This window comes from Phoxinus phoxinus (genome assembly GCF_949152265.1).
Source record: "Phoxinus phoxinus genome assembly, chromosome: 25".
Taxonomy (NCBI): domain Eukaryota; kingdom Metazoa; phylum Chordata; class Actinopteri; order Cypriniformes; family Leuciscidae; genus Phoxinus; species Phoxinus phoxinus.
Window position 1 is genome coordinate 17,168,750 of NC_136900.1, and position 285,018 is coordinate 17,453,767.

At 38.6% G+C, this 285,018-nt stretch overlaps 22 protein-coding genes and 1 long non-coding RNA gene across 49 annotated transcripts in view; 14 read left to right on the top strand and 9 right to left on the bottom strand.

Annotated features, from left to right (window-relative positions):
* Positions 1-671: 671 nt before the first annotated feature.
* On the bottom strand, positions 672-36,596 carry map1ab (microtubule-associated protein 1Ab). Its single transcript, XM_079603318.1, has 7 exons — positions 36,328-36,596; positions 33,460-33,561; positions 13,676-13,758; positions 13,361-13,498; positions 2,966-13,277; positions 2,438-2,667; positions 672-1,759 (listed from the first exon to the last, which is right to left on the bottom strand). Exons 1-7 carry the CDS (start codon positions 36,560-36,562, stop codon positions 1,604-1,606), a joined length of 11,256 nt encoding a protein of 3,751 aa, XP_079459444.1. The 5' UTR covers positions 36,563-36,596; the 3' UTR covers positions 672-1,603.
* Positions 36,597-42,667: 6,071 nt separating this feature from the next.
* On the bottom strand, positions 42,668-43,943 carry cart2 (cocaine- and amphetamine-regulated transcript 2). Its single transcript, XM_079604263.1, has 3 exons — positions 43,663-43,943; positions 43,392-43,475; positions 42,668-43,096 (listed from the first exon to the last, which is right to left on the bottom strand). Exons 1-3 carry the CDS (start codon positions 43,831-43,833, stop codon positions 42,989-42,991), a joined length of 363 nt encoding a protein of 120 aa, XP_079460389.1. The 5' UTR covers positions 43,834-43,943; the 3' UTR covers positions 42,668-42,988.
* Positions 43,944-59,452: 15,509 nt separating this feature from the next.
* On the bottom strand, positions 59,453-62,080 carry cUnh15orf40 (chromosome Un C15orf40 homolog). The gene is made up of 4 exons (XM_079602880.1): positions 61,793-62,080; positions 61,469-61,586; positions 61,258-61,385; positions 59,453-61,169 (listed from the first exon to the last, which is right to left on the bottom strand). The coding sequence occupies exons 1-4, from the start codon at positions 61,931-61,933 to the stop codon at positions 61,077-61,079; spliced, it is 480 nt and encodes a 159-aa protein (XP_079459006.1). The 5' UTR covers positions 61,934-62,080; the 3' UTR covers positions 59,453-61,076.
* On the top strand, positions 61,275-73,826 carry glsl (glutaminase like). 6 transcript variants are annotated; one of them, XM_079602875.1, is made up of 23 exons: positions 61,275-61,402; positions 62,693-62,748; positions 62,829-62,945; positions 63,371-63,471; positions 65,285-65,352; positions 67,032-67,125; positions 68,273-68,402; positions 68,498-68,564; positions 68,639-68,751; positions 68,842-68,971; positions 69,128-69,195; positions 69,601-69,764; positions 69,869-69,927; positions 69,996-70,040; positions 70,125-70,183; positions 70,277-70,343; positions 70,432-70,482; positions 70,555-70,731; positions 71,864-71,995; positions 72,420-72,512; positions 72,630-72,691; positions 72,815-72,955; positions 73,052-73,826. In XM_079602875.1, exons 3-23 carry the CDS (start codon positions 62,899-62,901, stop codon positions 73,146-73,148), a joined length of 1,965 nt encoding a protein of 654 aa, XP_079459001.1. In that variant the 5' UTR covers positions 61,275-61,402; positions 62,693-62,748; positions 62,829-62,898; the 3' UTR covers positions 73,149-73,826. The 6 variants fall into 6 exon arrangements, 5 of the variants coding, with proteins under 5 accessions (XP_079459001.1, XP_079459005.1, XP_079459002.1 ...); XM_079602879.1 differs by having other exon boundaries at positions 61,333-61,402; positions 63,378-63,471; XM_079602876.1 differs by having other exon boundaries at positions 61,334-61,408.
* A 445-nt stretch (positions 73,827-74,271) lies between these two features.
* On the top strand, positions 74,272-80,063 carry sh3gl3b (SH3-domain GRB2-like 3b). 2 transcript variants are annotated; one of them, XM_079602884.1, is made up of 10 exons: positions 74,272-74,579; positions 76,331-76,399; positions 76,516-76,588; positions 76,686-76,829; positions 76,918-77,051; positions 77,270-77,428; positions 77,651-77,754; positions 77,845-77,960; positions 78,188-78,262; positions 79,111-80,063. In XM_079602884.1, the coding sequence occupies exons 1-10, from the start codon at positions 74,535-74,537 to the stop codon at positions 79,317-79,319; spliced, it is 1,128 nt and encodes a 375-aa protein (XP_079459010.1). In that variant the 5' UTR covers positions 74,272-74,534; the 3' UTR covers positions 79,320-80,063. The 2 variants fall into 2 exon arrangements, with proteins under 2 accessions (XP_079459010.1, XP_079459011.1); XM_079602885.1 differs by having other exon boundaries at positions 74,328-74,579; positions 76,568-76,588; positions 79,111-80,014.
* nedd1 (NEDD1 gamma-tubulin ring complex targeting factor) lies at positions 79,868-87,775 on the top strand. Of its 2 annotated transcripts, none has more exons than XM_079602882.1 (17): positions 79,868-80,088; positions 80,869-81,012; positions 82,034-82,128; positions 82,209-82,325; positions 82,477-82,617; positions 83,291-83,520; positions 83,604-83,805; positions 84,649-84,802; positions 84,918-85,049; positions 85,134-85,178; positions 85,291-85,395; positions 85,903-85,947; positions 86,044-86,216; positions 86,295-86,478; positions 86,557-86,665; positions 86,803-86,869; positions 86,982-87,775. In XM_079602882.1, exons 2-17 carry the CDS (start codon positions 80,877-80,879, stop codon positions 87,084-87,086), a joined length of 2,040 nt encoding a protein of 679 aa, XP_079459008.1. In that variant the 5' UTR covers positions 79,868-80,088; positions 80,869-80,876; the 3' UTR covers positions 87,087-87,775. The 2 variants fall into 2 exon arrangements, with proteins under 2 accessions (XP_079459008.1, XP_079459009.1); XM_079602883.1 differs by having other exon boundaries at positions 79,876-80,088; positions 86,044-86,198.
* Positions 87,776-88,043: 268 nt separating this feature from the next.
* Positions 88,044-88,942, top strand: lyrm5b (LYR motif containing 5b; the record flags this gene model as incomplete). 2 transcript variants are annotated; one of them, XM_079603241.1, is made up of 3 exons in its annotated part: positions 88,044-88,108; positions 88,254-88,334; positions 88,733-88,942. In XM_079603241.1, exons 2-3 carry the CDS (start codon positions 88,290-88,292, stop codon positions 88,940-88,942), a joined length of 255 nt encoding a protein of 84 aa, XP_079459367.1. In that variant the 5' UTR covers positions 88,044-88,108; positions 88,254-88,289. The 2 variants fall into 2 exon arrangements, with proteins under 2 accessions (XP_079459367.1, XP_079459366.1); XM_079603240.1 differs by lacking the exon at positions 88,044-88,108 and having other exon boundaries at positions 88,152-88,334.
* A 41-nt stretch (positions 88,943-88,983) lies between these two features.
* Positions 88,984-93,283, bottom strand: LOC306993454 (uncharacterized protein). 2 transcript variants are annotated; one of them, XM_079603237.1, is made up of 11 exons: positions 93,147-93,283; positions 92,524-92,762; positions 92,359-92,398; positions 90,718-91,225; positions 90,498-90,640; positions 90,343-90,423; positions 90,109-90,232; positions 89,884-89,990; positions 89,678-89,799; positions 89,506-89,605; positions 88,984-89,420 (listed from the first exon to the last, which is right to left on the bottom strand). In XM_079603237.1, the coding sequence occupies exons 2-11, from the start codon at positions 92,703-92,705 to the stop codon at positions 89,358-89,360; spliced, it is 1,470 nt and encodes a 489-aa protein (XP_079459363.1). In that variant the 5' UTR covers positions 92,706-92,762; positions 93,147-93,283; the 3' UTR covers positions 88,984-89,357. The 2 variants fall into 2 exon arrangements, with proteins under 2 accessions (XP_079459363.1, XP_079459362.1); XM_079603236.1 differs by having other exon boundaries at positions 89,075-89,420; positions 92,359-92,413; positions 93,147-93,281.
* A 514-nt stretch (positions 93,284-93,797) lies between these two features.
* Positions 93,798-97,666, bottom strand: sycp3 (synaptonemal complex protein 3). Of its 2 annotated transcripts, none has more exons than XM_079603239.1 (9): positions 97,413-97,666; positions 96,987-97,123; positions 96,530-96,611; positions 96,411-96,445; positions 96,213-96,330; positions 96,034-96,133; positions 94,529-94,627; positions 94,327-94,431; positions 93,798-94,042 (listed from the first exon to the last, which is right to left on the bottom strand). In XM_079603239.1, exons 2-9 carry the CDS (start codon positions 97,114-97,116, stop codon positions 93,989-93,991), a joined length of 723 nt encoding a protein of 240 aa, XP_079459365.1. In that variant the 5' UTR covers positions 97,117-97,123; positions 97,413-97,666; the 3' UTR covers positions 93,798-93,988. The 2 variants fall into 2 exon arrangements, with proteins under 2 accessions (XP_079459365.1, XP_079459364.1); XM_079603238.1 differs by having other exon boundaries at positions 96,987-97,157; positions 97,413-97,640.
* A 64-nt stretch (positions 97,667-97,730) lies between these two features.
* Positions 97,731-100,824, bottom strand: actr6 (actin related protein 6). The gene is made up of 11 exons (XM_079603248.1): positions 100,555-100,824; positions 100,340-100,457; positions 100,182-100,250; positions 99,970-100,093; positions 99,745-99,880; positions 99,618-99,674; positions 99,430-99,528; positions 98,708-98,786; positions 98,447-98,618; positions 98,219-98,357; positions 97,731-98,143 (listed from the first exon to the last, which is right to left on the bottom strand). The coding sequence occupies exons 1-11, from the start codon at positions 100,620-100,622 to the stop codon at positions 98,014-98,016; spliced, it is 1,191 nt and encodes a 396-aa protein (XP_079459374.1). The 5' UTR covers positions 100,623-100,824; the 3' UTR covers positions 97,731-98,013.
* On the bottom strand, positions 100,813-107,185 carry gtse1 (G-2 and S-phase expressed 1). Of its 2 annotated transcripts, none has more exons than XM_079603246.1 (12): positions 106,973-107,181; positions 106,639-106,700; positions 106,268-106,325; positions 105,267-105,894; positions 105,022-105,183; positions 104,327-104,468; positions 103,619-104,014; positions 102,861-102,930; positions 102,580-102,780; positions 102,180-102,471; positions 101,989-102,105; positions 100,813-101,233 (listed from the first exon to the last, which is right to left on the bottom strand). In XM_079603246.1, the coding sequence occupies exons 2-12, from the start codon at positions 106,658-106,660 to the stop codon at positions 101,138-101,140; spliced, it is 2,184 nt and encodes a 727-aa protein (XP_079459372.1). In that variant the 5' UTR covers positions 106,661-106,700; positions 106,973-107,181; the 3' UTR covers positions 100,813-101,137. The 2 variants fall into 2 exon arrangements, with proteins under 2 accessions (XP_079459372.1, XP_079459373.1); XM_079603247.1 differs by having other exon boundaries at positions 100,888-101,233; positions 106,639-106,697; positions 106,973-107,185.
* Positions 107,186-107,709: 524 nt separating this feature from the next.
* Positions 107,710-129,016, bottom strand: atp2b1b (ATPase plasma membrane Ca2+ transporting 1b). Of its 3 annotated transcripts, none has more exons than XM_079603319.1 (21): positions 128,916-129,016; positions 124,708-125,124; positions 120,964-121,161; positions 119,300-119,557; positions 118,617-118,742; positions 118,265-118,495; positions 118,011-118,043; positions 116,765-116,911; positions 116,411-116,625; positions 116,073-116,315; positions 115,289-115,530; positions 114,411-114,648; positions 114,070-114,249; positions 113,911-113,998; positions 113,716-113,822; positions 112,975-113,166; positions 112,675-112,888; positions 112,383-112,594; positions 112,195-112,302; positions 111,822-112,010; positions 107,710-109,724 (listed from the first exon to the last, which is right to left on the bottom strand). In XM_079603319.1, exons 2-21 carry the CDS (start codon positions 124,895-124,897, stop codon positions 109,386-109,388), a joined length of 3,750 nt encoding a protein of 1,249 aa, XP_079459445.1. In that variant the 5' UTR covers positions 124,898-125,124; positions 128,916-129,016; the 3' UTR covers positions 107,710-109,385. The 3 variants fall into 3 exon arrangements, with proteins under 3 accessions (XP_079459445.1, XP_079459446.1, XP_079459447.1); XM_079603320.1 differs by lacking the exon at positions 128,916-129,016 and adding an exon at positions 126,059-126,369; XM_079603321.1 differs by lacking the exon at positions 118,011-118,043 and having other exon boundaries at positions 107,716-109,724.
* A 5,463-nt stretch (positions 129,017-134,479) lies between these two features.
* Positions 134,480-136,495, top strand: LOC306994017 (uncharacterized protein). The gene is made up of 4 exons (XM_079604291.1): positions 134,480-134,980; positions 135,060-135,153; positions 135,242-135,329; positions 135,407-136,495. Exons 1-4 carry the CDS (start codon positions 134,941-134,943, stop codon positions 136,097-136,099), a joined length of 915 nt encoding a protein of 304 aa, XP_079460417.1. The 5' UTR covers positions 134,480-134,940; the 3' UTR covers positions 136,100-136,495.
* A 1,153-nt stretch (positions 136,496-137,648) lies between these two features.
* LOC306993599 (uncharacterized protein) lies at positions 137,649-140,721 on the top strand. Its single transcript, XM_079603476.1, has 4 exons — positions 137,649-137,874; positions 138,169-138,262; positions 139,138-139,231; positions 139,388-140,721. Exons 1-4 carry the CDS (start codon positions 137,853-137,855, stop codon positions 140,084-140,086), a joined length of 909 nt encoding a protein of 302 aa, XP_079459602.1. The 5' UTR covers positions 137,649-137,852; the 3' UTR covers positions 140,087-140,721.
* A 995-nt stretch (positions 140,722-141,716) lies between these two features.
* Positions 141,717-146,809, top strand: mxh (myxovirus (influenza virus) resistance H). 2 transcript variants are annotated; one of them, XM_079603682.1, is made up of 13 exons: positions 141,717-141,883; positions 142,003-142,199; positions 142,269-142,406; positions 142,509-142,663; positions 143,356-143,494; positions 143,616-143,814; positions 143,916-143,997; positions 144,066-144,185; positions 144,276-144,408; positions 144,685-144,843; positions 144,949-145,025; positions 145,114-145,371; positions 145,471-146,809. In XM_079603682.1, the coding sequence occupies exons 1-13, from the start codon at positions 141,834-141,836 to the stop codon at positions 145,693-145,695; spliced, it is 1,932 nt and encodes a 643-aa protein (XP_079459808.1). In that variant the 5' UTR covers positions 141,717-141,833; the 3' UTR covers positions 145,696-146,809. The 2 variants fall into 2 exon arrangements, with proteins under 2 accessions (XP_079459808.1, XP_079459807.1); XM_079603681.1 differs by having other exon boundaries at positions 143,916-143,994; positions 144,063-144,185.
* A 1,293-nt stretch (positions 146,810-148,102) lies between these two features.
* On the top strand, positions 148,103-163,329 carry LOC306994048 (interferon-induced GTP-binding protein Mx3-like). Its single transcript, XM_079604337.1, has 13 exons — positions 148,103-148,373; positions 149,054-149,250; positions 149,641-149,778; positions 150,836-150,990; positions 151,067-151,205; positions 152,766-152,964; positions 153,299-153,377; positions 153,501-153,623; positions 153,997-154,129; positions 154,242-154,385; positions 154,507-154,583; positions 161,838-162,047; positions 162,144-163,329. The coding sequence occupies exons 1-13, from the start codon at positions 148,285-148,287 to the stop codon at positions 162,366-162,368; spliced, it is 1,908 nt and encodes a 635-aa protein (XP_079460463.1). The 5' UTR covers positions 148,103-148,284; the 3' UTR covers positions 162,369-163,329.
* Positions 163,330-168,858: 5,529 nt separating this feature from the next.
* LOC306994047 (interferon-induced GTP-binding protein Mx-like) lies at positions 168,859-187,360 on the top strand. Its single transcript, XM_079604336.1, has 15 exons — positions 168,859-169,088; positions 176,989-177,089; positions 179,674-179,870; positions 180,685-180,807; positions 180,918-181,028; positions 182,453-182,607; positions 182,691-182,829; positions 182,946-183,144; positions 184,371-184,449; positions 184,551-184,673; positions 185,022-185,154; positions 185,270-185,413; positions 185,561-185,637; positions 185,744-185,953; positions 186,034-187,360. The coding sequence occupies exons 2-15, from the start codon at positions 176,992-176,994 to the stop codon at positions 186,262-186,264; spliced, it is 2,019 nt and encodes a 672-aa protein (XP_079460462.1). The 5' UTR covers positions 168,859-169,088; positions 176,989-176,991; the 3' UTR covers positions 186,265-187,360.
* Positions 187,361-199,334: 11,974 nt separating this feature from the next.
* Positions 199,335-222,829, top strand: LOC306993687 (interferon-induced GTP-binding protein Mx3-like). Of its 2 annotated transcripts, none has more exons than XM_079603683.1 (14): positions 199,335-199,603; positions 209,120-209,316; positions 210,703-210,810; positions 210,922-211,032; positions 212,018-212,172; positions 212,256-212,394; positions 212,511-212,709; positions 212,979-213,057; positions 213,161-213,283; positions 213,817-213,949; positions 214,068-214,211; positions 214,352-214,428; positions 214,529-214,738; positions 214,817-216,189. In XM_079603683.1, exons 1-14 carry the CDS (start codon positions 199,509-199,511, stop codon positions 215,108-215,110), a joined length of 2,064 nt encoding a protein of 687 aa, XP_079459809.1. In that variant the 5' UTR covers positions 199,335-199,508; the 3' UTR covers positions 215,111-216,189. The 2 variants fall into 2 exon arrangements, with proteins under 2 accessions (XP_079459809.1, XP_079459810.1); XM_079603684.1 differs by lacking the exon at positions 214,817-216,189 and adding an exon at positions 222,575-222,829 and having other exon boundaries at positions 199,390-199,603.
* On the bottom strand, positions 200,657-218,522 carry LOC306993688. Of its 2 annotated transcripts, none has more exons than XR_013796516.1 (3): positions 218,442-218,522; positions 203,465-204,086; positions 200,657-202,023 (listed from the first exon to the last, which is right to left on the bottom strand). It is a non-coding gene; the product is annotated as an uncharacterized lncRNA (long non-coding RNA). The 2 variants fall into 2 exon arrangements; XR_013796517.1 differs by having other exon boundaries at positions 200,744-201,549.
* Positions 222,830-225,695: 2,866 nt separating the features above from the next.
* LOC306993898 (protein FAM3C) lies at positions 225,696-229,643 on the top strand. 3 transcript variants are annotated; one of them, XM_079604069.1, is made up of 10 exons: positions 225,696-225,853; positions 226,342-226,404; positions 227,100-227,204; positions 227,340-227,396; positions 227,480-227,594; positions 227,674-227,735; positions 228,602-228,652; positions 228,767-228,851; positions 228,939-229,065; positions 229,159-229,643. In XM_079604069.1, the coding sequence occupies exons 2-10, from the start codon at positions 226,386-226,388 to the stop codon at positions 229,243-229,245; spliced, it is 708 nt and encodes a 235-aa protein (XP_079460195.1). In that variant the 5' UTR covers positions 225,696-225,853; positions 226,342-226,385; the 3' UTR covers positions 229,246-229,643. The 3 variants fall into 3 exon arrangements, with proteins under 3 accessions (XP_079460195.1, XP_079460196.1, XP_079460194.1); XM_079604070.1 differs by having other exon boundaries at positions 225,696-225,814; XM_079604068.1 differs by lacking the exon at positions 225,696-225,853 and having other exon boundaries at positions 226,152-226,404.
* A 10-nt stretch (positions 229,644-229,653) lies between these two features.
* Positions 229,654-236,033, top strand: LOC306993897 (E3 ubiquitin-protein ligase Hakai). Of its 4 annotated transcripts, none has more exons than XM_079604064.1 (6): positions 229,654-229,846; positions 230,439-230,594; positions 231,302-231,402; positions 231,548-231,631; positions 231,712-231,785; positions 234,082-236,033. In XM_079604064.1, the coding sequence occupies exons 1-6, from the start codon at positions 229,750-229,752 to the stop codon at positions 235,034-235,036; spliced, it is 1,467 nt and encodes a 488-aa protein (XP_079460190.1). In that variant the 5' UTR covers positions 229,654-229,749; the 3' UTR covers positions 235,037-236,033. The 4 variants fall into 4 exon arrangements, with proteins under 4 accessions (XP_079460190.1, XP_079460191.1, XP_079460192.1 ...); XM_079604065.1 differs by having other exon boundaries at positions 229,840-229,927; positions 234,082-236,021; XM_079604066.1 differs by having other exon boundaries at positions 229,846-230,279; positions 234,082-236,021.
* Positions 236,034-237,084: 1,051 nt separating this feature from the next.
* Positions 237,085-283,491, top strand: celsr1b (cadherin EGF LAG seven-pass G-type receptor 1b). The gene is made up of 35 exons (XM_079604071.1): positions 237,085-240,869; positions 252,016-252,654; positions 255,827-256,049; positions 257,479-257,594; positions 258,722-258,810; positions 263,303-263,460; positions 265,446-265,609; positions 266,912-267,037; positions 268,520-268,686; positions 268,814-268,999; positions 270,014-270,127; positions 270,214-270,388; positions 270,632-270,773; positions 271,995-272,115; positions 273,254-273,437; positions 274,103-274,204; positions 274,775-274,869; positions 274,977-275,189; positions 275,660-275,843; positions 275,925-276,065; positions 276,158-276,368; positions 277,209-277,376; positions 277,484-277,610; positions 277,708-277,908; positions 278,009-278,183; positions 278,999-279,111; positions 279,219-279,295; positions 279,393-279,519; positions 279,645-279,770; positions 279,880-280,016; positions 280,768-280,862; positions 281,101-281,244; positions 281,426-281,638; positions 281,861-282,110; positions 282,185-283,491. The coding sequence occupies exons 1-35, from the start codon at positions 237,386-237,388 to the stop codon at positions 282,207-282,209; spliced, it is 9,012 nt and encodes a 3,003-aa protein (XP_079460197.1). The 5' UTR covers positions 237,085-237,385; the 3' UTR covers positions 282,210-283,491.
* Positions 283,492-284,132: 641 nt separating this feature from the next.
* gramd4b (GRAM domain containing 4b) overlaps positions 284,133-285,018 on the top strand; it is a 26,586-nt gene continuing 25,700 nt past the window's right edge. Inside the window, exons 1-2 of one of the 6 annotated variants that reach the window (XM_079604459.1) lie at positions 284,134-284,436; positions 284,596-284,695. In XM_079604459.1, the coding sequence (XP_079460585.1) occupies positions 284,667-284,695 (29 nt within the window). In that variant the 5' untranslated portion in view covers positions 284,134-284,436; positions 284,596-284,666. Of the gene's footprint in view, positions 284,696-284,737; positions 284,974-285,018 lie in introns of those variants that run through there. The other 5 variants (XM_079604456.1, XM_079604460.1, XM_079604458.1 and 2 more) reach the window with 5 other exon arrangements.

The following is a 285,018-nucleotide window of genomic DNA, read 5'->3' on the forward strand; positions in this document are numbered from 1 at the left end:
TTTATAACACTCTACTTATCATTAAATCAAAACTGTAATAACTATATTAGCGTAAACTTGAAGTAAGGCTATAAAGAATTTCTAATTCCAGATAATAAAATACATCAGAGTATTGTTATATATATATATATATATATATATATATATATATATATATATATATATATATATATATAAACCAAACGTCTGTGTAATGATTCAGCATTTTCTTCGCCAAACAACACGCAAAAGGCACACGAGGGTTACCCTCACTGTCTGCTCTCACAACAACCATGAAATCTATTTAATTCTATTTATTAGTCTCTCTATAACAAATGTCTCTATTGCTACATTTTGATATATAGTGTCATTTCCACCGCCAGTTTTCTTTTAAACCAGTTAAACCTAAAGTGCTTGTGGGTCAGGGAATCTCAGTTTGGGGAGCTGGTCAAGTATATCAGCTTTACACAAAAAAAACATTCAGAACGTTACAAGTCTGGATCCTCCACCACATTAAAATATAAAACAGATCAAGTTGATCCTAAAGGGGCCGCATTTAAATTTGAATCATACTTTGATGATTTTATATAAAAGTATCATAACAAAATTAGACCATCATGTAATTAACAATGAAGGTAACCACAATGCCAAATAAACACAACTGTTGTTCTTTCTATAACCTGTCATATTTTCATATCAGAGCCTATTCAACCAAGATTTGTAATTTCAGTGAATTGGTCGTTTGTAAAGATGCCATCTACTTTGCCTTACTCTTAAAAGCATGTATAAGCATGTACAGTCTTCACTACTATCAAATTATTGAGATAAAACTATTTTGGATTGCATGTTTGAATAAAGAATGATCCATCTCTTGTCAACTAAAGGACACAAATCTTGGATTATGGTTGACTTTTTTTTTATTTATTTTTATCACCATTTGAAAGAACTGAGATTTGGCACAAAACCTCTTTGGATTAGCAATTTAGAGTACAGTTATTTCTTTATTCACTCTATATGCTGGTATGTGATCTCATGGAGAGACTGTGTCTAGCCTCATTGTAATAGTAGCTCACAAGACAAAACTGTTTTGAGTCTGTTCTTGAAGTTATTTGCTCTAAGGCCATGTGACCTTATGTTTAGAGTATTTTTCCCCAGGCAACTGTGTCTATATGTGGCTAAGATTGATGATAAATTATGTGGAACATGAATCAGATGGGGCATTAACCAACTTACAGAGGGCATTTTTTGTGCTTTCGAAATTCGAATTCCAGGCAGGACAAAATCTTGGTCTCTTTAAGTTGTGTTAAAGAATAAAAGTAAACTCAATTTGCAATGCAACTTCAGCCTACGTTGAACATTATATTACTATTTCATAGCAGCTAGCTAGTGAACATTCAGTTTTCTGCCAAAGCCTCGCAGAAGCAATCAAAAATGTACAATAGATTCAGGACCAAAGCTTACATTAAAGTCCTTTGACAGCACTAGGATTTTGTTGCATTTTGAGGATTAGAATATTAACAATAAATATTAGCGGATGGAAGGCTGTGGGTGGAGTAACTCATCTAAACCTAAAAGATTAGAAATGAATGAGGAATGAATGGCAAGCTTTAAAAAGAAAAACAATTCAAAATTCTATTTTGCAGGCAGGGAAAGATTCATCTTGCATGACCACTGTGCTGCTGCTGGCCAAGACCATTATATTCAGGTCCTGCTGTTTCTCATGGGTCTGCTGATACCAGTCCCGAGTTACCTCTGTGTCATGTGTAGGGATTAAAGTGACCTAAATGAGAAGAAGATTGTCATTGTCAGATTAACTATAAAAGATGGTGGTTCTGCTTGCAAGTAAGACCTTATTTCAAACATTTTGAGCGACCTCCGCTCCTAAAATATAAATACATGCAATGTAATTTCATGCATAAAATCCGATTTTTACTGTGAGACAAAAAAAACTTTTATATTGTCATTGTGCTATAACTTTTTTCTTCTTCACAAAACTAAATAGATTTTTTTCTATAATTAATTACTAATTCTAGTAATTAATTACTAATTCTAGTAATTAAACTAATTTTTAACTAATAAACTAATAATTAAAAATTTAATTATAAGATAAATATAGAAATAAAAATATAGGATAAAATATTATATATATAAAATATTATATTCTAAAAAAAACTGTTTAGAAAACAGTAATAGAAAATAGTAATGTAATTTTTCAAACAAATCCTTACATTAAACATATTTAGTTAATATTTTGAGTGAACTTTAACTTTGACTATCCAAAAAAATACATTTAGTAAAAAAAATAGTTTTGAAAATCCTAATTTTTTTTGCGTATTGCCTAACAGCCCCTTGTGTCCCCAGATCCCAATTTAAAAACTTCTGTTTTGGAGTATTACTACAACAGACACACCAACTTTGTTCCATCATTTTTTGTTTTTTGTGTAAAGTCAAATGGTACCTGGAGATTAGTGCCCCATTGCGCTTTCCCTTCTAGGAGTGCATCTAGAACTGCACGACTGGGTTCACCACTGCCTGGATCATTTCCACTGACGACGTAGTATGCTGCTCGCACTCGCTTGAAGAACTCTTGATCAACATTTTTAGCACTGCAGTGGTTGGGAATGTAAGCTAGGTCGACATAGATGGGTGGTCCAGGTGGAGTCCCAGTGCTGGATTTCAGATTGGAGCCTAAGAAAATATAACATTGGTTATTTGATAATTGTCTGGCTTATACTGATATTTATTTTTATGTTATGTTCGATAACCAATAAATGGACAATATAAAATATATGTACTAGTTTGTCTAAATCATTTTAAAACAATGCATTAAAAACCTAAATAAAGTGAATTTAGGCATCACAACATAATGTACAGTATGAAAAACAATGAGCAAAGGTAATTTAAATTAAAAAAATACCAGCTAAATATTCTATTTCGACCGATAAATGTATAAAATCTAATGTATCCTGCATCCTGATAGTTGTACCTGCGTTACTCTTAACACCATTGACCAATCCTCTTCCTGGGTTGTATATGTCTCCCCTGGATCCCTGTGTCTCAGACATTTTGGACAAGCGAAAAGTCTTCTCTGAATCTTTTCTTTTAAGAGCATGAGGTGAGGAGTCTTTGGATGTCTGCTTCACAGGGGTAGTAGATCTCCTGCCTTTTGCATCTCCTTTACGTGACGGCGATGCAGATTTTCCCAGTGTCTTCCTCAAGCCTCTATTTGTTTTAAGGTCTTTCTTTACTGGTCGTTCTGTGTGGGTCTGGCCATTAAGAAGGGCCTCTGGGTCCACCATGCACACATCAGGGTGTGGTGGGTGAGGAAGAGGGTCTTTCACTGGCATGGGAGGGGGATCATGACTCCTCGGGGAGGAGGAATGATGGCTTCCTCCGCTGCTGCCAGCTGCAGACATTTTGTCTACTGGTAGATGTTCTGTATCTTCATCAGAATCAAGGTTTCCTTCTGCTGTAATTGATGGACATTCTTCAGTCTCTGGAGGAACATCTGAGTCAGACTGAGATGGGAGAGACTCGCTCAAAGATGTAGGAGGAGTTTCCTCCCCTGCTAGCATAATGCCGTGCCCTGTTGCCGTACTGCTCGGGATGCTGTGCGATCCCTCCTTGGTTTCCTCTTGGCGACTGTGGGGATGACAATGCTGCTGCTTGTGGGATCTCCTTTTGACAGAGTGCTGCTCACGCTCATCATCTCTTGAATGATCACTTCTGGCATCTTCCTCTTCTTCCTCCTCACTTGATAATCCATGTGGGCTTGGATTAATAAAGGACGGCGAGATATCTCCTTTACGGTGTTTGAAAAGCGAAGGTGAATGGGAGGATGTGGCCTCCATACCGAGATCAGAGGGTCGAGTGAATCCTTCATCTGACTTCTTGGAGACCTCAGGGTAACAAGCCTGTGCTCCTAATGGTGGAGTTGGTGGATGTTCTTTTGAATCATACTTCACTTTCTCCTCTTTGTCCCCCTCTTCCTCCTCTATACCTTCATAAACATCTTCCCCATAGCCAGGTGGAGCCTTTAGACATTCAACATCTTCATGCTGCATTGTGCACGCAACGGTACTATGCTGGCTGGACTCAACTGTATTTGTTTTTTTGCTGTCTTTTTCCATCATCTTTTCTACTATTAGCTCTTCATTCCCTTCATTTTTTCCCTTACATTCCTTTTCTACAAACCTTTTAGTTTGTTCCACCTCTTTCTTTACTTTTGACTCTTCAGGTTTCCCTTCACTTTCGCTCTTTTGCTCTGACTTCTTGCCACAATCTAGGATCTCTCCCATCTTTTCTGACCTCACTTCAACCTCCTTTTCAGAATGTATCTGTTCTTCCTCCATTGCTTTATGTTTTACTTCTTCTTTCTCATCTGTCTTACTCTTCTCTTCATATTCCATCTCGCTCACTTTTGCTTCTTTAATTTCAACCCTCTCCTGTACTTTCACAGCCAAGTCTTTAATTTCCTCAGGCTTCTCTGCCCCTTCTTGCTTCATATATTGTTCACTTAATGTGCTAGTACTGAGAGTCCCACAAGCTGTGACTGGCACCTTCTGAGAACTTGTAATTTCTGTTGGTCCATCTGTGGTTTGCAGATCAAATGAATGTAATGTTGTGGTTGAGGGTTTTACATTAGTATGTTGCTCTGGTAAAGACGCTGTGCTTAATTTTTCAGTATCTGAAGATCTTTCACACTCAATTCTGCATGGCAAGGTTCCTTCCTCAAAATTGCTTTTGTTATCCTCAGGCTCATCATCAGAGGATTTTTCTTGTGAGTGTTTGTCTGCATAGTCAGCCTTTGCCAAAGGTACAATGTCAAATGTGGAAGATGCCAACTCAGTTGGGTGAGTTGCATGCTCAGAAGTTGCTGATTCTGGCAGTTTTGAAGAATGTTTAGGATCAGAGCCTAGATCCCTGTCAGATTTAATGCTCGACATATCCTCCTCTGACTTTTCCTCTGCTGATGATGTTTGATCTTGAAGAAACGATTTGGATTCCTCCAGGGGACTTAGAGGAGAAAACCTGGCAAGACTGGATATTGACTCAGCTGTTGTTGTAGCAGGTGTCATTCGATCTGAGACTTCCATATATTCATCTTTTTTAAAACAAGGAAAATCCATAACGGGTGACTCCTCCTCTTTCAGGGATGAGTACTCAAATGATATACTGTCTCCATCTGACCTTAGTTGGACACTAGGAATATTAATCTGTGGTTCTAGCCCTTCTCCAAGGTGTTGACCAGTTGAATATGAGGCAGAGGTTGAAGAAGAGTAACTAAAAGATGAAGATGATGAGTAAGTTGTATCAGACATGGCTGCTTGAGCAACAGCTAGGGATTCAGACACTTCATACTTTTTATCAGAAGTTTTCCGTGGTTCATGTTTGTCATCACTGGATTTGGGTATGTCGGATGGGACTGAACTAGTATCTTCTTTCTTGGACTGTTCACGCTCCTTGCTGATTACATCATGATGTTCTCCATGTACTGATGATGGCTTTGCTGTGGGGGACATTTTTTCTGTGTATGAGTCACCAACCATGTCTACAACTTTTGCAGTTGCTCCAAAAGCTAAGGAACCAGTAGTGTCTTCTTGTTTTGTTTCGAGTGGTTTAGATGTAGTCGTGGTATCAAATGCTGCTTTAGACTCTTTCTCAGACATCTCTCTGGCACCCTTTTCAACATCCAAGTCACTAGCATTTTCCTCGTCCTCTTCCTCATCCTCATAGTCATCCTCTTCTTCTGCAAATATTTTTTGGCTTCTGACCAAGCATTCCTCTGTCTCTGCACTCACAATCGATGTCTTGCTGGAAAGAGAATCTGTTTTGCCAGTGCACTCAACTGCAAGAACATTGTCATCAACTTTCATAGACTGCCCTGAAGAACCAGGAGTGGCGGCGCTGGGATCTTCAGCCAATAACCTAGCAGGAAGCATGTATTTTTCAGGTGGTGAGTACCGACCAGAATAAAATGTGTCATCTTTGCTTTCAGCTGAATCCAGTTTGTTTTTATCTTTGTTACCATGACTTGATATTGGACTCTCCATTTTGTTCTCATCATAAGCAGATGTTGATGAAGTTGTTCGACTCTGAAGACTTTGATCTTCTGATGATGTGAGAGGGTCTTGTGGAGGGGAAGCTTCAGTCACGTGGGTTTTGGTCTTGTCCAAGTCCTCCGAATGAGACGTTGCCAATATTTCATCTGTTTTATGGTCTTTCTCTTGCGTATCAGGTTTTGAAAGGCAGGAAGTAGATGTACATGGTTCTTTATCCAACAATTTAACATGACTCTCATCATCTTTTCCTTGAGGAGGAAAATGTGTGACCTCTTTCTCCTTCTCCTTTTCTTCTCTCTCCAATTTCTCTGATTTGTCTTGCAAATCACTAGAGGCAAATGAGCTTGTACCTGCTACTGAAATGGCTTTGCTGTCATATTTAAAACTATTGTCAACAAAAAGTTCTGGTCTCTCTGGTCTCTCTTCTCTAACCAATTCTTCCTCTTGGTATCGCTCTTTATTGTCTTGCTCTGAGTAGGCACTGTGGCTGCTGTGAATACTTGAAGTCTGGTAATCAACCTTGCTAAAAGACACTGGCTCATCATCACTTTGTTCCTCTTCTGAACAAGTAGCTCCAAGCAACGAGGCCTGACTTTTTCTATTGTCATCTAAATCTCTATCCAGACTAGGGTACTGGTCCTCTTCCTCTCTTTCTCTCTTAGTGTCTTTTGAAATGGGCTTTTCATAAGGCTCATATTTAGAAGCTTCATAGCTTTCTTTTTCCACTTCATACATCATCTTGTCATCAGATTTTATTCTCTCAATATCTGTCTTTTCAGCACATTTCTCATCAGCACTGTCAGTCTTTTGAATATCAGAATGTGACTCTAACCCTGGAGAGGCAGCTTCTCGTTCTCCTTCCCTTTCCCTCTCATCCTCCTTCTGAAGTTTTGTGGCTTCCTTTTCAGAGATCAATGTTTGATGTTGACTATCCTCAACACTGCCTTGATTGTCAAAGCTAGGCAGTGTGATACTCATTGGTTTGCTCTCAATAAGAGTCTCTGTGACAGTCTTTTTACTTGTTTCTGCAGTAGGTGAAAGTGATGTTGTATCAACCTTGCACTCCTCCTCTAGTTTAGTTGATGTGCCACTTGAATCTTTAGTCAGCTCTTTCTCTTCTAAATGGGCCACAATTTCCTCTTTTTTCATACTTGTCTCAGGTGGTTGTGCAGAACTGCTTGCCTTTGGGTCCTCTAACTTCCATGGTTCCACTGATAATGGTCTTGAACCAGCACCTCCCAAACAAACAGCATCTCCTTCGTCCTCCTCGGTACTTTCATCTTCATCTGAAAATTTGGTTGGAAATGTAGTTTCAAAGGTTGACTTGATGTCTTTTGTTTTGTCTACAGTTGAGGTTTCTTCAATGCATTTTTCTTTATAGTCTAAGTTTAATTTGAATCCAATGTCAGATGAAAGAAATGTATCTGTTTCATGTAATGATGTGTCTTGTTTGATATCTTCTTTAGGTTCATCTTTCAATTCCAATTTCTCTTTACAGCTCAGATCTGAGGTCTCAAACATTTGTTCTGAAGATTTATCCAGAGATTTCCGTTTGGCTCCCAAGTCAATTTTTGTGTCTAATTCGTCGGACGCCAATTTTGACACATCTTCTTTCATGAATTGCTCCTCAGACTCTTTGCTAACCTTTGAATCAATTGTTTTATCTTCTATAATGGGAAGGTCTACAGTACCGTGTTCTGATTTTGAAACCACAGATTTAGATTCTGATGTAATCTGTTCTGTCTTTTCTTTTCCCACAGATATGGCCTCAAGTTTTTGTTTTGTGTCTGATGGTGCATCTGTCGCCATACTTGTTTGAGATACTTCAGCTACAGTATCTTCTGTGTGTTTTTCTTCATACTGTTGGTCCTTCTTAGCACCCATATCGGTACTATCAGATAGTGATGGATCCGTAGATATCTGAAGTTGAGTATGCTCCACATACTTATCTTTAGATTCAAATGGTTTTGATGATATGTCTTCAAACACGAATGGTTGTTCAGGTGTGACAAATATGCCTTTGCTTATTTCATCCTCTTTAGCTTGCAAAACTTCTTTCTCTGATTCTCTTATTGCCTGAGAGTCGCTCTTCAATACAGATTCAAAATCAGATTTAGAGATGGTAAGCTTATCTGCTTTTTCATAAGTCTGACATTCTGTAGGTTCTTCATCCATTTTGCGAGTTAGCTTCACAGCCTCTTTGTTTTTGCAATCCTGTTCATCTTTAGCAGACAAATCTAATTTCTCAGATTCAGACAGCAAGACTTGACCTTGGATCAATGCTGTTTCATCTTTAGATTCTTGGTCTAATATTAGTGAGGAATCCATTTTGTCTGAAATGGATATTTGTGTTTTGGATTTAGTGTCATCTACAGTTTTTTCCATATATTGGCTAGTTTGGTGCACATCATCTGTGTCCTGTGAAATGATGGTATGTGAAATTTGAGGCTCTTTTTCGGATGATACATCTGCTTTTTCTAAATGTTGTGTGGTTTGAGTTTCTTTCAATAGTTTCTCCTTCAAGTCTTCATCTTGTTTACTAGTAATTTCAGTCTCACTTTGAGTTGCCCCTAATATATGAAGATCCATCTCTTCCACAGACTTTCCTTTAGATTCTTGTTCATCTTTAGCAGACACCTCTGCATGCATCTCTATAGATTGAACATCTGGCTTCGAGAGGGAAATTTGCCCTTGTGTCACAGATTTGATTTCCTCTATAGTTTTATCCTTAGATTCTTCATGTTCTTTGGCAGCTGAAATCTTTTTCTCATATGTCAGCCCAGCCTCACTTTTACTTTCCACCTTTTCTTCATCTTTTAAGGCAACATCTGTTTTTTCACTTAACTGTTGTATTTGAGATTTGAGGCCATCCGTGTCTTCCTTAAACAGGGCTATACAGATGAATGAATCAGTTTCCTCTGAAGCCACATGTTCAGGTATAATATCAAGTGACTCAGATTTCTGTTCTGAGGTCTTTTCCGGTTTAGTTGTCATATATGTCTCTACAGTGTCCTGTGTCTCTGTATGAGATGTTGATGTTTCTGCTTTGATGTCTGGGCTTTCTAAAAACTGACCAGATGCACCAGTCAGATCTTTCTCTTTGGATTTTTTAACCAAGTTAGAAGAAATTTGGTCTTTCTCTGATTGAATTTCTTGTTTCTCCTGTTTCTCTATCTCCGACCTTTCCAGAACTGCTGGAGAACTCTTATCTTGAAACTCTTCTTCATTTGCATTTTTCTTATCAAAATCCTCTTTATATGGCAATGCTGCCTTTCCAGGTTCTGATATTACATCACCTTTATCTGTAACCTCTGCATACTTTAATAATGGGTCTTTCTCCTTATGCTTCTCTTCAGCATCATCTCTCTCACCATCCTTTTCTTTCTCCTTCTCTTCTTTGTCTGTGGATGATTTTAAATCAGAAGTTTCTTCAATGCCATGATCATCAGATAACTTGCTATCTTTATCCTCAAGAATTACAGCCTTACTGCTCTCTTTTAAGTCCTCTTGAACTTTGCCCTTCTTTTCAACACTTGGATCAGGCATTACCTTTGTATCACTAATTTCTTTTGATGGTAGAACTGATATACTTTCTTTTTTAGCTAAGAAGTCATCAACAAGTGGAGATGGTGCAGAGGTTGCTTCCTGGATTATCTTTTTTTCTTCCTCCTCTGCTCGAGGTATTTCCTTCTCATCTAAAATGTCAGGTTTTTGTTTCCCACTCTCCTTTTCAAATTTAATTTCAGTGGTGCTAAGTGGCACTCCTTGTTCTTGAAGGGTCTCTTTAAGGAGCATTTTATCTTTCCTTTCCACAGGTGACATTCTAAAGGGAGAGTGAGATGCACTAGGTGGTCCAGAATGTGTAGGACTAGCCATTTTCACAGTGCTGTCATCAGGGCTAATACACCGGTCTTCCACCTCTGGAAAAACACTAGATTCAGAAACAGGAAGCTTAGAAACACTGTGCGATGGGGAAGAGAGTATTGTTTGTACTTCAAAAGATGAATCCTCTCTTGGAGGTGACACTGATGTCTTCTCCATCTCAGGAGGTGAGAATTTTTCATCAGATGAACTATCAGGAACTAAAGGCACAGGACTTTTGGGTTTGTCCATTTCTTTCTCCTTGTGTTCAAGTTTATCAGGTGAGGCATATCCTTCTTGTAGCTTTCCAAGTGAAATGTCAACATTTGGTGTTTGATCTTCATATTCATCCTCCTCTTCATCATCGTAATGAGCAGCCAACTCAATTCCCTCGGTTTTACCTTCTAAGGGAAGTGGAGGAGATTCATCAGAGGGAGATGATTTGAAGCACTTGTCCTCCTCTAAGGAGGATGTTGGTGAGATGGTTCCAGCAGAATGTAGGTACTCTTTTTCTTGGGTGGCCTCAGTCTGAGTAACCGGTTGAACGGTGTCCAAGACTAGGGAGCTTTTTCCAGTGTCTTCAGTCTGAGGTGCTGTGACTGATGCCACTGACTGATCTTCTGCAACAGAAGTGGGTAAAGAAGACAGTTTGTCATACTCTGTTATGGATGTTGCTGAAGAAACATGTTCCTCTTCAGCTAATGGAGCTGCAAGTATGCTGGTATAGATGGAAATAGCTGGCTCCTGTGCACCCATGAATACTTTGCCTGTTCCGTTGCCCATTGCAGCTGCTTGTATTTCTCTCATTCCAGGGATGGCATCAAAGGAGCCTGGTTGGTCTGGGACAGAGACATCATAGCTACCAACCTCATATTGAAGGTGTGGTATCCTGTCCTCTGCTTCTTCGTGGATCTCCTCATCTGAGATGGTCTGCTCAGTCTCAGAGTAACCTGGTATGGTTTCATCCTGGATATATGATAAGTTTTCTGCTGCAGCAGCTCCTTGGGCTGTAGAGGTAATGCCAGCTGTGACACCTCCAACATTTGACAAGTATACATCCTCTTCTTCCTTGATTTTCTCAGCAGAGAGATCTTTTATTTCTTCATCTGCAATGGCATTCAAATCCTCTGCCTCCTCTAACTCAGCTTTTTCAATCACATCCTCTTCTTCAAGCTGCTCCTCTTCAACGTCAATCCTTTTTACCTCTGCTTGTTTTTGCTTCTCCATTTCTTCAACTTCATGTTTTCTGTCCACTCCCTCTAAGTCTTTGGATTCCTTTGCTCCCTCTTCGTCCTCTTCATCTCCTATTCCCATATCTTCCTCCTCCTCCTCATCTGTTTTCTTAACAGGCTTTATCTCAACCTCCTCCTCATCTTCATCTTCAATTGCAGCACCCTCATCTTCAAATTTCTCTAATTCTGATGTTTGGGGCTCATCCTGTTGTTCTTTCATTTCTTCGATTTCTGCTGATAGGGCTAATTCTTTCTCTGTAGTTTTCTGTTCCACAATATCGGTTTCTGTAACATGATCATGATCTTGTTCTCGTTCCTCGGCAGCATTTGAAGTTTTATCGTCTCTTTCTGGTAATCTGGAGACAGTAAGGGCACTTTTAGGGGCTTCAGAGTGATCTGTGACTTCAGTAGGTCTCATTTTATCAAAGTCTTTTGTTAAATCTTTAAGAGTAGATGGAGAAAATATAGCTTCTCCTGTCCCATTCTCCTGTTTCTCAAGCTTGATCTTCTCAGCCACTGGTTCTGCCTCAATCTCTGCACACTCTACCTTGGCAGTTGTAGGTTTGCTCTTTGTTGTTTTGGATTTACCTTGAGTTTTGGCCTTGTGGAGGGTCTTTCTGACCTCTGGTGTGAAAGGTTTCAGGTCAGGTTTAGTAATTTTCCTCAGCTCGGGTTTTGAAGTGTCCTTGGCTTTAAACTTTTTCTCATCTTTTTTCAAACCATCATCTTTTTTAATTTCACGTTTTTCTTTCTTAACTTCCCTCTTTTCTTTGTCTTTCTTTTCATCCATTTTGGACAACCTTTCCTTTGGGTGTTTTTTCAGTGATTTCTCTTTCAATAACTTTTTCTTTTCTGTCACTTCTGTTTTCGGTTTCAATGGCTTGGTGTGCTTCTTTTCTTCTTTTTTCTCTATCTTGTTCTCTTTGACAGAGTCACTCTTCGTTTCGACTATGGATGCATCCTCATGCTCGTCGGTTTCTTTCTTAGGCTTAGTTGGTGCGTGAGTCTTGGGAGATGATTTGAGACTTTCTTTGCTGTCAGTTCTTTGCTTCAGCTTTGTTTGTTTTACAGCTGAAGGTGAAACGGCAGAATTTATGTCTTTTTGTGTGGCTACTGGATACCGCAAGAAATCAAGGTGCTTCAACTTTTCAAGCCCTTCAAGGATTTTGTTCTGAGGTGCATTTCCAGGGAATAAAACCCTTACGATTTTCTCTGAGGGGTTGGCAGGAAGCCATACGACGAGAGCAGCAATAGATGTCAAATAAGGTACAGATATTTCTCCCTCTTTTCCATTGGGAAGCACTATCCCTGTCTTGGCCTTGCTGTTACCTGCCCACTTCTGCATGAGGAACTGCATTTCCTTACTGTCTTTCACAGGGTTCAGGACAAACATGTCCAACCTGCCCACACCCATCTTGTGAAAAAGTGTAATTGGCTCAATGGTATTACTAACCACTCGAAAAAGAGGCTCAGACTTAATTCCCAGCTTGTTGAGGTATTGCAATGTAAGAGAGGCTTCCTCAATACTTCGCTTAACTTTCAAATTTGATTCTGATGTGCGAAGCTTCTCAGGTACATTGAAGAATACGACTCCGATCTCTGGCGATATCAGGTTCTTCATCCAATCACTGTAGGTGGTTGAGCCTTGAGACTGCTCTTCCTCCTGCTCTGCAACCTTCCTTTGAAGGAGTCCATTGATCCCAGGAAGATTATCAGCACCAATATGGGTGAGAAGGATAGAATCAATACGATCTAAATGTCTGACAAGCTTCCAAAAGCATGACCTTCTCTCAGAGCCACCGTCAATCAGAATGTTAAAACCATTGACAGCAAAAAGCGCAGAATCCCCCCGTCCACCAGGAAAGATGTAGCAGCAAGGCTTTGAGAGCTTTAAGAATCCTCCAGAGGTTGGAGGCTCAAGAAGGTCAAATGGGGACGGTACATCCACAGTCTCAGATATATATTCGGTAAACTCAGTGACCCCCTCCATCTTAGGGAGTATGGGCTCTGGATTCAGCCTATAATTCAGCAACTCCCTAATGCGTTGCTGTTGTCCCAGAGAGTTCCAGCCTGCCTCACCGCGACAAGACACAGTCAGTGATCCCCGCTGTCCAGAGCTGGCTTTAACCAGCAAATTACTGACCTATATGTGGAAAACAAGTCAAAAATGAGTGAAGATATATTTTGTTTTATCAATTTGAATACAATTATATTATCTAAACTTACTCTAGGATCAGCAAACACGTGTGAGAAGGTTTGATGACTAAGCACTCCGGTTTGGAGAACCAGGTCACCTTGGTCAGAGCTCTGCCCACTCAGGACCAGTAGTTTATGCACAGCTGGGTCAGATACAAGACAATGGATCTAGGACATATTAAGAGACATAAAGGGCATTTAAAACACATTAGTGTATTAGAGTCAGTCTGTGTAGCAAGGTTGTGCTTAAACAAGGTTATTAAGTCCAAAATCAAACCAATTCATCAATCTTTATTAGAAACATACAGCACCTTGTCCAACAGAGACTTTCTTTAAATAACTTACCTCAGAGATAACAGTATCTTCAGATGGGTTTACTAATACAACCGTCTCAAGAACATCACTTTTGTGGTGCAGAGTCCTTTGTCCTGGAAGAAAGAAATGTATTTTTCTTATTTATATTCAGATATTAAGTTACACATTTCTATTGTGACTAGTCTCGATAGCTGCATTTCCACCATAGGAAATTTCCCCAGGAACTAGGGACATTGGGGTGCTACTCGGTGTGTTTCGACAGCAGGGACTATGGTCTGAATGAAGTTCGTGGAAAATTTTCCCCCACAGAAAGTCCCTGCTCGTGAGGTGGTACTTTTCTTTTCCTTTTTTTTAACAGAAACTTTCGGGGGTGGGATTTGGGTGCTGAACATGGTGATTGGTTGAGTTCACACAGCATTTTGGGTGGAGGTGTTCCTGAGACAAACTGTTCTAGGTAATTTCTGTGGAAAAGCGTCTTTTGAGCCTCTTAATGATTGAATGATTTATATAATCTAAAACAGATGCGGCATGGAGAGGTACACAGGTTAAAGGTCATCCTGTAAAGAAAGCTACTTAAGGAGGTAACTTTATATAGATAGATAGATAGATAGATAGATAGATAGATAGATAGATAGATAGATAGATAGATAGATAGATAGACAGACACAGCAGCCAGAGCTTAATCCTCCAAACGCATGTCCCGTAACAATGCATTGATTTGTTCATTTGAAAGTCAATGATAGCAGCCATATGATTGATTGATTAATGTTCATCCAAATGAATGTTCCCGGAAGGCATAGCTATCACTCAAATCAATCTTTATTGATTTAGAAAAGGACTCCAAGGTGTACAGCATAGCATGTATACAGCTGAAAGACAACCTTTAGTGCAATGCATTTCAAGGACAGTCCTGCAAGAGTCCTGTTAATGAGACATCATGGATGTTTGGATTACAGTCAGAAGTAAGGGGTTTAGGGTTTTAAGTGTATATTACGATAAGAGGATATCCATGTGAAGCTAATAGGGAGAAATCACAAATGCAACATTAGTCTTTACATCATCTGAAGAGTCCAGTCCAAACACATTTATCCTGTGTTTTCAGTTGTGTAAAGATGGTTATAAGAGCAGGATGTATGGAGGAATTAGAGGGATAATCAAAGAGCTGCTGAACGCAGCACGACTGGGGTTTGGACCAAGCTGGCCTAAGCCCAGTATTGCTTCAATGAGCCAGATGGTGTGGGATGCAAGTACAGAAGTGAAAGTACAACATATGTGAAGACTGGTGAGGCAGATCTCACCAGGACAAACTGAATGCAAATAATACAGGCTGAGGCTGCCATGGAAACGACAAACTAGTAGCTCCGACCCTGAATAAACAAGAAAGGGATGAAAGTCTCAGGCACTGCAATGCCTCCCCATTGGCACAATGCCCAAAGCAACATGGGTCTATTGGCTTTTTGTAATGAATACATTGCGTGTTGCCCTCTTTGTTGTTGTTTGATGAAAATCTTAGGAGGAGGCAGAACTCAGAGGATTAACAAATGTAGGTGATAAAAAAAATTACACTTTTTTGAACTCTTGACCATCAGAATTAGCTGAAATAATTAGAGCGATAAAAAGTTAAATTTCAATTTTAAATACAAAGAAATAAAATAATTATGGATGAATCTTTACAAACCTGCAATTATAAAGAATTTTAAATGTGTATATCTATTAAAAGTGAATTGTGTCAACTTTTAGGAGTAGGGCTTAAAAACCACAAAACTCCTTTGCCATTTTGAATAAACAGATGGTTTTGCAGAGCAGTGTGTTCAGCCAGCTTCCAGTTTCCACGACTCCCTTTAGCACTTTTCCACAGTCGTGAAAGAATGGGAAAGAATGTAGCATTAAGTCCAAGGCTAAGTTAAGGTATCCAGTGTATTCGAAAGTGTTGAAGTACAAGCATCTTCATAACTGCTGACTATTAATTAATGACTTAGGTTCGACTACAGAAAAAAATCTTATATTGCATTAGCATCATTTTTTAAGATCTCAGTGTAGAGATCCAGTCCTACCTCACCTGACCCGTTTGGTATAAATATCTGCTCATGAACTCTAAAAATTAGAGCACTCTGTTAAAATAAGCTCAAACAGTGCTGTGATAGAAGACAGACCAAGCATCCGCACTGCTCCAGATATTTTGCTCTAGATATGGTCACCCAAGAGATTGAGGCCTCTGGAAGTTTGGGAACAGAATCGCCTCATCCGAGCATCTAAAACAGTCACTCATGCCACCATCCTATGTGGTTTCGGGAGCATATAACCTTGTGAACGGCACGTCTTGCTGTGGTGCCCTGTATTAGTAATGCTAAATCTGTTTATCCCAGTGGAACAAGCCATTTAATTCCCATTTCATGTACAGATGAGACAGAGGTTAGCAATATTATGACATTTCTTTTTATTTAAAATATGACGAACATTCATGAAGCATAAAGCAAAAGCACCACAGGTGTTTGTTTTTATCCAACTAGCTTTTCACCACAGAGAAAATTAATGTTACTTTTAAAGGGCTTATGGTAATCCCATAAATCTGTCATCAATCCAGACTTAGTCCACACCACTGGTTGAGAGAAGTATGATGGGAGACTTAAAAGCACAGTGTGTAAATTTCGCCGCTAGAGGTAGTTTTTTCCACCACAGCCGATGGAAAACAAAACGGGACTCAGGCAGAAATCATGAATTGGTGGGCTAATGTTTTAAAGTGCTCCTATTATGCTGTTTCGAATATTACCTTTCATGTAATGTGTAATGTAGCTGTCTGTCAATGTACAGTAAACAATCTGCGAAGTTCTGATACGAAAGTGATGATAAATAAAGTTATCGTCTCTCAAAAGAAAGAATCGACTCTGAACAGCCAAAACGAGTAGCTAGTAATTCTAATCTAACTTACGTGACGGGTAGCCTACATGTCACTGGGTGGGTACATGAAACACATTTGCATAATGCCTGCCTATGGTCTTCATTGGTACCGCCCTCTGCTCTACAAAAGCAAATTCTCTTTAGCCGCGTTTCCACCGAAATTACCCGGAACAATTTGTCCCAGGAACTTTTTTCCCAGGAACTTTTTTTGCCCCAGACCGGTTGCTTTCTGCGTTTACACCGCGGTCCAAAGTACCGGGAAGATTATAAACTGCGCGCGACTGCTCCTCCCAGTCTGCGACGCACAGTAAACAGTTTTGAGCGCCACATTTATAATAAGTATGGAGGAGATTCAAACTGTGCTGTAGTTGTATTTGTGATGTATTGCGGACATTGAATGTAAGACGGGTGGGACGAACGCGCAGAAAATTTCCTGTTACACAAATACGCTTAATAAAGCCTGAACCTCGTCATCGTTCCAGCTGTTTTTTTTTTATTGTTTTTTTTATTTATTAAATTCCATATTTGCAGACAGACAACTCTTAATGCATGAAGCCACGAACCGCAATAGATTTTTAAAAATGCCGGTTAAAATAGAATGCTGCGTGAAGTCCTCCAGTCAAAATGCGGAGTGAACACAACCAATCAGCATGTTCAGCGCACAAGTCCCACCCCCGAAAGTTCCTGAACTTTGAAAAAGTACTACCTCGCGAGCAGGGACTTTCGGAGGGGGAAATATTTACCCGGAACTTCATTTAGACCCTGGTTCCTGCGGTGTAAACACACCGAGTACCACCCCAAAGTTCCTAGTTCCTGGGGAAAGTTCCCGCGGTGGAAACGGGGCTTTTGTTAACACTTTCAAAGGATGAGGATGTGAAGAGTCAGGTCATACAGGTCACTTTATCTGACGAATTAAAATTGTGGTGTAACGCAGCCCTGTTTTACTTGGTCAATATAATCATACTAAATACATTTGAGTGTGTTGAAAGTTAACACTACTCTGTCCGTTAGCTTAGTGGCTGGTATGAGACACTTGACACTGCAGTAAGCTAGATCGATATTCGAATTTCATATTAATAAAAACTGGATGACTTGTGTTCCTAAATGAAATGCAATTAATTTTAAAATATATTTTATGGTGGAGAAAATGTTATATTACTGTTACGGTACGTAAGGCATTGGTACGTTACTAGCAGTAAATCAAGAAATCGAGATTCAAACAATAAGACTAAATGTTATATAACAATGATTCGTTTTCTGTCAATAAAAAGTATCCAAACAGTTGCTCACCTGTCTAATAAAATGCATGTTAAAGCATATTATAACATATTAAAGCATATTTGGCGTTTCCTTGCTTTCTACGGATGATAAGACATCATTGACAGGTGAAGCAATGACATTGTCCGTTACACATTAGTAAAAATAGCTGATTTCTCTGGATTTAAACATTGTTGGAAACATTTGGGATAATGTAAGTACACAAGTCAACAAATATAAATATATATTTTCATCCAAAAATCTCACATATTGTGCCTTTAAAAAAACCATTAAAGTAATAATCAGAAATTATTATAAATTATAGTTCATATATCATTGTACATGATGAATGATGAAAGTGCTCTATACACTCTATAAAGCCCGGCCTAAAACAATGCTAACAGAAGTTGCCCAAAATTTCTTTGGACTTGACGCTCCGTGTTGCATCTACACAAGAAGCGAGTGCCCTAGTTTCTTCAGGTAATCCTAGTCCTGTGATTTGGCAATGCCGAATGATTCTGCTGTTAAGCATATTAAAGCCTCTTTTATCGCGGATGTGTCACTGAATCTCAGACAGCCACCTGGGTAAAGGGTGTGACAATGGCACAATGCCCCAGCATGTTGTGATTGTATTTGCATGGATTTCTGATATTAACTTTTATACTGGCAAAATACAAAGTTCTTTGGTTCACAGAACTCAAAAATAGTAACATCTGATAACTTGCACAATAAGTTGGCAGTCCACAAATGGAACAAATGAAGCAGCATATGCAAAATAATCTTCATTTTTTTAAATAAAAATTCTTGCACACATTACATTAGACATTTAAGTATACATTACATATAGACTTTAATTTTGCGCATTGTGAAAGGAGCACATTAGGTAAGATGTGGGCTAAGGAGGAAGCAAGTTTTAAAGAAAGAAAACTTGTTGGTGCTGTACCACTGTTTCCAGGGGGGCCAGAAAACTCCAGCCTAAACCTGAGCCAACTATGAGATCATGCCACCACACAGACCGTTCATTAGCATTTGAAGCCACATCTTTGTGCTTCTGAAAAAGGGCTGGATGTTTTTCAACACTGACGAGACTCAACAACATTTTACCACAACGTCCTGGTGCCACAAAGACTTCTTATCATTATAAACATAATATTGCCAATAGGCAGAAACACAAGAACAATTGAGCATTAGACCTAAGAAAATATTAGTCCTCGATAAGTGCATCTTTTATAATTGGCCTTATTGAGTAAAGCACATATACCCAGCACATTAGCAGTTCAAATAAAGGAAAATGATACAGCAAGTGATGGAAAAATACACATGCTCAGATGTTAATAACAGGTTTAAACTGCAATATAGAGGCTTGCTTATGAAACAGTATAAATACTAAACATCTTCTGAGAGAACATGGGTTTGTTCTATGAGTCAGCATCTCCTCTGAAATGTCAGTGTTTCCTTGGACCTTTAACCAGATGATATATAGACAGCGACTTGAAAATTAGCAACTGACAGGTTGAGGTTTCAACCTTTTTTTATTATACAGTACGTCTAATAATAACATTTGATAATATAGATCTTGAGTATTCATTTTGCCATTATTAAAATCTAAGTATATAAATAAGGTAATATTAATGGAAATCATGTGCAACGTTTCATGCATAATTCATTTAACATTAGAGTAAGGTATTCAAATGACTATTAACAACAAGGCTTTTAGAAGTTACATGAACAGAACCAGATATGTTGTATTTAGGCCTATTATAAATCTTTTTGTTCTAAACATTATTCAGCCGTTTGAAGAGATCCTATTACAAATCTTCCTAGCTTTAGTGACTGCAAATCATGTCAAATTTTGTCCATTGAACCTCAGCCATGACTGCCCATCTACCTAAAAGTTGATAATGATTAAAATGATAGTGGTGATGATCCAAAAAATAATCCAAAATGATTTAATCTTTTATCTATTTTATACAAACCTCTTTGGAAATATTTGAGTGTTGAGCACTACAGTATTATTTGTATCATGAGCACTAAAGTCTATATTTGGACATTGTCCATTGTGGCAACATACGCTGCTACTTTTATTTATCTCGTATCGTATCGCTCAGGGTCTATAATCTTGGGACTTGGGAACAGTTATTACTACTGACTACACAAAACAGTAGAAAATTTAAATCTTGACCATAAAACTGCAAAATTGCTCAGAAAAACAAGGAAGGAACTAATAAGAAACATAAAGAACTTATGTAAGTTATAACCTTAACATCGCGGACAACATGTTATGTTGTTATTAAATATGTTATGGACTAATTGAGCAAGTCCATAGTAAAAGTAACTTGGAATAGAGATGTATTTATTAATATTGTTGCTCTTTTGTCTCGTTGCTAGGGAGGTTGATTTTCTATGTTGTAATTAACTCTTTTTTAAAGGTTTAAAATAAGCTACAAAATAATTTCTTGTCAGTGTACAGTATTTCTTTATTTGGTCAGCAGCAATCTAATAAACCAAATAGTACAGTCAGACAGTCATTATCAAAAGATCCAAATTAATCCCTGGGTTTTAATTTTATGTTAATGACCGACTCCCTGTACGGTATCCCTTTATATATTGGCTGTCAATGTCTAATTTCCATGCATTAAATAAATCCAAGATTTATTACTGAGCTCAAGCTTATATTTAACTCACAGCTTACACAGATTCTATCGCTCCACATTCCCAATATCCTGCCGCAGTTACATTTCACACAAATAACTGTGCCAAAGAAACACCATTTAAACACAGAACATCTCCTAAGGCAATCTGTACGATTAGCAAATAATAAGGTAAAAGATCTTAAACCAGAACACGCAAATATAATTGGCCGATTTAGACCACAGTGATTCAGCAGCAGTGGAGGAATTCTCACAGCATAGGAAAGAGAGGGTGATCCTCCCACGCTAAATTTGCAAGCTCGCAGGGATAATGGCCATTTGCGCACTCACCCACATACCCACCAACACAAGCGCCTTCAAAAGAATGAATAAAAGACCACCAAAAGGTGACTTTGGAACAAATGGGACAGCCTTACGTCATACCACCTCGCCATGACAGCGAGCAGTTTACAGCAACGGTTTGTTGCATCACATCTCGTTTTCAGCACATTTAACTCAGCCACAGCACGTCTACGCTTGTGTGCACGGCTGGTCAACCGCACTTTCATCAAGACTGTTCAAATTCCCTCTATATTGAATGCAGCTTTAATATAAACTTAATGAGAAGGCGCCATGAGCTGTTACATAAAGATCTGCCGATATGCATTTAAATCCGGCTAATGAGCTGACTTCTAAATACTGAGAGTAAACAAGTAAATTAGAATTTAACGGTTTATTTTGATGCCAGCAAAGCAAAGGTTACGGTTAAATGTTTGAGGGAAAACATATGGACAAAATTGCATGCCTGTCTAAGAGATTGTCTTTTAATTAAAAGTGCTACAATCCACAGACGGGCACCTCTCGCCACTTAGGTCGTGTCCCTTTCCGCTGAATAATCAACCACTGAGAGTTTGTTTGTCTGACCGTTCCTAAATCCTGAAAGATTATCCAGTCCAAAGTTGAATTGCTAATATTTTCTAGGTTGGACCATTTGTGTTGTCCGTGGAAACTGTAATCAGTAGGTCTAAAATTGCTGTTCCTTTTTCCCCCCGTCATTTTCCAATGTCAAACGGAACAAAGCATGAGTCACTTTGGTAAAGCCCTACAAGTTCACCCTTGTCTTCAAAGTCTTCAATGGCCCATTTTTACTCTGTGGCAGATGGATGTGCCCTTCAGTGTCCTAACTCCAATGATATCATGAAAGCTTAATGATGGATCTTCCTAAGCCTAATAACCCAACACACTGCCACAAAACATATCAATGAATTAAGATGATATATTATGGAACTTATATAGGAACTTCCATCTCATATTATAAAGACACTCAAAGAAAAGCAGGTCCGCTCTGCACCTCTACGGTACTTTGCTTTAAGCTACAAACAGTAGCAATGGAACAATGACTCAGCAGCCAATGCTGTAAGACACACTGATGTCAGTGGGTGTTTCTCTATGCAAGAATCCCACCCAGACAGCTGTGCCAGAAAAGAGAACCAAGGAACCACTGAATTATTTCAGAAGTGTGAGATGACAAACAAATGTATTTAAAATAGTCCAGTGTTTCCTCAAAATCTAATAAGGAACTCTTCATGGTACCAATTTGATTACTTTAGGTTCATTCAGGTCTAATTTAATTCCCTGATGTTGTTTGTACTTGTATGATGTAGATAAGTTCATGAAGTGTAGAACAGTTGAATATTTTATTACAGTAGATTCCAATGTCAGCTGTGCCAAATGAGGCAAGGAGTCATTTTGTGAGTTTAATAAGCCTCCACAATGATATTCAAACACAGAACGAGTCATCAATTTAGTCATTATTTTTCATGAATGGTCCTTAAGTGGCTAGATGTGCAAACGTACTGCAAACAGAACAAGAGAGAAAGAGGGAAAGAGAGAACGAGTCACAGACAGCAATGCTGAGTCACAGAGCGGCAAACAAATCAGTGGCTGTGTCTCAAAACCTACTGACAAGCTAGAAAATATTTATGGTCATCATAGTCAAATGGAACATTGTCTAAGTAGGCAGCTTGGTGGTAGTATTGATAATTGTTCATGAATGTATCAAGATTTAATGGGATATCAATTATGTATTCCAGTAAATTAAAAGGATGACTCTGTATTGACTATTATGAAAACCTGCTGAGCCGCTTACCTAGACAGCAATTTTTGGGCATTATAAGGTGTTCGGAATGCTGTCTAAGAAGGCAACTTACTAGATTTTGAGATAGAGCCAATATGTTGCATTATTTTAAATTGATTCCAATTGTATAACGAATGAGTCTTTTGAGTCGGTTCTTTTTATTGAATCAAAAACATAAAGCACATCCAGTGTAGTTCAATTACCGAACTGATGACATTTGAGCCAGTTTGTTTTAGTGAATCAAAACATACTGTGTGAATAGTGTAGTCCAATTCTAGAACAAATGACTCGAATCGATTCTTTTTAGTGAATCAAAACATACAGCGGTTCTTACGAGCCGACTCTTTAATATATTCATATGACTCATAATGAACCCATACCTGTCAACACTCCCGTTTTCACCGGGACTCTCCCGTATTTCACACCCATCTCCCGCCCCCCTCCCGTTTTGTCCTTTCTCCCGTGAAACTCCCGTAATTTGTGTTCCCAAACGTTGTTATATGAATAATCACATCAATATATTATTCCAAGGTTGCCCAGTTGCCAGATCTTGTATGAAACCCATCCTACTCGCGCAATCAACACATCATACACATTTCAACCCATTTGTGAGCTCAACCTGGCAACCTACAACTCAGTTGCGCTGTTGACGTGCGCAGATCGACGCGGGAAGTTGAATAAAGCGATCACTGGTAGAAATGGGAGGAGAAGACTCCGTGGTAAATATTTCACGTAATTAACGCAGCATACGTTTTTTCTGTCATCCTTTGGCTGGCGTTACATTATATGATGCGCTTGTATTCTTGCAAATGCTTTTAAACCATTCACGCAAAGACAAATTGAGCGCCGGTATCGAGTTCTCTTTCGGCTTGAAGTTGACCGAACTAACACGCAATTCTGCAAAAATGTCCGTTTTGTCGAGTAGCCTATCCTCATAAGAGCAGACTGGGCACTCTTAAATTAGTTAAATAGTTTTAAATGAACAAAGAAGAGTTGTGAGAGAATGATGCGCGTGTGAGATCCGCGTGCGTCTCTCTCTGTCAGCAGCGGCTGCTCTTAAAGACACAGTAGCCAAAAAATCTTTCTGTCAGTAAAGTTAATCAAAGAACACAGAAAACAGAGAAAAACACTCACTGCTCTTGACAAAAGAACATTTGTATTTTTAATAATGATTCATCTATGTATAATTTAACATTTATGCAGTGCAAACTGTTTGATAACTTTATAAAATTTCTGTATATTTCCTACCTTTTAGACAAATATTTAAAATATACTGTCTTTGTTGTTTCTACATTAATTTGGAGATTAAATGTGAAATTATGACATTATAAAATATATAAAAAACAAGTTTTTTTTATCGTGAGTAATCACATAATTTTTTTTTGTTTTTAACCAAGCAACCCCCCCCCCCCCCCCTCCTTCAGATCTCCCGTATTTCAGTACCCAAATGTTGACAGGTATGAATGAACCGCAAGTTTTATATTTATAACTAGGAATTGTGTCATCATAAACTAATAACGGTGTTGTGTTATGTTATACAATAGGGCTAATGAGACTTAAAAACATGTAATTTACTGCATGTTTTATTGCAATCTGTGGTAGCTATTTTTGGAATGAACTGAATGAACTCGTTTTTTATGAATTATCCTAGGCCTATAGGCTAGTTAGGAAAAATATTTGCATTTAATGCCCCCAAAATATATTTGAAAACTAAGTAAAAAAGATTATGTAAACAAATATTTCGCAGAATGACTGTTTAGTGGAAATCTGAAACGATCTCATCATTTGACATAGACTGCACCAATGAAATTATATTTATTTTGTCCACACATTTTTTTCCACAAAAGTAGGCTACTAAAAGAATCGTTAATAAACTGAAATCGTTTATATAATTTCCTCAACTTTAACATTATTTCAGATTACGCCTCAAAACTTTTGAGCATAATATATTATTCACAGACAAAGACGTTTAGCATCTTAACACGTAGACGTGCGTCATACTGCAAATAATCATTTGAGGTGATCATTTTGCACAAGTACAAAATAATACAAATCAAAACAACTTTAAATAGCAACTGTCAAATACACATGATTTCACAACCTGTTAAACAGCCAAATAAAACAGATCTTCAAAAGCAACAAAGTTAGTCTGTCCGCGTGAGCTCTCCACCAACCAACCTCCGTCCATCACCTTAAACTAATCCAGTTAGTTGGATAAAGCACAGGAAGGTGTTCATCGTACACTCTGTCCCCAGACATATGTCGCAATTACAGGTAGATTTAAACGACTGTCTGGGTGCTTAATTACCTATTTTTTAAGCCGACAGGGAACGCGTCAAAAACGCATCATTATGCGCATGTCGCGCGCGCCATAAGCCCCGATTACCCGACCAAAGTCATAAATAATGTCAAGAAGAATACAAATATGCGGTCAAATAAGGATACGCACCCTCCAAGACGTCACAGTCTCATAAAGCAAAGTGTCACAGACTGTTTGTTGCAGCTCGCATCGCAAGACTCTTTGTCCCGGCCACTGCGACACTGCGTAAAAGTCACGCCAGTCACCGCATCGCATGCTAGAACGCTGTCTCGGTAGTCTGCATGACAGAAAGTGATACATACCGTATGCAGATGCGGGCCACTTTAACAGTGCGTCGTGTGTCTCGCGACTGATGGGTGTTCTGGAGCGCAGTCACTGCTGTGTGTGTGGGAGGGGCCGGGGAGTGTGTGAGGCTGGATTTGGGTTCTCGAGGAGAGCAGGATGGTTGCAGCAACTCTGGCTGCAGCCACCCGCCGATTAAACTATAGATGCAGCAGCTACTGTCTGAAGAAGAGGGGCAGGCGGGGAGGGGGAGGAGGGGGTTAGTGATACTTTCAATGCACCAAGTAACCCTTTCATGTCTTGTCTGGTCTTGTCTATTATATTACATCATATTATATTTAGTATCTTTTGTTTGGTTCCTTTTCATGCATTTGTGGGTTCAGTCTCACTGATTTTCTTTTGTTTTATTGGTGGTTTGTTCTGGCTGCTGCATTGCACCGGCCTCACGCAAGCTCTTTATAAAGTCTGAAATTGCAATATGGCTGCATCACACACCCAGTCATGTGATGTACATATGGTGGCATCCATGAGGCGATGGCCTGCTCCATGTAGAATAAGGGTCCATTTACACAGGACATGTTTTTGCTTTCCATTGCACTGCTTTTCCTTTGTTTTTCTATGTAAACAACATGCGCTAGACAGATGTGTTTGACCGTTGCTCTTGCATCTAGTGTCTTTTGCAGCGTTTCACATGACACGGTGTTCTAAAAAATGCCGCAGTCAACTTATAAGAAGTTGAACTTGCATTTTTTTTGTTCCATTGCCCTGTGTGTCACAATTCTAACCCCCAAAACACCCCAGACGCAGCAACAAAGTGTCGGTCCAGATCCGGGCCACATCTGGTATGTGGATTCCACGCATACCAGATGTGGGCCGGATCTGGGCCGACAAATGTTGCTGTCTAGGACGCTTTGTGTGAACAGCCCCTAAAACCACTTTTCCATTGTTTTTCTTCTATGTAAATGTGCACTATGTTGCGCGCACGTCATTTTCAGTGCATGAGACAGAATTAAAAAAAACGTGGTGATCAACAAAACTGAATTTTGGTGCAGTGTTTTTTTCTGTGCCCCTTTAATGTGGAACAATCCACATTATTTTGATCTGTTTTTAAGGTGTAATTCACAGTCAAATCAGCACAGATAATCAGAAAAGGCTCCATTTATGAAGGGTCACTGTCTTAATCTATTCTTCATTCATATGGGTAGTGATTGTGAAATTAATTATTTCCTCTCTCTCTCTTTCCCTCAGTGTATTTTATTATTGTAATTAATGAATGAATCATGTTGTTTTCCACCTTAGAATGCACTGGGAAACTTACTGTCATAACCAGTGCATCAATCTAATGATTTATTAAAAACATCATAAAGACAAAGTATGCTAAAAATCAGTGCCAGGTCATTTTTATGCTATGGTTTTGTGCTTTGACTCGAACAGAATCTGCAGTGTTATCAGTATCCAAATCATAAATTATTGAGCAGCCTCAATTATGCATGTCTGGCCTTCCTCTACTCTTTAGGATGTCAGCACAAACTGTATGAATGAACGCCTCGAAAACACTATTATATTACGTCTTTTTGAAGAAGAAAAAACATTGTCAGTAAGTTTAATATAGTATACATTATACTGTATACAATAGAGTCAGTACGGGTTTTTTATATTTTTCTCGTATGGTCACCAAGGCTGCATTTATTTGATCAAAATACAGTAAAAACTGTAATATTGTGAAACATTATTACAATATACAATAAATGTTTTCTGTTATTATTCTTTATAGTGGAATATAATTTATTCCTGTGATGCAAAGCGGAATTTTCAGCATCATTAATCCAGTCTTCAGTGTCACATAATCCTTCAGAATTATAATATGATTTTTGTGTGTGTGTGTGTAACATAACATTATATATGCTCTTAATGTCACTTTTAATCAATATGTTCTACTTCTGTTTTGGTTTCAGTGTCTTTCTGTTTTCTTTTCTGATTTGCCTGAGTTCGTTCTGCTAGTTTGTTCCCATGGTTCCTCATTAGTTCCTCATCTGTTCTTAGTTCTGTTGATTACTCTGTCTGGTGGTTGTTTATACTATTAACTCCTTGTGATTCTCAAGCGTATTTCCATTTGGATTTATTATTAAAGGCCGTTTGTTTGTACCCTTCGTCATTGTGCACTCATTGCAAACACCCTATACGTGACACCTTGCTGAATCAAAGTATTAATATCTTAAAACTCAAAGTAATGTAATGTAGTAGCCTATGATATATAATCTGAAAGAATTTTCCACCTTCTAAACAAGCGATTATTTCCAAAGTCAAGGTTAGTAACAGAGCAGGAATTCCGAGAAAGTCCGCCCGCTTCTGAGTGTTTTTTTCTTTCTTCCAATGTACCAGTACCTGCTCACTGTTCATCTATAATGTATGACATCCCTCTCTAAGGCCAACTCACTGTAAACACTTTCACAAGAAATCCCCTCTAAAACATGATCGTGGTGACATTCATAATATAAAATATAAAAAAAGACTGCATAGTCAGAATGTTTCAAAACGAAAACTCAAATCGAAATCTGTCTAATCAGTTTGAGTGTTTGTTTTGTAGTGCCAGTGCGGAGGCACGGACGTCACGTCTCACTGGCCTTTTGTTTCAGTCATAAACAAAAGCCCACTGAAGATTGCTCGAACAACTGAGGGGGATTGTGTTTGTCCGGTGATTAAAAATATTGTACAGACCAGAACTGGATAAATAGATTTTTAGAGATATAATATTTGGTGAGTTCATTTACCTCAATGTATGTGTGTGATTGTGTGTGTGTGTGTGTGTGTGTGTGTGTGTGTGTGTGTGTGTGTGTGTGTGTGTGTGTGTGTGTGTGTGTGTGTGTGAGAGCAGCAGTCCTTTCCTGAGCCGTTTAGACTTTACATAAGCCTACTTCAAAAGTGCTTTAAAAATGTTCAGAGGTATGAAGTTTTGGCTCAGGGCCTTAATTATCAGTCTGTCTGAAAGTCATGTGATCGTTCACTTCCCCCTCAGCATCAGTGAGATTCATAATTATGGCTTAGTGTATTATAAATAGTCCTGCTTGAGCTCTACTGTACCAATTTCCTTTGTGTGTATCCTGGGAGGAAAAGGAAAGAGTCAAATGGGGACCATGAACTTGTGAGGTCCTTGTTGCACTCACAGTGACACTATTACAGAAAATGACTCCTTTTAAACCGTGAAAGTAAAGATTTTGTCAATGCATGCAAACTTTACATCAGCAACATAAGCATAAGAATTGCTTTGAGGGTTTCCGACTCACAGGAGACATACAAACTAGCCAAGAAATCCCTGATAATAGAATTAGACACCATGTCGGCCTGGGTCAGATTCTGGGTATAGCAGAAGAGATAGACAAGGTTGAGGGGTCCAGGTTGGGCTGGTTACTTCACTACGATGCCTTTCTGATGAATGGGAGCTTTCTCCAGGTATTCTAGACGTTGTGAGCGAGTCTGAGGGGAACTCGTGAATAATACGGGCCAGAAATATCAGAACATTCTTCTCCAGACCATTACTTTCCAGCCTGCAGACAATCAGTCTTCTTAACCATAGACTCATAGAGCATAACGGTGGTTGAAACGTCTCATTTGGCCTCTATAATAGGATATTCGAGGGGAGGAAGCCTGTCAGCAGTTAATGCGGGATATGGTCACAGTTTAATAGAAACCAATTATGGCAAAATCTGGCGTTTAAAAAAATCACAGTAAAAACAATTACTTTAATTTTACTGTAGGCCGTTATGTCATTTCTCAGAATACATTAGATATCATAAATCCATTGGCATTATAGAAATAGGGGAACAAGAGTCGTTGCTTATATAGAACTTCTCTCCTGACAAAGTGCACTCATTAGCTCCTCACATCGGCGCTCACCTTGGCTCATGCCAACATGCAGGTCACCATGGAAACATAGTAGAAGAAGAGAGGAGGAGGTTGAGTGACTCAGTGAAAATGAAAACACTGATCATGCCGTTTCGTCGCCCTGAACCGCCCCATCAGCCGCAGTTTTAGAAGCTAAACCTCAAGACACCGTGGCTCTGGCTGATCGAGGTCATTTCTGCTGTGAGGTGGAAGGGACTGAACTGAACTTATACCTGCTGATGTGCTCGCTTTCATATAATCTGGGAGATTGTTGATGCCTCATTTCCTTGGTTCTGTCAGACATTGAAGGGATCAGTCCTGTTACGCAGCAACTTTTAAACCCTAGAACCTTTAAAAATGAACCTTTAAAATATGAATATGCTTGTGTTGTAAGGAAAGTATTAAAAAACACAATTTAATAATATGCTCTGGTCAAGCTCAGACACATAAAACCAAAGGTGTGTGTGTGTGTGTGTGTGTGTGTGTGTGTGTGTGTGTGTGTGTGTGTGTGTGTGTGTGTGTGTGTGGGTGTGGGTGTGGGTGTGTGTGTGTGTGTGTGTGTGTGATCTGTTCTCCATTACTTATAATATCCATTAGATGGCAGCAGCTCATCATTTTATATTTATGAACTGGATGGGAAAGGACTGAGAATAAAAATAAAAAAAAGTATATCCTTAATTCAACTTCAAGTGCTTATATGGCCAAACATTTTTAGCAAAATATCAATCAGTCCTAGACAAAGCAAATAATTTAGCCAATACTTTATTTTCCATTTTGTTACCAATCAGAATAGAAACAAATCTATGTGTACCCTAGGCTAGGACAGCCACTGAATTTCCATTAGCTTGAATGTAATTGATCTATGCTAAGGTGCATGCTGAATATGATAGGGTACAATCAATACTGTGGTCTCATTTGAACCATCAACCCAGGAGCCTTATGTCTGACAGGCCTTGAGCCACAGAAAAGCACAATCTGAGACATCAACCTTTAGTGGCTGTTAACCTTGTACACCCCACAGACCAGTCATCACAATCTAATCTAAGCACACATCGTGCCCTTCAGCAGGGTCAGAGGGCGTCTCTCACCTCCCAAGCACCATTTGATCATTTTTTGGCGTTGCAGTTTATTAGTGGTGCTCTTTTGTTCTAACCCTAGTAAGCAATAAACTTTGGCGCATAATTCACATACTGTGCTACAGACATGTATCTTTCTCAGATAGTGTAGCTTATTAAGCAGAAGTGTGCTATTACTATTTTAGACTGTACAATTTTTATTTATTTTTTAAATCAGCACAACTTAGTAAACACATTGCAAAACTATCATAGAAAATGGGGGAAACAAGTGACTGTCTTTGTGTTTGAATCATAGAATCATTATTCAAGCGATTTGTTCAAAGATTCATTCAGGAACAAAACAAGTCTGTGGCTGCGTCCGAAATCGCATACTCTCTTGAGTAGGTACCTATTTAGAATGAGTTCTTACTTCACGACCGCTAAAAAAGTATGTTCTATATAGTATGAGTGTGTGTAGTATGAATGTAAACTGGACGTACTACATTCGTTGTGTTGTCATTATCATGTGACCTACGAGCATCACTTACTGTACGCTTCACTGCCATTCATAAATCCTCTCCCGTGGCCTCATGGGATAGTAAAGTGTCCATCGTATGCACACTTCAGAAGTGAAGTACCGGTAGTAGGTCATCCCGGTACTTTTCACCTACTCTTTTATGAGTACCATGAATTCCGACATACTTCTTTTGTCGCATACTGTTTTTCGCCTAATACTGTATATAGTGTATGCGGTTTCGAATGCATACACTGTCTTTGTGGGTGAGTCAGAATTTTAGAAATTTCAAGCGATTCGTTCAAACACTGATTCATTCAGGAACAAAACAAGTCTGTATGAGCAAGTCATTGAATCATACACTCAACTTGTTTTTGAATGATTCATTCAAAACCTCATTCAGGAATGAAACAGCGATGTTGTGTGTTGCTATAGCAGAAGTGCAACAGTTTTGTTGTGGACATCTAGAGCTTTTGTTCTCCACAGACCTTATTTCAGACATTTACAGTGTTTTAACACCTATAGATTGTTTGTTTTGTTCCGAAACAGGGACTTAATTTGTTACAATGTTGCATTTTCTTCTTGGTTTGGTTCGCTTTCACAAGGCAACCTTTAAAGCGTACCAAAATGTGTTCCCGCAAGTTACATGCGAGTAACTGTCCTCTAATTGGTCAGCGTTGGAGACACACGCAAACACTATATGAATCTTGCCGTCATTCCCACTATTAAATTATATACTACATTCGTATTAATACTTCAGCAAATTCAAACGCGCTCTCTCTCTGGATTTCCTAGCGCTGTCTAAAGGTTAACAGTGTCAAAGACACACGCAAACACTATACAAATGTTATAATGCAGCTAGAGCAGGAATCAAGGCTTCATCGGGACAGCATTATTGCACAGAGAAGAGCAATTGACCGTTCGTAAAGACCTGCCCCCCTTAGTTACTGTCGCTATGTCCGACAAACTACACCGCTCTCACGTCACACCATGTTCTCACGCAGTGAAAAATACATCGCGGAGCAGAGAGGACACTGACAACACGCTGACAGACAGCACAGACCAGGTTACTTTTCGGTTACTTTTGATACTAAACATATTTAGACACAAAGTCTCACCTTTCAAATTTGGTCATTTTTTTTAAAGAAATTTAAACAATAAATACCGTTTTGTGGCTCTTTAATGTGTCGTGACAGATCGCTGTAGAGCCTCAGTTAAAGCTGCTCGTGAACCGATCATCTCTTCCTTTTAGAGATGGATTTATAGCATCAAATAAACATGAATGAACATAATAATTAATAATAATAATTCTTTACATTTATATAGCGCTTTTCTGGACACTCAAAGCGCTTTACATAGAAGGGGGAATCTCCTCAACCACCACCAATGTGCAGCATCCACCTAGATGATGCGACTGCAGCCATATTGCGCCAGAACGCCCTCCACACACCAGCTTACTGGTGAAGAGGAGACAGTGATGAAGCCAATTAGTATATATAGAAGGATGATTAGGAGGCCATGATGGACAGAGGCCACTGGGCAAATTTGGCCAGGATGCCGGGTTTCACCCCTACTCTTTCGAAAGACATCCTGGGATTTTTTTTAATGACCACAGAGAGTCAGGACCTCGGTTTAACGTCTCATCCGAAGGACGGCGCTCTTTGTCAGTATAGTGTCCCCGTCACTACACTGGGGCGTTAGGACCCACACAGACCACAGGGTGAGCGCCCCTGCTGGCCTCACTAACACCTCTTCCAACAGCAACCTGGTTTTCCCAGGAGGTCTCCCATCCAAGTACTAACCAGGCTCAGCCCCGCTTAGCTTCAGTGGGCAACCAGTCTTGGGCTACAGGGTGATATGGCTGCTGAACATAAGGAGGAATGTTGTTGTAACCGCGGAAAGGCGTCAGTACACTCCGTTTCTCAAGTTCAAATCCTCCTATGTTAATCTACTAACTCTCCTGACTGCTTTGTCGGACAAAATGGCGGATGGCGAAGTATGATTGGTCAGATCACCTGTCAATCAAGCTCCCTGCGAAGGGTCAATTACACAACATTCTAAGATGAAGAGGTGCTCTTTTGGTTTTCAACTGTGATAATGTGTTCACTCACAGAATCAGACACTACTGCTATTTCCTGCAGCACACTCTGATTATCATTTATTCAATACTGACTCTGATTATGTGATTGCGGTCAAGTACCTATATATTCGGAAAACACTATTAGTCGCATGATTACCAAATTATATTGCCATTTATATGAAATTTGTCTCCAGGTGCTGTATAATTCACCCCATCAACAGCAGCTTAAGGTTTAAAATGGTTACTAAAGCACTTTCTCAGCCGTTAGGAAATTAATAACATGCTAGCCTTTTATCACTTTTATACCGAAACCAATTGTGCCTCAGCTCAAGCCACGTCCCGTCTCACCCCACCCCACACTCACACACACACACACACTGCAGCAGTGAAGCAGGGCTCTGCAGCTCCTCTCCTCCTGACACAGCTCTTTGATAAGCACTGTGCCAGGCAGCACCCGTGCAAACACACATGCTGACTGGCTGCATGTTGTGCATGCTATCTAGTATGAACACTGCCGTGTGACCTTGGGCTGGCAGTATGTGAATCAATAGCTTGATTCCCAACTTTTCATAGAAAATAGTTATTTATGAGTGGCTGGCATTAATAAATGAAAAGAAATGTATGTCTTAACCATGTAATTGTTCATTTAGCTTTGAGCTTTATCTTTTTATACAGTTTTTCTTCATATATATTCTTCTGGCTTCATTTACATTCAACACTGCTGCAGGATCTAGGTGTCACCCTTTCAATCGGACTGACCTCTGACCTCGGCTGAGAACTGGGCGGAATGTCTGGTTATGAAAAGCTGTAGTTGTTGGTCCAGGTCACATTCTGACACATTGATGTCCCAGGATCGGATACCTGCAGGTACAGAGAGAAATGTGACATGATCAATATGAGCGCAGTACTTATAGATTAGCTACATGTGTACGCAATGTTCATCCACACCCTCATTTGACATCTTTCTTTCATATATCATCCTTCTTTCTTTTATCTTTTACAATTCATTATTATATTATATTATGTTGTATTATTATACTGTAACAATGTGTTGAAAATTTTAAATAGATTTCCTTTCCTTAAACGTATATCATTCCATTTGAATCATTACAAACCATTACGTAACATTTTATATTACTTAATATTATAAATTATAACGTTTAAAAATTAATATGCATTTTTTATATATATTTATAATATTAACAATCTACTTGTAATATTAATCATTCAAATATTTAAATTCATCTATTTTCAGTTTCTTCTTTCTTCTTATTCTTCTTATTTCTCAATTTCTTTATTTCTTCATCATTTACAATCCAAATAAACCTTCTGTTTGTCAGGTTTAAATTCAATATTTCAACCCGTATTTTCAGACATCTGCCATATAGTTCTTCACATGAGACTCAGTGTGTTATGCTCAGGATATTCATTGAGTATTACATAAGATCCCAAACGTTCAGATGTCTCTTAAGCTCCAAATGTGCTGAACTTCAAAGTGTAAATTGGAGAATTAGGGAATGAACTCCATGACTCTTAACTCTCCCCGGCTGTGTCCTTCCTCATCTCTTCTTCATACAGATGAAGGGCTGTTTCCCTCAGATTCTATTTTGCTTTGTAGAAGAAGTGTAAATGTTGCAAACACTGCAGTGTTTGTCCTCAGAAATGCTGTGTCATTGGGATTTTAAACAGGTAATGACCGCTGAGATGAACGGACACTTCTATTTTCTCAGAATGAGATTTACACAGTCTATAGAAACACAACATTCCTTACAGTATTGATTTTGTCCTCAGCCATTTAAACCATCCAAGTTAGTACAAACACATTAGGAGTAGTGAACACACACACACACACACAAACACAAACCGAGCATTTTTGCTGTGGCGCCCGGGGAGCGATCGGGGGTTAGGTCCCTTGCTCAAGGGCCCCTCAGTCATTTCCTGTCAGTATTGAGAATCGAACCTGCAACCTTAGGGTTACCAGCCTGACTCTCTAACAAATAGGCCCACAGGAAGGTTCCTCTTTAGTCTACACTCAAAAGTTAAGCAAAACCAAATTTTTATGACAAAAAAAGTTGCCAGATAACCAGATTTTAGAGTAGCCTACTAAAGCAAAGGAGTTAAAGTTCTGCCATATGTTGAAAACACTTAACTTTGTACTTTTAAATTGAATGTATCAATTTATATGTGCACAGTGAAAAAAATTCAACAAACTAAAATTTAAATGTTACCTTTATATTTGCTGATTTTAAATCAAAGTACTAGTGATTTTTGGCCACTTTGAATGTACAGATGAATAAATCAGAGTTGAAGATCATTAAATCATGCAAAAATTATGGAAATTCCAGTGACAACCTAAAAGGTTGGAAACAAATATGTTTTTAAGAATTCTACAATAATACAATGTTTCAATTGCTATGAAAATTCTATATCTAGCCTATACAACAAGAGCTGAAGGGCTACAATTTTCAAACTGTTCATTATACACAAGCTTAAATGTGACCCTGGATCACAAAACCAGTCACAAGCTGCACATCTATATTTGTGGAAATAGCCAACAATACATTGTATGGGTCAAAATTATAGATTTTTCTTTTATGCCAAAAATCATTAGTATATTAAGTGAAGATCATGTTCCATGAAGATATTTCGGAAATGTCCTACCGTAAATATATAAAACATTTATTTTTGTGAGTGAATGCAGCACAATCGCGAACATAAATGGACAACTTTAAAGGCGATTTTCTCAATGTTTTGATTTTTTTGTACCCTCAGATTCCATATTTCCAATAGTTGTCTCTCTGCCACATATTGTCCTATCCTAACAAATCATACATCAACTGAAAGCTTATATATTCAGCTTTGTGTATAAATCTCCATTTTTAAAAAATTGACCCATATGTGACTGGTTTTGTGGTCCCGGGTCACAAATGTTCATGAAGATGATTCTATTGAATAATAGGCTGTGCACCTTTTCATTGACTCGTGAAAAGATAAACAACATCTGATGTCATATAATCACTATAGTAAGTTTAAACACGTGCCCACAAATATACTAGTAAATAAAAAACATTTGAAAAGCAATAATATCATGAAATCCCCGACCTTAAAAACTGCAGCTTCATCAATTTCATCTAAAAATGCACAATTCATGGCGCAGTGCTCAGTGCAGTCACGCGAGGTCGCCGCAGTGTGCTGATCGTATATAGTATGCAATAATGGTCTCATCGGATATTATATCGCTCAAAAGAAGTACAGAAGACAAGCGATGTGCAAGTTCCTTAATTGTGCTCCATTAAACAAATTATATCTTTGGGAATGATTTGGAAATAGGCATTTGCAGCGTCGATTGGACCGAAGAAACGTCCATGATTAAATGAACACGCCCACCGCAGCAAAGTATGCAGTGTGTAACTGTAAACTTGCGTTAAATCAAGTTAGATGAAGTATACAAGACATTTATAAGATTTATTTTAGACAATATCCCATAATTAATTAATATAAATACAAGGATAAATACTCGTTATCTGGCATAATTCTCCATGAGTATATTTAAACGTTTTTTAAATTCTGAAAAATGATTAGGCATATTTAGTTTCAGAAGAGGCATGCTTTCAATAACAGGCTCACCGCGCTCTATGTGCTGTCTGGCGGCGTGCAGCTGATGCTCTGTCGCGATCTCACCGATCACGATGAGCATGTAAAAGTTTCCCTGGCTTGAGGTCGGGCCGCGGCGGCGGGGATGCTGAAACTGCTCGCGGTCCACCTCGTCCTCCTCCACCGCTGCCAGCACACCTCGTCCTCGGGGCGGGATCTCCATGGAAACAACCCCTGGAGCCGACGCCAGGCCCGCAGTTATCTCCATGACAACTGCTGCCACCTGCCCTGTCTGCAGAGTTAAGACCGGGAGGGCTGCTGCTGACACCAGGCGAAACCAGGCGCTGTTTACCTGCCTGTGATTGGACGAAAGACCATGCAGCTGTGTGATGTCACACTCGACGCCAAAAAATAGACGCCAAAATGCCAAAAAAATTAATATTCATCTGTAATTTAACTGTTTTAAAACCTACTGCTGTTTTATAAAGTTTAATTATTCCTGGTGTTACAACGGACACAGGTTTATATATATAATTATTTAATTTAACATTCAACAATGAAATTTAAAATAATCAGGCTATTCGATTGTTATAAAAATGTATTTTGATATATTCAGATATATACTAATCAGTAGCTTTCAGGACATTAAATAAAGTAATCAAATGTAAAATAAAACTGGATAGTCTTCACTGTATAAATTAAAATATAGATTAACTAAAGTTATTCAGTTCAGTTATTCAGTGATTTTTTAATTTGTCCTTTGTTGTTTGATTATCATCAATTTTAGGCTCCTGTCACTTTAGCCTGATGCACTGACACACATGCATTGTTTTTCTCTGTTTACGTTCTTAAAGCTGCAGTCCGTCGTTTTTCCTCTTTGTCGCCATCTCTGTTAGAAATCTGCAATTGCAGTTATTCGCGGAATTATTAACTGTGCGTGGGTAGTAAATCGGCATGAAACAGCGCGGATGAACACAATGTATTGAGGCTGCCGCGTCGCTGTGGATACTGTACTGTCATCAGCAATCTCAGAGTATACTTTTTGAAACTGTCAACATTAGAATTTTCATCGGAAAATGTCATCTGAACAAGTAAGTAACATTCACTTTTGTTCTGACCAAATTCGGGGGGTGGGGGGAAGCATTGCAGTAGCTAGGCTATATCATGCTGATTAAATCTAACGATTGCTTATATCACGTCAAAACGTGAAAAATATATTTTTTATGTAGCCAATCTGAAGTCCGAAGTCTTTGTGTTTTACAACTGGTGAATCTCCAGTTGTCACTGGTGATTGTCGCTTTAAACTTTCGGGATCCGCCATACCAAGTGCTAAACTAAATCTCCACCTCCATCATCCACACACGCTAGCCGGGGACTCCTTCTCTATGTGTACAGAAGTGACGTAATGACGCAAAGACATGCTCGAAATTCCCGCGAAAATCCACCAGTACCACTGGAATTAAAATCATTATTACAAGCTTACCGTTTTGAATCGAGGTAAGGCAAGCAGATCGTTTTGAACACTGGTTGGTTACGTTTTTTTAAAAAAAAATGTCTTTTTTGATATTTTTAAACCCAAAAAAGTGCCGGACTGCAGCTTTAAGCCATCACCGATTGTTTACTAGAATACTCCCCGATACTGGCATTTTGACATAATTTTGTGTGAATTTGTCCGTTTCCTTTATTATTATTATCAGTCAAAAGACGATGGTGTGTGAAATAATAGGCTACTAATAATAGACTGGCTTACCTGCATAATAATCCTTTGAGATATGTATGTAAAATATATATATATATATATGATGAAGTGGGGTTAATAGAACGTTAAGGGGTTGTTGAACCTAAACCTAAAAAAAAATTATGTAGGCCTATTTCTGTCACGAAACCTTTGGCCAACCAAAAACAAACGTTCTGGGAACCCAATATGATTAGATTAAATGACAAAAACGAATTAAAATACACCAGAGAAAAGTGAATAGACACGTGGGTCCAAATGGTGTAAAGAATGACCTCTAGATGTATTTTTTCATTCATCCTTAAAGCTGCATACATTTCCTAAACGTTAGTGTAAGGCAACTGACGATATAAAACAGAGAGAGAAAAGGAGGGAGACGTGATGAACATAAATAAATAAGAGCTTGGGCTTTCCCTCTGAAGGTGAGTGTATGCAGAAGCACCTGTCTGGTCTTGGGCTGGATTTTCCAGTGAGTCAGCAGTCTGTTAGTCTTTTAACAGATATGAGCCCATACTGCACTCTGCTGGACTTAATAGACAAGTGCAGTACTCACATTTCTGAATATTTTTTGTAACAGTAGGCCTAATTGTTGTTTGTTATTTATTATAATGGATTTGAAAATGAACAGACAGACTGCATACACAACATATCATATACAATAAACATAAATGCTGTGTTTGGACAAATGTTTTTGTAATCTCAATGACTCGTTAATTGTTGTCTGATTTCTCAGCTCCTCAGCACCTTTGGGATTTAAAGTACAGACACTTTGACTGACAAGTCCAAAATTTTGCTGTTTGGTCACTACTGTCCTAACTTAGATGCTGAGCTGAAGAGCTGAAATGGATCTGGCAGTTTTTCACATAAGCTGAAGAGCAAATACCTCACAAATCCAGACGGCAGGTAGGATGACATTGCAGTCCTACTCTGTGATCCATCAGGTAATGCTGGTATTTTTGGCTGCAATCTGCCATAATGGATAGTAAAGGCTCACCCAGAATGCAAGCAGGAGGATTTGATCAAGGTAAGCCATTGGTGCTTAAGGTCCAACATCAGTGAATCTCAACATCAGTGACATGTATTTGAAAAATAAAATATAATATAAAAATATAAATCAGATTTTTGTTTTGGCATATGGCATATTTTCATATAATTTGCATCAAGTTCCAATAACAATAATAAATAGCCTAATACATTTAAATAAAAATAGTAAAATATGTTACATATTATGTATATTTATTTATTTCACTTTTTTATAATATTTATTAATGTATTTTACATATAATTTATGTTAGGTACAACATGTTTGTAGCTGCAAGCTATTGGATAATAACTAAAAAGGCTCAGAATTGAACCAGACAGAAATTAGCAAAGCAAGTCATCTGAAGGTTGCGCTTGAAGTCTAAACCTCTCAACATTAGTGGAATGAAAAAGGGCAAAAAGTGCTAAGAATTCCTAAACAATATGGTAACAATGTGTCATCTGAACACAGTGGCACATGCAGTTGAATCCTTTATTATTTTATTTTATTTTTAAAGATAAATCGGCTATTTTAAATGTATTTTATTTATTATATTTTATTGTATGTTTACTGAAAATATTAAATTAATAAATAATAATTGAAAAAATTTTAATCATATATTTATTAATGTATTTTTTAAAGCTGTAGTCTATAGTTTTCCCTCTTTGTCGACATCTCTGTTCGAAATCTGCAACTGCAGTTATTCGCGGCGGAATTATCAACTTTACGTGCAGTTGTTGTGCCTCAGCACTGATGAACACAATGTTTTGAGGAGAATGTGCGGCTGTCAGTCACCGCTCTGGTCTGGATACTGTCATTCGGAATCGCAGATTTTACTTTTAGGAATTTTGACCAACATAAGAATTTTCACCAGATAATGTCATCTACTAGCCGATACACCTTCTTTATGTGTACAGATGTGACGTAATGACGCAAAGACATGCTCGAATTTCCAGCGGAAATCCACCAGTACCACTGGAATAAAAAACATTATTACAAGCTTATCGTTTTGAATCGAGCTAAGGCAAGCAGATCGTTTTTAACATTGGCTGGTTATATAGGCTACTTGCTCAAAAAATATCTTTTTTGGATAATTTTTAACCCCATAAAGTTACGGACTGTAGCTTTAAATAATGTCAAATATATTTTATATTATATTTATTAATATACTTTACATGTATTTAATGTTGAGTTCTTATGTTAAGCTTCATTAAAATTCCTGGATGGAGTTATCAAACCATATTAGATCTCAGACCAAATTTGTTTTTTGTTTTTAATTGAACCTTATTAGTAGGCCTGAGCAATTAATTGAGCTCTGCCAATGTCAATTTCATACAAGAAGCAATCTCCTAGCGGTTACTGTGGCCATTCAATAAACCTCACAACCAAGTGATTACAGGTATGAACATTTTCAATCCTCCACATTGACATCAGCAGAAATCCATTCAAGTACATGGTATAAGTAATTCAGCACTATATCGTCATTCAGCTTTTCAAAGCCTGGCCCAACTTTTCTTTTATGTCTCTAGGGGGCAACATCACACCCTTTTTTTTCGTTCCAAAAATGATGAAATATTGATCTGCAAAAAGGGTTTTGGGGAGCAGCATACATTTGTAGCATCAGTGACAAAGTCGAGCAATAAGTCTTAAGGCACACATAAGCACCTTAAAGAAGGTGAGGACGGATGTAGCCTCTGTTGGAAATAACAACTTATCAAATAACCATAAGATCAAATTGTCTGTCTGAAATAGTTCCGGGCAGCTGAGTCAAAGCAAGGCCCTTCAAATATTGATTTACAGCTCCTTTCTGCGAAGACGCCATTCATGTTATGCTAAATGTCATCATCCTCCTATTCCGTACGAGAGGCAATTTGGACATCATTTGAACAAGTCAGAGGGAATATTGAACTCAAGAGTCAAGCATTGTAACTTTTTTTTTATGTTCCCCCATTGGCTTCGAACTACATTATGAATTCCTTTTGAAGGCTCTGATCACAACAATCAGACTCTGCTTTAGCTTTCTCTGCTAGCGATCTTAGCATTCTAGTCAAAGTAAAGTGAAGTCTGAACATGGTCAAAACCTTGTTAAGCTTTATTTTTGAGCAAGTAGCGACTAATTGATTCCAAAAAGAAGAGTTCAATACAGCACTTACAGGCAAAGGATATGTATTTTCAGGTCTGTACAGATTGAATGCTTATCCCGGTGCTACTTTATGCTATTTTGAAATTATCCACTATTATTATTTTCCTTACTTACATATTTGTATGCTTCTTCCGTGGACATGCAGTAGCATTTTGTGTCCTTTTATTGGCCTAGTTAAATATAATATGAAATAAATATGATATGTAGAAAAAGTTGAAGAATTTATTTGTTTACACAATGCCATTTTTTAATGTATGCATATGTATTGTATGTACTGTATGTATGTATGTATATATGTAGCCTATCTATATATATATCTATATATCTATATATATATATATATATATATATATATATATATATATATATATATATATATATATATATTAGGGGTGGTTAATCTGTCTGATTTCCCGATTCGATTCGATTACGATTATTGAAGTCCCAATTCGATTACAGTCGATTTTCGATTATTAACGATTCTCGATTCTCGATTATTGATTTTCCATTTCACAACAGTAAATTCACTACAGTAAAAATCACAACAATAACAAATTATAACAAACTTCAACATATTCTGAATCTCTATTAACATAAAATACGGATGTCCACGCATCACATGTTACAGCTATCCTACCCGCTTTCTTCAGTGATTCCATGACTTCAGTTTTGGTCTTGTTGTAGAGTGTGGGGATCGCTGTCTGTAAAATATCTCCGAGATGGGACGTCCCTGGTTCTCAACGACTGGATGGAAATCCTTGGCAATAAAAGTTGCGATTGATTGTGTAATGCGCTTTGCCCTTTCCGAGCCGGGTGGAAGCTTTGACAATATTGTTTCCACGCTTCAGACTTCCGTCTTTTGCGTTCCGTCAATATTACATTATTATCGATTTTCAAAAAAAAAAAAAAAAAAAATTTTTTTTTTTTTTTTTTTTTTGAAAATCGATTTTTGCTATTTGTGAATCGATTCAGAATCGTCCACGTCCGCATCGCGATGCATCTAAGAATCGATTTTTTTTCCCCACCCCTAATATATATATATATATATATATATATATATATATATATATATATATATATATATATATATATAATGTATGTAGGCTATGTATGTATGTATGTATGTATGCATGCATGTATGTATGTACGTATTTATTTATTTATTATTAATTAATTTTACAGAATCTGAATATGGCAACTAAACCTGATTAATGTTTTGGAGGTGAGTCCAGCTATAAAGGGGAAATAGACTCTATTAATCCTATTCTTATGGACTCTGCCATCCTAAAACACTGCTGAAAAAAAAAATCAACTAATTGTGCAGAGTGTATGGATCACATTCAATTTATTTATTTTGTGTTGTTTTATTTATTTATTTAGCTTTACTTTCGTATAATCTTTCCCAATCATTTGAATAATCCTTTATAATCAGTACTTATATCGTATGCTATCTTAAAGTTTTATGGCAAAAAGTGGTCTTTAAAATCATTTTTATTGTCTTTTTATCAAAAACATAATCACATTTTCCATAGAAGTAGGCAACTGATACACAGACAATTTTACAAAACAAGTTTGCACTTTAATGCACAAAACAGTAGATTTACATGAAATATGACAGTATCACATGTTAACACAAATATTTGAAGAACAATTTCTTTACAACTTTGCGTCAGTGTCTTCAGTCTCTTCACTTAAAAAAATATTAATATAAATAAAATTGTAGTTATTAATGATATATAATGCATATGGATTCCCTCAATCTCATTACAATCCATTCCGGAATGTGTGTTTTTCATCACAAACACTTTAACAAGAAAAAGTTGCAGAGAGCTCCGCGCGGACAATCGCACATCTTTCCGATTCGCGAGCCTTTTCTGATCGCGCACTGCTCCCCCAAATCACACTATAGCAAGAGAAAACAGGAGAGATCATGTTACTTTTGCCATTACAGCATTTGGGTCACTGCGTAAAAGCGCACTTGGTAAAGGCTTATGTTTGAATACACGTAGTGGATATCATACAATAATAGGAATATTCATCTAACAAATACTGCTTATTGATAAACAAATCAATGTTTTATTAAATGATGAACAGATATAAAAACAGCCCAGACAATATCCATGCAACAGTGTTGCGCAATGACCAATGTAGCCAACACGCACTTGTACGCAATGTAAAAATGTATAATATAAATATACCATGGGAACTTGACCATATTTCTTCTCCCAAGGTGGAATTCGTTTCGTCTGCAGCTTTTCCAGAACTTCTTGCAGAGCCCCGAGCTGGTTTGACAAAACATGTTTCTATTCAGTCCCTTCAGTCAAATCTCTTTAAAAACATGCCAATATAATATTTCACACACACAAAAAATCAAGCAAAAACTATTAAAAGTTGTGGCACTTTTGTGTAAATGCACGATGTTGTCTAACTTAAGCTTTCAATTGCGCAATAAAAAGATGAATTACTCACAAGCTGTTTTTCACTTGTCAGGTTTGGGTCTTTGGGGTAAAAGTCTCGGATGGCTCTCGTGTCCAGTTCCACCTCTATGTCCGGCTCAGAGTCGTTGGCTCTGGCTCCGGTCAACAAGCAGACCAGCAGCGCGCACACCGCCATGCGCGTCCTCAGACTGGAGCTCTCCATGGTCCTGAATGGAGTGAGCTTTGGCACTTGAGCGAGCAACGTCGTTATACGTCTCTGTTAAAAGTTTTGGCGCAAATAAACCATCTCGACAGTCGTGCACCCTTTTATGTGCTCCAAAGTGCATGCGTTTATGTGATCTGTTGTCGCCCCGCCTTTATCATTGATTTCGTTCGCACGTAAGCGCGATCATTCATTGCGTAAATGCGCTGGAGACAAGTCATCAAATGCGTTAATGTTGCCCCCGGAATGTTATGTTTTTAACTTCACTGAGGACATGTCTATGTGTTTTGACTGATGAAACAGCTGCAGGCGCTGATGATTGTATAAGCGCAGCTTTTGGACATTTTGGGGCATGCATAGCTGTTGATTGCATAAGACTTTTTATGAATATTTATATACATGTCCATTCAAATATGAATATTTATATACATGTCCATTCATTCAAATATATAATCTATCTATCTATCTATCTATCTATCTATCTATCTATCTATCTATCTATCTATCTATCTATCTATCTATCTATCTATCTATCGATCTATCTATCTATCTATCTATCTATCTATCTATCTATCTATCTATCTATCTATCTATCTATCTATCTATCTCCCTACATTTTAATGACTATTATATTTGAAACACATGCATTGGAAATTACGTGGTTGCATAAATTAAATTTGTGATATTTGCTTTATTTAGCATTTCAATGCCTTAACTTCTCAGTAACTTCAAATGAGAACTTGTAAAACATTCTAATATTTGAAGAGTGCTCATTTGAAGAGGAAGTTTGCTTAGTGATTTGAGAAAAGCTGAATAATGCTCTCATTTATATGTTTAATTGCAAGGAGCCAAGAGCCATCTGCACTCTGAAAGTGACACCCAACTACTTAAGCACGTCTAGACTCGTCTAAGCCTCACTGGGTGGTGAATACGGTTTTTTTGTTTCAAGGGGGAAAAAAATAGTTTCCCAATGGAAGGCTTTTTACTTTGGTAGATGTAATAGGCTAATATTTGTGCCCGTCTAAGACGTCACATGTAGAGGAAATTATTTTGCGGTTGAATTTGATAGGCTATTTGTGTTTCAGCAGATCAAATCATTTCTGCCTGACGACATTCACATTAATTTGGAGAATACATCTCATAGTTAGGGTGTTGCATTCATTTGTGGAAATAGAATAAGTTTCATGTAAGATATCTGCCTGGGTTAACCCGTACAAGCGTTATATCAGAAGGTGATGTTTTTTATTTCCCAACAGGACCCTTTAACAATGGGTGTGAGGCATATGACTCACTCTCCTTAGTCCACATTCATATAACAAAACATAACTGATCAATGGCAAACACACCAAGTGTTTTTAGAAAAATTCAGCCGATCTCCTTGGTCCATAAAAAGCTTTTAAAAACACAGGGTGTGTTCACAGGAAAAAGTTCACTTTCATATTTCATTTAGTTGCAAAATTCTCATTCTTCTAAATGAAAATGGATGCCATAATAATAATAAAGCTAGAAAGAAACTAACTGGAAAGATTTGGCCCATAACCCCTGTCAATGAGTTCATAAATCAAACAGTGTGGTGAGCAAACTTGTTCTTCTTTCCAAACAGGACTGGATCGGAAATAGAGGTTATGGGTGAATGAAAACCATTTTCATAACATGTTCCTGAACTCCCATTAAAAATATATCCACCAGACAAGCTTATATTGAAGAATCAGACATTTGCGTGCACGTGTATGGTTTCAATATCACTAAATATCACAACATTCAATATCTATCTTATCTGGATGCTTGGCTAGTCTGCATTTAACTAGAAATATCAACTGTCCAGTGCATGGGTATTGAAGACAAATATTTAGTTTTTCAAATATTGTTATATTGAATTGTTATAATATATTGAATAGAGCCTATATTAAATATTCACATATTTATGATAAAAAGGATGGTCGTCATCCTAGCTATTCAGATGTTAAAATCACATAAATCAAAAATCTGCCAGTGAGATTTGCCCAAGGCCTTGGAAACAGGGTGTTTTCACAGCAAGTGCACAAACCTTCAGCTATTTTTAGCACTGCAGTGAGTGTTGAGTTAAGGGGTTTAAAATCTTACCCTTGTTCCACTGCCATATTCGGTCTTCGCTATGGGGCATGATTTGATTCCCATTTGTCTCCTTGGGATCCGCTTATGTCTGCCCACGTCTGCACTTGCCTCCTCAACCTCGCAAACTTCATCCCCAGTCCCATAACCCCTGCAGTGTTTGACATCCCATGCTTTTCCCCATGATTAGCCTATCAGCCTCTCTGTCATTTATGCATTGAGAGAAGTGCATAGACATCTGAATTCATGGTTACAGTTTATAAACGATAAATGAGCTATGTTCAACAGGTTAAAGGTGACGCACAATGTGATTTAGCCAAGTAAGTCAATAAGTACCCTCATCTCCTGATCGTGGACGGTTTCCTGCACCATACCTACGGGTGAGTGTCACATCAAGATACAATTCAACCATATTACCTGCTACCCCACAAATTTGAGGGACTGGTTGGTTAAAATTATACACTTAAAAAGGCTACACGTTGGGTTTTCACACTTAAAATAGTTAACCCTTATCTGTTTCAGTAGCCTAGGCTACGTCAGTCTTTTTGCATGTTCGCGATATCATCATTGATTTCACGAATATATCACGCGAATGACGCGACCAACATGTCAGTTGGGCGCAATCCTTAATGTAATTTATCCAGAACAAAGAACAGACTTTAGTAAAACTATAAAAACGACATCTTACAATTAACATGTTTTCCCTCAATGGTTTCCCCCTCAAACGCTGGAAGGAACAGCGCGTGAAAGTTTCTGTTTTAGCGCGTAAATATTTCATGAGGGAAGCACTGTTCCGTTTATGACTGGTCGCTGTGCTTGTTCCTAATATCCTAAACAACTGGGTAACTTCCTACTTGTGATCGTATAGCTTTGTTCCAATATGAAATAGGCTACCTGCTGCAGTTTATTAAAGACAGGACAGGAATTACAATTGTGGTTATTACAGGTTGTTTGGAATCAGCCCGGTCATAAAGAAGTTCAACGAAGCAAGTTAAATGTGTCACAAGCTATTAATTCGTTAGTGCATCATATCCATTGTTGCGGAAAGGAAAACCGGGACTATTTCTTAATCGTGCATTTAACTCAATCATGTAAGATTATCATAAAGTGACAGTCACTGAATGTGAACAAATTGGCCATTATTGTGTCCGTTTTAAACACAGACTTCAGGCATTTCACTTCCACTGTTGCGTTTATCAATGCCACAGTCAAAATGAAGTCCTGTGGGGGAGAAAAAAAATCAGCCAATTGATTTGCACATTGATCATTAGGCAACGTCACAAAACAACTGGCCTCAGAAATGAGCAAGACAAGGTACTTATCGGGTGAAGCACACCCTGATAGTGTTAAACATCTAATTACATCCTGCTTGAAAGAATCAAATTGACCTCTCAGAGGTCACCAACCTCTTTCCCAACTTGGACTTTCAACTTCCTGTCTCAAAATGCTTAGGATGTCACTTTCTAACAGTCAGTGAAGAAAAAAAAAAAACATTAGAAAATGTTAGAAAACACCATACCACAGTCATAAAAAAAGACAATACAACAAAACAAGAACTGTTCAATATTAATAAGAGAAAGGTAATTTAAGTTTTAAGATGGGATTTAAAAGTAGTCCTTTTAAGTACTTTTAATCTGGCTATAAATTGTGAAAGAGAATTCCAAAGAGGAGGAGCAGCACAGCTGAACGCCCTGGACCCCATGGAGACTTATCGAACAGAGGGTAAAACCAGGAAAACAGATGAAGAAGATCTAAGAATGCTTATGAAGCAAATCGGAAAGATGAGGGTGCAAGATTGTGAAGAGCTTTAAAAGTGAGATGCTGAATCTTGTATGCTACTCGATATTTAACAGGAAGCCAGTGTAAATGATAGAGAAAAGGAGAGATGCTCAATGGAGGAGGTTCTAGTAATTATACAGGCAGCTGAGTTTTGGACTATCAATATGAAGTGATCAACTAGAGCGTGTAGAAGTATGGCTGTGTGTGGATTGGGTGTGAGAAATGGACAAAGATGTTCCGTGAGTAGAAATATGCAGATCGAATAACATTGTTTACATGTCTTTCAAAAGACAAAGTACTATCAAGGACGACAAACAGACTCAGTCTTAACCTGTAAAATCATCAATGGAGAGTGAAAAGCTGTTGGATTTTTGCCAAATTGGATTTAGTGTCAACAAGAAGAACCTCCATTTTATCAGTATTCATCTCGAGACAATTGCATGAAAACCGTCTCGGTTACGTATGTAACCCTCGTTCCCTGAGTACAGGGAACGGAGACGTACGTCGGGTTACCCTGACGAATTGGGATCACGCTAGGGAGCCTATTACCTTCGAGAAACTAAACAAAAAGCCAATGAACATTGGCATGCAACATTTGCATTCCGCGGACCCGCCCGTCAGCGCGGGTATAAAAGCCGGAAGTAAACATTGCATCATCGCTTTTCGCTGAGGAGCCGAAGTAACGGACCCCTGCGAAGGTACAGCCCCATGGCAAAGGGACGTACGTCTCCGTTCCCTGTACTCAGGGAACGAGGGTTACATACGTAACCGAGACGTTCCCTTTCGTCCAGGGAACTCCGACGTACGTCGGGTTACCCTGACGAATTGGGATCCCTAATAAAACGCCATGGTGCTGGCCCCTTCCAGAGCCCAGCTAAGCCGCCCTACAGCAGTTTCAATAAATTTCGGGGGCTGCTAGGAATCCACTGCTGTTCCGCAAGACCCACACAGAGGACATTGGATAACACTGGGAAGCGTGCCTCAACCCCCGGGGGGGGAGGCACACTACGGAAACCAGGATGCCTGAACTGGCCTGGAATACTCATATGAATTCACATAGTGAACATATGGAGTCCCTGAGATGGTCCCAACCAATGGAATTGGGAGCGCATACAACAAGGACGACGGCGCGAGTCCGTCGGGGAAGACACGGCTGGACTGCACGTGGCAAAAACCGGTACTCAAGACCACTGAACACCCAGTCTGCTACGACTCTAGCTAGAGGAGCAAACCTGGCGCCGGGCGGTCCGCTACGCCGGGCGCCGGGGGGGGGATGGAGGAGCTCAACGAGGTTACCACTTAGGGGCCAGCGGAGCGGAAGAGACGCACTTATCTGATTACAGAGTGGCGCAGCAAGCCGACACAACCTATTCCCTCGACCCACTGGACGAAGCCAGAACCCGGGAGGAAACCGGTTCCACACGGAGGTTATAGAACCTAGCAAACGTGTTAGGTGTCGCCCAGCCCCCAGCTCTACAAATGTCTGTCAGCGAGGCGCCTTGAGCCAACGCCCAGGAAGCGGCAACACCTCTAGTTGAGTGAGCGCGCAACCTGGGGGGACAAGGCTCACCCTGAGCCTCATAGGCTCGGGTGATGGCATCCACTATCCAGTGGGCTAACCTCTGCTTGGAGACGGCCTTCCCCTTCTGCCGGCCTCCGTAACAGACAAGGAGCTGGTCTGAGGTCCTGAAGCTTTGCGTTCTGTCAACGTAACACCGCAAGGAGCGGACGGGACAGAGAAAAGCTAGGGCTGGGTCTGCCTCCTCCTGGGGCAGCGCTTGCAGGTTCACTACCTGATCTCTAAACGGAGTGGTAGGAACCTTGGGCACATATCCGGGGCGGGGTCTCAGTGTTACGTGGGACAGGCCCGGCCCGAACTCTAGGCACGATTCGTCGACCGAAAATGCTTGCAGATCCCCGACCCTTTTAAAAGAAGCCAATGCTAACAGGAGCGCTGTCTTAATAGACAGGATATCAAGCTCTACTGCCAGCAAAGGCTCAAAGGGAGGACTCTGGAGAGCTCTCAGTACCAGAGTCAAGTCCCAAGGGGGTACAGAGTGTACAGGGCGAGGAGGGTTTAACCTCCTAGCACCCTTCAGGAATCTGATGACCAGGTCGTGCTTTCCCACCGACTTATCGTCAACTGCATCGTGATGCGCCGCAATGGCAGCGACATACACTTTGAGGGTTGAAGGGGACAGCCTACGCTCCAACCCATCTTGCAGGAAAGAAAGCACAACGCCGATCGGGCAAGTTCGGGGGTCCTCCTGACGGGAGGAGCACCAAGCGACGAACAGGTTCCACTTCAACGCATAGAGGCGCCTCGTAGAGGGGGCTCTAGCGGAAGCGATAGTGTCTACCACTGCCTGTGGCAGTCCACTCAGAACCTCCGCGTCCCGTCCAGGGACCAGACATGGAGTTTCCAGAGGTCTGGACGCGGGTGCCGTAGAGTGCCCCGTCTCTGAGAAAGTAGATCCTTCCTCAGAGGAATCGGCCAAGGAGGGGCTGTCGAGAGGAGCATGAGTTCTGGGAACCAAGTCCTGGTGGGCCAGTACGGCGCCACTAGCAAGACCTGCTGCTCTTCCTCCCTGACCTTGCACAGAGTCTGCGCAAGAAGGCTCACTGGGGGGAACGCATATTTGCGTAGGCCCCGGGGCCAGCTGTGAGCCAGGGCGTCCGTGCCGAGGGTCCCCTCGGACAGGGAGTAAAACCACTGGCAATGGGTCGTGTCCGGAGAGGCGAACAGGTCGACCTGTGCCGCTCCGAAGACACTCCAAATCAGCTGGACCGCCTGGGGATGGAGTCGCCATTCTCCGGGCAGGGGGGTGAACCGTGAAAGCTCGTCGGCCACACGGTTGAGAGCCCCCGGCACGTAAGCGGCATGAAGCGACCTCAGATGCTTCTGACTCCATAGGAGGAGGTGGGAGGCGAGTCGCGACATACGACGGGAGCGTAGACCACCTTGACGGTTGATGTACGCAACGGTCGCAGTGTTGTCCGTACGGACCAGTACGTGCTTGTGTCTGAGAACCCCTACGAGGCGACACAGAGCTAGACGTACTGCTTGCAACTCCAGGCAGTTGATGTGCCAATGCAGCTGGGGCCCCGTCCACAGACCCGAGACTGCATGCCCTTTGTACGTGGCCCCCCACCCCGTGGCCGAGGCATCTGTGAAAACCACAGCATGCCTGGAAACCTGGATCAGGGGCACTCCAGCCCGAAGGAACGCAGGGTCCGACCACGGGGAGAAGGTTTGGCGGCAGTGCGGGGTCACTTGGACCCGGAACGTGCCACTCTGCCACGCCCACCTGGGGACTCGATCGTGAAGCCAGCGCTGTAGCGGTCTCATATGTAACAGGCCGAGCGGTGTAATTGCCGCTGCGGCCGCCATATGCCCCAGGAGCCTCTGAAACTGTTTCAGTGGAACCGCTGTCCTGCCTCGAAAAGACCTGAGGCAGGTGAGCACTGACTGGATGCGCTCCTCTGTGAGGCGCGCAGTCTGGGCGACCGAGTCCAGCTCCATACCGAGATAAGAGATCCTCTGCGTGGGGCAGAGTTTGCTCTTGTCCCAGTTGACCTGAAGACCCAACTGACTGAGATGCCGGAGCACCATGTCCCTGTGTTCGCACAGAACATCCCGAGAGTGAGCTATAATGAGCCAGTCGTCGAGGTAATTGAGGATGCGAACGCCTTGCTCTCTCATGGGAGCAATGGCCGCCTCCGCGACTTTCGTGAAGACACGGGGGGACAGGGTCAGCCCGAAGGGTAGGACTCTGTACTGATACGCTCGACCCTCGAACGCAAACCGCAGGAACGGTCTGTGTCGAGGAAGTATCGAGACGTGAAAGTAAGCGTCCTTCAGGTCGATTGCTGCAAACCAATCCCGGGGACGGATGCATTCGAAAATGCGCTTCTGCGTGAGCATCTTGAAGGGGAGTTTGTGCAGGGCCCGATTCAAGGAACGCAGGTCCAGGATCGGTCGTAACCCACCGCTTTTCTTGGGTACAATGAAGTAGGGGCTGTAAAACCCGGACCTCATCTCGGCAGGAGGGACCGGCTCGATCGCGTCCTTCGCCAGCAGGACATCGATCTCTTTCCGCAGGACAGGGGCACCCTCTGACCGCACACGGGTGAAGAGAATGCCCCTGTACCTGGGAGGCCGGCGGGCAAACTGAATTGCGTAGCCGAGCCGAATGGTGCGGAGGATCCACCGGGACGGAGCTGGAAGCGCTAGCCAGGCCTCCAGGAACCGAGCGAGTAGACCCACCCGGACCACCGGCGTACCCGCGGAGGGGCAGCAGGGCGGGGGACAGGGACCCGGCTCCAGCGACGACGTGGCGACCGCGAGCGGGGTCTGGGCGCAGGTACTGACACCTACCTGTCCACTCCGGGGGGCAGACGGCAGAGAGGGTTCTTCGTGTACCCTCTGCTGCGGGCCGCCCCATGGCGAAGGGAGGGGGAGAGACGTGGAACGAGGCCCTGACTCCTCGCAACCCCGTCTCTGCACCTCCGTGGCCAGCCGCAGGCCGGGGCGACGCGGAGGGTTCCGCGAGGCCGCTACCCGCAGGCTGGGGAGAGGGGAGCGGGGGCCGTGTCGCACTGAGACGACACGGGCCGCCGCTGCGACCCTCTCGCACGGGGGAGACTGCGTGCCCGACAGTCTCGGCCGTGGATGACCTGGAAAAGGATGCGGAAACTGCTCTTTTATTGATAAAGTGGGTACCACTGACTGTGTCAGTGGCGGAACAAAAATAAACCAAGGATTCTCCACCCGGCCCTCCCCCGGGGGAAGGAGGCGAATAGGGACCGCCTCCCGCAGAGCAGCAGCATCCGTTTCCAGGTCGCCCGTCTCAGGAACGACGTCCACCTCTCTTCTTCCTGGAAGGTGCAGGTGGCGTCGGAGCGGGCTGGGCCGCCCTCTTACAGCCCGACCTCCGTCCCCCAGGCTGAGGCTGCTGGCCTGGAGGGGGAGCGGCCGCAGGAGGACGACCTCGGCGACGAGCGGCCGGAGGCTGTGCGGCAACAGGAGTTGGGCCAGCAGCGGCCTTCCTCCTGTGCAGGACATGCCGCATAGCTTCCGACTGCTTCTGGGCGGCGGAAAACTCTTGGGCCAAGTTATCCACCGCCTCGCCGAAGAGGCCCCCTTGGGACACGGGGAAGTCGAGAAGTTTGTTCCTCTCGGCTTCCCGCATATCCGCAAGGGTAAGCCATAGGTGGCGCTCCTGGACCACAAGCGTGGACATCGCCCGACCCAGCGAACGTGCGGTAACCTTCGTCGCCCGTAGAGCGAAGTTGGTCGCCGCACGCAGCTCCTGCAGCAAGGCTGGGTCGGGACCACCCCCCTGCAGGTCATGGAGTGCTTTGGCCTGGTGGACCTGAAGCAGAGCCATGGCATGCAGGGCGGAGGCGGCGTCTCCACACGCCTTATAGGCCTCCCCGGTTAGACCCGAGGAGAACCTACAGGCGCGGGAGGGGAGTGAAGGGGCACCCCGCCAGGTGGAAGCGGTCTTCGGACACAGCTGCATCGCGATAGACCGCTCCACTGTGGGGATTCCCTCGTACCCGTGCGCCGCCCCGCCGTCAAGGGTGGTGAAGAGGGAGGGGCGAGGAGGCCCCCGCCGGTACGCCAGAGGCGCCGACCAGGACTTCCTCAACTCCTCATGCACTTCAGGGAAGAAAGGCACTGGAGCGGTACGCGGGGCATCCGCACGTACCGCAGCAGGCCAATCATCAAGCCGCGAATGCGAGGGCCCGGGCGGAGGGTTCCACTCGAGTCCCACATTCGCGGCCGCCCTTTCGAGCATAGCAACCACCTCGGGATCAGCGTCAGCTGCAGCCACCGCACCCGAAGGGGGTGAAGCCGCTGACTCCTCACCCGAAGATGATTGCACCTCTTCCGATGCCGCGATAGACATCTGGTCCTCCGGGGGCGCTCCAAAGGAAACAACCGGAACCGTGCGGGACGGCCCCGGAAGTTCCGCCGGAAGCGCCGCTGGCAGCGAGCTGCTAGAGGAGTGGGAAGCTCGCGAGGATGTTTCACCACACGAGACATTCCGCACTGTAACCCTCATACGCTCACCAACGGGAATGACCGAAGTAGCCGCCTGTCGAACTGAACCGACAGACGAACTAGATCGAGCATTATCCGAAGGGACTCCCCCATATTTCAGGGATCTCAGTCTCGAGCGGAGCGTCGCGATGGCCATGCTCCCACAGAGAGAGCATGACTCATCCAACAACGCTGCCTCAGCATGCCTTAAGCCCAAACATGCGAGACAGTGTTGATGGCCATCATCCGGAGGGAGAAGTCTACCGCATCCAGAAACGCACGGGTGAGTCGACATCCTGAAAAGGACGCGAAACACCCGCCAGCTCTTTTAGATAGAAAAGAGAGAGAGAAAACAAGAGAGAGAGAGAGAGAGAAAACGCCGAAGCGCCGAGGGACCACCGCAGCAGACAGACGGGGGAAAACTGCAACCCTTTGCTGCCGAAGGCGAAGATCGCTGCACCGCGCCGTCACACCAGCGATTCTGCTCTCCAGGTATTTCTTTATTTTCGTTCTCCAGAAGGCTTGCTTTGAAGTCAACAGGAACTGAGGCTCCGAAGCGAAAGGCGATGATGCAATGTTTACTTCCGGCTTTTATACCCGCGCTGACGGGCGGGTCCGCGGAATGCAAATGTTGCATGCCAATGTTCATTGGCTTTTTGTTTAGTTTCTCGAAGGTAATAGGCTCCCTAGCGTGATCCCAATTCGTCAGGGTAACCCGACGTACGTCGGAGTTCCCTGGACGAAAGGGAACTGGATTTAATCTCTTGACAGTCCAAAAGAGAAGAAAGAAGAGTAGAACTGGACTTGGAAGAGTAGAGTAGAGTTGAGTTAGAGTAGAGTTGGGTGTCGTCCACATAGCAATGAAAGCTAATACCGTATTTCCTAAAAATGTAACTAAGAGGTAGAGGTAGTATTATAATAAATAAAAAAGTGCCCAAAACAGAGTCTTGAGGAACACCAGTGGAAACAGATGAAGAGTATAATCTAAAGAGATAAGATCTAAACAGGTGAGAGGGACACCAGTGATGCTTATAGAGAATAGTCGATCTTCTAGAAGAACTTAATTGGAAATAGTATCAAAGGCCGGACTCAGAACATGTAGGATAAGTATAGTGTTCCAGAATCAGCTGCCATCAGCAGGTCATTAACAACTTTTACCATGGCAGTCTCTGTACTATGCAATGGATGAAAACCGAAACACAGTTGTTGTTTTTTTATAGGTGATGATCCTGAGATGCAATAACCTTTTCCAGGATTTTTGAAAGAAAAGGTAGATTGGAAATTGGGCGAAAGTTGGAAAAATTATTAGGATCAGCGCCCAGTTTCTTGAGTCTTGGAGTTACCTAGAGTTAGTACCTACTATACATTACATATAGATGACTTGCATAAATAGTCAGGAATCAAAAATCATGTATTTATATTAAATTATAGAACAATATTAAATTATAAAATATATATTTTTTTATATATATATATGTAGTATCTGAAGTGTTATACAACCAAACTCATTACCATTGCTAGATTGCAGATGTTAACAGACAGGACAAATGGCACAAGGCAACACTCATAAGGTTCTTGAATTCTCTTGCTATAGCTAGCAGCAGTTGTGTGTATTTACTGGCCACCGCAGAGCTGTTTCTCATGTCTCAGGCCTGAGGAGACAGGGCGGCAGAACAGCCTTTAGTGCTTACAGGCCCCTGAATTTAAAGGCCATGTCACTTACAGCTGTTTTCTACATCTGGCCAATTCCTCATTCTGACAGGCAGATCAGCCTCAATGCAAGTGGCTGGTAGCAAATTTGATTTTATCAGCGCCTTAGGAGTTAACCTGTCATCTTGTTTTGCGTTACTTTTCATGTCAGTAGAATGGTGCGGGCATCACTTGAGCAGCCCCAGTAAAGTTTTTCTCATAAGCTGCTTTGTCAGACATTACTAAATGATGTTCATTTACTTTGGCAGGAGTTTGTGTTTGGAGGATTGCCATGATTAAAGAGGCGAATAACGAGAAATAACACTTAGGGAGATCATAGAGAAACTCTTCAAAGGCCACGTTTTTAACGATCTCTGAGATTTCTGGGCTGGTCATGGGTGCCATGTGACATCATCAGCTCTACGAAGCTGGCAAAATACTGCAGATATTGTATGGCGCAGTCTCTTTATGTAAAATACTAGCCCTTGACTCTTGAAGGGGAATGCATGCTCAAAATCTGTTTGTTATTTTCATTTAAGCTTAATTTAATGTTGTGTGTATCCAGGCAAGAAAGTGTTTAATTACAAGGGCCCAAGTAACTGTGCAAGGATATGAGTTTGTGTGCGTGAAACCGAGAGCACATACCCATTCTTTGAAGATGAATCCCTGTAGAGGTCTCTCTTTTCCTGTGTGGGAGAGACCAGGCCTCATTATCTCCTCTTGATTCATCCTCTACTCCCATATCACCAGTGAATATCATCATGTGCTCGGGACGTACACGATCACATGGGCACAGCTGCTGCTTGTTATAGTGTATTACACGTGGGTGTGTGAAAAAAACCCAATCCTCAATTAAAATGCTGATAGTAGGGAGGGAAATCTGCTCTAAAACAGAACAACAATGGCACCGATGCATTGAAAACTGCTTGTTTGTGATTGAAATTTGAGAATATTTTCCTGTACTTTGCTCAAAAAGAATTCCCAAAAGTTTCATGTTCAATTGGTTTGTATTAATATTTCTTTAAGCGCATCAACCCTATGTTTTTTAACCAACTTCAAACCATTTATGCATTCCCTTTGTGTATTTACACCTCATTTACCTGAATCACACCATTCATTAAGTTTGATATATGAAATAAACATATTTATTTTTGTCACATATTTGCATTTGTTTATACTAGATCTCTAGAAAGTATTTTGGCAATTGTTTAATGATTCCAATATTTAAATCTTTTCTTTAAATATGCTTATACAGTATTCTAATATTTGGTGTTACAAGGAGAAATCTTGAGAGTCCAACCTTTCAAATGTATGTGATATCAGAAAATTACAAATAAATAAATCCACAGCCCTATAGGACAAATGTTTTGGAAGATGGATGGATGGAAATAATAATAATAAATGGTTTCTTCTGTCTCTGATTGATATCTTTCTTACACACTGAAAACATTATGAAATTACTGATCATGCAGATCATAGCTTTTACTCCAGAAACCTTTTAGATTCATTTCATATTAGAGTAACGTCGTCATAAACAATAAAAGTAATATGATGTAGCCTGAGAATAGAAGTGGTATTGTCTGTTTGGTGTGGGTCCTCTTGGGTAATTACAAATATGACATTCATTATTAAACTGCTCTTATAGATGTACACTGGTCTCAGTTCAATACATCAACGTGTAAGTCTTAAGGGCTTGAGGGGTTTCTTTGCTATAGGCTGATCTGAAATATGATGTTGCTAGCAAGAGATAAATCTGGTTTAGTATAAGTAATACATCACCCGTTTTAATCTGCAAAGAAAGATTCAACTAATATTCATGGTAAACACTGAGACTTTGATTTATATGTAAATCTACAGTGTAGCTGTAAGCAACATTGTTTAGCTAAGATTATTTTTGGATGTATTTTCTGCACTTCCAGCAGAGGGCCGTATTTAAAGTCAAGGATGAGAGCGTGCGTATAAATTCTTCATTTCAGTGACTCAGAGATTTACACGAAAAGCCACATTTAATAGCTAAGGGCAGCAGTTGAATGAAGTAATCCTGCAATTAACATATGTCACAATGACTTTAATAAATACTCGTCCTCCCATTAAACAGTGTTTAAACCGTGACATATTGTGTGGCTCTATGGCTTTCAGAAAAGCAGCTTCGTGAAATATGACTTCAGTAGAAGAAGGGCCAGCGTGTCCTCCCTCCCACTCTTCTTCATTTAGCTCTGAAAGAGACTTTTCTCCTCAATTACTACTAGGATTTCACCGTCCAGAGGGCATAAATCATTCGCACAGTCTCGTAATAACAACATATGTCTTCATGACTGTGCTAATGACAGCATAAATTGGTTTAATCAAGCCTAGTTGTACAAGTAAGAAAAAATCCTTGAGTCACTTGTAGTAAATCTAAAGATCGAAAACGAAACAACCTGTGGAGTTCTCATGATTTTAAGGTTACATAAATCAAAATGGAATCTAAGATATATGTGTGCTTCCCTTTAGAATGCTTTAATATAAATATACAGTGGGGCCCTAAAAGTCTGAGATTACTAATTATGATGTTTTAATTATAAATATCAACATTTTAAAAAGTGAAATGTAACGTCTATACTTATTTTTTCAAATATTATACAGTACATATTAACTATATTTGCAATGTTTTACAGGTTTACATGGGATTTTAAGTGTGAACTTAAGGGTACATCACTAAAACATTAAGAATTAAAAATGTAATTAGTAACATTTCTCTTGAAAATCTAAAGTAAGGGATTACTCTTCATTTTCCTGTAATTTAATTAGTTATTTGTGATGTAATTGCATTAAATATTGTATAGACTTCACTAGAAAAATTCAAATGGAACATAGAAATAGAAAAACAATAGTGGATTCAACATCAAAATTTAATGTCTAATGATCAAATGTATGTTTTTAATGCAACCCTCCCCCTTTAAATACTCTGGTCACATTATTATTATTATTTTTTATTCATTTGAAAGAATTAAAATAGCAGTTTCATGTCTATTCTTGTATTGTTCAACTGCTCAAGGTTGATGTGGGATTTAGAAAGTAATAAGTAACGTAATGTAATACTTTTTAGAGAGAGTAATTAGTAATCTAATTACAATGTTGAATATGTTATTAAAGGAGAACTCCGGTCAATTTTAACATTGAGCTCAATTTTTAGTAAATTTGGAGTGCTGTCAATACAGAGAACAACGACAAAAATCGGTGTTGCCTACACTGTGTTATCCTATTTTTAAAATTTGCACCCTATTGACTTGAATGGGGCAAGTTTTAAACCTGCTTTTATCCTCTTAACATATTTGATGTGTCATTACAAGTGCCCAGCCATGTTGAGTGATTCCTTAAGAGTGAACACGAGTGAATCTGACTGCAGTAGATGCGAAAAATATGAATAAAAATGATGTTATATCAGCCAGCGCAAATACCTGTATTTAGTTCCTGTTTTCGGTGGAAGTCCAAAGTAGTCGATTGTCGAGTTCACGCGCGTGATCATAGTAACTAAACCTATGCGCGTGAACTCGACAATCGACTACTTTGGACTTCGACCGAAAACAGGAACTAAATACAGGTATTTGCGCTGGCTGATATAACATAATTTTTATTCATATCTTTCACATCTACTGCAGTCAGATTCACTCGTGTTCACTCTTAAGGAATCACTCAACATGGCTGGGCACTTGTAATGAAACATTAAGGATGTTAAGAGGATAAAAGCAGGTTTAAAACATGCCCCATTCAAGTCAATACATAGGGTGCAAATTTTAAAAATAGGATAACACAGTGTAGGCAACACCGATTTTTGTCGTTGTTCTCTGTATTGACAGCACTCCAAATTTACTAAAAATTGAGCTCAATGTTAAAATTGACCGGAGTTCTCCTTTAATGAATTACTTTTTACCCATCACTGATTAAAGCTAGATAAACTAGAGCAGAATTTAATATTTCAGGTCTCAGTAACCTTTTCTAGTTATTCACAAAACAAACAAACATTTTAATGCAAGACCTACTTCTATGTGTTATTTTATTGTATAACAAGTGTAAGGATATTTCTGACAACTAATTTTTAATTGAACAAGTCATAACATTTATAGATGAAAATGAATTTGTTTACATTTCATAAGGCCTATGCAATATCGGTTTATTACAGAACGAGCTCTGGGAAACAGGCAAATAACCAGAGATTTCCATTTATGGAGAGGTTATATTGCAAGAATAATGAATGTAGGAAGAAGCAGAGCTACGGTGGCGTGATTAAATGTAAACATGTTTCAGTCCTCCTGGATCCTCTAATAGAGGGATGCCTCAAATGTCACTTAGTAAAAGAAAAATAGTGTTCGCATGTTCACTTTGTAATGAACTTCAATAAGTAATCAAAACCATATGCGTCTCATTTCTAATTTTAAATTTGTATCAAAAATCTTTGCTTGCTTTTCATGCATGCGTGAAGCACACGGATGATGAGATGCAGAAAGAGTTTGAATTGCACTGATATGTCTGTCTGTGTGTGACACTTTTGTATAGTATAATGACTAGGAACACATTCTTGATGTCCAAAATGATCCCACATAGGATTTAAACTGAATAAAAAAATGCCGAAATTAAGACTCTAAGAATCTTTAATATTCATTGATGGGCTCTTAGCGAATGTCTGATAACTATACTCATTAGGTTTCTTCTTAATGAACACATTTGTCACTGGTGGAGGGCTTCAGGCGCAGCTGTGGTCTTTAAAAAAAGGCAGGAGCTGGATAATTGTCCTGAACTTTAATGCCATTAAAGAAATATCCACTGCAGTGTGCAAAACCTCCATGAATTTCTTATGGACTGTACTATTTACCTCTTTTAAATATTAAATGGAAAAATATACTTTATGACATAAAAAATGTTGTAAAAAATAAAATGTATCCTTTTTATTTGTGCAAGGGTGATGTTGGCAGGGCAAGTAGCTAAAACTTGAACTAGTAAAAAAATTCGGTAACACTTTACAATAGGGTTCATTTGTTAACATTAGCCAATGTATTAACTAGCATGTTGTAAAGTGTTACCAAATATTCTTATTTCTGAGCCTTTTTGTTATGTAAATACTATAATAAAAAATAAGAACATAATTTCCTTACAAACATGTTTGCACTGCATTCAACATCCCCAGCATAGCATCCTTATTACACACAAAATAATTAAAAATGGTAAATACACAAAAAATAACATTACATTTTATTGAACAAAAACCAAGGCTAAATATAATATTGCACGGTTTTAAAATGCACGTAGAAAATGTGACTGTTCTTCTTTCTTTCTTGGAATAAGGATATCCTGGAATACGTGGTTTAAAGGGATAGCTCACCTAAAAATGTAAATGTAAAGATATTTAGAAGAATAGGAGCAATCAAACAGTTGATGAGCCATTTACCTCCATAGTATTTTTTCCATAATATGGAAGTAATGGGGCCCATCAACTGTTTGGTTTCTGATAATCTGACATTCTTCAGAATATCTTTTGTGTTCAGCAGAAGAAATAAATTCATACAGTTTCGGAACAACATGAGGGTGAGTAAATGATGACAGAATTGTAATTTTTGGGTGAACTATCCCTTTAAAGCAAACAAACCATTGCAGTATATCAACCACTAGCCTCTGTCCTCAGTTTCTTCAGGATTTCCTCCTGGCTGATTTCTGCAGTCACCTTGATAACCTTTTCTCTGGATTTAGAGCCCTATGATGCAATTGAAACCATATTAATAATTAATAATGTCTCATTCTGCATATTGGGCAGAACACATTTAAATACACTATATACTGACCTTATCTAATGATACTTGACTCTTCTTCAGCTCCAGGACTTTGGATAAATATCGCACCAGTTCCGCGTTGGCCTCTCCGTCTGTCGGGGGAGCAGCAATGGCGACACCCACCGCCTCCTCGGACACATCTGCCACAAAAACAACGGTTGTGGTGCATGGACTCCTCATAGATAAGAGCTATTTCTTTAATTATATATTTATTATAGTCTACCGGTGATTGCGTTTTGTTTGGCCCCGGGTTTAGCATGTATTGCTATTGCAATTGTCCCGTCTTTAACTTTAGTTACTGGGCCTGGAGGTGTCTCTGGTGGTTTGGGGTTGCTTTTGCTCTAAATGGGAATACAGTTTTAACTTAGTTACAAAATTAATCTCTTTAATTGACAGTCAGAAAATCATTGTACTACGTAATGACAAAATTAAAGTTAACTTGACTCATATTAAGGCCAAGAGCCATTTGTAATCACATTTTGGATTGTAATCACAACACAATATTCATATTCATGAAGATTCCATTGTATATGAGTCATACTCATACCGTCTTGTCCTTTTTAGGCATCGTGTTGTATTGCGAGTAAAGTGTGAGTTTCCGCGTCAAACGCGTCTGACTGCACGATGAGGAGGAGTGTACGAGTGGGAAAAAAGATATTCGAACAAAACCGAGAATTTGCGACTGCATGAGCTAAAAGACATAATCTCTTGAGTGAGAGTGACCAGCATGAGTTTCTTGTGATGATAGCAGTTTGCAGGTCGCGCGCATGTCAACAACACATACATTTACGTTTAGAGCGTCAAATATGCGCGCCAAATGCGCAGAACAGTGTGCAGTTTTGTTGCTGCAGTGTTTGAGCAGATATTTCATCTGCTGGCATAAATTACATATATCAGACACACACACACACACGAAAATAATTGATTATATATAATATATTATACTCTTACACAAATATAATTACATAAATAATTAATATTAGTAGTATTTTGTTGCATTGTTAGATGTAGTAGTAGTAGTAGTAATAATACAAATAAATAAAATAAAATATATTTACATATTTTATAATAATTAATATAAGAGTATTATTAAATAAATAACTGATATTAGTAGTAGTGATTTTAGTATTTGCTAAATATAATAATAATAATAATAATAAAAATATCATTAAATAAAGAACTATTATAAGTAGTGCTGATTTTATTAGCATCATTAATGTAATATAATAATATAATATTACAATTAAATTCTTATAATATATATTATAATGCATGTTATTAAATAACGATGGTTAGTAGTAGTGCTGATTTTAATAATAATAAAAATAATGATGATGATTATTGATTATTGTTATTAATAATAATAATAATTCTGTTGTTCTTTAGTAGTATTTTGTTTTTCTTGTCTATTTTGTTCTCCTATTATTTACAAAGTATTCCTTTCCAGAGATCCCTCCTCCAAGATGCAGATTAGTTCCTCCTATTTTCATCCAGCTAAAAACGGTCTGTTCACACTGAGACTGGCGCAAACACTTTGTCTGACTGTATGCACAGCTGTCAAAGAGACTCATCTTTGTCTCCAGGTGCTAGACAAACACACCATTTGGATTTCTTAAAACTCTGGTTGATTTTGCCACAAAGGGAAGTTTCAACATGGAGAACAGCTTAAGCCACGAAGCAGAGGAAAATCCCTATCTGTGGTAAGAACTGTTTTTAACATACAGAGATTATGTTTTAGAAGCGTAAAGTTTGAGTCCTTTCCATTCAGTTTAGCCCTGAGTGCTTTAACTAATTCAAGTAAAATAAAGTACAAAATATATTCTCTCATCAAGCACTCAGACACAGCTTTGAGTTGAGCTGACAATGGATAACTGTGTCAGATGTTTCTTTTCATGACTAGACTTGTCTTTACACAGACTCGCTTGCTTTGATCCCAAGGTCTTCAGTGTACATCACAAAATCCTGTGTGGGAATTATATATGAATGTAGTTTACTGATGTTTACTGTGCCCAAAGGCAAGCTGTCAAGAAAACACTTGAACTTCTAACTTTTTTTAATCCGTACTCGAAATGAGACATATGCTTAGAAACACATAGTGAGCACATAGTATAAAAAGTTTTTCAAGTTTTCAGAGAACACCGTCTCTCAGACGTAAATGGAGAAAGCGCTACGGAGGCCTGGATGGCAACAAACTGCTGGAGCCAAACAAGGAGGACGAGACAAGAGGTACAAAAACGAATTGCTGTAACAGTGTCATTTAGATGCCGTGACTTTGGTGATTTCCACTGACAGTGACAGTGTGGGAAAGTGTTTGTATTCATTTTGATCATGGGTCACTGCCAAAATCCCAAGTATTACCACTCTGCGACACTGATCTCACATTAGCAGGAAAACTCCAAGATCAGTGTGAGAGAGCTTCTGAAACTATAGGCCAAATTAATGGGACATTACTGCAGACGTTATCATTTAACCAGGCTTGTGGTCAACATCTGGGCCATAAAAATGTGCAAAGGCAGTGGGTGTGTTCTGGGGGAAAGTGATGTGGCAGACACGGCCCGCCCAAAAAAAAAAGTCGCTTCGAGTCAATGCTTGGATCGTAATTGCAGTGATTATTGTCTAACATGTTTGGCAACAGTTCTTCTAACTTCTAACTAAGAGTGTGACAATGTCAAGATTGAGCAGGCTCAAATTGTGAAAGAATGGTTGGGAGAAAGTATAATATAATTTTCACTCATGAATCTGCACCTCCAGACCTTAAATTCATTGGAAGTCTTTGGGATGTGCTGGAGGAGACTTTACATAGTGCTTGACTGTCAATAACAAGATCTTGCCCAAAAATGGATGGAAATAAATGTTGTGATGTTATTTCCATCAAGAGGTGCATCAATTTGGTCAAGCAGCTTTTTTTATTTTTTATTTTAATCACTCAAATGTCCTCAGAAAGCTAATGAATGAATTATAAGTGCACTGAAACTTAGCTTGTTCTTTACTTAAATCACACAAGCAATGAATACAGCCATTTTACAAACAGTTGAGTTTCTATATTAATTTCTACAGCATTTCCACTATATATATGGTTTACTTACAGAAAATCATGTAGCAAAGGCTTGTAGCAAGGAGTAAAACTCCTGGAGCACATTCACATTGTTTTGTAAACCATATTTATGTTATGTGGGTTTCCTTTAAAAGAAACACATAAGTTAGTTTCTAGTTTCACCCTAAGGGGTGGAAGCACTGTCTGCATAACTTTTGTCTGGCATGTGCCACCCTAGCTGGGCACAAACTCAACTTCCTGAGGTGAGGATGGCTGAAGAGCCCTTACAAATACTGTTGTTGCAAATATCTTTTACATCATTTATTAAAATTGCTGTGGCCATCCTGTACGTTTGTATGTTTATTAAAGGCATAGTTTACTCAGAAACAAAAAATGGAAATCACTGTTTTGACAGCATGTCTATCTTCTGCGGAACACAAAAGAAGATATTTTGAACAATGTTGTTGTCTGTAAAATGAAAGTTAATGGGGTCCAAAACAACTCTGTATCCCATTGACTTTTATTTTATCGATACAAATATATTTTTATGTGTCTTGCACAAGAACGAAAGTCATACTGGTTTGGAACAAAATAAAGGAAAAAATATTTTCATTTTTTGGCGAACTATCCCTTTACGATTTCTTGTTTTTTGGGAGAAAGATTGAGAGTAAAAATAGACAAATTACATCCTATATCCACAGCACCATGGTTTCATATGTTTTAGCTTTCAAAGAGAGTTATTGTGTGGGATTTGCTGAGGTTTTGGACTGAGAGGACAACACAACACAAACAATGTCTTAAACTCGCAAGAAACTTGGTGTCCTAGATTCTAAAATAGCCTCATATACATTCTTTGCTGAGGCAATGCTTAGTGGTTTTCAACTTGGAAAATCCTTTTTAAATCTCGCACTCACAAATAAGCACTAATCTTAATCTTTAAACCTCTCTCAAGATTCAGCAAAGGAGGATTTTTCTGATCCTGGGTTCTTATTCTTTTACCCCCAGAGAATGGAGAGATGACAGATGCCCTCACAGACAGGAACGCAGACCCTGTGAAGTTTACTGCGTCTAAGGTACGTGCTGAGACCTGTATTGCTCTCATAACCACACCCACTCATAAACTATAAAACAAACCTGGAGGCGGAAACTATGACCAGCATTATTAAAAAGACTTAGGCCAGGGACATTTCAATACACCTGTGCTAATGTGCTGTTTTACTGCTTTCTAAAACAAACGAGACTCATTCAGCTGACGTTTGCAAAAGAGATGTTCTGATTTAAAGGAATATCCCAGGTTCAAAGTTAAGGTCAAATGGTATAATGTTGATTATTAAAATATATATATTTTGACAAAAAAACATTTAAGTGGTGAGGTACTTACAATGGAAGTGAATGGGGCCATTTTTTAAAGCAGAAATGTGCAGCCCATAATATTATAAAAGCGCTTAAATTAATTATTATGTATAAACTTGAGCTGGTGGGGTTTAACTTAAATAGGGTTTAACTTAACTGCTGGCTGAATGTAATTTTTAGACACTTAATTGCATATGAATTGCAATGAATTAAATGCAATTAGCTGGACTTTTAGCTGAAATTAGCTGGATTAGGACATAAGTACATCTTTATATGTAATTTCATAATTACTCATTTGAAATATGGTTTAGTGTTGAATACCGACATTCAACCGTACAGGTAAACTAATATATTTTAATGTAATTTCTATAGAAATGTGTATGTCATGTATTTAAATATATTTTTAATTACACATTTGTAATGATGTTGTAATTTAGAACATTTTAAACTATTTAACACTAAAAAAACAGTACAGTTAAAATTATAATCAAGTATTTTACATGTGCTTTAGTATGTTAGTCAGCACATCAAATTAAGTGTACTTCTTCAAAGCACAACAAAAGGTTATTCAATGATTTAAAATGTAGGCCTACTTTAAAGTAAAACTTTTAATTTGATATTTTTACAAAGTGCAGTGTTTAAAAGTGTACTTCATGAAAGTGCCTCTCTTTAAGTAGGCTAGTATACTTAAATTGCCTACACTACAAGTGGACTTTCTATACAATTAAGTGCACTTACTTTTCACAAGGGTATTGGTTACATCATGTGGCTGTAATATTGAAACGGTGAGCATTTGAATGTTTACAAACTGCCCCATTCACTTCCATTGTAAGTGCCCCACTGTTAGCCATATGTCGAAATACATTTTCGTGGTATTTAACATTATTCCACAAATGTGTTTGAATGAGCTTAACTTGTTTTGAATCCCGAATATTCCATTAATTCCAGTGTGCTTAACATTTAAAGGCAAATGTTCTGTGCTGATTAGTGTAGCATGTCTGTACAACGTCAAAAAGTTAGCATGTAGCTCACCTGTAATAAAATCCCTGCCCTGTAGACGTTGTTACAGCTTGAGGCTAAAATTTGTTAGCTAGCATGCTGACATGAGAGAGTAATATGTCTCAATATGTTTCCCCGCAAACCTAAACACCTGCAATTAGTTAGACTTCAAAGACACGTCTGGCACCAGCATCATGTTGCATGTATTTCATCAGGCTTCAAAAAGTGTAAAACAAGCTAATTCATCATTAAGTCTAGGCCCATATAAAAGCTAGTTCTCGCTCAAGAAGAAAATAATGCACACAAATGCTGACTGTTTGCTTGATGCTAATATAAAATAGTCTATATATAGTACATTTTTCCTATGAAGCTCTCAATTCATGTTTTTTTATGTTACTAGGAAACAAAATCCACAGGGAACATTCCACAATCTGTGCCAAGAAATACCTTTCCATCCCAGAGGCCAGTCAATTACGTCTCTCCAGGCTCTCCAGGTGAAAAAGCAAAATAAAACAATATGTGCTCTTATCTTCAGTGGTACACATGTCTGCCTCCTGTCAATTCCCTTTTGCTTTTATGTACCTTTGTGCACTTGCTTCCTTTTGTTGTAATTATTACAGCTCTCATGAAGCAGCTCTCAAACATTCTGGTTAGTGTTTGTTCTACACTTCTAACCTTAAGTGCTAAATATCTGCAATTAATTGGGCATGCCCTGCTTGACGTATGGACTCCATTCAAACATTGTTTTGTAGATAACTTCAGTATAATTTTTTTAAATAATTTTATAAAAAAAACAATGGAAGGTTAAAGTGTGAAAATCTCCAAATGACTTTTAATTGACTTTGAAATAACATGTGGCATTCTAAAACAATGGTGCCATTGTTATATTTGCATGCTGAATTGTGATTGGTCTTCATTTATACATCTATTTGCATTATAAATTGTGATTTAATTGCTGCCTTACCACTCACTGCACAGTAGCTGGCTTACACACATTTAGTCTTAATCATGAAAATATGTCTTTTAAATGACATATGACATTATATTACCAAAGCACAATTGGTTATATAAATATAAACATTTATTATATTACATAATAATATACAATATAATTGAAGCCATAATTGTTTTATTTTCTTTATGTACTATTTTATGTACGCTATACCATTCAAAAGTGGGGGTTTTAATACTTTAAGAATGAATACATCAAGGAACGGTAAAGACATTTACAATGTCGTAAAAGGTTATTTTGACCTCCTATTCCTCAAATAATCCTGAAAGAACTGTTTCAAACATTGATAATAATAAGAAATATTTTTTGAGCATGAAATCAGCATATTATAATGATTTCTGAAGGATAATGTGACACTGAAAACTGAAGTAATTAATTATGATAAAAAAAATCAGCTTTTCATCAAATTACATTTTAAATTATATTATAAAGGAGAACAGTAATTTAAAATTATGATAATATTTCACAATATTACTGTATATTTGATCAAATAAATGCAGAATAAGAGACTTCTTTAAATTGAATAAAAACACCCCACACTTTTGAACGGTACTCTACATATAGTTGCCTAGCAAGTACTGTCTGGATTCATTTTTCCGCTCTAATAAATTTCCCATTATTTTCACTAGGCAAGCCAACTTTTATAAGCAACGGAGGCACAGAACGGACAGTACCACAGCAGGACAAACTTCAAGCCAGCCAAGCATGGCCACACTTGGGCCGACCAGAAACCCATCAAGGTCATTTTAAGAAAAAAGTGTGAGTCTCAAGCATTCGCTTAACATGCTTCACAAGCTACTAGCCATACAGTACGTATATTGACTGACTATACACAACACATTGTTTTCCAAAAGGGCTGCTGATGTGCTCTTTGATAGTTTCGCCTCTGGGGAAAGAGTCAACTGCAATCAGTTTTTTGAGGTACTTGAGAAGCAACATTAATATCGGGTAAAATTCAAAAGTGCAGGATGTCATGTCGGCATGTACATTGACAGGCCCTGTGGAGCTCAGGAATCATCCGAACAGACCCGCGGATTAAAGACTGCTACAGTCTGATGCGGAAGCTACAGGAAGCAGATGGATCTGTTGACAGGAACACTTTTCACAGGCCAGACAGAACAGACCAATAGTCAAATCATGTCAAAAAACACCCCTAATCTTTTGTGCTGCTAATGCTTCATTTCTGAACATCTTGCAGGTGCGTGACGGGCATTGTGTCTTTCATCCTGAAGGCATTGCAGGGAAGATTTGTCATTCCAGATTTCTCTACCTTTGCAGAGGAAACACAAAAGCTGTTTATTAAATGCAAACAACTGTCCCCTGTGAAGGTGCGTCAAATCCGTTTACGCTGTTGTTGTTCTTTTTATAGAACGGTCTGGTGTGCAAAGAAGACTTTAAAGTGCACAAGTTCTTTTCTAATTGATTGTTTTTTTTTTCATGAAAAATATCACAATGTGACTCATATCCTGTTTATTTGTGAACAGGAGAAAGAAGACGTAAGACAGAGCAACACAAAATGGGGCATTTCAGTTTGTACTGTGGATGGGCAGAGGTATCATCTTAAAATATAAGAAAATAGAAAACTTTTTTTTAAAATTGTAATAATATTGTGCAATATTTCTGATTTTACTGTTCATTTTTTATCAAATAAACACATCTTTGGTGAGCATAAACTACTTATTAAAAACCTTAAAAAAACGTAAACTTCTGATATAATCATTATCATGATATAGTTAGTATTTTTAACAAATATTTATAATTTCTTGGTTGAATTTATCTTAACCAAAGCTACAAGTAAGAATTGAATGTTCAACTGTAGTTTATTATATTGTAACACAAATATATACAATTTCAACTATACCGTATACATTTTCTTTTTTTAATACTCAAATGTAATGTTATGAGTTCAGTTTGCCTGTTGAAGTTTAAATGAGATGCAGTTGTTTTTGGACTCAAGACTTTCCTTAGGAGACTGGGCTGAACCTTGCATTCTGGGAGAGATATCCTGGCCTCTCATATACGGCCTCGCGGTGGACCAGCAAGGATCCGACTACGTGCACAGATTTGTTGGAATGGAGGAATATTCCAAATATGAGTCTCCATTTACCCTGACCAAGCAAGGTAAGTTCACCCAGTACATTCCACATATTCCATTACCTTGATTTATGTTGATGTTCAGTTCAAAGATTTTTAAGCTTCATTACATGCAGTACACTTGTTTGCAGGTGTTCCTCATAGTCCGCTGGTTGAGACAGGAGCCATTATCTGCACTTCTTTATTACAGGTAACAATGCTTGTTTATAAAAGTAAAAAAAACTTACTTTTATTGACTTTTTTTTTGTCCTAAAACAGCTGGCAACCACACAAGTCACTGATGAAGAAGAAAAGTACGAGTCTGTAAGCTTAACTTTTACATCAGCCAGCTACATTTAATAAAAAAAAGGCATAAAGCAATCTTTCAAGCAAACCATTCTCACGCAGGTTTTGAATATCATCAGAAGACTGTGCAACAAAGAGCATGCAAACCTAAACTGCACCAGGTATTTCTATGAGAAATCGATTTTTTTTTCTTTCTGTGCTGTCTTGTGTTTATTTGTTGGTGTTAATTTCAACTGTCAGCGTTGCCATTGCAGTTATCAAACCTTGCGAAAAGACATCATCCGTCTCCACGCTCTTTCATTTTACTTGCAAGAAAAGAAAGTAAGTCCTGGATAATTCCTCGTACGATCAATTTTGTTTCTACATCGCAAAACTCATCTGTTTTTAATAACTAAACCATGCGTTCCAGTGCTTTCCGGAAGGTGTGGGGATCAATTCTACACTGGATTTACTGTTACAGGTATTCAGATTGACATTATATTCTTGAAAAGGAAGACTACATGATTAAATTTTAATTGTGCATATATCTTAGTGTTTATCGACAGAAGTCACCTGCGAGTCCGGCGCGGCATTGGCCGCAACCCTGGCTAACGGAGGTCTGTGCCCCCTGTCATGTGACCAAGTGATGTCCCCCCAAGCTGTCCGCAGTGCACTTTCCATGATGCAGGTGGCTGGAATGAATGATTATTCCAGAACATTTCATTTCAGGGTGAGTTTGTGACTAAGCTGGTATATAATGAGTCATATTTGTGTGATGTATTGCAGGCTTAGCATCAGCTCAGTTTCATTTCCACCGAAATGCAGTTTAAATTTACTCCCACATCTCTAAGAGAATAGTTTAAGACAGTAATTAAATTTGCTTACACTTTCATCAAATTAAACTAATTAACTAATTAAAACGGCCCCAACCCTGCCACGTTAATTAGCAATAATGGTAACAATGGTCAGTAATGAACATCAGTGGAGGTGTCCATGAATTAAACAATGTCTGTAAGAGTTATGTACTCCCCTACTGCCCTCTAATGGAGACAGTCCAAATTGCTTTATATTGTCACTTTAAAGGGTTAGTTCTCACACAAATCAAAATTATCCCACAATATACTCACCCTCAAGCCATCCTAGGCTAGATGTATATGACTTTCATCTTTAAGTCAAACAAAATCGGAGTCATATTAAATAATATCCTGGCTCTTCCAAGCTTTATGATGCCCAAAAGCCCAAGAAAGCGCATCCATCCATCATAAAAGTAATCCATATGGCTCCAGGGGGTTAATAAAGGCCTTCTGAAGCTATGCATTTTTGTAAGAAAAATAAACATGTTTTTTTATAAACAACTTTTGTTTTTAAAGAGAAATGTCAGAGGAGCTTGAGTTTGTTGCACAGCCCTATTTGTTTGAACCGCGAGAGGCGTTTACTCTCACCTAAGCTTACATGCACGCATCTCTCGTGAACGTGCAGATAGACGTTACCGGAAGCTAGTGAACACAGTTTATAAGTTATAAATATGGATATTGTCTTACAAAAACTCATCGCTTTGCATCAGAAGGCCTATATTAACCCCCTGGAGCCATGTGGATTACTTTTATAATGGATGGATGCACTTTTTTGGGCTTCAAAAAAATGGTACCATTCACTCCCATTACAAAGCCAGGCTATTTTTTTTAAAAATACAACTCCAATTGTGTTTGGCTGAAAGAAGAAAGTCATATACACCTAGGATGGCTTGAGGTTGAGTAAATTCTGGGATAATTAGCATATTTCACAATGGTAAACTGGTGAGGATTTGAAGCAAAATTTAGGTTTGATAATATATTTGCATTCAATATCATCCCACAATACAGACGTCCGTGCCTGCCAAGTCCAGTCAGTCTGGTGTTGTGCTGATCGTGGTTCCTGGAGTTCTGGGACTCGTGTGCTGGTCACCTGGGCTGGACTGCAATGGAAATTCCTGGAGGGGTGTCCATTTCTGCGAGGTAAGGTACTGGATCAATATACAACATTTGTATGTACCGTAGCAAGCTTGTTTAGTTCGATTTTACCAGAAAAATGCCATTAAGGCATTAAAAAGTTATTACCACTACCATATACTGTAGTCCCTTTTTAGAGTTTTGTGGCATTTAGTCTGTTTATTTGCTTTTATTAGTGTACTCCTAAATTCTAATGAAATTTACTTTTAGCAGATATATGAATTTAGAATTTTGTTTTTCTCAGACCAAAGATTTTGATGACTCATCCTGCTCTATAAATGTATAGCCAATCAGATTCTCTTATACAATAATCCCTTTCCCCCTAATACCAGCCTCTGACTAGCCCACTGACAAACTAAGCCTATTGTCTATTGAAAAAAGGGTCTGGTCTTGAGAAAATGGCGACTATTTATTGTCTGTTTTGTCAAAGGATCTGGTTTCAACCTTCCAGCTGCACAGTTTTGACATCAGGACTCCCTTCAGACAGGTGCTGGGTTACAGACAGTGGAAGGTGGAGTCAGAGGTCTGGTTAATGATTTTTATTTTTAGCTTACAGAATTGTATTTAAATCATTGATGTAAATTCTTGACAGTGATGGGGGATATGGAGGTAAATAAATATTTTTTGTCTTGAAATACAGGGATACCAAATCATGAATGTACTCTTAGCTGCTTACAGAGGGGACATGGTGTCTCTGCGAAGGTAGGATCACCAAGATATGATATGGAGTAGCAGGGGGATCTCATGTTAATGCTAAAAATGTATATTTGAATTAAGTTTGTTAATAGTGAACTATACTGAAAATAATTGATTCTTCTTTCATAGGTACCTTCTGTCAGGAGCAGATGTGAATGCTGTGGATTATGATGGCCGGTCAGCGCTGCATGTCGCAGCTTCTGAGGGCCGACTGGATGTCATCAAGTTCCTGGTGGAGAACGCAGGTGCAAACTGCACACTCATTGACAGGTAACTTGTGTGATAATAGTCATATCCCACACGACTTTCACAGCCACAGCATTTACCAGCCACCGGGACTAATCTACGCTGTGTCGATGTTCACAGGTGGGGTAACAACGCATTACAGGAGGCCATGAGATGCAATCAAGACCCTGCCATCCAGTGTCTGAAGAAATACACAGATTATGAAGAGAGTTTATGATTAAAAATGAGTAACTCATTGGGTGGATTCATTTAGAATTGATATTTACATTCGAGATACACATGCAGATACGGATTATATTTAGATTGAAGAGGAGGTTATAAAGAGCAGCAAAGGCTTGGATGGAAAAGTCTGTATTTCGCTGGCAACAGTCCCAGATAAACTCTCTGCTTATAAGGAATTAGACTATTGAAAGAGACTGAAACCTTGTTTTCCCAATAAATTCTGCAGCAGCATGTGTTTACTGATTCAACACTCAAACATTATGAATGCATCTGCACAAATTCCAGTGTCATCATGTTTTTGCTGTAACTGTTGGATAAACAATTGAACACAGTTGAATTGTTAAGGGTATTTTCCTAATGGTTGGGGCAAGCTGTTACTTGTTTTATCAATGTTGAAAATAGTCGTGCTTTTGTTTGTTTGGTCGATATAATGCATCCTTGCTGAATAAAAGTATGCATTTACTGTATTTATTTCTTCTTTTCTTTTTCTTTCCCAAACTTTTAAACAGTTGTGTATCACAGTTTTCACAGAAATATTAAGCAGAAATAATAAACTGTTTTCAACATTGATAATAATATGGAATCAACATATTAGACGGATATCTAAAGGACATGTGACACTAAAGACTGCTGTTTAAAATTTCAATTTTGCCACCACGGGAATAAATTACATATATATCTATGTAATTTGATATATATCTTGATATATATCTACTTTTACAGCATTTATTAATCTTTGTTAATGTCAACATTTACTTATCCATTATTAAAATAAAAAGTTGTATTTGTTAACATTAGTAAATGCACTGTGAACTAACATGAACAAACAATGAACAGTTTTATTTTTTATTAATGAACATTAACAGAGATTAACAAACACATAAACAAATGTATTGCTCATGGTTATTTCATGTTAGTTAATATATTAACTAATGTTAACAAATGAAAACTTATTATAAAGTGTTACCATTATTTTCTACCAAAATATGCTTGTACAAAACCCATCTTGAGAAAAATTAACTGGAGTAAAAAGTGTGAAAGCTCTTCCCGAAAGGCAAGTTATTTATGGAAACTTTTAGAACAAGTCTTTATGTAGGCTAACACTGCCCTACATCTTCAAAACAGTCCTCTGTATCACCTTCTAGTGAAATTCTTGCAGTCGACACATGCCAGTAACCGATGAGCGACCTCTAGGACTGTCATAGTTGCAGGATCTCAGTACAGCCCCACCAATGAAATCTGGGCAATGTCCCAAGGTGCAAAATCACAGTACAGGCTACATTGCGACGGACGGAAGAGGGTGGGGAGAGATAGGAGCCTACAGACTGAACCATCCCGACGTTTGTTCATGTGAAACATTTGAGGACGAACGCGGATAAGAATGTCAGTGGCAGGATTGAAGAAACAGTTTCACAAAGCAAGTCAGGTAATACGAAGCTTTTGTGCGACGATGTAGCCTAAACAATATTTATTTCAGTGATCGAGTCTTTAAAAAAAAAGTGATAGCCTACAGCCTTGACGAATTTGTTAACGGCGCTTTAAATCGCGGCTTTAAAGAGTTTGAACACTTTGGTGACATACTGAGTTTGTTGACTGCGTGAATAGTGTAAAGCAATGCCCGAATCGTGAACCAATTGTTCTTTTGAGTCAGCTCTATTGAATGAATCAGTCGAATTGCTTCACTAGCCAGTCTGACTGATTCGATCCGGTGGTTCTTGAGGGAACAACTCGATTAGGACTGGGTCCTAGGACTGGATCGAGAACAGCCATTTTACTTTAAAACTACGAAAATAATTAATGTTTACGGCTTGAAACATACAAACAGAGCTGAATTTTATTAAAACGTGCAAAAGGGTTTAGAGAAGTTAATAATGCAAGTTTTATTTATGTTGTAAATTACTTTTTTTCCTGAACTGAATCATGGCAGCAACGATCTGACCTGAGATATATTTTAAAATATAATGAACAACACTCTTAAAATGATATAGTCGTTAACGTGTTCCTTGAACCACGCGATGACGTAATTACATCACGACGTAAAGAATCGCCCAATCCGTTTTCGAAGCGATTCTTTGAAACGATGCGTTCGAAGGAACCGATTCTCGAACATTAATAGGACTTTTCCTCACTTCATTGCAATCTTTCTCTGTTCATCACATCTAGGCTAAAGCCAACCGTGCGTAAACTCACGGCCCAGTTAATGATGAATTGTCTTAGTGTTCACAACCACCAAGCATGATGGAAACATGCAATATTAAAATATGAAGGTCATTAGATTATATGTCAAATGTAAATGTTTAAATTCAGTACACTAGAACTGTGCTTCTCCCACCTTATTTAATCAAACATGTCCTTCTCACCTTGTGTTGTTGAATTATTGTTAATGCAGAGGTTTGAGGACTGAGTGTGCTAATATGAAAACTTGTGAGAAACAAGCCATGGGTGTTGTCTGCTATATCTTGAATCCAAAGTCCACTTACTATCTGGTATTGTTTTTGTTCATATTGAGTTCATTGTGGATAATACAATCTACTGGAATTGACAATAAAGCCTGATCATTCACTCCTGGAGTTTTTGTTTGCAGTATTAGGGACGGTTTCTAGGTAGCCTACTCAAGACACCAAAGTATGTTGCAAGGTCACATTCTTTCCATTCGTTCATGGTGATCTGAATTCTCTTATTGTGTTGGATTCATTGGTCAAACGACTGACCTTCATAAACAGTTTTGCTTATGAACCGCAGGAAACAGATGCTCAGTCATCACAATGTGTTAAAAACGGCAAAGCTTGCGGATTTCCTGGTTTTGTTTTGAAATGTTTGTAGACATTGGATTGTGTTGTGATTGGATCAGCCACTTTTTATCATATCATGTAAAGATTGCTATTAAACTATACAGGTAATAATGAACCAACTCTTTCTGTAGTGTCCTTTAATTTCATTTTATTTGTTATAAAGACTATTACGTGCTGAAATAGTCACTACTTATGATATTAAGGACATTACAGAAAGAGTAGTGACTATTTAAACACATAATAGTCTTTATAACATAGAAGTTATGAAAGCTATTATGTGTCAAAATAATGAAATGTTCATCTGATTAATTGAGTCCGATCATTTGTTAAGCCCACTCAACAAATAAGTAATATTAGTTTTTCCCCTCTTTGGTTATCCTTACAGTTGCTAAAGGAAAAGATCAATGGAGTTGAAGGAACAAAACTGGATGAGGAATTCCTCAACATGGAAAGGGTATACATATGAATCCCAGCAAAATAAAGAAAATAGTTTATTAAAAATATTCAAAAATCTGGATGCATAAAAACACTTTTTTTTCTTTGTCTATTTTATTGATTGCTTTATTGTAGAAAACTGATATTACCCACAAAATGATTCTTGACCTTGTTCCAAAAACTATAGGATATCTTCAGCCAAACCCAGGTACAGTATTTCATATTAAAGGTTATTATTTTGAAGGTTTATTCAGTGTTTTCTTTTATTATGATATCTCACTGATTCTCCTTTTTTGATCTTCAAGCATACAGAGCAAAGCTCAGCATGCTCAACACAGTGTCCAGAATGCGTGGGCAGGTGAAGGCTGTGGGCTATCCACAGACTGAGGGCATTCTGGGAGATTGCATGTCGTACTATGGCAATGAGCTTGGAGCCGAGTCTGGTTTTGGTATGTTGGCACAATAATGAAGTGCAATGATGTTGTTTACTGCTTTAAAATGTCAAAATATCAGTTTTGAGTTTGGCTACAATTGTAGGTTATGCTCTGTTTGAAATGGGAGAGGCGATGAAACAAGTAGCGCAGGCAAGAGACAGCATGGATGCGCGAGTGAAACGAACCTTCATTGATCCTCTGCAGTCCCTGCAGCACAAAGAGCTGAAGGAAATTGAGGTCAGTCCTGAATAAAAATATAAATTTGTATGCTTCAATTAACTAATGTTCAGATTATCTGTCCTTTTGCAGATGCATTTAATCCACCGCATGAAAGCATTCGTGTAATGTTGTGATTGTGTGACTTTAAATGTATCCTGAGCATTTGAAGTGAAAGTATGCATTTTTAGTGTGAACGAAGACATAACCATAGATTTTCTTCTTTTTCTGGTTGTCAGTATCATCTGAGAAAACTTGAAGGCCGCCGTCTAGATTTTGATTACAAGAAGAGACGTAAAGGAAAGATTTCAGACTCTGAAATGAAGAAAGCACTCGAGAAGTTTGAAGAATCCAAAGAACTGGCTGAGAGGGGCATGTTTAATCTCCTAGAGAGAGATGTAAGTTAGCATTTGTATAAATACAGCCGTGACTAAAAGTATTTACAGTGACATACATTTTGTGTGTGCAAAGTTTGTTGCAAAAAGCTCGTCCTGTTTTTCCCCCCTTATTTTACGAAAGCACAACGTTTTTAAGTTATTGTGAGATTACACAAATGAAAGTAGGCCCTTTACAGTTTGGAATGATGCATTACTAAACTGATCTTTGACATTTTGTTTTAGGTACAACGGATGCAACACCTCTCGGGTCTTTTAGGAGCAGTAGTAGACTACCACCGCCAGTCATGCCAGATTCTAGAAAATCTCAGGAGCAATTTGCAGAGCAGGTTAGAATCATGATTAGTCCGAAGACGTCAGATTCACTGTTTTAACCTTGGTTTCGTTTAATATGCCCTCTTATTTTTCCCTGTATATAGAATAACAGATGCAAGCAATCAGCCCAAAAGGGAATTTGCATCTAAATCAGTTGCGAGCACAGTGTGCTACACGGATATTTATGGACTTTCCGCCTGCTCATCAGGACCGTCATCAGGTGTGGTAATAGGTTATTTGATTGTGTAAAACATAACTTTTTATGAATGCTATGCGAACTGAAATACTGTATTATATGTACCACAGATACTGAGATCACTGAAGCTTTGAGTGAAAAATGCAACTCATTTTAAATGTGATGCACAAACTCTCACTCTTTTTGTAATAGGTAGTTGGAGGTACCTCGGCAAGTTTTGCTACTAATGTCTTTCCATCTTACTTTAACAGATGCCCCGGTTGTGGTTCACCCTCCTAAGAAAGTAAACATAAACCCTCAAATAACAGACATGCCAACCAGCAACAGTGAGTAAGATCATTTTGCCTCCAAAAAATGTCTAAAAACGGTTGCATCGTATGTATGGAGGGCATTCAAAAGGTTGAAGTCAGTAAGATTTTTTAAAATAAATTAATACTTTTATTCAGCAAGGATGCGTTAATGTGATCAACCGTGACAGTTAAGACATTTATTGTGTTACAAAAGATTTCTATTTTAAATAAATGCTGTTCTTTTGAACTTTCTTTTTTATCACAGAATACTGAAAACGGGTTTCAACATTGATAATAATGAGAAATGTTTCTTGAGCAGCAAATTAGCATATTAGAATGATTTCTCAAGGATCACGTGACACTGAAGACTGGAGTAATGATGCTGAATATTCAGCTTTGCAAAAAAGAACATCTTAAAATAATATTCAAATAGAAATCAGTTATTTTAAATTGTAATAATATTTCAGTGTTGCTGTTTTTACTGTATTTTTGATTAAATAAATACAGCCTCTGGGAGCATTAGAGATGTTTTTAAAAAACCTTTTGTATATTTTTATTTCATGAAAAATAATATTTAGGACAGGTCAGAATAAAAGTCTAAAAAATATAAGTTAATCCTATTTTTATTCAGTTTACATAATGCTTATTTATTTAACAGTTTTTAGAGGTTTAAATATCGATTTGCTATGTGGTCTTAGACTTTAATTTGCTATAAATTAATATAATAGTATTTTAATATAATAGTAACATTTAAATGAAGTTGGAAACTTGCATATTTGTATCAAACATTAGAATATATTTAGTTTTCAATTTTTGCTGTAAAGTGACCTTAACCTTGAGACAGAAGCTGAATAAATAAAACTTATTTTCTTGATGTGTGCTAGATGATAGCGCTCCCCCCTTGGATCAGCCTTGCTGTCGGGCACTTTACAGTTTCCAGACAGAAAACCAGGGAGAGCTGGCCTTTAAGGAGGGTGACATCATCATTCTGACCAGCCAGATTGACGAGAACTGGTATGAGGGTATGATCAGAGGGGACTCTGGCTTATTTCCCATGAACTACGTCAAAGTCCTTGTACCTCTGCCACAATGACGGTGGGAAAGCACTGCATCTGGACAACATGAACTTTTCGAGCTTTTGGAGATTCAGAAACTTTTGATTATTTGATAAAGAATAAAGTTTCAAGCACTTCTGAGCCCTGTATATTTATCTGTATGATCACTATGCAAAGTCATCTACCCTGCCTTGTATTCCTTATTTGATGATTTTTTTATGAATTTCAATGTTAAATGTTAAATAAATATGCTGCTATATTAAAGTCTTAAATTTCCTTTATATTATAGCCTATGTGCACTATGAATGTTGATCCTTCTCAGGAGCGAATATTTCTATATTTATATGTCCTAAATAAAGATAGAAATAAATCCCAATGTGCACTGAACTGCATTACAATCTGCTAGATTAAATATCCAGTGTTCAACTTCTCACTATGAAATGAATGTTAAATCAAATAGTAAAATAACTTGTGTTTACTTGCTATTTAAGAGTACTACACATATTTGAACGCATATTCCTTCTCAGACGTGTTTATTAAAGCAAACTTTGCCACAGAAACGCAATGACATCTAGTTGCCCTCCCCACACTGGCGTTGCTGTAATTCCGAATGTTTGCCTGTTTTGAGCCCAGCGGCGCGCCGTAGTGGCGGTTCCTTACTGGAGCCACGGATGTTCAAACTGTTGATATGAAAAAGTTTTACTTTCAAATAAAAGGATACATTCACTCAATCACCGTGGATGTATTGTGAAGTGTTTACCAGCATAGCGTTCAAATTTTCCACACTTTCTATAGTCTAAGTCAAGGGTAAGTAGCTAGCTGTTGCTAATCAGCTGATGAATGCAGAAACTATTAGCACAACAACACGAACAGCAACAAATAAGTGCGAATTGGAGAGTAAAAGACATTTAACGAGCGTAACGGGTTTATTTTAAATGTTTCTCGTCAGAATTAGCTGTTAAAGTCACTTTTATGTAACTGAATCTGATTATTTAAAGTTAAAGAATATAGACATGAACTAGCTGCTATGCTTGTTGGCTAACTTGCATATAATGTAGTCAGAGTCATTGAGGATATTTTAAGATTAGTTTTGGCACAATTCAGATTATAAATAATAAACCCGACTAAGAATAACACCATCCCCTGGTTTCACAGACAAGGTTTAAGTCGAGTCCCAGACTAAAATGCATGTTTGAGCATTTTTTATTAAAAGAAACTTGCACATTATCTTAAAATATGTCAGTGTCAGCCATTGTTTTGTCTCAAGAAGATCCACACCAGTAATGTTTTTTTCTAAAGCTACTCAATTGCCTAATCCTGGCTTAATCTAAAACCTGTCTGTGAAACCGGTCACATAAATTAATGTACAGATAATTTGCTGACTGTACAAAAAAAAAGTGTAATCTTTTAGTGTGTTGCTAATCATAAAAAGTAACAAAATTGCCTTAACAGCACTTTGGGAGTTCATGATTATTTGTAACTATTTTTCCTGTTTTTTATTGAAGTGAAGCATCTATTATTTAGGCCTGTGTCAAACTTGATAGTGTTGTGCGCCTAACAGCTGTCCATCTTTTTTTCTCCTGGCAGCCGTCGCTATGGAGGACGTCACGCGGCTGGTGTCGTCAGGTGAGTGTCTGAAGATCTGGGACTCGACCTCCATGACGGTGGTGGAGCAGTTCAACCCTCACAGTGCCACACATCCAGTGGCTCAAGTGTGCTGGAGCAGCAGCAGTATCCTCTCTCATTGTGAAATCACTCTTTTTTTTCAGCATCACTCATGTCCCACAGACAATGGCAGTATGCTTAAGACATGATAATGTGTGTAGCATCTTTTAGAAGAGATATTCCCTTTGGTTTACCAAAGTGAAGTGTGCCATTTCTCTGAGTTGACTCAGAATTGCCCAGTATTCCATAGGTTGGACCAAGGGTTTTCAAACTGGAGTATGGGGAAAAGTTTAAAGAAAACAATGTACAAATAAATACAATTATATAAATATATATAAAAAAATTATGTTAAATAAATAATACAATTATATTAAAATCAAAATGGATAAATCTTATTTTTCATGGAATATTGCAGTATATTTTATTTTTAATGCATGTTCCCTCGTAATCTCGTCTCTGATGAGATCTGTCACTCACATGAGATCATAGCCGTAGCAAACAACAATCCAATCTATTCCCCATGAACAAAATCAAGTCCTGCCCTACATTTTTTTTCTTGTTCGAGAAGCCGTTTCACAATAGGGAAGAAAAGGCTCGCAACTTCTATTTCATGTCGACTTTAAAATAAATAAATAATTAAATTAAAATAATTCATAAATAAAATGATATTAAAATGAATACAATTGTTACTATAAATAAATAAATAATTGGAATAAAATTAATTAATACAAATAATATAGAATAAAATATAAATAGTTAAAAAAAATAAACAACAGTTCAGTACTAGTAGAAAAGTACTGAAAAAGAAAACAATGTAACTTAATAGAAACTAGATATTTTTCAAATAATATTAAAAAAATTGGTATGGTATATTATTGTATACCAATTTAAATGAGTCACGAGCTGCCTTTTAAACTTTAGGATGGGGATGCATGAGGATGATCATATTTGTGTATTTAAAAGTTCTGGCATCTAAAAGATCAAAAACACGTCGTTTGGAGAAACATGGTGCATAAGTATTAATTACAGAGCATTTAGTTTTCTTATTATTTCATAGATGAAAGTACTTTGCCTTGACAGCGTTCAGATCAGTACCTGGTCAGTGCCAGCAGTATAGGGGACAAGCTGGTGGTTTCCAGTCTCAAGTCGTCACCGGTTCCAGTGATGGAGCTGGGTGTAGGGGTGAGCTGACAAACTTGATATCTCACTGTATCTCAATATATATAGCTTATGTGTGTCTCATAATGGCCTTTTGTTCATAGAAAAAACAAACCCGTGTCAGTCTGAACTCCACGTCACAGTTCCTGGTCAGTGGAGGACTGGATAACAGCGTTAATATCTGGGACCTAAAGACAAAAAGGTTGCATCGAACACTTAAGGTATAACATTGTTACAAACCGTTTGTAGTCGTATATCTTGCATATTTCAGGCGTAACTGCAAGTTACAAAAGACACTCAGGGGAAGGTTTAGATCATCTACTAGACAGACATCTACATCCTAATCCATTTCCTTTGTCTCTTTCTGTATAGGACCACAAGGAAGAAGTGACATGTGTGTCTTTTAATGGAGGTGATAGCTATATAGCTTCAGGCTCCACTAGTGGAGATATCATCCTCCACAGTATCACAACCAACCTGTCCAGCAAACCCTTCGGCCATGGGCCTAATGTGGTGAGTTTGGCTTCTTTAAGGCCCCGATATACTTCAAGCAAAACATATGTGACATAATTTTGAACAAAATCAGGCCAAAACAAACTTTGTTTGGAGTTGCTATACAGCTTGCAGTTCGAAACTGCTTGCCAGAGCGAACTTTTCTGAAAAGGAAAATCTTTTCCAGTTCATTTCTCCTCACGAGTCCGTTGCGATCAGACGTCCGTGAGTGAAAACATGAACAATAATTATTACAATACTAATATTTATGGCTGATGATTTTTTTAAAACATTAAACTATCAAGCTTTTATTTGGGTGGAAAGCCTCACAGTGCCATTAAAGCTTCTGTAACAGCTAGATTATAAACACTTCACATTACAAGGATGATTTGTTCATGTTATGTTTCCAAATGCACGTTATAAGCGACCCAGACTCAAAGCACATGCAGAGATCATGTGGAGTTTGCGTGGAGCAGCTTTTACTGTGAACCGAGCCGCTCTGAGATGCTGAAAACACAGCGGAAAATGAGCGGCTCGCTTTGTGATTGGACACTTCAACACGCGCCACATCTTTTTATTTAATTAAATCACAGCATTTGCAATTCATAATCACACTAAGCCATATTTGTTTTCAGTTTTATTTCAATTCATCGTGCAGCCCTAATATAAAATACACCATGTGATCTCTCTTCAGCCAATCCATGATCTGAGGTACTCGCTGGTGAAGAGGTCTCTGCTGGGCACTGTATCTGACAGTGGCTCTGTGGCACTCTGGGACGCTAACACTCAAAAGGAGCTGCACTTGTTCGAGGGGGCGCACAAAGCCCCGTGTTCAGGGTTGGCTTTCTCCCCAGCCAATGATTTGCTCTTCATCACTGTGGGGCTTGATAAGAAGATCATCTGTTATGACACCTCCAGCAAAATGTAAGAAAATCATCACATTTAGTATCCATTTTGGACATTGGAGTTTGATTTAGGTCATTTAATGTGTGTGCGCATCCCCACAGGGTGTTTCGTAATAAGCAGGTGGATTCTCCACTCACGGCCATCGATTTTACCCCAGATGGGGCTGGACTGGTTGTGGGCTCAACTCAGGGCAGGATGTACCTGTACGATTTGAGAAACCTCAGCGCACCAATCAAAATCACCTCAGCTCACAAGACGTCAGTGACCTGCATTCGCTTCCAGAACTCCACCTCCAAGTTAAAGGTACAGCTGTCTTCATTATGTGTACATAAACACATTTCTACAGAAGCCCTTCATGTTTCATGTGAGGTAGTGTTTGTTTTTGTTAAACTGACTTATCTCCATTTAAATAATGATTGAGAATATATTTTAACTAATTTAAGTAATTGATAAAAAGTGTGAAACATGCAGTGCATTTTATAATTTGAAATTATAAATTCTTTTTAATCATTTTAATTAAATTTTATTTGATGTGTTTGATGTATTATTTAATTATTTCTTAAATTGTATTTATTTACTTTTTACAATTGTACTTTTTAAAGTATGCAGTAACATGCATTTTATATGAAAAATTTCATTAATGTATAATTATTTCTTAAATTTGATTTGTTTATTTACTTTTGACTTTTTTTGTAACATCTGCTATAATTTTAAAACAGTCTGTCCTATGAAGAATTATTCAAAATTTTCAGATGGAGAATGTTTAATTCATTGATATAAATTATGTAACATGCAGTGTGTTCTTATGAATTTAGAATTTTTATTTAGTTTGAATTAATTTAATTAAATGTTAATTAACGTTTTAAATATAATTGATTTATTTTAAATTTTTTGTAACATCATCTGATATAGTTATAAAATCTGTTCTAGGAATATTTAATAAATGATTGTGATTATGATTAAAGTATGTAACATGCCATGTGTTTTATAAGAAATGCAAAATTTTAATTTATTAGATTTAATTAATTAAGTTTTATTTTACTAGAAAAAATACACACTTCCCCTGAAATACAGTATTGTCCCTATATTCAATAATGTTTACTTCTGACTATAATGCATATTTAAAACCCAGCCCTGTTTCCACAGTCCACTAAAACATCCAGCAAGTCTTCTCAATCAAATAAGCGGATTTCAGTCAAACTGAGCGGCCAGCAGACGGGACCGTCCACTCCAACATCCGCAGTCCCACCCAGTGTGCCTGGCTTTGAATTTCCTGGAGATGGCCAAGCCCACGTCACAGGTCAACCTTCCTCTTTATGGCTATAGAAGGATTTACTTTTGCTCAGTTAGCATTAAAGCCTTGTTTGTAGCTTTTGTAATGGTTTAAGTGGTGCTGAATGTGTCGTCTCTTATAGGCCCTGCAGGTGAGATGTTCTCCCGAGAGGCCGAGGGTCAGCACAGTCAAGACCAGCCGCCCAATGTGGAGAAATTTAGCGGCATAGGTCGGAACAGCCTAAGCCTGGATATTTTCTCCCCACTTACTGATGGTAAAATCGCTTTGCATTTTTCATGTATTGTCCTTGTCTTCTCATTTCATGGGTCCATATTGTGCTTTTCCATCCTCTCTGCAGGTTTCAAAACACATGGTTTTGGTGATACTCCAACTTCAAGAAATGGTGAGTGTTTTCAGCTTTTGGTTTATTATGTTCAATCATGAATGGCAGAGTTCAAGAGATTATGAATGTGGCGTGCAATGATTACTTGGCTCGATGATTGTTGGACATGTAGGGGGCAGTATAGATATGTTCTCGAGGGAAGGAGAAGGTCAGCACGGCACTGACCGGTTCACAGTCGGCAGAAACAGCTTGGACATCTTTTCACCTGTACGAGATGGTGAGGGAACTTTTCCAACCGGTCTTTCACAGCTTTGGCCTCTATTTAATATATGTACACTTCTTACCGTTGGCATTTTTAAGATTTGTTAATGTTAAAAAATTCACCAAGGCTGCATTTATTGATTAAAAATACAGTAAAACAGTAAAATTTGGAAATATGATTACAATTTCATATATTCCTGGTGCGAAGCTGAATTTTCAGCATCATTACTCCATTCTAATATGCTGATTTGCTGCTCAAGAAACATTTCTATTATCATCAATGTTGAAAACAGTTTTACTGCTTAATATTTTGTGGAAACTGTAATACATTTACAAGATTCTTTGATTAGAACAGCATTTATTATAAAAGAACAGCATTTATTTGAAATTTAATCTTTGACACTTTTGATCAATTTAATGTGTCCTTTATGAATACAAGTACATACTGAGCTTATGACCCCTAACTTTTCATTGATAGTGTATGTGTGTATAAATATTTACTAATTAAACCATATCTCTATAGATTACAAAGGGCACAGACTGAGTGATGCATCAAGTGGAAAGAAAGGCAAGTTTGTACTAACGACATTTTAATAAACTGTAATGAGCAAAACAACATGGTTTTATTTACCTTTACCAACATAAGCACTTCCTGTGTTACTAGACTTTGAATACCTACCTAATTTCCCTGGTGGGTCGTCCCAGAGGAAGACCCCATTGGGCACTCCAGGAGGTCGCTGCTACAGTCCATCTGTGGTTCAGACTCCTCCACCAATCAAAGAAGAGGAGCCCATCACTACCCCACCTCAACAGACTGATGTACAGAATGGCACCAAGGTCCAACTCGTTTTGATTATCGTCCAACACATTTGTGTATTCATGAATTCAACTTACTTTCCTCTGGATTATTGACAGGAGGAGAAAAATAATGGCCTCCGCCAGGAGTATGATGTCATAACCTCGCCACCTGCTGCTCAGAGCACACGCGTTCAGTCCACGCAGCCGCTCAACACTCCTGAGGCCAATCAGAGGAGAGATCTGCTCACCCAGCTCACCTATGATTCGCCTGTCAGCGGAGGTCCTCCGGCAGCTGCACCCGGTATGTTTGAACGGGCCACAATTAGATTAAAAGTAATTTCAATGGGACACAATGTGTGACAGATGTTGTGATCTAAAGCTCCAGCGGCAGCAGTCGAATCTGGAGCCGAGGGCCGTGGAGCTCCACTCACCGCCGTTCAGATGAGCTTTGTCCGTAACATGATCCACGAGGCACTGGAGGATTTCAGGTGACTTACTATCATCAAATTAATTGAATTTATGAATTGAAACTATGTATGTATATACACTTATTAAACCATACATTCTATAGTAATTTAGATATTACTGACTAAACTAACTCTAAATGTTTTGTTGTTTCCTCCAGGGACACCTGTCACAGAGACATCATCAATCTACAGGTGGAGATGGTTCGCCAGTTCTATATTCAGCTGGTACATTTGTTTCTTTTACCAACCAAATCCATAATTAAATAGCTAGAAAAATTAATTTTAAAGGTAAAAATTTATATTACACCACTTTAATAGTGCCATTTATCTTTTACAGAATGAAATCCATGGTCTGATTGAGAAGTACTCGGTGAACGATTCGCTCGTGGAGGAGATAGAAAGACTGAAGGAGGAAAACAAACGACTGCGAACCAATTATTAAAGACATCCATGGACCCGCGTCTCCCACTGCGGTGGTCCGGAATACTGACCGGAATCAGAGGACGGATAGTAGCTCAAGTTTCTACTAGTGCCTTTACTCTGCAGACCACCGCGCACAGTCTGCTTTTCCATTTGTCATATTGGCACACGATTTTGTATTTGTTTCAGGTTATAAAGCGTGTTTTTGTAAGATTTATATGCCTTATAATCAATTAGCAAGGAAGAGAACACACTTTGTTTTTTTCTTCAAGGTGTGTGTTTTGTATATCCTGACTAGTTTACAGAAAAGAAATTACACTTATTGGCACTTAGGATGTAAAAAGCATGAATGTGGTAGAGTGAAGAAACATCTCAGCGTGGATTTTGCCACTTTTGAATTGTGCTCGTTTAAAATAGTTGCCCGGATCATTTTTGCAAACCACATGCCAAAAATGAAAGGACATCGGTGTTTTTGTGTAAGAGTAGAACTGTACGTGTTTTCCAGCTTCAAAAGGAGTGTATGGAGATTGTGTGAATGCTAGTGCTTTAACATGACTTCTTTTGAATCAGTTTCATATGATCTTGACAGTGCATTTGGCAACAAAAAGCAAAAGACTAACTCAAAAACATTGTCCTGTACACATTGCACCTAATCTGCATTTGTAAGGTGTCTTCCCATGGCCTGGCCTAAATAAATTATTTCTGCATTTATGTAAAGCTGTGTTTTCTGTTTTGTACAAGCATGACTATCAAATGAAAAGGTATGCGTAAAAATAGTTTTATGTCAATCGCTACGTTTGTTTTTACCTTGAGGACTTTTATTTTGCCTAAAATGCCTGTTCAGTAATTGTTTTAAATATTTTTACGTAAATATCGCCTTGAACTGTTAACGCCTCATAGCAGCAATAACATTCTATTTGTAGCCAGCTAGTGTATCAATTATTTAAACTTTTGAGGACTTTTATTTTGACTTCATGTTTTCGACGACTGCATATGTAACACTCCTGCTTATGATTTTCAAAGCGTCCAAAGGGCAATTAGCAAGTAAGTAGATTAAAAACAACTCTTGTCCATTTGAGTTTTTCAGTGTTAAAGCTTAAATCTTATCAGTATTTAGTCTTGAGATTTTACGGCCGTCTGCTTTGAAAAACCTTGAATGAGTCAACAGGCCAGCTGTGTTTATACGCAGGTTGTGTTAGGCTGAGATCAGAATAATCACTGGGAAATGGCCAATCCACTCCGAGCAGAGGTAGCGCAACTGTACAAAACTGTGAGTACACTGCCCCCTTCTGCAATGCCATATGACTGTGTGATATAATATACACATACATAATATGTGTCACTAAATGTATAATTGTAACAGTGTCACAGGGGTTTTAAATCTTAGTAACTACAAGGTTTTGAGTCAAAAGTCCAGCTGCAGTGAAAATGTCCCATTATTTTTGGCAGGAAAACAACTTTTGTCTATACACAAAATGACCTCCAAAAATATATTAACACTCAAATATATGAATTGTAGTTAACAGTGTGAAAACTAGCCACGGTTTACGTCACAGCCTTCCTTTATATCAAGAAAATAAACATTCAATTATTTTTACTGCCTGCAAACATCTGTGACTCCAGGCAGTAGAAAGTCATAATCCTGTCTTATGATTCTCCTGCTTGAAGTTGCTGTTTCTTGGACGGGAGTATCCGAAAGGAGCCGACTATTTCAGAGACAGACTGAGGGCTGCGTTTGCCAAGAATAAAGATGTGCGAGACCCAGAGAAGATCAAAGAGCTCATCAGCCGAGGAGAATTTGTGGTGAAAGAGCTCGAAGCGCTGTATTACCTCCGGAAGTACAGAGCTTTGAAGAAGCGATATTACGAAACGGAGTGAATAAAATCTATATAAAAATGTAATTTACATAAACAACAGTTAAATAGCAATAGTATGACTGTAATAGCTACATGTATAATTTATTCTCCTAATTACATTACAAAAAATGTCACTGTTACAATAAAAACAGGCAAAAACGTAAAGAAATTGATTTTATTTGAAGATCATAACAAATGCAAGTTTCGCTATTGCTAACAGTGTCAATTTGTTGCCACTGGTGTGATTTTCATATCTGATATGTTTTAGAAGGATCTTTCTAATAAATCAGTTGCTTGGCAGTGCCATATGCTGGTTCAAACACCAGACATTACTCATTTAAAAAGCGTTAAATAACACTCAAAATAAGACTAAAAGACAAACGGGGAGTCACATGACCAGCTGTGAGGTAGATACTGAGTCCTGAAGTTGTGCGCGCTCAAGAAAAACCACCACTGATATCTGATATATCCGCTCTGCAGATGGGACAGGTGGCGTTTTCCTGTAAGAAAAGAGGAAAAATGATTAGCAAAACATGACTTTGAAATGAATTATGGGATTGTGTCGTTAAAGCGACCAAACCAGACCTTTAGCCAGCGGTCGATGCATTTCACGTGGTAATCGTGGAGACATGGAAGCATCCTGAGTCGTTCACCCGCCTTGTACTCGCTGAAACAGATCTGGCAACTGCAAAGAGAGTATGATTACAATATTGCATTCTGGGAAATCTCATTTGTGGCGTCCTGGTCTGTGACTTACTCTGTCTTTCCTGCGCTGTGTGCGGGATCGTAGGTTTTTATTGGCAGCCGTTCGATCTCGGCCTTAGTCAGAGTGTTCTTGGATACTACAGAGCCTTGTTGCTCCTCGAACGCTAAGAGAGCCTTATAAAACGATGAATAATATCAAAGATGAGGAGGCACGCAATAATCAAGCATGTGATTTCTGTAATGTAGCATAACTCAAACCTCGTAATTATTTCCCTGGCTGTCATCAAACAAGTCCGTTTGTGAGCGTGCCGGTCTGCGCCGGGAATTATTAGCTCTGCTGGTTTGCCGACGACCCTGTTGTCTGCCTGTCCAATCCAAAATCAAATAAAACTAAATGTAAACTGTATATATATATATATATATATATATATATATATATTTCTATTTGAGCTGATACATCATGGATCATCTATGGTGACTTACGGGGTTGTTCTCCAAAGATGGCCTGCTGTAGCTCTGAAAGCTCAGTGTGTCCATGTGAGAACGAAGCCGAGTTCATCAATGACGCCCAAGGAGAGATCCAGCCCAAGCCAACATAGGGATCAACCTGCATGAAACCTGCATCACTTTCTGTTTGCTTATGATCACAGCACCATCATTCAGTGGTCGGAAGAAAAACAGCAATACGAATAAAGTAAAAAAAAAAAAAAAACTGACCATATGGTTGTGGCTGTGTCTACCTGGCGATGTGTTCTGTAGCCTCTGCTGCTGCATCCGCTCCTCCATATCAAACTGTTCCTGCACACACCAGAATAACAGAGTTAGTCACTTCCCTAATGTTGCTCGATAAGGACCAGCAGAGCGAGTCGTACCTGAAGGCTTTTGGCATACGCCTCATCCTCGGCCATCTGAAAGGAGCGGACCACCGCTACATCATCAGCATCATCCTCTATGATGACAATATCTTCAGGTATCGGACACACAGGTGAACTTGCTGGTCCTTGCATTCTCTTTGCTATAAACGAACAGAAAGACTCATTATAGAAAGGTTAATGAGGAATATCCAAACGTGTGGATCCTGGTTAACTGTACCTGCATCCAGCAGTAAAGCTTCATCCTCAGTGGCGAGTAAAGGGAAGTGTGCTGTTGTACTTTTAGAGGCTTTAGATCTGGTCTTGCTGTAGATGCTCTTTTTGGACCTCTGTTCCTTTCCATTGGTTGTGTTTAGTGTCCTTTGCATAGAGGTGCGACCGGTCACTAGCAGCTCGTTTAAATACGTCGGATCACTAGTTTGATCCGGTGCACATGTGGAAGACCCAGCTGAGGACGAAGGCTTGCAGGATGCAGAAACATGAGAGGCCGAGGAGGTTGCTGGACGTGGAGACTCAAACCATGTAAAATCAGAGGGTAAAAGAGACGAGGCCGTTACAAATCCATTTGCTCCCGGCGTAATGCCGGAGTATCCGCGCAGTGCACTTGGATTTGAGTCCTCCAGTCTGCGCCGCTTCATTGTTCTTAGGGAGGCAGGAGTGGTGCTGAGGTATCCTGGGATGTGTTCTCGTCTTTCCCATTTTTTCTCATCCGAACAGGACGAAGTCGCCTACAATTAAGAACAACGTTTTAATCAAGCATAAAAACATTTATAAATATAATTGAAAACATTTAAACTTCTAAATGGAATACTAGCATTCTGAAATGGCATACTTCCCTAAACTGCATACTGTTTTGTATTGTACTGCTATTTAATTTCAGGTGTCTTGGTAGTAGAGGTGGACAGTAACAAAGTACATTTACAGTACTTAAGTACACTTTTTGAGTATCTGTACTTTGAGTATGATTTTTTTTCCTGGAAACTTTTTACTTTAACTTCACTACATTTGAAAGACAAATACCGTACTTTTTACTCCACTACATTTCTGTCAAGGTCATTGAGTAGAAAGTAGTAACGTCAGTCAGGGGATTTTGTTTGCAGGGGCTGCATTTTGGTTGGAAATTACTGATGTTGGTTTCTGACGTCAACCCGATTTTCATTTTCAACCACAATACAACGTCTGTCCAACGTTGGATTCTGATTTGCAACCTAATTTTCATTTTCAAAGTTGGGTTTGGTCTTCTAAATGCAAATTTTGTCATTGTTTTGTAGCACACTAGCTTATAGATAACAGTATGGCTAACATATTTATACTAAAAGCCAAAAAAAATTAAGTAGAGCACTATTTGAGGGAACAGCCATTGTGGATGTTATTGAGTGAACTTATTCAATCTCACATTCAATCCCACTACTGGATCTGTGTTCTAGAAATAAATTTGATGGGTAGGTAGGCAGGCATAGATCTAGAGGCATAAGGTCCTGCAAGTATTACATACAACAATAATAAGACAATGCATTCACATTTACTTTGAAGTACGAGTACTTCTGTACTTTTACTTAAGTAAAACTTAACAACTTTTATTTGTAACGGAGAAATATTTGACCAGTAGTATATGTACTTTCACTCAATTAAGGAAGTTGTGTACTACTTTGTCCACCTCTGCTTGGTAGTGCTGGAAATGAAGGGTCAAGAATGCAGGGATACAGTATTTTCTGTTGCACACTGCACATTTTAGCAAATGTAATAGGACATCCAATACTGGTATGCATACAGAAAAGTTTATACTGTGCATACTGCATACATACTACAGAAATAGATTAGTATAGTAGCATGGCAATGTGAACTAGACTTTTTCTCTTACCACACTTTTGTCGTCGTCTTTTTGGGATTGTCGTTTTCCTCTGTGAATAAGTGGGCTGTAAAATTAAGTTCTTTGCTCTCGTTAATATGAATTGATGACTTGTCTATTACATGCCAAACATACAAATAATTTATATTAATATGATATTTACAAATTAAATGTTACCTAGGGGTCTCGGGAACAAAAGTGGAGGAGAATTCATGAGAGAACCCAGGGTCTTCAAAGAGGTAGTCGCTGTCATTCAACAGACAGGCGTTGTTCAGGGAGTCCGGAGTGTCTGGCTCCATCCGGGGACTGTACAGAGGACAGCCGGCCTCTGAGTCTGAGCTTTCCTGTAGGTTATCCATCACTTCTGAATATGGCTTAAAGTGTTTGTACTTTGGCTATAGCGGACAGGCTGTGTGCTGTTGAGTGTAAGAAGAGGGGGAAAAACAAGACATAGATACATAAAAGCCTCTTTAAACGCATCAAGACCATGACGCTTTGTAATTATGCCCCTCTTAAATGTACACATTGTATACTTAATATCTTACTGACAGGCAAAATCGTACAGTTCTTTGTTAGTGAATTAGTTATTATATCCACTGACAGGAATTCGCGGTCCACCGGGTGTGCGCGAAAATAGTAGAGGGGTTTAACTGTTAACTGCGGCGAAGCAGCCGGTTGGATTCGACGTTTAAGCGAAGCTGGTAACCGTTTAACAAGCAATTACATTAAGATCATACGGCGATAGTTTACGAAACCACCACTGGTTGATTATGTAATTGAAATACGTTAACTTTACTCACCATCTTTACAAATCAAAACACGGTGAAAAGCAAAAATCTTCGTTTAGATACCGCATCGGCGCACAGGGAAGTCACAATGGAAAACACCGCCATAGAACTTTCGGGTTTTTCTTCCGGTGACGCCATTTCCGGCACATGGATAGTTGTATTTAAAGGATCCTTATATATATTTTTTAACTCTCGTGTAAAGAAAAAGCCTTATCTTATTCAAATGTCGAGCGCGTTTAGCTTTTGTCAAATTTTTAGTTATTTTTTTCTTAAAATCTATTTGAATATGTTAATTGATATTTCCACTTCACATAAATGTAACTCATGAGACAGGCAAGTTAATTCAGTCTTATATATACATACATACATACAATGGATCAAAAATATTGACGACTCATCCTGCACTACACATCATTTTGTCCAATCAAATGCTCTCTATAATGAGAATATCCCACCCTCTAATGCCATCTGTAACTAACAAGCAAGCAGTAAAAAAAAGAAAGATGTATGGCTGTGATGTAACACGCCAATGGGCTATTTTTAAAAAGGGAACGTTTTTTGACATGTCCCACCCAAACCATTCTGTTTCAATAGAAAATTCCTCAAAACGGGAAGGAAAACTTTTAATCTTGACACTAGATTTAAAAAAAAAATACAGAAGCATCTATTTGGATATTTTTATATAATACAACAGGAGTACAATTATTTATTAAAATGAACAAATTGATGTAAAAAGAAAAAACAGAGATAACTTATAAACTCATATTCAATAAAAGAAACCTTCCTTTTAGAACATAAGATTAAGTCATCCACACCACATTTCTATTGATGACATCAGAACAGAAAGATGTTTTTCAGAACAGCATGGATTGGAGGGACTTCCGAACAGTGGCCATCTCCTGCTGTTGCTGTAATAATAAAATAAAAACATTGTTCATAAATGTTTAATACATTTTCATTGTTTTGAAATTCATTCTTACATTGAACTGAATCTGCTATTTATGTAAAAATGGTTTAATGAACAATTTATAGAAATATTTCCTGTTTTCCATAAATTAGCTCCAAGCCAGATTTAGTAACTTTGGTGATGTAGCATTCATTACATGTTACATTGCAAGACTAATTTAAGCAGACATGTTTAATATCCAGAGTCTAAACTCTGTTGTGTGAAATCTTTTTGTAAAGCACTCACGGTGTCCATCATTATCTTCTTCTGCAGAAGAGCCATCTCCTTTCTAAGCTCCATCTGGGTGCCCTGCAGGAAGGCTTCGTGGCTTTTCTCCATCTCCTCCATGTTCTGCACAGAAATTAAAGACCTCACTCGGTCAGCCAAACGATGAAAAAAAGGTCTTGGTTGATTTTCAAATAATTAAAGTGATGATTGCATCAGTAACCTTGACAAACTGCTCATACAGGTCTTTGATGGTTTTCATTTTTTGGTTTTGCACAACCCTTGCCTGCTGGAAGAGCTTCTGCTGCTGGCGAAACAAATTCTGTGAAAACAGAAATTAGTAAGTTCAAAGGCAAAGTGAGAAACGTTCACATCAAATATCTCTAAATGGCTGCTAGATATCCCAAAAATAGGTATTATATTTTTCACGAGACCCTTAATCCTACAATTAACATTTCCCTTAGTGGGATGTTGTGACCCAAAATGACATGTAACTTTTAAAACTTCTTGGCTTCATCTTTATGACGAATGTCTGGCTCTTACACAGTGCTGGTCCAGACTTCTGGAGGTCCTTAGTAAAACTTTGTCTGGGGGGCCATGTCAGTGCGTTCATAAAAAAATTACCCCAAACCCCTTAATCTATTCTTTCAGAGCAGTTTACTGTCAACCAACAACAGTCACTTAAAACGTTCAGTAATACAATAAATAATAAAAACAACATTCTTATTAAAGTTACGAATGTTATTCAGTGTAGTTAATGATTCTCTCATTTTCTTTTGTTGTTTGATTAACATTAAATGACACAGATGGCAGCAGGTTTATTAGGCTCAGGCTTATCAAATGCACAGATCTAATACACTGACAAGCATTCGATTACTTTCCCAGCTGCTTATGTTCACTGAAGACATAACTGAATGCGTTTAGGTTAAAAAAGTCCCCAAGAAAGTCATTTTGACACATTTTTGTGTATTTGTCCATTAAGCGCACGCCCCAAGCCCAAAGTAGCCTGTACTTTAGGGGTGTGCGATATCACGATTTTTAATCGTGGACGATTAAAATGTCTCCACGATCTGCTTTTGAAGAAATATTGTAGTATTGTGCTACAGTGCATTCTATCAGTTGCAGTTCTGTCACCATCGTCCCAACATACTGTACAACGCGACGTACATACTCATCACACGTTAATGCAGAGGTACGGGACACTGCAATTCATTTGCGGTTCATTATTTGCATGTGCTTTAAAGCCTTGCCGGTTAAACATTTAATTTGCGTGCTGATGTGCTGTTCTAACATGCGCTTTTCTGAGTACATACACCCAAAGCGCACAGGCACTAAAAGTGCACTTGCAAAATAGTAAAACCAACTTGAAAAAGAATCAAGATTTCCCTGAAAAAAATCATGATATATGATATTTTTGCCACATCGTCCACCCCTACTGTACTTGTCCGTGTTTCTCTCTATCTCGGATCGCGCGAACAAAAAGCCGTCTGTTGAACAGCGTCTCTTTTGCAGCTCAATAAGCTTTTACACATGACGTTACATGTTTGGATTGATTTGGATGTTGGGTGACAGCGCACTGCTTTAAAGGAAAAGAAGGGAAAGTGGCATTATGTTTTCATAATCGTAGGAAGGCAAAATAAAAAAAACGAAACTAAAACACAGTCCTAAATCATTCTTGAGAGCAACGGGGTGTCCTATGCGTATAAGGAGGACCCGCACTGCACTTACATTTAGTTTCTCCTCCTGCTCCTCAGATTTCTGAACGTCAGTCTCCCACTGCTGAAGCACAGACATCACCTGCTGAGAATAATCTTGTGTCAGCTTCTGCCTGCAAAACAATCAACATGGACATCAGTCGATGTGAATAAAGAAGAATGTGTCATTTTCCATTCAGTGCTTTCATTTACCTCTGATTCTGCTGGGTTTTCCACATCTGCTCCAGTTTCAGAGTGCTGCCTTTTAAGGAGGTTTTGGTGAGAACCTCCAAGCGTTTTCTTTTGGTCTGCATGGCCTTGCTGATGTCCGCTAAACGGCAGTTCAGTCATGTTTTTGAGTATTAAACAGTATTTCAAAGCAGGCTATATGCAGGTGTTGATTTCACTTACCACCGAATCTTTCCAGCATATTTTGAACCTCATTCCTGAGATAAAGGACAGCAAATGATTTTTCAATCCAGAGAAAGGCTTCATAACTTTGGCTAGGTTTATATATCCTGCTGACTTACCCCATACCAGCATGTACTATTTCATCCTCATCAAATGTCTCTGCAGATCTTTTCTTGGTCAGCTTGTCAATGATTGGAGTTTCTAATACATCAGAACAAAATAAAACATGCTTCACAACTACATAATTTGCTCCCTCTCTCTTTATACAGATATTTAATTTCGATTTAATTATTATATCATTAATTACCATGGTAAAACCTTTTCACTTATTTCTCTCTCTCTCGCTATCTATACACATATTATGTATAAACACACACATACATAAATATATTTAAATTAAATAAACATTTTATTTATCTGCTCCGTGTGTGTGTGTGTGTGTGTTCGCTAACTTACTCACTGCTAACGTTACCATGGTATTACTCTAATGCCATCCATCACTGTAACACCAATTACCTTTTTTAATAGTATATAATTATAAAATAAACTATTTTGTAATAAAATACACAGACACACCATCTCTCGTATCATCCTCAGATCCGCTTCCTTTCTTTTCCTCCAGATTTTTGAAGTCAAACGTTTTCAGGTCTGTGGAGCTGTCAGTGTGTTTGGTCTTCTTGTTTTGTTTTCTCCCTGAAGCTGCCATAGTCTCACTGTATGAAGAGTATTTAACAATATTCTGATGATCTGTTCAAATACAAAGCAGCAACAAATAACAAACCCGCACATGCTAATCAATGTAAAAAAAAATATCACTGAGCTTATTATTAGCTAGCTCTAACGTGATATCGTTCATAATGAACGTATTGTATTCAAATAATTTAAACCAGATATAATAGGTTATATAAAACTATTTTTATTCACAAAAGCTAAACAATACTTTATGTAACTTTGTTAGGTTACCTCTCTGTAAGAATCTACACAGAATCATCGTTAACTTACCTGACGAGTGTGTGATCTCTCTTACTCTAATTAATCACTCCAGCCTAGAAAACTATCCAAAATATAATTACTTTCACCAATGTATGATATTAATCTATAACTATTTAGAGAAAAATATTTAATTCTTTTAATGTTTGGCGACGGTTTTATCCGCGTCTCTGAAGTGATTTTTCGCGCGGATTGTATTTTGAGCGCGAGGATGACTGCACAGCTCATGTCACGTGACGTGCTGCATGACTAAAGATGCACTTCATAACATAAATTACTAGACTAGTGAATTCATAGGTCTTTAACTGAAACGTAAGCTATTAATCATATACAAATTAGGTTAAATACATTTTCTTACCACGAGACTGAGTAAAAAAAGAAGTTTTATTTTACAGTTCACATTTTAATACAAAAAGAAATGTCTTGTAAAAAAAAAAAAGGGGGAAAAAAGGTAACCAATACAAATTTATCACATTCAAAGTCAAAAAGCCTGTTGACTTGAGTAATATTGAGTGTAATGTACAGTTGCCAACGTACAGCTTTGTTTTCATACAAAAACATATGTGCAGTGTTCTATATTTCTGTACCAAAAGACAGATAATTCATATGCAGGTCAAATATCAAACTTCTCTTCACATACATAATGTCCATTTTCCTCATAATCGTCTCGTGTGACCACCATCTCTTCAAAGTCAGGATTTTCGGCCAATAACTTTCCCCCTTCCCATGGGTAGCAAATAGGACTGCAAACAAAAGTGAAATATTCAGTAAAGAATAACCAGACAAAATATACATTTTTCAGAACTTTCAAAACATACTTCTGCGGCAGAACGACAGAAACTTCATATTCTACGGGAGCGAGTGCACGGACTTCTTTGTAAACCCGATCTCTAAATCCAGGGAACAATGTGTTGCCGCCAGTAAGAACAATGTTCTTATAGAAGTGGGATTGCATATCTGGACATAAAAAGTAGGCATATATTAGAGTACTTAAAATTAAATAACATTTTAAACCATAAATACATCCAATGCCAGATGAAATATACCTTCCGGCATGTTGTTAATGGAGTTGACCAAAGCCTCAGGTATGCCCATCTCCTGAATGCCGATGTCCGAGGGGTGAAAGAGCATCTCTGGGACAGCAAACCTCTCATTGGTGAGCCGCAAAATCTGCTCCCCTGTCTTATATTTTCCAGTAAAATTCATCTCCTCTCGTGGCTGCAGCACACACACACAAAAAAAAGCTGTATTAGTAAAAGACAAAGTGTACTGTGTTTTATTTTTTCATAGTATGCCAAATGGTTTACCTTGCAAAATCCCTTTTTGATAGAGCTGAAATCTGGCAGCACATAGTCTTTCATGACCATATTATCTTCTCCTTTAAATCTGTCAAATCACCAGAATTATTTATACTACATAAACACTACGGTCCAAAAAGTTTGGGTTTGGTAAGACTTTTTTAAAGGGACAGTTCATCCAAAAATGAAAGCAGCTGCGCAACTACCACTTTAAAAAGTTCATAAAGAGATTAAAACTAATCCATATAAATTGAACGGTTTAGTCCAAATTTTCTGAAGAGACTCGACCGCTTTATGTGATGAACAGACTGAATTTAGGCTTTCATTCCTATTTAAACATTGATCAGCAAACATAAAGAGAAGCTCAACCGTACCTGCTTGATGCACGAGAACAAACCTCTTTCTCAAAACGTGCTGCGTAACACGAGAATGAACCTCATTGGTTCTCACACATCAAGCGAACATGCTTGCGTTTCTGTTTACCACAACTGACGTGTGAGTTGATGAATGTTTATATGTGAATAAAAGCCTAAATTCAATCTGTTCACCATACATAGCGATGACTATCAATGGAGGGACAGAAAGCTTTCAGATTTCAACAAAAAGATTTTCATTGTCAAGTCTTACGGGTTTGGAACGACATGAGGGTGACTAAATAATGACAGAATTTTCATTTTTGGATGATACAACCCTTTGTCTAATTTGTTACGATCAAGTTGATGCAAACTTACTGTGCAATCTCCATGTCCTTGTAGAAATCCTGAGACACATAACACACATCCTCCTTGACCTGATTGATCACATGCGTCTCATCCATCACATGCAGCTGCCTTTAAGACAAAGATTGACACAAGCTCAAGGGGAAATCTGCCGTAAGAAACACCAAAGAATTACCTTACTCAAATGGTGGCAAGTATACCTGTATGAAATAGTCTCCTTCAAATGGTTGGTGAGCAGCTTTCCTCCTACATTTATTCTGGGAATGGCACAGAGACTTTTGAAATGTTCAACATGTATATGACTTATATGGCTAATGAGCAACTCACCTGCAAATGCCCTCTTTCATTTTTCTTCCCCTGCAATAAGGAATTATGTGTGTGAAGGAGAATCCACTGTCCACCACAATGCAACACAACTCAGAGTTTTTCTCATGGAAGTATCGATGAGCACTCAACGATCCAGCTGTATAAAAAAATTAAATAATTTACATCAGATGTATGGAATCCTCATGCATAATCGAAGTAGGCTGCATATTAGTACACTAAACTTACCATTAATTCTGAGGGCTGACTGGAACTGATATTCTTCAAATAAAATCTCATTCATCGATTCTTGAATTGAGGTGAAGTTGAAGTATGGTTCTGTTATCACAATGTTGGTGTCAGCAAAGTCCACCTGCAAATATGTTATGTACATGCTCAATATCTCATAGTGTACATTTATGAAACAGAAAATGTGATATGTTTGTAAATCATCCAAGTACCTTAAACATCTCCTTTCCAAACAGATGATCCCAGACTTTGCGCTGCACATCCCAGTTCACAAGATAGCCCTAAAATAGATGCAGACGAGATGAAGTAAGACACAATGCGATTACAGAATGCGGTGTTTATAAGTTTATAATTCATATCGATGCAATACCTTTTGAAAGGGGAGGATATAGAAGAGTCCGGACGGGTCTTTGATTTCATCCAGCTGATTGGCAGTGAAAGTTTTCAACCTGGAGGTCTTCGAACGGAATTGGCTATTTGGGATAACACTAATGAGGGGGAAAAATCGGTGTGTAGCTCAACATAACGTCCATATACTATAATACGTTTTATATAACAAGGAAATGCATTATAAAAACACTATACCTGACTTTCTCATGGCTGTAACCGATTTTGGCAAAGTACGCACCATTATCCAGTACGAGCGTTGTCATTTTTACATCTCAGTTATTCAAACGTACTGGTTTAAAATCACAAGATGAGATAGTCAAATGCATTAGCGTGCAAATTATGAATCAAACAGCATTTAATTGAGTGATCTAAATAAACATTGAATCAGCTAAATGATCATGCCGCTCGGCTCTATGGGCGTCTTATTCTATATTTCAGATGCTAGGTCTGAAAACACTAGATGCTTACTGCCCCCTACTGTATGGGAGTTTATTTGTGTGCGAGCACATCATAAAAAAAAACCTTTGACAACATTGTAAATGTAACATTTATTCGTACCTTTTGGGGGAAATACAACTTTCATCTCTAAAATGTTGCAGATAACCATAATTACATACAATTATGCAAGACAAGACGACACAAATAAAAGGTCACAATTGAAGACTTATAAAGCACAGCAGCATCCAAGCTCCCTTGTTAGATTAATTTCATCAGTTATTTATAATGCTCCAGTTCATATTTTTTCTTGGTACAGTTCACAGTACATTTTGCAGGTCCTCTAAAAAGATAAGTCGATCAGTGGAGCCGCGTTCTCAGTATTTTCTTTCTTGTCCTCTGGACTCCACTTTATAAGAGGCGAACTCAGGTCAATTAACTGGGGAATGAATTAATAATTACAAATTAATATATAATTCAAATAAACAGTATATACACTTTAATAATGCAAGCAATATAAGAATTTACACTACAGTTCAAAAGCTTGGCGTCTGAGGCCTGGTTTCACAGACAGGGCTTAGATTAAGCCAGGATTAGCCAGGGCATTTAAGTAGCTTTTATAAACATGCCTTAGAAAAAAACATTACTGGTGTGCATCTTGAGAAAAAAAAAAAATGCCACTGACATATTTTAAGATGTGTCGCAAGTTGCTTTCAGTTAAAACAGCTCAAACTGGCATTTTAGTCTGGGGCTAGGTTTAAGAATTGTCTGTGAATCCAGGGGATTCAGTTTCATTTTTACACTTTAATTCAGCATGGACAAATTAGATTGATTAAATAAAGCGACAGTAAAGAAATTTATAATGTTCTATTTCAAATAAATGCTGCCATTCGGAACTTTCTATTTATCAAAGAATCCAGGAAAAAAAAATAGATTGTGGGTTCCACAAAATTTGTTTTCAACATTGATAATAATAATAAGAAGAAATGTTTCTTGAGCATCAAATCAGCATATTAGAAAGATTTCTGAGGGATCATATGACACTGAAGACTGGAGTAATGATGCAGAAAATTCAGCTTTTTACTGAATATTTGATTAAATAAATGCAACCTTGATGAGCATAAACAACTTTTTAATAAATCTTACCGACCCCAAACTTTTGAACGGTACAGTGTATAAGAAATGTCCCCTCACCTGTCCTCCCCAGGGCTTTGCAGAGGAGGTTTTGATCAGGTCTGGGGTGTTGGAGAGATCAATTAGCAGCTTCTCTGACAGCTGAAGTGCTGGCGCAGGTGCGTCCACAAGCAAAACCTACAATTGCAACATTTTCAGATCTGTTGAAGTTTTTCTAACAAAAATGTGTATTCAAATTGAGTTTATTTTACCTCTTTAACATCCTTTTTCTCCATGTTCTTGAACATGTTGTGTTTTTGGCTGTCCTCTGTGTCTGGAAGTGTTGGGGGTTTCATGTCGACCTGAGGAGCCTCTGGATCACATGACAGAGGCTCTGAGGGATTCTCCACAGCTGCTGGCTCACAGGCAGGAGGTCCTTCAGGCTCATCCTCCAAATTAAAGACCAGGGAGCAAGGCTGGAAGACAGCTGGAGGGCAGGTCTCCTCATTTGACACTGAGGTCTGCTTATCTTCCTGTTTCTCAGCTTCCTTCATGTGTTCTGGGCTGCATATATAAACAGTTTGACTTTGATTTCTACTTATACAGAGAATGAGACAAGCTACAGATTAACTGAGATCAACTGAAGTATCTTAGAAGCCCATAAAGTAGCACCTTGGATGAGAGTCCACTTGGCTGGAGGTCGATGAGCGCTCTGTGAGCTGGGAAGGTTTACTCATGCGTGACACGCTCCTGGGTGTGAGAGCAGGGATGCCTGAGATACGCCGGTTGACTGGGGTGGGAAGAGCCGAGGGTCTCCGCAGTTTACTGCCCATAGCCGAGGGCGTCAGGAGGCCCAATAGATTATCAGGAATACTACCAAGACATGCATCAGAGTTAAGAGAATCCTTTAAAAGAAATGGAATGATGTTCTGAGGAAAATATTGCTATATTACCTATCCACACTGCATGCAGATAATAATTTTTTTGGCTTCATGATACGAGGAACGTCAGGCGAAGAGGAAACTATAAAATCAACAGAAGTTAATGCAATAATGTCCTGGTTAAATCCCACAAAAAAAACAAACATGTTTCACAGGGCACATTTCACCTCAAAATCAAAAGAATTAGGAAATGATATTCAACATATAAATACCCCAACTCTCTCAGCAGGACCATTAAGATTTTTTTTTTTTTGCATTGTAAGATTTTCACAAAATAAAATACACTTTTTGTTGTTGTAAATTCTCATTGTAATAGTCATCTAAATACTTAGTATATATAGTAATATTAGTGATATTTTAGTAAGGTAATACGTATTAAATTAAGTATAGAAATAAACAAAAATATTATATGTGTGCAAAAATAATATTTTATTATGAATAAATAAAAAAAGTCACTGTAAACATATATTGGGTATTTGTACAGCATTTTATTCTTACATTTTTCTCAAAATACTTAATTTTTCTTGTAAATGATTTCCCCATTTATTTTTTTATCACGGTAAAGATAATTTGTGGATAAAATGTCTTAAATGGTCAAGAAAACAATTTCTTAAAGCAAAAAATCTTGATGGTCCAAAAAAGGCTTTATTTTTCATGCTAAATATATATAATTTTTTCTTTTGATTTTAGTGTGAAGTGCTCTTGACACAGGTTGACTGAGATTCATCCTAACAGTTCCTATACATTAACACAATTATGTTTTTCCTCACCCTCGGATTTGTGAAGTCCCTTCAGGTAGTTAGTGGGTGTTGGCACCACTGGGACCTTGAGTTTAGGGTTTCCCCTTAGAGTGCTTCCAATCTTAGCATTAGATGCCGAGATGCTGGAAATAGTGGTCTTTTCAGCAGTGATCTTTGCTGGGGTATGAAACTGTGGAGGCGGAAATTGGTCCGTTTTCTTAATGGGCGTAGCTTTGACAGGCCTGGGGAGAAGTTCAGATGCTCTCCTCCCCTGTGTAGAGATGGAGGTCCGTCTGCTGACGGGGGGCTCTGGGTTTCTGGTAACAACAGAGGATTTTCGGCTAGAACTGGGCAACCTGCTCATACTGCTGTGTGAACGAGCACCGATGCTGTTAGTGCTGGAGTTCAAGGATGAATTGAGTTTGGCTGGTGAGAGAAGGAGTTGATGATATGTAAACAACCAGCAGATGGCAGTAGATACATAAGTTGCATTAAGGTGCATAACTTGCACTTTAAAGTCAAAATGAAATCAAATTCAACCACATTTTCTTTACAAAACTACATCTTCATAGGCTTGTAAACAATTAAATCATAAGAAAATTAACAAATAAATAATTTTGAATGCCTCACATGGATTTAGGCATCACAGCATTATAATTATAATTTACACTAAAGATAATTTTATGCTATTGAATTATTAAAAATTAAAAGTAAGCATTAGATGATGGCAAAGGTCACCTTTGCTTCCTGGAGAGATAGTTAGACTAGAGTTGATGCTGGACACAGAAGACGACGAGGACGAAGTGTTTCTCCTTCTGTCCACGACTCTTGAGCTCTGAAGTGAAGGAGCTTTAAGAGCAGATGGAGCTCGCATTTCTGTCTGAGGGATATTGAAAAATGTTTAAATACATAAACACATTTTATTCTGCATTTTCGAACAAACCTAAATCGTAAATCCTCCAATATTGGTTGTGAATTACACTAAATGACAAAACAAGCCTATTGTGCATTTTAAAAACAATGTTTAAAAGTCTGGTGTCAGAAAAGATAAAGACGCTGATGCGAAAGCAAAACCACTTTTGCTTTCGAGGTTAAAATTTGTTCCTGAACAGTACAACCAAAAGTTTGCTTAAGTTACCATTAAGTTATGGTGAGGGGCGTTACATTTCTGACACGCTTGAGGTGTTCGGCCAATCACAACGCACTGGGTCAGCTGGCCAATCAGAGCGCTGAGCTTTTCGGAACGAGAGGGTTTCTAGCAATCAGCTTTGTATTTTTGATCAAATAAATGCAGCCTTGTTGAGCATAACAGACTTCTATCAAAAATAATAATAAAATCTTACTGACCCCTGACCTTTAAACAGTGATGTATGACCACTATCAACAATTCTTGAAGTATAAAACAGCATACAACAACGACAGGTCCTTTTTACCTTGTTGCGGGCTGGAATGCTGCTTCTTCCTGGCAAACTAGTGTTAAAAGAGGAATCGCTGACATCAGAAGCAAAACTGGTGGTATCAGAGAGAAGGTCTTCAGAAGAACCAGCTATACTTGTGTTTCTACTGCTAGGACTGCGTTTCAGCCCAAAATTACCCTGAAAGACATTGATTATTAACTCAAAATAAATCTCATATGTCAAACTGTAATGGTGTATGAATAGGAGAGAAGTATTCATACTTTGCTGGGAGGAGCAAGCCTAGTTTTAGTGGCTGCTGGGAGTTTTGTGCTGGAGGAAAGTCGTGAGTTCCTTTGGGTTGTGGGTTTGCTGGGTAACACCCCACTACTAGCCATAAGGGCTTTGCCTCTAGAAGCCATCTTAGGCTGCGTCACAACAGTCCTGACTGGACTCGACGTACTGAGACGTGGCTTGCCAAACCTGGCCATCCCATTAGACTTCAGCATTTGCTTCTGAATGGCGGGTGGAAGCTGCTTCATCGGGCTGTCCTGCACAAGAAAGGTCTCTCTTTTGATGGGACTCAGAACACCAGCTGGCTTGATGAGCATGCTCAGTTTGGCTGTTGTGTCCTCCTCGAACGCCTCAGCTTGGCACGAGGACACCGTGCTGCTCTCGGCTGAAGAGTCAGTGATGGTTTGCTCGAGGTGGCTGGCGACCAGATGAGCTTCTTTGCAGATTTCATCAAACTTCTCTCCTGTTAGAGGGCTCCAGCTGGGCTGTTCTCCCAGAGACGGACCGCTGCTCACACTGTCCTTCGTGTTAATCTCAACTCCATGAGAAATGCATTTCTCTTTATGACCAACTGGACCCACAAAGACCTCATCCTCAACATCGTAATCTCCTTTAGAGCTATGAGAGAACATTTCCATAGGACATATATCATCATAAAATGTTAAACCACATTATAATTAATGTATAGCACACGTTAACATTGTAATGGCTGTGGGAGTTAAAATAGTTTTTTAGTATTAATACTATAATAGTATTTATTAATTTAGTTGAAATAGGTTTTATTTTATAGCTTTTTTTATGTAAGGTCAAGTTTGAGTAATTTTATTATGTGCTTGCTTATGTCATTTTATTAGATTTTTTCCCCAGTTTTTATAACTTTCATTTTTTAAGTTTAAGTTTGTTCTCTAGAATTTATATTTTATTTTATATCACAATTAACAAATTTATTTTTAATAGTTTCACTGCCTTAAATTAAACATTGAAAACAAACCTTGCAGGTGACAATGAAACATCAAAGTCAAATTTCTCCTCAGCCAGTGAAACAAACTCTAGAAGTAAAAAACACACAAAAAAAACAGTTTTAACCACTGATAAAATATGTTTAAACATGCCAAATCAGTGTTTATTTTCTTTATCTTGTTATACTACACTTACAAAAAAGTACAAATACTGTGGTGGTTTTGGCATGAACCATTTTAATGTGTTTATTTTCTTTATCTTGTTATACTACACTTACAAAAAAGTACAAATACTGTGGTGGTTTTGGCATGTACCATTTTAATGTTGTAGTAAGAGTAAGTACCACTACAGTACTTTTTTGTAAGGCTAGTTTAGACATAGTATCAGATAAAACGTTATTACCACTGTGAGTGAGTGATGCCATCTTCAGCCAGGAAGGAAAACAAATGGAGGCCAAAGTCCTGCTAACATCAGTTCACAGTTAATGTGGTTCCACTTTTTGATTACAACACGTTTGAAACACCAAAAAGTACATTTGAACCCAAATGCAGTTTAAAATACTCGAAATAAAATGAACGGCACTCAATAAAACGAGCACTTTATCTTATAACTAACCAATACATAAACATAATAGAGGTCGTGGAAGCTCATGGACTCATACGGTTTAATCACCGATGCTATTCTAATTTAATCTTAAAAACAGATGACAAACATTTACTAGAGGCAAAATACTTACTGTTCGTTTGTAGTACTGGGGTTATATTTATTAATCTTAGTGTTGTTGTCTGTTCACAAAAAATAACTGGCACTTGCGATCTGTTTCCTCATTTCAAATTTCGTGGCCACTGGCCAGTCTCATTTCGAAGATCACGTGACAGGAATCCTGCGACATGATTGGTGGAGCAAGTTTCCGGAACGCAGCAGTCGTCATGTTGACGTTGAGCAATGCGCAGAACAAAATCTAATGACTACTTAAAGGGATAGTCCACACAAAAATAAAACCATAAAAATAGCTAAATTGCTAATTGCTATGCTAAAAATTCTGTCATCACTTACTCACCCTCATGTTGTTCCAAACCGTGTTCCAAACCTGTATGAGTTTTCTTTCCTCTGTTGAACACACCTTAAAATTTCTTGTTTTGTGTTCAACAGAACAGAGAAACTCATACAGGTTTCACTAGAACAACATAGTAAGCAATGGCAGAATTAACATTTTTGGGTGAACCCTTTAATTTAAAATGTGTATGACCATGTTTATGCTATTATAATTTTACTTTAATAACTTGAATAAGTCACTAACAAACCAAATGCTTAATAAATGAGTAGTTCATGTGTATTTAAATATTAATATATGAAGCAATGGCATTTCTAATTTAGTTTAATGCACATTAATGCTATTATATAATGTCCTAATGCACATATAAATGTGGAGTGTGTATTCTATAACCAATATCCAAATTAAAACCAATGATTAGGTTAAGCTAAATATGAATATTTTATTGGCAAAAACCATACACATACTTAAAGACTTTTCAAATGTAAATTAAACCACAATAACCATTTACATTTACAAAATTATATTCCATAAACAGATGGAAAAATATTCATTCCCAAAATGGGAATGAAACTACAGTAAAAATAACAAAATTAACCCACAAAGTCTCTCCAATTCTTTCCTATTTGATTGTACTACTCTTATATTGTTTACACTTCTGTAACAAATCCTAAACCACATTCTGCTGAAACCATATTCATGTCCCCGCATATTACCATCACAATATTTCATACAACAGCATCTTGACTGAACCTCATAATTGTGTAATGTGCTTGAGCCCTCGTCTGTAGTTTAAGGAGGTGGAGTGGATCAAAGCTGATAAAAACACTAAACAGAAAATACACTATTACATTTTAGCGTGGCCTCCCTGAACTACCACATGTCCTTTCTTAATTTGTAGTTGGTCAACTAAAGAAAGAAAGAATTTTATTCCCTTAATAACACCTTGGAAGTGTCATTTTTGTGAGTACTGTTACTTTTCACGAAATAAGAGGCTCAAAATCAACATCTTTAAAGGTAAGGTAGGCAATCTTTTTCATAAACACTTTTTGTTACTCTCTTTACATCCTGATAGCAATCAATAATAGAAGTGGTCTAAATAAAAATTTTTTTTTTACATATATCTTCTGTGGAAGTCTCAGGACCAAACAATTGGTCCGAATGTAATGATACAATGTCCTACTTGCCTGTCAACATATGTATTTACATACCTCCTATGTATTTACAGACAGCCACCAAGCGCCACAAAAAACAGCAGCCGCCTTTTACAGTTCCTTCTGAACCAAAACGAGCTTATGCTGCGTTCACGTAACCGCAATTACAAGATGGCAAACCGTGACGTTCTACCCGGAGCTGTTTGATAAGTTTCTGTCATCAACACTATCAGTGCAGAAATGAATCTGCAGCAGTCAGGTGGTACAAGCTTTCATTATTATTGTAATGTTATGTGCTTTGAGACACAAGTCTCTTGTGACGCTTTGCAGACTCTGGCTGTTTTGAAAAACACTCTGAAGGGAGGGTGGGATGTAATGCTTTCAAAGCTAGCTTGCTATTGTAAGCCTCTCTGAAATTGCCTACCCTACCTTTAACTGTCCTGCAGTACCCCTTAAAAAATGAGGCATTGCATCTTTTCCCATTTAATTTTCATCTTCTAGCTTTCTAAAAATCAAAATCAAAACCTATTTAGAGGCAAATAGTGCACCTTCAAAAAGTTTTTGTGCTCACAATTAAACAGAGCAGCAACTACATTTGAATCTGTTTTTCATCCAAAATAAGAAAGTGTCCAAAAAGGTCTCAAAATGGTTTAACTAAATGAACAGCCAATACATCATTTATCAAAATGTATAATTGAACAAAATATAAAAGGGAAAGAATTTGAACAATTGCGCAACACTTCATTCCCAAACTGTACACTTTCCAGGTGTGCAGGTAAAATAAAAAAAAGAACGAAACAACCCCCCTATGAAATTAAAAACAAAACAAAAAAAAACAAGTTTTGCTACTTTTCCAGTTCACTATCAGAGGCCCAGAAGCCCTGATCTTGTCCTTAATGTGCCCTCGATCGTTGGCGTGGTCTGACGTGGGTGGTACTGGATTAGAGAGAGGTCTCCAGGCTGTGAAGGGGGCTTCCAGGAGTTGGAGGAAGGACAGTTTTTGCTAGATCTTTGTGGTGATGGTAGCCCCTGTTGTCGGTTGCATTATTGTTCTGATTAGGGGAGGATAAAACTAGAGGCAGTGGGGAAGGAACCGTGTTGCGTTTAGTAGGTGCGTCCTCCTCAGGGTCGGTGTCATCGATGAGGGGGATGGATGGCTCTGAATCCTCGATACGGAACTCTGGGTGGCTCATGAAGTTGTGAATGGAGCTGCGAGACTCCGGCGTCTCCAGGCCGTCGTAAGGGGACATGGTATCCCGGAAAGCATTAACCACACGGATCTGAAGAAAAAGCACCAAAACCCAATGGAAATCAGAGGTCAGTGAGCTCAGAGAGCTTAACAACATAACCCTCCACTACCACCAACAACATCCCCAATTGGACGTTTCTTTAACCAATGACACTTTCTGCACGGCAGATTTAAAATATCAATTTGATGGTTTAGGTCGGTACGATTTTTTCATATTTTTGAAAAAAGTCTCTTATGCTCACCAAGGCTGCATTTATGTGATCAAAAATACAATTAAAAAAAAAACTGATTTATTTTATTTTAAAATGCAATTTATTCCTGTGATACAAAGCTGAATTTCCAGCACCATTACTCCAGTCTTCAGCATCACATGATCCTTCAGAAATCAGTATAATATGCTGATTTTTGTGTTCAATAATAATTTTTATTATAAGCAATTTTTTAAGGATTCTTTGATGAATAAAAAAATCAATCAATTATTTGTCAACTAACCATGTCAAACAGTATACATATATTAGAGAAGTATTATTTAAATTAAATTCCACTACAGTGTAATTTATGCCACACCTCAAAATTATGTATTGTTTTTACGGTAATATCCTTCTGTGGTGGATTACATTTTAAGTTTCAGGTGTCCCCAGAATGTGTCTGTGAAGTTCCAGCTCAAAATAGCCCACAGAGATAATTTACCATGTGGTAAATACATGCTGTTTTCGTGCATGTATCTTTAAATGCATATGAGTTGCTGCTCCCCATCCAGGGGAGTGTTAACTACCTGTTAACTAGCTGCTTAACTACCATAGTACGTTGCATTGTTGAAGAAATCAACTAGCTAGTCACGACTGTTTCCCGAAACCGTATTGTCGCATATTGGTCGTTCAACCACGTTGGTTAATGATGTCACGCAGGTGGTGGAGTAATAACTACTTTTAATGAATCTGTTGAGATTGAATTAATGCTAGATGTTTTGCTATAAATTATGGACATGGCATCTGAGGACTATTTATATTTATACTATTTATATTTTTATCAGTTATTTTGCTCTATTTCCAGATTTAATCTCAGGCTCGTTCTTACGTAGTAGAGCACGTCTGCACATGCGCACTCTTCAAAAACGGTGCTTTAAATCTCTTGACAAATTAAAAGACGTAACTGACATTTGTGTGTATTCTAAATAAAAGATACAGATTGCACTGAATGTCAGCTTGCTTATTTTGCTCAAGACAAGGATTTATTAAATCCACATATCATGCAACAAGAAACTATGCTTCTAACCACAGGTTGAGAGCTGTCGTTCAAACCACACAACTTTGCGATGCTATTTGCGAATGTTCGTTAGAACTATGTTTTTGGGAAACAGAATAGCAGTTCCAGCTCGTGCCTCGGATACTCTGATAAAAACTAACAAAACATCTGTTTGGTTTTGATTATAATCTAACGCTCATGTGACAGTTCATCGTCATCATGAAAGTTCGTTATTTGCATGCATTTTAAAGTATATATTTTTGGAATAAAATGGAAAATTCCTTTGTCTTGCTATGGCTAATTTGATAGCTAGCATTTTATTTATCTTAAATACACAAATATTTTCATATTTTGTACATAATTTGTACACAATTAAAGCTTGATTGGCAATGACAAACAATTAAAATATTCTGCTCACAATCTCTCACTGACACTGTTGTGTTTATAACACAGAAAAATGAGTTTATATTATATTAGTATAAATAATTGTGTTTATAACAAAAAAAACTATTAAGGAAATAGCAGTTCGGTCTGTTTGAAATTGGGAAGTTTGTGTAATTTTTTTAATTTTTGAAAAAATAATTAGCACAATTCTTTTTTTCTCTTTTAGATTATACATGTAAATTAGATTTAACATGTAATCATTTTTATGATGGATTTTGTATTTTAAGACTAATCTATGCATAGAAGGCATCTGAAAAGTAGCAGAAAGAATCAGTTTTGTGACCTTTGTGATTATATGTGACCTTTATATATTACAAATGATCTGTTAGCTTCAATAAAAAATGTAATACTGGGATGTAAAAGTGCCTGAAGAAGTTGAAGAAACATCCACATATTTATTAAAAAAAAAAAAAAAAGGAGTGAAAACTTTATTCAGTACCTGTGTCTGAATTCTGTTGAGACCCCTACACCACAAAACCTGCCCCCTTCTCATCTCCATCTCAGCATGGTCGATTTCATCCATGTCTTCCATCTCCTCCAGCTCATCCTCAGGGATCTCCTCCTTCTGAGTGCCATGACCCGCTGTCATCAGGAACTTCAGGCGACTTGTGGGAATAGTGGTAACCAGCTGTCAGAAGTCATAGGGGTTTTGATGAGGAAAACAATACATTTCACCCAGTGCATCATGTCAAAGTTCAGCAGGAGTTGTTGTAAAGTAATTGATTGGTTGTATTGTACATGTGTGGTTTCTTTAAGAAAAATTAAAACAAACAAAAAAGTCAGCAGTAGTTGAAATGCTTTAAAAGGCCTACCTGCCCCCAAAGAAGAGAGCCAAAACCGATGAAAACACACCACATCCACTGCTCAACAGAGAGACCTACACAACTAAAAGGCTTCCCTCCAAACTGCACGATTACGATCTAAAAAACGAAACCATGTTGGAATTCAGAACAATTGTTGATAACTGATGCAGGCTTTTAGAGATTAAAATGCGACGTACCTGGATAATAAAGGTCGCGAATACGATGGTGCAGAAGATCATGTTTTTGAAGATGCCCTCAAAAACGTTTCTCTCACCGTGGATCTTTCGAGCGTTGATCTCGTTGAAGAGCTGCATCATCACGAAGGTGTTGAAGACGATGGTGTAGTGCTCTGAAGGAGGAGCGTGAAGAGGAGCGTTCCTTCCGCTGTCAATGTCGAAGATCTGCTCACCTACAAGAAAGGTAAAGTCAGAGATATATTAGCCGGTTTTCTCCGATTGGATGCTCTAAATATTCCGGGACGATGCTCACCGGCAAACAGGAGTGTGAAGATGATGGTTAGCTGATATACAGCATGTCCGAGGATGTTCTTCATCATGGTGCGGGAAATAAGGGGCTTGTTGCGGCCGTACGGTTTGCGCAACAGTAAAGCCTCATTGGGAGGCTCCGTCGCTAAAGCTAGTGACGCAAACGTGTCCATGATTAAATTCACCCACAGCATCTGTACAGCTTTGAGAGGGGAGTCCTGTGTACAAAAAGCAAAACGTTTTAGGGAAATAATGAAGCGGTACAAGAAAGATAGACAGAAGAAAGAAGAAGCAGTACTCGGACCTGTGTAATACAGGCTCCAGTGAACGCCACAATGACAGCCACCACGTTAACGGTCAGCTGAAACTGGAGGAACTTGGAGATACTGTCATAGACGTTCCTGCCCCACATCACTGCCTTCACAATGCTGCTAAAGTTATCATCTGTCAGGATAATGTCTGATGCTTCTTTGGCCACATCTGTACCAGCAATGCCCTAAAAATAACACATCACTGTCAAAATGTATTCACTTACTCAACATCCATTCAATGTTCAACATTCATTCCTTTTCCAAATAAGTATTTTCATGCTATTTTTGCGATATTGCATCACAAATGAAAGTGACTTTGGTGCGAGCGGTTCTTCATGCATCGCTACACTTTTGACAATGGATAAGGACCTTTATTTGCCAAAGAAATTTGTGACCACACATTAAGATAAAAAAGATAAAATAAAATAAAAATAAAAATGAATTTATTTATTATTATTATATTTATTACTAACTTCCCTACTGATTATCCTGGGGAATTTTCATTTGTGCTTATTTCCCCATAAGTAAACATTTTGCTCTATTGAACACATGGGATGAAACACTGCTTCATTTGCTCATTACTTTTTGCAATTTTCAGATAAAATTCGCAACATGGATTAAAACATAGTGAGATTGTTTCTTTTTTCATTTCTCGTAACTTCAATTTTCATTTGAAATTGTTAGGTCTGTTACAGTGATGTGCAAGTCAGTTGTTTAAAACTGAAAAATCATACCATCGCAAATCCAACATCAGCTTTTTTTAGCGCAGGGCCGTCGTTGGTTCCGTCTCCAGTGACAGCAACTACTTGTCTCTGTTCAAGGACGGTGCTATCGATTATACCTTGAAGAAACAGCCAAACATTTCAAAAGCAGTCAGACTGTAATATGCACCACAAGTATTAGCAACAGTCCTGTTTAAAATTGATTACCTTTCACCAATGTATGCTTATCAGTTGGAGATGATCTTGCAAGTACACGCAGTTTGGGCCAGACCTTGTCCAGGCGCTCCTGCTCAATCTGAAAAGACGATGAGGCCTTTAATATCAACCTTTTATTTGAATGAAAATTACTCTTTTTGACCACCTCACCTCTCCAAGCTGATTGCGTATCCGCCTGTTAAACTCTTTGCCTTCAAGGCACAAGAAGTCGTCACCGGTATGGATAATGCCACACTTGGTTGCGATAGCTCGAGCGGTGTTAATGTTGTCTCCTGTGACCATGCGCACAGTGATACCTGCTCTCTGGCACTTCTTAATAGCATCGGGGACCTGTGGAGATTATACCACCCAGGGATTAGGTGTTAACAAACACATGCTGACTCACAGTAATGAGCACTTCAGCACGTCCTTGCTTTGTTTTCACTATCAAATGCACATTTTCCATGTATGAAAGTGGATGGAATGGGATTAAGGGTCATGTGAGCAATTACCTCCGGTCGAACAGGATCCTCAATGCCCACCACACAAATGCAGGTGAGAGCGGTCAGGATATCGGCCTCATCATCCCAATCAGGCTCTCCATCTGAAACAGGGAAGTCCCTGTAGGCGAGGCAGATGGTCCTCAAGCCCTCAGAGGCCATGGGCTCAATCACCTTTTTCACCATGTCATCCCGATCCATGGGCTTGAAGACTCTGGCGTCGCCATTGGTCGACAGGACTTTACAGCACCTGGGGAAATATCAAAGATTATAACTTGTAAGTTAATGATACAAGTACGTAGTCTCGCATTCAAAGCAATTAGTATTACTAAGCTTTCCTTTCTAAAATTATCATTTTGTTTCATTGTAAATGTATGTAACGGTACAGTCATTTTTTATCCATTTATTGCATTCTAGGTAAATACAAGTGTTGATTTCTTTAAAAAACATAGGAATATCTAAAACCGCAGTCACATTTAGCCGGCTAAATTAAGTAATTTCAACAGGAATAAGCAATATCTGTAATTTTCCATAAGGGTGAAACATTTCCCCATGCAGATACACTTTTTTTTCCATATTTTCTTCCATATGAATGGTGCTTTGTGCATCTATTGACAACAGACAATGGACCTTTTTTGCCAGTTAAATTTCCCTAACATTTTGGTAATGTGACTGTGCCTTTAGTGTTTCCAAACTATTAAATGCTTCGTCTTTTCCAGGAAAACTGGATCATAAATAATGATGACTCACCCTGAACTATACAGATTTTTGTCCACTCAAATGCTGTATTGAGAATGTTTCTCCCCCCTAATAATACCACCTGTAACCATCTAGCAAGTAGCAAATAATCTCAAAATCATTCTCATCTGAAATATTAAATGTGTACTTACTTTTTCAGGAGGATTTCTGACGCTCCTTTGCTGAACATACGGTAACTTCCATCTGAATTTTTGAGGATGGTACTCATGGATTTCCTGACTGAGTTAAATGTGTATACTTTGTACAGTTTTTCCTCAGGATATTCACAGCGAATGGCTTGGTAATCTTTCCGTAAATCAGTGGTAAACCCAAGCAAGGCACATTCAGTTTTGTTCCCAACTTGTCGCGGCAGACCACCATCTTTCTCAGCAGCCTAGACAAAAAAAAGGGATTCATAAAAATCATGAAACCAAGTCTAATCTAACAAAAAAAGATGAAATCACATAAATGATGATAAAAGAAAGTTTTAATGTAGTGTGGTCCAAAAGTCTGAAACCACATTGATTTATCTTTAAATAATTAATATGTATATATAGACATGTCTATAGACATGAATTAGAAATAAAGGTTATGACATAAAATGAAGAAATTAATCAAACATAGTATAATATACATAAAATTAAGAAGACATTTTTATATAATATATTATACTATATTATACTTAATCTATTATACTAACTTATTTTTTAACTATTTACTAACTGACACTGATTATTTTACAGAAGATTGTGGAGTTCACGCAGCCATTAAATTAAAGTCACTCAAATTTCTATACTGAGTGATATTATCATTTGTAATTAAATAAATATGAATTTTTGGAATCCACTGTATATTTAAAAGTATGTTGATGATAGATGCTGGTCTTTGAGAACTCTCTCACACAAACACACATTCATACAAAATATTGTTTCTTACCAGTATTTTTGAAGTATACGCACAGTTAACACTGATGCCTGTGACGAGCAGATTCATGATGTTGCCAGGAATCATATCAGGTTCTGGGACCTTCCTGTAGTGTCTGTCTCCAATATACACCTGAACCACTGTCATTCTGTTCATGGTAAGGGTGCCCGTTTTATCAGAGCAAATCGCAGTGGCATTGCCCATCGTCTCGCAAGCGTCCAGATGTCTCACCAGGTTGTTGTCCTTCATCATTTTCTACAGAGAATGACATAGACGTCTTTACTACAGTACAAGTACCTTTTGTATGTACAAGTTTGTCATTAAAGTTCTGCAAAACATGAACCACATACTTTTACAGAATAGGCCAATGAGATGGTGACGGCAAGGGGTAAACCCTCAGGCACGGCAACAACCAGCACAGTGACACCGATGATAAAGAACTTGACAAAGAACTGGATGTAGATGGGAGTGCATTCTTTGATCCACGGAAGCCCCTGGATCCAGAACGTGTCCACCAAAAAGAACACGATAAGAATGAGGACTGTGATGGCCGACATGAAGAGACCTGGCAAAAAAAGAAGAACAAAAGCACGCACATGCACATGAGTTGTGAAACAAGGCAACACACATATGTAAATTGTACCAAAAATAATCTTAGTATCTTGTAAATTTTAAGAAATCACAGATTTATGCTTTTTTTTTACCTGCTTTCCCAATTTGTACAGCTAGTTTAGTAAGCTTCCCTTGAAGTACCGATTTCTCTTTCTTTGGCATCTTGTTTTTTTTCTGCTCTTCTTCTGTTCCATCATCACTGTTGAGGGGCTCCATCTCCACTGTGCCTCCATCCTTCTCTGAATGCGGCAGAAACCAAAGGGTGATGTTTAAAACTATGCAAGTGCATGTATCGAACTGTTACTGAACTAAAATGATTTGTCATGTAACCTAAAAATGTGTTTTTTAAAATTAAGAGGATTCATTGAAGTCAAAATGACTGAACCTGAATACATTTCGCTACATAATGTAACTGCATGACACATTTTTACAGTGTTTAATAACTTTTCAATTTTAATATATTTTTTAAATGCAATTTATACCTGTAATGGAAAAGCTGAATTTTCAGCATATTTACTCCATCTTCAATGTCACAAATAATTCTAATATGCTGATTTGTTGCTCAAGAAACATTTCTTATTATTACCAATGTTGAAAACAGTTGTGGAGACTGTGACACATTGTTTACTGTGGAGATCTACAGTATGTGTCTGTCTGTGTGGGTTTGTATGTGGACAAGAGGAAAAAGTAGAGCTGTAAGGCCAAAGGCGCTAATCTTCTTACTGCTAATCATATCAATCTTCTTACTGCAAAAGAGCAACTATTGACTGAACAATGTCAGTGACTGCTACTTCCTGTAACTCATTTTCCTGCAGTGGTTCTCAACTGGTTTTGTCATACAAAAGTGAAAATGTCAAATGTGTGATTCCCCCCCCCCCCCCCCCCCAAACCAGTTCAGTGTAAATCCCGCCCTGCCGCCGATTCTAAAGATTTCATTGGTCATGTCAATCACTGTACTGATTGCAATGCCTACTACACCAAACACTGATCCCTAAACCTACCCGTCACTGTAACCTTAACCAATGAAATTAGCTGCAGGGCGGGATTTACGCCGAATTGATTTGGGGGGGAAATCACTACATATTATCACTGCATAGGCCCATCAAAATGACTTTGTCAACCTAATTTGACTAGATTTATCCAAGTTGCAGAAAAAAATACCGTTTCATTGGTTTGATGTAAGATATAAGAAGCAATGCCTGATTAAATGGTTAGTCGCATTTTATTACCGTATTTGCATTTAGCAGTGTTTTTGCGGCACACGACCCACCAGCTGAGAACCACTGATCTAAAGGAAATGCTATGATCTACGATTACAGCATATGTGCTGATACACACCTTTCTTTTTATCTGTTGCATCTGGCTTTTTGTCTGTTGAAAAGTGACATGGATCAATCACATATATGTGATATTTACAGATAACAGACCATTTGGAGATGACGTGAGATTTTATGTATGTTTAAAAGGATGTATCTACACAGTTCCTGGCCAGAATTACAAAAGAAATGCATTTCAAATTCTAAACCCGGTTTGAAAAGAATCGACACTTTATTTCGGAAATGCATTTCAGAAACTCATCTTGAGCAACATACTTTTCTTTTTTTCTTTCTTCTCCTTCTTCTTCCTCTCTTTTTCTTTCTTTTTCTCCTCCTTCTCCCTATTTTTCTCCTCCTTATTCTTCTTTTTTCTCTCTTTCTCCTCATCGTCATCATCATCATCATCATCATCTCCGCCTCCGAGCAGAGTGAAGATGATTCCCGTCTGAGAGTTCACCCCCACTGCAATGACCAGCATTTTTCCGGAGCCCTCCATCACATGCGTGCCTGAATCAACAGGATAAAAATGGACATGTAAACAGGAATATGAGTATTGCAATGGCAAAACTGCATCAGCACCTTTTGAATTGTACGATTATTGTCATTTCAAGAAAAGCAGAGGACAAACCTGAAAGAAGCATGGGGTCTTTGTCCAGAGTTTTTTTGACATGGTCTGACTCTCCAGTGAGGGAGCTCTCATCAATTTTCAGATCGTTGCCTTGGATTAGTACTCCGTCAGCAGGAAGGAGGTCACCTGCAAGCACAAAGGACAGATGGTGTCGTCTAAGACACAACAGACAGATGTTTGCAAGCCAAAAGAGAGGTTTTAATCGAGCAGGACCAATGCAAACCGAAACGCAAGAACAAAAAACAGACTAATGCAAAAAACCCTGTATTTTATGTACTTTAACATTACTTTTTGTCATCCTTGTGTTGTTCCAAGCCAGTATGCAGCTTTTTTCCCCTTCATACAGCTCTTTTCATACAACAACAATTTAAAGAACCACAAAAGCAGTTCACATGACTCTACAGAAGTTATGGGTTTGTGTGAGAATCTGAAATGTCATTTACTGATAATATTGACTTCCCTTAAACCATTCATCTAGCACTTTCACATGCAGAATTATAAATATATTTTTTTTCCCCTTTTAAAAAAAAGCTTAACAGATATGGTCTCCATAAACGGTCACTCTATGGCTAGAGCTGTATAAATATTCTTAAAAAATTATACGAAAAAATATGTCTTAATCATTCTTAATTGCCTAATATATTAAAAACAGTTTTGAATCTCAAGGGAGACCATCATTTTACCATATTTTACTTGTGCGATGTCTCCAACCACAATCTCGGATACAAGAATTTGAACGACTTGACCGCCTCGAAGCACAGTAAACCTCTGCTCTTGTTCGATGCGGTTCTGCAGTCCTCGGAACTGTTTTTCTTTGCTCCAATCGTTGAATGCCGTGACAAGAACCACACAAACGACGGACAAGAGGATGGCAGCACCCTCGATCCAGCCCGCATCTGCCTCACCCTCGTCCTCAGCTCCTCCAGCCGCCCTACCACAGTCTGCACCAATGTGAAAGTAACTGTAAGAAATAGCTACAATGGCAACTTGTGTATATATAAGTCTTAGATTATAAGACTAGATGTTAAATGCACACTACCTTTCAAAGTAGTAATAAAGCAATAATAAAGCAATTCAGCATATTAGAAGGATTTCTGAAGGATCATGTGACACTGAAGACTAGAGCAATAATGCTGAAAATTCAGCTTTGGATCACAGTAATAAATTAAAATAGAAAACAGCTATATAAAATTGTAACAATATTACAGTTTTTACTGTATTTTTGTATCCAATAAATGCAGATGGTGAGCATAATAGACCTCTTTCAAATTCAAAACATAAAAACATCTTACAGACTGCAAACTTTTGATTAGTGTTCATTTAGGAGAATTTCAGGTACTTTAGTTGCATGTGCAGCATAAGCAGGGTCCAAATTTAACTTTGAGAGACTGACTCATCTTGAATATGATGCTGGAACTGACACATTGACTTTCTTCAGCAAACATGCAAGAAAAATAATTTATATCGAACCATGTTTTTTCAAATAAAAATAATACAACATGCTTGGGGCCAGCGCAAACTGTCTTTTGGCATTAAAAACGACTGTCAGGATTTACTAAATACCCGCAGTAAAAAATCAGCGATGAAATGGATTATTTAAATGAATCATGCAACATAATTTACTAAGGTTTGCGGTAATCAATTCACTGGTATTTGCACGATTATTTTACGCCCCCGAAAAGCATGTCTTAACCCATTCTTTGCCTGTGTTGTTAGTAGATCACACACACCCGATTATCATCAGCTCTGCTTGTTTGCGACCCTATGCGAATTTGTCTGTGTCAGTAAATAGCATGCAGAACTTTCCACTCCCATTGGTGCTTTTACGGGATTGCAGTCTCACGTTAATCTGGCCCATGGAAGGAAATTTCATAGATGGCGAAATGTCAGTTTTGCACCTTGTTTTATGCCCTGCTGAAAATCCGCCATTGCTGTTAACCAATAAAAGGTGTGTTTTGCATGATGGTACCAGAATGGGAAACGGTAATGCGGGTGGACCAGCTACACCAGCTCAGTTTTGATTGAGAACAGCGTGACTATGTTGGTTCACTAGCTATATCAGCACTATACCAACTCTAATAAACCAGCCTGGACCCATTTTTTTTGTGATTTAATGATTTTCCAGCAGGGTATGCAGGACTTTACTGCTAAATGCAGAGCAGGGCTCAGATAAAAGTATTTTTGAAAATATTTTTTTGCTAAAACCAGAAGCCCTGAGTGAGCTGAATACATAATAGCTCTACGTCACCTTCAGGCCATGTTACAATTTCAAATTCATTGTTATTCCAGAGCAAGAGAAACAGAAGCATATTATTCATTGCAAGCTTAAAAGCCCTACGATACTCACATTCTCTCTCGCCATCAGGAGGTCTATAGAAGGAAAGGCCTAAGGATATTATGGCTGCAACTTCCAAAATAATTAGAGTCACATCCTGCAATGCTTCCCACACCAACTGAAGGAATGTTTTGGGCTTTTTAGGTGGTATAAAATTCTTTCCAAATTCTTCTTTTCTTCTTGCAATGTCATCAGAATGACCACTTAATCCTAGATAAGAGAAAGAGCAGGGTAAAATTACTATTGCAGTACTATTACGGAAAACATAAGGTATATATAATACAAATGTTATGCTATAAAATTGGATTTTAAGGGCAAATAACCACAACAAATATTGTATAGTAACATTTTCTTTAATCTAACAAGGTTATGGTTCTGACTGTAAAAATATCATACCGCCATAACAGTCAAGATGATTTTCTAATTGCATAATTTAACACCCCTGCATTGTTCAAAGATAAAGAGATTTCTGAAAGGTTTCTTAGTAAGATAATGTTAGAAATAGATTTGACTTTTAGATGACCAAAACATCTATAAATCACACCTTATGGGGTATCTATGTCCTACATTCACACTGCCAGTCCAAATCGGATCATTTGTGTATCCGATTGGAATCTGATCTAAAATTATCGACTGCCCACATTGTGTATTGCAACTGTTCAGATCTGAATGTTGTCCTATGCCACTCTTTCATTTTATCTGTATTGGTTTCTATGGCAATGGCCTTGTCCCAAATGGCACACTTTATATGCACTTTCAGTCTTACAATGGACTTACAATGGCTGCCGCGTGCACGTGCGTGTGTTCATTAAGTCCATGAGACCGTAGGGTGTCCCATTTGTCATTTTAGGTTTTAAAAAGGGTGAGAGCGCCCCCTTTGTGGTTGACCGGCACCCTTGATGCGCACTTTTGCAGAGACTCATAAGAAGACTGCGAGTGTTCAAGGTGCCATTTGGGACTGGGCCAATGATGTTGCGTCAGTAGGTATTCGCCAAAACACAACAACCGCAACATGGAGGGGTTTGCAATACAAATGTTGTCTTATTTACAAAACAACAATGTGTAGACGCCACGCTGAACTACTGCATCTTATGAGGCAGTGGCAGAAACGTACAAGGCTGGTATGCGTGGATTTATTCCAAAAATTATATGTGGACTGACAGTCTGAATGAGGCTGAGGTTCGCAATTGTAAATCATTTTGTAAAATGACAGATGGATCAAGTTGAGTGAATAAGTCAATCCTCAAACTTGGACTTATTTTAGTTCTATTTCACAATGCTTGAGAAATTGAATTGGATTTGGAGAGGGTTTATATTTTGTTTTGTTTTTCATTTTAAACATAATGGATTCTAAAACATATCAAGCCAACCCCTGCGCAAGCAAGATCACAGCCTGAACACTAACACAGTGTAATCCCTCTTTTCCTCCCCTTGCTCAATTGCAAAACGCTAGTCCTCTGTCCCCTCGAAGGTTTACCCACTGTTGGCAAGGGCAAAAATGAATGTAAACCCCACGCAGCAGAGCAGCGGCCAGTGAGATTAGCGTGAAGCGGAGCAATGAAGAGCCTGCATCGGTTTGAGGTGAGTGGGATTACATGAGGTAAACTGATCTGGTCCCACCTGTCACAACTACAACTGTCTGTTATGGCTCATGACAGAGCTAAATATGTCAGCACAGAGCAGTAAGCCAGTGCAAATCAAACCAGACAATATAGATGGATGGCAAGATAAATCAAGATCAGAGTCTTTCAAAACAGACAGGCCGTGTATTTATAACACATAAAAATCTTAAATGAAAGAATCACAAGAGTAGTTGTAAACATATTTCGCTGGAATTACCAAGGGAAACATAAGCTTATCATGGTGTAAGACAAATGATTGAAGTTGAGTTTCTTGAAATATTATGTAGACGGATTGGTCTAAACTAGAAGCACAGAAGGAGACGAATAAAAAGGTGAAACGTGCAAACTGTACAGGGACTGTAAAATCTAAGACGACCTGGTCACTTTGATAACCATGACGATTAAGTGACAAATGCCAGATGCCACTTGCTAAGCAAGAAAGGCAATCATTTCCAGTGGTTACACATATTTTAACTGAGATTTCACTACAAGTGGTGTAAGGCAGGTTAATTAAACTTTTTAAATATTGTTATTCATTATAGCTTTAATTCCTAAGCAGGGGCACTTAGAAAGACACTTAGAAAAACAGAAATGATGACTAAAATGTTAGGGTTGTCAATCATTTTAAATATCATTAACACTTTACAATAAGGTCCCAATAGTTTATGTTAGTTAATACATAAAATAACATAAATAAAAATAAAAATTAAAATAAAAATGTTCATTGTCTAATAAAAAAATATTAACAACAGATACAACTTTTGATTTTAATAATGTATTAGTAAATGCTGAATTTTATATGAACTAAATTATGCTAAAACTATTTTCATTGTTACTGTTAGTTTATGTTAATGTTAACAAATGAAACATTGTAAAGTTTTACCAAAATAATGACTATTATCGTGATTTTTTCCTTTTCTATGTAATTAAAATTGTGTGTTATGCATTGTGCATATTTTATAAATTTGTATTGATCAGACTCGATTTATGTGACATATCGCAAAATATGCTACTTTTCGAGTCAATCACAGTATTGTTTTTTATTTAAAAGTGACTTCGATGGTAATGCAAAATGACATAGGCCTATATACTGTAAGACATGAGTTAAGGCCCGTTCACACCAAGAACAATAACTATAACGATAACTATATTAGCGTTCACACTAATGCATGATATCATTCTGTTTATTCACAGTTTTATCACCTGCCGTTTTGAATGCTCACGCTCTTTAAAGCAGGATGGATTCTGATTGGCTGTCAATGTTTTAACGTTCATCAGATGGAAAAAAATCGACACGTGCTAGATGAAAATCCTCCCTAATATGGTCAAAAATAGGCTACATAAAGTGGTCACCTGGAGCATGTAGACGAATGTACCTCACTATGGGCTCCATCGTCCAAAGGAGATGCTGATAGTCTTAAAAGTTAATATATTGTCCTTGATCAAAGCTATGTGGTCCTTGATGAAAGCTACAATGCTACGCACACAAGCAAATGGAAAAAGATGTCTGAAACGTCTAATTGCTAATTCGTTATTTAACTGACGCATTTGTCCAAAGTGATTACAGTACACTTGTTACAGAGACAATCTTCCTGGTGGGGCCTGAGGTTAAATGCCTTGCTCAAGAGCGAAATGGTGAGAGGTCATGGATCAGATTCAACCGTTGCTCAGCTCAGATCTATAGTATAACCAACCACCAGACCAAATCAGCCTCAGTGTCACTAAACTATTTGGTTTAATAAGACCTGTGGCTCAGAAGAGCTGAAAGTGATGTTTTTTCTAGTTATGCATGATATCTCGATACCATCGGTAACCGGACGATATTAGAGATTTTGTACATTTATCGGTATCAGTTGATATTGGATATTTAATTGTGCATGCTTATTTCATGGCAACATGTGTTTTAACATTACTTTAATTTATCAAAATAATTTGACCAATTTCAACTTTATTTATAAGTTATACAAGATCAAAAAATGAGTTGAAATTACTTACTAAACAGCTAATCACAGTCAATTTAACAGTTTTCCAGGTTAACCAAATATAAAGTTATGCACAAAGTGGGCTTATTTTGGAAATAATAAAAACGAAAATATAAGTGCATATTATTGTCAATTATGAATGAAATATTTACCCTCTGTTGGTGATGATTTTAACCTGGAGCAGAGTCCTTGAACATCTCCAAAGCACTCCTGAATCTTTTGTAATCCATCTGTCCCTCTGAACTCCATGAGAGAGCGTAGCTCTTTGAGTGTACAGCCAAACTCTCCATCATGATTGGCCTCTGCCTTGTACTTCGACCCACGGAATGAGTTTCTGGCCATGGTCCCGAAGAAGCGCACCAAAAAACAGAGGAGAAGTGGCTTCCCCTTGGGCAAGCGGTGACAATATCCAGACTTATTACCTCAGGGATGCAAAAAATGACTCTTTTGATGACAAACCAGGTGTAATTCGAATGCCATTTCTACTTGATTTTCTGGTGTATCTTCTCTCATCTTGGTTTGATTGGGGTCGCTGAAGGTCAAATCATCAGGTGTGCACCAAGTTACATCTGAAACAAAACCAGAAAGCAAGTTCATTACATGCTCTATCATTCCAATGTCAGCTTTTATGCACATTTAGCTCTTGAAGCCAAATAAAATGTGATTATTCGTGTCCTGTCGCAACTGCCAGATCCAGTGATACCACTGTCAGTCAACAAAGAAAGTCACATCAAACCATGTGTTACTGTTAAATATGATGTTGATAGGTATACAAAGTGACATTAGGCTTTTGTAATGACCCTTCAGTGGAAAGATCCGTTACGTCTGCTTTAAGAGCGGAATGCTAAAATTAGTTCTGTTACATAAAACTGGCATCTCATCCAGAAGAGACCTGCCAAAAACAATAGACGTGACTCAAAAGTTCTGTTCAAAATACAGAGAGTGGGAAATCAAGTTTTAGAGGATATAACTGAACGAACAGATGATCAAACCAGTGTCTTATTTATACTATTATAGTTTTCATTAACATTTTGCAAACAGTTTACTTAATAAAAATAACTCTGGATTGAACAAACAAACAAATGAACAAACAATTTTCACAGCAAATCAGCAATAAAGTCCGGCATTATTGTAATTGCAAATTATGTTAGGATTTAAAGGCTGTTTGGAGTGACATCTAAAGTCCTCTCAAAGGTCATAGACAAAGCAATATGTTCTGGTTATCCTGAACAAATTTGCAGTTTTAAGACTTTAAAGCACCTCATATTTCTTCAGACATTAAATGCTTGTTCGCAATACTACTGGAGTTTAATCTTTACTTTTGATCAGTGTCAAATAAGTCTTTTTTCACAACAACAAGAGAGGAAAACAACAAAATCCAACCTTGACATGCCAATCAAACGACTAAAATCATTATTTTACAGCGCTAAACTGAAACCCACCGTGACCGTCGACATTACTTCAATTCATTATCATTAAACAGACGGAAAAGTATATACTCACAGATTTGTTTCCATTCCTGCAACGGGAACAAATGCAGCACACAGTCAGAAGGTGCTGATTTCAGAGGCTGTGTGACTCGCTGTCATGTACAACTACCCCAAACAACACAGAAGTCTGTATTACAAAGCCACATGCCCAAAATTCTCCTTTACTTCAAATTATTTGACCTTCAGTTTACAGTCTTGAGGAGCACAGTCTCCATTAGAGGAAATGGCTACTGAATGATTATCTTAGGAAAGCTTCTTGCTTAATCTAATTAGACGCACAGCCACGGCTGCTGTATATATGGAAGAGTGTGCGCCGTTGAACACAGACAAACACGTTTACTCATTCCTAGACAGTACCCTCAGTTCATTCAGACTTCTGAGGGATCCGGACAGAGCCTGGGGCCCAAGAGTTACTATTCTGCATTGAACAATGAAGCTTTTACTTGATACATTTATTTGGATCACAAATAAACTTGTACCAGTAAAATGTGAATTTCATAAAGAAGGCTGAAAGAACAGCTTGAATGTCACTATTTGAGGTTTTATACACACTCATTTTGTGTGACGTCCGTCCAATTATAAAATCTGACTTTTATGAAGAATGTCCACACACAGCTGCACCCTTTTCAATGTGCCAAACTAAAATCCATATTTATCTATGCTGTGAATGAGAAGTGTGAGTCACATGCATCATTTCCTGTCTAAATGAAGGGAATAAGTGAGAAGTGTTAATGAATGAGCATATCTTCTTTTTTTACAGGACTTTAACTAATGTGTTCAGTATTGTATATTTTTGCTGTATGACATGAAATATCACATGACTTTCACATAATAACTACTATCATAATACACTTTGTATCGAGAGGCACAATGGCTATAGTCTATGTTGGCAATGGCTCTTCCATATTTAGGCCTGGCAGAAACAAGAATAACTAGTGTTTTAAAACGGCATAAAATAAAGTATCAAAAGCCTTTAAGGCTTTAAGGGATTTTTTATTTGATGTTTGCACCCCAGGTTGTCTTTTGCCGCCCTTTGCAAAGCAAGTTAATAGTTAGCTATCTTAAAGAACTTTTAAACCGCTTACGTTTTTTTGTGTGACAAATGTGTAAACCTATGATAAAAAGATAAATAGTGGTATGTACGTTTCGTCGACATGAGGAAACCTCTCGAGCAGCAAACTGTTGCTATGGTTATCACCATATGTTCACTAGCGCCTGTGTATATTAACTTTGTGGTTAGTTAAAGGGATAGTTCACTTTAAAATTAAAATTCTGTCATCATTTACTCACCCTCAAGTTGTTTCAAACCTGTATTAATTTATTTCTTCTGCTGAACACAAAGAAAGATATTTTGAAGAATGTCAGTAACCAAACAGTAGTCTGTACCCATTGACTTCCATAGTAGGAAAAAAAAATACTATGGAAGTCAATGGGTACAGACTACTGTTTGGTTACTGACATTCTTCAAAATATATTTCTTTGTGTTCAGCAGAAGAAATAAATTAATACAGGTTTGAAACAACTTGAGGGTGAGTAAATGATGACAGCATTTTAATTTTAAAGTGAACTATCCCTTTAAACAAACAAAAAAACGTTGCTGAATTGTACATATTTTGAGACCCCATCAACATTTTGGGTTACACTTTATTTGGTAACATTTATTTTACAGTGTCCTTGTTACATATGTTACATTTTTACCATAATAACAGTAAATGGTGCATAATTACATGCAACTACTAACCCCTTAACCAAATCCTAATCCTACCCTAACCCAATAGTAAGTACATGTAGTTGCTTAATATTACTCAGTATGTACTTAAATATATAATTACACTGTAACAATGACACCTTCAAATAAAGTGTAACCCTTTATATTAAGATGACGTATAGTTACATTATAATTATTCAAATAAGTACTGAGTAATATTAATTAACTACATCTACTTACTAGAGTTACGGTTAGGGTTTGGATTAGGGTTACTTGTAATTATGCATCATTTACTGTTATTACTATAGTAAGTACGTGTGGTAATGTGTCCACCTTAAAATAAAGTGTTAACATTACCACATTTTGTTTTGATACTCCCAACAATTCGCACTCTTACTGAACGGGATAAAATGTTAATATTATGACATTCATCACCATAAAATTATAAACATATTCTACTATTGGTCTATTTTATCAACATTAAATTATAAACATGAAATGACCTGAAGACAAATCAAACCTAAAGCTCACCTCCAAAGCAGAAAGCATGATGCAGGCAGTTATGATTATGAAGTCATTGTGCCATGCAAAATCCTCCTGGCGACACAAACAGCATTGCACGTTGTAATGGGCCCATATATGACCCCGGTGTTGCAATCGCTTTAGTTTAGGCTACAACAAGGAAGACTAAACGACAGTCTCTCAATCTTCTCATTTACAAACGATTCGACTGACGCACGCGAACTTTATCAGAAATAGGCCTTAGTATCTAAAAATGTAATAGGCTAACATTACTCCTTTAACGTACATTAGATTCATCTGAGAGAGAGAAAACACTATTCTTTTTATTCTTCGTTGCATAGCCTAAGTCTGGGGGAATATCAATTTTTAGAAAGGGACGGAACAGTAATTAATTTTCACAAAGAATCATATTTTGCTGTCAGAAAGTATAAAGCAGAACATAATGAGGAATTCATAAAAGGCATGTCAAAACGACGCGATTTCAACTAGCTAAAATGTTAGAATAACTTCAAACCTTAGCCTATGTTTCCGCTATTAAACCGAATCTGTCACTCGCCATTTGATAACAATGCAATTTAGTCCCTACTGTAATATCTGAACCGTATAAAAATGCATTTTAATTGAATACATGTGTACTCACTTTGAACCGGTGCGCCTCAGTTCCACTTGGCATCAGTAGTCTCGCGCACAGTGGATCTACAACTCGATCCGTAACGACCCGCCCACCGCGCTGGAGTCTGTGGAAGATTTACGTCAGAGGCACGGCTCGGGATTTAACGCAGACTCCCATTGGCCAGCGCTTGTCCCAGGTACAGGTGTCATCCCTTGTTGAAACAGCTGTCATCAAAAGCAACCAGCAAAGATAGGGCGATGTGATGGACAAGCGGGCCATAATAAACTTGATGTATTATTATTAGCAACAAGAGGAAGGCCATAGTACATAATTATATTATTGAAGGCTTTAGCTCCACTATCCAGCCACATCTAAGAGTGAATTAGTATTTTTGCCTAAAGATTAGGATAGAAGCTATTGAAGAACACTAAAATATTTTATTTCTTTCTGAAAATAGTTGGAATGTGTCGCCCCATATAAGCCAAATAATCATAGAGATATTTATAATATTTATATTTATACTGTGATATTTATGCTAAATAGTCTTGGGATGTGTTTTGTATTTTTGTTTGGATGAACCAAAAGCGCAGGAGATGCTCCTCGTACGCTGGCACGCGAGCGTTTAACTCCACGGCTCTGTCTTAGGGACGGTAGAGAGCATGACCTCGCTTAAACAGGATTAACTATAAATAGTGCTGCCTATCCTCTACTCTCGCGACGCGCGCTCCATCGCTAAACCCGCTGGACTGTAGCTCAGGTTTGATTGAGCGTCCATCCCTTCCTCCACCTTTGCTATATCTGGTCAAGAAAAAAAAAGAAAAAGAAAAAGAAGAAGAAAGAGGAAGTGTGCTTATTTGTATGTAATGTGCACTTGTAGTGTAGGCCTACTTCAAAACTTAAATGCATGTAAAAAAATAAAAAAATAAAAAAGGGACTTGCAGGGAGCCTAATATTAATAAAATAAAATGCATCTTAAGTGTACTTAGAGAGTATCATGATGTTTCTTAACACAAGCACCATTTTTAAAATTAAACGTTTAACTTTAAAGTACATTTTGATTCATATTTTAATAATCTTTTGTCATGTTTTAAAGAAGTGCATGTAACCCCTCCAGTCCTACTCGCCCCGCTCTGAGTGGGACTCGAACTGGCGTCTCCGGCATGGGAGCGTCAGTCGCTACAGTGCCTCTTGAGGCCAGGGGAGTGTGGTTTACATGCACAGCTCTTACTAGCCTATGTTCGTTACACTCACCCACTAAACCTCACTTCCACCCGGGTCACGGCACCAGTGTAACCCTTCCGGTCCTACTCACCCCGCTCCGAGCGGGAACTGGCGTCTCCGGCATGGGAGGCGGGCGCATTAACCATAGACATTATATAAGATGGACACAGCGACCCCATAGGTTTCAACAGAGAAAAGTGAAGTCAATTAGAAGCACTCACTTCCTGATGGCTGGGCGAACTGCGCAGGCTCAAACTGAGCTTGATGACGTAGATGTGACGTGAGCAACCTGTCTGACAGTTGTAAGTCTTCTAGTAGCTGTGCCAAGAGACATCTGAATCATTCCTTTCCGAATCTCGCAGAGACGGAGAGCGTGAGTATTAGCTGTCCATGAGCTAGCAGCAGGAGCAACTTTATGACTCTCTATGGGCTTCTCCCTTGATTTTATGCCTCCACGTCCCCCCAATTGCTTGCGAGCTTCTCCGCCTGTCTACACGGTAATTTCTCGACTGTGCGACAGAGAGTCGAGTGGTTATGACGCAATCATTAGCCTATTTTTACAAAAACGGTTTCTACGGGGCCATAACGTAAGATACAAAGTAATGGAGCCTTTTATACATTGTCGTGTTTCTTTAGAATGGACAAATGGAGTCTTTAAACGCCTCAGATGTAAAGTTATTCGCTGTCAAAGTGACGACAAAATGAATGGGAGTCAATGGAATGCTAACAGCAGGTGGGGGTCTGCTACAATGGCGCCCCCCAAGGGAAGCTTCAGTTTCCGGTTGATGGATTACCCCCTTGGCATTAACAAGGACGCTAAAGACCGCAGTTATAGCGTCAATCGCTAGTACGCCTCTTGTGACCAGGGGAGTGAGGTTTACATGCAGCTCTTACTAGTTGGCCTCTGTTACATACACATATTTTGATGTGTTGACCAACATACCAAAGCAGATGCGAAGTAGGCCTACTTGATTATAATTAAGTGTATAATATAAGTGTAAAATATAACTTGATTATAATATAATTATTTGATATTACATTTAAACTAAATTGCAACTTCATCACTACTACTGACTGCTTAAACACCTGGATTAATACACATTCCCATTTTTTAAACCCACAATATCTGCAACATGAGACCAGATTTTTAGATTTTTACATAATGGTTAAAAAGTTCTAACAGCTGATCTGAGACTACTTACTATATTCATCCTAACTCCAGTTTGTCATTCCGAACCGTTCGTTCCCCTCCCCCAGCCACGCCTCTGGTAAATTAGAGATCAAGCCAAATGTCTTTCCTGATCCAGGCCCTGGCCTCCCGTATCACCTCAGTGCCGCAATAACGGCTGATGATGTCAAACCCTGCCCACAGATGGAGTCGAGTGTGTGTCTGTGCAGCCGGCCATACGGCGTGAAATGATACTAAACGCACAAGGCATGTATGCTTTAACTTCGACGACCATTCACGTGCACAACTGCTCTCTGTCATAGGATTACATTGAAGACACACACTCGAGCGAAAACACACACACACACACACACACACACACACACACACACACACACACACACACACACACACACACACACACACACACACACACACACACACACACACAGCAGGATTACCAACACAGTTCCACACAAACATAGCAAGATTACAGAGACACATACAACCCCCTCTTCTTCCCCAACACAGGATACAGACTGCTGGATTAGAGAGACACAGATTCACATAGAGGGAAATTACAATACAGTGCATGTCAAAAACTCTCTCAAATGCACTGTTGAGAATAAAAACACACTCATGCTCTAATAAGATCGCATTTATACACCTAAACATGTTACTGTAAATACACATCCATAGCGGATCCAGATGTTGATTTTAAGGACAAAATGGCCATTTTGGTCATTCGAGTGACAGATGCAACACTTTACATAAGGGCCAACGTGATTCTGAAAGACAAGGGCTTGAGGTTTACAGTAATTGGCACCGTTGGATCGATCAGCCTCTGTTGGAGTGCTCACATTGAGATATCGAATCCTTGCAAGACACAAACACACCATCAACCTTACACACTTCATGTGCACACGCGAGCGCACAAACACACCGTCACAGAATAACCTCACTAATCTTCTCTCAATGGGTTAAAGCCGCTGAAGAAGCTTAATAATTTAAGAGGAAAACAGCATCAGTGCTTTTAAGGACATATGCACAGAGATTAGCCCCCTTGCGCCACGCTGCACAACAAAAGACACCCTTTCACATGACTGAATTGATGATGCAAAATGCATTTTGTTATCAATACGATAAAGTAGAGTGGGCAATATATCGATGTAACAGAGTTTTGCTCGTTCCACTTCTGTATAATGTTCAATATGTGCCAGAAAGGAATCGACTGCTTTGTATTATATTGTCCATGTCATTGTGTACTTGAAGTCCCTCTGTGGTGAAAATCAACCTTTAATGTTGTTTATATGTCTATGTGGTTATTTTATAATATGCTTTAAGACAAACCATGTGCAAATGCATAAGTCACACCTTATATAAAGCAGAACATAATGAGGAAATCATAAAAGGCATGCAAAAACGACGCGATTTCAACAAGCTAAAATGTTAGAATAACTTCAAACCTTAGCCTACGTTTCCGCTATTAAACCGAATTTGTTATTACTCGCCATTTGATAACAATGTAATTTAGTCCCTACTGTAATATCTGCAGTAGGGACTATAGTTCACTACTGTATAATGAACACACCTTTTTCACACCTTTGAAATCGCTGGTGTTTCTGACGTCACAAACTACCTTGTAATCAATCACGTGAACGTGTGATCGTCAACGAGTGGATCTCTGAGCTGGTGTGAGTGAGTGGAGGTGGGGCTAATTTGCATATTCACAGAACTGTGTTTACTAAATAAGGCAACGGTGTAGTGTAGAGTTACATTAAAGCTATTTTAAGGCATGAAGACATTGAAGGAAAAAACTTTTAAATATGTAATTTTGGTGATCAAAGATGAGTTTTAAGGGATACAATTGTTGACTGTAGTCAACCTGCTCTTGTAGGAGGGCTTTATGAAAAATTAGATGTTTATGTTCTTTGTTTATGTCATCTTGTTCTGTCGTTTATGAAAGGCTGTTTTAATAAAATTACGGCATTCTGTTTGTGAAAATCTGTTGGGGTGCTTTTACACAAGCACTTTTGGTCCACACTCAGGTGCGATTGACGTCGGAGTTCGGTTTGTTTGGATGATGTGAACACTGCTTTCCAAACTCAGGTGCACACCTGCAAACCGTACCTGAGTCCGCATAAAAAGGTTTGGGGGTGAACGTGCTTCAGCAGAACAAGTTCCTGGATCAACATTACAATCAACCAGTCATAGGTGCTTCTCAGGTTGTAGAATGTCAATACAGGTTTAACAATATAGACATAGACAAATGCATTCACACTTTCCTGCCTTTTAAATGCATCTGAAAGTTTTATGCATAGCTGCTTGGCAGATCTACGCATTAACTGGCCATATCTCTCTTGTCCAATTAGTTGATGAATTGTATGTTGTCACTCCATCCTGACAGGATTTGTTGACTGTTTCTTCATTCGGGAAGAAGTCCCTCTCTATTATTAATAGTTTAGCAGAGGCTTGTAAAGGTCAAATGCATTGGTTGAGATTTCAAACATACGTGAAGATCTGGATAAGATAATAGCAGCTGTTTATTTATATAAAGAGCACTGTACATATTTTTTAAGTAATTCTGATGTGGAGATGTTTATAACCCATCATTCTAATATTAATTATATAACCCATCTCACGTTGTGCCTTTGTGTAGAGTGATACAATGCTGTTTTTCTCTGGGCAAAGGGCATACCTTTCATAGACCCAACTATTCTTTAAACTTTTAAATTTGAATCTTGTGGAATTTGTGGAAAGATGTACTTTTTTCATATCCTAAACACAACGTCCAGCTGCTTTATATTGGTATATCTAATTTCTCCCCTTCACCATTGGTTGGAAATGTGTTGCTTGGTTATGTTTTCTATGGGACAAAAGTTGTCTTCCTCCAGGTGGCGCATGGCTGAGAATAGCAACCTTCACGAGTGCAATAAAAATCTCAGGACGTTATTATTGATACATTTGTTCACTAAAATGTATAATTGGTTGAATCTATCAATAGCCTATGTTAAAAGTAAGCATGAAAAACTGACCTACGAACAATTATTTAAAAAATCCTCCTCTTCACAAATGACTTTGATTGGTCAATTCTGATCATCGCTGAGAAAAGTAACAGCTGTCACATGATTGTATTGTCCAGTGGGGCCTGTTATTTTTCTCAGCGCTGTTCGGGATAGACCAATCACAGTTGTTTGTGAATACCGTATGACAAGTATTTAAACCTAAATAATGACACTACAAGACTTAAATAGTCTTTTAATGAAAAATACACAGAGAGAAGCTAAAAAATATTATTTATACATATTAGAGACAACCTCCGGTCCAATAAGACACGCCCCGTTTAATGTTAATCCCTTTCTTTGGTCTTTGGTTTGGTCTTTTCTACCCAGTAGCCATAGAAAGAGCTCGCTAGTGCGTTTGAGTTTAATGTTTTAAGCACACGTAGTAGTCATTCTGTTTAGGTCAAACTAGATTTTGCATTTCGTTTTGTAAGCATTCCAAAGATATTCGCTCCTTCAATATAAGGGCACTTAGTAGGCAGCCTATCCAGGATGTGCTCGTACGGCGCCATTTTCCCTGGGAGGGAATGTTAACAGAAGCACACTGCCAACGTGCACTATTAAGGGCCCTAGAAATCTGTTTTACGAAGTGATATAAAATATGGATTCAACGCCGACCAGCTCTAAACACATCTATAAAAGTAAGTCGTTCGTTTTTGCGCGAAACTATTAAGTAATGTGAGCATTAAGCTAACTAACTGGGTGTTTTATGTGCACTAGTGTCTGCTGAGGATATCACAAAACTGATACAGCTGCGGTCCAGCAACTCAGCGCTTTTTGACGGGAGGAAAAATTCGTCAAAAACAGCCTGGAGGTGCGATTTGTTACCTTAGAATTTGCACTGATCTCTCACAGCCGTGTTCTGATTAGTTATTGTAGTTATTGTACATTTTTACTTCTAGTGCAATACTCAGAGAAATGGGGCTTGATGAAAAGATGACAACTGAGCAGATTGCCAAAAAGTGGGAAAACCTGAAGGCAAGATATAAGGTTGGTCTCACTGCCAATTGTGTTTTTCAAATGGTAACTTATTCAACAGTTTAATGAATTTACCAATTCATTTCAAGGATGCAAAATATCCTCCCACCGGCATGGAGAAGAACCCCACCTGCTGGAAATGGTTCAATCTCATGGACGATGCTCTGAGTGAGGAGTTTGAAGAAAAGATCAGCCAGCAAGTGATCACGTCAGAAGCTGAAAATGATAATGCACCTCATCCGAGTAAGAAGTTACGCCAGATCAAAGTCGGAGGGGAAATATTGGAATTTCTGGAAGAGGAAGGAACTTCTGTGAACGTGCCAGCAGCCACCAAACCACATTTGGTTAAGGAGGGAATACAAAAAGGCAAACAGACAGCAGATAGCTATTCATTGGACATCATGAGAACCAAACTTCAAAGAGATAGACAGCTTCTAGAGAAAGAGCTCGGAGGCCTGGACAGAGAAAAAGCCCTCCTGGAGCGGGAAAGGGCCCTTGCAGATCGGGAAAGAGCGGCTCTTCACCGGGACAGAGTCCAGGTAGAGAAGGACAAAGCTGCGGTTAAAAGAGACAAGTCGTCATTGGAACAGGACAGAGCCCGACTGCAGAAAGACAGAGACGCATTGGCCAGGGACAGAGCGGCCCTTGAAAGAGACAGAAAGTCAGCGGATTTCACAAATCACGTAAAAGGCAGTTCAGGATGCAATGGACTGGACTGTCCTCATGAAAAGAACAGAGAAAAATTAATAATCTTACTTGAAAGAGTGATTGAAAAAATGTGAAGCAATTCTGAGAATGAGGCAAACCTCAGAGAAAATACTGTGAGATATGGGATATCTGAACGCTCCTTGGGTTGGTGTGTTCGCAGTCTGAAGAGACATATACACTTTATTTTGGACTATATTAAAATTACTAAATATTTTTTTGTAATTTTCTCTCCTAAATCAATCACATTTGTCAAACACAGTTTGACTTGACTTAACTTGACTGGAGTTTACTTACCACATACATTGGCAGGGTGCACAAGGGCCCCTAAATTAAAATGTTTTTGAGATTTGTTAAATTATGTGTTGACTAAGAAACACAGAATGTGATGCTTTATTTCTGATATAATGTAATATAATAATGTCTGTCAGTAAATTATACCGTTTGTGCCATACAATAAAGGTCAAAACCCAAGATTGGCAGTCCACTGCTTTCATTCAGATGCGTAAGGGAGAATTGAATATAGGGTGTTCGTTTTGTAGCTTACCTGGTAAATTTAGATTTTATTGTTTATTACTTTAGTGTTAAAAGTTTGTTAAAAAGTATAAAAAGCTGTTTAATAACAGGTTCAGTTTGTGACAACTTGGTCACAAATGGTCAATGTTTTTTCAATGAGCGGTAAGGTGTTCAACAATAATACATTATTATAATAAATGTATATTAATAATGTATATTAAATAATGAAAATAAAAATATTAAATTTGCCATGTCCCCCCCCCCCCCCCCCCCCCCATGAAAATAATTCAAAATAAAAGCATTTAGACTTTTGGATCCAACTATATCAACGTGAACTCTTAATTCTCAGAAAAATCTTACTGTTGACAGTGGGTAGATTACTTACTAATTAGTCACTGATTAAAAATGACATGACAAAAACTGTAAATCTACATTACACATTGCAATTCCACAAACTTTGAAGACCTTCTGAATGTGTATAAGCAGTAGACTTTTTTTAGAATAGGAAAATGAAAAAGATAAAAAAAAAACCTCATTGATTAACAGAGGGTTTATCAATAAATTATGATTAAGTTATGGCCATTGTGAGAATAACATATGATGTAATCAATGCTGTCTAATTACGAGTATTTTACAATAGGCTATAACAAGGCATACTTTTTAGAATCAGATAGGCTATAATCCAGATTACAATAATTTACCCAGTGACTGCTGATCAGCCTTATTTTAGTGTTTACAGTTTTGAATAATCATTTGAACTAACTTGTATTTTTATATTTTCAGTTTCAATGTTAATTTTACCTTTTTTTATGTGGTTTTTAATTTTTTAATGAGCTTTTCAGTTTTATTTTTTATTTTTCACAGTTATTTTATATTTCCAGTGATTTTAGTGCTTCATAACTTATTTCAGTTACTTGCCAGGAAAACATTTCTAATATTTATTTAGTTTAGGGTTTAAAATAATATTTATAATTATAATATGTCTGTTTTATTTTATTAGCTTAAAAAAAAATATTTAGCGTTTTTTTGTTGTTGCAGGATTTAGACTCGATTTCTCATAAAACGTGTAGATAGATATACTATTTATAACTGAATATGAAATGGAATTTCATTCAGCTGTTTTGCTCCTGACAGCTAGAGGGCACTAATCTGACATCATTTGTCGTTCTGTTAAAAACGGGAAAAGCTGTGAAGAAGTGCTGTCTGCAACAGACACACAAAACGGTTGATGAAGAAGTGAAAGAAATCCATAATATTCATGATATTACTTTATATCTCATTAGAGGAGTTTGGCCACCTCTCTCACTTTAAGAAATGGCGCAACCATCTCAACAGTGTGAGTGTCATTCTGTAAAGCTGCACTGTGTCTGCACGCATGCAAAACTTTCGCACATTTCGAACTCTTTTATGAGTTCAAATGTAATTCAGCGTGGATTTAAAACCAGTTTAATGTACATGCCATGTCCAGTTGCACTAGCTTAATAAATAAGGATTTATTACTATTATTTCAGACTGTCAGCTGTCAGTTTATCATGTGGTTTGACTGGGCTGTTTGTTTTGTGTGTATAATCACATGTACAAACCTATAGTGAATTCATATTGTCCTGTTTGCATTGCGGTTCTGTTTCAGGGTCTCACAACGACACAGAGGCACTGATCAGGTGGCGCATGGCCCATGGCTATTTATTCTCAGGCTGGAGAAACACATGCAGGAATGGCTGGGAGTATGTATTCATTGTGATTCATTTTGCATCTGTTGTACATGTTGTTTGTATCCTCATTTTCTATGCTAATTGCTTGTTGTTGCAATTTTTGTACAATAAAGAACTCTTAATAAAGGGGTTTTTCAAATTTTTCTTACCAGGGACCCCCATTTATAGTAACCCCCTTTCTAAAATATAAAGACACATATTTCAATTAATTATTTAATTAACATTTAAAATATAGATTACATTAATTATTGGCTGTATTATATAACTGACTTACGTTTATTTATTTTTAAATTTGTTATGTAATTTATAATAATATTTACCGGTAATCATTTAAAATATTATTTGGCAAATGTTTAGTGACAGTTTAATTATTATAAGTTGATCATGTATTTGTTGCTACCCACTTAAGATTAGTGAGATTACAATTGAATGTTAAATTGAAAACATTAAATAATTTTAGCAATATTCACAATAAATGTAGTTACAAAGCAGATTTACAAATATTATTTTCTTACAGCACCAAACAAGCCAGATAAAGGTCACAATGGCAAAAGAGATCTCACTAGAAATAAACAGCACAAGTAATGGTTTAAAATATAATATATTTTTAAAAATGATTCTTGAAATATTAAATAACAATATAAACAAATCTGTACATAAAATTGTATATATAATAATATAAAAATTGTGTTAAACATTTAATTATTATCTTAAGTAAACATTAATTTTGACAGCCCCCTAAAACATTTTTTAATAAAAAAAAATATATATTTCAATCTCAAATTTTTCATAGACATTAGTGTCACCCAAACAGTTCTAAAAACCTCAGTATTTATCTGTATGCAGTTGCAAAAGATAAATTGACAAAGAGAGTTTTCTGTTTGTAGGATGTTCATTCAAGAGACAAAATTAAACCTGGATGGAAATATTACTTCTCAAAGAGCAAAACGAAAGTGGGAGAACTTAAAATGCAAATACAAGGTAAGATGGATGCATAGGGTCTATAACAATTTTATTATTAAAATTATTGACTTGTATAGTTGCACACCACTCATACTTTTATTTTCTTCAGAAAATATACAAATCTAGCTACAAAAAAGCATAAATGCAATTGTCCTAATTGTCCTTTTTGCCTAGGTTTTAAAAGCTCTTGCGAAGGATGTCGAAACGGTAAAACCTGAATCCTGGCGGTGGTTCCGACTCATGGAAAAGGCAGTAGATGGCGATCCCACTGACGTCGACCCTCCTAAACCGACCTTACTGACCAACCTGGCGGATGAGACCGAATGTGCAGCCCAGCCCTGCAAGAAGATGTACCAGGTAGAAATGGGGAGTGATATTTTAGAATTACTGACTCATTCAGTCATCGAGGTCAACACTCAAGCGACGGTAGCCGATGATGGACCCTCATCAGACACAGCAGAAAGCGTGAAAGAGAGACCGATGGAAAACAGCCCCCCAGAGACTCATGACGAGCTACAATTTGAAAAAGCCAAACTCAGAAGAGAGCGACAGCTTCTGGAGAAGGAGCACGCGGACCTGGACCGAGAGCGAGTGCTGTTGGAGCGCGAGAGAGCCGTCGCGGACAGAGAGAAAACGGCATTGGAGAGAGACAGAGCGCAGTTGGAAAAGGACCGAGCTGCAATTGACAGGGAAAGAGCGTCTCTGGAGCAGGACAGAGCGCGACTGGAGCGGGACAGAGCGGCCCTTGAAAGAGACAGAGAGACTTTAACCGCCATGGCTCTTGAGACAAACGGCACAGGACACACTGAACCATATGCCGAGGACAGAAAAAGATTAATATTTTTGTTCGAGAAACTAATCGAGAGGTTTTGAAATCATTCTGAAGCACTTAAAAGCATCAATGTTGCTCATTCTGTAGGTATTTCAAATAATAAATTATTTAAGGTAAAGTGTTTCGGGTTAAGTTAACCCGACTTTAGACACATTTAGAGGAAATGTGTTCCCAGCTGTGTTCGGAGCTGTAAAGTTCTAGTTCATTGAAGTTCAGTACAATACGTTATGGATCATTCATGTTAAGTTTATTTCCCATATTTTCAGGCTCTTGGATGCAATGATTAAAGTTATTGTTTCAGTCTTTGTGCTAAATCATTCATATTTATTTAGTGGCACAGACATCTAGGCCTGGTTTCACAGACAGGGCTGAGATTAAGCCTTAAAAAACACCTTCGAAATGAGAAATATTGTTTTTATGGAGATAGTAAGTAGAATATGTTTTCCTATTGTTTTCTTCGTAGAGAGTTGCTGATGAGGTGACTCATTTCGAGCATTGAAATGACAGCTTTAAATTGACCGGTGTTTTGCAAATTTTAGCTGGGAAAATCCAGTATTTTAATAGGAATCCACACAAACTGGAATAACACACGAGGGTAGAATATTTCCCCATTGCAGAATTTGTAATGGGTTCATGTTGGTTGCATGGATTTGCTGTGTAAAATGTTTTTTAATACAATATATATATATTTCTATCTCAAATATGTCAAATATTTTCATAGACATTAGTGTCACCCAAACAGTTCTAAAAACCTCAGTATTTATCTGTGTGCAGTTGCAAAAGATAAATTGAAAAAGAGAGTTTTCTGTTTGGATGTTCATTCAAGAGACAAAATCAAACCTGGATGGAAATATTACTTCTCAAAGTAATGCAAAATACAAGGTAAGATGGATGCATAGGGTTGACCAACAGAAATCTACTTGGTTTGAAAGTGACTTTAGTGTGAGACATGCTTCATAAACTGAGACGTACCTTTCTTCCCCACAAAAATTTGCTGCTAGATAGACGTCATATTTTTGACCGTTGCATTTTTTTTGCTGACACAGCATTCTAAAAATAGATAAAGTATGTTGAAATAGTATTTTGAGGTTGTAGATACATTTTGTAATAACTTTTAGTGTATTTCATGTGCTTATTTTTCAACTATCACACTTTTTAAAGTCCATTTTTAATAGTTTAACAGACAGATTCCACAATGAGTAAATTATTGAAAGACAGTCGCTGTGCTGTATATTTAAGTTATGATATTATTGACGTGAGCTGAATGAGGAAACAGTTACCACAAAAGCTGATTTGCAAAACTTTATTAAAAGATGTTTTGTTTTGTCTTTTGCATTTGCTGTTTAATGCAAACATGCCATGCAGTTTCAGTAAATGATTTGCATACAGCTATAAAAAAATTCAAATGCTATCCCCCAGGTTATGAGTTGCAGCATACAATGGCTATACAAATCAACTAGTTCCCATAATCAATGGCCCAAACCACAGTATATTTGCATTCTGTTCTTCCCTTATTTTTTTCTTAACTCAAGGTCAGTTCAAGTGCTGACCATATTCTTTCTGTAAAACTAAATTCTGCTTATGGTTTACTATTGTCATCACCCACCCTCCCCTCCCAAAACCACAGACAATATTAAACCTATAAAAGGTTCATCGTATGCATTTGACACTGATTTGCCAGGACTTACTTTTTTATGAAAACTTTCTTGTTAAAACACATTTGCAGCTAAAAGAAAGCACTTTAAAAAAAAATTAGGATCAATCAGTGAGATTTCTATAATTTCAGTCATGGACAGCTCACCAGAAATATTGGATTTTGATTCTTCAGATGAAAATGGGTAAGGAAATTTTTTTTTTATTCTGCGCTTAAACTTCCAAGGCAGGCTTCAAACTTTCTACAAATCAATGCTTCTTTTTGGAAACAAATTCAGTGTAACTGTCAAACGTGTGTTTTAAGTCCCGAGAACAGTGGGATATTTCTGCAGCAGTGGGAAGCACAGGTTCGGCCCTACATTGAGATGATTGACTACATGAGGGGGATTGGCATTGAGAGGGAACTTGCACTGCCGGCCATTGCAGTGGTGGGAGACCAGAGCTCGGGGAAAAGCTCCGTTCTAGAGGCGCTGTCAGGAGTCGCTCTGCCTCGTGGGAGTGGTATGTTGTATTATTCACATTCTTCTGTTTATGTTAGGAGGCATCTATATTCTGATATGGTCCGTTCAGGTATTGTCACTCGCTGTCCACTGGAGCTTAAACTCAGGAAGCTGAGGAGTGGGAGCGAGTGGACCGCCATAATCTCTTACAATGATGTGCGAGAGACCTTTCATGATCCCGCAAAAGTTGAAAGTTACGTCAGAAGGGGTGAGGCTATAAAGCTAAATATCATTGATAAATAATCATAATATATAGCTTAATATATAATGAATGAATGAATGTTTACTATGTAGTATTTGTCTTGAACAGCACAAGATATGCTTGCTGGAGATGGGGTTGGAATCTGCGATGATCTCATCAGTTTAGAGATCACATCACCTGATGTTTGCGACCTGACACTGATCGATCTACCGGGTATAACAAGAGTACCTGTAAAAGGGCAACCGGAAGACATTGGAGACCAGGTGATACGAAAATTGTTGCACTTCGTTTTACAGTATGTGCACTTAAATTTACTTACAGCGTATTTACCTAAGAAGTACTGGGCAATATAAGGTAATAACATGGGTTAGGTTTAGGGGTAGGTTCAGGGTTAGTACCTAGTTATTACCCCGTTAGATAACTTTATTTTACAGTGTCCTTGTTACATATGTTACATGTACTTAGTAATAACAGTAAATTATGCATAATTACATGCAACTAACCCTCAACCAAATCCTAATCCTACCCTAACCCAATCGTAAGTACATGTAGTTGCTTAATATTACTCAGTGCTTAAATATATAATTTCACTGTAACAATGACACCTTAAAATAAAGTGTAACCCCCGTTATTACTAGAATAAGTACTTACAGTCCTGTTTCCCGTGTATATACTATGTACAGTAATTACAATAACTGGGTATTAACCCCTGTAGTTACCTTATAATACCCAGTATTTTCTTGGTACAGTGTAAGTACATGCAAGTACACAGACTGTAAAATAAGGTGCATCCAAAAATGAGAAAAAAATTAATTAAATTTAATATGAAAGAATACATTTGAAAACTGGACACCACTTGCTGAATAAAACCTGCAACATGATGATGTTACATGCATACAGTTTGAAATGTTTCAGGTCTTCATTGTCTCATAAATTAGCCTTTGATTATTTGCAGATTCGACGTCTGATATTGAAATTCATTGGGAAAAAAGAAACCATTAATTTAGTTGTTGTTCCCTGCAATGTTGACATCGCAACCACAGAAGCGCTTAGAATGGCTCAGGGTGTTGATCCCGATGGCTCAAGGACTTTAGGTATTATTACACATCTGAGTATTTACGGTAGATTCGAAAATTAGTTTTGCTTGATATAACGCATAATATCACAGCACGGCAATTTCATTCATGCCTGTTCAAACTCTTTTTATTGCTCCAGCAATATTGACAAAGCCAGACCTGGTAGATAAAGGAGCAGAGGCTGACATCTTACAAGTACTGCAGGGTAAAGTGGTTCCTCTCAAAAAGGGCTTCACCATTGTCCGATGTAGAGGTCAGAGTGACATCAATGAAAACGTTTCTCTGGCTGAAGCCACAAAACAGGAAACGGAGTTCTTCGCCAATCATGTGGACTTCAGGTATTACGTTGCATTAAACCTGGTGGATATTCTTCATTTATCTGTTATTTTATGTAATGTTCAAAGCCATTTAAGAGTGTGTTTTTGTCTGTTGCCACCAGTTATCTTCTTAAAGAGCAGAGAGCCACAATATCATGCCTGGCCACCAGACTCACTAAAGAGCTGGTCCAACATATCAAGGCAAGTCTAAACATTGCAAAATATTTCGAAAATTACTCTAAACACTAAAGTTATTCCTTATTTTACAGGATTCACTTCCATCTCTAAGTGATCAAATTCGCATCAACTTGTCTGTAGTGAGAGTTGAGCTCAAAAGTTATGATGAAGGTCCTCCTTTAGAACCGGAGCTCATGGGGCCTTATCTCAGCAAGGTACAGTAAGTGCAAGCATTAGCTTTTACTTGTATTGTCCAATATCTGAGCAATCCTGGCTAAAATGAACTTCTGTTTCTGTACATGTAGAAAATCTTGGAGTTCAGTGACCAGATAAGTGAGCTGTGTAGAACAGGAGAATCAGACAATGGGAACCTCTTCTCGCTCCTCCGACCAGTGTTCAAGCAATGGGAATGTCATCTGAGTGACTCCAAAGCATCGTGTACGTCATATGGCGACATAATATTATTGAGAACCATTTTTTCTTCAGTTTTTTTTTTTTTTGTCTTGGTATGATTTAGCACGATTTGGATATTCTATCTCCACCCATTAGGCCCAGATTACATTCGCTTCTCATCGCTGGACATATAGCGAGTGATACAGTGAAAAGACCAAAGTGCTGGCGCTCAGCCAATTAAATTTGAGGAACTAACATACAAAACTTTCTCAATTGACCTTTGACTTATAATTTGTGGTAACTAAGTTTATTTTATTTTAGTCAGAGAGTCTGTAAAAGTGATGATAGAAAAATATGACGAGGCCCATCGTGGGAGAGAACTGGTGACCTTCAGTGACTACGCTGTGTATGAATTAATGGTAAAGAAACATGTTGGAGATCTTAAACAACCAGCATTGGATACCATGAGGCTCATCCGAGGTAGCTGCCTGAACTTTAACTGGCTTTTAAAAAAATAATAATAATTGTATATGGATTACATTTGAAATTATGTATAATAACAATTCTCATTTAATATAACCTTAGGTATTGTGCAGAAGGAGTTTAGGGTCATGTGTGAGCTGTGTTTCCCAAACTTCCCTCATCTGAGACACATAATACTGGTGTGTTAAAATGACACTTGTTGATCACATTAAATCATCTCAAAAGACAATAAAAGTCTTAAACATAACATCTCTGCTGTTCCCTTAGAACCATATTGACGAAATTCACTCAAAGCAAGAAACCAAGGTGGATAAGAGGATCCATGAGTACATTAACATGGAGAAGCTTGTGTACACGCAGGATCCCATTTTTAACCAGAAAATTGTCGACTTCAAGTTTGTGGAAATGAGACAGCAGCATGAGTCCATTTGTTTGGATACGGGAGAGAACGCAACCTCACCCAACAACTGTGCTGTGTTTGACACCAGAAGCCTGACTCCTGATAAACTGATCATCTACTACGAGGTGTGGATCAGTTTCTGACTTCAGTATTAGCTGCTCGTGTTCTTTAATATTTGGTTTTGATTGCTCTGAAAACTCCCACATGGTCTCTCAATCAAACAGATTGTGTATCAGCGCTTGGCCGACTACATTCCCATGGTGATCCTGCTGTTCACACTGAAGGAAGCTGCCGTGATGCTGCGGGCTCACGCGATGGACCTGCGGGATGGAGCGGATGTTGTGAAGCTGCTCGTGGAGGACACAGAGGCTGGTCGGAAGAGAACAGACTTATACCAACGCATGGACCGACTGCGTCTGGCACAAGAACGCATCAGTATATACCTCTGAGACAGAAGTTTTCTCTGGTAAAGAGCTGTCCTGACATAATGGTCTGGACATAATGGACTGTTTTATGGTCAGCAGCAAAGGAAAGATGATGATCAACATTATAATCTTCTTACAAAGAGTCCAGTGTCTGTGGGGTTTAATGAACACATTGATTTTTTTAAAAATGTATTTGATCAGATTGAAACTGTTTAAGCTCCATTTAAAAATAGATATTTATCTGAAATGATAAACCCGCATCAAAATAAATGACTGTGGTTAACTATATAACATTTGTAAATGACAAACCATCAGTGATAGTTTGCTTACTGTAATAAATATCAGAATAAAAAAATTGATAGCTTGTTTTTCTCTAAAAACAATTTAACAAAACATATTGACTTTTAAAATGCAAATGATCTTAATAATAGGTCTTCGTTCAAATAAAATGTCATAAGTTTTCTGGTTTATTTTTAAATACACATAAATCAATTTCTTATAATACAGTGCAACATCACCTCGTATTGTTATTTTGTGCGAGAAAAAATCACACTAAAAGAGAGAGACAAAAAAGTTTTTTATTTTTTCATTGATTCATATTTGGTTGGTTTATACAGTGGTTTATGAGTGCTTATAGATTCTTTTATTAATTATTCCTGTCAAGTGAAATTAAATAAAAGACAACTCTGATCAATCCAATTCAAGAACAAATCCTTGAGTCGGAATTGCCTGGTCGCTCAATCGATTCACTGAAAAGAAATGTGATTATAATAATTATGATAATTATGCATAATTAGTTATTACTATAGTAACTAAATGTAATGTGTAATAAGGACACTGTAAAATAAAGTATTACCATTTTTTCCAGACTTTGGTCATCCATTCAAGTGGATAAAAGCTATGAACAGTGTTGGGGAAAGTTACTTTTTAAAAGTAATCTATTACAATGTTGAGTTACTCCCTAAAAAAGTAATTGCGTTACTTAGTAACCTTTTTCTTGGAAAGTAATGCGTTACATTACTTTTGTGTTACTTTTTCTTACCTAGGTGGGCTTGCTTGTTTGTTTTTAATAACCAAAAAAAGTTATATTTTGGCAATTATTGTGAGATTGTATTTCACCGTTTTTATAAAATTTGAGTAAATCTGAATCTTTTTTTTTTTTTTTTGCAAGTGAGATGAGTAAATGCCTGCTCACATTTAGTCTAAAACTACAATAACTATCATGTTTTCACAGCGCACACAACACCTCTGCACTTACACTATCTCTCAATATAGGGACAGGAGACTTGTCAGTCAGAAAAACAGTAACTTGCACTCAGACATTTTGTTGTAAATTTAAAAGTAATGCGTTACTTTACTAGTTACTTGAAAAAAAAGTAATCTGATTACGTAACTCAAGTTACTTGTAATGCGTTACCCCTAATATTGTATATGACTACAAGTATATGATTGGAAATAGCTGTCTGCAAGCAATACCAATATTTTAATCCCTGAAATGTTTATATGGCAACAAAGAGTGAGGAGGGATGCATAAACTGCTTTGACTAGTATTACAAGTTGGTCATACATTTCTGGTCATAACTTTTTAAAGTCAGTTGCATAATTAAATTAAATTGGTCCAATTAAGACTGATTTAAGAAAGTATTCCTTTTCAATGAATAAACTCAACATTATTGAAGAGGAACATTGACATTATTAACAGCAGCCAAAACTAGGCCATCTCTGCTCACGTTATGCATATAAGGCAACATAGATAGGGTTGCCAATAAAACAAACTGCTATCATTACACATGGTGTGCCAAACAAAGAGGATAATCAGAGTCCCACCTTTTCATGGGGTCTCAATCCGCTTCCAAATGAACTCTGGCGTGGTTCGACTGAAATATGAATGCGACACGGACCAAAGACATATGACTGATTGAAAAACACGACGTGATGTCACATGATGCAACCCAGAATGCTCAAGCATACCTGGTGTCTCTCATCATACAATGTTGCCCATTACCGGCATCAGAAGCGCATCTCCTTGCAGCAGATCTTCATTTGTGTGCAGTTCATGGTGCTGTTTTGACTCCTTTACACATTTTATAAGATCTTCGTGAATTTTTAACTAGTAAAAATAAACCATCACATGTACGCACAAAAAATGAGCACATTTAGCCCAACACACAGTGTACATCGTAAAAGCTGTTTTTTCTTTTTTTTGGGGGACTAAAAAGTTAGAAAATTTTATTTTTTGATCAGGATCAAAAGGACCAAGCAAACTACATGACACATACAAGACACAGTTTTAACATATTTGCATAGTACAACTGGCCCCTGATCCTGCCCTGCAGGCACATCCGGTAAACCCACATACACACAAATGCATTTCCTTTTAATCAAAATTTATGAAAATGTCTAACATTATTCTGTGTCTACTTTCAATTTCATTCTTATACACTATAAATTCAGTCTGACACATTTCAACTCTCTTTGATTTCTCAAATCAACATGAACACTGTGTTTGGGTGAAACCTAAATTAAATATTTTTTAAGAGTTATATCCAAAAACAAGTACATTAACTCTTTTCAGAACTAACTTTGTTTTTTCCTCTTTTGTTTTTCCATAAAATGAAGAGTTCAAGCGTATTTTCTTTATTCTCTTCTCCAGATCGAAGATGTGATGATGACGAAGATAGTGATAGCTCTCAAAACGAAAGGTTAGTCAAAAATTGTATTTGCTTGTTACTAAACCATTTTTTAAGATAGTTAATTGTACATTTATTTAGAAATACATATTTTATGCTTTTATAGCCTAATGTATTTTTTGTTATGTACAAAAAATTGGAAATTTATTTGGTAACAATTTACAATAAGGTCTCATTTGTTACATTAACATTAACTAACAATGAGCAATACATTTGTTACAGTCTTTATTAATCCTTTTTAACATTAGTAATTAACAATACAACTGTTTTTTGTTTGTTCATGTCATTTCACAGTGTCTAATGTTAAAAAACATACATTTTGATTTTAATAACGTATTAGTAGGCTAAATGTTGAAATTAACACGAATAAATGCTGTAGAAGTTGTTCATTCTTAGGTCATGTTACCTAACGTATTAACTAATGGAACCTTATTAAAGTGTTACCATTTATGTTAATTTATAAATATATATTTTTAAAGTTCTTTACATTTGTATAATATTTAAAGTAAAATTAAAAAAAAAATTATCATACAAAATAAAAAAGTCAAAAATAATAAAAAATAAAGGTTTAATATAAAATGGGAATAAAAGGGAAAGCATGTACATGAAAGGACATAAACTGAATAAGATAATAAAGTGCAATCAGTGAGGGTTTTTCGAAACAAACATAGCCTAAATTTTTGTCTTTATAGTGAGCAAATGAAGGGAGCAGTTCACAGTCATTTAGAGGAGAGCATTCGTCCATACATTGATCTGATCGACACACTGCGGTCAGTTGGCATTCACAAGGACTTGGCATTACCGACTATTGCAGTGATCGGAGACCAGAGTTCTGGGAAAAGCTCGGTGTTGGAAGCGATTTCTGGAGTTGCATTACCCAGAGGAAGCGGTGAGCAGTGTTGGGAAAGCTATTCAAGAAATGTTACTAGCTAAGAGTAGTTTACTCTATAAAAAAGTTAGCTAAGTTGAAAACTACCTTTCAGAGAAAACTAGCTGGTTACACTACAAGCTTGGAAAAAAATAGCTTGCTTTACTGAAACTACTTAATTTTCATGTGTAGCCTAATATAGTTGAAATTGTAGCTAAGCTTAATCAATAAAATAGCTTCTACTGAAAAGCTATTTAGAAAATAGCAACGGTATCTATAAATTTCAATGACATTTCTGCCCATCACTTGCAGTGAAGACTGTTTACATTCAAATTGTTTATGCATAGGCCTATTGTTCTTGTAACATTATCAGTTTTCGAATCATTTTTAACTGAACTGTGTTTGCTATAGGAATCGTCACCAGATGCCCACTGGAGCTGAGGCTGAAGAAGGTTACTGGTGGAGTCAACTGGAAGGCTGTTCTGTCCTACCGTAAGAAGAGAATTGAATTTGTGCATTCTTCATTGGTTGAAAGACATGTTGAAACAGGTTTGTAAAATTACTAGCAATCTTTTTGGGCTAAATAAAGTGTTCAAAGCTTGTAAAAAATATTGCCTATGCATTAAAGGGATAGCTCACCCAAAAATGAAAATTTTGTCATAATTTACTCACCCTCAAGTTGTTTCAAACCTGTATGAGTTTTTTTTTCTTCTGTTGAACACAAAAGAAGATATTTTGAAGAATGTTGGTGATCAGACAGTTGCTGGACCCCATTGACTTCCATAGTATCTTTTTTTCCTACTATGGAAGTCAATGGGGTCCAGCAACTGTCTGTTCACCAACATTCTTCAAATTATCTTTTGTGTTCAACAGAAGAAAAAAAACTCATACAGGTTTGAAACAACTTGAGGGTGAGTAAATTATGACAGAATTTTCATTTTTGGGTGAACTATCCCTTTAAGAGCCAAAGTGGTTGAGACTGAGGGAACATTAGTGTAATATAGAAACTACCAAATAAAGTATATATTTAACATTAAACACAAAGTTAGGCCTAAAAAAGATACTTAGTCACACTTTTACAGGGTTAAATCATTATCGGTATTAATGTATTAAGGGACGTTCACAGCAGGACGATAACGAGGCCCTAATGATTGTTTTAAAAATCGTTCTACATATCAAAGAATAGCACACCACAGTAATCCACACCACAACTACAACGATAACGACAGATAAACGATATAATTGGAACCATTTCAGAACGATTTTTTTCCAGCTGATGAAAAACTTTGACAGCCACTCAGAATAGGCTATTCCGCTTTAAAGAGCTTGAGCATTTAAAGCGGCAGAGGACAAACCTTGTAACGTGTGTTTAGAATAAGCAGAGTTTTAAAGTAGAGTTTGGTAACGCAACAATAACTAACAATATTGTTTATATTAGTTCATTAATAAATCTTTTAAATATTGTTTAGAATAAGCAGAGTTTTAAGGTAGAGTTTGGTAACGCAACAATAACTAACAATATTGTTTATATTAGTTCATTAATAAATCTTTTAAACCAACATATTTTCATTTATTAATAAAACTAAAACATTCAAATGTGTTACAGCCCAGAATGAGCTGGCAGGAAGTGGGGTAGGAATATGTGATGAGCTCATCACTTTAGAGGTCATGTCACCAGATGTGTGTGACCTCACACTGATCGATCTACCTGGAATTGCCAGAGTCCCAGTAAAAGGACAACCAGAGGATATTGGAAACCAGGTGAGCAGCATAATCTGATTTTACAAGTCACATTCTGTACCATACCAGTTTTAAAACTTTGTCTTATGTCTTGTAGATTAAAAGTCTTATTACAAAGTTTATTGAGAAGCAAGAGACTATAAACCTGGTAGTGGTCCCTTGTAACACTGACATTGCAACAACAGAAGCATTAAAAATGGCGCAAGAAGTAGATCCTGAGGGCAGAAGAACTATCGGTAATGTACTCTCACCAAATAACTTTGATTTATGAGCACCTCTGTCAACAAATGCACATTTTACTGTTCTTAACTCTTTTTTTTTACTGATGTATTACTATTATGTAGGTATTGGATAGTACAACTATTATGTAGGTATTGGATAATCTTTTATGTCGACCCCTAGTTTGTTATGCTGGGTGATAAAATGTCTGACATTCTAACTAAAAAAGTCAGTTTTATCACCTTTTTTACTTGCGTTGTATACTTCTGACTATAGGCACACTCAGACATTTTGTATGCAAACATGTTCAGATGATACTGCCCTTGTGGGTTTAATGAATCAAGGTAATGATGTGATCTATAGAGGAGAGGTGTGATGAAAATGTCCTAAAATTGAATGTGGAGAAAATTGAAAATCAAGTTGATCATTGATTTTAGACGGAAAAAAGAAGTGATAGCCTACTACCAATGACAATTAAAGGTCAGAAAATAGAGATTGTTCAGTCTTGTAAAAATATTGGCGTCCATTTGGATAGTAAATTAAAGAAACACGCTGACCTTTTGGGACTTTAGCTTATTCACCGTATCCCCCAGAGTTAGATAAGTCCATCCACACCCTTTTCATCTCCGTGCGTGCCGTAACTCTGTCTGACACACCCCTGACGCATCACTCCGCCCAAGTAGCCTTCTGAGAATATAGTTACCAGTATGTATACGGTTAGAAGACGGCTGTGTCTCATGTGACCTTGTTATTTGTACATGCGGTGACTATACAAATCACAACATGTAAATAGGAAAATGTTGGCGTTATTTTGTCACTTATTGGGAGCAGTATGCTAGCTGGAGCCGTTTACCTCCAGTCTTTGTGCTAAGCTAGGCTAGTGGTGGGTGCGTCAGACAGAGTTACGGCACGCACAGAGATGAAAAGGGTAACTTATCTAACTCTGGGGGATACGGTCAATAAGCTATAGTCCCAAAAAGTCGGCGTGTTCCTTTAAACTGGAAGAAGAACGGTGAGACTGTTTTTTAGAAGGCACAATCAAGACTATTTTTTTTGAGGAAGTTGAGATCCATTGGATCCGTAGGAAGCTTCTTCATGTTTGTTATCAGGGAATCATGGTCAGCGTTTTGTTTTATGCAGTGCTCTGTTGGGGATGCAGTATCACTGTAGATGTTAAAAATAGGATTAATAAACTGATTCGAAAGGCTGGTTCGGTTATTAGCCTTAATCCTGATTCACTTAAGGTCATTGTGGAAAAGAACAAAAGGGCAAAATTAAAAATTATACTGTTTTACAAAGGTCATCCACTACACTGTATCTTTAGTGGACTTAAAAGCTCATTTAGTGGAAGATTAGTAATGCCTCAGATCTCTACAGAGCGATTTAGAAGGTCTTTTTTATTCCTACTGCAGTTAGGTTTTTTAATGAAGTCGTGTAATTTTTTGTATGTATTGATAGTTGTTCTTTTTATGTTCAATTGTCTATTTGTGTTATTTGTAATGTGCAATAGTGGCAAATGAGTTTCCCCTTACAGGAATTAATAAGGTTTTATCTTATTTTTCATTCTCATTTCACAGCTATTTTGACCAAGCCAGATCTCATTGACAAGGGAACAGAGAAGAACATCATGGACATTGTCCACAACAAAGTGATTCCTCTCCACAAAGGTTACATCATGGTGAAGTGTAGAGGACAACAGCAGATCGACGAGAACATTCCTCTGGAGGAGGCGACACAAATAGAGAGAGATTTCTTCCAAAACCATGACCATTTCAGGTTACAGTCTGTTTTTCTAATTTAACTTTGTGTTCCCAAAAATGATTCTAAAAGACTTGATTCATACTGTTTAGGTCAGATTTTGTTTCAATTTCAACCAGTTTTCTACACTCACACAGTGGGGTTTACAGTGATGCCGCAGAAGAAGTTTTTGGTTCTCCAAACTAAAGAACCTTTCAGTAAACATACTTTTTTTTAGTGTGAAGAACATTTTATACACTAGCATCTTTTTTTCCATAAAGAACCTTTTATTAAAAATGTTCCATGGATGTTATATTCTTAATAGCTGGTTACAGCTATTACCTTACAAAAAGTGTTTTGTCATTTTTAACAGATGCCTCTTGAATGAGGATAAAGCAACTATTGAATGTCTTGCTGTCAAACTGACACAAAATCTTGTTGATCATATCAAAGTAAGTTTTTTAATGTCTCACTCTAAAGGCCTGTTTACACTGAACATGAATTTACTGTAGGTGCATTGCAAAAATGCAGATAGATTGCGAGACTATAATAAATCATGTTTTTTTCCATGCCAGAAATCACTGCCACAGCTCATTGACCAGATAATAACACAGTTGTGGGAAGTGAAGAATGAGCTCAAGGAGTGTGTGGCTGGACCGCCACAGGACACTAAGGGAGCCAAACAGTTCCTCATTAAAGTAGGATCTCAAGTCATCACATCTTCTTGCTTCTGAGAATTATCATTTGGAGTTCAAGCTGCTAGAACCCTATTGTGTTTGAACCCTTTTGTCCTTATCTACCGGCTCTAAAATTATATTGTCAGAGATAGTCCCAAATCTCATCACTGTTCAGGCACACGTACACACCACTGTCTGACAATAGGTGGTGCTATGGTTATGGGAGAGTTCATGATTGAAAAGCTGCATCTAACACCTTTTATTGTTGTTGTTGCATCTAAATAATTTTCTCACCCAAATGTCTTTTTCGAGCTCCCCAGAGACAACACTTTTGCTGTAAAATGATAATGTACAATAACATGTTCATGTAACAAATATGATCTCTTTATCACAGATCCTAACAGGATTCAATGATCAAATCAACTCCTTATCATCAGGGGAGCTGATTAATGCAGACAATTTGTTTGTCCAGCTTCGGGCTGAATTCAAGAAGTGGAATGATCATCTTAACCGTACAAAGCCAACCTGTCAGTATATTTTTAACATTAAATGTGCTATAACCCTGAATTCACTGTTGTTGGGATTTAATAAGAAAGTTAAAGTTAATTTAATGAGAAATCCATCTTGTTCCTAAACAAGTTTGCAGTTTGAAAGAGTTTAGCCAGAATTACAGAGGGAGGGAACTGCTTGGTTTCAGCAACTACAGTGCGTTTGAGTTGGTTCTGCGGGAGCATGTGGCCAAACTTAAGAAACCAGCCATTGAATTGCTCATTGCAATCAAAGGTACCATCACACATCTGATCTCCATTATAAAACCAAATGATTAGATCACAATTGAATTAATGTTTAATAGCACATCTATATTGTGAAACTTGTCTTTTTGATTTATGTATTTCTCCTGAAGCCATCATCCTCAAGCAATTAAAAGATGTGTCCTATAGATGTTTTCAGAACTACCATGTACTTCAAAACATCACTGTGGTAAATATTGCTATATTAATCCCCCCCCCCCCCCAGTTATTTATTTTGGGATGAAATCCATTTTATTGGCCTAATGTCATTGTTTTATTGTTTGTTTTTGCAACAAAAAATAGAAAAGAAAAAAAGAAAGAAAGAAAAATGACAGTACAATGTTGCCTTTCTGACAAAAAGTTAAACAGTAGGTTCTCTTACGAGAGATACTCTCGTACTGCGTTGTCGTAGCAACGCATTGGGGAAAATCCTTTTCCACGAGAATACTGAAGCAAAAAATTATCCTTAATTTTGTATCTATGTAAAACGCTTTGCCACAGCATACAGACCTAGGCGAGACAGCTCGCGCGCCTATTGGCTGCTGTGCGGCAAAAGCTTAAGCCAATCGAGCGAGCCCTTGAGTGACGTCACACCCAATGAGGGCGCTTCGCGCCCTCCCGCGTCACGTCCCGCCGAAACGGGCGTGGCTTAGGGCTATATATTCCGCTCACAGGCTTATGAACTCTGATTTTTTATCCTTCAGCGAGGACAACTCATCGCTGATCCGAGTGAAGAAGCTGCGCCGTCTAGAGAGCACCTCAGCGGGAGAAGTCACGAGAAGCTGCTGGCACCGCCGCCTTCGTCGCCTTCCAGCTGCGCGTTCCGGCGCCTATATATCCTTTCACTTATTGAGTGTGTGTGAGGTCGCCGGCGCGACTCACACTTATTTCTCTGTTGTATCTCAAGCGGCGTCTTTCTCAAGATGCCTCTTTGCGGTTCGTGCAAACGGACCACGCTCAGCGACGGGGACCGCCACGTGATATGCGCTTCCTGCCTGGGCGAGGAACACGCGGCTATCGCTCTTGCGGATGGCGGCTGCCATCACTGTGAACTACTGCCTCTGGCGACTCTGCGGACTCGCCTGGCGTCGTTCCAGGAGCCCGTGTTCTCCGCTGTTGTGCCGCGCCGTAAAAAGCGCCGTAAAAAGCGCCGTGCACAGCGGAACCCAGAACCTCCGGCAAGCCACCCAAGTTCGCCGGCGCGCCCGCGAACTGTGTCTCCGGCTTCCTCAGCGTCGATACCCGACGGACAGCGACCGCAGATTGCCGCCGCTTCCGTCGACGACATCGATGACATCGACATCGACGCCATGCTGAGGGACGAGGACTCGTGCTCGGTTTTGGCTTCCGGCAGCGAGGATTGGGCGAGCTCTGCGGATCTCGCGCCCCCTGCCCCCACGCCAAAAGGAAAGAGAGCGAGCATCGAGGCGGAGCTCATGCGCGTTCTCACTCAAGCCACGGCGAGCCTTGGCCTTGAGTGGGTTTCGCCCGAGCAGCCCGCTAAAAACCGGCTGGATGGCTATTTTCTGCCTGGGGAGAAGTCGACGCCTGTCTCAAAGCCCGCCCCCTTCCTTCCTGAGCTTCACGAGGAGGTCGCGAGAGCTTGGACTTCCCCGTATTCTACGAGGACGAGGTCATCTGTTTCTCTAGCGTTCTCCGAGGTCGACGACGCTAAGAACAGAGGTTACCTTTCCCTCCCGCCGGTCGAAGAGCCTATCGCGGCCCACTTATGCCCACCCTCCGCTGGACGGCGGGCTAAGATGGCGCTGCCTTCAAAGGCTTGCCGCACGACGTCATCCCTGCTCCGTCGCGCTTATGCCGCCAACGGACAGGCCGCGTCAGCGCTGCACTCCATGGCGACGCTACAGATCTTCCAGGCCGATCTCCTCCGCAAGCTGGACGAGAACGGACCCGATGCGATCTGCGTGGCGGACCTGAGAAGCGCTACAGACCTGGCTCTTCGCGCTTCGAAGTCTGCAGCCCAAGCCATCGGACGCAGTATGGCGGCGATCACCGTGTCTGAGAGGCACCTCTGGTTAACGCTCTCAGACATGCCAGAAGCAGAACGGACCGCGTTCCTCGACGCCCCGCTCTCCCCTGCTGGCCTCTTCGGGACTTCGGTGAAGGACTTCACCGACAGGTATGCGGAGGTGCAGAAGGCGACCCAGGCTATGAAGCACTTCCTGCCGAAGCGCTCCAGCTCTGCAGCAGGCCGTGCGAAACCGCCCGCTCAGAGCTCACAGCCGAGACCGCCGCCCAGCTCCTCATCTCAACGCCGCCAGACCCAGAGCTCGAGACCGCGCTCTCGCTCTGCCGGTCGCCGCCCCGCGCCGCGTGGCCCGCGACAGAAGGTAGCGTTGAAGCCAGAGCCCCCGAAGACATCCTAGCACTGCTAGGGAAGCGTCGGTGTTCAAGTCCCGCTGCGGCCGGACCCTCACCGAAGCTCACCGCTCGTGCAGTCCCAAGCGAAGCGATTGTACCTGCGATCATTGCAGCCAACAGGCGTGTCTCACTGGCCGCTTGCCTGCACACAACAGCCGTTTTCACGGCTACCCAGATAAATCCATTAAAGAGTGCATTTTCTGGTGTCCCGGCCACGGCCGATGGTGTTTCTTGTGTAGTAAATCTGCCCGCTGTAATGTGCACATCCCTACACACAAACACGGCCCCACACACAGGGCCCGCGCACATAAAATCGACTCAGTTCGATTGCGCGTTAAAAGTAGCTCACGTGCCCACTACCCAGTGCCCACTAATGCTACCTCCTGCTCATCGCACGGTTTCGCTCCGCTCCGGCGAGCGATGCTACAAAGGTGGTAAACGTGCCCGGTCCCCAGTGCCCGCGTTCCCACACAAGCATCACGGTTCCTACGGAACCCGTCCAGCCCTCCCTCTCCCGCCTGAAGGCTGTCGAGGGGTCGAGCGCGGACATTCTGCCCGCTTTCATAAGCGCGGCCCCGGCCTCAGATGTTGCGAGCGAGACATTGCAAATGTCGCAGCTCGCGAAAGCCGCTGTATCGCGAGTCGATCAGAGCGCGCTTTTCACTCAGCCCCTAGCTACACGTGCAGATGCATGGGAGAAGCTTCCCGGGGTTTCAAAATGGGTGATAAACATCATAAAAGAAGGCTATTCGCTACAGTTTCGCAGACGCCCTCGCCGCCACGCGGCGCGCGTCGAGACTTCGGTAGATTCGAATGTAGCACATCTACTTCGAGCCGAAATTCAGAAACTTCTGAGGAAAAGGGCTATCGAACCTTTATCTCAGGCTCAGAGCGAAGGGGGGCTTTACAGCAGATACTTCCTGGTACCCAAGAAAGACGGGGGTCTCAGACCCATACTAGATCTGAGGCAACTGATCAGAGCGCTTGTGAAACGCCAGTTCAGAATGCTAACGACCAGAAAAATCCTCGCGCACGTTCGCCAAGGAGACTGGTTCGTGTCAGTAGATCTAAAGGACGCGTATTTTCAAATACAGATTGCGTCACGTCACAGGCGATTTTTGAGATTCGCCTTCGAGGGCCAGGCATACCAGTACAAAGTCCTGCCGTTCGGCTTGTCTCTAGCACCCCGTACATTTACGAAGTGCATGGACGCAGCACTCGCTCCCCTCAAACTGCAGGGTGTTCGAGTGCTGAACTATTTAGACGATTGGCTCATTCTAGCCCAATCTCATTCAGAGATAGTGGCGCACAGGGCCCTGCTGCTGAGTCACCTCGAGAGTCTCGGTCTCACAGTAAACTGGGAAAAGAGTTCGCTGTCCCCCAGTCAGAATATTTCTTTTCTGGGACTGGAACTGAACTCGCTGTCGATGACAGCGCAGCTGTCACAACAGCGCGCGCTGCGCATCCAGCGCACAGTCAGCTCATTTCGCTGCGGCGCTGTTCTCCCTTTAAAGAGCTTTCAGAAAATGCTAGGTCTGATGGCCTCAGCATCTGCAGTACTGCAGCTGGGTCTGCTGCGCATGCGCCCGCTGCAGATATGGCTCAAAGGGAGGGTGCCATGCAAAGCATGGGCCACCGGTCGGCTTCGCCTCAAGGTCAATCAAGCTTGCGTTGCAGCCTTGAAACCATGGAGGTCAAAAGACTGGTACCTGTCAGGTGTAAGCCTAGGGACTTCCTCGAGTCTGAGGGTGGTGTCTACGGACGCATCCAACGCAGGATGGGGAGCGCTGCTCGAGGGCAGACCGCTGTTTGGCCTTTGGTCAGAGCGAGAGAAGCTCTTCCACATAAACTGCCTCGAGATGTTAGCGGTGTGCAAAGCGCTCACTCGCTTTCGTCCCCTGATTATGGGCTGCCATGTACTGATACGTTCAGACAACATGTCAGTGGTGTCATACATAAATCGCCAGGGCAGCCTCAGGTCCCTGTCAAAACGCCTCCTGATATGGGCGCGCTGCAACCTCCTTTCACTAAGGGCGGCGCACGTGCCGGGGCACCTGAATGTTGGACCAGACGTACTGTCCAGGAACCGCGTTCCGGCAGGAGAATGGTCATTACACCCACACACAGTACAACTGTTGTGGAAGAGATTCAGCAGAGCGGAAGTGGACCTCTTTGCGTCCCCAGAGAACGCTCACTGTCTAGAATTTTTCTCGAAAAGCAAGGACGCGCTGGCTCATCAGTGGCCACGCCGCCCCCTATATGCTTTTCCCCCTGTCTCCCTCCTGACCCAGGTGGTGGAGAGGATCAGGGAGGAAGGATGCTCAGTGCTGCTAGTAGCGCCGCTCTGGTCGAATCAACCCTGGTTCCCAGCTGTGATGCAGTTAGCCAGCACCGCCCCGTGGCCAGTGCCTCTGAGGAGAGATCTACTCTCTCAAGCGAGTGGCTCGATTTGGCATCCTCACCCGGAGCTATGGTCCCTTCATGTGTGGGCCATCAACGGGTATCCGCTGACCTCCCTCAGGGAGTGTTAAACACGATCACACAAGCTAGAGCTCCGTCTACACGGCGGCTCTATGCGTCTAAATGGTCTGTTTTTTCTGGCTGGTGCACGTCTCGCGGCGTGTCACCCCCAGACTGCGGAGTGACAGAGGTTTTGTCCTTCTTACAAGAGATGTTGGATAGCGGGAGATCCCCTTCCACACTCAAGGTATATGTGGCGGCTATAGCGGCTTTTTCTGAAACCGCACACGGCCAGTCCATAGGAAGGAACGATTTAGTCATTCGGTTCCTTAAAGGAGCTAGGAGACTTAATCCACCCAGACCTCCCACAGTTCCCATTTGGGACCTTTCCACGGTGCTGGACGCCATGAAGGGTCCTCCTTTCGAGCCTCTTCAGGAGATTGATATGAAACACTTGTCACTCAAGACGGTGTTTCTCCTGGCTCTCGCTTCAGTGAAGCGCGTTGGGGACTTACACGCGCTCTCAGTGAGCGCGTCGTGCATGGAATTTGGGCTTAAAGGGATAGTTCACTTTAAAATTAAAATTCTGTCATCATTTACTCACCCTCAAGTTGTTTCAAACCTGTATTAATTTATTTCTTCTGCTGAACACAAAGAAATATATTTTGAAGAATGTCAGTAACCAAACAGTAGTCTGTACCCATTGACTTCCATAGTAGGAAAAAAAAATACTATGGAAGTCAATGGGTACAGACTACTGTTTGGTTACTGACATTCTTCAAAATATCTTTCTTTGTGTTCAGCAGAAGAAATAAATTAATACAGGTTTGAAACAACTTGAGGGTGAGTAAATGATGACAGAATTTTAATTTTAAAGTGAACTATCCCTTTAATGACTCCAGAGTCGTGCTCAAACCTAAGCATGGTTACGTTCCAAAATCCCTAAACACACCGTTTAGGGCGCAGGTTATTTCCCTGTCTGCCCTTCCGGTCATCGGGGATAATATGGACGAAAACTTAATCTGCCCGGTGAGGGCATTGAGAGCTTACGTGTCGCGCTCGTCTGCTTTCAGACAGACAGAGCAGCTTTTCGTTTCGTTTAGTGGGCGTCTCAAGGGACTGGCCACTTCGAAACAGAGCCTATCCAGATGGATAGTGGACGCTATAGCTCTAGCGTACGCATCCAAGGGCATTCAGTGCCCTTTGGGTGTTAGGGCGCACTCCACGAGAAGTATGGCTTCTTCGTGGGCTTGGTCGAGTGGGATTGCCTTACAGGATATTTGTATGGTGGCAGGCTGGGCCTCACCGTCTACATTTATCAGGTTTTATAACCTCGAGGTACCCGCCTTACAGGCCAAGATATTATCGGTTTAAATAACCGTATTTGTTAGACTGACATTTCAGTCGTCTATTATGGCATTTTTATGCTGAAACTGCTAAGCGCAGTTAATTCTGTACTGATCTGCTATGCGCAGTGTATTCTGTACTGATCTGCTAAGCGCAGTCAATTCTATACTGATCTGCTAAGGCAGTCATTTTTGTGAGAGATGGTGGTTAGAGCCCACCTCTTTCAGGATTCTCTGTGAGTCCTACAGGTGATTATGTACTATATGAACCCCAGCTCAGTGCTCTGGGTCTATGGTGTCGGATCACTGCACACACAGCGTCTTACAGGGTGTTCCCCAATGCGTTGCTACGACAACGCAGTACGAGAGTATCTCTCGTAAGAGAACGTACTCGGTTACTAACGTAACCTCGGTTCTCTCTAGAGAGAGGAACGAGTACTGCGTTTCCTGCCGTGTATGCGCTCTGGTTGTTTCGCTGTTAAAAATCAGAGTTCATAAGCCTGTGAGCGGAATATATAGCCCTAAGCCACGCCCGTTTCGGCGGGACGTGACGCTCACGTCGTTGCACACACTTAAGACTCTTGTTCATCTAAGGAACACAAAATGAAGATATTTTAAATTAAATCGGAGAGCTTTCTCTCTCAGCTGAGCAACTACCACTACCACAAGTTCATAAAGAGATTTAAACCTCTCCGTATGAATTGAGCAGTTTAGTCTACATTTTTTGAAGAGTCACAATCGTTTTATATGATGGACAGATTTCATACATTTTATTCACAATTCATCAACTCGCACATTGGTTATAAACGAATGCTCAAGCATGATTGCTTGATGTGCAAGAACCAATGAGGTTCATTCTTGTGTTACGCAGCACGTTTAAGCTTCCGCAAGAAAGGTTGAGCTTCTGTTTATGTTCCCTGATCAATGTTTATATGTGAAAAAAGCTTAAATTCAGTGTCTGTTGATCATTTAAAGCGATCGTGTCTCTTCAGAAAATTTTGACTAAACCGCTCTATTCAGATTATTTTTACGATCTCTTTCTGAATTTGTCAAAGTGGTAATGGTAGGGTTTTTAATGATATAAGGGTGAGTAAATGATGACAACATTTTTATTTTTTTGATGAAAATATCCATCTTTGCAATGATAATCAACATTATGCCACAAATGCTTTTAATTTAACTTAATTTGTACTGATCTCGAAACATCCCTTTAATCAGGTTCTCTTTCCTCTGTATTTCTTTATTTGAAACCATAGAACAAAATCTACAATATTCAGTCAAGTCAGGAAGACAAAACGGAGCAGAGGATCTTGGAGCAGTTTGACATGGAAAACGTGATCTACACTCAAGATCCCATCTACTTGAAGTTCTTGAATGAGATTAGCCAAGAGACATTTTCAGAAGATCAGTTACCTGTCTTTGACATTAAGAGCAAGTACAGTGAAATGCTCCAGGCATATTATGAGGTAGATATTTTTTCAGTAACAAATATAATTGTTTTGCTCCGAGACTGAATGGACTGCAGTACTTGTGTGTGGATGTTACTCTTTGTTTTCTTTCAGATTGTGGTGCAGCGAATGGCTGACCAACTGCCCATGATGATCTCATTTTTCATGTTGAAGCAGACTGCTCAGCTCCTGTCTACTGACATGTTGAGTTTACTGGATGGGGCAAATGTGAGCGAGCTCCTGTTTGAGGACTCTGAAGTTGGTACAAGACGCAGATACCTACAGGCTCGCTTGGACCGTTTGACTGCTACTCAGGAAACACTTAATGATTTTATTTGAGGGACCTACTGACTTGTCATGTCTGTTTTTGGTTGGAACAAGTCTTGTGATTTCTTGATCTCCTCATGTGTTCTTCTACTTCTTTTGATGTCTCATGGCGGTTGGAAACCACCTTATGGTGCATATTCCACCACCTACTGGGATGGAGTGTGAGGTGTTGATATCAAGAGGGGGACATTTTTAAAACCTCATTAAATTTCATAATATAACTGCAATTTTCAGGAAATGTATTAGAGTTTTATGACTAGAACTGTTTAGCACATTCAGTAATCTCAGAGAATTAATGCCATCAGATTTTAACTCCTCTTTTAACTGGAGTCTATCTCAGTCAAATGCCCTACTTTTCACATGCTCTATGTTTCTGGAAACACAGTGATTACACTGACTGGATTCGTGTTTTTCTATCATCTGGATTAATTGATTAAGAGTAGAGTGTAAAATTTTTAACTAAGATACATCATTCTTTCTATAACCATAAGTAGCTCTTACATGGGCAACTTTTTTTTATGTATATTATACAAATATCGTCCTTTGTTTCCTTTATGCATATCTCTTGCCACACCTTTCTGAAAGCTACTTTAATTAAACCTTTAATTTACTCTTCTTTCAATGGTATGTATGTATGCTTAAGAGCCTGTTTAATCAGTTGGCATATTCTGTATAAACTTTGTAGTAATTCTATTAATATAATTATCGATTATTCTACAATAATCAATTGATGATGTAATCAATACACAGTATACCCCTTTTAGAGAATGCCTTGTGGTTGTGGAACACCAATCCACTCCTGCCTCTAAATGCCTTTTTCCTGTGATCAATACAGCCAGATGTTACACCATCCACTCCCCCATAGTGATACTTGCTCTAATGTTTGTTTATATAACTTTAATTTAACTTCAGGAGTTTTTTCTTTTTTTTAACTACATACTGCTGTGCTCTCACTTGTATTGTTCGTTCTTGCAGGAAATCCATAACTAGGGTTGGGTGTCATTTGGGTTTTTTACAATACCGGTGGCAAATCGATATTTTTAAACCGGTACCAGTGCCTTTTTTAAAGAAAGAGCCACAAAACAATGGTGAATGACAATAAAGAAAAGACATCTTGGTGTTATGTGGAGGATGGAGGGAAGGACCCGTCTTGGTGGTGTTGGGGAAGATAAAGGGAAGGTTCCATCTTGGAGGTGGTGGGGAGGGTGGAGGTGAATGGAGCAACAGCATCTGCGAACTCAGACGTGTGTGTGTGTGTGTGTGTGTGTGTGTGTGTAACGTTTCATTGTTGTTAACTAACTAACCCAAAACATTAGCACTAACAACTTGCATGAAACATATTTACACAGACACACAATAAACATAATTTAAATTTGATGAGTTTAAATCCAAAGCAGAAATTCCCATATCAAAAATGGGAAAAATGGGTTACTTTCTTTTTTTTAAAGAAAATAGAAAATAACCTAAATTATATAAAATATATTTTTTTTTATAGAACATAAACTAGACTTACCAAAGGCTTCAATAGGCTACAAAATAGAGACACAAAACAACGTCCGTACACAGCCGGCAGGCGTTAATAGCTTAAGAAATCACTAAGATTAAACATGTAAAGTAATTATATGTCCACCCTGCCAAGATACATCCACAAACTTAATTTGGTCAATTTAAAAACATGTCCCTTCATTCTACAAGCGTCAAATTGGTGTAACAAACAACCCCACCCAGTGGGCAGAGATGTCTTACCCGGACATTTACTTGTACCTCATCGAGTCACCAGTAAGCCGTTCTTCTGCTGGAATGGTGCCTTTGGAATGGTGTTTCGACCAAAACAATTAAGCCAGCAATGATTAAAGACATTGAGTTCTACAGTAAGCACACCAAAAAAAGAAGTGTCAGGAACCAGAGACCCATTCCAAAAGCTTCGGCCTCACAGCAAAATCAGCCACTGCAAATGCAACACTAAGGAGCTTCCTATTGGGCTCAGCACTTTTAAGAGCCATGCTAATGTTGTCACCCCCAAACCCTGGTACAACAACTTAGAAGACTTTACAGAAGAGCAGTGCTCCCAAGTGGAAGAGGAAACAAAAGGCCAAGCTGCCTGCAAGGCTTGGCATCAACATCGGGTGGGGCGGATCACAGGCTCAACTGCACACAGAGTTCTGCACACATCTCTGGAAACACCATCACAAACATTAATTAAAGACATCTGTAGTCACTCATCGTCATCGGTCACACTGAGAGTGCCGTCTTTGCAGTGGGGCAAGGACAGCGAGGTGGATGCCATAGACACCTATAAATATGCTCTCTGCTTGTGCAGTGCCACATCCAACACCTCACCTTGCGTAATGGTGACCGAGGACATTTTCAAGACCCACATCAACCTAAAATCTATAGCTGGCTTTAGAATTTCTAAAGAGAGGCCATACATTGGGGTGTCTTGTGATAGTTTCATGCACATGCTGTGGCAAAGGAGTACTTGAAGGACCCTTTAGATGGGCAAACAAACCCACCATCAACTGGACAGAAGATGGTAAAGGACATCTGGACACGTTATTCTCCTTGAAGAAGAAATAAAATAAAATAAACCTTGGTATAGATGTCAATCTGAGAACACACTGTAACTAAAATAAACTATGTTTTATAGGTGCAGATGAAGATGTTTACCTGTCATGCAAGCTACAGTATGCCGACTTCATAACTTGGACCCCACGGCAAAGCACCATCTAGCGTGTTGCAAGAGATGAGGAATGAATTTTTTTAAAGTCTAGATACAATTATCAGGTTCTGGGCAAGGCAGATATACCGGTGTCTGACAGGAGCCTCATTCACCAGGATGGACCAGAAGGTAAACCAACTGATTTAAATCACTGTTAAACACTAATCTGATAGATTGTACATATATTTAATATAATAAATAATACATTACAAATTACACATTATAATAATATTACCAAAGAACAATAATGTATTCTAAGTGTTAAAATGCTAAATGCATGTTTTCAGATGATGGAGGCAGAAGCTACAGACAGTGCAGGGACAGCTTTATGTTGAGGTGGATTCAGGTAGATAATGGATGCAGTGTATAAACCCAGAAACTACATCATTAAGATGTAGGCAAGTTGTAGAGAACCCAAGTATAATTTATTACAAACAAGATTAAACATAAAACAAAGGCGTGGCATGGCATGATGGCAAGAAACAAAACTGTAGACATAAACGTGAACATAGACGTGGTCACCGGAAACAACACTTGACAAAGACACATGGCAAACATGAGGGCTTGAGTAGGCATGAGCCGCCTACTCGCGAGGCAAGGCGCATCTCAAACAAGCCTAATGACAAAACCAAAACGTGACAACAGGAAGTGGGCGATCGAGGATGTGGGCAACCTGTTCTTCAAGACACCGATCACGCACTCTACATGCAAAATCACAGAGATAACACCATCTGATTGTTTGTGAAATTAACACGACTGCGGTTGGGAAGAAAATCTATGAAGAAATGAATTTATGGAACATCAAAATATACTTTGTTTTGGTTGCTATATAATATTGCACTGTTTACTGAAATGTTGTTCCTTATATACAGTATAGTTAATAACCATTTAACTGAATCATGCATGATGTCTTCTTCTGGTAAACTTACCAATATGTATTCAAACGTTGGATTTCACTCTGGATTCCTCAACTTCTCTCCCTGACAGCTGTTTTGTCGCTTTTGTGAACGCTGGTGTAATTAGGCTGGCACCTAACAGTGCAAAGTCCTCTTGAAGGGTAAATCCCAGATCAGCCAAGATCTGCAACACATGTATAGAATAATCCAAACTATTTGTTATATATGTACAGTATAAAGGATATCCAGAGCACCACTACCTAGCCTCATTTCCCCACATCTATGAAACATCTATAAATCCTGATTGTCTGACAATATTTTCATCAGATGCTCGGCCCCCTTAACCCTTTGATAGGAACGTGATACTTCCAGCTGGCCGGCAGGCAATGAAGTACTTCACCGTTGTCCATTTCTTGTAGTGCGAGTAAGTCTTTGCCCTGTGTTAAGCAAAAAAAGTGTTAGATTGTCCTAGTATAAATCAATCAGTTAAATGAAGGGCTGTATAAGTTGCCATCATGTCGGACACTGTTTTAGGGCCTGTTGTTACTTCAGACACCTCATCAGATCAGTAAAATCATCCACCAAAGCCCTTTTCACACTGTGATTCCGGAAAATACACGGATAATGTGTCCCGGGAATTGTCCCTGGATCATTTAATTTTGGTTCATTCACACTGCCAGTGATTTTCCGGAATATGTGCGTGCGTTCACACATCCCGTGAAGATCCCGTAAAGACACGTAACATCGATGTGATGTAATGTCTCAGCAGCGTCTTAAGTTTGCTTATTAAACACACGCTAGTGAATTTTTTTCTGATTCGATCATAAACTAGAGCATTACGTACGTTTCACAGCTGGTGAAGGATCCCAGCTTCACCGTCACACCCCTTACAGGAAAACCTGTGAGTGGCCCACGGTGCCAAAACGGGGAAAACTGTAAGCCTGGGCTACCCCTCGAGAAAACAAAAGGCTCTTCTGAGAATTAACATTTGAACTATCTCTTGCATATGTAACAGCAACATCCGAGCGAGACGCACCACAGAGTGCAGCTCACACCTCACTTTTACAGTCTCATCATCTCTCCCTGCTCCCCCTTCTCCTCCTCATATAAAACTCACTGAAACCATGCAATATTAAGTGTGTACAAAAAAAGTAACTAAACATGTTTGGTATCATTTAAAGTGTCTCAGTGTGCCTGGTACAAAGGTCTCATTCACAAAGAAGTAAACCAAAATGTAATAGAGTTTTTAAGAGTTTAGAGATAACCTGCACACCGAGGAGGGTGTGTCTCCCAGGCAAATGGCATTCTGCTCCCAAAGGGTGTAAACTCTGAATGCAAATTCCCATTGTTAGCAAATGTTTCCATGTGAAAGAAGTTTCTGTCTATATAAAGAAATGCAACAAGAGGCTCGGGCGATTCTGTAACTCAGATCAGCCCATTGAAGAATAACAAATTTTAAGTATCTATTTAAGATATGCTTCCTTACATAAACATCACGGTGAAGAATACTGATTTTAGCATTTGAGGCATAGATGAAGATTAAGTCAAGCAATTCAGGAGTCTGACATTAGCTTTTGTCTTTATGCACTTCCTGACCATTAAGCTCAAGATACAGCGGTGCCTTTGTCTCTATGATAATGTTAAGGTTTGAGCAATCAAGTCAAGATGATTGGATTAGCAATACAATAGAGTGTTATATGCTGATTGTTTCTCTCGAGCAATCTAGATAATCTGCCAAACTGGTTTTTGCTTGATAGAATCAACTCCTCCCTACTTTCGTATGCTTTGTTTGAATGTCTCCACCCCCAGAAGTCCCTCCTCCTAAAATGCCTATAAGATACCAGGTACAGTATATACTGTTTAGATCAGACTTGTTGGACGAACTGCAGTAGAACTGAAATAATGAAGTAGCCTAATACATATGAACATTTTTATTTCATTTAACCAAATTACTTTGCCACGCGGAAAGACAGTAACGCACAGCATTACTTAACCCGCTGATCGGAACTACTATACTATTATTATACTATTCTACTATATAATATACTATTCATTAATATTACAATAATACGATTATTTCTTACTTTATCTTATATTTACTATTTGCATTGCACTGTAGTTGTACCAATTGTCATCAGTTATCTTTATTATTGTATATTTGGAGTATCTATCTGTAAATATATATCATTTAAGTACTATAAAAATACAGAAAGCGGCCTGCCGGTGTGATTTGTATTTGGCAATTTTTTTCATTGTCTCAATGGCGGACAATTCTAAGGACAAGAAAAGCTCAAATCGGGTTAAAGAAAGAAAATGCTTTTTCCACAATAAGAAAACTTTGTTTCATTTAATGTGAAAATTAAATTATATCTCAGTATGGGGGTCTTGACAATTCTTATCCAAGAATAAAAAGCCAAATACATGACAAGCCAGAGCTTTGACAATTCCTTATTAAAAATATATATTTTATAAGTCTAACATCGAGATTTTAAATAACTAGAGATGGAACTTTTTTGTACACCACGTACAAACCACTGAAATCGTAAATAAAAAACATTGCATCACAATAAGTGTATTGTGATTGTCAAAACATTTTAGTAATTCAACAGAATTTTATTAGGTTTAGTGACAACATTTTACAATGTTTACATTGTTGGTTTTGGGTTTCATGTTCTTTTTTTATTGCTTGACACAAATGTCACGATTTAAATTCAATTCTTGTGTTATTATATTATATTATATTATTCCACCAATTAGATATCTAACCTATTCTGCATATAACCTGAATAGAGTAAATCCGCCAAGCAATTGTTGACCAATCCTGAACAGGGAATTGTGATTGGTTAAACAAGCTCCGCCCTGCTTAGCTCAGGGTGTGTGTGTGTGTGTGTTTTGAGAGAGCAGGGAGACCCTGATAGATACAAAATATTCAAAGCGCTAAGAAAATACGCTGCATAAACTTTGTTTATGTTTTAAACACAAAATTGTTTTGTTGTTTGAAACTGGAACAATAGTTGAAAAAGAGAGCATAGCCTATGCATCGGAAAGAGGTGCAGAAGATTTGTTATTTTAATTTCTTGTTGATTTTGGGAACGAAAGAACATTCATTGAATCTCGGTGAGTGCTGATTGATTTTTTCATAGGGGTGGCCTATGGCAAGCCGATTATACTTTTATTCATTTCCAGGATATGAAGTCTTGATATCAACAATTCAATTTTCACTAGTTAAAATGATAGTTATTGATATCAGGAATTAGATTTATACTAGTAACAATGGCAATTTTTTATACCAGAAATTACTTTTCCACTAGTAACAATACTAATTATTGATATCAACAATTACATTTTTAGTAGTTAAAAGGCTAATTCTAGATATCAATAATTTAATTTCAACTAGTAAAAACTATAATTCTTAATACTAATAATTCTAATATCTGTAATTGTATTTTCACTAATGAAATGTTAGGCTGCAAGTTGCATTCTTATAACAACTGAATTAGAGAGCTCTCTAATTGGAATTCTTACTAGTAACAATTCAGTTGTAGAGCTCCGTAATTAAAAATGAATGGAAGTCAATGGAGAGATATGACTAGTAAAAATGTATTCGTAGAGCTCTCTAATTGGTATTGTTACTAGTAAGAATTGAATTAGAGAGCTCTGTAATTGTAATTCTTATTAGTAATATATTAATTAGAGAGCTCTCTAATTATAATTGCTACTAGTAAGAATTGAATAGAGCTCTCTAATTTAATTCTTACTAGTAAAAATGCAATTACGACGAGTAACGCTGGGTACAATTTAAGCTAAAACGGCTTGCCATAGCCTAGGGTTGCACGACTACTGATTTCTGCTAGTCGCTTTCTTATCAAAACAATACTTGAGTTACTCGACTTCTGGTTCATGCTACTGCAAAGACATGAAATAGTTATTATCAATAAATGTTTATTAATTCATAGCCTAATGCAACAATTACATAAGTAAACTCTCAAAACATTATAGTTATGACATTACATATTTAAATTTTCATGTAACAGAGTAAAGCCAAATAAATAACCGCTTGCCTTTCATTTCAGACGCAATGTCCGCTTTTAGGGGCCGTTCACATATCGTGTCTTTTGCACGCTCAAGTTTGTTATTTCAAATGTAGGCGCTCATAATGGAATCGTTTTGTTTTTTTCTGGCGCTCCATTGCCGCGGCGAGATGAAAACATCTCAACTTTTCAGAATGCCGCAAGTGCACCGCAGGTCATGTGATAAAAACCAACCGATCAGCTTCGGCCTTTCCATAACATAATCGAAAGCTTGGCCGAACAGCTGATCATCCTGTGCTGATACTTCCTCGTCATCATGAGCGCAGTTTATGGTTACATAGCAACGAAAGACGCTACGGCTGGGCAAAAGCGCTTGTGGATAGAACCAGACACCGGCGCGGCCACGCTTTCCACGCGTTTTTTTAGACGCGAGATGTGAACGGCCCTTTACAGAGTTGGCAAATTACGATATATTTGTCATCCTTGATGAAATACAATTACAGATATCAAGAATTAAATTGTTGATATTAAGAATTCATATCCTGAATGATTAAAAGTCAAAACGGCTTGCCATATGAAATGCAATTCCTGATATCAAAAATTACCATTGTTACTAGTATAAATCTCATTCTAGAGATCAATAACTATCATTTTAACTATAGTGAAAATGTAATTATTGGTATCAAGAATTCATATCCTGGAAATGAATAAAAGTTAAAACGGCTTGCCATAGGTGGCCAGGCAAGGGCCAGCAACCAGTCTGGGGTGGCACAGAAATCAATTATTTATTTTAACATAAAAATGTATTTGACTATGTACTGGACTGTTTTAGTGCCTACACAACTGAATACAGCTCATTTGTACTTAATTGTAATTGAGATAGTAGTGAATTTGGAATCATGGTATACTAAGTGAATTTGATCTTTTTAAAAATTTTACCCACCACCTCATATTAAAATTCATTAAATATTAATAAAAGGGCACACACTATAGTTAAAGTTCAACTTGCTCATTTAGCTCTGGTTCTCAAAATCTCCAATAGCTTGTTCTACATTGTTGCATCTTCATGGATGAGATAACATGCATATAATGTAGTTCAAAGATTATTCAACCTTCAATGAATTTTATATAATCAATGAACTCTTCAACCAATTCTGAGTTTGTCAAAAAAAGTTGCAACTGAAAAAGTAAACACTGCATGTTTAACTTTCTATATTAGTTCAGAATAAATAATTGCAACCGTTCTATCATACCTAAATTTTTTTTTTTTAAAAAGGGGGGGGGGGGGGGATTTTCTTTTGAAAAAAGCACAGCACAGTACAATAGCTGTCAGCCGTGACTTATATACTTATAAATATACTGTCTATGCAAGACAGGAAAGTTAGTTTTTCTGAGTTTTACTGACATTTGGCCTGACATCATCTTACCGAAGATAGCCAACTGAATGAGGACAACATGCTTTTCTCAGCATCTGACAGAAGTGTCACAAGCTTACACATATCTTCTAAAATAAAAGTAGCATCAGAAAAAAAAGAGAATTACGTTTGTTGTTGTTTCTTTGACTGCAGTCACTGTAGGCCTACACACTATATGCGACTCACTCAAAACGGTCTTTCAACCCACCAGTTGAGAAAGATTGACTTTCATATCACTGCATATCACTGTCTGATGTTCTGCTGTTTAAAGAGACTGTTCTGCGTTTTAAAAAACGCAATTCTTGTCAATAAAAAATAGAGACAGAAACAGCAGTTGTGAGAGGGGTGGCCAATCTTAGACCAAGGGTCTACCCTGGCCACCCCCTAGCTCCACCCCTGGAGACTAGAGTCATGTTTTATTTCATGTTTTGTGCTATACTTAACTGATAAGTTTGATTTCACCGAACTGTGTGTGATAAATGAGGAATGATGCATTATTTTGTTAATACTTGTGCAATGGCAATATGCTAATTGATATAGTATTAGGCTACAAAGATGCAAGTTAACATTGCGATTAACTGCTGATGTGTTTAAAAACTCTTAATAAAGCTTTGCATCCTAGGTGCGATTTGTGAATTAAGCAGAGGGCCGTCATTTTTATTTATTCAAATAAATCTCGAACCACGTGTATTTCATGCTGCTGGTAAAACGAAATAACATTTATAGGCTACAATTATTATGTGAATAATTATTTATTACTTAAATGAAAAAATATTGCAAAATTTTAATTCAGGGCGATTTACATTTAATTATAGCGAGGTTTTCACTCTTGCCTTGCCCTTTCCTCAATGTGATGCTCTCATACACAAACCTGTTTGAGCAGATCCTCTGTACCTCTCGGTTTCATATGGATTACATAATCAGATAACATTCTGTAAGTATTTTGACATTTAAAGCTTGAGACATATTTCTTATTGTGCATGAGCTGAGGTAAGTGGCTTTTGGTTAATTTTTGTGACGTGCAGTGCAGTGCAGTTCCCGGAGACAGAGACCACATAAAAATGATGGTGACGGTGATGCTGAGAAACAGGCAGAGACAGAAGGTAAGTTGAACCATAAAAGGTGACTTTACTTTGAGTATTTAGTGATTTTTCTCTTTAGTATTTTCTTTTTACCGCTATCATAAAACCACAAAATAACAATAAAAAATAACAGAAAAATACAATAAACTGCCTGGGTGCATCCTCTAAATAACTTTTCATATCAGTCACAATCAATGTAGCCTATTCATTCTATTACAGTTCTATTGAAGTTAAAATGGAATATCAATTGGAATATTGAATGTCATTGATAAGGAACACTTGATAACACAATTGATAAGGTTTTTTGAAATAGGGCTTATTCACCGTCTTTCCTACATTTAGATAGGTGGGCAAATGCATTTTTGTCTCAGTGCATGCATTGTTTTAGTTTGGCAAGGTAATGAATGGAATCATTTGTTGCCAGCTAGCATGTCCTGAGTAAAAGTGATAAAAAAAAGAAAAGAAAAAAAAAACACACCTAATTACTTCTTGTGGCCTGCGTATTCACAACGATGGGGTCCATTCAACGTGGGGCGTTTTTTCCAGTTTACTTTATCGAACCGGAAAAAAAAGTAGAGGACTGCAGGATGGATCAACGCCGAGAAATCCTCGGTAGCTGTGATACAACTGCAGGCACGCTCATCTTGATCTGACATGTTGAGCCTGGTGTTGAGCGATCGCAACCTCCTCCTCCTTTCGTTCTATTTCCAAAGCACGCAGTTCCTCTTCTGAAAACTCTGGTTCATAGAGGTATGGTTCTGGATCTTGACTGTCTGAGAAGTCACCCTCTTCGTCTCTCACAAAATCAGCCATGTTCATCGTCATTCACTATGTCTACTGTAGGAAAAATATCTAGCAACTATTCACGCCGGTATGTTGTTGACGGAAGTTGTGGGATTTCAGGTGTTGCGTGATATCTCTGCGCCCAAGTAGCAGTGCTTCGTCTGTGCTTCACCCTAATATAGTCCCAAGTCAATATCTGCCTAAATCGCCTAGTCTTAATCTGCATCGCTATTTGTACTCATTGTGAATACGCAGGCCACAAGAAGTAATTAGGTGTTTTTGTTGTTGTTTTTTTATCACTTTTACCCAGGACATGCTAGCTGGCAACAAAGGATTCCATTCATTATGCTAAGCTAAGCTAGCGGCGACCCTGCCAAACTAAAACAATGCATGCACTGAGACAAAAATGCATTTGCCCACCTATCTAAATGTAGGAAAGGCGGTAAAATAGCCCGGGCTTTTATTTTCCCAAATCGCCAAACTGCATCGGCTTGTATTGGAGACAGGCGTCTATATGAGACAGGCCTTTAATTTAGTGTTGAGACTTCACCCTGTGCTGCAATATACATTTAGTTTTACATTCATTTACAGAAATCAGCTGGTTGAATGAAAATTGCTGATGCGATCAGATTTTCAGATGATATTCTCAATTCAGTTAACGGACGCTCAGAGATAAAGTGAATTCAGACTGCAGTGCAACTAAGCAACGATTGTATTTAATTGTACTGTGGCGCAGCGCTTCTCATCTGGTGTGCGATAACGCGAGTTGTCATCGCGGCACAGCACTTCTAGTGCGGTGTGCGATACCTCGAGTTGTCATAGATGCGTGCTTCTTGTGCGGTGTGCGATACCTCGAGTTGTCATAGACGCGTGCTTCTTGTGCGGTGTGCGATACCTTGAGTTGTCATAGACGCGTGCTTCTCGTGCGGTGTGCGATACCTTGAGTTGTCATAGACGCGATGCGCCGCTCTCTGCCTGCCTTGCTTGCGCTAACAGCTCCCACCCAAATGCACAGCTAGGGCTCTTGCGTGCCCAATCTACACCATAGAACTGGCTTAAACAGACGATCTGACAGGTTTTAGATTAAATACAACCCGAAACTAAAAAACAGACCCGGCTTCTATTTGAGACCGGCCTTTATTTATCCAAACCTGTAGCCACACCACCAGGTGTGTAAAAGAGACAGGCGTCTATTTGGGACTCGGCTATTATTTGAAGTTTTACGGTAAGCCCCATTTCAAAAAACGGTGGAGTGTTCCTTTAAACTTTCCCAATTGTGCTCTTGAGATGTATCAGTCACATAAAAAAAAATATATATATCAGTATCTGGAAATGTGTTCTCTTACTTATCTGAGGAGAAATAATATAACGAAAAATAGTCATTTCCTCCAAGTTAATGATCCTCTCAGAATCGAAGTGGGAGGCTCGCCATCAATTAGGGAAATCCATCTTGAAAGAACATTCACACAGAAAAAAACCCTGGCCTGATCACAGACCAGAATATGTATTCAATATTGTATAGGCCTATAAATAATGAGTTACAATTAAATATAGAACACAGGAAACAAATAAAATACATATATGCATACCATCATCATACCAAATGACATTGTACTCAATTACCTGTCCATTCACTTTTTTCTCTCTTTTTCTCCACAGGCACCAACCAAAATGACGTCAGCAGTGAACACTAAAGGCCAATTTATACTTCTGCTTCGGGTGCGCGCAGTAGGTACGCAGTAGTATAGACGTGTACCATACGCCGTACCCTTCGCCGTACCCTGACGTGCACCTCCTCAAAAATGTAACTACATGTCGCGACAACGCGGACCGCAAGATCTGTGATTGGTCGGCTTGGTAGCATTGCGTTTCCTACTACGCGTTTCCGGCGTGTTCTTCTGCACCGCCCGCCATTTTTTAATTCAGAAGTTCTGTAAATTCAGAAATTTACCCTAAAATTGACTGTTTTTCCAACTCGATAAGCTCCAGCTCCAACATGATCCGCTCTCTTTCAGTCGCCATTGCTTGTAGTAGGCTAGTAGCCAAATCAAAACAGCCACGAGGAATCTATACACAGTGGAACATTAAAACCCGCCCCCGCCAACTAGCGTTTCGGCGATGTAACTGCAGAGCAACGCAGACATAAACGCAGAAGTATAAATGCTCACGACGGCGTCGCCTACGTGCGTAGCCTACAGCTGATTTATACTTCTGCGTCGGACCTACGCCGGAGCCTCTACGCTGTAGGCAACGCGTTGGTTTTCGTTTATACTTCCTCTGCGTCGTTGTCCGCGTTGATGCGCAATTACACATGCAGAGGGAGCGTGTGAAACCCGAGGGAGGGGTTCTAGCAGACCAATCACAGCGCTTGCTTCCGCGTAGAATTGACGCGTTGTTACATTTTTGGAGAGGTGCACGTTAAGGCCTTTTTATGCTTCTGCGTCATATCGACGGCGTACCTCCGCAGACCCTTCTGCGTCGACGCGAACCCCTCCGCCGTAGCTCGACGTGCACCTCCAAAAAATTGTAACTACTCGTCGAGGCGACGCAGACCACAAGGGCTGTGATTGGTCACACCCCCACCCCCCTAGCGTTCTGGCGGTGAAATGCACGGCGATGCAACACAACCCGACGCAGAACCATAAAACGGCCACGCCGCCGTAGGAGTGACGGCGTAGCTACGGCGTGGAGTTGACGGAGAAGCATAAAAAGGCCTTTAGGGTACGCCGAAGGGTACGCGCGCTACACACAGCCTACGGTGTAGCTACGGCGTGAGTTCGACGCAGAAGTATAAATCAGTACACTACGGCGTACACCTGACGCAGAAGTATAAATCAGTACACTACGGCGTACACCTGACGCAGAAGTATAAATCAGTACACTACGGCGTACACCTGACGCAGAAGTATAAATTAGTATAAATGACCAACGTAGGCCTACATGTAGCCTACTCAGTTCAACAAAACATTTTAATAGTATTTGTATTATTATTTAACGTTAGCCAGATGGTGCAGAGTTCTTTGAAACATTGTTCTTCAGTAAAGTCATACTTATCAAAAAAGGTAGGCCATGAATCTTTATTTAGCTACTTTTGCTGCTGGATCACATATTGGCTAATATTCGCTATTGCATGCTTATGTTTCTCTGTAATGGACAGTCTGTATTAATATTTGTGGGCATTCTTGTCAGTGGTGGTAGTTAAGTTTGAGGCCTATAATAAAAGTTTACCTCTAAGCAGCGTGTGTGTGTGTGTGTGTGTGTGTGTGTGTGTGTGTGTGTGTGTGTGTGTGTGTGTGTGCGCGTGCATAGCAGAAACAGTGCGCTGAAAACGCACCCATGCACACTTGTTTATTGTAATTGTTTATTTCAATTGCTGTTCAAATAATACAAGTTGTAATTTTGTATGCAAATCTTTGTTGTCGTGATTTCAATTTTCTTAAGGTGAATTATTTTTATTTGGGGTAATTGTATATATTCATTCAAACTATAGTGTGTACTTACCCGTACTAGGGTTACACATTGTTATCATGGGTGTGTTTCACTATAATATCAGTCTGAAATATAGATTTCAACTCTTTTTGATTTCTCTTCAGAATCACCACAAATGCTCTGGCTGAAACCTAAATTATACAATTTATAAGAGGCATCTAAAAGAACATTATCTTTTCTTAGAACTGACTTTGACATTTTCTCCTTGATTAACCAGAAAATGCCCAGGTCAGGCATACTTTCCTTATTCTCAACACCAGATCCAAGAAAGGCTTATGATGATGAAGAAGAAGATAGTGATAGTTCTCAAAACGGAAGGTTAGTATATTTTATTTGCTTATAATTTTTTTAATCAATATTTGTACATGATGTTATATGTCTTGATGTTTTCTTGTTATCTAGATGTAAATAAATAGAAATGTACATTTATATACAAGGCACTGTAAGTTTATTAGGGCAGGTCACTTGTGTGTACTATAGACCTTATTCAGAGCAGCGCCATGACAGGTGTGAAAACGAGGCTGTGAGGAATAGATTTACAGTTTTTTCAGTGGTATTTTTTGTTTTATTTTGTCTACTTAAAAAATATATTGCAGTGTTTCAAAACAATTCAGAAAAATCCCAAAATACATTAAATAACACAACACTCTGAAGGGATGTCTATCTCTCACGCCTCGCATTCATTCCCGTTAAATATCAAATATGGCCCTGTTGTGAATAATACGGTAGTCTATGGACCTGTCCAAATACTCACACTTGAGGTCTTTGCACTTGACCACCTGTCTACTTACAGAATGTATGTCCTGTATTTGGCCCAAGTGTTCAAGTGGGCGTGAAGACAGCAAGTGTGTAGAACTTTTGATTACCTGTGAGGACACAGACACACTTATAGTGTTGCAAAAATGCAAGTGTTCGCAGAGCTTTTTAATTTAAATGTTTTGTTTTAAATAGTAGCACTTCTAATTAAGTGATAAAGAGCAGTTGTACAAAATATACATAGCCTTCTCATCTTTGCACAAATAAAATGTACAACACTTTGTTTTACTACTAAATAATAGGTAATATAATTCACTTAACTTAAGCCGAATGTGCCATCTCAGTAATCACTATGGACAATGTCAGTAAAGATTACAGCGACTTTTTCCTTCTGTAAAAATATCCTGAAAAATTAACTCCGGTAATTCTAATCCTGTTCAAATAGACCAGCTGTAACACATATAACTTCTCCCAACGAAGTTCTATGTAGACCATCACCTAAAAACTGCAACTAACTCACTGGCAGAACCAGGTGTCCGGTTACAGGACACATCAAGACTGATAAGACTGTTTATGACCCAAAAATAATCTGGAGAGAGTATTGACTCTCACTTAATTCTCATTGAAAAATACAAATAAACCATTTTAAACCTATTTTTTATATATAACCACTTGATAAATGTTTAAACATGTATCCAATTTTACCATTTCATGATTTTATTTTATAGCGTTTGACCTATGTATTCAATCTCTTTCGGATTAATGTTTCAGAATTGCATACTATGGTTAACTAAGATCACACGTGTAGCATGCTTGGTATCTATGAACATCCCTGAAGGAGGGGATGTAGTCGTTACGTCAGAACTGAACTGACGAATTGGGATCTCACCTGAGAGCCCAATCAACTTCGAACATAACTAAATGAGCCAATGCACATTGGCGTGCGAGATTTGCATTCCGAACTCCGCCCCACGAAGCGGGTAAATGAGGAAGAGCGAGTGCAACACACATTCAGGTTTTCTCTGAGGAGCCGATACAGGTATTGGTACAGTAATTGTGGCAACAGGATGTAACGTCTACATTCCCTTTTTCAGGGAATGAGGGTTACATAACTTAGATGTTCCCTTTTAGTCAGTCACGTTCAACGTTACGTCCGAACTGAACTAACGAATTGGGATCGAAGGCTACCCCTTCCATTGCTCTGTGTAAGCCACCTGATCGCCCCGCACGTACTGGGGAGGAAGATTGGACAGGGTTTACGCAGAGAAGGTTGATTACTGCTGTTCCGCTTGACCCGTACAGTAAGACTATTGGATAACAAGTAGAAAGCGTGCCTTTTCCAAGCAGAAAAGTTATTTCCTGTCGCGTTCACGCACTCAGGTGGCCAAGTCCGCAAGTGTGGGTATTTGGACAGGCCCTGTACTGTATCTGGAGCGTATGATCACACTGGTGTGATTGAAACTTTCAGTGCATCATGTGATCAACTGCTAAATTCAAATGTGCTTTCGCCCGTTGGCGCTAGACCCTTTTCAGTAGTAGATGACCATTAAAACACGTCATCACAGTCTGTGAAAAGGGGTGGTGTGTCACATGACAAGCATTACGCGTTGCCAAGGTGATACGTTCTAAAATAACACTCTTCTTAAAAAACACACGCTGAGGGCTCAGCTAGAATATTTTAAGCTGAAAGTGTTATTTATGCCAATTATAATAACTTTATATTGTAATTATACATACGTCAATGCCAGCTTTGATGGTATAATAATACAATAAATGTTCATTTGGTTTTTCATGCTTATGTTCATAATCATTTAAATATTAATTTAAAAAAACTCCAAACCATAATAAACAAATCTTAACAAGTGTACAATATTGTATGCATTTATTATAGTTATTATTAATTATCAGTCAATTATTTTTAGTATTGAAATTCTCTTGCCCAAGCAGGATTTTGCACTCAGATAAGATATTACAAAGGGCATAGTGCCCTCAGACGACCACACTAATAAGATTGTTTCCAATATATTAGAAACTTTTCTATATTAGAAACTCTAGATCTTTTGAAGAAAGAAAACATGTAGCATTAAGCTGAATTATTGCCTAAAAACTGATGTTTACATACAAATGTACGTTTTTACCTTTATAGTGAGCAAATGAAGGGAGCAGTTCACAGTCATCTAGAGGAGAGCATCCGTCCATTCATTGATCTGATCGACACACTGCGGTCAGTTGGCATACAGAAGGACTTGGCATTACCGACTATTGCAGTGATCGGAGACCAGAGTTCTGGGAAAAGCTCGGTGTTGGAAGCGCTGTCTGGAGTTGCATTACCAAGAGGAAGCGGTGAGGACTGGTTTACTCTCATTTGCTATTGGAAAATCATATAAACACAATGACCATTTTAGGTAGCCTACACCTCTCCAATTTTGCTCTATTGCACTTCCAGCCTAAAAGGTAGGATGGATCCATGTATTCAAATTGTTTATGCCAAAGTCTGACCCTACCATCTGCATGTCACAGCAGAAAGTTGTTCTGGCAGCAACAAACCACTTAAATCAGATTGTATCAGATTTGCTTATCAGATATTTGCATCAACAAGCATTTGTAAAGTTAAAGTGGTTACCAGATCAGTAATGCATGAGACACATGTAGTTAATTTTCAAGTTCATGAAAGATTTGTAATTCAGATGTATTTGTTAGGATTTAATATTTAAATGTTGTTTTTACATTTAAAATGGTTTCTGAAGTCTGGCAGAAAATGTTGTTGTTTTTGTTCTTTTAACTACGGTTGGTCAACTCTGTTACCATCAATGTCAACTTGTTTTAAGGTTTTGCTTTAAAAATTATCATCAGAATACTTAGCATTCTAACTACATGAAATTTTAAAGATCATTCATTTTTAAAGCTTTGTTGATATTTTTATTCCAAAACAAAAAGTCTTTATCTTATTAGATGTCAAGTTGAATTAATGGATGAAGAGATGAAAGTTATCAGAGGGAAGACAGGGTTTTTAATTGTTACGTTAACTGTATTTGACCCAATTGGTCTATAACAGAGTTGACAACATTTTCTGTTAGTACATTGATTTTCAGAATGATTATTTTAGAACATCCATTGTCAGTTTTCTTGGTTGCTAACTGAACTGTGTTTGCTATAGGAATTGTCACCAGATGTCCACTGGAGCTGAGGCTGAAGAAGGTTACTGCTGGAGTCAAGTGGAAGGCTGTTCTATCCTACCGTATAAAGATAATCGAATTTGTGGATTCGGCATTTGTTGCAGGTTTATAAACTGCTTACAGTCTCTTTTTCGAACTTAACTTGATGGGTTTTTTTTTAACTGACTCGAAATTATCAATCTTACATCTGAATTTAAATATTGAAATTTTGCAGGTCCTATTAAAGCCAGCAAACTGGCAAATGAAAAGGTAGCAGATCCAACTTATGATGTAAAGAGATTTGAATTTGGAGATCCTTCATTAGTTGAAGAACATGTTGCAGCAGGTTAGTAAATCTGAAGTCACAATCAGTAAATAAATATAAAAAATGTTTGTCTTATAAAATTGATGGCTGTTGTCTTGAATACTGATTCAGTCAATTAAATGTATTATTCCAGTTTATCATATCACTGCACAGAACTCCTATTGCATTGCAACATCCTGTTATATGAAGGAATATCGGTGCATTCACGCCATGTCGTAATTACAGCAATTACGAGATTACGATTTGTAAAAAGCACCCATGTGCTCTTAGAAACTCAGAATTACAACTCAGAATTTTTGGAGAGCTTCGACTTATACCACGTGACCGCTTTACCACCTGACAGCTGCAGATTCATTTTGGCATTGAAAGTGTTGCCATAGAAACACATAATTCTGAGTATGAGGACATGAAAAGCTCGGAGTAGAACCAAAGCCACTCACTCAGCGCAGCGGCCATCTTTGAAATGCCTCCCGGGCAACTCATATCTCTTTGAATGGGAAAACATAAAATTCTCCAAAACTGTTTGCAAAGCTTACGATTAAATTTCGTATTTAAAATCACCAAAGAAATCTGACAACAGCTGTCTCATAAATTTTGGCCATTTGAAAGTGATGGGAAATCACTTTCAAGGAAAGTGATGGGAAATTAAATGCAGAGGATGGTGACTAGGTGGATATGTGACAATAATGACTTATACTGTATTTTTATGCATCGCACAGTGCTACATGTAAACAAACAAAACCATGTCTGCATTTGTTATCATAGAAACGACAAACAAGCGCTACTCTATACTGGTCAAAACTTGTGTTTGAAAGGTCAGTAGCAAATTCTTAAAATATGAAAACACACTTACAGGCTGTGTCTGTGAGTCAGAAGCGCCAGACTGTACTTGCAAAGATGGAATTGCCCCACTTTTTAGAATCAGCCTTGTATTCTCACAGGTTCTGGAAACAGTCCTCCAAAAAATGCGCAGCTTTTAGAAGGCCAAACAAAGTAGTTTGGGTTTCGCAACGAAAAATACCTCTCAATATACCTCCTCGTCTCCTCGCTCCTCCATCCTCCATCCTATGACCCTGAAACCAATCGAGCTCAGCCATCTTGAAGGACATCTCAATTCTCTAATTGCACCGCGAGGAGGGGAGGATTCAGGAGGCGAGGATTCAGGTGTGAGGAGGCTTCCTGAGCCTAAACGTGATAGACCAGACATATCAATTCTCCTCAAAAAGGAAAACAAGAAATCACATCATATGACCCCTTTGATTTTAATTAAACATCATTCAGTACTTAAAAGTATCAAATCATTGTCTCTAACATTTAGCCTACTGTTTCTTTAGGGCCATTTGTATCAATGAAAGAGCTAAAGGGAAGCTTCAGACTCACGCTGCCTTAAAGGACGTATTTTTTCTTATAAACACAGTTAATTTTGCAGTGTGTGTGTTGTACAGCCCAGAATGAGCTGGCAGGAAGAGGGGTAGGAATATGTGATGAGCTCATCACTTTAGAGGTCATGTCACCAGATGTGTGTGACCTCACACTGATCGATCTACCTGGAATTGCCAGAGTCCCAGTAAAAGGACAACCTCAAGATATTGGAAACCAGGTGAGCAGCATAATCTGATTTTGTGCACCACATTTCAGTATCATAGACATCCAGTTTTAAAGCTATGTCTTCATGTCTTGCAGATCAAAAATCTGATTATGAAATTTATTGAGAAGCAAGAGACTATAAACCTGGTAGTGGTTCCTTGTAACCTTGACATTGCAACAACAGAAGCATTAAAAATGGCACAAGAAGTAGATCCTGACGGCAGAAGAACTGTCGGTAATGAAGCAGATGATCCACACACAACGTTTAATAACACTAAATGTCTTTGAGGATTGGAGGACTTCAAATCATCAAATGCACTTTTTTACAAAAAAATTGTTTTTCCTTCCCAGCCATTTTGACCAAGCCAGATCTCATAGACAAGGGAACAGAGAAGAACATTCTGGCTATTGTCCACAACAAAGTGATTCCTCTCCGCAAAGGTTACACCATGGTGAAGTGTAGAGGACAACAGCAGATCGACGAGAACATTCCTCTGGAGGAGGCGACACAAATAGAGAGAGATTTCTTCCAAAACCATGACCATTTCAGGTTACAGACTTTAAAGAATATAATTTAACTTTTTAGCATGTAATTTCTGAATTCAATTTAATTTAATATTTTGAGGTGCATAAAGTAACAAAAAACAAAAACATTCAGGGTGACAACTGTCCTGATTTAAGTTTTTTTTTAAAACAATTAATTTTAAGAATAAAATTAGTACTAACATAAGTAGTTTGACATAATCATTAAAGGAGAACTCCGGTCAATTTTAATATTGAGCTCAATTTTTAGTAAATTTGGAGTGCTGTCAATACAGAGAACAACGACAAAAATCGGTGTTGCCTACACCGTGTTATCCTCTTTTTAAAATTTTCACCCTATTGACTTGAATGGGGCAAGTTTTAAACCTGCTTTTATTTCTCTTATCATCCTTGATGCGTCATTACAAGTGCCCAGCCATGTTGAGTGATTCCTTCAGAGTGAACACGAGTGAATCTGACTGCAGTAGATGTGAAAGATATGAATAAAAATGATGTTATATCAGCCAGCGCACATACCTGTATTTAGTTCCTGTTTTCGGTCGAAGTCCAAAGTAGTCGATTGTCGAGTTGACGCGCATAGGTTTAGTTACTTAGATCACGCGCGTGAACTCGACAATCGACTACTTTGGACTTCGGCCGAAAACAGGAACTAAATACAGGTATGTGCGCTGGCTGATATAACATCATTTTTATTCATATCTTTCACATCTACTGCAGTCAGATTCACTCGTGTTCACTCTGAAGGAATCACTCAACATGGCTGGGCACTTGTATGACACATCAAGGATGATAAGAGAAATAAAAGCAGGTTTAAAACTTGCCCCATTCAAGTCAATAGGGTGAAAATTTTAAAAAGAGGATAACACGGTGTAGGCAACACCGATTTTTGTCGTTGTTCTCTGTATTGACAGCACTCCAAATTTACAAAAAATTGAGCTCAATGTTAAAATTGACCGGAGTTCTCCTTTAAGGAATATTGCTCAGGAAAAATGTTTTCACAAGACATGAGCTTTGCTGCTTATTAATATTCTTGGAAAAAATGTTTGTCCACAAAATCATATAGCCATATGGCATGCTAACTACATGCAGAAAAAACTACATGCAGAATTTTTTTTATTAGAAAGTATAGCCTTACAGACCCTTAAGACTGTATCAAGGTCAATAAGTCTGCCAAGCTACAGTAGGCTATATGAGCTAAAGTAAGCCCCATCTGTGCCTTCTCTTTTGTTACAGGGACCTCTTGAATGAGGATAAAGCGACTATTAAATGTCTTGCTGTCAAGCTGACTCAGAATCTTGTTGATCATATCAAAGTAAGTTTGTAAATGTCTCAACCTAAAAGTCCTAAATTTGGTGAACTGCATATTTTGGTTTGTTAGAAAATACCAAATTGTTTCTTACCCATCTTTGCCAGAAATCACTGCCACAGCTCAATCAGCAGATTAAAAAAAAGTTGTGGGACGTGAAGAATGAGCTTAAGGAGTACGAGACTGGACCACCAAAAGATCTTAAGGGAGCCAAACAGTTCCTCATTGAAGTAGGACCTCAAGTCATCACATCTTCTTGCTTAGGAGAATTATGATTAGGGGTTCAAGCTGCTGGAACCCTATGAAATTGAATGTAAACATTTCTTAACATGGATTTTGTGAAACATTTTGTGAAACATCCATAAAATTAGCAGCCCTTTAAAAAGATAAAAACATAGAATACAGAAAAAAGTCAAACAAAATGTTTGTGAGAAAAAAAGTAAGTTTTACAAACTTGAAAACAGGCCTTGAAAATGTTCTCTATTCAGATAATACCTCTTTTACCTCCTCAGAAGATTCACTTTTGCTGTATAATGATATTGCAAAAGGCTAATGAAACTAAAAAATTTTCTTCACAGACCCTAAAAAGATTCAATGATCAAATCAACTCTTTATCATCAGGGGAACAGATGAGTGAGGAAAATTTGTTTGTCCAGCTTCGGGCTGAATACAAGAAGTGGAACGATCATCTTAACAGCACAAAAACTTCCTGTCAGTACATTTACAACATGCTACAACTTTGAATTCACTGTTGTTGTTGTTTTCTTAGAGTTCTGATAAAAATGTCAGTTAATTTCATAAGAAATCCATTTTGTTTCCAAACAAGTCAGCCATTCAAAAGAGATGAGCCAGAAAAACAGAGGGAGGGAACTGGTCGGCTTCAGTAACTACAAATTGTTTGAGTCGGTTCTGCAAAAACATGTGGCCACACTTAAGAAGCCAGCCATTGAATTACTCTATATCATCAAAGGTACCATCACAAAATACTTTATGGTTATTGAAGAGATCCTCCATTATAAAACCAATAGATTAGATCACCAATTTAATGACATTAATAGTTTTAACAAATGTGGCTGTTTGTCTTCTTGACTTTATGCTTTATGTATATCTCCTGAAGACATCATCACCACACATTTGACTGGCGTGGTGAGTGAGTGTTTCAGGAACTACTCTGTCCTTCAAAGCACTGCTAAGGTAAATATTGCTCCTAATTGGTGGAAAAACAAAATTTTTATTTCCAGTTTAATCAAGCTCTCTTTCCTCTCTACTTTTTCATTTGACTTTTTCGTTTTGCCCATAGGACAAAATCAACAACATTCAGTTAACCCAGCAAGAAAAGACGGAGAAGAGAATCTTAGAGCAGTTTGAATTGGAAAACATGGTCTACACTCAAGATCCCATCTACTTGAAGTTCTTGACTGATATTACGAATGAGAAGTTTTCAGAAGATCAGTTACCCTTCTTTGACAAAAATTGCAAGTACAGTAAAATGCTGGAGTCGTATTATGAGGTAGATCTTCTTAGTTTCCAGAAACAAATAGCAGTGCAGTGTATGTGTAAGAAACTTAGTATCTCTTTGTTTTCTTTCAGATTGTGGTGCAGCGAATGGCTGACCAACTGCCCATGATGATCTCATTTTTCATGTTGAAGCAGACTGCTGAGCTCCTGTCTACTGACATGTTGAGTTTACTGGATGGGGCAGAAGTGCGCGAGCTCCTGTTCGAGGACTCTGATGTCAGCATAAGGCGCAAAGACCTACGAGAGCGCCTGGATCGCTTGAGTGCTGCTCAGGAAGAAATTAGCACTTTTTCTACTGACTAGAGGGTATTATCTGAAAATACATATAATGTATCTATGTCAATCTTATAATATATCTGACAACTTCTAAACAAACATCCATTTTCCATAAATGAACCTATAACATTTTCTTCAGAATATTAAAACATACATACATACATACATACATACATACATGCATACATACATACATACATACATACATACATACATACATACATACATACATACATAAACCCACATCTTATACTTTTTGATTGTTTCCATGTTACTCACAAAATGGGCTGAAGCAGGGCCGATATATTTTGTTTTCTAAAATAGCTAAAAGCCTCAGTGTGTTATCTACAAGTTAAGGTCTAACTTAAGTTTAGGTCTAACTTGACATTTAATTATTTTTTTAGCTCATATAAAATGTTCAAAAATATATATCATTTTTGAGGGCCAGACAGTGAAAATTATGTCAGTGCATGTATAAGATTGTGTACACTGATGCAGTGAATAGCATTCAATCACTGTGGTTCAGTGAGCATGTAAGACTGGAGTCAAGCCGTCTAGCTCAGAGAAGGTATACTCTCTGAGAAATCAAAGGACATTTCTGAAAAGTAACATTTAAACTCTATTGCAAAATTAGCATCCCTGTTGATCACCTCAGTATTGTCTTAATCTACATCTCTTTCCCTTTCCCTTTCCCACACCCTCTTCCCCCATCTCTTCTTTTCATATGCTGAGATCATCTGAAATTCACCCAAAAATCTATACGGTTTAACGTGAACAATTATCATACAACCCTATACTGTACATGTTTGGTGTCAATCGAAATGTCTCAGTGCGACTGGTCTCATTCCCACAGAAGTAAACCAAAAGATGACAAAAGTTTTAATAGTTTAGAGATAGGTCTGAGTATGTAAAGAAATATTGCAAGAGGCTCAAAGCGCAATTTGTAGTCAGATCAGCCCCAGATGTACTCCAGACACTCAGCGTTATATATTTTTATGTATTATGTATTTTTTACTCTGTATTTCTGAGCATTTTATGTTTTGTATTGATTATCTTTGAATTGATTATGTAATTGGCATGACACATTTACCTGAATATTAATAAATTGTTACATTTGAATTTATTCTGACTTACACTGAAATTATTAACTCTAGTAGATTACGTTAAGTCCATAACACCACAAATATACTCTCAGGTTAGTTTAACAGACTAAAATACAGGTTAGGTGAAGCAGAGACTGAAGACTGATGTTTTAGAGCTCCGACTAACACATTGGCATTAGTCACTGTAGAGGCTAATAATGGGTTTTCCGTTTAGAACAACTGGCGTTAGACCAGTCTAAATGGGGTGATCTTCAACCTCTAATTTTTGTAATATTATTCTTACTGAGTTTATGTGGAAAACCATGGCATGCTTGTATAAAGTTACCATTAGAGGAAGTTAAGTTGGTCAGCTTGGTTCTATGGTAATGGTCCTGACCTCTGGTTAGATATTGTAATGATGCACCGGGCTCAGAGAGATCCATTTGCAGCTTTTATTAGAATAGTCAAACAGGCAGGGTAATCAACAGCAGACAGGGCAATGGAGGAAACACAGAGACAATCAGAGTCACAGGCAGAGGTTGAGGCAGGCAGCAAGAAGCAAGGTCCAACAAACATTCCGAGTCGGGGCAGGCAGAGAACAATCAGAAAACGCGGTAAACAGTCCAAGATCAGAGTACAAAGCAAACACGGGAAATAATGCTCAGAAATAATGGCCAGGGCAAATCAAGACTTCGCAGAGAAGTGGTGTGTGGAAGTGGCTTTTATGTGTATGTGTAAATGAGGTTCAGGTGTGTTACGCAATCAGTCCCAGGTGAGAGGCATGATGGGAATTTGATTTCGGTAGGAAATGGTTAATATTCCGGAGATATTCGGGATATTCCCAAAGTTGACCTAGGATTGCTCCTCCGAATCGAACCCCTCCCAGTCGACCAGATACTGGAGAATGTTGCCCCGGCGCCTGGAGTCGAGCAAGTCGTGCACACGATACGCCTCCTCGCCGTCAACCAGGATAGATGAGGGAGTCTGAGATGTGGCTCCCTCCTCCGGCTCTCAGGAGAATCGATCAATGATGGTGAGTATGGTGGTGTGACCTTGGGAGTTGGGTAGATCAGTGATAAAGTCACTATGTCAGACCAGGGGCGATGAGGTGTCGGAAGTGGGGTTAAGAGACCAGTAGGTCTAAGAGCTTTGGATGCGTTACAGTTGGCGCAGTTCTGAACATGCTTGGTGGTATCGGTCTGCAGGGTGGCCACCAGAAGCGGTTTCAGAGTAAGTGGGTGTTAGCGGTGATTCCGGGATGGCCTGAACTGAGTGCTGAGTGTACCTGATCGAGGAGCCGTGGACACAGGGGTTCCGGGACAAAGAGGTGGTTTGCTGGGCATTCAGATGGAGGTGTCACCTGGAGGTTGGCTTGTTCGATCTCTGTGATGATATCTGGTATATTTTCCTATCATAATAAAAGGCAAAGGCATCATAAAAGGCATCAACATCTCTCATAATGGGAGTGGGGGAACGGATTCTGACAGCTGTTTTTTTTGCCGTCGGATTCCGTTCCTCCTGTATTTCTTACACAATGAGGTTCTAATATTTATCACACTGCCATTGATTTGTTGACCCCCATAGCCTAGTGGTCAGTTCACTGACATAAAAATCTGATGATTTTTAGGTGACACAAGTTCAAGTCCCGGCTCGTGGACTTTTGTTGTTTTTTGATCCTATATTTTCCTATCATAATAAAAGGCAAAAACTCCAAAATGTATTTCTTTAAACTGAATGTAGATGTACTGTGTGGTAATAGTGTCTTCGAGTGTATTCGCACCCATCTCCCACATCTCACCTTATGTTCTAACAATTCCGCTGTTTTTTCTTGATGTAAGGATTAATGTATGTCCTTTCTCTATTTAATGCCCTGCGTGGCGATTATAATATAATGTATATTATAATTTGATTTATAATATAATTGTATTATATTAAAAAGAGTATAAATAATATTATTTCTGGTCTTTGAAGAGTCTCTGGAACAACTTAGTTCTCAGTGTGTTTGTTATGCAGTAGGCAAATCTTGTGATTTGGTTCTCAAATCAAAATATATTTGAATCTGAAAAGGTTTTTGCTCAGGTTTAATTAATTTAGTATGTTTAAAGACTCTATTAAGGCACAGTGGTCATTTTAGCTGATTTACAAGATATATAGATGTAATTTATATTAAAATTAATAATTATAGAATGAGTTTGCACTTAACAGTTCAGTTGCCATCAAGAGTTGCTATGACGACTGTGGCACATCCTCAAACAACACAGAGGGGACCACTGAGTTGTGTCTCTCTCATTCTCATTTATTACTAAAGGCTAGTAAAAAAAATATGAAATTTCAGAAAAAGCGCATCAACAATAATTCAATTTGAAGAGCTTCATTACGTTAATAGCCACTAGGTGGCGAAATGAGTGGCCTTACGTGCTGGCTTCTCCTTGCTGGAGCGCTCAAACGAGGAGGAGCTAACTTAGGCGTAAGCTCCACCTCAGCAATACAGTGGTTGGCAGAAAATAATCAGAACCCAAATGTAACCATAGCTTCTGACAGCTTATCTGCATTATCTAGTATACAATCTGGGAAAGCATTATTCATCATGCAGACAAGATATAATAGCCTATATCAAATATTCCACTTGCTTTTAATAGCCTACTGTATGATAGAGGAAAAGATGTGTCCTTCCTTTGGGTTCCTGCAGGGGTGGAAGAAAAATGAGATTGTAGATGTTTTGGCTAAAGGTCGGATCAATAAAACATGAAAAAGTTGATGTACAATACCGTTATGTAGAGCAGAAATTAAGCCATTATGAAGGGGCATACAAACAAAATATGGCAAGAATACCGGCATATAGCTGATACTGGACGACATTTCCTAATGTACAAAAACAAGTAACGTTAGACATAAGCTTTTAGGCAGGGCAGAAATCCAAAAGGAAGAAAAGATAATTACTCGACTTAAGCCCTATATTAATTACTGGCCGATTCACACGGGATTAAGATCTCAGACAACGCAATTATTACAAATAACTAGAGGTCACCAGGGCTTTTAAAATAGGTCATGCTGTTTAAATTTCACAATAGAAAACACCCCACTGTAACACACAAGAGACAGTAAAACGTACTCGGTTACTAACGTAACCTCGGTTCTCTCTAGAAGAGGGAACGAGTACTGCGTCGAAGAACGCTACGGGAAAGATATTTCTTTGTCGAGATTGAAGCCTAAAATTAATCCTTAATTTTGTAATAATGTAAAACGCTTTTCTGAAGCATACAACCTAGGCGGAGCAATACAGCTCACCCATTGGCTGCTCTGCCAGAAAAGCACAGCCTATGCGAGGCCAGGACGCTGACCAATGAGGGCGCTTCGCGCCCTTCTGCGTCACCTCCCGCCCAAACAGGCGTGGCCTAGGCCTATAAATACGAGCATAGCTGTCTAACACGCCGATTTTCGTCAATGAAGCGACGCAGCGCGGACACGCACGGCCATGAGACGCAGTACTCGTTCCCTCTTCTAGAGAGAACCGAGGTTACGTTAGTAACCGAGTACGTTCTCTTACGTAGAGTTCTCTCGTACTGCGTCGAAGAACGCTACGGGAACCCCATGTAAAACGCCGTGCGTGCTCTTGGACCGACACAGACACCTAAGGGCGCGCGCGCCCTGGTATACAAGTGCCTACCCCAAGAAGTATAGGGAGAGCGGCTAAATTAGCATCATCCCTTTATAATAGCGCCTCTTAAGGCATAACAGCATATATATGTAAATATAGATATATATGAGGGGTAATAGCATGCTCATGGGACACATTGTCAGTAAAAGATGCTTAAACATTGAAGTGACCTGGGCCGCAGCGCGGGGCAGGAACACTTATACACATTAAACATTGAAGTGACCTGGGCCGCATAGCGGGGCAGGAACACTTATACATATTAACATTGAAGTGACCTGGGCCGCAGCGCGGGGCAGGACACTAATACATAGTCTTCTAGACCGAGAGCAGTTTAGCCTGCAACGCAGGAACCTCTAGGTTATAGAACCTAATAAATGTAGACGGGGAGGCCCAGCCTGCCGCCATACAGATATCTTGTAACGAGATTCCGCTATACCAAGCCCATGAAGAGGCCATGCCTCTCGTGGAATGTGCTCTGATGCCCAAAGGGCATTCCAAACCTCTAGATGCGTAGGCTAGCGCAATGGCGTCCACTACCCATCGAGACAGACTCTGTTTCGTCGCGGCTCGCCCCTTGGAGCGTCCGCTGAACGAAACAAAGAGCTGCTCCGTCTGTCGAAAAACTGCGGAGCGGGACACGTAAGCTCTTAATGCCCTGACCGGGCAAAGGGAGCTATTTCCGTCCTCTGAAGCCGGCAGGGCCGACAGGGAGATGACCTGAGCCCTGAACGGTGTGTTGAGGGACTTAGGCACGTACCCATGCTTCGGTTTCAATACGACTACAGAGTCGTTTGGCCCGAACTCCATACAAGAAGCTCTCACTGAGAGCGCTTGCAAGTCTCCCACACGCTTCACTGAAGCGAGAGCCAAAAGAAACACGGCCTTGAAGGACAGGTGTTTCATGTCAACTGAGTGAATAGGCTCGAAAGGGGCCCCTTTCATAGCGTTCAACACTGTAGAAAGGTCCCAAACGGGGACTGAGGGGGGCCTTGGAGGGTTTAACCTCCTGGCGCCTCTAAGGAAGCGGACCACCAGGTCGTTCCTGCCTAGTGAACGGCCAAGCGTTGGATTAACGAACGCTGATATGGCAGCCACATAGACTTTGAGCGTGGATGGGGTTCTTCCCTTATCCAATAGCTCTTGCAAGAAGGAGAGAATCTCCGGTTCTCCACACTGAAGTGGTGACAGACCTTGATCTGAACACCATCCAGAGAACACCGACCATTTGGAAGCGTAGAGCCGTCTAGTAGACGGAGCCCTAGCTTGCTCGATCGTGTCTAATACTCCTCTTGGGAGGTTAGCGGGTACCCGTTTATGGCCCATACGTGTAGGGACCAAAGCTCGGGGTGAGGATGCAGAATCGCGCCCTTGGCCTGTGAGAGGAGGTCTCTCCTCACTGGAATCGGCCACGGGGCAGTACTTTTCAGTCGCATCAAAGCTGGGAACCAGGTCTGATTCGTCCAGTATGGAGCAACCAGTAGTACCGAGCATCCGCTCTCCTTGATACGCTCCAGCACTTGAGGCAGGAGTGAGACAGGAGGAAAAGCATAGAGCGGACGGCGGGGCCAGACTCTGGCCAGCGCGTTCGCGCTCTTCGAAAAGAATTCTGGGCAGTGAGCGTTTTCCTGGTTTGCAAACAGGTCTATTTCCGCTCTGCCGAACCTTTTCCACAGCAGACGCACTGTCTGTGTGTGTAGGGACCACTCTCCCGTAGGAACATTGTTCCGTGAGAGTCTGTCCGGGCCTACGTTCAAGTGGCCTGGCACGTGTATTGCTCTTAACGAGCGCAGGTTGTGCTGGGCCCACACCAGTATGCGTTCCGCTAACCTGAATAGGTTTCGGGACCTCAGGCCACCCTGGTGGTTTATGTAGGCTACTACCGACACGTTGTCCGAGCGGACCAGGACGTGGTGTCCTTTTATCCGGGGACAGAAACGCCTCAGCGCAAAGTCCACCGCCATCATTTCCAGGCAGTTTATGTGCGGTAGTTTGGCTCGCTCTGCCCATTGGCCAAAGAGCGGTCTGCCGTCGAGCAGTGCTCCCCAGCCTGAGGTGGACGCGTCCGTGGACACCACCTTCAGGCTCGAGGAAGTCCCCAGGCTTACACCTGACCGGTACCAGTCTGACGCTCTCCATGGTGTCAGGGCTGAAATGCATTCCTGAGTGACCTTGAGGCGATAACGACCGTGTAACCATGCTCGGCGCGGTACGCGCGTTCTCAACCAGAACTGTAGTGGGCGCATGCGCAGCAGGCCCAACTGCAGTACTGTAGAGGCTGAGGCCATGAGGCCCAGCATTTTCTGAAATCTCCTGAGCGGCACTATGTGGCCGCTGCGGAAGGATTTCGCCATTTGCAGGGTATTTCGCCTGCGCTGTGATGACAGGCGTGCTGTCATAGACAGTGAGTTCAGATCCAGTCCTAAAAAGGAGATCCTTTGACTGGGAAACAGTGAACTTTTCTCCCAATTGACTCTCAGACCTAAGCACTCGAGGTGATCGAGTATTAGTGTCTTGTGGTGAGCGAGTTCTGACGGCGATTGAGCTAGAATCAGCCAATCGTCCAAATAGTTCAGAATTCGAACGCCTCGGAGTCTCAGGGGTGCCAGCGCCGCGTCCATGCACACTGTAAATGTACGAGGTGCTAGAGACAGGCCGAATGGCAGGACTGTGTACTGATATGCCCGGCCCTCGAAGGCGAATCTCAAAAATCGCCTGTGACGTGACGCAATTTGTATGTGAAAATACGCGTCTTTCAGATCTATCGCCATAAACCAGTCTCCTCGGCGAATTTGCGCGAGGATTTTTCTGGTCGTGAGCATTCTGAACTTCCGCTTTGTTAGCGTTTTGTTCAGACGCCTTAGATCTAAAATGGGTCTGAGACCCCCGTCTTTCTTCGGTACCAGGAAATATCTGCTGTACAGACCCCCTTCGCTCTGAGCTTGAGATAAAGGCTCTATGGCCCCTTTGCTCAATAGCTTCGCTATTTCGGCTCGAAGTAGATGTGCTACTTCTGTTTTTACCGTGGTTTCGACTTTTCCCGTGAAACGGGGAGGGCGTCGATGAAACTGTAGCGAATAGCCTCTTTTTATAGTCTCTAGCACCCATTCTGAGACCCCGGGAAGTCTTTCCCATGCATGTGCACGTGTGACTAGGGGTTGAATGTAATCTGGGCCCTGGTCGTGAAATGGCGGCGACACGAGAGCAACCGTGTGCTGTAACATGGACGCCGTGGCGTCTGAGGCGGGGGACATGTTTAACACAGTATGCGTCCCGCGCGCGCTCGACTCTCTGAGTTGAGAGAGAGCACGCGGGGCGAGCCTTACGGGGCTCGTTATGTTTGTGAATAAACGTGGGCGCTTGGTAGCGGGCACATTTATAACACCGGGGACACTGTGTTTGTGAACTGACTGACCGTTCGTTAGTTTCGTTTTTACAGAAACCGCGGAACGTGCAGTGTGTAGTGGTTGTGGGCACTGGATAGTGGGCACGCTCACTACATGTAAAGCACAACCGGCATGAGCCGATTTTATGTGTGCAAACCCTGTGTTGAACGGGGCTGTGCTTGTGTGAATGAATGGGCACTGGGTGGGCATTGCAGTTACACACATTACACCATCGGCCTTGGCCGGAACACCAGAAATTAAACTCTTTTTTAGATTTATCTGGGTCGCCGTGAAAACGGCGTTTGTGTGCAGGCAAACGGGCTTTACGGCCGGTTTGTTGGCTGCTAAATACACTGGTACAAACACGGAACTTAGGGCTGTACAAGCGAAAATCTTTGGTGGAAGTCCGGCCGCAGCGGGACCCGAACACCGTCTTTTTCCTAGCAGGGCTAGGATGGCGCCGAGGCCTCGGGCTTGAGTGAGATCTTGGGCCTGTTGCTGCTGGGCCGGTGCGGCGGGCGCGGGGCGCTGCTGAGTTCGGGCAGGCGGCTGTTTAGGGCGGCCTGTTGCGGAACTGGAGCGCTTTGGCAGGAAATGTCTCATGGCCTGCGAAGTCTTCTGTACCTCGGCGAATCGGTCCGCGAAGTCCTTCACGGAGGATCCGAAGAGGCCAGTCGGTGAAATGGGAGCGTCGAGGAACGCAGAGCGCTCCGACTCCGCCATTTCGGAGAGAGTCAGCCACAAATGTCTCTCGGAAACAGTAGCTGAGGCCATAATCCTGCCGATGGCGTGTGCGGCGGACTTTGTAGCGCGAAGAGCGAGGTCTGTGGCGCTACGTAAGTCCGGAACACTGATCGCGCCCGGGCCTTCCTCGTCTAGCTTGCAGAGGAGGTTAGCCTGGTGGATTTGGAGCACCGCCATGGTGTGCAGCGCCGATGCAGCTTGTCCGGCGGCGGAATACACGCGGCCGTTCAGAGCTGACGAAGTGCGGCAAGCTTTAGATGGTAGGACTCCCTTAGCCCGCCGTCCAGCAGAGGGTGGGCAAAGGTGAGTCGCTACAGCCTCCTCGACCGGAGGGAGAGCGTGGTAGCCTCTGTCTCGAGCACCGTCCACTACGGAGAATGCTGGCGAGGCAGAAGTACGTACTCTGGCTGAAAATGGCGCCTTCCACGATTTCGCTACCTCTTTGTGAAGCTCAGGAAGAAAGGGTGCGTGTCTGGAGGGGGGCGCAGCGCGGTCTCCAGCGAGGAAGCGGCCATCCAGCCGGTTGAGTGCAGGTTGTTCGGGCGTCGACCACTCGAGGCCGAGGCTCGATACGGCCTGTGTGAGCAGACGCATCAGCTCTGCTTCGATGCTGATCTTCCCTCCTCGACGTTCCGGAACGGCGGGGGAGGGGAGGTCCACAGAGCTCGCCCATCCCTCGCTCTCCGAAGCGAGAAGCGAACAGCAATCGTCATCCCCCTCTGATACGGCTTGCTGGTCGTCCTCCATAACGGACAAAGCGGCGTGCTGCGGCTGTTGTCCGTCGGTGAGCGACTCAAGCGACACGTTGAGAGGAGCTAGCGGCGGTGGCGGCGGCGAGCTCCTCGTGGAGGGAGGTTCCGGGACCCGCTGAGCGCGGCGCTTCTTACGGCGCGGCGCTACAGGGGGCGGTTGAGCAGTCTCGGCGAAAGATGCAAGGCGAGTCCGCAGAGTCGCGATTGGCATCATGTCGCAGTGATGGCAGCCGCCATCACCGAGAGCGAGAGCTGCATGTTCCTCGCCCAAGCAGGAAACACACAGTTCGTGGTGGTCCCCGTCGATGAGCGCGGCTCGGCAGGAGCCGCAGGAAACGCGAGACATCTTTAAAAAGACACTCGTTGCTCTTTTGTGAGGAAAAAATGTGTGCCGCGGTAGGCGAACACACACACAAAACACACACAAAACTGAAAGGATATTCCACGCCGGAGAAGCGCAGCAGGGAACGGCGGCTGAAGGCGGCGATGACCAGCGGCTTCAGGTAAGGGCTCGTCCTGCTGAGGTGCTTGTTCCAAACGGCTGTGGCGGCTCGAATCAATCCAGCGATGCGTGCAGCTTCGTTGAATTTAAGAAAATCGGCGTGTTAGACAGCTATGCTCGTATTTATAGGCCTAGGCCACGCCTGTTTGGGCGGGAGGTGACGCAGAAGGGCGCGAAGCGCCCTCATTGGTCAGCGTCCTGGCCTCGCATAGGCTGTGCTTTTCTGGCAGAGCAGCCAATGGGTGAGCTGTATTGCTCCGCCTAGGTTGTATGCTTCAGAAAAGCGTTTTACATTATTACAAAATTAAGGATTAATTTTAGGCTTCAATCTCGACAAAGAAATATCTTTCCCGTAGCGTTCTTCGACGCAGTACGAGAGAACTCTACGTAAGAGAACACATTTTATTAGATTGTAAAAGATATGAGGAAGAAAGAATTGCGTTAGAAATACAAGGTGACCCTTATTATTAAATGACCCTTATTACCAGTCTGGGTGTTTACCTTCACAAGAGTGAGCTCAACTGTTGTGCTCTTTGGACAGAGAGTGCCATTAAAGAATTAAATGGTTGTTTTTATAACACTGATTGGGATGTTTTTAAACATGCTTGTAATGACTTAGATGAATTGCTTGATACTGTAACAAGTTATGTACTATACATGCAAGATATTATTATTCCCAAGAAGATAATTAGAATATATTGAAGGGGCGGTCAAAATCCCTTGTCTCTTCAGTCAGTTATATATATATTTCATTCCATATCCTTTTGAATGCTTACATTAATTTTTATACAAATCAATAATCAAATATATATATATGCATTATCACATAATCATTTCTATATTCTTTTGTGCTTGTGAAATTATATATTTTCTCTAGAGAGCAATGCCATTTCTCTGCCTTTCTTCCTGAGGAGATATGTTTTGGCTAACTGATAATACGAAGCTCAAGCACTCTTCGGCCTTGGCGATGTTATTTGGTGGTGTTATGTGTGTGTGTGTTTGACTTTCTACGTAGGCATTTGGGACCCAACGCTCAGCCTCATCGACGCTCTCCTCTAACCTGCGAGGTTAACGCTGACCTAAATCTAAGGATTGGCGACAGCTATCCTAACTAATGGCGATAGGCACCTTTTATCTGCTCACATGTGTGAAATTGTTTATGGTTCTATATTCTCTTAGCCAATCAGATGTATGATGATGCGATGCTTGCCCTTGCAAAATGGTATAATTGGTGTATGATTTTGTGTAAGGGAGAGTTGGCTTGCGACCTCCTCGTGAGACTTTGACGCTCGCTCTACCAATGAAACTGCAAACTATTCTTCAGTAAATTTGTATCTTTTTGATTGAACCTCACGACTCCTGGTCATCTTTTCTACATATCTGGTCTCGGGTCTAATAACTGTTAACCCCTAACAATATCCAAATAACAAACCTTGGGTTAGTAAATCCCTTAAAAGTGTCCTTAATCAGAAGAAGTTAGCTTTCCGTCAGGGTAATATTCACCAGCAACGAGAGGCCCATAAACTGGTTAAGAAAGAGATAAAGCTGGCCAAAAAAAGGTTTAAAGGAGTTGAACCAATTCTATGTGAGATTTGACTGTCATGATTTCTCTGAGGATCTGTCTAAATTCAGGGAGGCTCCTGAGGGCAGTAAAATTCAGATTAGCGAAATGGATGTCTGTAGAATTTTGGAGGGGACTGACCAGAGAAAAAGTCCCGGGCCTGACGGCGTTTGTGGCCACCTGCTCAAAAATTGTGGTTTATTTTTATGTGATATCTTTTCTTGTATTTTTAAGCTTTCTTTAGCTCAGATGGATGTTTTGCATTATGGAAAGAATCAATTATTGCAATAGATGTTGGTACTATATGTTGGTTGATTGGCTGGCTGACTAGGAGGCCACATACGTGTAAATGGCACCTTGTCTGAGGCCCTCGTGTGCTCTACTGGATCACCCCAGGGGTGTGTCTTATCGCAATTGTTATTTGTATTGTATACAAATTGCTGTCGTAGTACTTCTGAATCATCATCCATAATTAAATATGCTGATGATTCAGTGATAGTTTTTTTGCAGGACCATGAGGTGGGCCATGGTCCAGTCGTGGACAGTTTTATAGAATGGTGTGAGGAGTCATTCCTACAGTTAAATGTCGCTAAAACTAAAGACATGCGGTTTGACTTCTGTAGGAAACCATCTGCCTTGCCATGTACCATTGTAAATGGCTCAGCAGTGGAGACTGTCAGTCAGTATAAGTACCTGGGAATTATACTGGATGATAAACTGACCATTGAGGCCAACACAGATAGGATCTGCAAAAAGGTCAATCAAAAACTGTTTCATTTAAGGAAATTGAGGAGTTTTAATGTTGAAAGTTCACTTATGAAAATGTTTTATTCATCATTTGTTGAATCAATTCTCACATTTTCAATGATTTGCTGTTTCGGTAATCTTAATTTGATTAGAAAGAATAGGCTGGGAAGTTTTGTTAAACAGTGTCGGAAGATCATTGATGTCAATCTTGATCTGAGCAAGGTCTACCAGATTAGGTGTGTTCGGAGAGCAAATGCCATTTTGGCAGACCCTTATCACCCTCTACACGCAGAGTTTCGGCTCTTGCCGTCAGGGAGAAGGTTTGCCTTCTCTAGAAAGGCAAAGTCAAATTGATACACAAGATCATTTGTACCATTAGCTGTTAAATACTTGAACCAGCTCTAAACATCGCAATTTGTAATTTTTCCAGGATGACATTATGGGTTAATTGTGTTATTTTTGTATCTTTTACTGTATTTATGTGTTGGCTGTGCCAATGGCTACTGTGGAACAAATTGCCCCTCCTTGGGGATAATAAATAAAGAAACTGTTCATTTCCTTTGTTCTCTCAGAGATACAGTATCCCTCTCTTCCAGTTTTTCCAGTCTTACCCCTCACCTGTCTGTCACGTGTCTGTTTGTATTTGCATGTTATTATGGGCGTGTTTTACTATAAATTCAGTCTGAAACATAGAAAACCCATTTTGATTTCTCTTCAGCATCACCTCAAATGCTCTATTTGGCTGAAACCTAAATTATACAATTTACAAGAGGAATCTAAAACTAAGAACATTATCTTTTCTCAGAACTGATTTTTTTTTTTTATCCTTGTTTATACAGAAAATGTCTACTTCAGACTTACATTCTGCATTGTCATCTCCACTTCGAAGAAATGCTTATGATGATGATGAAGATAGTGACAGTTCTCAAAATGAAAGGTTAGTATATTTTATTTGCTTAATATTAAACTAATGCTGAATTATTATTTAGTAAATTGTTTTTTTTATTTTTTATGTAGAAATATTTGTACATGCTTTTATTGGCCATGTTAATTTCTTGTTATCTAGATGTAAAAAAGAAAAGAAAACGAAATGTAAATTTATATAAGGCAATGTGAGTTTATTAGGGCAGGTCACTTGTACTATAGACCTTACTCAGAGCAGCGCCATGACAAGTATTGAAAGCGAGGCTGTGAGGAATAGACTTACCGTCTTTTCAGTGGCATACGCAGTAAAAAGCTGCTTAAAGCTCGTAGATCACTTATAATTTTACATAGCTATTTTTTTTTTAGTTTTTGTCGACTGAAATTTTTTAAAAATATATTTTTGCAGTGTTTCAAAACAATTCAGAACAATCCAAAAACACATTAAATAATACAACCCTCTGAATGAATGAATGTCTGTCCCTCACAGCATCAGAATCATTCCTGTTAATAATGGCAAAGATGGCGCTCTTATGAATATGTTCTATGGGCCTGACCAAATACGCACTTGCGGTCTTTTGCATTTGACTATACCTGTGTCTACATTATGTATTTCCTGTATGTGGCACAAGTGTTAGAACTGCAAGTGTGTGTAGAACTTTTGATTACCCGATGGGACACAGACACACTTATAGTGTTGCAAAAATGCAAGTGTTTACAGAGCTTTTTTTTTTTTAACTTTTTTTAAAAATTATAGCGCTTCTAATTAAGTGATAAAGAGTTGCAAATGTAGCACAAAATAAACATACACTGTTAAAAAACCTTTAGAATCTACTCAATAAAAGTGTGGTAAAAATTTTCACTCATTTTGTTTGGGTAGATTTCATCCTATATTTTTCAGTAAGGAGGACTGAATTTAACAGCTATGATAAACGAAATTAGGTAAAGTCTACCTAATATTTCTCAATACATTACACATTATTACTTATAAAAATGGAGTAATAATAACTCTATTATTAGCAGAAAACAGTGAATCTACTTCATAATAATAAGTCAATAGAAATAATTAAACAAAACAGAGCAATTCCAAGAGGGTCCTCACACCATCGGTGCTCGGGCCCTAATTACTTACGTATTACTTGAACAAAGAAACTCATACAGGTTTGGAACAACATAAGGGTGAGTAAATTATTACATAATTTTCATTTTGGATGAACTATCCATTTAATGCATAAAGGTACAAAAAATAACCCAAGAATATTTAATTTCAAAAGACACAACAAATCACTAAAATATACTTAAAAACTTATGATTAAAAAATATAAAGGGGTTTCCAAGGGATGTAACAGTCTTTGGCAGTACAACAGCTCATTCCATTAATTTCAAGTGACACAACATTCAAGCGCCATGACTAACAACATCTTAAAACTAATACAAAAACAGACAAAGACAAATCTGTTGACTAACTTGCATTTCTGTGGTCGTTCTGATGATGGTCTGAGACTCTTATTAATCATGGTCTTTGATGTCATGCACATGAAGAACTTCACTTGTGTTCACACATCCTCACTCGCCCACTTTCACAGCAGACACAGACTGCAGCCTTGAGTCTGTAAACTTTGTTTGAACCGCCGCAGAGGGAACGCAAGGCCACACCTTAAAAGTGAAACCCGAAAATTAGGAAATTCTATTTCCCCCCCCAACAAGAGGAATCATGCCTAAGCCTCAATCCCTATTCACCCCTTGCCCCCTTGTTTTCAAGTGTACATCTTGGCCCTTAAAACAGAGTTACAATGGCCAAGGGGTTGAAATATTCCCCTACGAAATGGAACGACCCTTCATGAACCCGATACGTCATCAGTCGGCGACGATGGCTCTGACAAGGAGGGCTCTGTGGAAATCTCTGTCGGTTTTAATTTTCTGCTCGGAAACGAATGATCTGTCTGGTTTCCTGTGGAGTCCCTGGAATGATGGAAGTAGACATTGTTGAGAATAACGGTTGCCAGTGCTTGTCTTTTCTCCATACTGTGACAATAATTGTAACGTTATATCACACATCAAGCTATTTAACAAGTCACAAATAAAAAATTCTAATTAAAAAATAAACAGGTCTCAATGGGATGAAACAGTGACAGTCTGTGGCAGTACAACAGCTCATTCCATTAACTTGCACTTGAGGCTTTGAATCTTTTTGAGCTGTTTGGCTGCATCACGTTCCAAAAAAGTTTTTGGAACATGTCAAAAGTGTATTTAAGGGTTTTGGGTTACTCCAGGTTGAGGGCGCACATCAGCCCCATCAGAATGCATTCTGTGGTTTTGTTTCCACGTCTTCTTGCCCTCTATAACAACCCACACATCTGATGGGTCCTCCTCGGCTGTGGGATTATGCATCACCACAACTTTCATTATTTGGTTTGTGTGGCCCTCAAGTTCGTCCTCCAGTTAAAAACAAAAACAAAAAGCATATAATTTTTTTTTACGTTAGTTTAAGCATATTAACAACATGTTGTTCCAATACAGTTGTCTTTTTGGTCATGCCATTTATTTCATGACAAAGCAGGGTTTCTGTATTAATCAGCACTTCAATTTAAATTCTTGACCCCAGTATCTCAATATAAAACAATTAGCAATCTAATCCTTTTCTTTAGACGGAAATATCTTGTAATGATTGGAATAGACTGTAATGAACAGGTCAGTCCATTCAGAAAAAAAATATGTCACCATAGAACAAAGGAATAACAGAGTTGATTTTAGATTTTCATAATTAAATGTCCCATATCTGTATCTTTCATGAACTTCTTGCATGGCCAAACCAATATCAATATCAAACATTATTACATTAACTTGCCAATGTTCCAGATAAAATGCTAAATACTTAATATTAAACAATTATACAAGTAAAAACTAAAAAGGAAATTAATGTGAAATGAATGATTACATAATTTTAATTCTATACCTTTAATAGACTACTCCAGTGTTCTACTTATTACAACTCGTGAGTTTCCGGTAACAGTGTTCAGCGCACTTACATAAGAACGCAGATTATTACTAAATTTTATGGCTGTCAATTGATTAAAATTGCTGAAACCTGTAACACTGACTATCACAGCAAGCCTATTCCCCACTAAGTCCAGTGCTTATCTTCTTATTAACAGTGTTTTTCTCTTAATTATCATATTTCATACCTAAGGATGCCCTGAACCGTAACGAAAAAAAAAAAAAAAAAAAAATCTAAGATTACGATAAAGTTGAAGTGATACAAGATTAAAGTCATTATATTTTGAGAATAAATTAAAGGTTGTGTAGGTAAGAATTGTCTAAAGAACTTTTTTTCAAATTGGCTTAAACTGTCTTTATATACCAATACATAATTAAAATGTAAGTACTTTGAAAAAGAGAGTATAAAAATTGAGTGACTATAGTGTATTTAATCTTCAAAAAACACTGCTCATTAATTCCATTCGGGACGAAACAAGTGATTGGCTTGCGCGACTGTCACTCTCCGTCGCCATGACTACCGCCGCTATTATTGGCTCTGCCCACGTGCGCGCAGTCGCGCACCCGTTTTTAGGTGGGAGTGAATGGAATTAATGAGCTGTGTTTATTGAAGATTAAATACACTAGAGTCACTCAGTTTTTTATACTCTCTATTTCAAAGTACTTGAATTTTAATTATGTATTGGTATATAAAGACAGTTTAAACAAATTTGAATAAAAGTTTTTTTAGACAATTCTGACCTACCCTACCTTTAACTGCTGTTACGAGAATAATTTTGAAACATTACGAGAATAAACTTATTTATTATAATATTTTGCGAATGAAATTCAAAATTACAAGAATAATGTCAAAACTTTGATCAATCATTTTATAATATACCTGGCAGTCTTGGAAGAGCTCTTCTTGGTACTCATGAGGCAACAGAAAAAATCCATTCCTTTTTTTCTCAACGTTCCAGAAAGTGCGTTCCAGAGGCATGATATGACTCGTTTGCCTCTGCAAGGATAAGTTAAATGTCAATGTCATTAGGAAAACTTTGGCACTTGAAACGGCACTGGCCATGGAGCAGAGCAGAGGAGTGTCATAAAGAACATTATACATTATGTTGTGAGCTTGATGGTTCACCCCCATCTGCAAGTGAGGTGTACATTACAACGTCATCCACAGTGTGGGTGTCAAAGGTGCTCAGTGTAGAGGGCAGTCGGGATTCATCTAGTGGAAGCAAGTCAAAGGTGATCAAAGGCTCTTTTCTAACTAATTTCACGGTGGCCTTGTCTTCTAGGTCGGCAGTTGAAGTGATGGTGAAAAATTGGTTCCCAAAGTCTTCATAGAGTAGTCCAAATTCCCCTTGTAATTTGAATGTTTGAACAATTTTAGAAACAAGATCTTCCACTTTATTTGGAATTCCTGATGGAATTATCAATTTTCAGATATTGTTTTCTTCATTGATGACTCGCAACTGGACTGACATTTTCTTTTGGCAGTAGGCCTATGTGTTCAGCTGAAAGAAAAAGAAGAGATAGCAGTTTGTTAACATTTGACACGTTTACTTGGCACACCCACACATGATTGATAAGGCATGAATAATTCAACTGAAGCCAAGGGGCATGCATCTTTCAATTCCGAATACTGAAGAATTTTAATCTACCCTGTGGGCTCTATTTTGAAGTTCCTCATGTGCTCATGGTACCACCCACTTAGCAACTTCAGAACAAAGATAGGATTGTCATGCACAGCGATTATTTGGAGTATTTCTCCAAAGTCGGGCAAACTCCAACCTCCTGCCGATCCGAAAGGCAGCAACATTCCAGCACAATAGTCAGTGCCTAAAATGGTGACTTTGTTTGTCCTTTTCACAATAGCTGCCCTGGGAAACTGCTTTGCAAATTATTCTTTAATGGTGTCTTTTTAGAACCTGCACTGCCACTTGAGTCATTCTGGACACAGAGAATTTTGGCTTTGGATGCGATATGCTATCATTGATTGGTGTTTGCCATTGTCATAAGAATGTTTCTGAATGACCCAGTCTGCCTCAATATTATGTTGAAGATTCTGTGTTTGGCTTCGAATCGCATGGTCCAGAGCAACACAAGTGGTCCAAAAGCAGCAGTGTCAGACAATGCTGCTTCGACATGCAAGGTATGGCTGGACTTAGTCCGCAGAGGAAACATTCCTGCTCTTACTTCATGTTCCTGGATATGTGAACGCTCTCCAATGCAAAATGAACAATAGTGTGAGGAAGAAAAGCTTTCAACCAACCCACTGATGGAGTGAAGCTGCAACATTATCTGCTACTACAGCAAATACAGTGCACGCCCTTCACCCCTTTGTCCAGATTTGTCTCAAAAATACCATTATCTTACAAGCATTTCAAATCTTTAAGCAGTGGTCCCAACACTTCTGGGTATCCATATTGGGTGACATCATCTGCCTTACAAAGAACAGCTAGATAAATGGATCTTAGATTAGTTCGCATGGTAGCACGGATGTCTGCAAACACAATACACACTTGTGACTTTATGCTTCTTGCGGGGACGTCCCTAAAGGGTTGCATACTTCAAAGTCATCTATGTAAAGAATGGGTGGGAGTGTAAGCTCATCTCCAGATAAAAATCTGTTTTCTCTGTGTAAAGATCCATCATGCAATGATCTACATTCAGAAGAAACATTACATGGCCTTCTATTCTATAATATTGTGTCCTGAATGTCCTGGTGGGCAATATGAAGTTATTCGACCAGTTTGGTTGTCACAATACTGCTAATTGACATCCAGAAGCTTCCTTGGCCTGTATAGCAGCGCATTATTGCCTTTGATTATGAAGTTATTGCTGTTTTTAATGTGCCTGACATTTGATAATGGCCAACTTTGTGGGGTACATCATAGCTGAGATTAATTTGTAATTTTGTCCCCATGTTGAATTGGGGTTCCATCACTCTTTTTGAACCCTCTTTTTTGTTTCCACACTGCCCCAAATAAATGGCATACACCATGAGCATATGCAGAATCAGTGTAGATGTTGGCGACTTTGTTTTTAGCCAACAGACAAGCTTCAGTACGTGCTTTTAGTTCAGCCACAACTTAGGGCTGGGCGATATGGCCTAAAAAAAAAATCCCCGATTTTTTCATAAAAAATCCGATTTACGATTTAAATCGATTTTTCCCCCCCCCCCTATTTAAAATCAATCTGCAGATGACAAATAAAATAGTTTAAAACAAGTTTTAGCTAGCCAAGATGGGAGGCCCTGCCTTTGTAAACAGTGAAAATGTAACATAATAACCTAACATAACATAAAATGGGTGTAAATGTAAAAAAAAAAAAAAAAAAAAAAAAAAAAAAAACTTGCATCAGTTGGCTAAACAGAATTTTAAGTTTAGTGACAACACAATGTTTACATGGTACACTGACTGTATGCTACTGTTTTTATTACTGCTCACAATTTCAATTCTTGTGATTTGATTCTGATCTTGATTCAATATCGATTCCTTTGGATAAATATTAGGTAGGCCAACAGTAGATACGTTAATGTGTTGTTAATTTTTCTCTCCCAAAAAAAAAAGGCACCTACTGTATACAGAGCGTCAGCTGGTATTATTATTAAAGGTTAAAATAACATCTCAATTTTATTTTAATGCGTTTTTTTACAATGACAACGTTATAATATTTGAATGACATAGGTAAAAATATAATAAAAATGTAATATATTTATCATATTTAGCGAAATACTCCTCTCTACAGACAATTGTTTAAGTCCAACTACGTGCTATGGTCATTAAGGGCTTTCCTGAGGTAAACGTTACCCGACTGTTCTCCAGCTGTTTATGGACCTCTGTCCGCGGTTGAAAAACACTTGATCTATCGATTTTATTACATTACATACTGTAGGCCTATCTTTCAAATTGCCTATTGATCATTCGTGTTTATTTATATTAACTAAGTTAGTAGTAACAGATGACCGGTTCACGTGCCGCTTGAACTGAGATCTGTCTGCGATCTTTCACGTCACATTTACAAGCACCAAAACGGTGTTTATTGTTTGAATTTTGTAATTAAATTGACAGAATCTGAGAGCTGAGAATTTGTTTTATATCAATAGTACCGTAAACCTTCTCTGTCGGTGTCACCGTCCTCTTTGCTTCGCGATTTTCTCTGCGTGAGAAAAAGGATGTGAGGCGTGAGAGCGAGTGGAAAGTGACAACAGCGTGAGTCTCACGGAGTCACGGTGAATGCGTGAGAGTTGGCAGCCCTGCGATTCAGTTAGTAAATGTTTTTGGCGGGTGTGCTTGTGCAGCCGCGGTCTTGTTCATTTGCCATGTTGGCACATTTGTGTAGCTCTATGGCAAACGCGCTGAGCGCGTTCGGAACTACGGAAGCCCAGAGGGGAGCGTCGGCGGATATTAGAGAGAAAACCGATTTTCATTCAAACACATCGATGTACACTACACACTCGAGTTAATCGATAAAATCGATTTATCGCCCAGCCCTACCACAACTTGTGTTGGTTGTGCTGAGCAAGGTTGCTCACAATGCTGCACTGCAACAGAATTGAAATCTAAAGCAAGAACCATCTACAAAATAGTTCTAGTAAATCAGCAGTTTTATGATGGGTGTAAATTATGACTGGATAGCCCATTGTAACAGCAGAAGCTTTATCGTAAGCAAAATACAGCAGCTAAGTCTTGTTGATAGCATGGTTGGTAGCCTTGAGCAACATTATCCAATTTGGTGCTATAACATGCAATATGTTTTATCCAGTCTTAGATCTTCCAAATCAAGCTTCAGGACATGTGGTGAGTGTTTAAATCCTTGGGGCATCCTAGTGCATGTATATTGTTTACCTTGGTAAGTGAAGGAAAAAAAGGTGTCTGCTTTCGTCCGTTAACGGGATGCTGAAAAATGCACAGTAGAGATCAATTACAGTGAAATAATTAGCAGCAGGCGGAACATTTGTCAATAGCGTATGCGGATTTGGATCTTTTGCCAGCCAATCTTCCACTACCTCATTTACCTCCCTTAAGTCATGTACTAGCCTCCATTTAGACTTTTTTGCGTTTTCAACTGGTAAAATAGGTGTGTTGCAATAACTAACAGTTTCAACCAACAATCCAGCCTTTAACAATCCTTCAATTGTTTTTCTGATTCCTTCTACTGCTTCCCGCTTTAATGGGTATTGTTGTTTTCTTGGTAGCTGAACTCCTGGTTTTACTCTAATTCTAACAGGATTTGCTGACTTCACCAGGCCCACATCTGTGTAATGTATGGACCATAATTGTATAGGTACTTTTTGTTCCATCTGTAATATTAGTTCCTTCATTTTTTAATTCAATTCTTGTTTCTCTTCCGTATAAATTTGAGGATCCCTATTATAGCAGTCGTGCACAAGATTTTAAGGTGTGTCATATCTGGTGTTTGAAAAAGGAAAGGGTTTTCAGTGGCTTTCCTTTTTTTTTTCTCAGTAGCTTTCAACATCATTGGTTCAACATCATATTTTGCTTGACACCCTTCATTAAGGTATAGTATAGAGTAACATGTGGGATTGAGTTATCTACTCTAAACAAAGTTTTGATGAAGTCACGTTCTTGAATTTGCAATGCTGCCCTGTTGGTCCCACAACTATATAATTTGAGGTTAAATGTATATCCTGTCCCCTTGTTTTTTCTAACCATTCTTTTTCCAGTTTTGGGTCTCTAGGGGGTCATATCTCATAGTACAATGAAACTCAGTTTTGGGTGAACTTGGCTTCCTAAGGTGTTCCTTCATATATTTTCATTTGTTTTATGCCTGTTTTATCTATGTATATTCCTTCTGGAGAGCACCTTATTTGTCATTTTAGTTTGCATATAGCATCCCTACCCAATAGAATAACTGGTGGTTGTTCTGACACTAGAGCAGGAATTTTTATTCCTGAGTCTTTGAATTTTATGCTGACTCAATTACCCCTCCCCTCCCAACTTTACCTGAGTTTATCTTTATCTCTCATGTGGTTAGCAATGATTCCAAAAGGGTGGCTTTGGGAAGGCTAAATTTGTTTAGGTGTGGTCTCGTCTCAGGGCTTCAAGAGTTTTTTTTTATTTATTTTTATCACACCACGCCAGTCCACTCGGGGCCACTCTTGCTAAGGTTGTTTCAAATGTTTGATCTTTGTAAATTTTTGTAAGAACTTGTCCTTCCCTTGGAGGACAAACACCACCCTGACTTCACCCACTGGCAATATTTGAAAAATGCTGGAAAAGTGGGCAGAGCCCAGTGCACCCGAGATGCGTCTCTCTGTAGGCAAGGGTGTGGTTAGCTGGTACCCTCTTACGTCACAGGGTAGCACAACTTCCAATAGGAAAATTCAACTGCAGTATAGCGTGGTGGTTATATGGTGTTTTTTTGCACCATATATTGCAGAATTAAAACACTTTATACCCAAATGTCAAAAAAATTACTTGAATCAATGTAGCATCAAGCTGAATTGATGCCTAAATACTGAATTAATACTGTGAAATAATGAGATTTGTTTATATACAAATGTATGTTTTTATCTTTGCAGTCAGAAAATGAAGGGAGCAGTTCACAGTCATCTAGAGGAGAACATTCGTCCATACATTGATCTGATCGACACACTGCGGTCAGTTGGCATACAGAAGGACTTGGCATTACCGACTATTGCAGTGATCGGAGACCAGAGTTCTGGGAAAAGCTCGGTGTTGGAAGCGCTGTCTGGAGTTGCATTACCAAGAGGAAGCGGTGAGGACTGGTTTACTCTCCTTTGCTATTGCAAATTCATATAAACACAATGACAATTTTAGGTAGCCTACACCTCTCCAATTTTGCTCTATTGCACTTCCAGTCTAAAAGGTAGGATGGATCCATGAACTACCATCTGCATGTCACAGCAGAAAGTTGTTCTGGCAGCAACAAACCACTTAAATCAGATTTCATAAGATTGGTTAATCAGATATTGGCATCAACAAGCAGGTGTAAAGGTAAAGTGGTTACCAGATCAGTAATGCATGAGACACATGCAGTTCATTTTCAAGTCTATAAAAGATTTATAATTTGAAGTCAAATTTGTCAATTGACTAACTGAAATTGGTCCTCTTCGGCTTTGTTTCGGCCGATTTTACATGTTGAATCGGCGTCGGGCCGTCGGTGAAAGAGGGAACTCTGATTGGCTGTTCAGCTTACTGAACGAGTTAGTGCACGAGAATAATAGCAAAACCGCGAGCAAAGAAGTCAAAACGCTAGAGATAGAAGACTGTTCTAATGTTACGTCATCTTACCTGAATGTTCCTTGGTGAATATTTCAATATCAACATGAGCAGAGTGAAATAAAGAAAGTGTATAGCAGGATTGATATTCAAAACGGTTTGCACGCACTGCTTTGTTTACGGTTTGTGTATCTGCAGCCTGCATCGTCGGTTTTCCTTTTTGTATGACCAATATAGACGAATATGCAGAAATAGACAGTTGTCACATTTACACGCAGGTGCAGAACGCACATTCTAGCTGACAGTCGGCTGTAGTTCTCTCGGTGTGTTCAAGTGCAGCTTTTTACCCCGACGTGAGTTGACAACAGTAGGCTTTCATCAGCACTAGCTCGTCGGCGTCGGCTTGGTGTTCCAGGCTTTACAGGTACCACAGAGCCCGCCAGAAAGCTTGCCTGTGACAAGATGGCCGCCGGTGATGACGTTAGAGACTTCGCCGTATGACATAGCCTTTATTATGTATGGTGTAGAAGAGCACTTACACCCTCTGGTTAAATAATGCGTATTTTTTGCAGCCGCAGCTTTCTCAGATTGTTTCAACCCAAATTTGGGTCAAATATGGACAAATATGGGACAAATATGGACGTCACTTCTTACCATGGATCCAGGACGAGCTGTATTTAGAGCTTGATTAAATAAATGATTCGTTTATAATCGGGAGGACGTCTTAAGCTATGAAACTTGCAGGACGTTTTAATGGTACAAAGACCTCTTATATACCAAAAGATCAAGGTAAATTTGGTTTCTCATGTCATGACCCCTTTAATAATGAAAGAATGATTACTTTTCTCAGCACATGCACTGTTGTCACACTATTTTCCACTGTCAGTTTTCTTGGTTGCTAACTGAACTGTGTTTGCTATAGGAATTGTCACCAGATGTCCACTGGAGCTGAGGCTGAAGAAGGTTACTGCTGGAGTCAAGTGGAAGGCTGTTCTATCCTACCGTAAAAAGGATTCGGCATTTGTTGCAGGTTTATAAACTGCTTACAGTCTCTTTTGCGTTCTTAACTTGATGGGTTTTTTTTGCAACTGACTCGAAATTATCAATCTTACAACTGAATTTAAATTATGAAATTTTGCAGGTCCTATTAAACCCAGCAAATTGGCAAATGGAAATGTACCACATCCAACTTATGATGTAAGGAAATTTGAATTTGGAGATCCTTCATTAGTTGAAGAACATGTTACAGCAGGTTAGTAAATCTGCAGGAAAACTCCTTTCTTTTCAGAGTTACTAGAACATAGAGATCAAAATCTCAAGCTGCAGTCACAATCAGTAAATAAATAAACATTTGTTTTGTCTTATAAAATTGATGACTGTTGTCTTGGATGCTGATTCAGTCAATTAAATGTATTATTCCAGTTCATCATATCACTGCACAGAACTCATATTGCATAGCAACATCCATGTCATAATTACGAGATTCCGACTTGTAAGAAGCACCCATGTCCTCGTAGAAACTCAATACACCTCAAATACAACTCAAAATGTTCGGAGAGATTCGACTTATACCACGCGGCCGCTTTACCCCCTGACTGCTGCAGATTCATTTTGGCATTAAAAGTGTTGCCATAGAAACACATAATTCCGAAGACGTGAAAAGCTCGGAGTAGAACCAAAGTACCTTTAAGGCAGCTCATATCTCTTTGAAAAAGAAAACATCAAATTCTCCAAAACTGTTTGCAAATCTTACGATTAAATTTAATATTTGAAATCACCAATGAAATTTGACAACAACTGTCTTTTTTTCTAAACGCTTGTATCATGACAAAAAACTATATATTTGTAAAGCTGGACCAAGCTAATGCGCATGTGGATTCCTAGCACGTCTCAGACTGTTTCTATAGCAAACGGATCTTCTAACGGCAGCTGCAGTGACGCAATGACTTTAGCAATCGCCGATTGACTCTTTTCTTTAGAAGGCGGGACTCATTACGCCATATTGCACGTTGCACTTTCTCCCATTCATAATAGGAGTGAACCGTCTTTATGTATATAAAGTCTTTGGACCTGGTAGAACATATATATACAGTATACATATATGTATCACATACATATATATATATATATATTTGTATCAATGAAAGAGCTAAAGGGAAGCTTCAGGCTCGTGCTGCTTTAAAGGACGTATTTTTTCTTATAAACACAGTTAATTTTGCAGTGTGTGTGTTGTACAGCCCAGAATGAGCTGGCAGGAAAAGGGGTAGGAATATGTGATGAGCTCATCACTTTAGAGGTCATGTCACCAGATGTGTGTGACCTCACACTGATCGATCTACCTGGAATTGCCAGAGTCCCAGTAAAAGGACAACCTCAAGATATTGGAAACCAGGTGAGCAGCATAATCTGATTTTGCGCACCACATTTTAGTATCATAGACATCCAGTTTTAAAACTATGTCTTCATGTCTTGCAGATCAAAAATCTGATTATGAAATTTATTGAGAAGCAAGAGACTATAAACCTGGTAGTGGTTCCTTGTAACACTGACATTGCAACAACAGAAGCATTAAAAATGGCACAAGAAGTAGATCATGACGGCAGAAGAACTGTCGGTAATGAAGCAGATGATCCACACACAACATTTAATAACACCAAATGTCTTTGAGGATTGGAAGACTTCAAATCCTCAAATGCCATTTTTACAAAAAACTTTTTTTCATTCTCACAGCCATTTTGACCAAGCCAGATCTCATTGACAAGGGAACAGAGAAGAACATTCTGGCTATTGTCCACAACAAATTGATTCCTCTCCACAAAGGTTACACCATGGTGAAGTGTAGAGGACAACAGCAGATCGACGAGAACATTCCTCTGGAGGAGGCGACACAAATAGAGAGAGATTTCTTCCAAAACCATGACCATTTCAGGTTACAGACTTTAAAGAATATAATTAAAGAATTAAGCATTTAGCATGTCATTTCTGAATTCAAATAAATGTTATGTTTTGAGGTGCAAAAATAAAAAAAAATAAACATTCAGGGTGACACAACTGTTCTGATATAAGTTTAAACAATTTTTAAATGTTCACTTTGTTCATTGTTATTTTTTCAAGAATACCTGTTTGCCAAGCTACAGTATAGGCTATATGAGCTAAAGTAAGCCCCATCTGAACTAAGTGCCTTCTCTTTTTCTACAGAGACCTCTTGAATGAGGATAAAGCGACTATTAAATGTCTTGCTGTCAAGCTGACTCGGGATCTTGTTGATCATATCAAAGTAAGTTTGTCAATGTCTCAACCTAAAAGTCCTAAATTTGGTGAACTACATTTGTGGTTTGTGAGAAACTATAACCAAATTGTTTCTTACCTATCTTTTTCAGAAATCCCTGCCAGAGCTCAATCAGCAGATTAAAAAAATGTTGTGGGACGTGACGAATGAGCTTAAGGAGTACGAGACTGGACCACCAAAAGATCCTAAGGGAGCCAAACAGTTCCTCATTGAAGTAGGACCTCAAGTCATCACATCTTCTTGCTTAGGAGAATTATGATTAGGGGTTCAAGCTGCTGGAACCCTATGAAATTTAATGTAAACATTTCTTAATGTGCATTTTGTGAAAAAGATCATTTCATCCATATAATTAGCAGCCCTTTAAAAAAAAATAAACAGAATACAGAAAAAAAAGTAAAATTGAGAGATACATTTTTTTGTTTGCAAAATAAAATTCAGAATAACAAACTCACAATTCTGAGAAAAAAGTTTGAATTGCAAGATTTTTTTCTTTAAAAAGATATTAAATCAGAATTGTAAATATTTTTTTTTTTTTTTGCAACTACCTTAAAGTCAAGTTAAAAGAAGTAAATATTTGAAAAGCAAGGTTCATTCTGTTTAAATCCAATATTGTCTCATGCCTTGTGTGAACAGCCCCTGAAAATGTTCTCTATTCAGATAATACCTCTTTTACCTCCTCAGAAGATTCACTTTTGCTGTATAATGATATTGTAAAAGGCTAATGAAACAAAACAAATTTCTTCACAGACCCTAAAAAGATTCAATGATCAAATCAACTCTTTATCATCAGGGGAACGGATGAGTGCGGAAAATTTGTTTGTCCAGCTTCGGGCTGAATTCAAGAAGTGGAATGATCATCTTAACAGCACAAAAACTTCCTGTCAGTATATTTACAACATGCTACAACTTTGAATTCACTGTTGTTGTTTTCTTAGAGTTCTGATAAAAATGAAAAAGTCAATTCATTTCATAAGAAATCCATTTTGTTTCCAAACAAGTTCGCAGTTCAAAAGAGTTGAGCCAGAAAAAAAGAGGGAGGGAACTGCTCGGCTTCAGTAACTACAGATTGTTTGAGTCGCTTCTGCAAAAACATGTGGCCAAACTTAAGAAGCCAGCCATTGAATTACTCTATACCATCAAAGGTACCATCACAAAAGACTTTATGGTTATTGTAGAGAGCCTCCATTATAAAACCAATAGATTAGATCACCAATTTAATGACATTAATAGTTTTAACAAATGTGGCTGTTTGTCTTCTTGACTTTATGTATATCTCCTGAAGACATCATCACCACACATTTGACTGGCGTGGTGAGTGAGTGTTTCAGGAACTACTCTGTCCTTCAAAACATCGCTAAGGTAAATATTGCTCCTAATTGGTGGAAAAACTTTTTAATCCTGTTTAATCAAGCTCTCTTTCCTCTCTACTTTATCATTTGACTTTTTCATTTTGCTTTAGGACAAAATCAACAACATTCAGTTAACCCAGCAAGAAAAGACGGAGAAGAGAATCTTAGAGCAGTTTGAAATGGAAAACATGGTCTACACTCAAGATCCTGTCTACTTGAAGGTCTTGAGTGAGATTACGAATGAGAAGTTTTCAGAAGATCAGTTACCCATCTTTGACAAAAATTGCAAGTACAGTAAAATGATGGAGGCATATTATGAGGTAGATCTTCTTAGTTTCCAGAAACAAATAGCAGTGCAGTCTATGTGGAAGAAACTTAGTATCTTTGTTTTCTTTCAGATTGTGGTGCAGCGAATGGCTGACCACCTGCCCATGATGATCTCATTTTTCATGTTGACGCAGACTGCTGAGCTCCTGTCTACTGACATATTGTGTTTACTGGATGGGGCAGAAGTGCGCGAGCTCCTGTTCGAGGACTCTGATGTCAGCAGAAAGCGCGAAGACCTACGAGAGCGCCTGGATCGTTTGAGTGCTGCTCAGGAAGCAACTATCACTTTTTCTAGAGCAGGTTTCCCAATCGGAGAGCCGCGGCACACTGGGGTGCCATCTGGCGAGAGCAGGGGAGTTGTGTAAAAACTCCATCAAACATTTTAAAATGGCTACTATGTGTTAAACATTTTATTTTTTTTATGTACCATCAATCTCGGATGTCTCTAATAACAAAAAATAACGCACACAAATTTATAATAAAAATGCAAATCGTATTGCGGGGGTTGCGCATGATTTAATTCCCGTGCTTCATTCCCAGTGTGTCCACATAAAGCTGCCTGTTTTTCGCATTTGATAAAATGAGAAAGATAACAACCCAAGCTCTCCCAAAGAGACTTGACCTGATTGCAGTGGTAGAATAAATGAAGCAAAGTTTCTTCCTCAACTTTGCAAAAAACACACAGGTCAGAGATATCAACAAAAGAGGCAATTTGTGAGTTGGTTGGGTAAACATTATGTAGAATCTTAAAGTGTACCTCTCTTATTTTATTGGACATACAATATTTATCTGGGAGTAACCACGCCCTCTTCCAGTGAATACAGTCAAAAAAATGTAACACTAATGGCGACTGGTTGAATCTGGACTTTCTTACACATTCTTTCCTGGTCCGGGAGAGATTTTGTGTAAAGGATGGTTATTTTACGACCAACCCAACGTAATGGTACCCAACGGTACCAAGCAGACAAATAAACTTTTCCCGCCTCAGTTTCTCATAAATGATTGGTCCATTCACGAGAAATAGGTGTGACCCACCTTGACCATAAAGACAATCCTTGACCCTCGCTCTGTGCATTCCGCCAAAGAAAGAGCATCCAACTGAAACTGGTATACTGGTATACTGACAAAACTAAGCCATACACAATTCCATGTCATTTGATAATCAACGTCCTGAGGCAGCAGCTCGTGAGGCTGGGAAAATTAACTTCCAACATTCCAAGGATGTTTTTACTGCTCTTCTCCCTCTACTGCTCTGACACCTTTGTCATCCACACAAGAGGTCGAACAACAGTCCTGACAGGACTTGTACATCTGCAGAGTGAAGAAACGGACATGAATCATCATCACACACTTTCTCAACAGCATGTTTGCACTTCTGCACTCAGGCAGACATTACAGATCTCTGTACTAGAACATCTAGCTATTAAAAAAGTTCTTTCCCTCAGGCTATCTCCTCCTTATAGCAATTACTGCCAGTTTTTATATAATTCAGAACTCTATTACATTTTTGCCATCCGAGTTAGGCAATATAGTACTATGTAAATGCATATTTGTATTTGTACTTGTACAGGACATAATCTGTAAAGTCTTTTGATCTAGGTATATTACTTTTTATTGCAAATAATTATTTAAATCTTGTTTAAATATTATTTCTATTATCTTGTTTTATATATTTAAATATCTATGTACCCGGAGCTCCTGGAAACTACAACAAATCCCTTGTGTGTTTGCACACACTCACCGAATAAAGCTTTTTCTCATTCTGATACTAACAAATTTAAGAAACTTCAAAATTTTACTTTTACAGGCAACAGCTTATCTTTTACGTCTGCAGTGTGATGCAATTGTCAACTGTGATTACAAGTAGAGAAATTTAAGGAGTTACATTCAGGATTTTGTTAGGTCAGTGAATGTGGATGTTTCAAGCCAGAAGTGGCAGATTTGTCAACAATGTGATACTGAAGTATCTAAACTCCATGCGGGGGCCATTTGGATGTCGGAGAGAGAGAGAGCTCGGCCCTGTTGGTCTCCAACCCAAATTAAATGTGACACTTTTCTACAATATTCACTTCTCACAAGAACTGTCTCAATTGAAGAAGAAGAAGAGATCATTTTAAAGTGTAGCATTAACTTAAAAATGTACAAAGGAGGAAGAAATACTTCTGCGGCAGCAAAAGTTTGAGAAGGCAGCTGATAGAAAATATCTACAATTTCAGTGCAAATGAATCAACTGAATTTAACTTGTTCACAAAAAGCTCAGAAGAAACATGCAAGCTTGGTCAATTAATATAAAATATATTATGTATTAAAGCTTGTTTTTACATGTATAAATGTATATACATTTTAATGCAAAGTTTAATAGTAACCCTCAGGGGACGAATTGGGCGGCACAGCCCAAAATTGCATACTTTTACAAATGTGTAATTATCTTAAAAACTATTAATGATAGAGAGGTGCGTGATCAGACTGGTTGCTTACCAGCCGCGGCTGACTGGATTTAGCGTCCAGCAAAGTATCGGTAAGCAACCAGTCTGATCACGGCCATTTGACTGGTTTAATTGGGATAATTCTCTAAAACATCACTCATAAGAATAGATGAGATTACATTCATAAAAAGAAAACAATGTATTTGTTTGATCGATTTTTCCACATCTTTAAGGTATTATGTGTGTGTGTGCTCGCGTCTCATATGAATATGTGCGCGGAGAGTTTGTGTGTGTGTGTGTGTGTGTGTGTGTGTGTGTGCTCGCGTCTTATTTGTCTTGTTGATTTGCCTGTTGCGTTGCCGTCTTAATTCTCTTTTTCGCTTCCTTGGCGACTCTGATACATATCCTCGAGAATAAGAGTGATCCTCCATCATCAACAGACTTTCAGGTTTTTATATAGCAGTCTCAAGCAATCCCCCTCTTCACATTCAACACCGTGGCACCCATCGAGTGTTAAAACGCGAAAGGCGAAGCTTGAATTAACGGGTATGTCCCTCTTTGGCTAATGTACTTTCAAGATGGAGGGGCAACATGGCGACCGGCATTCGAACCCCTCACCCGTATGAATTTTCAATGGCATATTATACACTCACGAGAATACTTTATTACTTGAACGAAGTAATACATTAATGAGCACATTATATTTTTGAAAGAACTAAGTGTTTTTAGCTAAGAATAAACAAAAAAAGTTACACGGTGTAGCTTTAACTTTTTTCCTTATGATTTTCATTTGGTATTTAATGATTAGTGGATCACATTTAATTTATCATTATTGGGTGAATCATTTTAAGGGTTGCCAACAAGGACAATAAGAGACAATTGTTCTTTATTGTAAAATAAAGTAGGCTACACTTAAAATATTGAAAAAAACATGGTTACAACACTTTTACTGTAATACACCTTTAGTTAATTTTCGTAAGGGTGTTGATGGTACGATTCCGTGAAGGGTTGGAAACACTAAGAAAACAAGTCATTCAACTAACTTGGAGTTTCAAAAGCTCTGTAGCTTCATCACTAAGTTACATGCCAGTGATTCAGAATAGAGAGCAAAATGAGACGCACCCTTTCTCTTGCGTTTTACTAATAAAAAATAACGCTCAATAATGGTCAATGTTTATTCATTCCTTTCACAGTTATTGTTAAAACTACTGAATTGTCTGAGGGGGTTACATTTCTTTAAAAACGTTTTAAAACCATAAAAGCCACAAACCTTTCTTCAGGCGACTCGCATCAGCATCAGATGCAGGAGCGTGGCGCCGACTTATAACGTCATATAGCCAATCCAAACCATAGATCCAAACGCGACGCGAGCAGAACGCATGTCATCGCTGCGGGGCGTGGTTTGCGCTTAACTGGTTTGGGGGGGGGGGGGGGGGGGGGGTGCACACCGTGCATAGACAGACACATAATAAAAAAAAATATATATAAAAAAAAACATGTGAGATGATTTCAGAGTTGAATTCTTTGCGAGTGGGATTCTGTCTAAATGGCAAACTGGGTGCAGAAACTACATCAAGCATCTGGATTTTTTTTTTAGTTTGTTTCATGAAAGATGTATATATAGCTAAACATATAAGACAGTAGGCTATATAAATATATTTACTTATGTACAAAAAAACGAGGTGTCAAACTTTTTATTAGGACGACAGTCAATACCTGTCGGAGAGCAATAGGCAATTCCTTCCTTGGTCTTTACGTAGGCCTACTGTGTTTTCGTTTTGAAATGTGTTCATTGTTTATCTACATTATTATTTATGTAGGAACCGTGACATCTTAGTGTTTAACAGTGTAGAAAAAGCCATGTGGTTATCTAATGTGACATCAAGCTATATTGATATAACTGTAAGAACATGACAATGACCCGTGGATGAATCAACAGTGTTGGGGAAGCTAGTCTGAAACTGATATCCTGACATAAATAAGCCAGCTCTCTGTACACAACTATATGTCATTTTCCCGACAGACAGGCATAAGCTCGTGAGGCTGGGGAAATTCACTTCCAACACCTACAGCACTGGTGCTCAACAAGGATGTGTTCTTCCCACTGCTTTTCTCCCTCTACTGCTCTGACACCTTTGTCAAACTCCTGAAGTTTGCAGACACTACAGTCATTGGGTTCATCCACACCATCCACACAAGAGGTTGAACAACAGTCCTGACTCCTGACAGGACTTGTACATCTGCAGAGTGAAGAAACGGACATGAATCATCATCACACACTTTCTCAACAGCATGTTTGCACTTCTGCACTCAGGCAGACATTACAGATCTCTGTACTAGAACATCTAGGTATTAAAAAAGTTCTTTCCCTCAGGCTATCTCCTCCTTATAGCAATTACTGCCAGTTTTTATATAATTCAGAACTCTATTACATTTTTTGCCATCCGAGTTAGGCAATAGTACTATGATAATACATATTTGTATTTATACAGTTGTACAGGACATAATCTGTAAAGTCTTTTGATCTAGAGGGTATATTACTTTTTATTGCAAATAATTTTATATTTTTTTCTTCTTCTATTTTTTCTTTCTATTCTCTTCTGGAAACTACAACAAATCCCTTGTGTGTTTGCACACACTCAGCGAATAAAGCTTTTTCTCATTCTGATACTAACAAATTTAAGAAACTTCAAATTTTTACTGTTACAGGCAACAGCTTATCTTTTACGTCTGCAGTGTGATGCAATTGTCAACTGTGATTAACTGTGTGTGGCCTGATGCATAAACGTTGCATATGCACAAAATAGGCATAGACATGTGCGTATGCAATTTTCTATACACAGGGATTTATAAAGAAAAATAAACTAGGCATAAATATTGCCGTACACGCACTCTTTTATTAATGGAGAGAAATAAAGAAGAATCATTTTAAACTCGGTTTTCCATTTGAACCTTTCCATTTCCACATTTAGATTAATATGCCACTCTTATTAAAGGAGTTAAACACTGACATTTTATGAAATCATTATCCAGAAGTTACTGGAACTTTAATGGAAGTATTTGTAGTGGATGCTTTTGAACACATTTCCTGTGTCATGCTGTGATTTAATGTTGTAACTACAGCGAGTATTGCTTGATGCAATTCATTTTCAATTAGTTTTTGTCCATCGTGAGCTCATCATTGTATTATGAAAAGAAAAAGATTCACAATAGCGTGCCACTAAACTATATTAAAGCAAATGATGAGGTACAGCCACAGGAGTTCATATATACATGACAAAAAAAGTCTCAAGGCAAAATTATAAAGAGGTGAAGAACGCAAATGGTCATGAATGAACACTATTATATCTGTCCCTCATTCAGCTGTTACGTGAACGTAGCTTTAGTTTCACACAGATACGTGTTTTCTGGTGCCATTTTAAATGACCAAGCCATTTAAATCTCTTTCCACACAAAGAACAAAAATAACGTCTGACATCAGCATGACTTTTCAGATGTATCTGTAAGTGTGATGGCAAATTAAATGTTTTATTACACTTATCAAATTGTCTTTCTTCAGAGTAAATGCACAAGTGATTTTTTGAATTCCTCCTTTTTGTAGACTTCAGACTTTTGTAGACTTTTTTTGACTTTTTGTCACATTCAGAGCTCTGCAATTTCTTTCTAGAATGAGTTAGCAAATGACGCTTCAGGTCTCTTCGATATGTGAAACTCTTCTTGCACTGAATACATGTAAAATGTTTCTCTCCATTGTGACGTCTCATGTGAACCTGAAGGCTTGTGTTCTGATTGAAACTCTTTCCACAATGAGAGCATGTGAAAGGCTTCTCTCCTGTGTGAATTCTCATGTGAACCTTAAGAGATCCTTTAAATCTGAAAGTCTTTCCACACTGCTGGCACTTCTCACCAGTGTGAATTATTATGTGCTTGTCAAGGCGTTTCTTGTCTGGGAATCTCCTTCTACAACGAGGACATTGCTCTCCTGAGTGAATCTTCATATGTAAATTAAGGCCATGGTAACGTCTAAAACATTTCCCACACTCAACACATACGAATGGCTTCTCTCCTGTGTGAGTCGTCATGTGATTCTTAAGATTTCCTTTTTGTGTGAAGCTCTTCCCACACAGTTCGCAGGTGTAAGGCTTCTCTCCAGTGTGAACTCTCATGTGTGCATTAAGGGTTGATTTATTATTGAAACTCTTTCCACACTGATCTTTGATTAATGTTATTATGTAATGTACGTTTTAGGTAACAAATGTTATTTTTGTTCTCACAGACTTTAACAAGATTCAATGATCAAATCAAGTCCTTATCATCAGGAGAGCTGATCATTGAGGACAATTTGTATGTCCAACTTCGGGCTGAATATGTGAAGTGGAATTTTCATCTTAATGACACAAAGAAAACTTGTAAGTATATTTTTAAATTTAAGAAATACTAGTGCAGTGCCCATGTAAAATCAGTTTTTGACTCTGATGTTTGTGCTCTTCAAATTAAAAAGTCAAATAATTTCAAAAGAAATTTGCCTTGTTCCCAAACAAGTTAGCAATTCGGCTAAAGAGATGATAGCAACTATCCAGAAATACAGAGTAGGGAAATGCTCGGCTTCTGCAACTACAGAATGTTTGAGGACGTTCTGCAAAAGCATGTGGCCAAACTTAAAGAACCAGCCATTGACTTACTCAACACCATCAAAGGTACCATCACGCATCTCCATACTAAAGATCTTTTTGCACACTGGGGAAATTTTCCATTATAAAACCAAAAGATGAGATTACAACTGAATAACACCGGGAATGTTTTTGTAGTTTTAGCACATCGGATTTGTTAAACATTGTGGCTATTTATCGTTTTAATTTTTGTATTTTTCCTGAAGGCATCATCATCAAGCAGTTTACTGATGTAGTAAATCAATGTTTCCAGAAATACCCTTATCTTCTAGATATCACTGTGGTAAATATTGCTCCTTATTAGTGATAAACAAAACAAAACAATCATCCATTTTTAATCAAGCTTCCTCTGTACTTCACTTGATTCTATAGGACAAAATTTACAACATTCAGTCAATCCAGCAAGAGAAGGCAGAGCAGAGGATCTCAGAGCAGTTTGAAATGGAAAACATTGTCTACACTCAAGATCCCATCCACTTTAAGGTCTTAAATTAGTTTACTGAAAAGATGTTTTCAGATACCGAAGAGATTCTTTCAGATACCGAACAGATGTTTTCAGATACCAAAGTGACGTTTTCAGAAGAGCAGTTACCTCTTTTTCACCAAAAAAGCAAATACAGTGAAATACTGCAGGCATATTATGAGGTAAACCTTCTTAGTTTTCAGTTACAAATATGAAGCTTTGTTCAGAGACTGAATGGACTGCAGTGCTTAGTACCTGCTTTTCTTTCAGATTGTGGTGCAGCGAATGGCTGACCAACTGCCCATGATGATCTCCCTTTTCATGCGGAAGCAGACTGCTCAGCTCCTGTCTACTGACATGTTGAGTTTACTGGATGGGGCAAATGTGAGCGAGCTCCTGTTTGAGAACTCTGACGCCGGTAAACAGCGTAAAGACCTACAGGCTCGCCTGGATCGTTTGATTATCGGTCAGGAAAAAATGAGCAATTTTATCTGAACAATCTAGAGAAAATTATCTGAAAGGGCATCTACAGTATGTACCTTATGATAATCTTGCTATCTGACAACTCGTATACCTTTCTTCAGCATATTAGAACATTATGATGTATATTATTATATATATATATATGTATTGTATTGTTCCAAATATAGGACAAACCCCTGATTATAAGACCCTTTAAGGTCTACACAGGCCCCCAGACTCTGGGATTTTTAGAGGTCCCCCACCTCCCAAATTAAGCCCCTTTCACACAGTGCGTTGATCCCGGAGAATTGCTAGAGTGCCTTCTGTGTGAACGCAAACACGTCCCTGGATTGATTCCGGCATCGATCCCAGGATGGGGAGCTAGTAGTCTTGCCTGGTAGTCTTGCACTTTTCTAGTCTAGCTTTTCTTGGTCAAAGACTGCACAAGAAGACGTTTGACTGACATGTAACGCAACCAATCACAGTTCGTTTTGTTCCGGGTCATGTTTAGGGGCGTGAAAATATAAAGTTGTATACAATAACAGACTGGTGTGTGTCTTATAAATTATTCATTCAAGAATGTTGAACCAAACTTCACATACTTTTGAAAATCCAGCGTTTAGTTGATCCTGGTAAGCGCTCATTGTCACAGTTGTAAACAAGAGGGGTTTTGGCATTACGGCATTTGTTTTTAGGCGGACCTTTAAAGAACGTGAGTGACACACAAGTCTGTGAATATATAGATGGATCCTTCGCTGCCTTTGATATCCCACAATCCTGTGCGTTCCATTCCCTGACTGTTGGGCTAAAAAAATAAAGATGAAATCTGAAATTTGAGGTTGGTGGTCAGTTTGTGTGTAAAGTGTACATTTTTACCAACTTTTCCCACTTTTGATTACATTTCTAGCTTGAAGTTAATATTGTAGAAATTAAATATTCAATTGGTTGTCACCAAAGCTCTCTCTGTTTTGTTATCAATCATTAAATCATTACACTGCCTCAGAAGTCTGTCTGAAATCAGTTTCATGGGGTATCTTCATGCATAAATGCTGCCTGAAGTCATTGCCTGATTGCCTGTGTTTTCAGAAAAGGGAGTCTTGAGTCTTTTTTTCACTCCAGTTTTAAAGAGAAAATACTCAGCAATGGTGTTGACTTATGAATTTGCAAATGGATTGTCTTAAAAGCACATTAAAAACACCACATAGACATAAACAACATTAACAACTTGATTTTCACCACAGTAAAATAAACATAGAGCCATGAGTGAAATATACCTCAGGAGAGAAGGTTGGAGACGTGCCACATTACAGAGCGAGTTTCAACAGTTCAAAAGTCATATTTATACGGTTAAGAACTCATTCAAAGAATGATTCAGACTTGACTGCGCAAGAATTAGATCTGGCCTTAAAAAAAATGAAACCAGGCAAATCTCCAGATGGAGAATGGACCAGATAGTCTGACGACAGACGACTGAAGCACTATATGTAGTATGAAAAATGACTTTTTATAACCCTGCAAGGTTTTCATTGCCAATTTAGATAAAAGCTGAATTTTGATTTCATCTGGAGAAAGAAATATCTCCATTCGAAAAAATTATATATAATAAAAGAATACGAGGAAGGTGGACTAAAGGAAATATATTTTGATATCATGAATGGGTGTCTTAAACTTAAATGGCTGCAATCTTTTATCAAGAACAAGCATTCATTTTGGTTTGCAATTCCATCAAGTCTCTTTTTTTAAATGTGGAGGTATAAAACATTTTTTTAACGATGTGACTTTGAGATTTCTAAAGTTCCATTGAAACTAGCCTATCTGTTTTTTTTTTTACATAAACAAGTCCTCTTGTATTGAAAGATATTGTTCAAAGTCAAACACAATTTCAGTCCACATAATTTGGAATAACCGTTATTACTGTTGTTATTTTTATTTTTTTTAAAGAGCTGGCCCAATATGGATGCCTTAAAAATTATGAGAATGTATAAAGCCAGGAAATTATTTGATTTGTTTAACCAGTCTGATTTTGTTTAACCTCCTACAGTGTATGTACTTAAATGTTATTGTGTTTTTTTTTTTTTATGTAGCACTATGTAATACCAATTGTTGTATCTCTGTCCATGACGTCTTTACTTATATTAGCCTGTCCGAATGCAACAAAAAAGCATCCAAAATATCATACGAATTACAAGATTAAAATATGTAATATGTGGTATAGGCTATTGATAGCCTAGTTAATCACTTGTTTACAAAGTGCAATAGGAAGTCAAATTATCTTTACTTCAAATTTTCTGTCATCTCTTGGAATATCTGAAAGCAGGTTTTTCCTATCCGTCATTATTAGCAGAACACATTTTACAAATGGGGAAAATTAATTGTTTAGTCGATAATTCAAGGTGGTCAGAATTGTAAAGCTCTTTCTAACTTGTGCTCGGCCTTAAAAGTAACATCTTGCAATTGTTTAACTATAGCATTTGTTAAAATAATAATTTAATTACAAATAAGACTATTGATGCCTCTTCATTGGCTTAATACGCTTAGGCCAGTGATCACTTTTTTATTTCTTTTTTTTATCAATAGCATTTTATTATGAAAAATAGCCTAGCCTAGCTATAACATGCCACGGTTGTAACATAAATCTTTAGTGGAAAATCTATTCCCTCAACAGATTATCCATTATAAATTCTACAACTAGTCAATTTTTCCCACAATAAATACAATAGAAAAAGCTAATGTATGTTGGAGCAGGATGATGTTTTCCCCTTTTTCATCAGTATTTGTAGTGGCTGGTTTAGATCATGTTTGACTTTCTCTGAATCATTTTACTACATTCTCTATATTTCAAATGGGTTGCACATTTTATCATTAGCGTCACACGTTACTCAAGAAAAAGTGAGGGTACTACTATAAATACAGAAGTAAACGAACGTCTTCTGCTAGTGCCTATGGCTAGTGCTCCTGTAGTCGACTCAACACCACCATCTAGCGGTTTGGCGGCGTAGTGCGTACTCGCTGAGCGACAGACACGTGAGACTACGGTGTCCACAAATGGTCAATAGACTTCTTTTTGTCATACTAATTCCCTGGCAGGTACAACAGAATTGCTGAAAAATACATGGACATCACGAGGGGAATCTTTCTTTAAATTAGTAGCCTAGGATAGATTGCTTGCTTTATACTACGTTTTTATGTTTGCCTAGTCTCTCTAGCCTACATGTGTTTCTTTTAATAGGTCTCCCATGGTCTATTTAAAAGGATAGTCGTAAAGACAATAAACGTCATTATTTACATGAAAGTTGACAAACTGGATTTAAAGCGTTTTAGCCAGAATTCCAAATAACGAGTTAATCAAGTTGGACAGAAATGCAATAGCCTACACTACCTTTGCACTGCCATTAGTCAGCCTTACGTATAGAGTCTAAAGTCTAGAGCAACTTTTTTCAACTATATCCGCAGTGAAGGACAACAGATATAAATACTTATTTAATTCTAAATATTTTTTTAAAGATAGAAAGTGATCAATTGATAGATTGCTGATGTGGTGTGGTGAATATCTTTTTCTACACTTTCACTTAAAGTGGATCTACATCAGCTTCTGTGAGGAGAGCCGAACATTTCAGTCATGATATACGTTAGAAGAGGTTGGTTTTGCTTCTCTTCGCTGTCTTTTTCTGCCTCTCTCATGTTTCATGTTTATGTTGACATTTTTATTTCTAGTTGGTCCTCTTGTGGTACACAGGAGACCGAGAGGCAAAAGTAAGTTATGTTTTTGAAGATGATAGATGTCTCGTTCAGTGTAGTGTTTACTTTCCTGGTTACATTGTCTTCTAATACAATGCTGAGGCAGTACATTTGAAAAGTGACTGTGAATGCAAATGTTTCCTTACTTTGCTTAGATGGCAGACTCTAAAAGCTTTAAAGTTTTTTCGTGATGCCACAGCCCTTCTAGACTTTTTATAGTAGCCTAATGTTCTTCTATGAAAACCAACACAATTTAAATTAGGTTGAATTATGCCTCTGTTCCTGCTGATAAAAACATGGCATGTCTGCTTAAAGTGGTCAAAGTGGTTTTGACATGATAACTGTTGTTTTATTAATGGTGGTCTACAAGATCTAACCAGCTTAATCAACCAATTGGATCTCAGCCCCCTAATGGCCATAAATGACCAACATGGTCCAGAAAATACAAAAAAACAGCTACCACTAGAAAAGTATCAGTACATTTTTAAACTTTTGTTCAACTTTTGAAAGGATGCTGTACAAACATAAAATCTACTAACAAAGATGGATATTACGGTAACATGAGAATGATATATAATCACAATTGTTTTCACAGAAAAATTGAAATTTATTTTCATGGTGGCTGCCCTCATAATATCCATAAGCTTTGTCCTCAAGCTCCTGCAGATGAATCCTGAATTAGCTGTATCAAAATTAGTGGGTGAGTTACTGATATATGGAATATTATATTTTAATCAATATATATATATTTTTTTTTTTTATAGTTAATTTAGCTTCTTTAAAATTCCTTGTGATAGGCTAAACAATGTATGTTTTATATTTTTCTCTAACCCAGAAAGGTCAGTGGGGGGAGTTTATGTCCAGTTGAAACCTGATAATCATAAAGTTGATGGTAAGCAATTACCGAATAATTTGGTCTGGTACACTGTAAAAAAAATACTTTGTGTATATATTTATATGTCTATGTTTTATCAGGTCCTAAAAGCAAATGTGGCCTCTCAAAACCATGTCCTGGAAAAGATTTTGCCTTTAAGATTTACAGCGGTGCAACAAACATCATTGGTCCACAAGTTTGCTTTGATGGGAAAATGTAAATATACTTTTACTGAATGATTAAACCAACACATAAGTGCTATTTGACAGAATTTAAACCAGTTCTGCATTTTTAGGATAATAGAGAAAGACACACGTGGTGGTAATTGGCTAGGAATTAATATGGTTGTTATCAATGGTAAGTATGTCGAGCCCTTTTCAAAAAAGCAAAAAATTCAAATGACACCATGTTTTGTATTTTGTGATATTTTAATATTAGTATTTTAAAATATTTTATCAATATGTGGCAAGAAAAAGTATGTGAACCCCTTGGAATTAACTGGTTTTCTGCAGTAATTTGCCATACAATGTGATCTGATCCTCATCCAAGTCACAACAATAGACAAACACAATGTACTTAAGCTGATAACACACAAACAATTCTAATATCACATTTGAACACCCATTAAACAGAAAATTAATTTCCAAGTTTACCAAAATATCCTACAGGATAATGTCAGGGTGGCTGTCTGCCAGCTGAAGCTTAGAAGTTGGGTGATGCAGCAGGACAATGACGTATCGAAGTAAATCCACCACAGACTGGCCCAGTCAGAGCCCAGATCTTAACCCCATAGAGTTTCTGTGGGATGACTTCAAGAGAGGTGTTCACACCAGACATCCTACAAATGTGTCTGAGCGGTTTTGTGAAGTGGAATGGTCAAAAATTCCTCCGAAACGTTGTGCAGGTCTGATCCACAGCAAAAGTACTTGATTGAAGTCATTGCTGCCAAAGGAGGTTTGAGCAGATATAAACCCCAAGGGTTCACTTACTTTTTCCTCCAGAACTGTGAATGTTTAGTGTTCAATAAAGACACAATAAATTAGATTTGTTTGTGTTATCAGCTTAAGCACATGTGTTTGTCTATTGATGTGACTTGGATGAGGATCAAATCACATTTTATGGCAAATTAAAAAATTACTGCAGAAAACCAGTTAATCTGAATAGGTTCACATACATTTATTGCCAGAATGTAATGTTTTCTTTCTTATTCATTAAAAATTCAGAAAAAACAGGTGAACACGTCAAAACTGGCAGCTTCAATATGTGGAACGGAAGTATGTTATATCTTAACTTCATTACACCATGTTGTTCAGTATTTCTGCATTATAAATACTTTTTTCATTCTCAGTTCACATGTATGTAATAAATAAACATGTTGCTGTTGATAGAGGTTGAGGATTTGATAGAGTTTCTGAAGTCAATCGAGGATGGTTCTCTTGTGTTGATAGCCTCTTTTGATGATCCAGCCACAAAGTAAGTTTCTTTCTCAGTTTCTCACATGCACATCTTATGATGGTGTTGTCTCATCATGTCATGATTTGTATGCTTCCTTTGTTATAGACTTAATGATGAAGCAAGGTCACTTATTGCAGAGCTTGGCAGTTCATATATTTCCCAATTAAAATTCAGAGATAACTGGATCTTTGTGGGAGGGAAGAAAACCATAACCCATGTCTCTTTTGAGACGGTAACCCATTTTTAACCCATATTCACCCATTTATGTGCTTAAGTTTATGCAATGAAAAAACTTATATGCCTCTCCATTTTCTATCTTTTTCAGCACATGAAGAATGACAGGGAAACTAATAAGTATGAAAGCTGGCCAGAAATGATCGAGATGGAAGGTTGCATACCAAGAATAGACTAATTTTTTTAGTCTAGTCTTCAGAAGCTATTTACTCGTCTTCAACAATACAACAAGCTGAGCCACAATGTGTTTCTGAGTTTTTGTTTTTTTTAATTATTTTAAAAAAATGATGTTTCTATTACTATCAGAGACCATATACGTCACTGTTTCAACTTTGGTGCAATTTTTAAACGGGTTATCCTGGACTTAATGATATAATATAGTTTGATTTTAATTTAGATGTGTATATATATATATTACATTTTTGTTGGGTTCTATGGTAAAATGTATTTTTAACTTCATTGTAAATGTAATAATTATAGTTAACGTTTATGTTGTGGTTTTCATATGGTTTAATTATGATGTTAAATTGTTTTCTTGTGTCTGTATCCTATATAAAATATTACTTTTGTTTTCAATTCTGAGTGGGTTTCGCTTGTGTTCACTGCTTTTGGTGGTTGCATATGTAAAACGCAATTTAAATCGATCTATAACAAAAACTCGACACATGACGCAAAACATCATATGCGTAAATTGTGCGCAACGTTGAACTCCAAACTACACGAAGCCACTCCCACCACCTCATCGCAGTATGAACAGCGTCAAGTCATGGACCAAAATGGTGAGCTACAAGCTAATGTAACGAAGTATTTTTCTGCAGCAGCTTTACGTTTTAAATACCCAAAATGCTTTCTAGTGGAAGGTAACCACCTGCCAGTAAAGCAGCGAACCCTGGTGCTATTTAAACGTTGTTGTGTATTGGCAGTAAACGCATTAATGGATGTATCCAGCTACGTTAGCCGCTGACATGACCAACTAGTGCTGCGCGCGGGTCCAGCAAGTGCCAGATTTAAATACACGCAGAAGATATTCACATTGGACTTCCAAATATCTTTTTAAACACAGTTATACTCATTAGTTACTATGTAAAGTTGTGTATAAGCTTTATAGTAAGACTGTATATGTATAGTAGTAAGACCCTACTACCGTATGTTTGTCTAGTTTATTAATACCTTCCTCTCCCCTTTTTATTGAGCACTTTTTGGATAACACAGGTCTCTATTCCTTAATTTGACCATTTCCTCCTTTTATGAAATGTTAATTTTTAATGATAATATGGTGTGAATAGTTTTAGATGTATAATGTATCAGTTTTAGTATTGTGCTTGTTGGTGTGGATTTCTTATTAATGATGTCTTGTGTATATTTCCTCAGATGACCTTCAAGGAACTGATGGTTCAGGATCCCTTGGAGGTCTTGATGTTCGCAGACAGATCCCAATCAAGTTACTGTCTAAACAGATGGTAAGAGGCAAGCCGCCCGCCCGACCTCAGCGTCCCACCACCAGACTTCCCTCAAAAAGTGAAGAAGGTTAGTCTCACTAAGTGGATGCAGTACCATGCAAAAGAGTGTGTTATCACTTTGTTCACACTACACATAAATCTGATGTGTTTTCAAATCTGATCTTTAGGACTGACCATCAACGTGCAAGTAATGAGATTGTATCTGTCTGTTAAGACGGCAATTTAAATATCTGGTATATTTACATTGGTTGGGAATCGTATCGGTATCAGCCGAAATTGTATAGTTATTTGTACATGTTCATTTCTCCTATTTTACATTTATATTACCTACCCTTTTCTGTCTAAAGCTCACTTAAAAGTCATTTTTTAATACACGTGTAATTTAATAATACTGTTAAATGCAATATTCAGCCAAACCAAAACCAATATCCATTTTTCGTACTGTACATTATAATGTTGTGATGCCTAAATTCACTTGTAGCATTTAAAATGATTTTTTATTTTAGAATTTATTTGTTTATACATAATAATATAGAATTTGAATAGTCATTTATCAGATATTAGTCATAACATGAAAATAATTATTGGCTTATCACTTCAGCCAGAATTGTGCGTGTGTTTATGGCTATTTGGACTATAAACAGCTTAGTGGATTTGAGTCGGATAAACCAATAAATCAGAATTTTGCTCGGCATAAATAAAACGGTAGTAATGACTTGTTTATGAAATAAATTAATGTTTTTCTTTATTTATAAACTTAATTGTGATCCTCAGAGCCTTTCAGCTATAAGCAAGAGGAAAGATTTGAGTGTAAATCTGGAGATGCTTATGGAAACCAGCGCAGATTCCCTCAACCAATCTTCTGGGATTATAAGGTTACACATTTCTCATCAATTATTTTGAACAGATTGGATTATATTTTTGTAATAATAATTTAGTAAAAAAAGGAAATATTTCATACAATATTTTAATATTTAATAAAATATTTAATATAAGTGAGTGATCTGCTTATTTCCTCAGCTCAACTTGGTAGGAGTAAAAGATGACACTCCAGTTCATTTTTGTGACAAGTGTGGCCTGCCTGTAAAGATCTATGGGCGAATGGTAAGAAACATGTCCCTAAAACATACTTTATACTGCTGGAGATCTTGTTTTAACATGTTGGGTTTTTTCTTTTTTTTCAGATTCCCTGTAAGCATGTTTTCTGCTATGACTGTGCATTGCACTATGAGAAGAAATGCGACAAGATATGCCCTGGGTGAGTTTCTCCTACAGCAGTTAAAGTGGATTTTATCTTGTTCTTAGTTTGTTTGAGGTTCAAGTGATGCCTTTAAAACACACCGTGTCCATCCCTGGTATATAAAGTTTGGATGTAGTGTCCCTCTAAATGTTGCCTGTAGGGTGCAAGCAGATCAGGAGAATTGAGCATGTTCTGTTTCCTTGGTGTAATGTCCGCTGACTTTAAGTGGTTCAGAAGCACATGCTTGTATTGAACACCCAGTGTTTTTTTGGGGGAGTTATGCTATAAAGAGTATCTATTTCTATACTTAACTGTGACAAGGAAAATGGGAAAACCAGACTTATTCAGCAGGATTTTTTTCCATTAGAGACTGAATAGTGTCATATACATTTTAATTAATTTCCAGTGTTAATTGATAATATTGAGAGCAATTTAGTTTTGGTGCACCACTTGCGTCTTTAGGGCTGTTTAATAGACCCATTATCAAAAAAAATTGTAAAAACTTTTTATGCATTTTGGCCGATCATTTACACGACAACGGCATTTTAGGAGCTTAAAAACAAACTTTTGGAAGCAGGTTTCTAAGTGCAAGTTCTTGAAAACAATATTTTTATCATCTCTGTGAAAACTACAAAAATGTGATTTTGTGAAAACGCTGGCATCATGCTCATGCATATTACGTGTTCAGTCTATAGGCACATAGTGTTTCTTTACAAAGTGACATCGCCAATTACTGATCATAATATAGTGTTTTTAATTGTTTTCGCTGATCCATGTGAATGAGGATGCTTTTGACAACGTTGTCATCTGTATGTGAAAAAAAGCTTTTCCATTTTTAGTACACCGTTGTCGTGTAAACGTACCCTCAAATATTTGGCAAATTTATTTAGAAATGAAATGCAGTCATGTGTGTCTATATTGACTATTTTACAACCGCTTTGAATGCGGCTCATCCTGTCTACTTTACACTGTCTGTTACATAATGTGAACCATCTGCATTTATTTGTTGTCTAATGTTATTTTTTTGTTTACATTTTGCAACGTACATATATTTTTAATTCCCTGGATTATCAAAAAACAGGTGTGGTTATGTATATAATATAATGTTATACATTTTTAGATAAAATTTCCAGGGAAAAGATATTTACCATTTCTGATATTTTTACAGGCCATGATTTTAGCATTAAATTACTTTTGGTCATAATAGGATTTTAGACCATATCAGTATAAATATCTTTTTAATGTCTTTTTTAACAAAAGAAAAATTATTGAATCTGAGCATACTAAAATATTCTAGTATCTCTAAAATGTGTTTTATTTAGTCTGTACTAATCTTAATTGTCAACCAATCAGTAAACCTATACATGTGCTAAATAAAAAATCTGGGCCAAATTTAGTCCGGTAATCAGGCATCACAGTCCGACTAGGACCTGTATATACTGCCATTATTATAAAATCAAAAATCAAGTCATTGTTGTTGGTCTTGCAATAATAATTATGTCAAAAAATAATAAGCATTTATGTTGATATTGCCTAGGGTGTTCCTAAACTTTTGGAGGGCAATGTGAATAGCAGGTCCTTTTTTAGTTCAGATGTCCTCAGCTATAAATGGAAATCAGAGTAAAGGGCTGTTCTCACCAAGAATGATAACTATATTTGCGTCCACACCAACACACGATAACTGTGTTTATTCTAAGCACGTGTTGTGTGGTTTTAAAGTGTGTATAACATGTCATTGAACATGTTTTTGCATTTGCACAGCTTTAACCAGCAGATGTCCTCAGCATGCTGTGTTTCGAGTGAATCTATCTAGTGGCAGCAATCTAATCTAGAAGTGAATTTAGCTGATGTAGACAATATTGTGGAATAAAAACAACACCTAGTCTTTTCCGCTGCAACTTTAAAGTGCTGGATACCTGAGGTAATTTTATGTTTGTTAGCCTGGCATAATGATCTAATTTCCGTTAATACTTCTCTCCATTTGTTCTGAGGATATGATCGATTGTTTTCCATATATCTATTTTCTTTTAAGTATTAACTTCTCCGCAATGTCATCTGCCATTTAAATGCATGGGCCCTTAAATTCGAATGGAATCTGATGGGCTGTCAGAGTTTTATCTTTGAACAGCTGGAAAAAAATCTTTCTGAAAGTGATCCCAACGATATCGTTCCTCTATATCGTTATTGTTATAGCTGTGGTGTGGACTCTGCTATTCTTTTATATTCAGAATGATATTTAGAACTTTATCTTTATCTTTATAGTTATCGTTGTTGGTGTGACGAGTCCACTTCCCCTACTAAATCCTATGTTCAGTTTGTCCCTCTACAGCTGCACAGACCCTGTCCAGCGCATCGAGCAGTGCCAGCGTGGCTCCCTCTTCATGTGCAGCATCGTGCAAACCTGCAAGCGCACCTACCTCTCACAGCGAGACCTGCAGGCCCACATCAACCATCGCCACATGAGGGCCAGCAAGACCGGAAGCTCTCGCCCGGATCCACCACACCCGACGCTGGGCTCCGACCCACCAGACCGCTTCCGGTTGCCTCCACCTCCCCACCTGTCTAAATCACACCCTCTCATTCCTTCCCCACTGCAAGGCCACGATACCTACAACCACCCACCTCCATCCTCGCCCTCCGATCTGGGGCCTTCCTCTCGGCCCCTCCCCCCGGAGACCTTCCGGATTGCCACAGTGACCACACGGAAGCATAGCAACCTCATCACGGTGCCCATTCATGATGATTCGGGGAGCTTGGGCCGCTCCCCCCGTGAGCCTCACCCACAGACACCTCCCGGCCCGCCTCCGCACCATCTCCCTGGGGATTACTCCAGCCAACCAGTGGTGTCCCACCCGCATCACATAATGCCTCCACCACAACAACCACATTACAGGCCTCCGCCGCCCCCACCCCCCCCTCTCAGCATCCCCATGCAGCACCCGCCGCAAGGCTCGGCCACACCTCACATGGTTTACAACCAGGCACCTCCTATGTCAACACCCCCTCCACCTGGACACCTCATCAACCAGATGCCACCCTACATGAATCACCCTCCACCAGGTCCGATTCCCCACTACAACCCAAACTCAATGCCACAGGACCAAGGCACTCTTAGCCCACCTTTTACCCAACCAGGTGGCATGAGCCCAGGGATGTGGCCCAATTCACGCGGACCCCATCCGCCCCGTATGCAGGGGCCACCACCACAGGGACAGATGCCAGGGCCTCACCACCCTGACCAGTCACGATATAGACCGTATTACCAGTAGCATCCTGCCTGCTCTATCAGACTTTCTGACTGGATACTGTTGACCAAGCTGTGTGGGCTGTTTGTTTTCTGATATAATCATCCCCATTGCTGGCCATTTTTGTACTAATGTCCCTCATTCAGGGTGGTTCTGTGGAATTATAAAGAACTGTAAAGTGGCACAAAAAAAAAAAACTAAGTTTTTGGTTGGAAGAATTTAACAGTTTAGTTTGAAACGTTTACATAATGTTGTACCCATAAACTGCAATAAATGAAACTTGAACACATGAATTTTATTTAGATATTTAGTTTGAATTTAAACACTTTCGGGCTCAAAGATTGAAGCTAGTTAAAGGGATAGTTCATCCAAAAATGACAATTGTCATGTACTCACCCTCATGTCATTCCAAACCTCTATGACTGACTTTATTCTTTGGAACACGAAATAAGATATTTGGAAGATATTTTGACAGAATTCTTGGTGATCTATCCTTTTAACAATTATAATTAGGATTTGTAAGTCTATATTTATAAAAAAAAATCAGCAGTATGTAAAGAAATATATTGCTTCTGTGTTTAGCGAGCATATTACTACCGGTAATTGCACTGCAAGAAAATCACATTTGTGGAAGTCTGTTTATTTTTTCATTCAAAATGAAGGCTGTTTTAATTCTTCTAATTCTAATGAGAATAGGGAAGCTTAACAGTGGAATGATATTATTGGATTTTTATTTTATTTTATTTTTTTCAGATGTTGACCAGTAAAACCATTGACAGCCAATCAGAATACACCCACAGCATGTGCTTATAATAAACATGGATTCTAATATAGTTATCGTTATAGCTATCCTTCTTGGTGTGAATGGGCCTTAGTACTTAAAAGATTTTTTTTTTTTTTTTTTGATAAGATGATGTATATTCTAAACCACTGTTTCTTTCAACCTTGATTTGATTGGTACAGTACCCCACTAAAGTTAGCTACACTTATAGCAAATAAATAGTTCTAGACCTTTTCTCAGAATTAATGTTATTTATTCAGCCAATTTACCCCCAGTTACTTTTTCCATAACTCGTCCCAAAGTTATTTAGCATCAAGTTCCTTTTAAGAGTAACCATATGTGGACATCTTCCACTAACGATTGACGAGAGGCAAGACTTTATAATGTTTTTAATTTTTAGACAGTGTTTTGTCTAGCTTTTGTTTTGTATTTTAAGACATGAAACGTTATTATGAAATGTTTTGCTTTGTGTACTATTTTTCTTTACAATAATTTTATATATATATTTACACAAAAGAAGATGTTTTGAAGAACTTCGGTAACCAGACAGTCGACTTCCATAATAGAAAAAAATAGAAAAATACTATGGAAGTCAATGGGGTCCATCAACTGTTTGGTTACAGAAGTTCTTCAAAACATCATCTTTTGTGTTCAGAAGAACGAAATTCATGTTTGAAACAACTTGAGGGTGAATAAATGACAGAATTTTCTTTTTCAAGTGAACTATTTTCAAGTATCCACAAGGGGGCGTCCTCAACCAAGATATGCTAGACCCTGTTACAGCTAAAAGTGTTCAAATGATTATGGAAATTTTAAGAACAACCCAAGTGTGTGTGTGTATATATATATGTATATAGGCCTATATATATTTGCATAGATTTATATAGCCTATGTATGAAGAGACCTCCGAGCAAAAGCCTCTAGAAGCCACCTCTGTCAAAAATGAGATATTGAGTGAATGCTCTCCGCACATGGTAGCCTACGTTCATCAAATACTTTCACTTCAAACTCACTAAACCCCAGCACCTGTACTTGGGTAGAAAACCTATACATAACAGGAGCCTGATAAAAATGTTATATTAAACAAAAAAATGTAAACGGTCTAAGAGGCTTTTGCATCTGAACTCTTCATATGACATTTTTTATTAATTTAATGGTGAAATTAAATAATTATTGTGCATTCTTACATTACATTTTTTATCTTATTTTTAACTATCCTTGTGTGTCAATATTTAGAAATACATTATAATCCTTACATAAAAGAACATTTAGATTGATGAAATGGTCTACATTTAAGTTTAAAACTTTGTTCTTTAGTAGCCCCGAACGTGAGCTATTCGGTTGAGCTCATTGGATATTTCAAAATCACAATGCATGAGTAGGTCCATGCAAATTGTTGTGGGAGGGGAGGGAGAAGAGCCATCTTACTCATTAAAACTTATCAGTGCAGCTCTCTGGTCCCTGCTGCTCTGCACACAGAAACATGCCTTGACCCAATGTGCACTTTCACGTTACAGGAATGGTTGGAATTTTGCAGACTGCAGACGTTCTGGATCGTTTGGACTAATTTTCCAATGAGATGCGCGTGAGCCATGGAATTACCAGTGATATGGATGTGCTTTGGATTACTTATTCATCTCTCACCGTTTGGATGCTTGGATTTACATCTATCGGAAGCCCTCCAGCCTGGTGCAACACTGGCAAATGTATCAATCGGGCCGGAATGGACGTACATAATCGACAGAAGTCTCACAGATAAGTCTTTACGGCACTTTCTAAAGATCAGGAGAAGTGATGGGCTGGTATCACTCGCGCGCAAAGTTGACTGCTCTCGTTTACCGAGAAATCCTGTGCCACTGTATTTGCGGATTAAATCTCTTCTTTCAGAAAACTTCATTCTGCTTCATTTCAATACATTCGTTCATGGGCAGAACTGCTTCAACAAATACAAAAGAAAAAATCGTAAACCAGATGCCTATATATATCTCTGGACTGGGTATGAGACATGTTTTTCTTTAGACTTCTTACCCATAAACATTTACGAACGTTTACCTGTATCCATGCGGAGTTCTCAAATGTTTCGTGGTAGGTGTGTGGAGAAAGACCAGCGACACATTATTTCCCTCAGGAGCACGAGCCTCTGTTTACCTCATAAACAGCGAGATGAAGCGAATTTGTTTTGTTTAATGCCTAACTCACTGAATGGCTCTTTGTTTGTCGATGTTAAGTTACATTTAAGCAGAAAACACATTGGAGGTCAATTAGACCCGTGGGCTAAACGTCAAAAAAGAAACGTGAACTCTGCTCCTCAGTTTCAACTGCCAAACTACCAGGTATCAGTGCCCGAGAACGAGCCCTCGGGAACGCGCGTCATTACCCTCAAAGCCTTCGACGCCGATGATGGAGACGCTGGTGTTGTTGAATACGACATGGAAGCTCTTTTTGACAGCAGATCTAACAATTTATTTCAAATAAACCCTGAAACGGGTGGTATAACTACTCTACAACCTTTAGACAGGGAAGTTAAAGACACTCATGTGTTTAAAGTTACTGCCACTGATAGGGGAACCCCTAAAAGATCAGCTATCGCATACCTCACTATCACAGTCAGCGATACTAACGACCACGCGCCAGTTTTTGAACAGAATGAGTATAGGGTTAGTATTCGAGAAAATGTTGAAGTGGGCTTTGAAGTAATGACTATTAGGGCTACAGATGGAGATGCCCCTTCTAATGCCAATATGATTTATAAGATTGTGAATAATGATGAGGTGAACACTTGCTTTGAAATTGATCCAAGGAATGGGTTGGTCAAAACCAGAGTCAGACCAGACAGAGAAGTTAAATCTCAGTACAGGATTATTGTTGAAGCCAACGACCAGGGCAGAGAGCCCGGTCCACGTACCGCCACAGCCACAGTGCACATCTTCGTAGAGGACGAGAATGATAACTACCCTCAGTTTAGTGAGAAGAGATATGTAGTTCAAGTTCCTGAAAACATAGCTGTGAATTCACAAGTAGCTGTGGTGAAGGCTACAGATAAAGATGCTGGGAATAATGCTAAAGTGCATTACAGCATCATAAATGGGAATATAAAGGGACAGTTTTACATTCACTCTCCTACGGGTGTCATTGATGTTATCAGCCCTCTAGATTATGAGATGATAAGAGAGTACACACTGCGAGTGAAAGCACAAGATGGAGGGCGACCACCTCTTATTAATGGCACAGGTATGGTTGTAATCCAAGTGGTGGATGTTAATGATAATGCCCCCATGTTTGTCAGCACACCCTTTCAAGCCTCAGTGTTAGAAAATGTTCCTGTAGGTTACTCAGTGATGCACATTCAAGCTATCGATGCTGATTCAGGTGACAATGCTCATTTGGAATACAAGCTGACTGACACATCACCTGGTTTTCCGTTCACTATCAATAACAACACTGGATGGATTACGGTTGGTGCCGAGCTGGACAGGGAAACTACAGAGTTTTACAGTTTTGGTGTTGAGGCCAGAGACTGCGGGGTTCCTACAATGTCATCTTCAGCTAGTGTAAGTGTCACTATACTAGATGTAAATGACAATGTCCCCACCTTCACACAGCACTTGTATAACCTAAAGGTCAATGAGGATGCAGCTGTGGGCACCAGTGTGCTTTCCGTCACAGCTGTAGACAGGGATGTAAACAGTGTGGTAACGTACCAAATATCTAGTGGGAACACACGGAACAGGTTCGCCATCACCAGCCAGAGTGGAGGGGGACTTATTACGTTGGCACTACCTCTGGACTACAAGCAAGAAAGGCAGTATCTTCTGACAATCGCCGCCTCAGATGGCACACGCCATGACACAGCTCAAGTCTTCATTAATGTGACTGATGCCAACACCCATCGACCAGTATTTCAAAGTGCCAACTACCAGGTTTTAGTGAGCGAGGACCGGCCTGTAGGCTCAACTGTTGTGGTCATCAGTGCCAACGATGAGGACACTGGTGAAAACGCCCGTATCACTTATGAAATGGAGGATAATGTGCCACAGTTCAAGATTGATCCTGACACCGGTGCAATCACGACTCAGATTGAGATTGACTACGAAGATCTGGCATCCTACACGCTTGCCATCATTGCCCGTGACAACGGCATTCCCCAGAAATCAGACACCACTTATGTAGAGATTATCATTATTGATGCCAATGACAATGCACCGCAGTTCCTCCGGGACATCTACCAGGGAACAGTGTTTGAGGATGCACCGGTATACACTAGTGTACTCCAGGTATCCGCTTCAGACAGAGACTCTGGATCTAACGGTCGACTGAGCTACACCTTCCAGGGAGGAGATGATGGTGAGGGGGACTTTTTTATTGAGCCTTACTCTGGGATCATCAGAACTGCCCGCAAGCTTGACAGGGAAAACGTTGCAGTGTATAATCTCAAGGCGTTTGCAGTGGACAAAGGAGTGCCCTCTCTCAAAGCAGCCGTAGACATTCATGTGTCCGTGTTGGACATAAACGACAATGCCCCTGTGTTTGAAAAGGACGAGTTGTATATATACGTTGAGGAAAACAGTGCCGTAGGGTCCACTCTTGCCCGTGTAAGTGCCACAGATCCAGATGAAGGTACCAATGCCCAGATCCTCTACCAGATTGTTGAGGGCAATATTCCTGAGGTCTTCCAGCTTGACATCTTCAGCGGAGATCTAATTGCCCTTACTGACCTAGACTATGAGACCAAGATGGAGTATGTAATAGTGGTCCAGGCCACTTCCGCACCACTTGTCAGTCGGGCCACTATACATGTCCTCCTAGTAGATGTCAATGACAATGACCCCGTTCTACAGGATTTTGAGATTATTTTTAACAACTACATTACCAATAAGTCCAGCAGCTTTCCCACAGGACCTATCGGGAAGGTGCCTGCTCGTGATCCAGATGTGTCTGACAAGCTCCTCTACACATTTGTTGAGGGAAATGAACTCAGTCTGCTGATTCTCAATCAAGACACTGGGGAGTTAAAGCTGAGCAAGGACTTGGATAACAACAGGCCACTTGAGGCCACAATGAGGGTAACAGTTTCAGGTGAGACTCACTATGCACATACCACATTATTTGGGCACAATTTTTCTTTTGAAAAGTTAAAAGTATGTGGCGAACAGACGAAGTTATGTGTGCAGTGGTTTGAGTGATTTTCAAAATCTGCTTTGCGAGTTGCCTTGTCGGGGGGCAAGGGGATTTGTGCAAGCTTTATTCTTTTCACGCTGTGTTAATTGGTTTTATTTGATGCTCTTAGTGATAGTGATCTGCTTCCTTGTGTGCTCTTCTCTTCTGGTGGGTTCTCAGTCCCTGAATATTTAAATTATTTTTACAGCCTTACTGTGTCTCTGCTTATACACTCTAATAAATGCTGGGTTGTTTCAACCCAATTTTGGGTCAAATATGGACAAACCCAGCAGTTGGGTTACATTTTTAAATTACATTTTTAACCCAACGTTTGGGTTTGTCCATATTTGACCCAAAATTGAGTTGAAACAATTCAAGCATTTTTTTGAGAATATTTGATGGCACTCCCCATAGTGAGCATATCCATAACAACAATTATCATGCTTTTTTATTTGCAGCAATTCTAAAGTATCTTGTTTGCAATATATTATTCAATGAATATGAGATTGTTTTTGAAGCCCGTTCAAACCTCAGTCAAAATTAGTACTTGCAACATTACCTCACAACTTTATTTCTCCCAATTGGTCATTCTGGATATCACACTAAGGACTCATCACTTTTATAAATGTTGTACCTGGGCCTATGCCATGCTCACACTCTTTCAAAGTCTCTTCTACTTGGAACACCAACTGTGGTTTGATAATGAGATGTAATTGTTTCTAAATTGGTACTCTCCAACAATTTTCAAATTAACCGTTGTTGATGTTTCCCCACATTCCTCAGATCTATCAGTACATATTCCCTCTAACAACTATCATGCACTAACATGAATTAAAGTTAGTGATTCCTTCTCACTTTGAATCTTGTAGAAATCAAATGTCATTCTTACCTGTCAGGTTTGTTCATTTCATGTACATTTTCCCAGGAGCCAAAACTTACAGAATGTCTTGCCTATTAGACAGTGACTGATCATGTGTCAAAAGAAGGTTTTGGATTGACTTATGATTTTAAATCTTTATTCACATTCTGCATCCCCAGGCTGTAACATGCCCCAATATTAATTTAAGAAAAATTAAACAAAACAAAAAAAGCTAAAATAACTGAAATCCATCCATAAGCTGAAAACCATGTTGCATGTCTCAACAAGATATTAGTGATATCAGGATTAGAACTGATGTACATGAAGTGATAGATTCAAAATGATAAAACTGGTTTGTCTCGTATTAGGTGTCACATTTGACAAGAAAATGTTGGGGGATTAATTGAAGAGCCTTTAAAACTCCTATCTAGGCTAGGTACAACTAGAGATTGTTTTGTGTTGTTTTGATTACTTCTGTTTAATTGTTGTCAGAGCTTACAGAGGATGAGGATCAGCCTGTAAGTAGAGATGCACCTTTAGCATGTAGTTCCAGTGACATACTGCCACTTAATTTGATTCTGAGAAATCTCATGTGCCACTGCTTAGTGGGCGGCAGGCAAATAACTTCTTTGTACGCAGTGACAGCAGAGGGAGAACACAAACATTACTGCTTATGTTATAATTAATAAATAAAATGAAGATATTTTATTAAATATAAATATATTTTTAAAATGCTTCAAATTTGTATCACATTGATTGCAATTCCATTTATTTCAATCTGGCATTGAAAAAAATACCAAAAAAACATGCTCAACCATCTTCACTAGACCAGAAATACCAAGAAAGTCTTGGATAAAAAACTAAATATGAGGCGGCAATATGTTTATAAAAACTGGCAAGAAATTTTCCTTCCACAAAATTTGGCCATTTTTCTATTCCTTTTTAAAATTGAAGAAACATGTTGGATACTTATGATGTACTGTGCTTATTTGATAAATCTAAGGTTATCCTTTTATTACCTGAAATTGTTCACTGTGTTAATATGAATGCAGATTTAAATACACTGTAATGTTTTTAAAATCTTAAGTATTTAATGTATATGAATCATTGCATCTGTATTCATGTTGACTCAGTGGTTCTTCTCTTTCCTAGCATAACGCCTCATCTCTAGTTTTAGTTATTTTGCATCATTTAACATTCAGCCAATAAACTTGACTCAACCCCAACAGTGCATTCCATTCATAACAGTGCATCAAGATAACTTCATAAGCCTTATCTAGAGCGCTTTTGGATTTTGAGTGATAATTCAATATCTAATTCGAGGGAGTGAGCTGCCAGGGAAGGACCATCTGTGGTTAATTCTTCAGTCAACTTTTGATCTACAGTTTTATTTTAAAGGTAGGGCACTTCTCATAATCTTTGATCTTTTCATCTTTATCTTTAGAACCTTTGATGCATCTCATCAATCCCCTTTCCGTCTATAAGTGAAATCTCACGTAGCGGCTGATGCAAAGCTTGTGGTGCACACATTTCTTCCGTTAATGGCAGTGCATATGTCTTTATCCTTATTTCGGCACGTTCTAAATCATCTTATGCATGAAATCTTTATCTCATCAGCTTTTCGAAGCATCTAAACCATGCAGGGAACTTGTGAACTTTTCAGAGAAAAGCGGTTGGTCAGGTCACTTTTCAGGCTGACATAGACCAGCTTAGGCCAACATGAATTTCCTTGCAGGTCCAGGCTGGTTTATGTACTGTAGGTTAGTGCTGGTCTTGGTGGTGCACCAAAACATGCTGCTCAACCATCTTCAATAGACCAGAAATACCAAGAAAGTCTTGGATAAAAAACTGAATATGAGGCAATATGTTTGTGAAGAACTGACAAGAAAATTTCGTTCCACAATTCCAATTTGGCCATTTGTCAATTCCTTTCAAAAAATTTGGGTTGATTTGGAAGAAATTGATTGCTTCATTAGACCAGAAAGAACAAGAAAGTCTTGCTGGTTAAGCTAGTTAAGAAGCCTGGTGTGGACCAACATCCAAAACACAACATATGCTGATCTTTTCAACCGAGGAACTTGCGCTAAGCAAGCTGATCTCCTTCTTAATCCTCTGGTAATGGAATGAAGCATCCCATTGGGTTCCCTTATGGACGTCCTCTAAAGGACGTCTGGGAAAAAGAGTTTTGAAAAGCTCTGGCTCCCCGTTGTTGTTGCCATGGAGAATGGGGGAGCATTGTGGAGCTCTTAAGCGTTTTGCGCCAAGCTGGGGGGTTGAAGCACGGGCCCCTTTTGTGAAGTGGGGTGAGAAGGAGGGTAGGGGGTGAAATTCGGGGGGCTTCTTAAATCCGAAGAGGAGGGAGGCATTGTCCACATGCAGATTTCTGTCAGTGAAGACAAAGCTGTTTGTGTGTCGAAACCTTAAAGGAAGGACACAGCTGAAAGAAGACAGTTTTTTGCACTCACTTGGTGTCTGTCTGGTGAAAGAGCAGAGATCAGAACAGCAACTGCAAAACTTGTCAGTCAGGCACAGTATGTTGTGACTGGTGTACCTGCGTGACAGTAAAACAATATTCCGGATCACACCACTTGCATGAAGTAGATTTCTATAAAAGACAAAGCTTGGTAATGATTGCAGAGTTTGTGTTACTCATAAATAGAGCTTAGGAGTACTGTTCTTCAAGAGCTGTTCTTAATTTCCAGGCACAAGCTGTTGCCATTGGACACCAAAGACTATTTGAAAAAGAGTCAGGAATGGTGTATGGAGGTTTTTCAGTGGATTGCACGAGTACAAAGGGCAAACTGGGCATTATCTTCTCTAACCCTAAGGCTTTGATACTGAATTCCTTCCTTAACAATGAAATGAAACGATGATGCAATCAAGGCAAATTCTATGTTTAATATTACGAATTTTATACAACTATCGCAGTTCTCCCAAATCAAAGTTTTAAAGCTGCTGACCCAAAAATGAAATGTCTGTAGTCATTTGCTCACCCTCATGTTCCAAACCCATATGACCTTTTTTCTTTTTCTTTTTGTGGAGTACAAAAGGAGATGTTCAGCAGAACGTAGAAGCTGCACTTTTACATACAATTAAAAGTAAACAGTGACCAGGATATGTCTTTAAGCATTATAAAAGTGGTCTACAACTACGAAAAAATGTTGAGGTCAGTAAGATTTTTAGAAAAATAAATAAATAGTTTTATTCAGCAAGGATTTCATAATCGAAATACACTCAATATCGGCATGTCACTACCTTTACAAGAAATGTAAGGGTTTTGGGTGAGCTCATCTAATGCAGAGTAATGAATGCGGAAGCTTCCAGTTCCTCAGTATTTGGTGGCATCTGCATTTTGCTGCATTTTTAAATAAAGGCATTTAATGCCTAGGTATTCATATTTTATATAAGTGCTTCAATCCTCAAAGACCTCTAACATATACTAATGCATAACCAAGCAGAAGCACCTTCATGTCTCTTGGCCTTGGGCAACATTAACAGTTCTACCCATAAACTCCACACCTTGCAGGGCTCCATTTCACTGTGCTCCCCTCTGTTTTATGTATGTGCTTGAAGGGATCAAAGCAGACCTGCCACAGATGATGTTAACAAGAATCACAACAGATTCATGAGGAAGGCCGGCCAAGGTGTGGTCCCCATTATCAGGCACTTTAGACCATGCACTCTCTAGAAAGATGCTTTGTTCATTAACTTCTCAGAGTGCAACTTACCACATTCCACAAAAGCCATGCCAGGGAGAAAGCTTTTAATAGGCCTTAAGAAGGAATGTAGGGCTTGAATGTAGGATAGATGTTGAAAAAGCAAGAAACAAACAAAACTGAAAGTTTTGATTGCATAGAATTGTATAGTAGCATGCTAATATTTTCTGTAAAAACAAACAAATATATACAGTACATGATGAAAATGTACGAATGCCCAAGAATATTCTGTATGGGACCATATCATTTATCAAATACTTTTAATATATTCTTTAATTGGTCATCATTTGATAGTAGATATTTAATTGTGCAATAGAATTTCCACTATTTTTACATTTCATATTTGTCATTAAAAAAAATTATTTCATAATTAGGACTTCGTATGTTTTTTTACTTTTTATGTGATAATTTTAACTGTCATAATTATCTCTATTTCATTGTATGTCATAATTTTGACTTTTATAGCATAATTCTGACTTGGTGTGTCATAATTTTGACACATCATTTTCATTAAATGTATTATCTCATAATTTCGACTAGTTTTAAATTGTATGTCATAATTCTCAATTTATACTTTGTATCATTCTTTTTTACTTTTCTTACCATTTTGACTTTTTATATTAGAAGTCTCACTTGGTATGTCATCATTCTTTTGTTTTTCAAATAATTATGACTAAATATCTCATAACCTTGTCATTTTATCCTATACTTACGACTTAGTATCTCATAACTTTGACTTTGATCTAATACTTTTGCCTGTTTATCTCATAATTATGACTTATGTCATAAATAATTTGACTTTATATCATAATTATTATTTACCAAAGCATGTTTTTTTTTTCTTAAGTGGTGGAAATTGACTTCCATATTTGAAGTCCTTTTGAAAAACGTTTATGATTTTTCGAGAGGGCACACAGCCCTGCCCTCATTGGCTTGTGCTCTCAGTAGCCCCTCTCTCAGCTGTGCCTATTGTGCGACGGGGACCAGTTGGCTCAGCTTCGCAAATATTTAGGTCAGCCATCAGCCGTGAAGTTGCTGTGGCCACTGCCAGTGAAGCCGGACATGTGTCTTGGCGTTGGCTAACTGATGCTTTGGCAGGAGTTTTTTGTGAGTCCCTGCTACTTTTGCCCCAGCCAACTGCCAATCAGCTGTCCAACTGAATGTTCCCACATGCTTTTTGAGAAGCATTTCAGGACAGATGACTGAAAAGAGACAATTAAGACTAATGTGTTTGTATTCAACATTTTGTATTCTCACCCCATGCCACTCCATATTTAAAGCATTAGATCATCCTGATATGACAATTCTGTCATTATTTACTCAATCTCATGCCATCCAAACCCATATGGCTTCCTTTCTTCCGTTTAGCAGAATCTTCACATTGGTCTTTTCCGTACAATCAACCATAAATTCAGCCCGTATGACTTTTAAGTCTTGAGTTGTTATTTGCTGAAAAAGTTTTGCTTTATTTTAAGGTTACGTAATTACATTTGTACTTACTCAAACAAGCACTGAGCAAGTACTACATGTACTTACTATAGGGTCAGGGTTAGTTACTTGTAATTATGCATAATTTAGTGTTATTACTATAGTAAGTACATTTCGTAACGTGTAACTATTTTAATCACCTTAAAATAAAGTGTTACCAAACTTTTCTTCCTCTGCAGCTCGAATCTCATTCACATTCAGATGTGCCTAGGGGTTAATCGGATCGTAGTTGATCCGTAATCCGTACAGACAAGGCCCCACGGTTTCGGGACGCATGTGTTTCACGGATTAATTGCTAAGGTTCAACACCAATTCGGCTCTTGCGCTGTTATCTGTGTGCGCATTAATTCCTCTTTCGCATCTCCATGCGCTTGAACAGACACATACACACAAAATTATGTCAAAATACCAGTCTCAGGTTTCTCGGAAACAGTCGGTTTTGTCTTAAGTGAATGTAAACAGTTGAGAAAGAAACTTTTTTTGTGACTGTTGTATTTATCTCTGCTTGTAATTAGTGTTTTTGCTTTTGTATTGAAGTAAGCCTACTTAAAGTGTGCTTAAAGTATAAATGGAAAGAAAATTGTCTTTGTGTGAAAGGCAACCATTCTCATGAAAAGTTGTGAACATTTTTAGGAGAAAAAACCTAAACAAAACCATGATTATAAAAAAATTTAAACAAGTTGTACTTTTCACATGAGACAAGTTATGTCATATGATATTGCCATCTCATACAAATTATGAGCTGTCATGAGAGTGTGTGGAAATAGGCGTTTAGACTCAGAGTCTTTGGTAACCAGGAAACCGAGGTTGACATTAGCTGTGGGACAGTTAGGTGATAACCTCTAAACTTCCCACTGTGTTCATTTGCAGGTCAGCTCCTGCGAGTAAGTGTCTTTAGAGTGTGTATTTAAACTTCACCGAAGTATTATCTTTGCACAGACTGTTTGTCCTTTTCCCTCGGAAAACACTATGCCGAAAGCTGTTTGCCTTCATTCTCAGATTGTTCGAAAAGAAAACTGAACATGACACTTGCTCTTTACAAACACTGTCACAGCTCAGTGGTCTTGCAAAGGAGTTTGTTGCCAAGTGAAACTGTGAACATTTCAATGTAGTTTACTTTGCTAGTGTCATAATCCCCACACTCAGTTTTGAGGGATTCGTTGAAGCTGGACTTCCTGTGGTTATTCCATTTAAACGAATGATCGTATAATGTTTTGCTTTGATTTCTGGCTCTGCAGTCTCTGGAATCAGTTGGTACAGTTTCTGCTCTGGACCACCCACACTTGTGTATGATATTCATATTAACACAGCGATTCCTATTTGATTTGTATATATAGACAGATTTCAGAGAAGATTTTCTTTTTCCTAGAGAAGATCCAAGATCATACCTGTAGGCCTTTTTAGTATGTGTAGGACAACTTTGAGAACGATCTGCTTCTCTTTTTCTGGTGGGAATAACCAGGGACGGACTGGGACTAAAAAACGGCCCTGGACTTTGACTAGGCCCGGCCCAAAGCAATCGGCACGCGGAAACTCGTCAACAACAACAATAACGCCTGGCATGAGTGTCACAAGACTTTAATTGTGTCTCATGATACTATACCATCCAAATTATAGCAATAGCGCTGATGTTGACTAGATGTTGTGTTAAAAGCATATTATTCTAGATTAACTTGAATACTCACATATAAATGGAGGTCTCAACACACTGCAGTCCTGTGTAAAAACCTCTAGGCTGTGACTGTCTGACTTGGGGCGCTTAAAGTAATTTAAAGTTGAGCTGGAGTGGGTGTCTTTCTCTGCTCTTGGTCTAAGCTCAACCTGAATAAACAAATGATGGAATGAAAAAAAATAACAGCATATTATACAATCTATTCCATGCTGTCTCAAAATGAATTTATTACTTAATAATCTTAATTAATTTATGCAGCAATTAATCTTACATAACAAATAATATCACATCTAAATGAAAATACACCATTACAAATGTAACATCTGTATTTAAAATCTTCAAAGTTTGTAAACTGTAACGTTACCAACATTTTTAAAAGTAAAAGCACAACATATTTCTTAATATTAGCTACTGCATGTGGCATTTTACAGCTAAAATGTTGAAGTTGAGCTGTTTTAACTAATGTAATCATTAAAAATGTAGCAACCCGAATATCACTTCCTAACATCATCCCTAGCAAGTAACTCTCTTTCTCCTCTCATGTTTACTTACTTGCCCTGGATCTACCTGTGGACCAGCTCATCTCTCTGTCCCTCATCATCACTGGTGGCATGTTGCTATATCTGTCCGGCTCACTTCTTCACTGCTGCTAATATTTAACTGTGAGGTGCTGCTGCTGGCTGTGCTGCTAAATATTTCAGTTAGTTTGCGACATTTAGCGGCTTCAGTATCGAAATTCCGCAAAAAAAATTATCTCGCCTTCTCAGCCCCGCCCTTTTCTTTCCGTTTTTTACCCGCGGCCGCGTTAACGGAAAAAAAACAGGTGATGACTGCTTGCGTGGCGGGTGGTGAGCCGGCCCGCCGGCCGTCCTGGAGTACCGGCCGTTCTGTGATTCTCCAGATCACACAGATGGCCAGTCCGCCCCTGGGAATAACTAGGTTTTACATGTTTGCAAGGTTGGATTTCAATGACAATTTCATTTTGTATGATAATTTTTTTTAAGTAGTGATGATTACTACAGTAGTAATAATTAACTACTGGATAAATTAACTAGGCTAAGTAAAATTTTCAGCAGTGCTGTCTGCAGATTTAAAGTGCTTGGATCAATTTTCATCAGTACTCTGACTTAATGTAAAGTGTCTCTGTAATATTTTATTGTATGCCAGAGTGTTTGTTATTTATAGCAATTACTGGTAAGAGAGTCAACAGAGAAGGAGCAAGAGAGAGACTTAATGCATTTCAGAGTGGCCGTAATATACAAAGTTGGGATTTTATTGCACACCTCATTAAAGAAAAGACAAAAAAACAGGAAACCACTTAGCATATACATTACTGCGTTCTTCTCCGTATAAGGATCATATTTCTGGCACGATTTAGCAAAGTTTACTAAGCATATTTAAAAGAAACTTAGTTAAGTAGTTTATGGGATTACTGAGTATTATGAACACAATGGAGCAGGATGTGACCTGTTATAAGCCGTTCCCCTCATAGAAACTTCTGGGAAAATTGCGGTTAGTATTTGACAAATTTGTGATTTGCCAAGATTGCAAGCTTACCAGGACACTCCATGTTTAACACGTAAAGATAGGAGAAAAATTGTTTTAGGCTGTCATCGATTACATCATTTAATTGAAATAATTGCAATAATCAAAATAATTAATGTCAAAATATTTTCTACAGTAAAAAGATAGAAGATGGAAAACTTTCTTGCATAGGATTTTTTTTTTTTTATTACCAATGCCTGTGATGATCACTATTGTGCTTTTTTAAAATATAATTTTGTACGAATTCCTATGATATTTAAATATTTAATCTCCTTAGTTATAATATAAAATGGAAATAAGAAGGGTGATATTTGTTAAAATTGTTTAAATGGAATATTGCAATAGCTGTGACTTGTTCAACTGTTGTGTTTGTGCATGTGAAGTATGAATTAATATAATTTAATGTGTATGCGTGGCGTTTTTGTGTGCATGTGCAAATGCGTGTGCGTGTAGAAAGAGAAACTCCTTGTTGTGTCTGCAACTGCGTGTCTGGCTTAGCTGACAGTATGTGAAAAGACAGTGTAACAGAGTGGAAACATGTCCTCATTGTCCTGCAATTATAGCTCTCTCCATTCACATGACATAGGGGCCCTTTACACTAGGAGCCCGCAATTGGTACTAAAGAATACGCTGGGCCATGAACAATACCTGTCAAACAAAAGGACAGGGCAAATATGACACAATGGCCAGATGTACAACACAACACTTAGACACTTTTTCTCTTAAACATTTGGTAATGATAAAGTGGGGATGAATGAAAAGGAAGGTGGATTGTTTTTCCTGCTGGCCGTCAGGCTAGTTCAGATTTTTTTATTTGCTCTGCCAGCATTTTCAATGGAACCACCACACACACACACACACACACACACACACACACACACACACACACACACACACACACACACACACACAACATGTAATAAGACACTTCAGATGCTAACTGTTCGCAATGATGGTTTTTAATAGCTTGAAATATGATTGAAATCACTTCAAAAAAGAAAAATACAGTTGAGTGCAACATGTGCATCGCATGTCTTTCATTAAGCTACATAAAATCATAATGAGAACATTATAATTGTGTGCTTGGGACATGGATTTTAATGGTGAGACTTTTGTTTTTGTAATCAGGCTTTCAAAAATGTAATAAATTTTTGATTATGATTTATCGGCCAATATATCGGTTATTTATCGGCTTTAAAATAGGTTATCTGTAGCATCAGCCAAAAATTTTATATCGGTGCATCCCTAATTATTATTAATACTACTACTAATAATAATAATAATACAAGTAGTATTATATGTACTTTTTTGCAGTATTTTTGTAGTGTCAGATATATTCTATTTTAGTATTTAAATTAAGTATCAAAAAAAGTATTAGATTTACTTTTTAAAATCTTTTTAATAAAAAGTATTTAAAAAAAGTATCAGAATAATATATTTATATTTTTGACTATTTTTCAAAATATAACTATTTTTATAACTGACAATCAACACCTCCTCCACAACAAACCTTTTGAGGACTTTTTGAGGTCACCACTGATGCATTGCATTGCTTGTCAGGAAGTTGGTTGTATTGCTGTTCAAACTGTGTGAATAATGATCCCAAAACTGTGAAGGTAGAAGTGCTTGGTGATCAATCACATTGCAACATGAATTGAGCACCATGTTCAAGCATGTTCATAAAGTTCATCTCACTCACAAGAATGTAAACTTAACACCTGCCAGTTCCCGACATGGCATTCATTTCGGTTTAAACATTAATCGAGTCCCTTTGTGTCTTCACAGATGGACTCCACCAGGTCTCAGCCTTCTGCACCCTACGTGTGACCATCATTACGGATGACATGTTGACGAACAGCATCACCGTTCGTCTGGAGAACATGTCTCAGGAGCGTTTCCTCTCCCCTCTGCTCTCACTCTTTACAGAAGGTGTAGCCGCGGTCCTGTCCACCAGCCCCGATGGCGTCTTTGTCTTCAACGTCCAAAATGATACGGACGTTAGCGGTAGCATTCTCAACGTCACTTTCTCGGCCCTGCTCCCGGGTGGAGCTCCGGGACGTTATTTCCCATCAGAGGAGCTGCAGGAGCAGATGTACCTTAACCGCACCTTGTTGACGCTAATCTCAACTCAGCGCGTCCTGCCGTTTGATGATAATATCTGTCTGCGTGAGCCCTGTGAGAACTACATGAAGTGTGTAGCCGTTCTGAAGTTTGACAGTACGGCTCCCTTCGTGGCATCCAACACGGTTCTTTTCAGGCCCATACACCCCATGAATGGGTTACGGTGTCGATGTCCTGACGGATTCACTGGCGACTACTGTGAGACGGAGGTGGACCTTTGTTACTCAGGCCCGTGTCAGAACAACGGGAAGTGCCGCAGCCGAGAGGGGGGGTTCACTTGTGAGTGCCCGCAAGATTTTACAGGTCAGTGTCTGTTAATTATCCTCAATTCAAGAATTCAAGTGTTCAAGAATTAGTGTCACATTATAGTTTCTAACTGGATTTGTTATATTTTCAGAAGAAAATGTGGGTGGGTGGTTGCTAGGTTGATGTTATGTGGTTGCTAAGGTGTTCTGAGTGGTTGCTAGCTGGTTGCTAGGGTGTTCTGGTAGTTGTTCAGGTTGTATTTAGAGTTTGGTAAAATTCTGCTTTTCTATCTGTCTGTCTGTGTCTATCTATCTATCTATCTGTCTCTATTTGACAGTCCATCCATCCATCCATCCATCCATCCATCCATCCATCCATCCATCCATCCATCCATCCATCCATCCATCCATCTATCTATCTATCTATCTATCTATCTATCTATCTATCTATCTATCTATCTATCTATCTATCTATCTATCTGTCTCTATTTGACAGTCCATCCATCCATCCATCCATCCATCCATCCATCTATCTATCTGACAGTCCATCCGTCTGTCTGTCTGTCTGTCTGTCTGTCTGTCTGTCTGTCTATCTATCTATCTATCTATCTATCTATCTATCTATCTATCTATCTATCTATCTATCTATCTATCTATCTATAAATGCTTGTTTTAGTTTAACATGTCAGTTATATGAATTTCTTTGAATGTCAGTTCATTTTAAATCTTTACAATTAAAATTTGAATTGTATCCTGTTGGCCACTTAAATTCAAATTCAATTCGAATTCAGGAATTGAATTCAGAATTCAGAGGCATTGTCAATTAAATTCTGAATAGCGCGCACACACACAACAACATTTGACCCATTTCATCGCCGGCCAAGTGAAAATTGCAACACCACCACCTGAAAAGTAATACAACACCTCTTCTCAACAAACGGCATGATTTGAGGTATGATTCACGTCAAAAAGACTTTTATTGCTTGGGTTTGAGGGGTTTATTCACATCTCTAGCCCAAATCCAAGCTATAGTTAGGCTAATAGGTATGTGTCCCTTTTGAAAACACCACAGATATCAATAACCTGTGTTTTGATATAGTATGGTTGATTTAAAATTGGTTGCAAATTGTCATCTTCTCAGTTGCTCAGACTGTTGAGAGCGCCATTAGCTTCTGTCATAACTTGAATGGAGATAAGCTCTTGTTGGAAGGAATTATCCTGTGTAAGTTTGACAGCAGGAACGGTATCCAGACCCGAGGTTCAGAGCTCCCGCACTGGATCATTCACTTTGACAGCTTCTGTCTGTTTGTCAGCTCAGGTTTCTGAACTACAGTAAAGAGTAGTGAACCTCTGCCCTGTCAAACCCTCAGGTAGTATGTGGTCATAACTAGAGGTGTTGACAGTGCCCTCTGTAGTTCCTCTTATGGGTTTCTCTCATTACAGAGTAATGTATCCCTGTAATTCCTCCGAAATGAGGGATTATCTGACCGACATTTGGATCATTACCTCTTTGGAACCTCTTTTGTGTGTCCCAGTCGACATAGTTCCTCTGGGCCCAGATCTTGTCAAGGTAATGGCAGGTACACAATAGTGTGCACACCGAGCTGGCCTGGAATCAGAGATACAGGATTACAAGCGAAACAAGGTTAAGTCCTCCAAGCAAACCTCAGATGTTTGTTCCGCAGCTACTGCATATGTCAGCATGGTGATGGATCCTTGGGAAGATTGTTATCGGCATGTTTCTGTGTCCTCTGCCACGGGTGCGTCTATCTCAGCTGAAAGCAAACCACACAAACTATATATATATATAGCTGGCGAGCAAATCTATCTATCTATCTATCTATCTATCTATCTATCTATCTATCTATCTATCTATCTATCTATCTATCTATCTATCTATCTATCTGATCTTACAATATATGTATGTCTGTCTGTCTGTCAATAACATTGATATAAAACATTTTTAGTTTTAAAACTTTTCATTCAAATTTGAATTGCAATAAAGGTTAATAAATGCTGTAAAAATACATTGCTCATTGTTGTGAGACATTATTATAAAGTGTTACCTTAATATTTATGGTTATTAATTAATTAATATTTATTTATTTATTTTCATTTTCATTTCACCTGTTGTCAACAAGTGTGACAATACATTTATTTTTGGGCCCTGTATGCACATATATGTAAAGATAGCTAAAAAGAAACACTCAGGAAACAAAATCATCAGGTTCAGTTGACCTTTATTCCAATATAAAGTTAAGCAGTCTAATCTTTCAGCTACGTGTTTTTCTTGAATTTAATCTTAATTTGGTCAAATGCCCCTAACACAATAATTTACTGTGATAAATATCAAAGCAACCCTCTGGCGAAATCCCACCTGTAACAATGTGAATGATGTCACTTTTGCTTGCAGCATCTTCCAATAGCGAGCCGTCATCGGCTCACCCAGATCTCATGTCCCATTATGAGGCTAGTGGAGCATAACAGGTGTCTTACAGACCACCAGGGCTCTTTCATTGTTCTTCTGTTGCTTGGCTTTGGTCCTGTTTCTTTAGAGTATGAACAAAGGTTAGTCTGGGTCAGTGAGCACAGCAGCCTGCCTGGAATCACTAAGCAAAGAGGACATGGTGGTCAACGCTTTCTCTGAAGCCTTCTCGTTTGGACAGAACTGGAAGCCTTTGTCCTGTTAGAACTAAAACTAAAGCTCACTCAAGTGACTGGGTTAGAAGGTTGGTTGCAGGGAACAAGTTTCCAATTATTATCTGAAATTGAGTTCCATGGCTGAATTGGACTTAGTATTTGTCAGTGGACGTATGACATGTCATTTAGCATTAATGGAAGGACCAATCAGCATACAGGACCTGAACTGTCCATTTTATTAAAGAATTAGTTCAACAAACAATGGAAATTCTGTCACCATTTAGCAAACCATAAGGTGGAGTGTGTCAGAATTTAACAACTTGAACTGTTGTCTGCAAATTCTATCACAATGAGCCTTTTACATTCTTTAAAATAAAGGTTCTTTATTGGCATCTATGGTTCCATGCAGAATCTTATACATCCATGGAATCTTTTCAATGCACAAAAGGTTCTTTATTGTGGAAAAAGGTTCTTCAAGCACTGCACAGCAACACCTTGGCAACAATCAACTTTCACACCACTCGCATTTTCTTCAGAAAACATAAACATCAGTTTGTTGTAGTAATGTTTCTCGGGTATTTTCTTTTCAGGAGAGCGCTGTGAGGTGAACACGCGCTCAGGCCGCTGTGTTCCAGGTGTGTGTAGGAACGGAGGCAGGTGTGTGGACCTTCTGGTGGGAGGTTTCCTGTGCCAGTGTCCTGACGGCGAGTACGAGAAGCCCTATTGTGAGATGACCACACGCAGCTTCCCTGGCCAGTCCTTCGTCACCTTCAGAGGCCTGAGGCAGAGATTCCACTTCACCCTCTCCTTCATGTCAGTAAACCCTCTAGAGTTACGCCATCTATCACTTCATCCATCCATCCATCCACCCATGCACTTACCTCTCTAGACAACATTGTCTATTAGCCAAGGGTTACCATTATTATTTATTACTATGAAATACTATTAAAATAAAAAGATCTGACAATAAATAAATGTTGTTAATAAAATAATATTTTAATACTTTTAAAAATAAAAGACCTCATAATAAATAATAATACATAAAATACGATTAAAATAATCCGTAATAACCATAACATTTTACATATTTATAAAATAATATTTTTAATACTATTAAAATAAAAATATCTTATAATAAATAATAAAATGATAAATGTTATTAATTTGATAATATTTGAATGCTTTTAAAATATCTTATAATGAATAATACATAAAATACCTTTCAATCAAATATTTTATTTGAATACTATTAAAATATCCCATAATAAACAATTTAAAAATATATATATATTATTAATTAAATAATATTTGAATACTATTAAAATAAAAATATCTTAAAATAAAATGATAAATGTATTAATAAGATCATATTTTAATACTTAAAAAAATCGTGTAATACATAAAATAAATTTTTTTTATCAAATAATAAAAAAGTATTAAAAATCGTATTAATTAATGATGATAAATACAATTTATAATTTTATTAGTAAAAATTATACATTTAAATTTTAATACTATATTCAAATTTATTTTACACTTTTAAGTTCAGTTTTAGTTATTTGGTTTTGATAGTTTCAGTTTAGTTTGTATTATTTTGACAGATTTCTATTTCGTTTTATATGAACACCTGTTTAACCTCTACCACATCTCCTCACTTTCCCATTATGTCATTTTTTTAATTACCATGTAACCGATCTAGCAAATTAGACACGGATGCATACCAACCACACAAGTTCTTCTCATGGCAAACATGAAAACAGGATGCCGCGTGCGGTGAGGTATCTTTGTTCGTACTTCCTGTGAGTCTGCCCCTTTGCCATGTGCTATCTGACACCTCTCCCTGCTAAAATCCCAGGTGCCCTCACCACAGGGCCAACTGAGATACCAGAGGTTGGCAAACATCAGAGTATCAGTTTCCCCCGTCCATTCCAGCGTCATTACCTCTAGCTGTGTCTCTTGGCAGCTTTTATCACTTCCTTTTCCTCCACTCCCTATCTTTTTTTATTCTCCTGTCAAGCATTCATGTTTTTGTTGTGAGTGATCTTAGGATGTTTCTGGGCTCTTGATCTGTGGATCAGAAATTAATATTCATTCAAATAGAATGCCTGATGAAAATATAATAAATCTGGTGTAAAAAAAAAGAAACTTTTTGAAATAGCCTGTGGATCTTACTTTACACTTTGAATTGAACTATGATGCATTAAGGTTTTTAATATTGTTTTTATTTTATTTTTATTTATAGATTTGCTTCCAGGGAGAGAAACGGCCTGCTGCTTTATAATGGCAGGTTTAATGAAAGGCATGATTTCATTGCGATTGAAATTGTCGAAGAGCAAATCCAGCTGACCTTCTCTGCTGGTAAGTAGTTGACTTTCATCTCTAAACGGCACCATTCAATTAATCTATATTTTTAGTTTTAATATACAAATAAAATGTAAATAATTGTGTTTGTTTGTTTTGTTTCGTTTAAAGAACAGTACCCAATGTTTTTGTTGAATGAAAATACCCAAGAAACCAATGCATTAAAAAAAAAAAAAAAAAAAAAAATCTTTGTGAATGATGACACCTTCACATATTTTCACATATTTTACATTTTTAATCAGATTCTAAACTACATATATTTGTGTTTTGTTTTGTTGCTCAAACTACTAACAACTAACTGGTTTTCATTCGGTTTGAATCTGAACAGAGCCTTAGAGTCCTGGATATTCATCTACTTTTTTTTTTTGAGTGTCAAATCCCAAACATTAGTGCGTATTTGCTCATCCAGAGCTGTGCCAAAGGAAGCAGGTGGCCAAAGAGCATTAAAACACACTTCCTCTGTCTACCTGTTCCTTTGTTTAGTTAAACCTCACACATCAACACGAGTTACTGTCTAGTCAGTGTGCGTGAAATACTTAACAGGTCAGATTTTTTTTCCAAAGGAAAAACGATAGTGGAATTCATCTCTAGAGTGTCCTAGTATTAGCAGATGCTTGTTACGTCTAACCACAATGCTGAGGGTCACGCGTCCACATGAGCTGAGAATAAAGACAGTGAAAGGCATTTCCTCCACTGTCCTGGAATGTAAAACATCAAACAACAAGTGATTCTGGTAAATGATGAACCCTCAGAGGTCAAAGGTCCATCCCAGCTTACTAGGCATCACTCAACTTAATTAAGTTGGAGAGATATATAAACAACTATGATATTTAACAGTGTATGGAGTGTGCACTGAGGGAAAGTGCTGACATGGGAGGTCCTGACATACCATTATCTCCTTGATAATGATTTACTTATTTTGTCCACTAGACTGGAAAAATACCACACATATTAAAATACTCAAGGTGCTTTGGAGCCATTTTGTTAGTCTGGAATTTAGTTATTTGGGAATGGTATTGTATTGCATATTGTGTTAAGCTATATACTGTGTATAAATGCAATGCGATTAACACTAGCATAATTATTGAAGAAATGGTTTCCTCTTTCCTGTTATTTTTGTTTAGGAGAATCTAAAACCACAGTGACTCCATTTGTAGCTGGTGGGGTTAGCAATGGACAATGGCACACTGTACATCTACATTACTACAACAAGGTAAGTCATTTGTACTGAACACAATGAGAAGGGGTGGTCAATGTGTTTGGAAAGTCAATGGACCTAATTCATGAAGCATTAGCAAAATGAATGGCTGTTTACGTCGTTCTTAAATTCATTAAGTATGTAATTGCATTGATTGTGCAATGCATTATGTAAGAATGGTTTTACGAAGAATTTGCACAAATTTGCTCTGATCGTACTTCGTGCATTTTTTGGTCCTATGCCAGAGAAAGTCTCACAAGTCGCGTGCTTCTTGATGAGATCATTGCCTCTGTGTCCATATTTCATGAAAGAAGACACGTGATATCAGCGGCATCTCTAGCCGCATCAAAGTTCACAGCACCTTCTAAGAACTCTGGTCAAAAGAAACATCTTGTATTTCTACGTCTTTTATCCTGTTCAGTTTTTCGACCCTCATATTTCATTTGCTGAAATGCAGCTTTCATGAAGTTAGGTGCGTGTGTAATACGTCATATGTCATGTTTCATGTTTCACGGCCAAAAGCTAGTTGTGTCTTCTCTTTTACCTGGGTGTCTTATTACACAGCGTCTTGTTTTTAAGAGTATTTTGTAACCCATAGCGTTAGTATTATTTAATAAGGTATTCAATCCTTGTTCTTCATGTTTTGAAGCAGTAGTTCTCAAGTTTTTTCTTTTTTGTTGTTGCTGAATTGCGAAAACCTTAACCTATTGTAATTACACGTGCAATGAATTCTGCTTGAATGCATTAAGCTCTCATTAACCCCTTCTTATGTTCCTAAGTGGGCTTTTAGTAACCTTATTTACATGCTGCCTTAACTTTAAAACAATATTTGCAAAAAATACATTTAAAGAAAGAAAGCATTTTGAGCAACTAATTGAGTTTCAGTATTCCTGAATTGAAACATAATGAACCTTCAGAGAATCTCACTGAAGTCTCTTTAAAAAGCAACATTCGTCCCTGAGTCAACATGCTGAAGGTTTCTCTTTTTGATGGTCCATCATTTATTTTTAACCCCGACCCAAGTTGCACTAAACCGATGAAAGCCCAACACAAGTTGGAAATCTCACTGAGACCAGTAGTTGCATCCAAAAATGTGTATAATATAATGTAGAATGCAAGTTAGCGAGTGTATTATTGGATTGGAGCACCATTTACACTTGTAAGCACTTATGGAAGATCAGACTCTAAAGCTGTATTTAGATTCAATGTCCTTTTTCCCCCCATACGCATGTCGTGCTTGCTCCATTGTGCCTATATCTCCCCCTTAACCCTGTCATTTAAAGTCCAAGCTCAATATAGTCTGATCAGGAGCGCAGACAATAGCAAACCCCCTGTTGAGTTAATCTGGGACTACAATGACACACTTGGAGTTTCTAAAAGCACCAGATGGCACGCTTTTTTTCTTCTTCTGCTTCACATGAACATAAAAGCGCCCAGCCTATTATTGTAAATCTCCAGAATGCTTTTTTATTTCATGAAATAAAACTATGAAAAGATAATATTACCATATGGTAAGATTGTGGTGAAGATAACCCTTAAATGCATGAATGTTTTGGCATTATTACATATATGCGGGTCTTTAGCGACATCCGTTTGGCCGTTTCTATTTTGACTGTGACAAGATTTGGTTGTATTGTCTTCACAATACCATATTGTGAAATGGTGTCTCAAAAACTATGTAAATCACTTCAATTTGACCCCATTGATCTTTTCTTTCCAAAGTTCAACCCATGTGTTATTTTGTCTATAGACTCGAGTTGTCTTTGAAGACACTTTCAGATATTTACCTTCAGTAATAATAAGCAAACACAACAGGGCGCTGCTGTAATGCAGTGATGCTTTGAAGTGTTACTCTTCATTTTAAAGTGTCTCAGCAAGTGACTGCCTACTCCAATTTTTTACAAACAATCCTTTGATGATGATGGAAAGATTTTTGCATTATTCACAGTTTGGCAGTTAATGTGGTCCTTTATCCCTGGTGGTTGAGACTTACTGTTTTTATGTTTGATCTCCAGAGAACACAATGATTTTTTCACTAGATTATTTTAATAATAATTTTAAATGTTCCTCTCACCTCAGTAGCCAGATGCACGGCTGTTTTGGGGTAGGTAAGATTTTTAAAATATTTTTTAAAGAAGTATCTTATGCTCACGAAGGCAGCATTTATTTGATCAAAATTGTAATATATTTATTTTTAGCATAATTACTCCAGTTTTCAGAGTCACATGATCCTTCAGAAATCATTCTAATATGCTGATTTGCTGCTCAAGAAACATTTCTTATTATGATCAATAATAAGAAATAACAGTTGTGCTGCTTGATATTTTGGTGGATTTTTACAGGATTCTTTGATGTATAGAAAGTTCAAAAGAAAAATATTTAGTTGACCTTGCTAAATGCTCATGGTAGAAAAATTAATAAACAAAACAAAAAAAATCAATTTGCATCAGTAACCAGCTCTACACTGGTCATTGCATTTATACATTCATTGCATTTATACATATTTTGTATCTGAAGGACATGGAGGATGTTTGAAGTGTGATAATCAGATGACATTTGTTTTTTAGTCAGTTCTCATACGATTAAGAAGAATCTTTAAAAAGATAATATATATTTTTGAGCTATTACAGACAGCTTTAGGTTTTCACTGACCCCAAACAAAGCATTTTTTTTGCCCAACCTTTTCTACCTTATAACACAATACATTTGTTTTCCTATCTGAAACAGATCACTGATTTTTTTATATTTTCTGACTGAATAGCACATTTAGAAAAGAAACAAACTCGTGTTTAGGCCCCCGGAATCCATGAACCGTTGTTTTGATCTTTGAAACAAAAAGGCTGATGAGTTACAAGGGTGGAGGTTAATAGCCGTTGTCGGGATTTGCGTGCATGTGTGTTCCTGAGGGCATTGAGCTTGTCATTGAGTTCATTTTCGTCGTTGGACTCAAGACGGCAGAGATTTGGGGATCATTAAGACGTTACAATGGAAGCGGATCCTTATTATGAGTGGCAGATGGTTGAGTTGCGGTGACTACGGGTCGGGAACACGCCGATCCTGAATCAGTTTTCTTTTTTTCTTCATGTTCATCGCGCACCTGATATAACTAAGGAGACGTACGTCCACTTTAATAGCAGTAGAAACATGATATTGGAATGGTATTCGGTCTGTTAAAAGTGTCTCAAAATGTTTTTTTCACCAGGTTTTCACACTTTTTTTTAAAGCTAAATTGACTGCTGTTGACTGAGTAGTCCGCTTCAGGCCATGACCAGACAGATTTGTTCCATGACACTTGCGTCAGAGTGTAGGAATTCTCCCATTCATGGATTTCCTTGTTGACCAGTTTATCAGTCTACTCACATTCCCTTCTTCATCTCTTCTCTCTGGAAGCAACTGAGGAATATGGCATCTGATTTATGAATATTTGAATTTTTAGTTAGAGGTTTCTTTATTTAACAATGAGTTGTTTGTGAATATTAACATTTAGTTATTTATTGTCATGCAATGTTGAATATAAATATTGAGAGTCATTTAATATTAATTATCACTTTGATTTATAGGCAGCATAATAACAACAACAATAATTATTATTATTATTATTATGTTGCAATAATTTGCAGCAAATTTATCATCGTTGTTGTTCTGGTAACGTTGACAAATACTTACGAAATGTTACTCTGTTTTCTTTCTCTTTTATTTCAACAAAGGCTACACAGATAACTAGATAGACTTCTTTGAATGGTGACCGCAGTCTTCAGGAGCGAGTGATGTTCACATCACACCAATCTGTCACTTGGATTTTTTTTAACACCACAGGGCAGACATCAAAGATCAACTCAGCACATCATCCGCACCACAAAATTAATTTTAATGAGCTGAGAAAATTTCAAAAAACCTCTTGCGTGGGGGAAGGGTGTTGACAGATGATAATACAAAATTCTGCTGTTTTGTGGAAACCGTTTCGGTCTCTGGGGAGGTTGTACATGAAATGATGTACTCTCTTTGTCTGGTATCTCCTCTGTGCCAGCGTCTCGTTGGCATAATCTAATTAGATGAGCTGAGAAGGTGAATGGAAATGTTGCTTAAACTTTGGAATTCAATTCCAGGATTTTAGAAGAAGATTTAAGACAAAGGTTTAATGAGACACGTGTGATCTTCATTACGTTAGATGATGGGTTTTCAAATTACAGATGTCCTTGCGAGGGATCCCCATTTATTAATTTTAAAAGCATCTATGTATTTTATTGTATTTTATATTTATAGCAGTACTGTAAATAAATGTAACATATTTATATTTGACATTACTAGAAATGTACTTTTGTTTTTTTCTGTCAATACAATGAAATATGTAATCTCTTGAATTTCAAAAGTGTTTGGAAACTACATACATTGTTTTAAGCTAAGCTTTAGTGTCCAGATAACTGTTGGAGTCCACAAATTAACTTTGTATTACTATTACATTTTAACTATTCAAATGTAAAGACACAACTTTTTTTTTTTATTCAAGCCTAATATAGGGAGCCTTGGCATCCCTCATGGCCCCTCTGAGGAAAAGGTGGCAGTGGTTGCCGTCGACGACTGTGATGTGGCCATGGCTCTGCGTTTCGGAGGACAGATTGGGAACTACAGCTGTGCAGCCCGTGGAACCCAGACAGGCCAAAAGAAGTAAGTGTTTTCTTAAAGTAAACAAGAAACTTGCACAATACTTGTGTAGTGTGGCGTATTTAAGAGTGAAACAGGATATTCGTCAATATTTTTTACAAATATATTTCATATAATAATAATAATAATTTATTATTGATACTAATAATATTTGTTTATTTATTTAAAAAAAGTTATTTGATTGAAAACCCCATATTAAATATATCATGAAATTGTTGAGGGCAGATTTATTTTCTGGGTTGACGTATTTCCTTTTGAAATAGAACATCTAGCCTGGCCAATACCTACTATGTTATTTAACATGTTTTTTTGGAAATACGTGACATTGCAGAAGTAAAATGGCTTGCTGAAGCTACAAAACATTGAGTTTTTAATGAATTGTGATTTAATGTGGAGTTTGTGATCCCTTCTTTATAAATTGCACTTCCCAGTCTATCAGTTCTGTCTCCCACATTCATTCATGTTTCCACCATCTAAAGCCCTCACGGACATGATTTTGTGTGCTGAAAGGGAGAGTGTGACGGGACAGAGGAACTTGAGTCCACGAAGGCATGCTAACCACCGACGGGTGTTGAATAGCTGATCATTAAAGGAGATTACAGAGCATTCTGCTTCTCCCATTACACTCCATTTTTCCCCTAATCTCCATCAATCTGCACTCTGCCTCACGTCAAACAAGTTTTATGGGCTCTACAATGGGAACACACTCTCGGCTTATCTGCGGCTGGGATTTGCCATTGTAGGCTAATTGTCTCTCTGTGTGGAGAACAGCACAGTATTAGATGGTGGAGATCCATCTGAGTTAAGTGGAGATATGGTCCGTAAAGCCTCTGAAATGCAACTGCTAGGGTAAGACCATATGCTTGCAGTAAGTGCTGACCCATAAACCTACAGATCTATGTGGATTTATGGGTCACAATATGAATTGTAGATTAAATGCACTGCGATCCGCCAGAATGTGAAGTCCAGATGCTGAAATACAAAACCGCAGCATATCTGGTGACAATAAAACTCTCAAATAAAACTCAATAATATTCTGAATAAAAAAAACATGTAAACACACTCAATTTAATTTATTTCTAATGGTTCTTTCTTTTCTTCTTGCAGACCCTCCTTTGAAAATACAAGATTATTTTCATAATCTGATAGCCTTTCTATGAATGATAGACTATGATGGATATGATCATTGCTGCCAGATGTTGGCTATACTAATACTGGATAAATATCTGTTTTAAAAGAAAAAAGGCTATGAGGGGCATTAACCCAATTTGCCGGCGTGGTATAGAAACATCTTCACCCTTTATTCAAATATTATGAAAAAATTGTTAAAGATTTTCCAAGCATATTGTGTATTTCTGCTTGGAGTCAATGGTTTTATTTGTGATAAAACAGTGAAACATGCCAAATTTTGTGGACATTTTTTGGCCAGACTGTCATACAAAGAAGACTAGCAAAACTAGAGAGAACCAATAAAATATTGCAATGTAATTTTTTTCCAATATCGTGCAGCCCTAGCGTGAACAATACTGAAGGAATAGTCTGCCCAAAAAAGCTAATTCTTTCATCATCTTGTCCTTATTTTTATCCTAACCAATATGTTTGTTTTCTTTGAAATGTGATGAATGAGGGTTGAAAGGATGGGGGGTTTTGTCAAAAATTTTTTTTTAAAGTTCAATAGAAATAGCCACTCAACTCATTGTCATCTATTTTTTTGAGACTTTTTGGGGCTTATTTAGCGTATCCCCCAGAGTTAGATAAGTCCACACATACCCTTTTCATCGGTGAATAAACTAAATTCCCAAAAAAGTCGGCGTGTTCCTTTAATTATTTCCAATCTAATTTTCAAATGATTGGTATAATGCCTGTAATTTTTTTCATTTTATTTTATTTAATGCAACTGTATTATTCCATATATCGGTAATGGAGAATGTTTGGGACTTGGGTTTTTGCATTCGTGGCTTCAAGAATCTGTTTCTGTTTGTGTGCAGGTCACTGGATCTTACAGGACCTTTGCTCCTGGGTGGCGTTCCAAACCTCCCTGAGGATTTCCCCATACAGAACCGAGACTTTGTGGGCTGCATTAGGAACCTGACTATCGACAACAAGCCCGTAGACATGGCCGGCTTCATTGCCAACAATGGCACCTCAGCAGGTTAGAAACTGTATAACATGGGTTCATATCATGACAAATCATATCTACCCCGAAGTAGGGCTGGGCGATATGGCCCAAAAAAAATATCACGATATTTTTTTTTATATCAGTCGATATCGATAATTATCGATAAATGTCAAATCTTTATTTATTTCAAGTTTAAAGACAGATTTTTACTCCTAAGTGTTTTACTCCTGTAGAAACCAGAGCGTTGTGTTATTAAACTACTCTTTATTGTCAGAACATATCATGACAAACACTTGCCAAACAGGTGAACATTCACAAATCCGAGGTAGAACATTCAAACATTTGACATTTTCAGTAGTATTAGCTTGAGTTAGGATGCAGATTTACTTTATACAATTTATGTTCATTAACAAAAACAGTAACATCTGTTAAAAAAAAGTAACATTATTTTTATTTGGTAAAATGTGATATTCTTTAGTTTTATTAAAATTAACCATTGGTCATCCAGCATCATGCCTTTAGATCATGATAACCACAGATAAAATGTAACTTTATAGTTCTATGGTATTTATGAAAACCAGTAGCCTAAATACATTATTAAAAACTGTAATTATATTCCATTAGTCCTTTAATATATTGTCTACATTAATAATATTATACAATTCAATATATATATCCCACATTTCATGGTGCAGTTAATATTACTAGGCTAACGTTACAGTAAATCCGTGGTAAATGATGGGAATGTGTAGACGGAAAAGCTTCTGACTGTATCGTTGCGCACAGTGTTTCTCCTGTTCGTCAGCGCTGTTCATCTGCCTTTAAACTGGTTTAAATCACTGAGACATTTGTGTTCTTCGCTGAATTCAAGCGCTCTCACTGGATCTCGTGACCGAGGCCGATCAGAGTAAACGCGTCTGCTCTAGTGAACTCGCGCTGCGCTCGTGCGCTGCCGTTTGGACTTTGAGCCGCGCGGATAAACGGTCCGTGTGGCGCGCGCGGTTCAAATGAGATTCGTTCCGCTTTTGGCGCAAAAACATTATCGAACATTTATCGAACTCTTGATATCGTTTTATCGAGAAAAATTATATCGCGATAATTATCGTTATCGTTTTATCGCCCAGCCCTAAAACAAACTCAAAAAGTTTTCCTCAACTCCCCAAAAATTTGACGTTAGAAAAATGACAGTAAAAAAACCCCACAAAATGTGGCCTCTTTAAATATTTTTTTCTCACAGCACTGTTTCTTCAAAGAATGTTCTTCTTTCTTAGCTTTCCATTAAGCTGTCAAACTCCAACCCTTAATATTTAAAGTGCACTTTTCCTTTCTATTCAGGTTGTGCAGCAAAACATGACTTTTGTAGCCAGATTGTTTGTCTGAATGGAGGCGTATGTGTGAATAGATGGAACACCCACATCTGTAACTGCCCATTAGGCTACGGAGGAAAGAATTGTGAACATGGTAAGATAATCCTCTCTTTCCTACTCTTTTCTATATATCGTTCTTCCTTTGACTTGATTTTGCTTAATGGACACAAACACATAGACACACCTCCCATCTTTTGTCTGGATTTGCCCTTGGCCTCATACCAAAGTGTACACAAATCCAGTGACTCATACCTGAGACAGGAATCTATCTATCTATCTATCTATCTATCTATCTATCTATCTATCTATCTATCTATCTATCTATCTATCTATCTATCTATCTATCTATCTATCTATCTACTGTATCTATCCATTGTTCTGACCGTTTGTCATTTATCCATCTATCTATCTATCTATCTATCTATCTATCTATCTATCTATCTATCTATCTATCTATCTATCTATCTATCTATCTATCTATCTATCTATCTATCTATCTACTGTATCTATCCATTGTTCTGACCGTTTGTCATCTATCTATCTATCTATCTATCTATCTATCTATCTATCTATCTATCTATCTATCTATCTATCTATCTATCTACTGTATCTATCCATTGTTCTGACCGTTTGTCATTTATCCATCCATCTATCTATCTATCTATCTATCTATCTATCTATCTATCTATCTATCTATCTATCTATCTATCTATCTATCTATCATCCATCTATCTATCAATCATCTGTCTATCTGTCTGTTTGTCTAAAGTTTTTTTCACTGTAAACCCATTTGAGTAAGTGCATCATAATCACAAAGAGTCCCCCTTAGCGGCCGGTCAATGGAGATTTGAAAGAGTGAATGGGGTTGCAAATAGCTTAACATTTTCAGTGAGCTTAGTTTGACCTAATTTCTTGGAAGGAAACCTGGTTGAACCCGCATTTTCTATTTATTTTTGCTTATCAATTGGATGAAGAGGTCACACCATGTTACGAGTCTACAAAAGAACATAAAAGTCATAATACCGCCAGTGAAAGTAGAACTAAATCCCTCGTCACTCCAAACCTAAATCATTTTCTTACTTCTGTGGAACACAAAAGATGATGCTTTGAAGAACATTCAGGCTACTCTTTTACACACAATGAAAGCATACTGGGATCAGGGGCTCTGGAAATCTTCTTCTCCTCTGTAGGTGGAAAATCTCAATTGTGGAAAACTGACAAGAAGGCCAACTATGAAAATCACTAATATTACTGTCACGCTCCCAGGGTTGGGTCTGAGATATACTACTGTTATTTCCATAAGTTTAGACCTCGCATAGAGAAAGTAAAATATTCGCCCTGAGGAAACTGGTGTGTAAGAACGTTTCACATTCCTGATTAAGGAATCTCCTGGATGACTGGGAAACATTCCTCTGTCCGTGAATGATAGTTATTATTTGTGCGTCGGGACAGGAGGGAATGTCAAAGTGATTCCCTCAGTGTGTGCTTGTTTTATTTAACAGATTTCAGTTAATAAAACAACTTTGTTTAGTCTGGAAGTCATCTAAATTGTTGTCTGATGGTCTTCTTTCCACAGTTATGCCCGCCCCCCTGCATTTCGATGGCCACGCACTGGTGTCATGGAGTGAGACCGATATTACCATTGCCATTCCCTGGTACATGGGTCTTATGTTTCGCACCCGAAAAAGCACAGGCGTTCTGCTGCAAGCCAGTGCTGGAGAGTTTTCCAAGATTAATCTTATGGTGAGTATTGTGTTTCAGTAATCCACCATGTTCAATCTTGTTTTCCATGATATGTCTTTTTTAATAAAGACTGCGCTCTCATCTTTGTTTGTCTTAGATTTCTCATATTCTTTCTTTGTGTTTCCAGGTGAGCAACAGACACCTTCGTTTCCAGGTGTTTCTGGGTGTTAGACGTGTGGCCCTCTTAGATTTTCCTCAGGTTTGCGTGGACAACGGTGAATGGCACCATGTGCTTGTCGAGCTCAAGAGTGGAAAAGATGGGAAAGACATCAAATATATGGCTCTTGTGTCTTTGGATTATGGCATGTTTCAGGTATATTATCTATATTATCACGTATATTTATTTGTAGACCACCTAAGTCTGGTTCAAACACAAATAATGTTCAACTATGGGAATGTGGTGCTGATCATGACTTCAATTAAAACTTTCCGGTAACACTTAACAATAAGGTTTCATTTGTTAACACATTAGATAATGTAATAACTAACATGAACTAACCATGAGCAATACATTTGTTACTGTATTTGTTCATCTTTGTTATCATTAGTTAATATAAAAAAATATTTAAGCTTATTGTCAAAGCAACATTTCTAATTTGCATTGAGCTTAACAAAAGTTTAGTTTAAAAAAATTATACATATATATATATATATATATTTATATATAGATAGTATATAGATACACGGTACTGTATATACGGTATATATAAACAGTAACTAAAAAAAAGACTAAAAAAAACATACGTTATTAAAACTATAATTTAAATTATTAATAATACAAAAATACAATTAAAAATTGTAATTAAAAATACAAAAAAACTACAATAGTATCTCAATGACCCTAAAAAAACACTGTAGCTTTTATGTATTCTAATTACACGCAATTATATCATATTTTCACACTTTTTTTTACATAATTTGACAAATTTCTTTATAAATGATGCACAAAATAATCATACATGGAAAGGATGCTCATACAACTCTTAGTTTGCATACACATTTATATAAAGGGCTTTCATGCTATGAAGAAAAACTATTAATTTGTTTTGCATATTTTATTATTATTATTTGTTTTAAAAGTGTTGAAGCAGCAGTAGATTCAAGAATCCACTCCTTCAGTGTAATAATTAAACTGTTTATGATAGATTTCCCATGCATTTGCTGCTAAAGTAAATGATGGAATAAAAAAGTTTTAATGTGACCTTCACAAAATAAATAAGAAAAAAAGTGTGGAATCACCCTAGGTGAGTGCGTCTGGTTGAAGAAACACCAATAAAGGCATGTGGTTTGAGTTCTGATATTTCTGATATTGTTTTGATATATATAGAGGACAGTGGAGATCGGCAATGAGCTGCCCGGGCTTAAACTGGGGAACTTGTTTATCGGGGGACTGATTAAGAAAGACGGCACTGTGCAGGGAGGATTTACTGGCTGCATGCAGGTAAATCTCACACACAAGCACATTTACTTTGTTTAAAGTTGTGTATTGTCTTGTTAACATGGTTATTTCATGTGGTCATCTTATAGGGTCTGCGAATGGGTGAGACCTCCACCAACACTGCCAACATCAACATGCGGCATGCGACACGAGTCCGGGCTAAAGACGGATGTAACGTGCCTGATGCTTGTGTATCCAACCTGTGTCCAACACACAGCCGCTGCGGGGACAACTGGGCGTCTCACACGTGTGTCTGTGAGCCAGGTAACCCCAACAGTTCTACATAGGGACTAAAACCTTTTAGATTAGTAATGTAGTGGGGTCCAAAAGCTATTAAATGTGGTTTATCGTTAAAGCAAAAGGAGGACAAACATACAGTAAGACATCCCTAAATTCATGTACATTTTTAAATAGACTTTTAGAGCTTTGTGTATATGAGTAAAGATTTGAGTGTCTAGTTTTATGAATCTTTCTCAGTCTTTCTTTCTCTCTTTTCCTTTCCCCCAGGTTACTTTGGCAGAGACTGTGTGGATGCATGTCTCTTGAACCCTTGCGAACACACTTCCTCCTGTGTTCGAAAACCCAGCTCCAAACATGGCTACAGCTGCGAGTGTGGACACAACTTCTATGGCCAATACTGTGAGCGCAAGTGCGTATCTCTCCTTCTCTTTGGTTCATTCATTCATTGCTTTTACTAAGGTTTAAGGCTCAAAACAAATCCCTAACCCAAAAGATTTGCTTGTCCTAAATGTTTTGTCTCAGATTATGCATGTTATTGAGCAGAGGGTTAGTACTTGATCAAACATACCATTTTTGTCTGATTGATGATAAAATAGGGGTCATTTGGGGTATTTTGAAGATTGTTTCAACTGTTTCTGTCCATATAATATAAGTCAATGTGGTAAAACAACATTGGACACCCCATTGACTTTCATTGCATGGCCACAAAGAAAAAAAAAACACTGGGACATTGTTTAAAATATCTTTATTTGTGTTCTGTAGAAGAAAGAATGTCATTCAGTTTTGGAAATAATTGCACAACATTAATTTTGGGTGAACTGTCCCTTTATGTTTAGATTTGGTTAGGATTAAGAAAATCGGTGGATTTTTAGTTAAAGCTCGGTACATGCTTAAACACGCTGACTGACAACAGCTTTATTGTCTGATGGTCTGTTTCATGAACTGCCAAGGTTTTGTAAGTGGCGAAAGCTGTGATCGCATATGCTGGCGGTATTTGTGATGGTATTGTTATGATGATCCTTTAAATCTGGTCTTTCCTTTAATTCTGATAATTCCACATGTCCTTGACACCCACACACCGTAACGCTTTCATTTATAATGCAGCAAAGTAAAGCAAAGCTCCGACTGCTGGTACGATCCAGTAATTGGCGAGTCTTTCATTCCCTAAAGATAAACTGTACTTTAGCAGAATCACTTGAGTTTAAAAAAAGTGAATTTTCTTTGAAACCTTCGTAATCTGTAAACTCCCAAAAATTAGATGATAACAAATAAACGAATTTCCATGAGAGGAGAAACACTTAAATAATAGGATCAAATATGTTTGAAATAATTTTGTTTTCTGTTCCTTCCTTTAACCATGAGAAGATTCTCTTTTCAATGATCACAAAGGAAGCGGGCTTAGAATGATGTATTGCTTTCACACAAGCAATTTCGTGTTTGCCTCGCAGTCAGAATCCACCGCTTTGATTTTACAGCGGAATTTTATGTCCAATTTCAAAGCAAATCCAATCAGTCTCAGTCCCCAATATAAGCTGTTTTGAGTCTCATTCTGTGAAGTTTGTTAGTTTAAACTGCACTATTGCATGATTTAATTTTTCACTCTTTCTTTGACGTGTGCGCACACACACAGAGGAGATCAACCTTGTGCTCACGGCTGGTGGGGATACCCGACCTGTGGGCCCTGTAACTGCGATGTCAGCAAAGGCTTCAAAAGGGACTGTAATAAAACCACAGGAGAGTGTAGCTGCAAGGTAAGCTGCAAGTGATCGCATGCTCCAGACTCTCAATATAATGCGCAGGAACTGACGGGGAAACCACTGGCTTCTAGTTGTACAACAATATAAATATAAACTGGACCATGTGGCTTTTATTGTATTAAAGCGTTAGTTCACCCAAAAAGGAATATTATCCCATAACTTACTCGCCCTCAAGCCATCATAGGTGTAAATGACTTTCTTCTTTCAGCCGAACACAATCTGAGTTATATTAAAAAATATCCTGGCTCTTCCAAGCTTTATAATGGGAGTGAATGGAAATTTTTTAAGCCCAAAAAGGTGCATCCATCCATCATAAAAGTAATCTATACAGCTCCAGTGGGTTAATAAAAATGCAAAACGATGCATTTTTGTGAGGAAAATGTCCATATTTATAACTTTATGAACTATAATCGCTGGCTTATAATCGTATGGATTACTTTTATGATGGATGGATGCAGTTTTTTGGGTTTTAAAATCTAAGACACCCATTCACTCCCATTATAAAGCTTGGAAGATAGATATTATTTAATATAACTCTGATTGTGTTTAGCTGAAAGAAGGACGTCATTTTACACCTAGGATGGCTTGGGTGAGTAACTTATGGGATAATTTTCATTTTTTGGATGAATTAACTCTTTAAGCACACTACTGTACATGATTTGGAACCGGTAAGAAGCTTTTAAAAGAAAGTATTTACAAAGGCTCCATTTATTTAATAAATAATACAGTAAAAACAGTAATACTGTGAAATATTATTACGAAATAAAATAAGTTTACAATTTTATTATATTTTAAAATATAATTTATTCCTGCGATGACATCCTTACTCCAGTCTTCAGTCACATGATACTTCAGAAATCATTGTAATATGATGATTTGCTGCCCAAGAAAATAAATATATCATCAATGTTGAAAGCAGCTTAATATTTTTTTGTGGATTTTTTTTTTTAGTTCAAAAGAACAGCATTTATTTGAAATACAAATCTGTCACTTTTAAACAATTTAATGCATTCTTGCTGAATAAAAGTATTCACTTCTTTCAAAAAATAAGTATCTTAATGTACATTATTATATTTTGATCTCAGGTCCATGCTCACAAGATGCCATTATTTTCTCCTCCTCAATTTTTCAGGACAATTACTTTCGCCCTCTTGGTGGGGACACTTGCTACCCCTGTGATTGTTTTCACCTTGGAGCGCATTCGCGGACATGTGACCCTGTAACGGGCCAGTGCGCCTGTAAGATGGGTGTGGTGGGCCGTCAGTGCAACCGTTGTGACAACCCCTTCGCAGAGGTGACAGTCGGGGGATGCGTGGGTATGTGTGCTGTCAACTGGACAGGATAGCAGTTTACTGTTGTCGAGCTCATTTCAAAACTGGTTACAAAATTCTTGACAATTGAATAAATAGACAAAAAAATATTTTTATTTTAGCTTGCATATGCATGCACAGTATGATGAAATGTAAGTGCAATACACTATAATCATAAGCATAATGCTTTCAAGTCAGCATGGAGTACCTGTACTGACTGTGGGATTAATTGGAGAAGAAATAATAGGAATTTGTTGCTCCTTAAAGGGATAGTTCACCCAAAACTGAAAATTCTGTCATCATTTACTCACCCTCAAGTTGTTCCAAAACTGTATGAATTTCTTTCTTCTGTTGAACACAAAAGAAGATATTTTGAAGAATGTCGGTAATCAGTTGATGGACCCCATTGCCTTCCGTAGTATATTTTTCCTACTATGGAAATCAATGGGGCCAATTAACTGTTTGGTTACCCATATTCCTCAAAATATCTACTTTTGTGTTTAGCAGAGCAGGGTGAGTAAATGATGACAGAATTTTCGGTTTTGGGTGAACTATCCCTTTAAAAGGCCTTATCATTAAGACAAAGCAACAAGTGTTAGTGACACTAAATGGCATGTGTTTTGCCATACTGTCCTTTCTTTCCCACTCTCACTCCATTTTTTGTTATCTAGTGGTTTATGACGGTTGTCCCAAAGCATTTGAAGGCGGTATCTGGTGGCCCCGGACCACGTTTGGTGGCCCTGCAGCCACAAACTGCCCCAAAGGATCCAGCGGTGAGTCTAGATTAATTATACGGTACAATCAATTATATAAATCAATAATTTATATAAACAATCAAAAGTTTGGACACACTTCACTGAATTTGAAACATTTTAATTTTGTAGATAACTATATAAATGAAAAATATATAAGCATACAGTTATTTTTATATAATTAATATAACTGAATATATAATTGGGTTTGGCTCATTTAAAACTTTATAAACATAATTATATATATTCAAATATACAAATTAATTTAATCACAAAACTAAAATATTTGTTTAAAAATACATTATATATTTCACTATAAAAAAAATATATATATTTTTTTTTTATTATGTTTTATAAAAATTAATACATAAATAAATGTATTGTTGGTCACTTACATAAATTCCATATTTACATTTGTGTTTATTAATTTTAATTATTTTACTATAAATAAATAAAAAGTAGAAAATAGTACGTACAATAACAAAGGAGATGTGTGCAAACTTTTGACTTGTGTATACCGGTATGTAGGAATTTTCATCATTTTATTTATTTATTGTTGAATGATTTATCGATAATCATGTCTTTTGACAGGCACAGCTATCCGTCATTGCAGCGATGATAAAGGTTGGCTTCCACCTGAGCTCTTCAACTGCACTTCCCTCAGCTTCTCAAAGCTAAAGAAAGAGGTTTGTGACTCTTTTTGTTGGTTGATTCAACTTGGAATTTTATTAAACATTCTACGCCAGCTGCCACAATCCTAGAAGTGACCAGTGTGACTTCATTTGTGACTCAGAGTGAGGATCTTCTTCATGCTAATTCTTCTCGAATGGACGGAGAAAGATCAAGAAGCCTTGCGGGGGCGCTGTACTCCTCCACCGAACACACGGATCGTCTCTTTGGAAATGACGTGAGGACTGCCTACCATCTGCTGGCCAGTGTGTTAGAGCATGAGAGTCTGCAGCAGGGCTTTGAGCTCACCGCTACTCATGATACCGATTTCAACAAGGTAAAGACCTCAAAGCCTTCACACACTTCCAGAATCTCACAGTATATTTCAGTATCTCAACATTCAAGCTCAATCTAATGGGTTCTGCAACTCTGAGTAGGCTATGATAGGAACAGTAAAATTTTAATTTAATATAGAAAAATGTCAATTTTAACTCATTTTTTGTGGATAACTTTACTGGAACCAGGTCTTCATGGCTTTAGTTGGTCAAGATGGTTTTTGGAACATTGTAACTGATTTGTTGCTGGTCAAAAGTAACCTACTCTCTCAAAATGTTTTAATCAAGAAGGTCTACCTGGTTGACCTCACCAGTCTGATCAACCATCTAAACCATCTTGGGCCAACTAATGACCAGCTTTGACCAGTTAGACAGCATTTAAAGCCATTATTAATTGACATTTAAAAAAATAGCTGACGATGGGTGGTTATTATACAGTATTAATGAACTTTGCTCTTGTTTGTTGTGGTAGAACATTATTAAAGCTGGAAGTGCCATTCTTGACCCAGTCAACAAGGAGCACTGGGAGAAGATACAGCGCTCTGATGGTGGGACGGCACATCTGCTGCACCACTTTGAGGAGTACGCCAACACTCTGGTACAGAACGTGAGGAAGACCTACCTGAGACCCTTCACCATCGTCACTGACAACATGAGTTAGTATTGCGTTCTCAGTCCTGTAGCTGAATTTTGAGTGTTTAGTGTAAAAATATTGACCATTTTTCTTCACATTTAAGTCGTGGCATTAGATTTTCTGGACTCCACTGCAAACCAAGACAAGATTCCTCGATTTCAGGAGGTTACGGAGGTGTTCGCAAAAGAGCTGGAGTCATCTGTCCTCTTCCCAAACCTGCTTTCAATGCCGAAAAAGAGCAAAGGTTCTTACTTCGAAACTTATTTCTTTATATTATAATTATTAGTCATGGAAATATGACTAAACGTTCTTATGTCGTATTACACTATACAGTAGATGCTGTTACCACAGAGCCTCCAGTCCAGATTGCATCAACTGAGTCTTTCATCAGCATGGATGGATCAAATATTGTTGATCTAACACCGTCCATTAAAAAAAGACGCCATGCAGAACAACCCGATCCACCCGCTGTTGTAATGGTGATGATCTACAGGTCTCTGGGACGGCTCCTTCCGGAGAGTTACGACCCCGACCGCCGCAGTCTAAGGTAGAACTTCAGCCTGGGATTTTACATACAAACAACAGATTTCCTTGACCAGGATATGCAATGCTATCATATATCATATTCAAATTCCTGATTAGCTGATAATTGTTTTCATTCTGATAAATAGCCAGTATTAAAATTCTAAATTATTTTGTTTAAATAGGTTAAAAATAAAACACTAAAACCGATTCATTCATTTTAAATGCGACTAGTGAATTTAGGCAACATTATAATGTACAGTATGTAAAATGGATATACATTTTTATTCAAGATTACATTCAGCAGTGTTATTACATTTTTTGTGTTTTAAAGATTACCTTTAAGTGAGTGTAAAATGATGGTCAATTTAATCTGAATGTAAAAATAGAGGAAATGAGCACAAAACAATGAAACATCAAATATGTACTGAAGCCCGTTTCCACCACATAGAGATTTTATTTTATTTTATTATGCCATAAATAGTCATAATTTAGATATAAAAAACATGACAAGTCTAAATTTTGACAGATAGTCAAAATGATGAGATAAGAAATCCAAAGTAGGACAAGTCATATTTATGAAATAAAATATCATAATTATGAGAAAAAAAGTCATAAGTATGACATAAGTCGAAATTTAGATTATTTATATAAATATATAATTTACAAATTGATGAGGTTTTTTTACTTCTTATGTGCTGCCTAGAAATAAAAAAATTAAATATCAGCCAACACAGATAAATAAATAAAACATTTTGTAACATCGGCCAATAGATTGTGTTTCCCTAATGACAATATCAAGAAAAAAAATTATTTGATATATATTTATTGTTGTAAATATATCTGGTGCTCTACACATCCCCAGACTGCCCACTCGTCCTGTCATCAACACACCTGTAGTGAGTGTGGTGGTCCACAGGGACGGAGACGCCCTCCCCACACCCCTCCAAAGACCCATCACCCTGAACTTCAGGCTCCTGGAGTCCCACGAGAGGACCAAACCTGTGTGCGTCTACTGGAACCACTCCCTCCCGTGAGTACTTAATGAATGAATAAAATATGTTTGGAAAGTGATCGCAGAATACATCATCATTTTGTATTTTTGTGTCTTTTCACAAAATTTTTGCTCTTATTCAATAGGGTTTCCGGTGGAGGCGCCTGGTCCTCTAAAGGCTGTGAGCTGGTCTTCAGGAACTCGACTCACATCCGCTGCCAGTGCAACCACATGACCAGTTTTGCTGTCCTCATGGACATCTCCAAACGAGAGGTAGGACACAACCAGCTATTTCGGTTTACCGGTATATGGGATTTTGCTAGTATACAGCTAGCTAACTAGTTTTTGAACGCTGGTATCTCGTCCTTAGCATGGTGATGTTCTTCCTCTAAAAGTGGTGACCTACACCACAGTGTCCGCCTCTCTGGTGGCCCTCCTCATCACCTTCCTCCTGCTGGCCATTCTTCGCAAGCTGCGCTCCAACCTACACAGCATCCACAAGAACCTGGTGGCCGCCATCTTCCTCTCTGAGCTCATCTTCCTCACTGGCATCAATCAGACCGACAGTCCGGTGAGCAGTTTTTAGATTGTAATAGCGATAGCATAATTTTATTTTAATTATCTTGGACGTTTCTGTGAGATACTAAACCTGTTTATTGTCTGATTTGTAGTTTGTATGTACTGTTGTGGCCATTCTGCTACATTATTCGTACATGTGCGCATTTGCCTGGATGTTTGTGGAGGGGCTGCACATCTATCGAATGCTGACTGAGATGCGTAACATTAACCAGGGCCACATGCGCTTCTACTACGCCATCGGTTGGGGGATTCCTGCTGTTATCACTGGTATGAGACTCAGTAGCTCATTAAAAAATGTTTAGTATAGGAACCATCCCCTAACATTTTGTTTTGAAGTTCTTTTGGACGGTTCATGTGTTAAAGGTGCAGTAAGCAATTTCTGAGAAACACTGTTAAAAGTGGATCAAACCGAGCACCAATCAGAAGCAGGGGGCGTGTCCACTCATGAGAGAGGGTGAGCAAGTGGGAGATTTGAGGAAAGACTGTAGCAAGAGAGATGACCGAGAGATATTACAAACGAGAAAAGGTCAGAGGAATATCACAGGAAAAAGAAGGGTTATCATGATCAGGCGAGAGCTTTAGGACCCTCGTTAATATTAGAAAAGCTTTCCAGCACTGGAGAGACCTAAGCGAGAAGGCCTAAAAACGGATGCAGAGGTTGCGTACAGTTAGTAAAAAGTTAGTTGTAAACAAGTACAAGTTGTAAAGTTAGTTATAATAACACGACAGTTTTATGTGTCATTGTTTGTCTGGAGCTAGTGTGCTGCTTGCGGCTAACAAACAAGCTCTTACTTGTATAGACTCTTGTGTACTGTATGTTCGTCATCGCTTTATTATTCGCGAAGCATTATTTTGTTTGGCTTCAGCTATGATAAAGAGACATCCACTCTTGCATTGTGTGTTTGTGCATTTTGGGGGCAGAGCATTGAAGGGAGGGCTGTGTTTGTTTGGCTTGATTTCAAATACCAACAGTGTTTCTCAGAAATCACTTACTGCACCTTAAAATAGAGGGGTCAGACCCCCTAAACCCCCTGTGATTTGCATCTTGATTGTGCACTTGCTGATTATTTGTCTCTTGTCAGGTCTGGCTGTGGGTTTGGATCCTCAGGGTTATGGAAACCCTGACTTCTGCTGGCTCTCTGTCAACGACACTCTTATCTGGAGTATCACTGGACCAATCTCCATATTAGTGCTGGTCAGTTTAATCTCATTTAGCACAGTGTCAATTTTCCTTTCATTTTCTTTACCCAACTGAAGTGTTTGGTTTTGACTAAATAATTAAAAAAAAAACTTTTTTAACAGATAAATGTAGTCCTAATTGTGCTGGCAGCTAAAGCCTCATTTGGACGACGCCAGCGCACAGAAAAGTCAGGAGCAATGTAAGTTCAGTGAGAGTTTGGTCAAACTGAACAATACAGAAGGCCTAAAACAGGTAAAAGTCAATCTTTTTCAACATTGTGCTTTTCTCTTGTGCAGCTCTGCTCTTCGAGTGGCTTTCCTCCTCCTGTTGCTCATCAGCGCCACCTGGCTGCTGGGTCTAATGGCAGTCAACAGTGATGTGCTTTCCTTCCACTATCTTTTTGCCTTCCTCAGCTGCCTACAGGTACATATGGTCATGTGAATAATGTACACTGGACACTTGGATTTAGAGCCAAGGTTTAGTAAACAATGCTGTATTGACATAATTGTCAGCATGTGTATTAATTTTTCATTAATTTTTCATTCCAGGGCATTTGCATCTTCTTTTTCCACTGTATTCTCAATAAAGACGTGAGGAGGAACCTGAAAAGTGTCTTTACAGGGAAGAAAGTGCCAGCTGAAGATCCCAGTACAACACGGGCTACTTTACTCACAGTGAGTTTGACGCATAAAAATACATTTAAAAAAAGTTAAAATTCACATACAGGCACAATTTATTTAGCGGTGACACATTAACAGTGAATCTCTTCTTCTGTCGTTCCAGCGTTCTCTGAATGGTGACGTCTACTTGGAGGATGGAGGTCTGTACCGGACCACCATCGGAGAGTCCTCTGTGTCTCTACAGAACTCTGTTAGATCAGGCAGGAGTCACGGCAGCAGCTACCTCGCGTCCACACTCAGGTAACACCACAAGTGAATCATGAAATTAGTTATTTGGTAACATAGTCATTAAAAAATACATATACGAAAGATCTCCACACCTCCTCCTTAACCTCTTAAAACACGAATCATGTATCCTTTGAACTTCTGCAGATCTGGGTTTTTCTCTCATATACGAATCGGGTTTCTGCAACATGCCCTAAATATATCGGGAATTATGAACTCATTGACGTATTTGCCTGCAGCTGTGCTGGCAGCTGTTTCACTAACATATTTGCACCAATTATTACCTGTTATATTGTGCGTAAACATCTCAAAGGAGCATTCGGTTTTTAGGTCACTCCACTGAATATCTTTAGATGAGACTAAGTACATTATGACTATAAATGGGGCCACTTTAGTCATATGTATGGCTCAGATTTTTGTTACCATAACCACTGAAAGAGCCCTTCAGTATTGGAAAATGGTGTCCTAATTCACAGCACAGTGTCATGTGTTACATGAATCACATACAGCATTGGATCTAATGTGTATTGATTCATCTCTCAAACGCGCATTCTACTTACTGCAAAATGTACCGGTAAAGCATATGACATTTTCAGAGAACATTTTATTAGCTAGTGAATGAAAAAATCCTGCTTGTCATATTTGTCATAATGCTATATTGGCAGCTGCTGCATTACTTCAACTTACTGTCATTCAATAACTTTTGTGTGACTTCACAACAAACCCTTCAAATTTAATACATAGTTGTAATGTTGTTTTCACACAGGGAGAAGAAACACAGCATATCGTCTAATGGTGGAAAAGTGGGACATGATGAAGGAGACTCGTCGCTCTTTTTCCATAAGAGTAAAAAGGCAGAAGGTGAGGGAAGATTACACTTAAAAACACAACATACACAGACCATTGAAGGGTCAACTGGGGGTCATAACTTTTGTGCCACAGAAAAATTCAGGAACTTTATTAAGCAGCCATATGCTAAAAGCTCTGTTAGTTAGTAGTCAATAGGAGAGCATCAGCAGAAAACAAACAAACAATGAATTATGGGTAATCTAGTGCACTTCTGTGATCAGCGGCACATTTTTCTGTTGTTTCTGTACAGACTCCGATTCGGACAGTGAGCTCTCAGTGGATGAACACAGCAGCTCCTACGCTTCCTCCCACTCCTCGGACAGTGAGGATGAGGCCAGGCACTCCAAGACCAAATGGAATAACGAGAGAACGCCCATCCACAGCACTCCTAAAGGTGCCTGCGACCTCTTCTCTGACCTCTGACCTGCTCTTTTACATGGTTTATTCAAGCAAACACTAAAAAGATTTAGATATGTAGTTGTCAGTCACCAGAAGTTATTCATTCCTGACATAAAATATCTTAAATTCATTTAAAAATTTGGATGTTAGATAACTGTACCCGTGTTGCTCTGCAGTTGATGCTGTGTCTGGTCATGGGAAGCAATATTGGCCTGTGGAGCCGCCCACAGCCAGTGAAGGTGAGGATGCGGGGGTTCCTGAGAAACTGCGGGTGGAAACAAAAGTGAATGTGGAACTTCATCAAGGGAATAAACTAAACCAAAATGGAGATGTGTCTCAAAGTGAGAGTCCACCCAGTCAGCCAAACAGCAACCAGCTTCCCAGAAGAGGTGAGCGACATCTCATGTATACATATATTTTATATTTATTTTTCATTTAAAACAAGAGAATGAAACCATTTTAGTACTTTAAATCTAATATATATATATATATATATATTCATGCTTTAATACAGAAGATTATATTTTATAATATTAAAATAATATTGAATAGATAATAGGCAACGTATAATATAATAATTATATATAATATTATTGCTTCACTTTTATTAGGCATTTTAAAGAACAAGATCACATACCCACCCCCACTGACGGACAAGAACATGAAGAACCGCTTGAGGGAGAAGCTCAGTGACTACAACCCCCGTAAGACTGCATCGGTGGGGTCAAACGAGGGCGTTCGGTCAGGAACCGAGGCCAACAGCATCGTCATCAAGCCACCTCCATTACCTCGCCAGCCTGCGCTGAACGGGATCGCTGTGGAGCTCGGCACCAGCCACGTCTCCCTGGCGGACCATTCCGAGTGAGTTGGATGTCAAATTCGAATTGATTTGGTCACGTTCTGAATGTAACACCGCTCTGTATTTCTCTTATTAGTGGCAGCAATGAAACTTCAATCTGAGTCTTCACTGTGAAGGACGTTGAATGCACTGGAAGGCATTTGAAGAATCCGTGTCCGTCTCCCTACTAGTATTAAAGCACAAAATGGACCCGCTCTGAAGTTGTTTTTAGTATTTTCTAAAGGTTCGATTGATACAAATGGAGTCTGGGCGCTTTGTATCCCAGCATTCCAAAGCACTGCGTTGCCCAAGTTCTGCTGGATGAGGACAGAACGTTTTCGTCGAAATGGATAAAGTTGACCTGGAGCTACAAAAAAAAAGACTTTAATATTAATAAGCATTTGTACAGTTTATTCCAGAACTCATTAGTCATAAACAGATGTCTTATGATTTGTAAGTAATGTTTATAGTTACATTTTGTATTTTAGATGTGTAATAGGGTTGTTTTGTAAAATTGTAAATTAGGGTTTCATTGTGATGCCAATACTGAATATTTATGTTCGACTTGTTTACTGTGGTATTTTTGCAGCACGGTTTTGAATGTTTATATTGTTTTTATATATATATTGTGCATTTTTAAGAACTAGCAGTTGTAGCTTAATTTGTAAATTTGTTGAGGTTTTCTTTCCCCCCAGTTTCTTATGAATTATTAGTATGAAATGTCCATCATACTCATTGTCTGTCATTGGGTTCTGTATTGGGTTCAATGGGCAGTTGTATTTTTACACTGATTACCTCTGACAGTATTTTACAGCTTATGTTCAGCATGTCTTAATGTCTCTGCCAGTGCTGTACATAGAAAAACAGTATTTTATTATGTTTGCTCTGCATCTAAATTACCAACAGAGAATCAAAGGATTCCTAAAGTGCCTGTCATATATTATCTCTGCCAAACCTCTTATGTAAATAATATATAGATGGAGAAATTCAGGGACTTTTTGTTTTATTTTTTATTTTTACTCATGATAAGTTTCAATCTATGTTAAAGTGATCAGGTCAGTAACTATGTAATCTGTAATAGTTTAGAAGCATTTATTGATCGGTTGTCCTTAACTGAACACACATTATCATCACATTAAATGTGTATCCATGAAATACCTCCATTACTTGTCAAAGCTCGTAGACATTAGATTCCAGCATGTAAAATAAGGTATTTATATTTGTACTATTCGCACTGATAATACATTTTAATATTGTAAATAAATGAATTAAAAAACTCTTATTTTATTTCTGCTATTATGACATTTACTTCAATTTCCACTACAGTTAAAGATTTGGGGGTCAGTATTTATTTTTAAAGAAATTATTACTTTTATTCAGCAAAGATGCATTAAATTGATCAAAAGTGACAGTAAAGACATTTATGATGTTACAGATTTGCATTTAAAATAAATTGTTCATTTGAACGTTCTATTTATCAAAGCAGCACAACTGTTTTCAATATTGATTGTATTTTTTTAGAAAGAAAAAAATGATTGAGCAGCAAATCAACAGATTAGAATGAATGAAGGATCATGTGACACTGAAGACAATGATGCTGAAAATTCAGCTTTGCATCACAGGAATAAATTACATTTTGAAATATATTTGAAAAGTTCTTGTTCAAAAAAATCTTGTAATATTTAAATTGTACTGTTTACCAAAAAAAACACCTCCATGATAATTCTCATTGTAGCCTACCATTTGCTAGTTGTGCTAGTATTGTGTGATTTAGACTAAAATAAGTTATATATAAAATATGTAATATGTAAAGAAAATGTAATGTAATGTGTGATTACTGTGGGTTTTATTTTTTATTTATTTTTTGCGACAAAGTTCAACTGTTCAAATGTAAACACAATGAACTGTCATTGAGCGCCACCTAGTGGACACACAATCATCCAGCGATAAAGACTAACTTGAACTGTAGTACAAAAACCCCAAAAACGAGTCAAACCTGACCTGTTACATATCTGTCTAGACTTATATTCACGTCTAAACAAGTCCACTTTAGAAAAATACAGAAAACATATAGAGCTACACCGTGTGTTTTCACAATCGTATGCATATATGACGCATAAACTTTAAGCATGGATTGACAGAGTTATGGGATTAATGTCCACCTCACTTGTTGAGACACAGAAGTCCCTCTGTTGTTGCCCTATTTAAAATATTTAAAATATAGAAACTAATTTAAGAACGCTAACTTAATTCACGAAAAATAATGTATATTGCCTGATAAGAGGCGACTGTCAATCGGCCCCTTTAAGAGCTTCTGTCGCTGTCATTGACGAAATTTCCTGGTGTGAAGTGAGTCTTGCTGGATATCAACAACAGATTGAAAGATACCCCAAATGATGATTTGCAGTTCGCATGCGATTCTTATCCGCAATAACGCTGCAAATAACATCTGACAGCTAATGGAGTCGCATTGGTAGATCAATGTGTCTGCTTGGGCATTTTACGCAGGATTTCTCATCGAGCTGGTAGCAGGTGGCGACGGAGCGGGGCGAAGCTCGAATATTCATGCCTTCCTGTTAATGAAACTTAATTACGGATTCCGTGCAAGGTGGGTAATAAACTTTCTAACCCCTTTCTGGTTGTTAATCCCACGGCGGGCGGGGCGCGTGCTACAATGTATCAGACTGAAGAAGCTTTTGTTACATTGTTGCGTTCGAATTCGAAACCTCAAACTCATTACTGCGCGCGCGACTCGCGAGCGAATGTGCCACATTGTTTGTAGTTTTGTGCAGCGCAGCACGTTTTCTGGACATTTGTCTATTTCACGCTATTAATTAATCTATTATATGGCTTAATGTGACAACCAACCCTTTCAGTCAAGACGAGGTAAGAACACGATTTTAAATTTTCTACACGCACACGAAAGCCGCC

Coding starts and splice junctions, on each gene's coding strand:
- LOC306994017 (XM_079604291.1), top strand. CDS start 134,941: ATGGATTCAACGCCGACCAGCTCTAAACACATCTATAAAA. Junction 134,981..135,059: donor CTCTAAACACATCTATAAAA/GTAAGTCGTTCG, acceptor TATGTGCACTAG/TGTCTGCTGAGGATATCACA. Junction 135,330..135,406: donor ACCTGAAGGCAAGATATAAG/GTTGGTCTCACT, acceptor ATTCATTTCAAG/GATGCAAAATATCCTCCCAC.
- nedd1 (XM_079602882.1), top strand. CDS start 80,877: ATGGAGGACGTCACGCGGCTGGTGTCGTCAGGTGAGTGTCTGAAGATC. Junction 85,179..85,290: donor TACTCCAACTTCAAGAAATG/GTGAGTGTTTTC, acceptor TTGGACATGTAG/GGGGCAGTATAGATATGTTC. Junction 85,396..85,902: donor CTTTTCACCTGTACGAGATG/GTGAGGGAACTT, acceptor ATATCTCTATAG/ATTACAAAGGGCACAGACTG.
- cUnh15orf40 (XM_079602880.1), bottom strand. CDS start 61,933: ATGCAGTCGCAAATTCTCGGTTTTGTTCGAATATCTTTTTTCCCACTC. Junction 61,587..61,792: donor TGCCTAAAAAGGACAAGACG/GTATGAGTATGA, acceptor ATTCCCATTTAG/AGCAAAAGCAACCCCAAACC. Junction 61,386..61,468: donor CAAACAAAACGCAATCACCG/GTAGACTATAAT, acceptor TTTTTGTGGCAG/ATGTGTCCGAGGAGGCGGTG.
- cart2 (XM_079604263.1), bottom strand. CDS start 43,833: ATGGAGAGCTCCAGTCTGAGGACGCGCATGGCGGTGTGCGCGCTGCTG. Junction 43,476..43,662: donor TGACAAGTGAAAAACAGCTT/GTGAGTAATTCA, acceptor TTGTCAAACCAG/CTCGGGGCTCTGCAAGAAGT. Junction 43,097..43,391: donor AATATGGTCAAGTTCCCATG/GTATATTTATAT, acceptor CTCTTGCTATAG/TGTGATTTGGGGGAGCAGTG.
- glsl (XM_079602875.1), top strand. CDS start 62,899: ATGGAGAACAGCTTAAGCCACGAAGCAGAGGAAAATCCCTATCTGTG. Junction 69,196..69,600: donor TGTACTGTGGATGGGCAGAG/GTATCATCTTAA, acceptor TTTGGACTCAAG/ACTTTCCTTAGGAGACTGGG. Junction 70,041..70,124: donor AAGAAGAAAAGTACGAGTCT/GTAAGCTTAACT, acceptor ATTCTCACGCAG/GTTTTGAATATCATCAGAAG.
- sycp3 (XM_079603239.1), bottom strand. CDS start 97,116: ATGGCAGCTTCAGGGAGAAAACAAAACAAGAAGACCAAACACACTGAC. Junction 96,446..96,529: donor ATAGTACATGCTGGTATGGG/GTAAGTCAGCAG, acceptor CCTTTATCTCAG/GAATGAGGTTCAAAATATGC. Junction 94,628..96,033: donor AGCAGGAGGAGAAACTAAAT/GTAAGTGCAGTG, acceptor CTGTTTTCACAG/AATTTGTTTCGCCAGCAGCA.
- LOC306993599 (XM_079603476.1), top strand. CDS start 137,853: ATGGCGCAACCATCTCAACAGT. Junction 137,875..138,168: donor GGCGCAACCATCTCAACAGT/GTGAGTGTCATT, acceptor GTTCTGTTTCAG/GGTCTCACAACGACACAGAG. Junction 138,263..139,137: donor ACATGCAGGAATGGCTGGGA/GTATGTATTCAT, acceptor TTCTGTTTGTAG/GATGTTCATTCAAGAGACAA.
- celsr1b (XM_079604071.1), top strand. CDS start 237,386: ATGGAATTACCAGTGATATGGATGTGCTTTGGATTACTTATTCATCTC. Junction 270,389..270,631: donor CACGTGTGTCTGTGAGCCAG/GTAACCCCAACA, acceptor CCTTTCCCCCAG/GTTACTTTGGCAGAGACTGT. Junction 280,017..280,767: donor TACCTCGCGTCCACACTCAG/GTAACACCACAA, acceptor GTTTTCACACAG/GGAGAAGAAACACAGCATAT.
- gtse1 (XM_079603246.1), bottom strand. CDS start 106,660: ATGGCATCACTCACTCACAGTG. Junction 105,895..106,267: donor GTTTCATTGTCACCTGCAAG/GTTTGTTTTCAA, acceptor GTTCTCTCATAG/CTCTAAAGGAGATTACGATG. Junction 102,781..102,860: donor TCTGCATGCAGTGTGGATAG/GTAATATAGCAA, acceptor ATGTCTTGGTAG/TATTCCTGATAATCTATTGG.
- LOC306993687 (XM_079603683.1), top strand. CDS start 199,509: ATGTCTACTTCAGACTTACATTCTGCATTGTCATCTCCACTTCGAAGA. Junction 212,173..212,255: donor CTCAAGATATTGGAAACCAG/GTGAGCAGCATA, acceptor CATGTCTTGCAG/ATCAAAAATCTGATTATGAA. Junction 213,284..213,816: donor CCAAACAGTTCCTCATTGAA/GTAGGACCTCAA, acceptor ATTTCTTCACAG/ACCCTAAAAAGATTCAATGA.
- atp2b1b (XM_079603319.1), bottom strand. CDS start 124,897: ATGGCCAGAAACTCATTCCGTGGGTCGAAGTACAAGGCAGAGGCCAAT. Junction 116,912..118,010: donor TGCAACAGATAAAAAGAAAG/GTGTGTATCAGC, acceptor TGCCGCATTCAG/AGAAGGATGGAGGCACAGTG. Junction 113,167..113,715: donor CTGATGTTGGATTTGCGATG/GTATGATTTTTC, acceptor TGTTATTTTTAG/GGCATTGCTGGTACAGATGT.
- LOC306993454 (XM_079603236.1), bottom strand. CDS start 92,705: ATGGATAACCTACAGGAAAGCTCAGACTCAGAGGCCGGCTGTCCTCTG. Junction 90,424..90,497: donor CGTATGCCAAAAGCCTTCAG/GTACGACTCGCT, acceptor TGGTGTGTGCAG/GAACAGTTTGATATGGAGGA. Junction 89,800..89,883: donor GCCAGGGAAATAATTACGAG/GTTTGAGTTATG, acceptor TCGTTTTATAAG/GCTCTCTTAGCGTTCGAGGA.
- LOC306993898 (XM_079604069.1), top strand. Junction 227,205..227,339: donor AGCTGTATCAAAATTAGTGG/GTGAGTTACTGA, acceptor TCTCTAACCCAG/AAAGGTCAGTGGGGGGAGTT. Junction 227,595..227,673: donor GTTTGCTTTGATGGGAAAAT/GTAAATATACTT, acceptor CTGCATTTTTAG/GATAATAGAGAAAGACACAC.
- mxh (XM_079603682.1), top strand. CDS start 141,834: ATGGACAGCTCACCAGAAATATTGGATTTTGATTCTTCAGATGAAAAT. Junction 141,884..142,002: donor GATTCTTCAGATGAAAATGG/GTAAGGAAATTT, acceptor GTGTGTTTTAAG/TCCCGAGAACAGTGGGATAT. Junction 144,409..144,684: donor GAGTGACTCCAAAGCATCGT/GTACGTCATATG, acceptor ATTTTATTTTAG/TCAGAGAGTCTGTAAAAGTG.
- map1ab (XM_079603318.1), bottom strand. CDS start 36,562: ATGGAGATAACTGCGGGCCTGGCGTCGGCTCCAGGGGTTGTTTCCATG. Junction 33,562..36,327: donor CAGACAGCACATAGAGCGCG/GTGAGCCTGTTA, acceptor CTGTACCTGCAG/GTATCCGATCCTGGGACATC. Junction 13,759..33,459: donor GTTCTCAGCCGAGGTCAGAG/GTCAGTCCGATT, acceptor TCTTTCTTCCAG/GACAAAGGACTCTGCACCAC.
- LOC306994048 (XM_079604337.1), top strand. CDS start 148,285: ATGAAGAGTTCAAGCGTATTTTCTTTATTCTCTTCTCCAGATCGAAGA. Junction 149,251..149,640: donor TGCATTACCCAGAGGAAGCG/GTGAGCAGTGTT, acceptor TGTTTGCTATAG/GAATCGTCACCAGATGCCCA. Junction 154,584..161,837: donor TACTTCAAAACATCACTGTG/GTAAATATTGCT, acceptor TTGAAACCATAG/AACAAAATCTACAATATTCA.
- LOC306994047 (XM_079604336.1), top strand. CDS start 176,992: ATGCCCAGGTCAGGCATACTTTCCTTATTCTCAACACCAGATCCAAGA. Junction 183,145..184,370: donor CAAAACCATGACCATTTCAG/GTTACAGACTTT, acceptor CTTTTGTTACAG/GGACCTCTTGAATGAGGATA. Junction 185,155..185,269: donor TAACAGCACAAAAACTTCCT/GTCAGTACATTT, acceptor TTTCCAAACAAG/TCAGCCATTCAAAAGAGATG.
- sh3gl3b (XM_079602884.1), top strand. CDS start 74,535: ATGTCAGTGGCAGGATTGAAGAAACAGTTTCACAAAGCAAGTCAG. Junction 77,429..77,650: donor TTAATCTCCTAGAGAGAGAT/GTAAGTTAGCAT, acceptor ATTTTGTTTTAG/GTACAACGGATGCAACACCT. Junction 77,961..78,187: donor CTCATCAGGACCGTCATCAG/GTGTGGTAATAG, acceptor TTACTTTAACAG/ATGCCCCGGTTGTGGTTCAC.
- actr6 (XM_079603248.1), bottom strand. CDS start 100,622: ATGACAACGCTCGTACTGGATAATGGTGCGTACTTTGCCAAAATCGGT. Junction 100,094..100,181: donor TTGGAAAGGAGATGTTTAAG/GTACTTGGATGA, acceptor ACATATTTGCAG/GTGGACTTTGCTGACACCAA. Junction 98,358..98,446: donor CATTAACAACATGCCGGAAG/GTATATTTCATC, acceptor TTTTATGTCCAG/ATATGCAATCCCACTTCTAT.
- LOC306993897 (XM_079604064.1), top strand. CDS start 229,750: ATGCGTAAATTGTGCGCAACGTTGAACTCCAAACTACACGAAGCCACT. Junction 229,847..230,438: donor TCAAGTCATGGACCAAAATG/GTGAGCTACAAG, acceptor ATATTTCCTCAG/ATGACCTTCAAGGAACTGAT. Junction 231,403..231,547: donor CAATCTTCTGGGATTATAAG/GTTACACATTTC, acceptor TTATTTCCTCAG/CTCAACTTGGTAGGAGTAAA.